Source organism: Ictalurus furcatus, chromosome 6, assembly GCF_023375685.1.
Source record: "Ictalurus furcatus strain D&B chromosome 6, Billie_1.0, whole genome shotgun sequence".
Classification (NCBI taxonomy): Eukaryota; Metazoa; Chordata; class Actinopteri; order Siluriformes; family Ictaluridae; genus Ictalurus; species Ictalurus furcatus.
This window is the reverse complement of record NC_071260.1, coordinates 9,158,168-9,446,525: the sequence shown is the minus strand read 5'-3', so window position 1 is coordinate 9,446,525 and position 288,358 is coordinate 9,158,168. Positions and strand designations below refer to the sequence as shown.

The 288,358-nt window shown below is 38.9% G+C and overlaps 1 protein-coding gene across 2 annotated transcripts; it reads left to right on the top strand.

Moving 5' to 3' along the window:
• The first annotated feature begins 98,588 nt into the window (after positions 1 to 98,588).
• Positions 98,589 to 244,513, top strand: cntnap5a (contactin associated protein family member 5a). 2 transcript variants are annotated; one of them, XM_053626449.1, is made up of 24 exons: positions 98,589 to 99,002; positions 142,375 to 142,485; positions 148,167 to 148,360; positions 171,789 to 171,936; positions 185,411 to 185,614; positions 186,713 to 186,897; positions 187,993 to 188,136; positions 189,850 to 190,123; positions 191,760 to 191,903; positions 201,309 to 201,480; positions 210,232 to 210,338; positions 210,908 to 211,027; positions 213,283 to 213,483; positions 218,742 to 218,898; positions 219,026 to 219,153; positions 219,284 to 219,454; positions 221,315 to 221,533; positions 229,219 to 229,458; positions 232,240 to 232,467; positions 239,615 to 239,748; positions 240,912 to 240,996; positions 241,578 to 241,781; positions 241,932 to 242,006; positions 242,532 to 244,513. In XM_053626449.1, the coding sequence occupies exons 1-24, from the start codon at positions 98,921 to 98,923 to the stop codon at positions 242,726 to 242,728; spliced, it is 3,924 nt and encodes a 1,307-aa protein (XP_053482424.1). In that variant the 5' UTR covers positions 98,589 to 98,920; the 3' UTR covers positions 242,729 to 244,513. The 2 variants fall into 2 exon arrangements, with proteins under 2 accessions (XP_053482424.1, XP_053482423.1); XM_053626448.1 differs by having other exon boundaries at positions 241,575 to 241,781.
• The last annotated feature ends 43,845 nt before the right edge of the window (positions 244,514 to 288,358 follow it).

Genomic DNA, 288,358 nt, shown 5'->3' with positions numbered 1-288,358 from the left:
ATGAACCAAAGCTGGATGAGCTGTGATTTAACCTCTGGCAGACAGTAAAGACTACAGGCCAGGGGTGAGATGTGTTGGGAATTGGTGCCAGCTTTCAACTCTGCTCATTAGAGTTCATTAGAGTAGAGGTGGTTTAAGTTGGTACACTCAGCTCTTAAGCGCTACAATTTCCTGTTTACTACCCTGCCCTGTTGTTGCCCAGCCGTTTGATTCAAGTGTTTTTCAGAAGCACATTGGCATTATGTGTTGCCTCAAAATCAGGGTAGTTTGTAAATGAACATACACTACATCATCTAAATTCTTAATACAGTAGATAAACAAATGTTATTGTTTCTCCCACTCTGAGCGCATTATGATTCCCAAGGTGAATACATGTTTGTTTTGGTTTCCATCCTTGTCCTGTCTTTGGTTTGTTCTCTGATTGTTGTTCCCTGTTCCGGGTTTGATTCTGATTGCTTCTTCTATTTAAACCCTGCTGTTTCACCGTCTCATCAAGACATTTTTTATGTGAATTTCTGAGCCTTACTTAATTATGTCCAAGCTTCTCACCTGTTATAGTTTTTGATTTCTGCCTGTCTTTTTGACCTCATTAATGAACAACCCTTGTTTACTATGGTCTACTGGTGTATTGACCCATGTTGAGGATTATGATGATAATTTGTGGAACTGTAAACCTAATAAATCTCACAGTTTGAGTATACACTTGTCGCTGCCTCACATAACTGCGCGATACAACAAACATAACTAGGCTACATACAAAAATAAAACTGGGTGAGCCAACAAATACATCAAAGACTAAAGGATAAGGAAATGAAATGATTGAAATGGTATTGGTCATCATTCAGTTCAAGCACATGATAAGCAAGGTGGACCAAAGGCTTTTTCTACCCTAAAAGTTTTTAAAGACTTAGTATTCATATAAAGATATAAATAACAACCCAGTAAAACCCAGACTTCAGATTCAACTTGCCCATCACATTGACAAGAGACTTTTGCTGATATTCTGTGCCATTGATACGATTCATTGAACAAGGAACACCGGGTACATTCCACTGCATGAACCAATTCCAAGTCCTCGGCTGCTGAAAAGCTAATTAGCGCCAGCACTCGAATTATTCCAAAGCTCTTTTATGGTCTTTTGCTCTTCTCAGAAAAATCAAAGAAATTCACAGAGCCTTGAATGTACAGTTAAGGTTTTAACCTCACCCAAGTAATTAAAGATGAACTCTTTGGCATTTTGAGCAAAAAAAAAAAAGCAAGGGACATTTTCTCCCCCGCAGTAATTAACGTGACTCATTTTAATGACAACAGATTTGGGTGCTGAACTGAAGCAATGAAAGTTATCGGAACGCTCCGGAACGCCGAACATTGCTTAATTTAATGAACCACTGAAGCATTTCTTCTATGAATAGTTAATCCTTTCCTCTGACTTGGCCTTGACTCCATTTGTTCTCTCTCTCTCCAGTGATTGAGGAGTTCTGCCACTCTTTCATGTTCCTAAGCCAAAATCATAGTCTGATTTTTATAGTCTGATTATAATATTGTGATTGTTGAGCTTCCTTAGAACTGTTCACCTACTTGACTATATTGCTTGTTAGGATGTAATGCTATGTTTTCTATGTTCTGATACTTGACAGAGGCTGAAAACTTGCATATGGTTAAAGAGAAGATGCAAAATAGGAAATTAGATTTTTTTTTTAAATAAAACTTTCCTTAGCGAGTGTGTGTTTCAGTTTCTTCATCGATATTGGTATTGATTGATATTTTCTGAATGGATGTTCTTTCTTCTGACTTGTGGACCTAATGGCAGCTATTTTAACCTGGCTAAGCCTGTCAATTTTCAGAACTGTAGAACAGCCATGGGTTGCACAAATTTCTGAAACTTTTTTCAGGAATCCATCCATCCATTCATCCATCCATCTATCCATCCATCCATTTTCCATACCTCTTATCTTACACAAGTTTGCAGGGAAGCCTGGAGCCTATCCCAGGGGACACCCTGGACGGAGTGCCAACCCATCACAGGATGCAACTGCACACTCACACCCTTTTTCAGAACCAAATTTAAAATCATTTCATTAAAATAAATGACCTGAAAACTTGTGAGCTATCCATGTTGTTCAATGAACTATGAGTCTTTCTCACTTGTGTTTGGATAGGATCAAGGCTACAGCTGCATATTTTAGCAGTTCTTCCATATACTGTAGAAATTACCCTCAAGTAGTGGATACAAAAGAAAACAAGAACTAATAATATTGTACATTATGTACCATATCTTTTTTTTTCCTCGGGGCATGGTGGCTTAGTGGTTACCAGGTTTACCTTGCACCTCCAGGGATGGGGGTTCGAATCCCACCTACAAGCTGTGTGCAAAGAGTTTACATGTTCTCCACGTGTTTCAGGGGTTTCCTCCGGGTACTCTGGTTTCCTCCCCCAGTCACAGACATGCGTTTTAGTCCATTTCCAAATTGTCCATAGTGTCTGAATGGGTGTGTGTTTGTGCCCTGCGATGGGTTGGCTCCCCATCCAGGGTGTCCCCCACCTTGTGCCCCAAGTTCCATGGGATAGGCTTCAGGCTCCCCTGTGACCCTTTGTAGGTTAAGCGATATAGAAAACGTATGGTTCTATATGTGTCTGGTTGCAGTTCTACACAATAATATCCTAACATAAGTTGACAGAGGCACACAACAGTTCACAATGTCTTTTTGATGACTTTGTTTTGGAGATTTGCTTAGACTCAAACAGCTTTAACTGGGATAGACGAGAGCAGAAACATGAAAACCAGAACAACATTAAAAAAGGTAGACTATGATACAGTGAATTGCTTAAAAACACGAGCACATACTTTACATTGCTTCACACTGCTTCCACCACATCAATTTTGAGAACTGACTGTTCACTTGCTGCCTAATATATCTAATATATCTATAGTTATGGCTGATTGGTGTATACTGTGGTGGTGATGAAATTAAGTCCAGGTGTGCATGATCAGTAATCAGGAGAGTGTGAAAGAGACAATGAGCATGTGAGTTGGAAATTGGAGTCTGTGTTGGCTGTGTTTCTAGGCCACGCTGTGTTATGGGTGTTGTAGTTGGATGCCGATACCAGCATTGACATGACACTTATAAATAATCAGTGTTATCACTATAAAAGAGCTACTCTTGTCATCACTACACGATGATTGCTTAATCCCAATCAGGAACTATTCTATTAAAATCAGGACAAATTTGCTCTAGAGAACACGTTTGACACACATGGACAATTTCACAGATGCCTATGTGATGCATTTCCTGGAATTCAAACCCTAAACACAAATGAATGCTGGTAGCTGCTGATAATAGTTATCCAAGACCCAGGATGAGAGTACCTCACATTGATACAGTAGTTTGAAGTGTGTGGAATGTTTGCCCATTGAAACCATCCTAGCGAATGGATCTCATTTGTAATGTGCATTCTGCCAACAGTGGCCTATTGTGAAGCAAAATGTACCGTGTAAAATTATCACAAACAGTCCAGGAAACTGCAACACTCAATCAGACAGACAGAGAAAATGGCCATAAACAAAATGCACAGCTCATTTCCCAAAAGCCCTTCCTCTGTTCTATACATTATTTTCATTACACCATGAGACATTCTATTGAAAGGATATTCAATATAGAGACTTTACTATGTGCATAATTATATATATATATGCATTATTTACTTAAAAATGCATGAATTTTGAGTTTGTCCAAATAATAATCATATTAAAATGTAAATAGGGTAAATCAGTATGTCTGAAAAAGTGTAAATGTCTAATGTCTAAAATATGCTTGAATTTTTTTTTTACTTTTTAGAAAATGTAATTTCTGAACATACAAATTTTACACAGTTTGGACTGTAAATAGGTTAAAAATAATCTTCCAAGACACAATGCTGCTTTAAAAACAAACAAATGAAAAAAAAAGGGTTTTTAAAAATCTAATACAATTTTAACATTTGTTTATTATTATTATTATTATTATTATTATTATTATTATTATTATTATTATTATTATTTTACACAACAATAGTCTAAAGAGCTGCAAAAGTTTACACTAATATACAGTATTGCTCTCAGATTATTTGGTGGTGATTTACATTTTATATTTTATATTTAAAAAAGATCCTTAAATTGACTCCATAAGTGTGGACACTATGCATGAAAGGGTTAATATTTTGTTGAAAATTATTATCATTATTATTATTATTATTATTATTATTATTATTATTATTATTATTATTATGATTATTGTATTTATCACCATACATGGTCAAAAAATGATGGACCTAATGCAGCCGTTTTTAAAGGCATGATTTATGACTCAACATCCCAGTGATAGATTATTTAAATGAATGTTGTTTAGACTGTTTTTTGGAATAAGGTTGTTAGTTATACAGGTGATATTTAAACATGGATATGAATGCAGTAGAAAGAAATGTAATTTCAGGGCTGGTACTACTTTACACATTTCCCCTTGCCCATGGAAGGATTAGTGTGAGAGCTCTTGCATTAGTGAAAAGCTCTGTGAGAATTGAGAGAGGCAGCAGGAATTATTTAAATGAAATTTCTATATTTATGCATTATAAAGTTCTGTATTTTGGCATACACTCAGTAATATATGGTATAGTATACTGTATTGAAAACCTTTTTCCATGTTGTACTGTTTGCAATGCATGTGTTGCTAGGTTTTCAATGAATTAGCATTGTTACATAAACATTGTTCTAGCTTAATATGATATATGATGTATTTTTTTAATTTTTTAATTTTTTTTTTGCCATTTGGATTAATCTAAGTAAACATGCATAAACTGAAAAAGGTAACCACTGCAAACACAAATAATAAATGAATTTTTGTGTTAAAGAAGAAGCTAATAAACAGTAGCTATCTCAGCCCTAGCTAACTCCTGCTAACAACTTTTTTGCCATTTTGGATAGTTAGCATTATAATATTCATGCTAACCACTTCTAGCAAATAGCTAAAAAGTTAAAAGAGTAAAGAACATGGTAGCTGTGAAACCTGACAGTTAAATTAAATGCTCACTGTTTATACAGCTATCTTCTGCAGAATATTATTCAAATGCCTATGCAAACAAAATGATGCATGTGAAATAATGCTGCATATTTTATAACCAAGCATCAGCACATGTCTAATGCATACATTAATGTACTTATAACACTGTGAAGACCTAGCGAGCCTGCATGGATCAGTGGTTTTTTAATGGGACGCAAAATGACTTGATTAGCTCTTTGACTGGCAGTATTGGATGTTCTAAATGAAATTAGCCGGTGTGTCTTTCTAGATAAAGACTGATGAGGAGATTTGGCAAAGACTGTGCTCCCCAAGTGAGTGCAGATCTCAGCCTTTTTTCAGGACTTTATCAAAGATGGTACTTTATAAATCACTTGTGACTGCTTTTAGCCAAAAATGCAAAGGAGATTAAATAACTGAAATGCAAAATACTTAAATAAAAAAAAGCAATATAAAGTCTAATAAAAATGTCATCTTAATATACAGTCCCCCTGAAAGTATTGGAATGCCAAGGGCATTTTGTTTTTGCTATACACTGAATACATTTGGGTTTGAGATCAAAAGATGAACATGAGACGATAGAGCAGTGGCTTAAAGGCTTGCTTTTCTCCCATAGATATCTCGCTGGTCTTCATGTTGGTTTATCCTTTTTTAATAATAAATGCAGTCTTCACAGGTGAAACACAGGGCTCATACCAAGAGCAGACATTCAGAGCTATTCATTGTTTATACAATGAGACTAAGAAACACCTGTTAGTCACATGTTCTGATATTTCTGATCATTTGAAAAATGGGTGGGTTAAAACAAAAGGTGCCATGTTGTAAGTTGGTTTATCAGATTTAGATATAAATATCAGGAAATGAAAGCTGAAATTCTGATCTATCATCTCGTATTCATATTTTGATCTCAAACCAAAAGTTTTTGAGTGTATAGCAAAAAAAAAAAAAGATAATTGACCATGGCATCCCAGTGGGGACTTTCAGAGTATGTCTCAAATTAAAACTTAAATAGAAAACTATACATTATTTATGGTCTATAATTGGGTAAATAATCATTTAATTATACTTGCACTTTAGCCTGTATGTTCGTCTCAGTTTTCTCTCTACTAAGAAAATAACTATGTCTTTTTTTTCTTGCTTGTTCTTTGTTTCTATTGAATTATTTGGGAAAAATAACAAGCTGTGTAAAGGCTAGTTTTGTAAGGTGCACTGCACCCAGTTACAGTCAAACCCCAAGCATAGTGTAGCACAGTGTGTGTTAAAACAACACTCTGTGGTACACTCAAAACCCTTCATCAATGACAAAACCTTTGTTTACTCAAGTTTCAGTGATCTTTGGGGATATGAGTGGGACTAGCCTCCGGTCTCACATCCACACTCTGCCACTAAAAAAATGAAACATGCTGATGTGGGCAAACAAGCTTCTGGACTCTTTGGACATTTGTTACTTTCAGGATCTGGGGTCTGAGACTAGTGGATAGTTTAAAAGGGCCTAAGCACATGTTTATGAGCAGTCCAGCTTCATTAAGGTTTATATAAGACACAGGAATAGCTTATTTACTGGTTTGCATGGATCTTAATTTATGGGAATGTGTGATGAGATGGTCTACTGAGGGAAGTCTATCAAGTGTGACTGACAGTACTGTACACACAAGATACTAGTGTAGATCACTGTGCGGTTTTAATAGACAGAGGGGCTTAAATGGCTGGATGTTGATTCATTTTATTGGAAAGAGAGTTGTAAAACCACCCTAGTGCCATAGTCAGCCATATTTCGTCAGCTCTAAGACATGCCTGCTCTATCCATATTTCAATACTGGTCTTCACCTACCTGTGAATTTTCTCTTGTTCATTTGCTCATGGGGAACCCACGCCACAATTGTAAGGGTCGTTCCGCTACTTTATAAGCTCAAATAAAGCTCATTAGAGGGCTTAGGGACTGAGTCAACACTACAATTTAGGAGCAGGACTCACTCAGAAGACATTGTGGTCTGATGCAATTTCCCTTTTAAACAAAGAGCCTCATATGGAAATGTGATATATGGACATATATGAATTTCCAATACATGTGATATACTGGCATATAAGAATTTCACATACCATGTATGTGCCATATATAGAAACATATACTGTATATATAAATTACATTATTTAATTTGCAGTTATTTATTGGAAACATACAATTAATACAATACAACTCAGAAATATTAGGTACTGGATCATAAAAAAGTAGGGAACAAACAGTTGTCTTCAATAGGCACATTGGATACTGCATAAAAAAAAAAAAATAATAATAATTTTTTAACCAATAGTTTTCTATTGTTTTACAATTCATTGCTACGCCAAGTTGACCATGAGTGGTAGCAGGGGATCGTTTAATAACGGCATCTAGAAAGAGAAAAGTTATACACACTGAGCTCATAGTGCTTGCACATAAATTAACTAATACAGAGGTATTTGCAATTAATATTTAGGCAGTACCTACTTTGTCTTTTGTGTTGTCTTATTTTTAGAAATTTAATAAAAACCTGTATTACAATAGGACTGTTTAAACATCTAATAATAGGGTTTAAATCAAAGCATCAAAAACAAGACATAATAATTGCTTCTTTAGCCCAACCTGTAGAGCATTCCCTGTGCTCCAAGGCCCTGTTTACACATGGCATTAAGATGCTTCCTGGGTCGTCCATAAGTGGACAGCACCAAGTATGGGTAGAAATAGGGTCCTTGAAGATCACACAAACCACATTCATAAGTGGTCTAAGATGCATATGATCACAAGAACAGGACGTCCCTCCAAAAATGATCAAAGGACAAGGTAAATTCTTACCAGGGAGGCTTCCAAAAGACTCATCAATAGCTACAAATACCAGTTTATTTTAGTGCAAACCCTTCAGGCATCTGCTAGTAAGCTGAAGATGAGAAGTCCACAATAATGATCCAAAACATACATCTAAATCAAGAAAGGAATGGCTTAACCAGAGTGCAGAACTGAAACCAAATAAAAATTTGTGGGGTGACCTGAAGTGGGCTGTGCACAGGAGATGCCATCACAGTTTTTCAAGAAAGAGTGGGAAAATATTGCCAAGTCAAGATGTGCCACGCTGATAGACTCTTAACCAAAAAAGACTGAGTGGCATAATAAAAACAAAAGGTGCTTCAGCAAAGTATTAGTTTAGGGGTGTGCACACTTTTGCAACTAGGTTATTGTACATTTTTTAAAAAAAATCTTTTTTTCCCTTAAAAAAGTTTCTGATTGCTTTTTACTTTATTTGTATACTTTGCAATTTCACATTAAAAGGTAGGAAAAAGTCTGATTTATCTTAGTGTCATTTTTTTTTTTTTTAACTTCACGAAAACCTGCCAATTTAACAGGAATGTGTAGACTTTTTATATCCACTGCAATCACCAATAAATAACATGTTTCTACATAAAATATATATGAAAGCATGTAATCTTTAGCTGTTCTTCAGAGGCAGAGGAACGGCAGAAGACAGGCTTATGTGCAAATAAATCATTCAGCAGATCCTAACGGCACTGTATTAAAATTAGAGGGTTAGTGCAGAGCTGTCGAACTCATAATATCTGTGGATAATCACAATATAGGTTGACAGGTATGCAAAATATTTTTGGCAATACCAATGACACATACAGTGGATGTAGAAAAGTCACTCTAAAATAAAACAATAAAAAAAAAACCTTTTTTACCCATTATTGCTTGAACCTTAACAGAGTCGAGAGCTTCCTTCAATTTCAAAGGTTTCCAAAAACTAAATGGGTTGTGTAGAAGCAGATATAATACTAGGGTGAAATAGAGGTTAAAGTATTTACAGTACATAGTATAATATTATTGCTATTGTCAGTAGTATATCTGTCACTAAAATAATTTAATGTACAGCGCTGTGAAAAAGCATTCTGATTTCTTCTGTTTTTGTGTATATCTCGAACTAAATTGTTTCAGTAATTAAAACAAAATCTAAGATAAAACAAAGGCAACCCAACCACACACAAAATACAGTTTTTAAATGGTAATGTTATTTATTGAAGCAAAAAAGTTATCCAATACCAACTGAGCAGGTGTGAAAATGTATTTGCCCCCGTATTTACTTAATACCCCAAATTTACTTAATTCCCCAAATCTATGAAATTGCATTCATAATGGGGTTCAGCTGGACGAGATGCAACCAGGCCTGATTACTGCAAACCCTGTTTAATCAAACAAACACTTAAATAGATCTTAGACTAGAAATAGAAATAGACATGTTTCTTCGAACAGATTATTCCAGAATTAATCAAACCCCTTCTAAAAATAAATTCTTTCCTTAGCACTGGCTATGTACCTAAATCATTTAAACTAGCAGTTATTAAACCCCTAATTAAAAAACCTGACCTCGACCACTGTCAATTGTCCAGCTGTAGGTCAATATCAAATCTCTGTGTTATCTCCAAGATCATAGAAAAGCTTGTAGCACAGCAGCTATGCTCATACCTACATAGGAATAACAATCATGAAATGTATCAGTCAGGATTTAGACCTCATCATAGCACAGAGACAGCGCTGGTTAAAGTGGTAAATGACTTACTAAAAAAAATGACTTACTAATAATATCTTGATGCAGACCCATGACTGTCAACTATGTAAACCATGACCATTCAGCATTTTAATTAACCAAAGGAAAAGTAACTGTACTGTATTAAAAGACAAACATATATATATATAATTTTTTTTTGTAAATTTTGGATTGGAGGTTTGAATCCCACCTCCACCCTATAATAATATAGTTTGCATGTTCTCCCTGTGCCTTGGGGATTTCCTCGTGGTACTCCGGTTTCCTTCCCCAGCCCAAAGACATGCGCTGTAGGCTGACTGGCATTTCCAAATTGTCCATAATGTATGAAAGGATGTGTGATTGTTCCCTTCAATGGGTTGGCACCCCATCCACGGTGTCGCACACCTTGTGCTCTGAGTTCCCTGGGATAGGCTTGAGGCTCCCCATGACCCTGTTTAGGATAAGTGGTATGGAAAAGGGATGGGATGGATTGATGGATAAGTTTCAACTATACAGTACTTCTTTGCTATGGGAAGATATCTAGCTATGACAGAAATTGGGCAGAGAACATTCAAGCTGAGTAAAGAATTTATTTATTTAATTTTTTGATGAGCAGTAGTTTAAGGTTATTCTCTAAAATATTTGTCATCATCATCATCATCATCATCATCATAATCAACATCAGTGTTATTATCCATATATTACCCAAATTTGGCTTGGTGGAAGTGTTCATTCTATTATTTATGCACAATAGCTGCACTTTACAACATGGCTCACACTACTCTGCTACACTACTTAGCAATCTGAAAAGACTAAACAGATTGAAGCCTACTGATTGCAGAAATTGCTTAAAAAACATTGTTCTTGCTGCTGTGGATGAGTGTGATCCTGCTGTTGAATCCATTCTCCACTACACACTTGCCTCATTGTGCTACAAGAGGCCAGTGTAGGTGATAAACACTTCTAATTCATGAAGGGAAGTCGAGGATGTGAATAAAGGCCTGTTTAAAACAGCTTCTCGAGTTGTTAACTCTTACCTTACTCACTGTGAAGCCACTTAAAGGAAGGTCACATACAATTAGTATGTCGTCAAATTCATGAAGCCATAGACATCACATGGCACAGCCGGGAACTGAAGCGATGATAATATAACCATTACCCAGCACTCTGATTATATACATCCTACATGTTATGTAGCAATACGTGTTAATGTCTTAAATAACTGAAATCACAAGTGTTTATACTGCATGCTGTTTTGGGTGGCCAAACCATTACATGCGTAATAGCTTCTCAAGACGCTGTGTATGTTTCTTTTCACCTGCCTGTCCAGATTACTCCAGTATTGTAATGAAGTAATAAGACATTATTTGTATTTGGGGACGGGGAGAGAAAGGGAGGGAACAACCTCCATTGTGGGCAATTATGTAAATGAAGCAAAGAAGAGAGGTATGATCAAGATAAAAGGCCCCAGACAGGAAGGAAATGGATCTACCAGAGGCCGTGTATTATGACAAATCGCCAGGAGAATAGGATCCTACCATGCAATACATCAGAGAGCAAGATTAGTAGAGCACTTCAAATTGGAATTCAATTGAAGATACCAAAACTTTGAATCTCTTCTTTCCCTCTTTAATTTTTTTGTCTTTCTTCTGAATAAGATGAGATGCCAAATAGTAGATGGTAGATTCAAAGAAGCATTTGGATCTCTGATGTCCTTGTATGATTGCAAGTGGCTGTTTGAAAGAAAAGACAAAAGACAAAATTAGTTTCATGCATTAATCAGGGAAAGTTCATGCGAACAGATCTTCTCATTTCTTTCCTTTGCCTTATAGGCAATGGTAAGATTAAAGCAACAATTGAGCTCCTTTTCATCAGTGTCCTTAGTGGTTAGTACATTATTATATATACAGATTATATATATATATATATATATATATATATATATATATATATATATATATATATATATATATATATATATATATATATATAAAGATAGATAGAAAGATAGATAGATATTTCCTAAACATAAATGCTAACAGAAATGGATATACAACAAAATATCTCATTCATTGTCTCATTTATAAGACTACCATCTTCCTATTCATCTCTATTTGATTTGAATCATTATTTATAAACATAATTTAAGATGCTTGTTATGGGCATCCATTTTACATATCATCTTCATCTGAGCTCTCATCTTACAGTGATGTGAAAAAGTATTTGCCCCCTGATTTTTTCTGTTTTTGTGTAGTTCTCATCAATAGTTTTAGATCTTCAAACAAAATACTACATACAGCAAAGGTGACCTGAGTAAACACACAGTATAGTTTTGTTTTTGTTTTATTGAAGCAAAAAAAAAAAGTTATCCAACATCTATCACACATGAGAACTAACTGCCCCCTTAAACTTAAAATCTGGTTGTGCCACCTTTAGCAGCAATAACTGCAACCAAATGCTTCCAATAACTGGAGATCAGTCTTTCACCGTACTTTGATGAGGCCACTTCAACAATTTTGAAATTTTGAACAATTCAGAGGTGGACTTACTCCTATGCTTTGGATCATTGTCTTGCTGCATAATCCAGTTGCACTTGAGTTTCAGCTTACGGACTGAAGCCCGGACATTCTCCTTTAGCATTTTCTGGTAGAGAGCAGAATTCAGGTTTCCCTCAATTATTGCAAGTTGCCCAGGCCCTGAAGCAGCAAAGCATCCCCACACCATCACATTTCCACCACAATGCTTGACTCTAGGAATGATGTTCTTTTTGTGTAATTCGATGGAATGATGTATTTCAAATAATTTGAAGATCTTTTTAAATCCCTTGCCAGACTCAGACATCCACAGTCTTTTTTGTGAAGGCCTTACAGAACTCTTCAGATCTTGGCATGATGACACCACACACCTCAATAGCCAAGGGAACACCTGGCACTAGATATGAGAGGGGTATTAATAAGACACTTGCTAAGCAGGTTCTAATCACTGTCACCCAATCTTGAACACCCGATTCTAATTTTATGGATTTGAATGTGTAATAAATGTAGGGGTGTAATTACAGTATTTTGTCCATGTTACTGATCGGTTTTGTGTTAATTTAAATTGTGAAAATTACTACAACATGTCAATTTTATGTGTCATTTGATATAGTGCATTACCTTTTATTAATATGCACTGTTTCAAAAAGGATTAAATGTCTGCTTGTCCAAATATGCCAAAATAAATAAATAAATAAATAAAATTTCCAGGGGGTGTACTTATTTTTTCACACGACTGTATATATACACATAGTGCATAGTGCACAGGCCTATATTTTTTGGCCAATATAATTTTTTTTACCACTAATGGGTCCTTGGAACCACTTTTCAACACAATTGGCTGGAAAGCTTTAACGTTTCATAAAGTTCTGTCTCACCGTTACTGAATGCTGATGCATGATTTCACAGGAAGTGTGTGCACAGGTCATGGGAGAATCTTTGATTAGATGAAGGGCAGTGTGATCACTGCCCTATCACCATGGATAGGTCAATTGCGATTATTGTGTTTGTTCATATAATGAGACTGAGAATTAAAGGAAATGTAGTTTTTTGCGCTGATGTTTCAGCAGAGATAGCTGGGTTGTCGACCTGAGACATACTATATATGCATTAATATATCACAGGCCAAGCTCTTGGATGGTTTAAGAGATATGTACTGTATATACTTAATGAACAGTTTCTTATGATTGCAGGTTCAAAAGAATTCCCATGTAATCCTATTCATGTTCTGTGAGATTGAGTTGTGACCTCTGTTTTTTTGTAATGCCTGGAAATGTTCAGAGGCATGTCACCGATGAATAAAGAAGTCTGAAAGGTAAAAATGCATGAAAAATACATTTTTAACCCACACATCTAAAATCATTTGTCAAGGTCATGTTGTTTGCAAATTTGATTCCAGCCAGTCACCTGCCTTCAGATTCAAGTTCCAATCACTTGTTGTGCAACCTGACAGATGATATGATGTCTTCATTGACCATCTGCCAGTGGAGAACTTCAGATGCCACAGGCCCTGTCGACACTTGACTGACAGCTCTTCTGCATTGGCACTCATCTGACAGCTGCTCATTCTGTCAATCGACTAGATGCTCGGGAAGAAAAGGCTGTGTCCCATTGTTGTTCAGGAAAAGATAAGATACAAAAGATTATTCTTCTTAGGTGTACTGTGGCAATCACTGCTAACGTCAAACGTGTAACATGGTAAAACAACACCCATAATCGGTAGGGATATGAGTGGCAGTCATTCTTAAATGAAAATCTGGTGTGAGCACACTATTATAAACATTTCAGATACTCGTTTGCTCCCTGGGACCAAAGGGTGGTAGAATAAAATTAAAGTTTTTAGTTATGCTGCCATAGCTAGTCTTGCCAGAGTCCCTTCTTGCACTAGTACATTGTCCTTAACCATTACTTGACAATTAGCATCTCTAACAATCTCTCTCTCTCTCTCTCTCTCTCTCTCTCTCTCTCTCTGTTGAGCCACACATGCTATTCCTGAGATACCAGTGATCCTGACCCCTACTTCTTTTTTGGAGTTCTCATCACTTGGAAATTACTCACTGTTCCTGAGGATGGCCCCACATGGACAGCCTAAAGATCAATGAGATTACTGAGGATGGTACCACTTATAAACCATGAAGATGGCTTTGGAGTACAACTGCTTTGAAAGCTTTAGAACTGCAATTGCCACAAACAGTTTCACAGTCAAGTCTTCATCAGTGAGCAGTTGAGAACTTCAACAAAATAGACTTCATGTTAAAACTATAATAAATTTCTTCTTTACACAATTGGAATTTTTGACTATATAGCACAAATTCATAGAAGGGAACTATTTATAATTGCATTATTCATTGTCACCCAGATGAGGATGGGTTCCCTGTTGTGTCTGGTTCTTCTCAAGGTTTCTCCCTCATGTCATCTCAGGGAGTTTTTACTTGCCACCATCGAAATCTTGTTAGAGCATGTCGTAAAATAGGAGTTATAATCAAAGTATTATTACGAAAACTGTTTTTACCTAATCTGTAGGAAAGATTAATGAAAGATTATTTATTGGGAAATTTTGAAAGTAGCCTACACCCTGAGATTTTCAACAGTTCCTCTGCTATTAAACCTTCGCATTGGGCATGAAAGATGCAAACCTGGCAACCAGACAAATGGTAAATGGCGCACTTATATAGCGCTTTTATCTAAAGTGCTTTATACTGTGTCTCATTCACACACACACACTCACACTCACATACCAATGGTAGCAGAGCTGCCATGCAAGGCACTAACTTGCCATCGGGAGCAACTTGGGGTTCAGTGTCTTGCCCAAGGACACTTCGGTATGTGGAATCACATGGGCTGAGAATCGAACCGCCAACCCTACGATTAGTGGACAACCCGCTCTACAACCTGAGCCACAGCCGCCCCAAAGAGACTAAAAGAGACTAAAGAGAGATTGTGGAAAGGTTCACACAAAAAGGTTTTGGTTTTTTGGTTCAGTTAAAACCAAGCAACCATAAAAAGAAGGGGAGAAATCTGATGACTGTTTGTGGATTGACTACAAATAACTTAATTGAATAATCTGAGGAATTTAAATGATTTGGGAAAGAATTACAACAATTTTATGAAAGGTTATTGAAGTTCAGAATCAGGGCTAGGGGAATGCTAGACTAAGGTTTCATGTGAAATTCTCATCATATCTGGTTAGTGGTTAGTTACACAACCTTAAAAAGTCTTAAACTTGTTTATAGTGTTATAATAGATCTGGGGAAAAAAGGCCAGTATTTATTTATTTTATGTAACCCTTGAACATAGACTAGTTCAATGAGCTAGTTTTTATTTCTGGCTTCTTTTTCTTTTGTATTTTTTTTTTTTTTCTTTTATATGATCTGTATGCAGCATTTCTGAAATCTGTTTATAAGCCCATTTATGAATTTATAATCTACTGCAGTTAAAGCAAAATCATCTGTATTTCATGCAGGATAGCATGGGCAGACCTTACTCTCACGTGACGTGCTGTGACACGTCAACTCCTTTTCTGGCTAAGTTTTGATGTTAGCCAGAAAAGGTTTGATGTATGATTCATGCAAAGCCTCTACAACTAATGCCCAATATGGCGCTCTGTGTAGTAGGTGGCTTATATTAATCTCTCTGTGCTTAGTAATACAGAACCAATATCTAGCAACTTAATGCTCAAGACCTCCTACTGTCAAAACTTCAGCCAATAGTCACTTTTATAATCAATAAGATTTACACCTTGTAATGAAATGGAGTCCCATTAGGGGTGAATTCTCCCACCTTGTGCACAGTGTTATTGGGATTGGCTCTGGATCCATTATAACCCTGGATAAAGTCTGCGAACATCATCTAAATCATAACGTAAATGATTGAGTCAATGAATTTCATGTTTGCATATGTATAATTAAATAGACATTCATAATTAAATAATCAAGTAGAATAATTAAACCCAGTGTTAAGGCTCATCATCATCATCATCATCATCCTCATCATTACAAATTTAATTTCCTAAGATACACTAAGTGCACAATAAATGTATTTTTTTATGTTTCCAATCAGACCTTGTCTTGGTCTTTCTTCATCAGTTTACCTCTAATCATCCTGTGACAGCTTTAATCAGCAAGAAATTCCCTAGTGTGTTGGAAAATGTCAGGTACTTATTTGAGTGGTTAGCTTAATTAGCAGTTAGCATACAATTACTATCTGTCCTACTCTAACTGTGATAATTAAAATCATAATCATTCATTCTTCTGCTAACTCAATTTGGGTAGCGTGAACATTAATAAAGCTTCTTTAAACATTTCCAGGTTGCTTTTTCAAGATAGTTGAGAAACATTCAACCAGGTGGTGTTTGTGCAACGTCCATCGGCAGACGTGCGTTACATGATCAGACCAATGCAGTCTAATTTTGTGTCGTGCCAATATGCACATACGGTATGTGGGAACACAGCGAACCGTCTTATAAAGTCACAAGTTCCACTTGTCTGAATGACCTTCCTTCCATATGCTTTGGCAAACTCTTATATACAGTATAAATGTTCAATCTTAATTTTCAGTAATTTAATCTCTTTAACACTGTTTCTATAGATATTTAGGCACTTGTGTCCAAAAGTTATTTCCATCATTTCTCACTAATGTAATTAAAAGGTCTGAAAGCAGTCCATATGAAAACACATAAATCATAATAATAGAATTAACAGTATAATTTTTAAACAGTATTTAAACAATATCGCACAAGCAAGAGTGCGGTTATACAGAATATCCAGATGATATATAATATCGAGTAAGTGACATTTGGAACACAATATGAACAATTATTTATGTTTATTTTTGCTCCACTAGCAAAAATAGATACAGAACAAGCCACACACACTTTATAGCATGTGATCTAGCTGACTAACTAGCTCACACTGATTTGTACATTCCTGTTAAAGGTGCTTCCAGTGAAATTGACTTCCCTTCTTCCTTCCTCAAAACTTTTATATTTTAAGTCAAAAGTAATATTCATAAAATGTAGCATTCGCCGTGTCTACTGTAGTAACCGCTGCAAACTAGGAAGTGGGATTCTACATGGCAAACACGGACCACGGAGAGTGAAGCGTGCCTGTGAGGTTACACTAAATATAAGCACACTTGCAACGCTGCTCGTCCAAACAAAAGAGTGGACCGGAACTAACTATTGTATAATAATTGAGTAAATATTAAACACCTTTTGCATTCAGCACATTTTAGATATATAGTGTTTTAACCAGATTTAACCCTCTTCTATAAATATTGACCCGCTTTCTTCCCAGTGTGACTTTTGCTCTGAGACTGGGTTGATTGAGAATAACAAAGAGTAGCCTTTAGAATGGCACCTTGAGGATATTTACTTTTATTAATTTAACATCATTTAGTCATTGTTTATAAGGAAAAAACATACTAATATATACTTGAAGATTAGTACATTAAGTAACAAATAAAACATGATGGAGCACACTAGTTATAGACTAGTAGCTAGTAGTTCTTGAGTTCATTGAACAGCAAAGGTATATACAAAATTCATGAAAAATGATCAATTACCAGATCCTTTGAACATGAGGAAACATTTTTTCCCCACAGGCTTAAATCTTTTACCTGATACTGAAGTGAATTACCCTGATATGCATCTTGACCTTGTTAATATGGAGTGTGTTTACACCAGAGAGATGGTGAAAGCTTATCTCATTTTGGATTCTGACAATGACAATTTGGAATCACTAATTTTTTAGTGAAAAGATGGGAAATATTTGCTCTTATAATGTAGAAGGCATCTTTAGGGAGAAGTTGGAGCAGTCAAATGCAGTCTAAAACGCACTCAGCATGGTTCATTGCTAAGAAGGAAGTAGGTGGATGCTGGGTTAGCTAGCTGGTTAGAGTTGTTGTTTGGCAAATTATACAGCTGAGTATTTTTGTAAATCTTCTGCAAATCTTTAGTCCGGTTTGACTTACACAAACTTTAAACACAGCTTTACTCAAAGATTGTTGAATGAGTCCCAGAGGCTTATGCTTATGGATATTCTTTCGAAATGGTTTAAATGAATGGAAAATAAATCAATAACAGGCTGATGTGATGTGGCCCTATGTGATGCGGTGTTACTGTTACCACACCAAAGCTGATTATTTTCCAGTAACAGCACACCTCAAAGTGTCATCCTCCTTATACAGTGCATCTGGAAAGTATTCACAGCGCTTCACTTTTTCCACATTTTGTTATGTTACAGCCTTATTCCAAAATGGATTAAATTCATTATTTTACTCAAAATTCTACAAAGAATACCCCATAATGACAATGTGAAAGAAGTTTAACTGAAATCTTTGCAATTTTATTAACAACAAAAAACAAAAAAGCACATGTACATAAGTATTCACAGCCTTTTCCATGACACTCAAAATTGAGCTCAGGTGCATCCTATTTCCACTGATCATCCTTGAGATGTTTCTCCAACTTGACTGGAGTCCACCTGTGGTAAAATTCAGTTGATTAGACATGATTTGGAAAGGCACACACCTGTCTATATAAGGTCCCACAGTTAACAATGCATGTCAGAGCACAAACCAAGCCATGAAGTCCAAGGAATTGTCTGTAGACCTCTGAGACAGGATTGTATCGAGGCATAGATCTGGGAAAGGGTACAGAAACATTTCTGCAGCATTGAAGGTCCCAGTGAGCACAGTGGCCTCCATCATCCGTAAATGGAAGAAGTTTGGAACCACCAGGACTCTTCATAGAGCTGGCCGCCTGGCCAAACTGAGCGATCGGGGGAAAAGGGCCTTAGTCAGGGAGGTGACCAAAAACCCGAAGGTCACTCTGACAGAGCTCCAGTATGTCTCTGTGGAGAGAGGAGAACCTTCCAGAAGAACAACCATCTCTGCAGCACTCCACCACTCAGGCCTGTATGGTAGAGTGGCCAGACGGAAGCCACTCCTCAGTAAAAGGCACATGACAGCTTGCCTGGAGTTTGACAAAAGGCACCTGAAGGACTCTCAGACCAAGACCAAGACCAAGACAAAGGTTGAACTCTTTGGCCAGAATGGCAAACATCATGTCTGGAGGAAACCAGGCACCACTCATCGGCTGGTCAATACCATCCCTACAGTGAAGCATGGTGGTGGCAGCATCATGCTCTGGGGATGTTTTTCAGCGGCAGGAACTGTGTTACCATTCAGGATCAAGGGAAAGATGAATGCAGCAATGTACAGAGACATCCTTGATGAAAACCTGCTCCAGAGCGCTCTGGACCTCAGACTGGGGCGAAGGTTCATATTTCAACAGGACAACGACTCTAAGCACACAACCAAGATAACAAAGGAGTGGCTACAGGACAACTCTGTGAATGTCCTTGAGTGGCCCAGCCAGAGCCCAGACTTGAACCCGATTGAACATCTCTGGAGAGATCTGAAAATGGCTGTGCACCGACGCTCCCCATCCAACCTGATGGAGCTTGACAGGTCCTGCAAAGAAGAATGGGAGAAACTGCCCAAAAATAGGTGTGCCATGCTTGTAGCATCATACTCAAAAAGACTTGAGGCTATAATTGGTACCAAAGGTGCTTCAACAAAATATTGAGCAAAGGCTGTGAATACTTATGTACATGTGCTTTTTTTGTTTTTTATTTTTAATAAATTTGCAAAGATTTCAAACAAACTTCTTTCACGTTGTCATTATGTCATTATTGTTTGTAGAATTTTGAGGAAAATAATGAATTTAATCCATTTTGGAATAAGGCTGTAACATAACAAAATGTGGAAAAAGTGAAGTATTGTGAATACTTTCCGGATGCACTGTATCACACCAATTTGCCACACTAAAGAACATTTTACATTTTATCCTTATATAGTTACTATTGTGGAATGAATAAAACACAAGTCAGCACCCATCACTTACAATATAGCAGCTGTAAACAGTCGTTCCCTCACCAGCCTCACTTTTTGCTGTCTCTTGAACATAATTAAAATATAATTTTAATAAAAGGCCTCTGTCCTGAAGACCTTCCCTAAGAAAACCTAAAATTACAGCTTTACCTCGGGCTTTTACAAAGCTCTGACAATGGAGACCTATTTTTAAAAAATGTTAATGTTAATGTACTATAGAAACAATAGCATATTAGAACAAGCTAATTTATATTAAAAAAATAATAATTAAAAAAAAACCTTTTTTTTTTTATTACCAGCCAGAACTAATGTCCATACTGGTGTTGTAGAAAATTAACCAACCTCTTTTGCTCAATCAGAATAAAGCATTCAACAGTGCTGTTTTATACGCATTATTTAAAGTTTACTTTTGAAATACTAGCATTTCATAATATACATGAAGAGGTAAACTGGGTGACAAGTAAAATGCTTGTGAGCATGTTTTTTTTTTCAGCATACAATATGCTCAGAATACATTTTTACTGTATAATGTAGATATAAATGTCATTTTAAACCACTATTGCTCAAATTTTATTAACTTGATTTTACTGTGCAGCTGACACTGCTTGATTTTAAGTGTTCTTTATATTGTACATAACATTAAAAGAATAAAACTAAATACTGAAAGAGTACAGCTGTGTGTGTGCAAATGCGACAATGCCAAGGTTCACCTTGTTCAGTCCCTCCTTTGTCGTCATGCTCAGTTGTCCTACATAGCTATGATGTGGCTGCTTCCTTGTGTATCAGAGGAATCACCCTCTGCTTCTCAGAATGTACATTGGAAGCAAGTACTAGGTGTTAGTACTCAGTCACAAAGCAGTCAAAGTACAAAAAATAATGAACTGTTGAGAGATAATTTACATGATTATTTTTTTCTTCTTTTATTGCCTGAGTTTTGTTTGTAAGAGATCAAGTTAACAAAAAAGAAAAGAGACAACAGTTTATACTGTATGATGGGACCATTAGTATCTGAATGAAATAATTTACAATGATAATGAAGCCCATAATGGGAACAGGATGGATTTCAATTTCAAAAAGAGGATCTTTCAAGCAGTTAAAGCAGTTCAGCGCTTCTTACGTTAGAGTCTTATGTTCCTTCTATCATTCTTCATTCATTCACGTTTAAGTTGTCTTGCCATGTAAAGTGCATAAGCACTTCCTCACAGTTCTACACTTTGCATAGTCAGTGCTTTGGAGTCGGATCCTTGCTAGGCTGAGGTGCAGCTCTGTCAGCAGATCCATGAATATCCATCACATTTAGCTTGCATATGACCTGTAGAGAGGCTCCAACTCCCTCTCACTTTTGCCCAATCCATCATGGTCAGAAAACCTCCCCAGGGAGGATAGGAAACGTAGTCTATGGCAGAAGACCTTAAACTCAGATATTACTGTGCTGTATGCAGGCTTGGGGAGTAACGGAATACATATAACGGCGTTATGTAATCAGGATACAAAAAACTGGTAACTGTAATCCATTACTGTAACTGTAATCCATTACAGTTATGTCATAAAAAGAAAATAATCAGATTACAGGTACATTTAGTAAAAAATGGGAATACTATCAGGATTACATTTTTTTTTTTCCATTTAAAGCCAAAGAAATTAATCTTTTGACATGACACAATATAGACAGCTGCTTGATTATAGTTCCGGTTCTCTCTTGCCAGTCACATGAGCAACCTCCTGGTGCACACGCAAATAAATTTTGCACAAAGTAAATTTGGTAGAAATTAACACAAATTCTCTGAAATGCTTTTGTTAGGGTGAACATACATCTCTTTTTTGGACCTTAAAAAGGCGTCCGCTCTGCATTTCTAAATTTGAGAAAATGGCCGGGATTTGGCTTTCATTATGATGTTCTTATGGTCTACTACTGCATCATGTGTGTGCATATTTACATTGCTTTAACCCCTCTCTGTAATTCCTGTTTCTTACACACCAATTGGTCGATCATAAAAGGCTTGCATCAACTATTGGCCAAATTCCTGCCTCTCATTGGCCTACTCTCAGCGAACGCGTGAAGGTGAAGCGCTGTTGTGTACGGCGTCAAACAGTTATTTAACAATAGCAGCAGATGATAGCTGTCCTGAGTCGAAACAATGCCCATGGCCATATAAGGTCATTTTTTAATTTCATGTTATCACATTGCTTCGTATTAGATGGTCATTCAAATGTGTAAATGGTGGCAGAAGGTACACTCATGGCATCTGAGATTTTATTTTATTCCATGGACATTCAAAGAATGTAGGAAAAAATGTAAAACGTGGGCAGAATTAAACCAATTATATATATTATATATATATATATATATATATATATATATATATATATATATATATATATATATAATATAAAGTCTGCATTCATAGTAACACTGTTTTGGATGCTATCAAGACCCCCCCCATGTTTTAAGCTCTAACGTAAGCTAACGTAAGTATTTTAGATCATATTGCTTTTCTCTTGACTTACTTTACATATGTGATCTTGAAGTAATCCAAAAATAATCAGATTACGTTACTTTCATATTGTGATACTTGGATTACGTTACTGATTACATTTTTTATGAAGTAATTTGCAACTGTAACGGAATATATATTTTAAAGTAACCCTCCCAACCCTGGCTGTGTCTGATGTGGAGGTAATTCAGGAGAGAATAGATATTTCTGCATATAGCTAAAACTGACACAAATCTTCAATATAAAATTTAAATATATCAGTATTGTGGGGTTTTTTTTTCTCCAACTTGTAATTTCTAATGCCATATATTTAATTGAAACACTGCTAATACAGTATTGTGTCCTGTCTAATGTAATACTAATGCAATAAGGGGACCTATTATGCAAAATACTTTTAAATACTTTTAAATGGTGTTTGAACATAAATTTGTGTCGGCAGAGTGTATACACAACCACGCTACAATGGTAAAAAAAAAAAGTTACTTGGTAAATGGCACACTTATATAGCGCTTTTATCCAAACCGCTTTACACTGTGTCTCATTCACCCATTCACACACACACCAATGGTAGCAGAGCTGCCATGCAAGGTGCTAACTTGCCATCGGGAGCAACTTGGGGTTCAGTGACTTGCCCAAGGACACTTCGGTATGTGGAGTCATGTGGGCTGGGAATTGAACTGCCAACCCTACGATTAGTGGACAAACCACTCTACCACCTGAGCCAAAGCCACCCAAAAAGTTACTTACAATTTCAATAGTTAAACTCACGCTTGTCAAGCATAGATTTGGCTTATTTTTCTTGATTAATAAATGCTGAGACATGGCTAATGTGATATAAATTAATATACATGAAATGTGCACAATTTTTTTTAATTGTGGAAATGGATTTTTGTCTTCAACCCCATCTTTTAGCTTTTCTTTTGCTCCAGGTCAGAATTCTGTTAACAAAGCTTGTTCATTTTTAAATACTGGGAAAAAAAAAAAAAAAAGTGCTTGTTTAAGTACTAATAATTGACCATCACTGTACCAAAATGGAACAAAACCCCTAAATACAAATCAAATAGTGAGACACTGGCAGTCAGTCTGCTTTCTATATTTTATTAGCAATAAAAGGTTACAGATATACTACAAAACAGACAATTACAAAGATAATACTAAGATAATCCTTAATGGAGCCAGTAAAACATATACAGTTACAGTGGTAAAAACATTTATGTGATAATAATAATAATAAATTGGTAATAGCGAATACTACTACTACTACTACTACTACTACTACTAATAATAATAATAATAAGCCACAATTTGATGAGAAGCTATTAAATCATTATAGCCTATCAATACACCTACTATTTGGAGATGAGTGGGTAAACTGTAGACAGATGGTTTATTGCCATCTCTAATCCTGAAAGTCTGACCTGTCCTGTCAAAGTCCTCCAGCTTGAAGTGCTCACTGCACAGCATGGGGGACTCACTTGCGGAAACAGCTTCCCTTCTTACAGCTACTTCCCACTGCCTCCTCAACTGTCTCTCTTTGGGAAACCTGTGTGAGAAAAGTTAACTAACCAACTAACTACAGTAAGATTCACAATATGTCAGTCGCACAACCGAAACAAGGAGCTTGTCATAAAAGTTGGTTTGGAGAAAAACGGCAGTATAGATAAGCTAAGACTTATTACTGTTGCCTGGACCAATATGCCGGTGACATTGACATACGATCCAGGGACAAATGCAGCGTCTATGTATGTCTATAGCCGCTTTTCCACCGAAATTACCCAGAACAATTAATACCAGGAACTTTTTTCAAGAGACCATTTGGTTCCTCCAGACCTTTGTTGTCTGCATTTCCATCGCGGTCTAAAGTACTATGAAGATTAGGCAAATAAGTCTGGTGACGTTTGACTGCGCACGACAAGCCATTGGCAAGGATATGAAGCCTCGAAGTATGCTACAATCAAACTGATTATTGGCACAAAGTAAGCTGTTTTTAATGATGTAATGATGTAAAATGTTTGCTCAGCTCATAAAGACATGTAGCAGGCTTGGATTGGAACACAAACCTTTGAATAGCAACAAAAGAATTTGCTGTAACCAAACTGGTGGCTACAGTGATAAGAACAATGTCTCAGCTTCGAAAGCTTTGTAAGTTTTCTGTTGTTAGCTGTAAGAATGAACATACGAGTCTTCGTGTACTCCCAGCATCAGAGCCACTGAAGATGTAGTGGATAAGTTTTATTTTTGAAGGAAATGTGCCCCCCAAAAATGCCTTAAATCATTTTACACCAGACTGCTTTGTGAATGAGGATCAATACAGAGCAGGATTTGCTAAAAACTTGATTCTCAAGCAGGGATCAGTACCAGCTGTTCTTGATCCAGCTTCATAGCCAGAAGTATCGCACTGTATATTTTGTTCATGTTTTCAAATCGCCTTTCCGAATGTGCTCATTAGCTAATGTAGCTAAAGTTACCATTGTTTCTGATTGTATTCATGGAGACCAGAGCTATGTCATTATTTTTATCTTTAACCCAAAAACTCCTTTATTATGCACAATACAGTAAGGTGATTGTCTTTTTGAAAACTTTGTAAGTTTTGGGTGAATTATTTTACACTAGGCTGCTTTGTGAATGAGCTTGTTAGCAAATTCCAAGGCCAGTGTAGTTTCCTAAGCACAAACTGTTCTCTTCCTGAAAGGGGCAGGGAACAGCAGCTCATTTGCATTTAAAGAGACACACATGGAAACAGCGTGTTTTTGCTTCCACCCAAAAAGGGGCATATTGAGCATGGTATAATAAATGATTTGTGGGGTATTTTGAGCTTAAACTTCACAGACACATTCATATCACTCATATTACATCTTTTTTTTTTAAAAAAAAAAAAAAAAAAAGCTCAAAATAGGTCTCCTTTAATATCTACACTCCTGGGGGAATTTTTAAAAAATGGACCAAGATAAAAATGGCAAAATTTAGCTTTTAATGATCTTAACAACAAATAATTTATCAGGAAATTAGCAAGAATTAAACAAAGATGAACTACCTTAGTATGGGATAGCTTTTCTCTTTCATTTCTTTAAATGTTAATCCTTGTGGGTAAACTTGTGGACTACTTTTTATTTTATTTTATTTTATTTTATATTTTATTTTATATGTTATTTTATATTTTATTTTATTTATTTTCTTTTTGCTTCATTTTAATTTTGTACACCCAGACATAGAATTTTACATCAAACATTTTAATCATTATCATCTGTTTCTAGCTTTTCCCCAAACAGTTCACTGAGGCAAAACTAAACAAGCAAATGGTGGCACAGGAAGTCTCAGTAGTACATTTGTTTACTTTTTGCTCATTTTCTGACCAATGATTTGTTGTTAAACCATTATAAGTGTAATATTTTGCCATTTTGGGCTTGTCCCATTTTTTTGCCCAGGAGTGTATGGTCCTGCTTTCCACAATATTAGTTTTTGATACCTAATGAACCTGATGAAATTACTAAGTTGGAATTTTCTGACATAGTCTATTTGTTTTCATTTACAGTTATAGGAAAAAGAAGGTACACCCTCCTTCAATTCTGTGTTTTCACTGTACATTGGTGAATTTCAAATTGTTTGGAGATGGCCCTATAACCCATCCCAGATTGATAAGCAGCAACAATTGCTTCTTTGGCTGATGTCATTTCTCCTTGGCATGATGTAAACACACACCTGAGTGCTCCAGAACACCAAACTGCCAAATGTTCTGCTTTTATAGATGTAGTCACACTTCATGATGAATCTTGTGTGCTTCATTAGTAACACCTGGCTGTTAATTACTCTCTTAATTATTGTGGAAGTAGGAAGGGTGTACTTATTTTTTCCCACCTGGTTTCTGAATGTTTGCTTTCTATTTTGGAGGGGAAATGACTACATATTGAAATCTGTTGTGTGTTTTTGTGTCACCTGAGGTTATTTATTTATTTATTTATTTATTTGATAATAGTAGTTTTTAAGGACCATTTAGTTATTTAGGCCCTGATAAATATAAACATAGTACTGAAGCAGGGTGTACTTTCTTTTTTCCCATTAATGTAGATAAAATATTATACTTCTACATTGCCCATCGTCAGTTATTGCTAATGAACACCAGAAGGGGTTTATATAACAAATGAAATGCTTCAAACATAAAGAAAAATGTGTTGGTTTAAATAATTGACTTGCACTGCAGGAGGCCATTATGCTCCATGGATATTTCTTAATAGGGATTTAGCATGCAACATGCCAGCTGTAAGAATCCAAGCTCAAAGTCACACCGATGATAGCAATAGTAATTTAAACTGCACGGTTTAATCCTTGAACATGTGTCATATCCACGTTTAGCTGCCTCTGGGCCTGACTGGGATAAGCAGGAGAAGGTAAAATGATGATTTACTTGTAAATAAACAATTTTTGTCTGTGCAAAATAATAGTAAGGGCTGGGGATGTTTCATGAGAATCTGAAGGAATTAGTAAAAATACTAATGAATTAATTTTATATATAAGTTTAACCTTTTTGTCACGAAACAGGAATGGAGGCAGAAGCAATTGCAGTTAAGAGCTTCTGTCACAGTGCGAGACGTAAGGGAGTGGAATACGGAAGCAGGTGCAGGTAAAGATGTTTTTATTTAAAGGAGACAGGCAGATAAATCCAAATCGTGAAATAGAGGCGTAGTCAAAAACAGGTAATGGGTCGGTGATTGGCAAACAGGCATGAATGGGGGAAAAGCAGGAATTGAAGTCACGGTCACTGGAAACGGGGTCAAAACACAAAACATGACTGGGAACTGGGAGCGGAAAACACCAGCGTGGTCTAAGTAAACTAATCCAACTTTAATCCAACTTTAGTAAATCTATCCAGGTACGTAACATTAACTATCAACAATTTAACTATAATACTCCTTGAGGTGTAATGGGAAACGAGAGGTATTTATCACGAACATAATCAGTGTTAAGCGCTGACAGCTGAAAACAATTAAGAAACACCCTTGAACAACAACCAATGACAAAACAGGGAGGAGACAGAACAGAAACAAAACACACGCACATGTCCACAGTAAACAATGTCACAGTTATAAACATACGAAGAGCATGCACTCGTAGACAGGTGGCTAGTGGCTAGCATGTTTGCCTTGCACCTCCAGGATTGGGGGGTTCTATTCCTGCCTTATATGAGCAGAATTATATGTTCTCATCGTATTTCAGGGGTTTCCTCCAGGTACTCTGGTTTCCTCCCCCAGTACAAAGACATTGTAGGCATTGTAGGCTGATTAACATTTCCAAATTGTTTGTAGTATTTATGAGATTGTGCCCTGTGATTGGTTGGCACCCCATCCAGGGTGTCCCCTGCCTTGTGCCCTGAATCCCCTGGGATAAGCTCCAATTTCACAGCAACCCTGTGTAGGATAAGTGGTACAGAAAATCACCATCTATTAGTAATTATACAAAAACAATGACAAGTTTTGGTACTGTACACAAAAACATTTGGATAAAGAAAAATATTATAATGTTATTTGGTTTTCTTCTTTTAGATATAATTAAATCTGATGTTCTAAACCTTAATCTCACAGTTATTTTATAAAGTGTATAAAGTGAGAGTTTTTCCCTTACTCCTAAAGTATTTAATCGTACAAGGAATGTTTGGTGTCTGAAGTTTGCTGCTTTAATTTTGTGATCTGAGCTATACAGCTGATGTAACTAACAAGTAAGGTATAATCACTCATAGCTATTAGGTAAGCATCCTGTGAACAACATTTGTGAACATAGAAAAATTTAGCACATTTTATTTTCCAATACCTTATTCTAGTAAGAAAATATAGTTGGGCCCAAAAGTCTGAGAGCACTAGTGAAAATGCTTCTATTTTGCATTCTTTTCTAATTTAATACAATAGTTTTCATTACAAATTATATTACGGACAACAACCTGAGTGAAATGTAGACTCCTAGCATTTGTATATGTCCCCATTTTGCTTTAAATTCCATCGGTGTGTCATCTGAACACGTGCTTCAATAGAAGAGATTAGACATGAGGAAAATCGGACCTTTTGTACAAAGCCGTTAACGTGGTCAATATCACACATTGGATTACATGTAAATAGAGACCTATAAATAGTGCAGAATCTTGGATATTAAATATTCTTGATATTATAACATTCTAAAGCTTTCTGTTTATTTCTAATTTTAAATGAATAAATAAATAAATAAATAAATAAATAAATAAATAAATAAAAAATACCAGATTTTCATTATCTACTACACAGAGACTGTATTGGAATAATATCAGCAAACTGGCATAATTTTACAGCGTGACTTTGGGGTTCTTCAGTCTGTGTGGCATGAAGATTTATTTGACGGTCCAGGCAAATACATATGCATGTCACACTCTTATATAAGATTAAGTGTGAGAAATCGGATTATTGAAACCCTGTGATTAGTGCGCAAATGTACTGAATCTGGCATGTGTAAAGCAGTTATATAATTTAGCTGGTATTTGTCGTAAGTGTGAAGAGTTTTAAAACATAAAATGGCACAAAAAAAAAAAGAAGGAAAAGAAATAGAACAAAAGGTTATGTATCTAACCATGGTTCACCGGTTGAGTAGAAGACCAATAAAGCCACCTGGGTCACTCAGCTGACAAGAATAGCCTGAGGACTAGCATGACTTACAGTAGCTGGGACCTTTTATAGGCCACCACGTGAGATCACGGTCGCAAGGTGACAGCATTGCTGTTTGAACTCATCAAGGAAATGCGCAAACAGAGAAACTCCACTGGGTATGAAGTAAACCACCCTAGTAGTCCTCTACTCAGATGTAGAACCATGCTTATACACTGTATGTAACCATCCATTTCCTGTTTTTTTTTCCCTGGTTGTTTTTGACTAGCTGCGACACACTGTGAATCCAGGACTCTGGGTGGATTGTAAAGTTGTATCCCGTGGGTTGGGGAAATGAATACATAAAAATAAATAAATAAATAAATATTTTCAAATACACAGCATATTTAATACTTAAACACATAAATCCACTTTTGTAGGACACATTATTGACTTTCACACACTGAAAGTGTGAGAAGCAGAATATTGTGATAATTTACTCTATACTGATATTGCAGCATTGTATGTCATTTATAATCATAAACCTTGTGAATCTTGAGGTGGTAAACTTACAATGTAATGTTTTTTTATTGCCTTTGCACTAAAATTTTCATTTTACTACAGTTTATCTGTGGTTCCATACACTACAAAATATTATAACTGTAGCCCAGTGTAGAGCAGTGTCTGTTATAAGTCAGATCCCGATGTCTGATGTGCTGATATTTGATTTATTCAGTAAGTACAGTGCATAATCAAGGACTAACCAATGCTTAACATTAGATTAGTGAGTAAGCTTAAAGGGAGATGAGGTGCAACGAGAAAGAACACTGAACATCAGTGCTCACTGATTTAGCCAAAGAGGTTATTTCATATGTTTCATTTCATATAGGCCCTGTTCACACCTGGCATTAACATACATCCTGGGTGATCAGCTAAGTACGGGTGTGACTGGGGTCCAATGTGTCTCAAAGATGCATTGGGATCGGATTGCTAAAACCACATTCGGAGGTGGTCTGGGGCATGTACTGTGGGAGAAATAAGCACTGGATGAGTCAACATTTTTTTCACTAAATATATTTCCAATGAGGCTATTCACATGAATTTTTCCACCAGACATCAGTATTAACTCAAGAAATCAGCAAATATAAAGAATTCACAACATTAAAGTCCATAAATAATGTTATGTGTAATAAAGTGGAATGACACAGGAAAAAATTATTGAACATGCTAAGAAAAAGCAGTTCTCCAAGGCAAGGTAACACAAGGAACCAGCTGAAATCCATAAGTGATTATACTCCCTATCTGTGCAAATTAATATCAGCTGGGTTAGTAAATTGATGGTCTATAAAAAGGCTTTTCGTTACCAAGGTGTCACACAAGAAATAGCTCATGATGGATAAAAGCAAAGAGCTCTCCCAAGACCTTTGGAAGCTTATTGTTGTAAAACATATTGATGGAATCGGATACAGACATATTTCAAAACTTCTGAATATTCCAGTAAGCATCATTGGGGCCCTTAGTGGAAACAACATCACTCCATCATCAACCGGCCATACACAGGAGCTCCTTGCAAGATTTCTAACCAAGGATTCAGAAGAATAGTCAGAAGAGTAGCCCATGAGCCAAGGACCACTCAAAAAGAGCTCCAGAAACACTTGGAGGCAACAGGTGCCATCAGAGAAAACAATAGGCACTGCACTCCACTGCTCATGCCCACCCCGCAAGACTCCATTACTAAAGGAAAGGCATGTTGGAGCTCATTTAAAGTTTAAAGTCATACTACACCATGTTTGGAGAAGAAATGGCACTGCACATCACCCTTAAAACACTATACCAACCATTGTATACATACCATGAAGTTTGGTGGTGGAAGCATCATGATGTGGGGCTGTTTTTCATCACAAGGTACTGGCAGACTTCATATAATTGAAGGAAAGATGAATGGAGCCCTTTACCGGGAGATTCTTGAGAAGAATCTGCTGCCATCCACCAGGATGATGAAGATGAGACGTGGGTGGACCTTCCAGCAGGACAACGATACAAAATATACAGCAAAGGAAACTCTCAATTTGTTTCTTGAATCCAATTGAACAAGATTTAAAGACAATATTTTTAGAAGAATGGGCCTAAATCACACCTGAATACTGCGGCTGATTAATTTCTTCACAGGGGAAGGGCCTTGAAGCTGTCATTACAAACAAAGGATTCTCCACTAAGTATTAAATAAATTTCAGTTAGCATGTTCAATATTTTTTTCCTGTGTCATTCCACTTTATTACACATAACTTTATTTATGGACTTTAATGTTGTAAATTCTTTATATGTGTGGATTTCTTGAGTTAATATTGATGTCTGGTGAAAATTAATGTGAATAACCTTATTGGAAATATATTTACTGAAAAAAATGTTGACGCGTCCAATACATATTTCCCCCACTGTATGGCCATATCACATTTGTAGTGTGAATATGAAAGCATCTCAGTGTGTCACCGACACCAACAAAGGACCAACTAGTTGATTGCATAATTGCTTAACCGGAAAACATCTACTCATTGCAAAACTGTTTGGAAAAAGTGTCGAACAGTAGAGTTCTCTGTTGCTAGGCTAATGGATAAAGACGATGCTATAACAGCACAGAAGAAAGCACTTGCTTTTCATAGTTTCATTTGCGTCTCATCTTTTATCCATTTATAAGTTTGGTTAACAGGCCACACGATTAAATACATATGAAACTGTCCATGTACATGAGATAGGATTCGCAGAACACTTCTGTCTGAAAATAAATACAGCAGAAGACTGATGTAATAAATGTTCGTGACAGCTTTTCCGAGTGGAAATGATGTATGAAATCCAAACACAAGTGGTCATTGGAGACTCATTCATAATGCCAGGTGTAAACAGCTATGCGTCTCAGCTGTCCACTTGCAATCCAATCAGCCAGGCCGCATGTTAATGCCAGGTATGAACGGGGTCTTCGTTTCCATATGTTTTCCTAGACAAATTGCATGATAGTGTAGCATCAACAGTCAACAGAGAAGTGTTTGCACTGTTTTCTTCCATGCAATGCTGTTCTGTTGTCTTTTCTACTGTACTAGTCTTTTATGCATTGTCCTGTGTATATATTGTCCTATGTATATTTTTTGTATATATTTGTCTTATGCTGTTCTGTACTTGCACTTCATGTAGTCCTGAGTAATGCACTATTTCTTTGCAGTATGTTCCACTGTGCTCCTAAAAAAACATCATTTCATTCCAATGAATATAAGTTATATGGCAAAATTGGAAAATGACAAGACTAGACTTCATTTGGTGCTTTGACATCTGCTGCTCATTCATTTGTTGCCTTACAACAAAGAGTACATCTACTTTGTTGTTGAATTGCAATCCAACCAAATGCAACCACAACCCAACACAACACTATAGAGTAGAGTTTATAGATTGAAAAATACAAAGATCCCAAACATATTCAAATGTTATGCCCCTACAGAGTTTTTGGATGTGGCAAATTCACCACATTGAAGAATTTTTTCATTATTCTTCTGACAATTGGTTGCCATAGACAATGGGTAAACAATAATGTAGCCTTTCTCCCAGCTCCAAACGGATCCAGAGTAGACTCCTGTTCTATGTACAGTTTCACATCAAGGACATACAATTCATTAATTGTGCACTGAATAGGACACATGGGATAATTTGAGGACTTGAACACAGGAATGCCATCGGTATTCCATATTAATGAGATGTTGTTTCTGTCCCTTAACAACTGCATCAGAGTTGCCACTTGTTATATTACACCTAGGAACTCAAAGTTTGTGAAGATCATTTTCAACTGATGTGTAAATTACGAAACCAGGCAATTTAATACTTTTTACTAACATAGCTTTTCCTTTCACACACTGAACAGAATACATTTCCATCTTTTACTGTGCCAGTGTGTTAATTACTGCATATTTTACTTGTACTATAATATTGATGCATTTCTGAAAGCCTTGTTGAAAAGGTATCTTTTGTAGCAAAACATTTGTCTGGTAAATGCATCTGTAGCAGTCATTAAAGTTTGAGACACTGGATTTTTTGTATAACAAGGGTGCAGTTTGAGGCCCTGTTTACACTAGTGCGTTTTTGTTTTAAAACACATAACTTTTGCTACAGTTACACCTGTCGTCTACACTACTCCGGCATATTCGAGTCTCGAAAATGGAGACTTTTGGAAATGCCAAAGACCCCGGTTTAGTTTGAAAACCCCGGGCTTGTGTTTCTGTGTAAACAGACCAAAACAAAGACTTTTGAAAACGAAGGTGTGGCTGCCCAGATTCGCCCCGTGATTGGGTCTTCTGGATCATTGTGAATCCTCCTTGATTTGTCAAGCCCCTACCATATGACCATTACGCTACCATTACGCATTAAGCCCGTTCCATATGACCACTGAGCATATACACAACAAGACAGAGACTGAACCGCAAGCTTTGCTGTTTTTGTTGTCATTCTTAGCAGCCATTGTGCAGTTAAATTCTGTATTTTATAATACTGCAGCTGCTACATGCGCAAGAGGCAAGCTATGATTAGAGCAATCGGCAACAAATCTCATTTCAAGTGGCGTAAGCCCTACATGGAACGCCGGTTTGGGGTTAGACCAAAAGAGAGCAGAGAGCGGAAGGGGAAACGAGTGAGACATGTGGTGACAAGGTTTCTTGCCCCATAAGCCGTTTGAGCAGCCCACATTAAGAGCAGCAAAAACATTCTACATTAAAAAGAAACAATATTCTTTATTGTTTTATTTCATGTATTTCTGTTTTTACCATGATGTATCGTTTATGTTTTCACTGCAATGTGCCAGTGTACTAATGTTACAAATAAAGTGAATTATTTGAATTTGTATCGAGTTTGATTAAGTACACACTAGTGTACATGCTTTCCTCGATTATCCATATTTATCAGAGACAGAGATCATGAGATCAGAGATTGTGTCTGAAACACAGCGGAAACGCCAGTGTGGACGAGGATCGTTTTCATTTTAAAACGCCGTTTTAAAACGAAAACGCACTAGTGCAAACAGGGCCTCAATGCCAAGACACAGCTAAAACCTTCCACATATTCAGCTTCACACCTGGCCATCAGCATCTTGTTTTGATTCACTTTATACTAAAAACATCTGGGTTATGCATGTAACCCTGTTCCCTGAGAAGGGAATGAGACATTGCGTTTTTTAGCATAACAGTATGGGAGCGCCCTTGCGTGTGTGACCGGTATCTGAAGCTTGTGTAAAATCATGCCTCTACTTATAGGCCTGCTATGATCAGGTGACGTGGCAATTGAGCGCGCCACATGATATACATATGGCACCTGTGAACCGCGCCGCCAGTCTCTATTATCTGAAGCGAAGACGCAATTCACAGGTCTGCCCTGGTATGACAAAGCTATGTAACGCGTCATTCCCTTCTCAGGGAACAGGGGTACATGCGTAAGCCAGATGTTCTCTGAGAAGGGAACTTTGACGTTGCTTTTAGCATAACAGTATGGGAATGAGAATACCCACTCTGTCATACCGAGGGTACGGCCTGTTCAAAAAGACCCAAGCCCGAGGGTCACTGCAAGACACTCGAGCCCAGGGTGGAATGAATATCCAGGCTGTAATAACGAATGAATGTGTGTGGCGTAGACCACCCTGCAGCAGCACACACATCCTGTAAGGATACCCCTTTGGACAAAGCCTTCGAGGAGGCGACTGCCCTAGTGGAATGAGCCCTTATGCCCAGAGGCATAGCGAGACCGCGTGCCTCGTGAACAATAGAGATTGCTTCCACTATCCAATTAGACATGCGTTGCTTTGACACAGCATCGCCTCTACTGTCGCCACCAAAGCCGACCAGCAGCTGCTCTGACTTACGCCACTGGCCAGAGCGGTGGATGTAAGTACAGAGAGCCCTCACTGGACACAGTTAGTGCAATTTCTCTTGTTCCGGTATGAGGAACGAAGGAGGGCAGAAAGCCTGCAACACTACTGGTTGGGCCGCAGATGTAGGCACTTAGGAATATAATCCGGCCTAGGATATAGGAAGGCCTTGGATAATCCAGGGGTAAAGTCAAGGTAGGAAGGGGCAACAAAGAGCTTGTAGATCTCCTACTCGCTTGAGAGATGTCAGGGCCAGCAGAAGAGCTACCTTAAGAGTCAGAAGCTTCTCAGAGGCTGACTCTAGGGGCTCAAATGTGGCACCTGACAGACCTTCCAGGACCACAGAAAGGTCCTAGGAAGGTATGCGTGGTCTGCAGATGGTCCTCAGCCACCTGACCTCACACATAAAACTCGAAGTTAGAGGATGTTGCCCCACAGAGGCTCCATCAATAGGGGCATGGCTGGCTGAAATGGCGGCCACGTAGACCCTGATTGTAGGAGGAGCCAACCCCACTGAGCAATGTCCTTATAAGAACTCCAGGACTGTAGCTATTGCACAGTTCGCTGGGTGTAGCTGATGTTCCACACGTCATGAGACAAAAAGTTGCCACTTGAGCACATACAATTTGGTGATCAACACATGGTTTGGTCAACACATGGTGATCTCTCAATTGAGGAAGAAAGAATTTCAGTGCTAGAAACCTGGCCTGCATTTCTAGGAAATTTATATGCCACTCAAGATGAGGGCCTCTCCAGAGACCGTGAGCTGGGCAGCCGTCTAAGACCGCGCCCCAGCCCGTGAGGGAAGTGTCTGTCATTACCGTCTTGCGATAAGGAGACACGCCTAGAGTGTGACCCAAGGCTAGAAATTGAGACACTTCCAAATTCTCAGAGCACATAGGCATTGCCATGTGACACTGATTACCCCCAACTTTTCTGCCACCACTGAAACGGTCTCCTGTGCAATAGGCCCAATGGTATGATGTTGGCTGCTGCTGCCGTAAGCTCCAACAGTCTCTCATAGAGACTGGAGGGAATGCCCAGATCCAGCTTTATCTTGCACAATGTTAATAGGATTGACCCTACACATGTTGGGGATAAAAATGCCCTCATCGTAGTAGAATTCTTACAACCCGTACATGTTCTATGGCCCCTTTGTCCAAAAGGGAATTACTTCCTGTGCTAACATTGGGCTCTTCTCTGTGCTGCACACCTCTGAACCGGGGGGGCGGGGGGGGCAAGCTCTGAACTGGACCCGGTAACCCTTTTCTATGGTAGACAGAACCCATGGAGACACATTTGGCAGTAGTTTCCATGCTGCCAGATGGTCTTTCAGTGATGTTAGCTTTTCCACATTCTGTTGGAGGGAAAGCATCAGATTTCCGTTGCCCTGTGACAACTTGCTGGCCAGAGAAGGCTGAAAACGTGGCATGGCCTTGGCTAGAGCAGGCCCTACAGTAGCACTGGGGGCTATCTGCCCTAACAACCTCATGACAAATAATCAGACATCTCTGTGTTATAAATACGGCTTATGGTTTTCCCCCAGAAGCGTGATATTTTGTCATGCACTTCTGGAAAAAGGGGAGTTTTTGCAGTGTGAGGGATTTATTTTCACTGGGGAGAAAAAAGCTCATCCAGCCTTAGTAATCACTTCAAGTAGCTCTTTATATGCTGCTCTCAGTTTTTAGCACACCCTTCTGGCTCCTCAGAATCAGAGAGGAATTTGTTTTTGTGTGTGTGTGTGTGTGTGTGTGTGTGTGTGTGTGTGTGTTCTTTTTGGCTTTCCACAGTAGAGGAAGATTTGCAACGCGAGCTCCAAAATCCAGCGGAGAGCCGGACCTGGAACACAGAGCAAGAGAGCAAGCAGAGCAAGCTCCTCTTCCAGATCCATACGAGATCCCAGGACCTGACCGCGAGGCTCTGAAACCCAACTCGCTTCGGCTGAGAAGAGAGCGAGTCGCGAGTGGAGCTGCCTAAATGTAAGGCGCTCACAATGTGCAGAGTCAGATCTCTCAAGGGCTGCCCTGGCGTGCTCCACCCATACACACTTCACAGAGAAAGTGTGTCCTTCCTCCCCATGATGAAATAGGAGCAAGGCATAACACACTTCCTGAATTCTCTCACTCATACTGATCTCCTTTTTTTTTTAAAGGGACAGAAAAAATCTGTCTTTTTGTGAGCATTACACAAACAACTGATATGCAGTCCTGCTGAAGATAATAAGGCTGACAGTGCAGTTCACATGTGTCATTTATATATCGCGCGACGCGCTTAATTGCCACATCACCTGATCATGGCAGGCCTATAAATAGGCATGATGTTACACAAGCTTCAGATACTGATACCGGTCACGCGTGAGGGCGCTTTCCCCCACAGCATTTAGCTAACACAACGTGGAGTTCCCTTTGAAAGGGAACTCCTTTGACAACATCTAAGGTAATCTGTACACTAGCATGGTCTACAGCACAAAAATACACTGCAAAAAAAGGATGTCTTATCAAGTGAAAATATCTTAAATATAGTCAAATCTATCTAGCATTCCCTATTATAAGATTACAAAAAAAACTAACAAATATAAGATTATTTAACCTATTTCTAGACATTTTTTTCTCATTTCAAGATTAAAACAGTCTTGTTCTGTTGGCAGACACTTTTGAGCATTTATTCCAAGAAAGAAGCAACATTATGTGACAATAAAACAAGACAATTTCAAGCTTGAAATGAGTAAATGTGGCTAGAAACAGGCTTAACCCTTTCACTGGCATTCCATTCTGCCAGCAGAATGATAATCGACTTATCTGACATTTTCAATCAGTATAAGCAAATGAATAATTTTATCGCTGCACGTCTGTCCAGATTAGTCAGGACACTCTTGGGTTTCTGTAGGTAAAGTATCATGTGTTTAGCTGCTGGTGAGCAGGGTGATGGGAAAGGGGAGGGGTGTGAGACCCCTGCTGGGCAAATAATTCACACCTCTTCACAATAACATTGGTACAGAGATAAAACAGACAGCAAAACTGAAGCTTATTTTTTTTTTTTTTGAGTAAAACACTGTATACAACTGCCACAATACAATTATAACATTTAAACCCAGTAGGCTAGGTAAAAAAAGAAATGCTTATGAAAAATTGCAAATTCTTAAAGCCCTGAGTGAATATATACAAGATATTTTCATTTTTTTTTTTTTTTTTTTTTTAATTGTTGCAGTGTCGGACAACTGGTGTGCTCATATTGTTGGACACCTGACAAAAAAGAAGCATTGTATCTTTAGTTCATCTAATAAAAAAATGTAACAAAATCTCTGGCTTGTGCAGAGCGAATGACTTCACTTTCAAATGGAGGCAGACTCAATTCAATACAGTGTTTTTATTGTCAGTAAAATGCTATTTACAACCTGCCTACCGTATTGAAGAAATGTCTTCATATTTATATAGGGACTACAATAACAGTTCTGGAATGGCATCTCCAGAATGAATGCTAAACAATACCAAAAGCTTCTCTATTTATTGTAATTGTTCAAAGCTCGTGTGACATTTCATTCTGTAAAATGGAGTATATTATATTAAAAAGGAGCTCGTAAATAGAATAAACAACTCAAATTGTAAGAGGTACATGACCAAGTTTCTGGTAAACATATTTGTGAGGGACATGCTGCCCACATGATCATTAAATGGAAAAAAGGCCAACCACAGTAATGGAAACATGAAAGACAACCTGCCAGTGGAGACTGTGAGCTTAATAATAGGTAGGTAGTAGAGAAAATGTAATAGAGAAATACTTAAAAGCAATAATAGTCTTAGCAGCTCAATCTTTACATACACTTAATAAATGTTCAGTAATGTTCAGTGGGCAACAATTTTGTTTTTAACAGTATGTATTCTACTCACTGTAAGATTATCACCTGCCATGGCCAACATGATTTAAAATTATTTAAAATTTTCCCAAACTGAGACATCAATATCAACCATTGATAATGAATGAATAATTCAAACAGTCAAACACCAAAGTGGTAGTGTCAGTGTAACTCTGTCCAACTAGGCAATCTGCAGTTAAAATTAACAATGGGTAATGTTTTCATGTTCCTGGGAGAACTCAATTGAATAAAAAAAAAAAAACTAAAAAAAAAAAAAAGGAAACTTGAATGGGCACGTTTGCCTTGCAACATCCTTCAGGTTTGGGGGTTCAATTCCTGCCTCTGTCCTGTGTGCATGGAATTTGCATGTTTTCCCCATGCTTCGGGTGTTTCCACCCCCAGTCCAAAGATGTGTTGTGGGCTGATTGGCATTTCCAAATTGCCCATATTCTGTGAATGTGTGTGATTGTGCCCTGCGATGGGCTGGCATCCTGTCCAGGCTGTACCCTATCTTGTTCCCTATCCCAAGTTCCCTGGGATAAGCTCCAGGCTCCCTGCAACCCTATGTAGGATAAGCGGTACAGAAAATGGATGGATGGATGGAAACTTGAATCAACAAATGTGCTAATGGGGGCTTGCAGCTGTTTTTAAAGTTTCCAGGTATTTGTCATGATCCGTTGTCTCAGCAAATACAAGCATCATGTCATGTTTTATTTTATTTATTTATTTATTTCAGAAAAAATATATTTTTCAATCAAGACCTGGCCAAGAAGCCAGCAAAGTATATAGTCTACTAATCTACTTTAAATTTGAAATCAATCGAGCTTGGTTGAAACCACTGTGCACACTTGTACATCTGGCACACCTGTAGCAGGAAATGATAGACAGGAATGTTGTGTCCTTGCCAAAGAGAGCATGAGTCCAGCAGCTGGTGACACTGCCAACGAAAACATGCACTCCTGAAAGATAGGACCGATGATTTTTTTTTAGTTTGACAAAGTTCCAGTTTCTAGTGTTTGTGTGTGCTCATTTTGGCCACTGAGATTTTTGTAGCCTCTTTGAGTTAGTTGGAATGTTGGTTCGATTAAAGATGGCAGTTAGTTCCAAAATTTCTGCCTTATGTAATCTAAAAAAGTATCTAATAAGTATGGTTTTCAAATCATACCTTGCAACAAAGAGAATCTGTCAGCTAATGATGTGTAGGTTGAACGTATAATAAATCTAATTTTATCCATGCAGTGAAAGTTTAAAAAAACAAAAAACAAAAAAAATGGTTCTGTTCTGGTTAGTGAAATACAAGCAATAAAGTATGTGTAACAACTTATCAAATAATTGATCAAATGAACAATAAGGGTATTGTTCAAGAAAAAAAATTGGAACAAGATTAAAAGATTAGGATAGGATTTATTCTTTTTTTCTTCTCAATTTTATTTTTTATTTGTATTTCAGCAGACTATTAACTATCATCCACATTTTTTGAGGGTTAACTCATCACATCTTAAAGAAGAGTGAAGCACAAAAATAACTCATACTCAAACACAGACAGAGGCTGGACGTCAATACCAGTCCACCAGTCAGTCTCTTTGTAAACATGAGTACCTGTCATGAGGGATTGGGAACTGATAACAAAAGTAACAGATATCCTCCCAGTCATGTAATAGTGTATTCACAGTGGGAAGTTGGGTTTCTGTGGTAAACATCATGATGCCAGTTATGCCTAAGACTCTCGATATCACAGTCTATAGCTTTAAACCTCAGTATTGTACCATGATGTGTTATTGATGTTGATATTTACTGATATTTCATTTTACTAAGTATTGCCATCATACTCATTAATACTAGTGCCAAACATTTCTCCAATCCATTTCTCAGTCAACTGGTCAGCTGGTACAAAAGAAGAATAGAATTGTGTGATTTCAGAATCTGGTGATATTTAGGGCCCAGTTGTTCAAAAAGTTTATTCTGGATCAAAATGATTTCACAATCACATGTTTTGCTATCCAGGATCAAGCAATCCATCTTACTTTTGTGTAAATTTTTCAAAGCAACATCGGATTGGATCACCCTTATCCAGATACAATGGTTTCACGATTACCAAATCCGGATTACTAGTGCTCTAAATCAGACTACATATCACACTGTAGGCTTACTAGCTAAAGAACAACAGGTACATTAGCCAGCATGGGGTCACTTTAAGTGGTTTTATTTGAAGAGACAGAAAACAGCACAATAAAACAATACAAACCCTTCCTTTTTCAATTTATTTTAAACAGTCAGACCAGTCATCAGTTTTCTGACCCACTACAAATAAATACAAGCAAACAATACATACATTATTCACAAATACAATGGGGATATGTCCAACAGTTAAGAAAATAAGAATGTTCAGAGTTCTTCATGTGTGGAGAGCCATAACGGATCCATTTGTTAGAAACTACTTTTAACTGGTTCATCTCTGATGATTGTGTCATTGTAATTAATATACAGTGACAAATAACAGAGAAAATTAAATATATTATTTTTGTCTGATATTGACAGCTGCTTGAGGGATTATTTATGGGGACAAAATAATTTTTCTTTTTTACTTTACTGCACTGTAAGCTTAATTGGTAGCCTAATGCATACTTTATCCACTTTATCATGGTAATGGTTAAACAAATCAAATGTAAAATATAAATAAATGTATATTGTTGTATTATTTAACTAGTTTTAAAGTTCTATTACATTTTGCTCCTGAAATCCTCCCTGAATCCACCCTTCTGCTGGGATCAGGATAATCCTTATTTTTTGGATAACAGGTATCCCAATCTTACTAAAAAAATTTTGAACAACACATATTGGATTTTTGATCCAGATCAAAAGCAAGATTGGATTACATGATCTAATCTGATTTCAAAATCCTTTTTTTTTTTTCATTTGAACAAACGATTTTCACGATTAGATCCAATCCAGTAGCCAAAATCTGATCAGATTACTTTTGAACAGCTGGGCCTATGTGTCAATAAAATCAGATAGTGATCATTCTAAATGCCCATCTTGAAAGGGATCAGGAATGTTGCAGTAGCATTGATCTATAAACCTGCTATTGAAACTGTCCAAATATCTACATAATTAAAATCCCAAATATACATCCATTTTCTGTGCCGCTTATCCTACACAGGGTCACAGGGAGCCTAGAGCCTATCACAGGGGACTAGGGACACAAGGCAGGGGACACCCTGGATGGGGTGCCAACTAGCACACACACTCAGACACTACGGACAATTTAGAGATGCCAATCAGCCAACAACATAGGTTTGGACTGGGAGAGGAAACCGGACTACCTGGAGGAAACCCCTAAACCACGGGAAGAACATGCAAGCTCAGCACACACAGGGCATAGCACTGTCTCCATCAGTAAACAGTGTATAAATTCAACAAAACAGACTTCATGTAAAAACTGTAATGAATTTTCCTGGTTACACAATTGCACTATTTGACAATGTAGTATTAGTTAATTTATAGAAGGGATTTATTTCTACTCATACTATCCGGTGTCACCTAGATGAGGATGGGTTCCCTTTTGAGTCTGGTTCCTCTCAAGGCTTCTTCCTCATATCATCTCAGGGAATTTTTCCTTGCCACTGTTGACTCTGGCTTTCTCATTAGGGATAAATTAATACATTTAAAATCTATATCCTGAATTTATATATTTCTATAAAGCTGCTTTTGGGACAAGTCATGAAAAGGGTGATATGTATACCCTTGGATCTACCCTAAATTCAAACTTAAGCATGAACACAACTTTGCAAGCCCAAGCATATCAATTTCTTTTATTTTCTTTTATTCTAGATCTGGATAGAAAGCTGGGGAAGCAGCTGTGTGTGCACTTCCCATATCTGGATCAACTAATGGTGGTCTCATCCACCCTTGGGAGTGATTGTCAGGGCATATCTGCTCCTCTCCATGAGGCCACATTGTCACACACCATGGATTAAATGCATGCTCTGGAATTTGAAGGCTTTCCTTCTTACACACACACACACATTCCACCCACCCACCTTTCAAGTCAGCTGTGCTAATCTGTGGCAAACAATTATGGTGTGTACGAGGGTGTATTCCAGGGGTATTCTCAGGGTTAGGGATTAGGGTTAGACTTAGACAATCAACTTTTTTTTTATTTGCCACCGGAGGATATTCCCTGAAAAAAAGATTGCATTCTGTCCTCTGGTGGCTCTTCATGTAATTATACATATGTGTTGGTAAGTGGTGAAACAATACTGTCATGCTGTTATTTCAAGACAAGAAAGCAACCTCAAGTATAGCACGGCTATATTTGATTCAGCTGTAATAAGGACTGACACTAATGCAATTTGTCCAAGTCTGTCTTACCTCGATCCAATTAATTCTGCATTTCCATGACATGCATTTTATGATGTCGTGACCTCAATAATTCTTCATGATTCCAGTATGAAACCTTTCGCGTAAGGTCCCTTCACGCAGTGTCAGCTCAGCAGCATAACATTTTGATCATGACTTTTGAGCAAGTCTCCTTTCCCCAGTCTCTGCTGATCTTGGGCTGATCTTTTCAGAAGGTACAAAACACAACGGATGGCTATAAAGGTCAAAAGTGAGTACGGCAAAGAACATCACCCTAAGGATGACAGAGTGTGATCCATTTGTAGAAGTTTCTCTACAAATTGTCTGCCAACACCGCAAAACTCCATACTTCACGGAGCAAACTTCTGACTCTAATTAAAATAAAGAGGATTTGTATGCACTTCTAGACAGACTTTGAATTCGAAACCTTTGTGAAATAAATGAGAAGCAACTCACATTCAAGTTCTTTGAGCTCTCTGAGGTAATCGAGGTAATTAGGTATGAAATCATCCATGCAAGGCTTGTTGCATTTTGTGCTCCAGGGTGAAGGGGGTTGGGAATTAATCATATTGAAGACTGTGATTAAGTGGGCTGGTGGATTGTGGGTCATAAAAGCCAACACAGTTGTATAATAAGACTTCTTGCCACCATGGATGATGCTGTTTTTCATTATAATGTTCAATTTAACTGCAAGACATTAATGACTTCATTGGAGGTGGTGTTTGGGGGAGTTCTGAACACTGAAGGAGCAAGTTTGACAAGCAGTGCTATACTGGGTAATAAATGAAATATTCTGACTAAAAATAATACTCATCCTCAAGAGGTTCTTGCAAGAGCAAAGTTCATATGATGTTGCATAATAAGTACCAGTTTTAGGAAATCGGACAACACCTGAGCTATATGTTAAAAGAAAAACAAATCTTTGAGTTCCCATACAGCTGTCTGCTCTAATCACACATGGAATCACAAAGATCATGGCTTTAATGATGATATATGATACACTGTGGTAGATTTAGTCCTAGTGAGCCACACAGGTGCATGCAGATGGAGGTGAGTGGACTGGGCTGAGTGCCAGACAGAACCTCCATCTGGGTGGCCGAGTGCCATAGCTGTCTAAGCAAGTCTAGAGAGGTAAACAGAGGTGCTAAAGAAAGACAACTGTAGCACACAAACACACAGGTCCTACATTCCAATACTGCATTGAAGACTTTCATGTCAACGTCCCGGACAACCCAGTACATGTTATTCAATAGGAATGCTTCAGTATTTGTTTTATTTTTTGGCATAATTTTGGCATAATCATGTTGACTTGGTCACCGTTTAAACCTCAGTTAAGCTGATAACAACAAGAAAGATTTTCATTACAAATACCATTACAATACCATCAGCTAACCATTAAAACCATTACTGGTCCTTAATGGTATCCATTAGACATAACATGCCACCAACAGAAGGCAACAAATTACCAGTAGAGACTCACAGGGACCATTACAGTTTCCATTAAAACCAATAAAATTGCCACTATAACCATTAAAACCATTACAAATCCTATGAGGGTTTCTATTGATCTCTGCTGCTGTCTTCAAAGCTTTTTTTTTTTTTTTGTAATTTCTATATAGACAGGTTGTATATGACAGAACTAAATAAAACCATGTTTTTCTTCCATTTTTGTGTCAAACAGTAATTGTAGTTAGGAATAGAAGTTGTGAGTGAGGAAGTTAAAAAAAGAAATTGTGGCTCCATGTTGCACACATATTCACTCATTGGCCAATTGGGGATCATGCTCATGCGCAGACAGCCTTAGCATTCAAGTGAAGATATAGCGATATGGCAGCCAGTGAGAGAGCTGGTTTTTCCACTCCGGCTGAACAATGTCCTAAAATGAAATTATACAGTGTGTGTAAAAAAGCAACACCTTGGCAATTTACAAAGCTTGTGAAGCAGCTCAGCAAAAATATACAACAGAACAAATGCATAAGAGCATATAACTAAAACAAATAATATAAAAACTATTTAAATTTGTTCTATGGTCAAAACTAACATTCCAAACACACATAACTGAGGAATTTTTTTGCAACTGTAATTTAAGGCCAGATTTTTATTCAGTGTACTATGTTCATAATATTTTAGGGCTGTTTATTTATTTATTTATTTATTAAATCCTGTATTATTCTGCTACTGCAAGAAGTAAATTATAAAACGTTACTGACATTTTTTTATTTTTATTGTGACTTTTACATAATCTTTTCATTATTTGTCACGTTTCAAAGGTACATGTGGAAGTGTAACGGGTATAGAAAACACTCCTTGAATTTGATGTGTAGAATTACACAAAAAGGATTTGTACCTGGTGTGACTGTCTGTTTGTGTGAGTGCTTTTCCTTTTAATTATCGTGATGTCATTGATTTGTGTAATTTCCTGTTTTGGCTCCTCCTCTTCCCTTTTGCATTATGGATGAATGGCAGAGGTAGGATTTTATTTAGCTCTGTTTTATCTAATTTCATCTTTATTTAAATCATCACTTATATACTTATTTACTCATTTTAATTTGTATGTATATTGCTATTTTGTTTATCTATGTGATTATTTTTGTTGTTTTACCCTTTTTTTTTGAGTTTTGTTTCAACATGTGCTTCTTCCCCTTTTTGCATTATATGATGAATGGGAGAGGAGAGGGAGTGAGTGAGTGAGTGAGTGAGTGGAGAGATTAAATGAGAAGTTGACCCAGTTGCCATCCACCTGTTTCTTTCTGGATTAAATAAAAACACAACGCAGACTACAACCAGTTACACTTGGTGCCGCGACCATTTCGGTTCATCAGATCAGCGCTTCGCCGATCTCTCTGGTTGCGTGACGGCTTGCCTGCCTCGCCTGCGTCGACAGTCTTCTCTCCCGGTCTCTTCCTCATCAGTGTCGTTCGTTGCGGCTCCGTGTTCGTGCATAAGGAGGGCGCGCGAGTGAGATGAACAGCGTGTGACATCACAGGACAGACTGTTGAATCTTAAAGGAACGGTAAAGAGTGTAATTTACTTCGACTTTGACCTATTTTTCTCCGGAGTACTTTCGTTCGTCGTTGGTGCATATTAAACAAGAGACTTTGTGATAAGTACACCAGGGCGCTTCAGTGACCTTCGAGTATCGTATCCTTTATCGGAACAGTATATAATAAATGACTGTAGATGCATTTTAAATAAGAAACAGTGCCTAATAACTTGTGTGGTGTGAGAGAAAAAATTATTTTTGTCATGAAAAGGAGTGTTTCAGTTCTTTTTTGATTGATGTCCTCATTCTGATAGTGAACTGTTTTGAGTTAACTTTATTTCATATATTTCCCTGCGTGTATGATGTATACTTGAACATTTGCCAATTGGTTAAGGTTTTGCTGTTTGGGGCATATTCATTCGCAGTCGTTTTTACATTTTATGTGTTTTCACTTTCCATTTTAAACATGTTTGAGGATATTGGCCAAGACAATTTCAGCCCTGTGGAACAATCTGTCACTTTCCCATTGGCAGGGATGGTGGACCCGAAATATATCGCAATGAGGGAGTGTCTGAAATTACTACTCGTTGTTATGGGATAGGGAGAGCCAAAGCTAATGTGGGACTTGACCATGTGCACGCAGTTGGTTCAGTGATTGGTGCTTCTGTAGGTCCAGCAGCTAGCTCTACCCCAATCAAGTGCCCAGATACTGAACGTGTCATTACTCCTGAGTCATTAGGGGACATCATTTCAGATCTGGCTCAGAAAATAGGGGAGAGTATTTTGGCCAGCCTTAACCTTGCGCACCAGCCCAGCCCAGTACAGCCTAATCCACCTTGCCAGTCTCAGCACTCCAGTGAGTGCATTGATGCATCAGGCCTGAAGGTGATAGTACAGCAAGATCCGGCACCTCCACCATTCTTCAGGGGCGATAAGAGTGATTAATTTACTGTGCATGAGTGGGGAGATATGATGTGTGGTTATTTAAACAGAATGAAATGCAGAATGCGAACTGATGTCTCTGATCTCATCATGAGCAGATTGGCTGGCAAAGCGAGGGATGTGGTTAAGGTGTCTCTGCGAAGCCGCCTTAAACTGAGTGCCAGTGAGCTTCCAAGTGCAGTGTTTGACATAATGAAACACAACTTCAGTGAGTTGGCTTACTCAAATATGCCTATGGCTGACTTCTATATTACTGTCCCAAGAGCAGATGAAAGTCCCATGGATTACTGGATACGGCTTAACAAAGCCATAGATGTTGCTGAGGAGCGCTTGCGCACACGTAATAAGAGTGTTGAGGATCCCACTGCTGAAGCTGATGATAATGATAGATGGGGGTCTGCAATGATTTTCGCTGGCTCTATGCTAAAACCACCAAAGATGCCCACCCTCTACCCCATCAAGCTGACTGCCTCGCAGCCTTGGGAGGTAATGCGCTTTTCAGCACCATAGACTTAATTTCAGGATTTTACAACATCCCGCTCCATGAGTCTGACCGACGATACACTGCCTTCATGACGCTAATGGGCTTGTATGAGTATAATCGTCTTCCTCAAGGCCTTTGCAATAGCCCTGCGTCTTTCATGCGCATGATGCTCAACAATTTTGGTGACCTTAACTTTTCCAGTCTTCTCTGCTATCTTGATGACTTGTTGGTCTTTGCAGCTTCTGAACAGGAGGCATTAACGCGTTTGGAGATTGTGTTTTCTCAATTGAGAACCAGCAACCTGAAGCTAGCACCTAAAAAGTGTCACTTTCTAAGAAAACCTGTATAGTTTCTGGGCCATGTGATAGATGGTTCTGGTGTTTCAGCTGATGAGGGGAAGGTGAAAGTCATCTCTGCTTTCAAAAAGGAGGATCTAATGAAGGAAGACGGGATCACGCCTTCACAAAAAAGATCAGATCATTTCTTGGCATGGTCCTGTACTGCCAAGCCTTCATTCCAGGTTGCTCACGTGTTGCTAGACCCTTATTTGGCTTAACAGCTGGCCAGAAACGCTCAGTGAAAGCTGCTGGTTGTCACAAGAGACCGGGCACTTTTCGGGAGTTGAAGCCCCAGGATTGGACCCCAGGCTGTGATGTGGCCTTTGATGAGTTAAAAAGGGCACTTGTTGACAGTGTGGTACTGGCTCATCCAGATTTTAAGCGTCCCTTTCTTCTTTGTACTGACGCTTCATTAGATGGCCTAGGTGCAGTACTCTCTCAGATCCCTGCTGGTGAGGACAAGGCGAGACCAATAGCGTTTGCTAGTAAGGCTTTGAGCCGCAGCCAATCTAAATATCCTACGCACAGATTGGAATTCTTAGTGGGCAGTGTGTGACAAGTTCAGTCACTGGCTTAAAGGCCATGAGTTTACTGTGTGGACGGATAATAATCCGCTAACATATATTATGACCAAGCCAAAATTGGATGCATGCAAGCAGCGTTGGGTATCAAAACTTGCTCCATATTCTTTTGAGATCAAATACGTTCCTGGAAAACTCAACGTGGTGGCGGACGCACTCAGCTGGGATCTGTTTGTCAGGCCAGTGAGTCAACGGCTTTTGTCAGAGCCTTATTCTGAACTGTTGGGACAAGTACGCAGTGTAGAAGATGGAAATGTGCAAGAAGTGTTCCGACTTACCTGCCAACCACAAAAATTAGGAACAGGTCCACTTGATGTTGGGCTGGATACATCAATGTCTGCTGGTGACGTGTCTTCCATTCTGTCCTCCTGTGATGAATGGGAAACAGGAACTGAATGTAGAGAAACATTATTTGCTGAACATCTGACCTCTTTAATCAGTGAGTGGTGACGAAGAAGTGTTTCATTCCCTTTCACTGACAGACTTGCGAGAACATCAGCACAAAGACCCTGTCATTGCTAGAGTGTCTTATTATGTTGGCAGGAAGAGCAGACCATCAAGATGTCAATGTGCCAATGAAAACCTATGCGTGTTGCGGATCCTGAAGCAGTAGGACAAACTTTCAGAGCTTAATGGAATCCTGTACAGAGCCATTAAAGACCCACTCACCAGGCACAAGAAGTTCCAACTTGTTTTACCTAAATCCTTAAAATCTCAGGCACTTTCGGGTGTTCACGACCTGGCCGGTCATCAAGGGCAGCCGCGCACTTTGTCCTTAGCCCGTCAGAGGTTTTTCTGGCTCGATATGGAGCGTGGTGCGGGATTATGTGAGGAAATGTCTCAGGTGTGTCCTCAGCAAAATTCCAGAACCTGCAGCGAGAGCCACTTTGGAGAGTATTAAAACCGCAGCCCTGTTGGAGCTTGTATGCATCGACTTCTGGTCTGCTGAGGATTGGACCAACAAATCTTTGGATGTTTTGGTGATCACAGATCACTTCACAAAGCTAGCGCATGCGTTTCCATGTCAGCACCAGATGGCGAAAAAAGTGGGTAAGAAACTGTGGGATGTTTTTTTCTGTGTCTATGGATTTCCCCAACGCATCCATTCTGAACAGGGGGCTACCTTTGAGAGCGAGCTGATTGCCGAGCTTCTTGAACTGGCTGGCATCGACAAGTCTAGGACCACTCCTTACCACCCGATGGGGAATGGTGGTACCGAACATTTCAATAGGACATTAGGAAACATGTTGAGGTCCCTTCCACCTATGTCTAAGCAGAAGTGGCCACAGTTGGTACAGACCATGACTTTTGTGTACAACTGTACAGCACACGAAACAACAGGTTTTGCCCCTTTATACCTAATGTTCTGTAGAGTGCCAAGGTTGCCAGTTGACCTCATGTTCCAAAGTGTTTTGCGGGATACGTCTGTGACTATAATGTGTATGTGAAATCGTTAGTCAGCGACCTCCAGTCTGCCATGATGTTAGCGCAAAAGAATTCTGCTGTGGAGCAAAGACACCAGTCCAGCCAGTACAACAAGAGTTAAAGGCCTACCTCTAGCCGTTGGTGACCAAGTGCTTGTGGCTAACAAGGGTTGTAGAGGGAAACGGAAGCTTGCTGACAGATGCAGCACGCTGTTTTGGTCTAACTGGGCAGACACACAGTGGTGAGTCCTCCAATGTTGCCGAGATTGAGTCTGCAGAACATGCAGATTATGGGCAGGATGAGGTTGAGGCACTCTCACATGCAGGCTCTATGTGGAACATCTCCAATGTGGCTACTTGCGATGATGACCTCACTTCATCGTGGATGCATTCTCAGTTGCCCAATCAAGAGCAGCCGAATGCACAAGTTGCTGCGCCAGTGACTGATGATAATACTGTGGCTGAAGCTGGTGCTAGCCATTCATCCCAAAATCCTGTCTCTGCCGTGTAGGCAAGGCAGGAAGGCAGAGCAACATCTGCCGGGCAGAAAAACGGAGTGCCTTCCTCAGCAGAGCAGTAAAGCTGAGCGGTGCCCTCAGCGGTGCAGAAAAGCAGGGCGAGTTCCTCAGCGGAGCAGGCAAGCACAGCGGCGTTGTGTGCGGGGTTGGCGAACAGAGGGGAGCACTTGGGTATGTCGGGACACGGAGCAACATCTTCAGCCAACCCGTGTGACTGAGCGACGTCTTCAGCTGAACCGAAAAGCTGAGCGGTGTCCTCAGACGAGCAGGGAGGCTGACTTTCATTCTCCGCTGACTCCATTTGCTGAACTAGATCCATAATAGGGGATGGAGGGTGGGAGATGGTACTAGCCCAGACAACAGACTCCCACTTGTACCTGGACTCCTCCTCCTGCTGGCGTGGCATAGCGTAGTCCTCCGCGAACATAGGTGGTAGAGTGAAGGCCAGGCAGGTGGTCATGTGACAGTAATATGGTGTAGTAGCTACTGGGAAATGAAGTCCAGAGTTACCTCCTTGATATATGACATTATTACTTTCAGAAAATATTGGTTTTGAATGAGGAAGATTTTCCTAACCACTGTTATTGCTGCTACTGCTACTACTATTATAATAAATTATAGAATAGTTAGATAGTTAATCAGGCCAACATCATAACATGTCGATTTTTTACTCCCTCTACAGTGTTCATACAATGTTAGAATATATTGATGAAGGATTTGGAGGGTTTTTTTTTTTTTTTAAGTCCCCTTATTGAAATGTGATTTTGTGATGCTATATATAGATTAAGGTTTTAAACCTGTCACTGAGGATGAAAATCAATGAAGCAAATGAAAATATGCATCCCAGATTATCAGACATGTAATTAAAAATGGTTTTCATGTCATTCTTGATGAAAGGTTAAGCCATGGCTCTTCAGATAGAAGCGTTTTTCCCTTCACCTGTAGGATATCAGAAAAATATCATGTGTTGGGATTTTATTAATGGCATGAAAGCTTAGACAAGTTGGAAATTCAAATTATACGAAGATTAGCTGTTCTTGTTGAAATAAACCTGTCTTATTGAGTTACAATATTTCTGTGAAAATTTCAGCTTTGTATCTGGTCCTTCAACCTTTTTTTAAAAAATTGCACTTTCTCTCCCCATTAAAAAAAAAAAGTGTAGTCTCAAATCTGAAATGGTCTGCATGCACACAATACTTACCTAGGTACCCCCTAAAAAAAATTTAGTCTGAGACTCGAACCCTTCCCATTATAAATTGACCCTAAATTGGAACTGTGAGCAGTGTTGAGCATTATATTTGGACTTAAGTTCTAAGTCTAAGGAACAAGAATGTGCAAAATGTTTACAGATGTATAACCAAAAAATTTGTTGTGTGCCATGACACAAATATGGCCGCCGTAGTTAAACCAAGTAAAATAAAAAAAGATTTTTTATAGTGGGTTTCTGAAGTTTAAGCATAGCAATATTGAGATTTTAATAATACAGTTCTATAGAAAACCACCTTAAATAGAGTACTAGAAGTGTTTGTGTGTGTGTATGTGTGTGTGTGTGTGTGTGTGTGTGTGTGTGTGTGTGTGTGTGAGAGAGAGAGAGAGAACCTGTTTATTATGCTTGTTAAAGATGGTGTTACTGATACCTCTCTTAGAAAACATATTAATGTGAAAAATGTAATTGATTTCACGCTATTTGTATGCCACACATATATACTGTTTAACTAAGTAAAGGAGCACTCCGAAGCACTGCTTCGTTTTTTGTTCATTATCAGGTATAATAACACCTCCACTGTAATTATGACAAAGTGCCATCTGCAGCATCGCACTGCTCAGTGAACAGCATTTACTGACATGCTGCACTGAAAACAAGCTCATTCCATATGATGTTGAGACAGACACATACACAGTCTGACGGCGTTATCTGGAGTGCTGCACATTAATAAAGCCGTTTGTCATATTGCAGGGTTGTGAGGCCTCCACACTCAAAGCAGATTTTTTTTTCTTCTTTTTTTGGAAGTGTGGAAGAGCTCCATCTGGCTCTGGAGGGTGATGGCCGTGTGCCGGGGGAACAGCTGGAGGCCCGCCTGTTCCTTACCACCTCTTTTTCACCCACAGATTAAAGGATCCAGAAATGAGGCAATACAGTACCCCTGGCTCTTGTGATATGGTAAATGTCAGAAAAAAGTGTGACAGTATTGGAATGCGCACATACTGTATGAGTCTTAAAAATATGAAGACATTCAAAAGTTGTCTAAAATATTGATCCTGCATTGGACATCTCACAGACATACAGATATGTGTCTGAACCAACTGACATGATCCAGATACGATCTCTAGGTCTCTTGCACGTCACGTTGTTTGCTGGGTTACAAGAGTGAGGAATGTGAGCCTGGACCCATCAACAGGTCCTGGGAGTTTAACAGGTCAGGAATCACATGTAAGAATAAAGATTGGCTAGTCTGGGGATTCTTCAGGGTTTTCCTCTAGGTACTCCGGTTTCCTCCCCCAGTCCAAAGGCATGTGTTATATGCTGACTGGCATTTCCAAATTGTCAATAGTCTGTGAATGCATGTGCGATTGTGCCCTATGATGGATTGGCACCCTGTCCAGGGTGTACCCTGCCTTGTGCCCCAATTTTACTGGGATAGACTCCAGGTTCACCCATGACCCTGTGTTGGATAAGCTGTATGGAAAATGGATGGATGGACAGTCTGGGGATAAATATTTACAACTAATACTGTAGGGGGGAGGATTTTATTCAACTTTGTAATGGCACAAAAAGGTCCTGTGAATGACCAAGTTTAATCCTGGCTTGAATTTCCTGCTACTGGCACATTTCAAAGAGAGATAAATGACCGATGTTATATGTCTCAACCTACAGTGAGTTGTATTCTTCCTAGTGTGCTGTGTGTCATCATCGGGCGTGTCCCTGATATACATCATACTGTATACTGGCAGAACAGGAGAAATTTAGCCATTTGTTTAATTTACGTAGCAAGCTTTACTTTCAACCTTTTCAAATTCTGCAGTGACTGGCATATTTGCTTTAAACTTGATAATCTGGGCACCTCGAATCCTGTCACCGCCCTGTGTGCACAGAGTTTGCATGTTCTCCCTGTGCTTCGGGGGGTTTCCGATGGGTACTCCGGTTTCCTCTTCCGGTCCAAAGATATGCGTTGTAGGCTGATTGGCATTTCCAAATTGTCCATACTGTGTGAATGTGTGTGCAGTTGTGCCCTGCGATGGGTTGGCACCCCATCCAGGGTGTCCCCTGCCTTGTGCCCAGAGTTCCCTGGGATAGGATCCAGGCTCCCCCATGACTGTGGGTAGGATAAGTGGTATGGAAAATGGATACATGGATGGATGGATGATAATCCAATGTTCTCATACACTTTACACACAATACATCTTCAACAGACAGTAGTGGGCTACTGATAGCTTTGTTAGCTAGCTAGCTATGTTATGGGCTAACTGGGAAGTTTATCTCAGCAGATATAATTATACAACAGATATACTCAGAAGAGTTTTTCTCCTATTGATGAAACTCTGGGTTCCTTTACCCACCTGGGGCGGGGGTAAATATATAGTGACATAAATATATATCTAGAAGACACAAATTGGGTAAATAATCAGTCAATTTAAGTGAAATCAGCAGTTCTGGGGAAAGAAATTTTGTTCAAAACATGGTGACTACATAACATGACTGAAACGGTATCATAGTGAAAAAGTCAGCTAGCTACGTAGTATCCTGTATGTGTTTTGCTTGCTTTGGCAGCTCATATTATAGTGTGAGATTATAAATGAAGGCTGCATTCACAATCCAAATAAAGCAAGTTTGTGGCAAGAGCAGCAAGTGACATGCAGACAGAGCAACAAGTAACATTCGGATTGAGATTTTCTTAATTCTATTAAAATGAATGAATGTATGTCTGGGTTATCCAGGGCAATGTCTACTCGGTCAGCATTTGGTGTAGCCAGCAATGACATAGTGTCATATATTCCTGGGTTTAACAACAACATAAAATACACTATAAACAAAAGTAATGTATATGAACTTTACAGAAGATTGCATACACCATCTCATATCAGTGCCTAAAAAGCCAGACAGTGCATGCCACACTGCTAGCTGTCGCTATACGCCTACAAGTGACCTCGGGGTTAACCATCTAGTCTTGTATTTGTAACAAATTAACTAACACTAATGATAAGACAGGCAAACACTAATGAGGAAATATGTTGCATAATAACATCATTAAAAAAAAAATTACTATCAGTTCTTGCTAAAGAATTAGCAGCTAGCAGCTTCAAAGTCAGGATTAAATCAAATATCAGGACTATGGCTATGATACTCCCCTATAATCATTCTGCTTTTTCTTTGGTAGGCAGTATTGAGGGCTTGTTTGCAAGATGCATTTGAAGTGCACAGGTCTAGGCTAATGGTCCTTAATAGTTCCTAAATAGCACTTGTCAATGGTAATGTGTGTACAGTATTATTGTGTATTATGCATTACTGTTATGCTGTGTTATGCTGTGCGAGCAAGAACACTGATTGTCTTCCAGTGCTGACATCAGTAATCAAGCATGTCTAATTTTGTGCACGGATACTTTCAATAAACAAGCCTTCTGTTAGCTTAAAAGTGCACGAGTCAAAACGAGAACTGTAAAAGTTGTGTGTGTCCATCTCACCAGTTAAAAGCATCTCTAAAAAGTCTAGTGCCCACCGCTTTTCTTTTCTCATTTTACAAAAACAATATAAAGCACTTCAGAATTGCAAAATCAGTCCATTAAAATGTGCTGATGTAGCTAACAGTATTAAGAACGCAGGTGGTACCACTTAGAAGCGTTTTTCTTTTCATTATTAGCCATGTTCATGCTAGCATTTCACCATTATGTGCAAGAAAAAGATGATTTAGAGAACATTAAGCTCCATGCCATTCACTATATGTTATAACTAATGAGACATAACCCCAGATTCTATTGCTATGTGTGAATCAAAATGAAGTTCTTCTTATTTGCCACTTGTAAGATGCTTATGGGTAAAAGGGGACTCACAGATCACCTACATTTCCAGCACTTGCCTGATTGGAGCCTCTTCAGGTCCTGGTCACCTGCACATCAGTCTTCCTAGAACATCTGCTGTGGAAAATTTCATTTGGGAATCAGGGAGCTTGAGCCGCACATTGTTTGATGGATGACTCTGTGAGCTCTCGACCCTCTTTGTGAGCAGCAGGATTCAGATGAGGACGAACCAAAATCGGGACCCATGATGGTGATTTATATTTGTTTCCAAGGAAAGCAAATTACAACACAGCAGGTCTGCGTTGTATTCATAGACATTTAACATTATGGCATCAAGGAATTAACTCATCAGACATTTTTAATGCCATTCATTGTCGTTACTGAATTATGCTTTACAGTGTAAAAATACTAAGCAGTAGTTTACCAAATGTAAAAATATCTGTTGTTACAATATGTTTCTGGCAAAATTTTGGTCTGACATGTTTTCCTTTATTGAATCGTTGTAAATTCTGATTAAAGATTAGGATACAGTGTTGTGTACATGTCCACTCCATGCCCCGCCCATGAAAGGAGACACCTACAGGATCTGTTAGCCTTGACCAGCAAGAAAATATATTTAACTGATTACTCTGACCAGTTAACTGTCTAAATGATTTATGTATTCTTGAAAGGAAACATACAGAGTTAGAATACTTTTCTAGCACCAACTAGTTAGACCTGGCTAGCAAAAGCACATAGTTTTCAACAGTCTTCAAAGGCAGTACCAAGACATTCATCACACTTTAATGTTGCTAAGTGATATGTTGTAGTTTTTTTTGTTGTTGTTGTTGTTGGTTTTTTTTTTTTATTTTTTTTTATTTTTTAAATACATATCTGATGGGGGGCATGGTGGTTTAGTGATTAGTATGTTTGCCTCGCACCTCTACGCGGTTGAGGATTTGAATTTGCTCTGGGTACTCCGGCCTCTTTCCCCAGTCCAAAGACATATGTTGTAGGCTGACTGGTATCCCTAAATCGTCTGTAGTGAGTGAATGGCTGTGTGACTGTGTATGTGTTTTGCCCTGTGATGGGTTGGCACCCCGTCCATGGTGTCCCCCACCTTGTGCCCAGAGTTCTCTGGGATAGATTCCAGGTTCAACCGACCCTGTGTAGGATAAGTGGTTTGGAAAATGAATTTATGAATACCTGATGATAAATTAGTTAGTAATTAGATCAGCTGGTTAATTCTTGTCTTTCCTCAGGGTAACAAGGCTACTCAAAACCAGCCAGGTACTAGTAAGCTAATTTGGCTACTTAGTTACAATTCATGCTTAGCTAACATTTACTTTCTTTGTTTTAAATATTTCAAAATTTTAAGACCTTCTGTTTATTTACATTTATTTATTTATTTAGCAGACTTTTATCCAAAGTGACTTACAAATGAAGAATTTCCCATTTTAAATGAAAAAATCCCAGATTTTCAATGTGGTTTCAGACTTTTCCACCCCATATATACATTGTGATTTTCATGAGGAAATACATCTCTTGAAAATACATGATACCTGAAAAAAAGGAGCTAATCAAGGTTAATCAATTCTTAATTTCTTCATCTGCATGAACCTCAAGACCTCAAGATAAATACCATTTCCTGACATTCATATTAAATAAAGATTTAATTCACTCAGCATGGTGTGTTACATACACTTTAATGCTTGGAGAAGGAGTTAATAGATTATGCTGAAAATCATTCCGTGTCATGAATATTAAGATATTGTCTATAAAGGAGTATTGTTTATAATGTTAAACTTGATTAAACTTTTAATTCCAAGATTATATTTTCCTTAAATGCACAGTATATGATTATTTTTATGAGAAAATGTCCTGTACATGGGTTAAGTGTTAATAACGTCTGATTGCCATGTGAACACAAAATGAATTTTCATATTACATATGAACAATATTTTCCCCCTTATTGTGTCCGTTTAGCCCTAAGAGGCCACACATATTTTTTTTTTTTCTTATTTTCTCATGATCTCAACTTAATTTTCTCATTATCTCGACATAACAAAAGTTGTTTTCTTGTGATTATGACTAAATTTTTCTGCATACTTGATATAACAGCTTTTTGCGGAAGTCACGAGAAAATTAAGTTGAGATCAGGAGAAAACAATAAATAAATAAATAAATAAATAATACATGGCCTCTTAGGGCTTCCATAGTTTAGATATATCACTGAAAAAAATCTTTCAAAAACAATTTTATACTGTAATTTGCCGTTTGAATGTTTGTTTATGTCCCATTAACTACAGCAAAGTACCTTCATCGCACTATTTTTTATCTTTTTTTTCACACTGCTTTTCTAAATACTTCTATTTTGGCATTACTCGTACTCTTAACAATTTTATCTACATCATCTCCCCGAAAGCTACACATTTCACGTTCAATGACGAATGGGCAACAAATGTTGAACCTTCTTCACTATCCCCCGGACTGTACCTCCTCTGACTCCATAATCCTTAAACTTAGACAGCAGCTTTTGCTCTCATTTCTAGTTATTTGCATCATTCTTTGTCCGGCTTGAGCCAGCTGCAGGACTTCTGTCTGGAGACAGAGGCTGGATTTGTCATTTAATCATCCCGGCATTAGTTTCCTCATATTAGCTCGGCACTTCCTTTTTTCTGCCGAGGTAATAATGTTACAAAAAGGCAATAAGATGTGGAGGGAAAGCGTGGGAGGACGTTTCCATGGAGTGCTTTTGTCAAGGCAAACTTTAAAGCAAACGGATTTGTTCTTATTAACAGTGGGCGAGTGGGAGGGTCTTTTTTTTTCTCCAGTCATTTGGCTCAAACTTTAAACATTATATGTTACTTTATAACTCGTAATGACCGACAATACAATACAATACAATACCACCAAGTTAGGTGCTGTTAGGGTGTAAGATTTTGATAAATGACTGGCATGTTGGGGGATATAGGCTATGTGTCCTATTTGTGCAAAAGAAACAGGTCACTTGCAGTCCTGTCTTATACACCCCAATAGCTGTGGCAGTCTCATTTATTCCTCCAACCAATAGTGACTTCTACCACATTGTAGGGTAGCAGGAAAACAGACACACAATGTCATAGAAGCAGAACCCAAAATAAATATACAGTCTGGCTTGTAATGCATGCATATGCATATTTATGTTTTCCATATCTGTCTTACCAACTGTGATCAGTTTACATTTCTTATACTAAATGCAAATTAATATAAATGAAGGACTAGGAATATTATTTATTATACTATATATATTCATCAGTATATCAGCGGCTAACTAATATAGTCGCTAATGCACTGCTGTGCCAAGAGCTAACAGTAGGAGACAATACTGTTAGCCACAATTATGTACGTAAGGAATAATACACAAGATGTGCCAATATTTGAAAATAATCAACAACAGTGCAGTGTGGCGTGAGTGGCCTGAAGTGAATTACTGTTTCCACACCAAATCTGATTAATTTCCAATAACAGCACACCACTCATATTTTGTATAATCATTATACCAGTGATTATATTTAATTTTTAAATGACACCCATTTTATCCTTTAATAGACACATGTAACTCTTTCATGCACAGTGTGTAAACTTAGAGAGTCATTTTAAGGCTGTAAATAAAAAGATTTAAATCACCTCCAACAGCAATGTGAGTTAAAAAAAAACAAACAAACAAAAAAAAAACAATTACTATCCTGTTTTCTGTTGCTCTTTATGAAATCCTAAACTAAATAAAAAAGTATTTTTTCACCTCTGATGAACACCTTGGTATTTTTAATAGATTAGGTACAGTATAGATTTCTTTTAACTTTCTAGCCTCCATAAACTCTGTAAATGTTCTTCATGTCATTTGTTTTGCTAGATTGTACTAAGAAAATTATTTTCTCTAATTTTAGTCATCACCATTATATATTTACTACCTTAATGTCCTATACATGGACAATCAATTTACTTTTCAATATATCATTTCATCCAAGTTCAAATTTGAAATATTGGGGTGGGGGGACCAAAATAGTGTAAAAATTATTTATGCAAGAAAGGGTTAATGTTGTGGAACAAACATCTGTGAAACATTTCTTTTCTTAGAGCAAAACATTTAATTAGAGATTTATTTCAGATTTATTTCACTATATCAGAATTACAGTGGGTCAAAGGTTTACATACACTAAGCTGACTATCTCTTTAAACAGTGTGGAAATTCTAGAAATGTATTTAAAAGCTTTTAAAAGCTTTAAGTTTTAAAAGCTTCTGATTGGCCAATTTTCAAAATTAGGAGATATTTGAGAGGGCACATGTGGTTGTATTTAGAACCAGTGCCTTTTTGCCCTGGATACCAGGGGGCAATCCAGTCAACTCAGCTAACACCTCTACAGAAACAGTGTTAACCTCCACTAGTCCTGTTCCTTTGGAGTAATTTACCAACAACTGAAGGTACAATGAGCATCTGTTCAACCAGTTACATGCAAATATAAAAATCTTGGTACCACACAGAAATTCAGGAAAGAGGCACAAATTAACTCCCACGTACGAATAAACTTTGGTCCTAAAGGTTCCAGTGAACCCCAAAACAACAACAAAAAAAGGAACCGATGAAGGAGTTTGAGGTATCAGGTACAAAATATGAACATTCACCAGTAAGTCCACCACTGCCATCTTTTGAAAGTCTGTAGGAAGAAGATTGGCATAAAAAAAACTAGAGTGAAGTTTGCTGGAAAAAAAAAAAATACAACAGCTGTTCTCTGGTCAGATGAAGCAAAAAAATCTAACTATTTGGTCATAATGATCAGCACTATGTATGGAGGAAAAAGGATAAAGTTTTTTTTTTTTAATCTGAAGAACACCATCCCAACTGTGAAGCATGAGGGTGGTAGCATTGTGTTATGGAAGTGTTTCGATGGAAAATGGACCAATACACTTCAGAAAATAGAGGGCATCATGAGGAAGGAGGATTATCTAAAGATACTGAAGCGTACCTCCTAAGCATACCCTTCAAATCCTGATCGTACCTCCAATCCAATTGGAATTAAAAGGCAGCAAATACTAACAAAGTGGATGTAATTAGATTCCCTAATTGACTTAAGACAAGAAATGTATGTTAGTATGAAATGTGTGGAGTTGTGAAAATTACATTTGAGTGTCTTTATCCTAAACGTTTGGCCTCAAATGTATTTATCTCTTTAAACATAGTGAGTTAAGGTTGCATATCTGTAACACAGATGTCATGTGAATTGTGTTGAAAATGAAACATATCTTCTTCTGTTGTGGACAGTAAACCAGCAAAGCATGATAAGTGGACAATGTGGAAACCATTATATCGACATGGCTTGACATCTTTCCCTGCACACAGACTTATATTCTTGCATATGGGCCAAGGGCACTTGAGGTGTCTCAGAGAATCTCACTTACTTCTGTGCCCCATTACATGCAACATGAACATAGCCTTGTGTGTGTCACATCCATTAATAACATTTTGCATCATGTCATAACAAATGTAGCCTCTCATTGGACAGAGCAGGTAAATCAGCATTGCTTTAGTGCTGCCAGACAAAGTGCCAGGGCTATCAGTTATAAGCTGCTATTACAGTGATGATGGGTGTCACTGAGGTGGCTATAAATCAAACTGATGAGCGGCCGGTGCCAAATTTGGCCAGCTTTGAGCCGTGTTGATTTCTCTCCTCCTTTCCTTTAGCCGGAGGGCAGACGTGAAGAATGAATGGATTACGTTACTGAAAAAGAAGGAGGTTTTATTGCTGTGTTTAACAACCGAACTCACACCCTCGTAGAACTTCTTCATCATTTAGGCTGTTTTGTGCCCTTGGCTAGCTAGTGAGCTAGGAAGTAGACACCAAAGCGACACTATAGAGAAGACTCTGAAGGAGCTAGAGGGTCCATGCATTATAAATAAGACATTAAAGTAAAAACAGAATGCCTTTACAGATCACATATGATCACATATGAACATAATGATTTTACTTGAGATTGCATGTGCAATTTTTTTCACTCGTTCATTCAACTTCAGTAAGTGCTTTATCCAAAGTGCTTTAAGCCAATCCCAGAAACACTGGGATTTCAAACATGGATGGGACACCATGCTCCACCGTGCCACCACAACATTTTCAATATTTGATTTTTAGCTGAAAATACCAATACTGATTATCAAAACTGTACAGCCAGGTCCATAAGTATTTGGGCAGTGACAAAATCTTTGTAATTTTGCATCTGTACACCACCACACTGGACTGTGGGAGGAAACTCAGCATTTGATGATGTTCATGGGTTTCAGACCTCAGGCAGTCAAAGGATTTGCATTCAAGTATTAAAAATAATCCTAATATTTATGATTATGTTAGTTTCTCCAATTACTTTTGAGTCTGTGAAAATGGAAGGAAAAATGGCGGCAATTCCTAGACGGTTAATGCAATATTTTTTGTTAGACCCCTTGAATTGAAGCTGAAAGTTTTCACTTCAATCACATCTTGATTGCTTCATTTCAAATGCATTGTGGTGTACAGAGGCAAAAATGATGCAAATTGTGTCATTGTCCAAACACTCCTAGACCTGACTGTATTTGATGCACATTTAACTAAAGAAATTTATTCCTACGTTAAAGCTGCTAAGAAAGTTCCATCTGAAACAAGCTGTGAATACAAATAATACCTCTACAGTAAGTCAGTATTATTCATGAAGGTGTAATGCAACTAAGACTAAAATTGATTAACAGTCCTAACTTAATTACGTCTCGACATGCATTTATCAATAGTTTTAAGCATATACTGTAAATATTGCATGCATCTCAACAGACACCTGACTGCAATTAGTGTACTTATACATAAAAGAGCCATATGTGAGTAAACTGCAGCGTCTTTTCAAGTGAGAAATGTTTTCCTTCTACATATGCATGCACTCAAAGTGTTATTTTGAGGCCATAGAGAGTGCAGCTAATCCTAGCTAGAGGGGATTATGGGGTAGCAGCTGAAGTTATTTGTCCACCTCCAAATCTGTTTATTTATTCACTGTCGCTTTTCCACTTCAGTACTTGGAGGCCTGAATCTAAATTTGTCATCTTCTGGAGGGAAAACACTTTAACCTTGAGGTATAAATACTGTTTCGCTGCATGTTTTTCTCTGTGACACAAACATGCAAAGTGCACTTCATTAATGAAAGCAAAGATTTTCAAATCTATATTTTGTGCATTTCTGAGTAATACTTAGATGATTGTTGGTAACAAGGATTCCTTTCTAACCCTAAATATTATTTTCATGCTTGGCTAGAAACATTGGCAAAGAGAAGACATGTAAGGGGTGATAAAGGGGAATAAATTATGATGTGATTTCCAGTCTCATAATTACTACTGATTCTTTGGTTAGCACCTTTTGATATTTTTTAGAATATTCACAGTAGTTGCTGACTATTTCTATTTAATTTTGCTGATTTTTTCCCCCTGACAATTTAAAAAAAAAAAAATCTCTTAGCTGGATACCTGTAACTCTTACGATGGCAACAAAAGTAACAGCATGCCTCCTTTATAGTCGCCTAAGGCCAATCTGAAGTCCACCAACAGGGTTGCCTGTCAGTGCAGGCTATTTCTGGCTTTGAAAGAAAATGACCCAGCATGCTTTGCACCTTCCCATAATCTAGAGAAGACTCTGTACAACATGTCTGATGCTACAGGTGAAGAAATCTGAGACAAGGGCCATTCTTGTCTCAGATTACTCGGGGTGATTCAAGTTGAGCGAAATCAAAACATGCTGTGTGCTACTGGGGCTCTGTTTCTTGGAGAAACTTTTTGTGTTTGTTTTAAAATAACTTGCTCCACACCAAAAAGTGGAAAAAGATGGAGAACTTATCTGTAAATCTTTTTTAATCCATCCATGATATTTTAGGTTGTGCATGTGAGCTGTGTTTGGTATATCACCTAGGGCAGAGGTTCTCAACATTTTGTAACTAAAGCATATATATATATATATATATATATATATATATATATATATATATATATATGTATATATATATATATATTCAGTATCTCATAAAAGTGAGTACACCCCTCACATTTTTGTAAATATTTGATTATATCTATTAATGTAACAAGACTGAATAAATGACACATTGCTACAATGTAAAGTAGTGAGTGTACAGCTTGTGTAACAGTGTAAATTTGCTGTCCCCTCAAAATAACTCAACACACAGCCATTAATGCCTAAACCGCTGGCAACAAAAGTGAGAACACCCCTAAGTGAAAATGTCCAAATTGGGCCCAATTAGCCATTTTCCTTCCCCGGTGTCATGTGACTTGTTAGTGTTACAAGGTCTCAGGTGTGAATGGGGAGCAGGTGTGTTAAATTTGGTGTCATTGCTCTCACACTCCCTCATACTGGTCACTAGAAGGTCAACATGGCACCTCATGGGAAAGAACTCTCTGAGGATCTGAAAAAAAGAATTGTTGCTCTACATAAAGATGGCCTAGGCTATAAGAAGATTGCCAAGACCCTGACACTGAGCTGCAGTATGGTGGCCAAGCCCATACAGCGGTTTAACAGGACAGGTTCCACTCAGAACAGGCCTCGCCATGGTTACCCAAAGAAATTGAGTGCACGTGCTCAGCATCATATCCAGAGTTTGTCTTTGGGAAATAGATGTATGAGTGCTGCCAGCATTGCTGCAGAGGTTGAAGGGGTGGGGGGTCAGCCTGTCAGTGCTCAGACCATACGTTGCACAGTGCATCAAATTGGTCTGCATGGCTGTCGTCCCAGAAGGAAGCCTCTTCTAAAGATGATGCACAAGAAAGCCCACAAACAGTTTGCTGAAGACAAGCAGGGGACAGCAAATTTACACTGTTACACAAGCTGTACACTCACTACTTTACATTGTAGCAATGTGTCATTTATTCAGTCTTGTTACATTAATAGATATAATGAAATATTTACAAAAATGTGAGGGGTGTACTCAAATTTGTGAGATACTGTGTGTATATATATATATATATATATATATATATATATATATATATATATATATATATATATATATAATCAGTTATCATTTTTTAAATAACCTTTATATAACTACACAGCAAAATCATCAATGTTGAATTTACACCCTACAGTGTTTATATAAGTCAATGGGCCTCAAATAAACACTCTGGGTGTTAATTCAACACTAGGGATTTTACTGTGTATATAACGGACAGGTATGGAACATATATGATCAAAAATGTTTCTGAAATCTATAACTACTTTGAACAAGAGAACTAGGCTGTAATAATGTGTACTATTTTACATGTAAAACATGTTGCATGTCATTCGTCTTGCATTCTAAAAACTGTCACATAAGAATGATGTAAATTGGGAGGAAGGGCACGTCTCATTATCTAGGACATTGTTAATAAAAAAAAAGATTTTCTGGCTCTCAGCCCTTCACTGAACAGAGCAGACGCAGAGAGAGGTGTGAGTGCAGCGGGAAAGCAAGACCTCAGCTTGCAGGACAGTACTGGCGACATTTGGAAAGTCATAAGATTTGTTTAAAAAGTCCCTAGATTTGTCATTAGGAGTTTTTTTGTTTGTTTGCTTGTTGTTGTTTTTTTGCAAAAAAGACTCTAAAGGGGTCTGAAAAGACACTAAGTTGGAAGCAGTGGTCTGCACTGACAGCTAGATAAAAGTCAGGCTAAGCTCCACCTCTCCCCAGCAAAAAGAAAATGCAGAGGAAGAGGGAATGCTGAGTTTTTCATTTATGCACATTCTATTTGAAAAGCAATAAAATACACTGAGTACCCACATGATGCCCTGTCTGTGTTTTTTTTTTTCTTGAAAACAATTTGCACCCCCCTTCCACTTTCTCCGCGGGCCCCCTGGTTGAAAACTACTGACCAGATGCAAACGGATCAAATGTGGGATAAGTAGTAAGCTTGTGTGGGATAATATGCGACATATTTCTGACACCCACAGGTGTACCATTTTTATGTCTATGTAAGTGTATAAGAAACATGTACACTCAGCCTATTTATATTTATGGATGTGTATCAAACAATGCAATAAAGAGAAAAATTACTGCATAAAAAAATGGATTTCTATGGCTTGACCTCACATGTGCCCAGTTTGAGTGAAAGCTGACAGCCCTTTGATGACAGGCTTCAATACTTTCTTCACAGCCATTGTTGAATGCCAGATTCGGCGCCCATCTCTCCCATGTTTATTCTCACCTCGACTCACTATAACACAGAACATTCATTAGTATAACTCCCCGCAGGTGTGCAATCCTTACCACTCACCCTCGCCCTCCATTCACAAACTGGTGCTCCAGCAGGTCCCCGCTTCCACACTTCAACTTTCACACAGTCTGTTCAAACTCTATTTCCAGTCAAAATGTGGGACATTATCTCAGGTTGCAGGATGCAGGACAAAGGACTAAAATGCTGTACATTATAATGCAAAGTGGGATGTCTGGTCACCCTAATATCACCTGTGAGGGCGCTGACTTACAAAGTGGTACTATTCTAGAAATTTAAGAAAAAAATGGTGTTTATAAAGAAACCTTGCTTTAAATTGTGGCTGGATTAAGCATCAGCTCAAAACCAAAAACTTTTTCAAGAATAGTGTCTGGCACCAACATTGGTTGCAGTTACTCCAGAACCAGTCCAAATGTCCATGCAAAAACAAAAAATGTAGAAGAATATGAATTAAAGGTGCATAATTTTAAATTATTTATATAATTTGCCATAATTCACATTCTTTCTTATAGAACATGTTTGATTTAATTAGTTAATTAATACATTAACTAACAAACATGTACTAGCATATACTTAAGCTAGTCGTTATTCACGCATGAATTCAGAAGCCTCTCATCGCAGTTAAGGTTAGCTCTTCATTAGTTAATGATTAGTACATTCCTTAACTCATCATTAATTCATAATTAACTAAGTATTAATTCAGGTATTAGTGCATGACTATTCATGTACAGTTATTGTAGTGTTACCAATATTTCTCCATAATTAAAATAACTGGGGTATTGGTGTGCATGAACATTTCCCAAAATAGCCAAATTTATCCTCAGCAAACACCTCAACCTAAATAGGTAATTTAATATACAGTTCTGTGAAAAAGTATTTGCTCTCAATTTCTTCTGTTTTTGTGTATATCTCATACTAAATAGTTTCAGAAATGAAAACAAAATCTAAGATAAAATAAAGGCAACCTGAGTAAACACACAATGCAGTTTTTAAATAATGATGTTATTTATTGTAACAAAAAAAGTTCTCCAATACCAACTGGGCTGTGTGTGAAAATGTATTTGCCCCATAGTTACTAATTCCCCAAATCTATGAAACTGCATTTATAATGGGATTCAGCTGGACTAGACACAACCAGGCCTGATTACTGCAAACCCTGTTCAATCAAATAAACACTTAAATATAACTTTCCACAAAATTCCACAAAACGATCATCATACCTATGGTCAAGCATGGTGGTGGAAGTGTGATGGTGTGGAGATGCTTTGCTACTTCAGGGCCTGGGCAACTTGCAGTAACTTGCCTCTGCTCTCTACCAGAAAATCCTAAAGGAGAATGTCCGGCCTTCAGTCTGTAAGTTGAAACTCAAGCGCAACTGGATTATGCAGCAAGACAATGATCCAAAGCACAGGAGTAAGTCCTAGTCCTAGGAGTAAGTGAAAAACTGATCTCCAGTTATCAGAAGCATTTGGTTGCAGTTATTGGTTATTGTAGTTACTGCAGTTAAACCAGATTTAAATTTTAAGGGGGCAATTAGTTTTTCACATTGGTGATAGGTGTTGGATAACTTATTTTTGCTTCAATAAGAAAAGAAATAAAATAAAAACTACATTGTATGTTTACAAAGGTTGTCTTTGTTTTATGTTGTATTTCATTTGAAAATCTAAAACTATTAAGCAGGAGATATACACAAAAACAGAAGAAATTAGGATGAGGCAAATACTTTTTCACAGCACTACATATACTATGCAAGTGCTTGTACCTTTTTCTTAAACGTTTCAATTCTGACATGATGACATCCTTGGCTACATCATGCTAATGACACCAGAAAAGCCGTGAGGCATTGTTGTGATGGAAACACATGTAACGTTTTAGTGGAAAAGCCTTTAAGAGACCCTTTAAGACACTTATGTGTACTACACTTCTTCTCTACTTCATCATTATTTCTCTCAAGTTGCTAACTGTGCGCTTGCCAAATGCTTGCTAAATATGTATGGCCTCTGGATACAATCATGTAGATATGTTAAATTGTCTCCTCAGTAGCTCTGTGTAATTGGAAGATTCGCACCAAACATGGCGGCTGTGGTGGTTTTATGATCGGACCCAATTTGGAAGCCTGTACATTGGAAGATTATTACAATTATTTCTTTGCCCACTATTTTACCCTTCAGTAGTTCCAGCTGTCATGTAAATGAGGTTATTATTATATTATTATATTAAATGCTTGTTCTTATATGTTATGGTTTCTATAACAGAGGATTTCAGATGGAGAATGGACAGGAGAGGACTGTTTATAACATAAATTACTACATTAAATAGAACTATAAACTTATACAAGTATGATGTGTCTTCTTCTTTAATTAATAAAAATGTAATCACTGGTAAATTACAATATTAAATCATCATGTCATAGGAAAATAATTCATTCTGGGGTTGTAACAGTAACTCTGCTTCACTTTGGGCCCATCACACCAAGCCATTGCTGATCATTTTCCTAAAATAGCATGTTCCATCATGTTTTATTCATTACTTATCCCTTACTTTGTGGCACCTCTTACAACAATGGCATGAGGAACTCCAAAATCTGGAAACTTTCTTTTCCACAACACACAACCTTTCCCCATATAACAAAGAGCATAATATATCAAAAAGACTATACAAAACATTTTGTTCTAAGGATAACAAAACCCTTTCAGACATACTGTATTCAGACTACATGTGAAGGAGGTGTGTGCACTGAGGTTCTTCAAATATTCAATACCTCACACCCTTCCACTCCTTAGAAAGCAAGCATCCATTTTTCATGGAAGATCCGCACTGTGGAAAATGATGTTAAACCCAGAGACACATTTGTAAGGATGAAAGTAGGTGTGACAGAATGCTGTGTAATTTAGCAGCTCTTTGGGGTACACTTCATAACTTGACACCACAAAAAATAATAAGAAAATGTAAAAAAAATGCAGGAGTCTATTGAGTCTGCAGATGAATGAAGCCCAATTGCACTTATGCAGATTGCAGAGAAAGTAGATTCTAAAGCACATATTTCTAGGCTATTCGTCAATGAGTTTGATGTGAAGCACTAAATTCAATATATACATATAATGGCTGTGGGGTAAATGTAATTTCTGACATGGATAAAAGCATTATATGGTGTGTAAATATTGGACAGGTCGCCTTTGATTGCTTTTACCCGTGGGACATGATCACAGTGAAAGCCTATTTCGATCACAGCAGCCTCATGGGAAAGCAACTGGTAAAAGGGAAAATAAAACAAGCTATGCTATTATACTGTAACAATATGGAAGATTTTCAATTTCTGGGTATTCAGGGCTTAGCTTTGACCATCTAAATCCATACTATCTCTGGAAAATATATTTTAACAATACTATACTTGGCAAAAAAAAAAAAAAAGAAATGTCCCTTTTTCAGAAAACCGTATGTTAAGGTTAATTTTGAAAATCTAAATAAGCTTTACGGATCTTTATTGGAAAGGGTTAAAACGATGTTTTTCATGCTTGTTCAATGAACCATAAACAATTATTGCATGTGCACCTGTGGAACAGTCCTTAAGATACGAACAGTTTACAGGCGGTAGGCAATTAAGGGCATAGTTACAATAACTTAGGACACTAAAGAGACCTTTCTACTGACTCTGAAAAACACCAGAAGAAAGATGCCTAGGGTTCCTGCTCACCTGTGTGAACATGCCATAGACCTGCTGCAGGGAGGCATGAGGACTGCAGATGTGGCCAGAGCAATGAACTGCAATGTCTGTAATGTAAGACGCCTAAGACAGTGCAACAGGGAGACAGGAAGGAGATCTGATCGTCCTTGCAGTGGAAAATTACATTTAACCATGTGTCCCCCCCAGACGTGATCGAGAACTTGCACGTGCCTTGGTGGAAGAGTCGGGTAACATCTCACAGCAAGAACTGACAAATCTGGTGCAGTCTATGAGGATGAGATGCACTGTAGTACTTAAAGCAGCTTATGGACACCACATACTGACTGTTACTTTTGATATTGACCCCCCTTTTTTCATGGACTCATTATTCTATTTCTGTTGTTCGAATGTCTGAGAAACTTGTTCAATTTATGTCTCAGTTGTTGAATCTTTAATGTTAATATTTATAATATTTACAAATATTTACACATGTTAAGAATTTTGCTAGAAATAAAAACAGCTGAATGTTAGTGCACGTTTCTAGATTTAATAAATACTTTTAATTGTATTTATTTTACCCATTGATTTAAAATGTGAGGTTTCATTTACAAGCAATATTTATCTAATCATTTCATTCAGATTATGAGTTTCTTTGCCATTTTTTACTCCATATGTTCATCTTTCCTGTATCATTTCAAAGTGCTGTTTTTTTGCTCTCAGTGTTCTGTTTTTGTTGAACCATGTAACAATAATTCATTATATGCCACTAATACAGTTCTTTATATAATGATCAATATGTTTGAATTGCGGGGGGTGGGTGACACAGTGGCTTAGTGGTTAACACATTTGCCTCACTCCTCTGCAGTCGGGGGTTCTAATCCTGCTTTCGCCCTGTGTGTGCGGAGCTTGACATTCTCCCCATGTTTCAGGGGTTTCCTCTGGGTACTCTGGTTTCTTCCCCCGGTCAAAAGACATGCATTGTAGGCTTATTAGCATTACCAAATTGTCTGTAGTATGTGCATGTTTGAGCGACTGTGCCCTTTTATGTCCCCCACCTTGTGCCCTGAGTTCCCTAGGATAGGCTCAAGGCTCCCCAGTGACCATGTGCAAGATAAGTGGTATGAAAAATGGATGTATGTTAGATTCAGTTTTTATATCAGTTAAACAGGAATACAGGTATTCATTCCTTTTCCTTCTGCTGTTCATGGTGGCAGTCACAGTGACAACAGGATGAGAAGATCAGTCCAGGCTTCTCAATCAGTAACCACAGATTCCAGGTCCTCCTGATGGATCACCAGATGTTTTCAAGCCAACTGGGAGATATAATCTGTCCATTGACTCCTGGGCATGCCCCGGGGCTCTGTCCAGTGGAATATAACTGATATACTGGTTTCTGAACCACCTAAACTGGCTCCTCTCAATTCAGAGGCTCTTGTCAGAGGTTCTCCAGTTCCCCACCCAATACCAGAGAGTAAAATGAGTAACCCTGTAGAGGAACCTCATTTCCACAGCCTGTACTCATAACCTTATTCTTTCAATCACTAACCATTGGTGAGAACAGAGCTGTAGACAGACCCTTAAACAGAGAGCTTCATCTGCAAACTGAGTTCCTGCTTCACCACCAGAGACAGACACAGTGACTGCCTCTGACCATCTATTTGTCAATTTCACTCTATCATTACCCATCACTCAAGATCCTCCAAGATACTTAACTCCTCTGCCAGGGGCAAGGTCTCTTGGCTCACATGAAAGGAGCAGCCAACTCTTTATAGCCAGATTTATGATCACTGCTGATCAAATCAGATTCTGATTGGCTGGACATGATTCTGGATAACTGACCTGTACACATGATTTGGTGTTTTAATGACTAATGAGGAGTTAATACTTTGGTCAGGAATCCAGGAAATATTAACAGCGTTCCATTCTCTCTAACTTCAGGTTTTGATATGAAAAATTACTCAAGGTAAAATGTAGAGTGATAGACCTTAATGACACCACTGGTTTGATTTGTGCACTATGAAAATTCATGACATGTCAAGACCTTGCTGGATACACATAGAATGAACAGCTGTGCAATAATATATTAATAAAAGCAATACAGATGTACATAATATGCTTAATTTTCCTAATGAAGCATTGAAGGTGTCAATTTTCCCTAATTGATTCACAACATGCCTGGAATTTTTGTTAAATAATAATATTAACTTTCACAAGGCCGTGAATTGACTTTAGCATTTAGCAAATATTAGCGATTAGGCTGGGAATATTAATGAACCTCAGCACATGTAAAATAGAATTAGATTTTTTTACTACCTAGGGTTTAGGTGACAACAAATTAAATTAAACCCAAAGCAGACCAGGGCGAAAAAATCAAACCACTGGCATCTGGCCAACAAATATATGAGAAGAGCATTGATTTCACCAGATAGAGGATACATCCTGTTTAAATCATTGACTATTAAGGAACATCAACTCACAGCGAGGTTGCAATGAAGACGTACTAGATCCTGTGCTTTAAATCGCATTGGTTTGGAAATCAAGAGCAGTTTAAATATGCATACACGTGTAGCGTTAGGGGAATCATTTGGGAAGGTATACAGGCAAACTCTCTAATGTATGCCATTGGTTAAAATGAAAAGGGCACCAACATATGGGACTAGGGATTTGGAGAAGAAAAGACAGAAAAATAAATACAATAAGAAAATGAGGAAAAAAAGACTATGCCACCCTGGTGAATATACCAGGGAAATATCCAAAGGACACACAGGTTTGAGTTCTCAAAGAGGGACCATAAGACGTGGATATCTTTATTAGAGCAACAATAAATAGTTTTAGATAAAAAATATTTTAAGATTAAGATAAAATGGGGGCACACGGTGGCGTAGTGGTTAGAACGTTCGTCTCACACCTCCTGGATTGAAGGTTCGATTTCCACCATGGCTCTGTGTGTGCAGAGTTTACATGTTCTCCCCGTGCTGCGGGGGTTTCTTCTGGGTACTCCGGTTTCCTCCCCCAGTCCAAAGACATGCATGGTAGGCTCATTGGCATGTCAGCCTACCATGTCCAAAGTGTCCGTAGTGTATGAATGGGTGTGTGAATGTGTATGTGAGTGTGCGATGGATTGGCACCCCATCCAGGGTGTACCCTGCTTTGCTCTCCTAACCCTAACCCTAACCCTGATAGGCTACAGGTTCCCCACAACCCTGCAGGATAAGGATGGATGGATGGATGGATAGATGCTTAAAATGCAGAATTTCATGTCAGTTACATTCAAGGACAATCAGCATGCTCACAATTTGCTACTGCCAGAGCAGACACCAACCAGAAATACACTTTAAACAAATCACAGGGCTCAGGTTTACCAGCAGCAGAGTGGGCTTGGGTTATCCCCTGAAATAATGCATCATTCACACATTCATAGTTTCACACCCACACACACCTGCATTCAGAAATCACTACATTGGTTTGCATACAGCACACCGTATAAAGAGAGCCACCACCACAAAAGACACTAGCCCACCTACTCTCGACGTGCAGCACCTGGAATCAAACAAAACACAAATATAATAATAATATAATATTATTATCATATTATTGTAAATAATAACAAAAAAGAAACAGATATACAAAGAAACCAACTGAAAAAAATGAATAGACTGCAAACCACTCAAACCTGGGGATCACTAAACTCCAACAACAGTTAGAGACATAATACAAACAAACCTGGCCTGCCGTAACAGCGTGACCTTTACAGGACGATGGACTCATGCCCTAGCAAAGCAAAACAATACAGTACAGAAAAAAATACAAATCAATGAAACAATTCAATATAACAGAGAAAACAAACAAGAAAAAGAAAAAAAAATGGTGAAAGAGCAAAAACACAAAACAAACAAAACTAAACGAAAACACACCGAAACACACAACTCCCATAACTAACAACTCCGTATAAAATAACCAGAAAAGCTAAAATCATAAAGACATACCTGAAAGTAACCAGCAGCCAGCCAAGCAAGCTCCATTTATCACAATAAAATGCGTTGGAGCAAAAGAACGCAGCACCGGCAAAGGCAATCAGCCAATAGCACATCACCCGGGAAGTGGCAGTCACTCAACAATGACGCAATGCCCAGTAGCATATAACCGCCTTAAATACGCTTCCAAAATAGTATGCTAATGATTTACGTGCCAAAGCAGGGGCAGGGTAATGACTCTAATTAAAAGAGATGCAGCAAAATAGCTGCAGTCTAATACACATGCACACAAAGTAATGTATAGCATGCAACACAGGTGTTAGGACAGGACTTCCATCCATTCATCCATCCATCTTCTATACCGCTTATCCTTCCTTCAGGGTCACGGGGAGACCTGGATCCTATCCCAGGGAGCATCGGGCACAAGGTGGGGTACACCCTGGACAGGGTGTCAATCCATCGCAGGGCACACACACACGCATTCACACACCATTCATATACTACGGATACTTTGGACATGCCAATCAGCCTACCATGCAGGTCTTTGGACTGGGGGAGGAAACCAGAGTACTCGGAGGAAACCCCCGCAACACGGGGAGAACATGCAAACTCCGCACACACAGGGCCACGGAGGGAATCAAACCCCCGACCCTGGAGGTGTGAGGCAAACATGCTAACCACTAAGCCACCGTGCGCCCTAGGACAGGACTTCTGACATGATAAAATATGTCTCAGTCTATTATAAAAGAATAAGTTATTCTACAGTATTGTGATGATTTTGATGAAGATGATAATGATGATTATGGAGAAAGATGATTGGAGAAAAAAAACACAATTGCCACTATATTTCACTATTTCTACCTGTTCCCATCGCTCTTATCCATCGCCCAGTCCCATTAACGTTACGCTCTAGTTAGCATAATGCAGATGGAATCATGCAGTTTCCTGTGAGGTTTTTTTTTTTAAATATTATTTTTGATAGAAAGTACTGGATTTCTGGCTCAGCTCTCAGCTCACAGCTCTCACGCTGACAAACAAGAACAAATAGACAATGCAAGCCAGCAAAATCGAATGGAATGGAACCGGATCCCGCGACATCTCATTATTCCAGACGAGGGCAGGATGCTGAGCTGAGAACAGAATCAAAATCAGTCTGACAGAAAGGTCCCATTTTACAAATGCACCAAAGAAAGGTCTCATCTATAGTTATCAGTGTACTGGGGTGGACAAAACACAAAAATGTTTCTTCTTTGGCAAATACTTGTCTCATTATCTTGTAATAACATTTTGTCCCCCATAAATTCAGATTTTTTCCCCACCTACCATATATACAGTAGGAGGACAAATACTGTGGATATAATTAATATTCTTATTTCTGTTATGTATGTGAGGATAATTAATTGTAATTCATTAAAAAGAATCTCTATGTGATCATGGTTGTATAAGTGTATTATCCTCTCATCACCATGCCTGGTAATATCAAAAACAATACTTTCAAATTCATGAGGTGTTCGCGTGTTCTTTTTGTTCATACACTACATGATGTTATTTAATTTAAATAACTTGCTCTGCACCACAAATATTATTAATAAAAATACCACAAATATTATTAATAAAAACACCACAAATATTAAATATATTAAATATGAAGTTTGAAACGTTGAAATGTTTTCGTCCTTGCATCACATAACAGTGATGCAGTCTAAATATGTGCCTAAAGCCAGAACCGTGTTCTAGCCTTGGTTTTAAAACCAAAACTTTCACAGAAATTGACATACAGCATAAACAAACAGAATGAACTGCAAGGAAAATTCTTCCTTGGCCAGTGTAAGTAGAGGACAAGTCAAGTCCTCAGGACTGACAGTAGATTATATCTGTATAAGTCTAGTGCTGCAAAGCTTCCTTACAGCTGCTAAGCCAAAAATTTCTGAGTGCTTGGCATCGACAGGTACAGATTTGGGTCAGGCAGCTAGAACACAGCCATTTTCCTTCCCCCAGAATATCAGAATATCAGAATATCCCCCCATAACCTGTGCATGACCCAAGCCCCCCCCCCCCCCCCCCAGCACACCTGATATGCACAAAACCCTGTCAGTGGACATACTATGACCTTATAAGTTCTATCTCCCATTTGTTCTTACCTCAAAACCTTATAATACATAATATTAAGGTCATGATATCCCAAAAACTACTGGATCACTGAAGAGGATTCATATTTCTATCAGAGATAGAGCACTACAAAATATCTTTATATGAACATATGAATTCAAATACATTATTAAAAATGAACAGATAATCTGTTCTAAAAAGATACAAAATTTTAAAGACAGATATGTGAAGCAATAAACATATACAGATAGTGACAGTGTTTCACCCCTACAACACACTAAGCAAAAGCATAACGGAAAATAAAGATGCTTTACACATGACTGTATATGTACATGATGCATACAGAATAGGTTTACTATTTATATTATATCTATGATATACAGACATTACACACACACACACACACACACACACACACACATATATATATATATATATATATATATATATATATATATATACATTTTAATTTAATTTTGTTTGCTCTTCAGTATTTATTTTACTTTATCGTATTGTATCTTTAATTTATTTATACTTTATCTCTTATGTGAACTTAGAAATAAACTGCCATCACTAAAGTTAATCTAGATACATTATAATTAGAAATAACTAGTCATTTTACTTAAAAAGATTAATTGTAACTTTACATTTGATTTTTTTTAAAAAAGTAAAATTAACTTCATGTAATGTTAAGTAAAATCTACTTATTTAAATGGTTAAATATTGCACAAAAAAAAGAAATCATAAAATATAAATAAATAAATAAATAAATAAATAAATAAATAAATGTTCGCTCCTTTCTTTTACTTACATTTGATTTATTTATTTAATTCAAAATAATTGTTTGGAAACATCTGATTTTTCAAATCATTCATCATTATTAGTGCTGGAGGAATATGAACAGCTTAAAACTCTCAAACCAGTGCTAAAACTCCAATGGGAAAATACATTTATGAACTAGCAGAACCAAGCATTATTGTTTATTCTTGATACACGTGATATTACCAAACATTTCATAAATCAAAAAGCCATTTGCATTAAAACCAACACAAAACAAGAAATATTGAAAAGAACACTTCCATAACAATCCACATTAAATCAGTTTAACATTCTGCAGGCCAAGATGCACATCCAGTTCATAAGCCATGCCCCAAATCATATAATCTGAGGTGTAGAAAATGGCACTCTCATCCAGGGCAAAAAAATCCCCCGAAAATAATTGGACTGCACATGCACAATCGGGACCTCAAGCAACACAGACTTAATTATTTACATTTGAATTTAATTCACACTTGTTTTACAGTATTTTAAAATTATTATTATTATGATTATTTAGTTTAACATTGTAATGTAATCTACTACATGTCACATTCTTTTTTTTACAGTATAGCTACATTCACACTATTTCATTTGTTTACAATGACTGGAATGCTTTCTGTAATCATCTGTAAAACAATATACTATTATTTGCCAGTGTTTAAAGTGATGTTAAGTTTTACAGGTAGCACACATCAGCCCTGAGAATAACAATAAGTAAAAAGTGGGAAATGCTGACTAAAAAATATAGTCAAGGGTTCTATGGGTGCTACACAGTCTAACATTTATGTAAGAATTAGCAAAAAAAAAAAAAAAAAAAAAAAGAGTCTACCTCTGTGTCCACTGTGTCCACTTTGGACGGGAGATGTATACGTCAAAATCCAATGTCTTGAATCCAGGATTTTTTAGATCTTCTTTCTACTCCCATGGCCAGAAAACAAAAGGAATACCATACCAGAAAGTTCAAGATGGGAAAGAGTATAAGCAAAATAATGCAGTGGAAGATCAAATCCAACACAATAGATTCAACTAACTTTCAGTGAACCTCATGGATGTGAACTTCTGTAATGATGAGAAAGAGAAAGCTTCTCAATAAGGGAATTTCCTTTGTGCCTACACCAATGCGAAATCATTTTCCGATCATGGTGGTGTTATTTTCAGTTTAAACTTTTTTTTTAACCATAAAGAAAGAACTTATAAAGAACTATGTGTTTTAATGTTGACAATACTGAACTGCAGACAAGGATTTAGGAAAGAGCAACAAAATATCTATTTCTAAGTGCTGAACTGCCTCTAACTTTCATCCTGAATCTCTTATGTACAGTTTATTCAAGCCAGACATATATATTCAGGGACATATGAGGCCAAAAACAAGAATAGGTCCATCAGTGGTGTCTTGTATGACTTTCAAGCCATTACATTTTAAAATCAGGAATATAATTAAACTTTATTGGAATGTCCTTAAAATGTATTATAATATCGAATCAGATACATTTCCATGCCAACGGAAGCTAAGCTGCTAACCATTATATGAGTGACGCTGGCTTGCTTAACTAAGAATTTAACAGGTTTAGCATGTTAATTAGCAATCATGGCTCATTTTTATTGCTTTAACAAACCTGTAATGTCTACATCAAGAAACTAGACATTTCCTTAAATGCTAGGTAGCCAGATCATGTTCTTACTAAAGAGTTGTCAATAATGGACACATTTAGCTAGCTAACATTGAGTTTATGGCTTCTGGTTGACGTCATCAATGTTGTAATCATAAAAACATTACATCTGCCCACAAACAACAAAGTTGTAAGCATCAAGAGACATGTATGCCTTAAGTTTCTTTTTAGTGTAAATGCTCAATATTTCTATGAGATCTGTACAGTATATATATATATATATATATATATATATATATAATATGGCGCATCGTGGCTTAGTGGTTAGCATGTTCGCCTCACACAGGGTTGGGTGTTCGATTCCCACCATGGCCATGTGTGTGCGGAGTTTGCATGTTCTCCCTGTGCTGCGGGGCTCCGGTTTTCCTCCCCCAGTCCAAAGACATGCATGGTAGGCTGATTGGCATGTCCAAAGTGTATCAATGGGTGTGTGAATGTGTGTGATTGGCCAGGGTGTACCCCGCCTTGTGCACGATGATCCCTGAGATAGGCTCCAGGTTTCCCCATGACCCTGAAAAGGATTAAGCGGTATAGAAGATGGATATATATATATATATATATATATATATATATATATACATATATATATATATATATATATATGTGTGTGTGTGTGTGTGTGTGTGTGTGTGTGTGTGTGTGTGTATGTTCATTACAAGCTAGACCACTGCTTAGCCTCATTTAACCACTGACAGAGCACCATGCGATAAGGATCTTCTAGAGTTACAGCATTTAAAGGTGTTACTTTAGCTGAACAGCACTCTGTCTTTTAGAGGTAATTCATAATAATAATCTGATTCCTAAATATAACATTCTTGATTCATTCTTCAATCAGATTCTAACCAAGTAGTATCAGGTTCCCTGGATCTTTTTGCAACCAGGGCATGCATGTGTGTCCATCTGATTTTGTTTCCAAAACTAAAAGGGTCTACAAGTGGTGCTTGAAAGTTTGGAAGTTTCTATATATCTGCATAAATATGACCTAAAACATCATCAGATTTTAGATGTCCTAAAAGTAGTTAAAGAGAACCCAGTTAAACAAATGAGACAAAAATATTATACTTGGTTGTTTATTTATTGAGGAAAATGATCCAAAATTACATATCTGTGAGTAGGAAAAGTATGTGAACTTTTGCTTTCAGTATCTGAGGTGACCCCCTAGTGCAGCAATAACTGCAATGTTGGCCATTCCAAAACATTAATTTTATTCTTCTTTAACCATTCTTTGGTAGAACAATGTGTGTGCTTAGGGTTGTTGTCTTGCTGCATGACCCACTTTCTCTTGAGATTCATTTCATGAACAGATGTCCTGACATTTTCCTTTAGAATTCGCAGGTATAATTCAGAATTCATTGTTCCATTAATGATGGTCATCTGTCCAGGCCCCGATACAGCAAAACAGGCCCAAACCATGATACTACCACTACCATGTTTCACAGATGGGATAAGGTTCTTATGCTGGAATGCGGTGCTTTCCTTTCATTTAATCCAAAAATTCTATATTGGTCTCATCCGTCAACAAAACATTTTTCTAGTAACCTTCTGACTTGTTCATGTGATCTTTAGAAAACCACAGACGGGCAGCAATGTTCTTATTGGAGAGAGCATTGGCTTTCTCTTTGCAACCCAGCCATGCACACTATGGTTGTTCAGTGTTCTCTTGATGGTGGACTCATGAACATTAACATTAGCCAATGTGAGAGAGGCCTTTAAGTTGCTTAGATGTTACCCTGCGTTCCTTTGTGACCTCATGGACTATTACACATCTTGCTCTTGGAGTGATCTTTGTTGGTCGACCACTCCTGGGGAGGGTAACAACGGTCTTGAATTTTCTCCATTTGTACACAATCTGTCTGACTGTGGATTGGTGGAGTCCAAACTCTTTAGAGACAGTTTTGTAACCTTTCCAGCATGATGAGCATCAACACCTTTTTTTCTGAGGTCTTCAGAAATCTCCTTTGTTCATGCCATGATACACTTCCATAAACCCGTGTTGTGAAGAACAGACTTTGATAGATCCCTGTTCTTTAAATAAAGCAAGGTGCTCACTCATATCTGCTTGTCATCCCAAAACATTTAATTTCACCTTCAAATTAACTGCTTTTGCCACTCACAGATATGTAACATTGGATGACTTTCATCAATAAATGAATGATCAATATAATATTTTTGTCTCCTTTGTTTAATTGCATTCTTGTTGTCTACTTGTAGGACTTGTGTGAAAATCTGATTATGTTTTAGGTTATATTTATGCAGATTGTCACAATGTCCCCTCGAGCTAGCACTGTAGCATGCAGTGTGCTTGGAGACCCGAAACGCGAGTTTGATGCATGAGCTCGAAACACGAGCCGATGCGCGAGCTCTTAGCAAACGCACGCTTTTGGGTCTTCAGTGACATTGACTTTGTTTACTTTCTACATGTGCTTTTGTTATGGTTTTTGTCCTGTCTTCGCCCGTGTCTTGTTATTGGTAGTTTCCATTGGTGTGGCAGCATTGTTTTCAGCTGTCTTGTGTTTCACCCCTGATTACGTTTGACATTTAAACCCCTCGTGTCTCTTTGTACGTTGCGTAGTATTGAGTGTTATCTCCTTATCAAGCGGTTGTAATCGCCTGACCCATTGCCTGTTATTTCGACCATGCTACTGTCTCATGATTTGGATTTGTCTGCCTGACTCTCTCAAATAAAAGTCTTTAACAGCACTTGCATCTTTCCTCACCTTCATAACGTTTAATACGTGACACAGATATTTCGAAAATTCCAACAAACCTTCAAGCACCACTGTATAAGCTCATCTGAATGAGTATAGTAGGTATAGTATGGATTATAATATCATGGTTAGTTTTAAGTAAATTAATTTTGTCCTATTGTCTAATTTTTTTTTTTTTATGAACTGACAATCGACTGAAAACATTTTCCATTTCTGTAACCTTATGTCCTGTTACTAGATGTGGGTTTTCTGCAATGCTTAGCTACTTTGGAATTATTTCAATTTTGGAGTTTTTGATATATACCAGTAGTAACACTAACACAACATGAATTCTAGCATTCTGTGTGTTTGTAATTTGTACTTCTACATCATGAAGAAACCTAATCGTGTGTTCCCTTTCAAAGGGAACGAGACATTGCATTTAGCATAACAGTATGGGAAGCGCCCTTGCGCGTGTGACCGGTATCTGAAGCTTGTGTAAAATCATGCCTCTACTTATAGGCTTGCCATGATCAGGTGACGTGGCAATTAAGCGATTCGCGTGATATATATATATATATATATATGGCACCTGTGAACCATGCCGCCAGCCTTATTATCATCAGCGAGACTGCATGTCTGTTGTTTGTGTGACAAAAAACCGCTTCATTTCTACTCTATATTTTCTCAAAATCTCTAAAATTTTCTATCCCTTTTTTAAAGAAAAAATGAAAAAAGAGAGGGAAAGAATGAGTGAGAAAGAATTCAAAAAGTGTGTTATGTTTCATCATGGAGGAGATGGACACGCTTTCTGTGTGAAGTGTTTGGGTGTCGAGCATGCGACAGCAGCCCACGAGGCGTCTGTCTGTCAGCATTGTGAACATTTCACAATTCGGCAGCTCCGCTCTCAGCTCGCTCTCTTCTCGTCCGAAGGGAGTTGGGTTTCAGAGCCTCACGGATCTGGGCCGGCTTAAACACCCTCGCTGATTCCAAGGAGTCGGTAGATGGTGCCATTGCACCAAAAACCGACAGCAGCTCTCAAGCATATAAAGAGCTGCTTGAGGTGATTACTAGGGCAGTTGAAAAGTTGAATATAGACTGGCCCGGGGAAGAGGAAGTGGCTCGTAGCAGGCTGGATGAGGGCTTCCTCTCTAGTGAAAATAAATATAAAGCTCTCTCACACCGCAGAAAACTCCCCTTTTTTCCAGAAGTGCATGATGAGATATCACGCTTCTGGTGAAAACCATACACTAGCCGTGTTTATAACCCCACGATGTCTGATTACTCAGCCATCATGGGGAGTGAGCAGCATGGCTATTTAGCGATACCGAAGGTGGAGGAGGCGCTTATAAGCCACCTCTCTCCATCAACGGCAGGTAATTTAGGGAGGCCAACTTTACCTTCTAAGCCATGTAAGGCCACCTCAGCATTGGTGGGTGAAGCCTATGCGGCAGCGGGTCTTGCTTGTGGGTCACTGCATACAATGGCAGTGTTGCAGGCCTACCAAGCAGACCTGTTGAGTGAGCTCGATACTGGGGAGGGAATTGGGCCCGAGGCAGTGGCAGAGCTGCACCGCGCCACAGATTTATCTCTCCGGGCATCCAAACAAACGGCCCATCATATCGGCCGTTCAATGGGTAGCCTGGTTGTGGTGGAGAGGCTCAACCTCTCAGGGATGGGGGACAAAGATAAGGTCTCCTTGCTGAATGCCCCTGTTAAACCTTCCGGCCTGTTTGGCGGAGCGGTTAATGCCATCGCCGACAGGTTTCACGAGGCAAAACAGCAAACGGCGGCGTTCAGCCAGTTCCTTCCCCATCGTGTCGAGGTCGCCCAGGCATCCATGAGTGGAGCCTGGGCCAGCGCTAGTGCGAGGGAGGTGCAGAAGGCGAGTGTCGCGGCCCGCCTCCCCCCACAGAGAGCCAGGGGGTCCGGGCGGCCACAGCCACAGCCTGCTAAGAGGCCTGATCTAAGAATGATCATAAAAGCAAAGCAGGCAAGGAAGGAACGGTCCTGATGGGCCACGGAGGGACGTATCAGGGGATGTGAGGTTGTTAGGGCAGATAGCCCCCAGTGCTACTGTAGGGCCTGCCCTGGCCAAGGCTATCCCACGTTTTCAGCCTTCTCTGGTCAGTAAGCTGTCACAGGGCGACGGACATCTGATGCTTTCCCTCCAATGAAATCACTGAAAGACTATTTGGCAGCATGGAAACTACTGCCAAATGTGTCTCCATGGGTTCTGTCTACCATAGAAAAGGGTTACCAGGTCCAGTTCAGAGCTCGGCCACTCCAGTTCAGAGGTGTGCTCACCACAGTTGTCAGCACAGAGCAGAACCCAATGTTAGCGCAGGAAGTAAGTTCCCTTTTGGACAAAGGGGCCATAGAACATGTACCCCGTTCCCTAAGGGAGAGCGGTTTTTACAGCTGTTTTTTTTCCTGGTCTGCAAAAAAGATGGGAGTATGCGGCCAATATTAGATCTGCATCATCTGAACTCTTCGGACATACAGGTTCAAGATGCTGACCCTCAAACTTATCGTGCCACAGACTCAGTTCGAGTACTGGTTTAGGATGACAGATCCGACAGATGTACATTTCCACATAGGAAAATCACCCAGTCACAGGAAGTTCCTGAGGTTTGCGTTTGGAGACAAGACATACCAATTTTGGGTTTTTCCCTTTGGGCTAACTTTATCCCCTCGCATCTTCACAAAGTGCATGGATGCTGCTCTGGCTCCCTTGCGACTCCAGGGCATCCGTGTACTAAACTACCTGGACGACTGGCATGATCCAGGGAACAGGCAGTTCAACATCGAGATGTTGTTCTCGCCCACATGAGGAGCTTGGGGCTCAGGTTGAACCTCAAGAAATGTATGCTTTCTCCAATGCAGAGGACAACTTTTCTAGGGCTTATATGGGATTCTACTACGATGAGGGCATTTTTATCCCCAACACGCGTAGGATCGATCCTATCAACTTTGAGAAAGATAAAGCTAGGTCTGGGCATCCCCTCCAGTCTCTACGAGAGACTGTTGGGCCTTATGGCAGCAGCAGCCAACGTCATACTGTTGGGCCTATTGCACATGAGACCGTTTCAGTGGTGGCTGAAAAGATGCCTATGTGCTCTGAGTATTTGGAGGTGTCCGCAGTTTCTAGCCTCAGGTCACACTCTAGGGGCGTCTACTTACCGCAAGACGGTAATGACAGACGCGTCCCTCATGGGCTGGGGTGCAGTTTTAAATGGCTGTCCAGCTCACGGTCTTTGGAGCAGCCTTCATCTGGAGTGGCATATAAATCACCTAGAGATGCGGGCCGTATTCCTAGCACTGAAATTCTTTTTTCCTCAGTTGAGAGGTCACCATGTGCTAGTTGTTTCAGACAACACAGCGGTGGTCTCATATATCAACCACCAGGGAGGGTTACGTTCACTCCCCCTGTTCAGGCAGGCGCAACTAATCCTTCTCTGGGCAGAGGGAAAGTTCTTGTCAGTGAGTGCAATGTACATTCCGGGCAGCCGGAATGTAGGGGCAGACATCCTGTCGAGGCATGGGCTGAGGCCTGGGGGTTGGAGGCTCCATCCACAAGTGGTGGAGTCCATATGGCGAAGGATCGAACAAGCGGAAGTGGATGTGTTCGCCTCCGAGGTGACAACACACTGCCCGCTGTGGTTCAGCCTCACTCCTCTCGCACCATTGGGGCTGGACACCATGGTGCACATGTGGCCAAGGTCATGTCTGTATGCTTTTCCCCCTATCGCTCTGCTCCCACAAGTTCTAGCGAGAGTTCGCCAAGACCGTCTACATCTGCTGCTAATAGCACCATATTGGCTGGCTCGAATATGGTTCTCGGAGACAATTTCCCTGCTCGAAAGTACTCCTTGGGAGATTCCCACCCACAGGGATCTACTGTCTCAAGCCGGAGGGCTGATTTATCACCCTCGGCCAGAATTATGGAAACTGTGGGTCTGGCCCCTGAGGGGCACCAGCTCATAGATTCTGGTCTCACAACTGAGGTTGTAAAGACCATGTTAAACGCTAGAGCACCATCCACAAGGAAATTGTATGTGCTCAAGTGGCAGCTTTTTGTCTTGTGGTGTGAGGAACGTCAGCTAGACCCAGTGAACTGCGCAATAGCTACAGTCCTGGAGTTCTTACAAGAACATTTTTCAGCAGGGTTGGCTCCTTCTACAATCAGGGTTTACGTAGCCTCTGTTTTGGCCAGCCATGCCCCTGTTGATGGAGCCTCTATGGGCAACATCCTCTAACTTCGAGGTTCATGCATGGTGTCAGACGGCTGAAGCCCATCTGCAGGCCGCGCATACCTTCCTGGGACCTTTTTGTGGTCTTGGAAGGTCTGTCAGGGGCCCCATTTGAGGCCTTAGAGTCAGCCTCTGAGAAGCTTCTGACTCTAAAGGTAGCTCTTCTGCTGGCCCTGGCATCTCTCAAGCGAGTGGGAGATCTACAAGCTCTCTCTGTTGCCCCTTCCTGCCCCTGGATTAGCCAAGGTCTTCCTGTATCCTAGACCAGATTATATTCCTAAAGTGCCTACATCGGCTGCCCACCCTGTGGTGTTGCAGGCTTTCTGCCCTCCTCTGTTCCTCACACCAGAACAAGAGAGGATGCACCTGCTGTGTCCAGTAAGGGCTCTCTGTACTTACGTCCACCGCTCCGGCCAGTGGCGTAAGTCGGAGCAGCTGCTGGTCTGCTTTGGCGGCGACAGTAAAGGTGATGCTGTGTCAGAGCAGCACATCTCTAATTGGATAGTGGAAGCAATCTCTATGGCTTAAAAGGCGTGCCTCTGGGCATAAGAGCTCATTCCACTAGGGTGGTCGCCTCCTCGAAGGCTTTGTCCAAAGGGGTATGCTTGCAGGATGTGTGTGCTGCTGCAGGATGGTCTACGCCACACACATTCATTCGTTATTGCAGCCTGGATATTCATTCCACCCCTGGCTTTAGTGTCTTGCAGTGACCCTCGGGCTTGGGTCTTTTTGAACAGGCCGTACCCTTGGTATGATGGAGTGGGTATTCCCGTTCCCATACTGTTATGCTAAATGCAACTTCGAAGTTCCATTTGAAAGGGAACATCGGGGTTACACATGTAACCCTGTTCCCTGAGAAGGGAACGAGATGTTGCATAGCTTTGTCATACCAGGGCAGGCCTGTGAATTGTGTCTAAACTTCAGATAATATAGGCTGGCGGCATGGTTCACAGGTGCCATATATATATCATGCGACGTGCTTAATTGCCACGTCACCTGATCATGGCAGGCCTATAAGTAGAGGCATGATTTTACACAAGCTTCCTATACCGGTCACGTGCACAAAGGCGCTTCAAATACTGTTATGCTGAATCCAACGTCTCGTTCCCTTCTCAGGGAACAGGGTTACATGCGTAACCCCGAAGATTCAGTGGTTTACAATATTTTAAAGCAAGAGAAAATGTGATGTGCTACTAGGAAGCACTCAGATGGAGCCTGTAGGGGGAAAAAAAACAGCCTACCTTGAATCTCACCTGGGTGCTCACAGTGTGGAATGAAAATGTTTTACAAAACCAGAAAACTTTAATTAACGTGAGGCAGCAGGGGAATTATTTAATTGGCACAAAAGACAAATTTGTCATTTAAACTAATTTTACAGCACAAGAGAATGATGGTAAATGTTGTAGTAATAAAAAAAAACCTATATTTGTCATTCAGTCAATAGGATGCTTATCTTCATTCAGGAAGTAATTTACTTACAAAATAAGCTAAATAGAGTCAATTTCTCTCCATTGAATAGAAATTGTTTTGTTATTAAAGATTTTTTTTATCTCAAAATTTCCATCACCATCCTAAATGAGGAAAATAGGCATAAATTAATTTTCACAGGACCATACTGTAATTATTCTAATTATCATCTAAAATGATGAAAAGGCATGTAACAAATGAGCAACATTGAAGCAGTGGCTATGGACTGTACATAAATTTGCATCACTGTGTGCCAAATTGATTTAACTGTTACAAGGCCATGCTTTGAGTGGTGAAGCTTATTATTAATATGACCTTCTGTGCTGGAGAACTAGATGTACAGTGTATGTAGTGGGATCGAAGAGAAATCTGCATGGAGTGTATGCTATAGCCTCATTTCCATCCATTGCTAAAATCATGGAACATGCAGCTCTTGAGAAAGTTGCTTTAGGCAGCATTTGCTGTCATTTTCTGTATACCACTAGGAAAATGTGTCAAAGATAAACATACAGTATATACAGTATAAAGAAACAAAGGATCTCTACAGCAGTCCTGATACTACAGTGCTGAAGGACACATTGATGTCATTATTCAGGTATTCCTGTTAGAACCTATTATTATGTAAAAGTACATATAAGAAAGCTGCATACATACTAAGTTTGTGGAATGTATGTATCTACGAGTTTGAGAACTGCAAGTCTGGAAGCGCCAAATAGAAACACTTGCAGGTGATATAAAGCAGATGCTTTAATAAAGGCTAACAATCCAAAACCAGAGCATATCCAAGAACAGTGATGTCAAAGCCAAGATCAAAACAGGGCAAAAAAACAGACTAAGGCAAAAATAAAAAGAAAGGGTCATAACTAAGGCTAGAAAATGAGGCATGGGTCACAAAACAGAAATGATAAACGCATGAGCGAAAGTTTAGTAATAATGCCAAATGCAAACAAAAGACAAATATAGTGTATACACTGAGGTTGATTAAGTTTGAAGAGTTATAGATAATTTGTACTTCTACATTGTGAAGCTACCTAATAGTGTGATTCATTTGCTTACCGTTTTTTAAAGCAAGAGAAAATGTGATATGCTGCACACTAGGAAGCACTCAGATGGAGCCTGAAGGGGAAAAAAAAAAAAAACACGCCTACCCTGAATCTCACCTGGTTGCTCACAGTGCGGAATAAAAATGTTTTACAAAACCAGAAAACTTAAATTAACGTGAGGCAACAGGGGAATTATTTCAGTGGCACAAAAGACAAATTTGTCATTTGAACTAATTTCCTGATGTGCACCACAAAAGGATGATGGTAAATTTTGTAGTAATAAAAAAACAATTTTTGTCATGTATTTACAGATAAATGAAAAATGCAAACAAAATACAGTTAAACTGTATACCTGATGTTGACTAAGTTGGATGAGTTATAGATGTTATAGGTAGTTATAGGTGTGTGTGTGTGTGTGTGTGCTGGGTGAGTCGGTGTGGTTGACAATTGAAGATTCTGGAAATTCCTAAGTTCCTGGAGGAAGACGTTGATGAAAGCTTATATAGTCTCTAGTTTAGCATAACACAAACATGATCATCACAATCATCACCTTCAAAAACCATAATCTTTAATAGACTCACTAATGTGGTGTCTGACACTGTTATCTACAGTGGCAAGAAAAAGTATGTGAACCTTTTGGAATTTCATGGTTTTCTGAATAAATTTGTCATAAAATGTGATCTGATCTTCATTTAAGTCAAGGGTATTGACAAATATAAAGTGTCTAAATAATAACCCCCCCAAAATTCTGATCTTTCATGTCTTTATTGAGAACAACCAAAAAAACTCATAGTGCTTGTGGAAAAAGTATGTGAACCCTTGAGTTAATGACCTCAAAAAAGCTAATTGGAGTCAGCTTTTAGCACACCTGGAGTCTCGTTAAGAAAATGAGTTTGGAGGTGTGGACTACAGCTACTTTGACTGACAAAAACCCCTCAAACTGCAGAGTTTGCTCTGCACAAGAAGCACACGCTTATGTGAGCCATGCCTTGCCAAAAAGAGCTTTCAGAGGATGTACGATCAAGAATTGTTGATCTACATAAAACTGGAAAGAGTTACAAAGTGAGTTCAAAGACTTTAGAAATTCACCAGTCTACAGTTAGGCAAACATTCTACAAATGGAGACACTTAGGGACTGTTGCTACTCTACCAAGAAGTGGGCGCCCAGTCAAAATGACACCAAGAGCACAACAAAGACTCATCAGTGAGGTAAAGAAACAACCCCGAATGACAGCCAAAGATTTGAAGGCATCGTTGGAACTGGCTAACATCTCTGTTCATGGGTCTACAATACATAGTACATTGAACAAGCAGGGTATCTACAGCAGGACACCACGAAGGAAGCCACTGCTTACTAAAAAGAACATTACTGCATGGCTGAAGTTTGCAAAAGAGCACAATGACACTCCAAGCGGTATTGGCAAAATGTTTTGTGGACTGATGAAACTAAGACTGAACTATTTAGAAAAAACCACACAGCACTACATCTGGTGTAGAAAGGGCACGGCATATCATCATGAAAACATCATCCCAACCATAAAGTATGGTGGAGGAAACATCATGATTTGGGCCTGCTTTGCTGCATCAGGGCCTGGCCAGCTTGCAATCATTGAGGGGAAGATGAATTCCCAAGTATATCAGACAATTCTTCAGGATAATGTGAGAATGTCTGTACATCAGCTGAAACTGTGTAGAAGTGGGGTGATGCAACAGGACAACGACCCAAAACACCGGAGCAAGTACACAACAGAATGGCTTCAGAAAAACAAAATCTGCCTTTTGTAGTTGTCAAGTCAGAGTCCAGACCTCAACCCAATAGAGATGCTATGGAATGACTTGAAGAGAGCCATACAAATGAGACGTCCAAACGATATGACCGAGCTAAAGCAGTTCTGCAGGAAGAATGGGCTAAAATTCTTCCTGAACCATGTGCAGGTCTGATCTACTGCTACAGGATGTGCCTGGTTGAGGTTATTGCTGCCAAGGGTGGATCAACCGGTTATTAATTCTAAGGGTTCACTTACTTTTTCCACTGCCATTTTGAATGTTGAATGAGTGTGTTCAATAAAGACATGAGGGATCAGAATTTTTTTTATGTTATTATTTTAGACACATTATATTTGTCAATACCCTTGACTTAGATGAAGATCGGATCATATTTTATGACAAATTTATTCAGAAAACCATGAAATTCCAAAAGGTTCACATACTTTTTCTTGCCACTGTATAAATATTGATGAAAGTACACTAAAATGTAGTGGCAACTTTTTGAAACTGGATCACTTTTTCCCCTAAGATTTTTGGTGTTACTCAAAGCAGCAAGTCAGTACTTGAAGTTGATTTGTTAGAAGCAGGAAAAATGGGCAAGTGTAAGGATCTGAGTGACTTTGACAAGGGACAAATTGTGATGGCTAGATGACTGGGTCAGAACATCTCCAAAACAGCAGGTCTTGTGGGGTGTTCACCAAAAGAGGTCCAATGAAAGACAACTGGTGATCTGGAGAGACGGTTATGGGTGTCCAAGGCTCACTGATGCATGTGGGGAGTAAAGGCTAGCCCGTCTGGTCCGATAGAACAGTATTCCCTAATGGCAGTGACCTCTATCAGCAGAATAATGTGCCTTGCCACACTGCAAAATTTATTCAGGAATGGTTTGAGGAATATGACAAAGAGTTCAAGGTGTTGACTTGGCCTTCAAATTCCCCAGATCTCAATCCGATCGAGCATCTGTGGGATGTGTTGGCCAAACAAGTCCATTCCATGGATGTTCCACCTCACTACTTACAGGACTTAAAGGATCTGCTGCTAATGTCTTGGTACCAGATACCACAGCACACCTTCAGCACCCATGCCTTGATGGGTCAGAGCTGTTTTGGTGGGATAAGGGGACTTACAAAATATTAGACAGATGGTTTTAATGGTATGGGTTGGACAATTTGTTATGCTATGGACAGCAAGTATGGCTTGGCTGATTGATACATTTAGGCTGTATATCTCATACTAAATAGTTTTAGATCTTCAAACAAAATGCGACATAAAACAAAAGCAAGAGTAAACACACAATACATTTTTTTTATTGAAGCAAAAATGTTATCCAACACCTATCACCAGTGTGAAAAACTGATTTCCCCCTTAAACTTAAAATCTGTTTGTGCCACCTTTAACAGCAATTACTGCAACCAAATCCTTCCGATAACTGGAGATCAGTCTTTCACTTACTTCTAGGACTAGGACTTACTCCTATGCTCCAACTCATCAGTCCACAGAACGTTCTCCCAAAATGTTCCTTAATGTTCTTCTGGGTTAGCAGTGGTTTACGCCTCGCCATCTTCCATGGATGCCATTTTTACTGTGTCTTTCTGATAATGGAGTCATGAACAGAGTCATGAATAGTTCTTTTGATGTTGTCCTTGGGTCTTTTGTGACTTCCTGGATGAGTAGTTGCTGTTCTCTTGGAGGAATTTTGGAAGGTCGTCCACTTCTGGGAAGGTTCCGACTGTGCCGAGTTTTTCCATTTGGAGATAATGGCTCTTACTGTGGTCCTTTGGAGTCTCGGAACCTTTGAAATAGCTTTATAACCCTTCCCAGACCGAGGTATTTCAATCATCTTCTAGCTCAACATTTCTGGAATTTCTTTCAAATTTCGCATAGTGTGTTACTGGGTAGGACCTTTTAACCAACATCATGCTGTTGAAAAAGTTCTATTTAAGTGTTTATTTGATTGAACATGGTATTATAGTTGTGTCTAGTCCAGCTGAATACCATTATGAATGCAGTTTCATAGATTTGTAGAATTAGTAATTATGAGGGCAAATAAATTCTCACACAGGCCCAGCTGTTATTGTATAACATTTGTGCTTCAATAAATAACATTTGTGTTTAGTCAGATTGCCTTTATCTTAGATTTTGTTTTAATTTCTGAAACAATTTAGTTATACAGAACTAAATTGAGATATACACAAAAACAGAAGAAATCAAATACTTTTTCACAGCAATGTAGTTATTTGGTTATTTATGGTGTGTTTTGTTTTGGTGTTTGTTAGAGGTTGTATTTTTGAAAGCAACAGTCATCCACAATGTCCAAGAGAGCAAAAATGGCCGTTCTGTCTGAGTGGGAGGCATGGCATTAATCTTTCTTCCCTGTCAATCACAGCATCACTAGCAGCCCCTCAGTGTCGAAGAGGCCAGAGAGTGCTTTTCTCTGAGAATGTTCAGCTGGCCTGTGACACATCCTGACCACTTTGAAAAGATGTGGTTGCTGTTTTTACATGTCTTAGACGAAGCATGTGCTAGCCTTTACCCTCAGTGTAGCTGTTGAGCGATAGAGCAGAGCTAGTGGGTGGGATATGGCAAAAACACACACACACACACACACACACACACACACACACACACACACAAACTGGAAGAAAAATGAGGTGCAAAATCCAAAAGATAAATTAAAATAAAAATAATAATGAAAGTTCTAAATGGAGCGGTCAAGTTGTGAGACAAACAGACTCTTTAAAAGTAACTTTTCTAGTTTTGTGTAAAAGAGCTGCCTTCTTGCTCTCTTGCTCAAACTGAGTTTCAGTAAATGTCACATTATGGGCACAATCTATGAACCGTTCTTCACAGTTATGCCCTAATATCAAATGTACTAAAATAAGTGGAACACGATGATGTACCAAGCTCAGTTTGGATAAGAACAGAACACTAAACACTTAGCAAAAAAAAATGAACATTCTGTTTCAAAATTAACATACAAATATTCCAGTCCATGTTTAACAAATCTGTAATTTAAAGTAAGTTCAGCATATTGTTTGGATCCAATTTATATTTCACAGCAAGTTAAACATACTAATGTTCCAAATTCGAGTTTAACATACCATGGTTTAACTTAAGGTGAATCAGGAGTATTGGGACATCAGGTAAAACACAACAGTTTAACTTATCAGGCCAGAAAAAAAGCTGAGAAGTTACTGTTTGCTACTGAGCACTAGCAGTGGAACTGCTTGATAGAAATAACATAACTTAATATTCGTGTCATCATCCAAGCAGTCCTTCTCCTGCTTTTGCGACCGCAGAAATGAACACAAAATCAAGCAAACTACACAATATTCTGAGGAGCTTGAATTTTTTTAATTACAGATTTTCTGTAGATTTGGGCCAAGACACGTCATGTGACGTCATCAGCATTCAGCCAAAGCCCGCTTCGATTCGTGTGCATTGAATATGAGTACAGCTAAAAGTATCATTTACCAACAAACATCACTGTGACAAACCATGCAAAACAATTTAGTGCAACTGCAATTTCATCAATTCAAGTAGTTTTCTGAATATTTCTGAAATACTGAAGATTATAAAATATCTAAACCCTGTTGTTGTTGTTGCTGCTGCTGAATATATTATAAATGTTACGTAGGCCAACATTGTAAATGTAGTCACTTTTACTTAGTACTCTCTTCATACAATATGCAAAGTATGCATCAAATAAATAATGGTTTAAACATGAAAATCCCAAATTAGCAAATATTATTATATAAGTATTCTGGTTAGACATAGGGATGCCATGAAGCCATGCTTCTGTAGCATATTACTGAGGATTTCAGAAATGTATGACATTTTTGGTTTATTAATAACAAGAAAGGTTTAAGTGGAAATTCCACAACTGCTTCATTATACACTATATTGCCAAAAGTCTGTGGACACATGACCATCACTCCCATATGTACTTGTTGAACATCCCATTCCAGATTTAATCTCCCCTTTGCTGTTATAAAAACCTCCACTCTTCTGGGAAGGCTTTCCACTAGATTTAGGTGTGTGACTGTGGGGATTTGTCATTCAGCTACAAGAGAATTAGTGAGGTGATATTGGTACTGATATTGGGGTTCAGTCAGCGTTCCAGTTCATCCCAAAGGTGTTCAGTGGTGTTGAAGTCAGGGCTCTGTGCAGGACACTCGAGTTCTTCCACTCCATCCTTTGCAAACCATGTCTTCAAAGAGCTCGCTTTGTGCACATGGGCATTGCCATACAGGAACAGGTTTGGGCCTCTTAGTTCCAGTGAAGGGAAATTGTAATGTTTCCCTGCCAACAGTTTGGAGAAGGAGCACATATACAGTAGGTGTGATGTATGAAGGTCAGGTGTCCACAAACCTTTAGCTATATAGTGTACATGAATTCACTCTAGTATTGCAAACAATATGAACAATACCAAGAACAGCTTTAGTGCTACTATTCCTGACTCCGTTTAAAATTAACTGGTGTTTCTGCTATTTTAACACCAATATTTTAAGTTAGTTTAAAATACAAATATTCCAGTCAGAATGTAATTTAGCTACTGAGACCCGAGTTTGAATACAATTTATTTTTTCAGTTTTGTTTGTTTTTTTTTCTATCCAATTGACTAGTTGGGCTATGTGTGAACAGAGTGGGGAGAAGGAGAAAGGTAGGTGGAGAAAAATGGAGTAGATAAGAGAGAGAGAGACAGCAAGTGAGAGAGATGCACGTGAAAGTGGAAGAGAGTGAGAGACAGACAGAAAGAGAGGGGTGTATGACAGAGAGAGAGAGAGAGAGAGAGAGAGAGAGAGAGAGAGAAAGAGATGTGTGAATGTGGAAGAGAGTGAGAAACAGAAAGAGAGGAGTAGATAGAGACTTTGAGACTGTACAATCCTTTATTTTACAAAAGTCACATTATACACAATGACATAAAGGTGACTTAATCCATAAATAAATATTTAAAGAAGCATCAAAAATAAAATAAAATAAGTTAGGTTAAACACAACAATGAACAGTTTGTGTATGTAGTTGTGATGATTCTATCAGTCTAATGCTGGTACAAAACAAAGTTTTTCCTCTTGCTTTAATTAGTCTAGAGATAATTCTTATGGTATCGCAGTCTGTGTTTGTGCCACTTTGCTTTTTCTGCTCAGGTATATTGCCATTTTGGCCTGGCCAAAGATAAAATTAATCACCTGACAGTTGAACCTGTTTCTTCTGACCAAATATAGAACCAAGAATAAAATTCTGAAAAGTAAAATCGACATAAATTGACCTTAAGATGCTTTGTAAAAACACAATGACTGCAACTTGGAGCAATAAAAGTATGAAAAACAGTCTTTCTCTGTGAACAAAATGGGCATTCCTGTGTGACCTCAGGGTTTAAAATGGAGATAAGAGTTCACAGAGACAATTCCATGTAAAATCCTCCATTCGAGGTCAGCAACTTATTTGGTTAATGATGGTTTGTACAGTGCCCTCCACTCTGGTATAATATCATCATTAAAACCCTGTATACTTCGCCATGGAGAGTCCACCCTCTCATTCAGTTTTTTTTTCTTGTTTAAAACTTTCACACAGGCCTTATACAGTAGCTTACCGGACGCTGTCTCAGTGTTCATTTATCCCTCACCCCTGCACTCCAGGAGGGGCCAGCGACACCCATCTAGGTCTGGAGTGATGCCCAGCTGGGGAATAGGTTTTTCCTCTGTAGGACTTGTTTTGTAGTTGTTTTGTAGGCCATAAGCTGAACACGCTTCTCTGACATTAGGGTGGACTTCCAGCGATGCAGGAGCATATTCACAATATTTAGGGACCGCAGTACGATACACGCTGCCAAGTCCTCTGCCCGTGACAGGTCTGTCCCTGTAATGTTCTCCAGCTGCCGGAGTGTCGCAGTCCTTGAGGAGACCAGAACCCTGGACAGTGCAGGAGTGGTCACACTAGACATGTCCAAATGCCCACTGTAAACCAGGGGGTCTTCCAGCAGCCAGTGTAATGTTCTGCACACCTTACTTTGTTTTTTAAAAAAGTTCCAACTTTTAAAAAGCCTATGATAAAAATCCAGTTCGTAGTCCAGCAACATCTAGCATTCTTTTGACCATTAAAAACAAAGTTCAGTCCAACCCCAGTCCTCCTACCATGTGTAACAGTATATAGGTTGCTGCTCTCCATACTAAATTCCTGGGTCCAGTGAGGAGTCTCTGGATGAACTGGAGATGAAAGGCTGCAGTTCTGCTGACCAAGTGGACCAGCCCCTGCCTCCCCTCCTCCTTAGGCAGATAAAGGACATTTTGAGGAATCCAGTGTAGACCATCCCAGAAGAAGTCCATTAACAGGGCCTGGACAATTGCTAGCAGATTTGGTGGCGGATCCACACATGCCAGCTTGTGCCACAGGGATGATGCTGCTAAGCTGCTGATGACCAGAAGCCATCTTTGGGACCAGCCACTTCCATCGGCTCAGTCTGTCCTTTACAAGTTCATCAATTCCTTCACAATTTTTATTGAAAAACTCAGTGCTTCCCAGATAAACACCCAAGTATTTAAAACCACCCTTTCTCCATACCAAGCCTCCTGGTAGTGTGGGCTGCCCACCTTCCCACTCTCCAACTAGAATGACTTCACTTTTGGCTCAGTTGACCTTAGCAGAGGATAAAATTTCAAAGTCATTTAAAATATTCACATCTGTTTGTGCTCCTACTATTACAACCAGGTCATCTGCATATGCCGAGAGACAGAGAGAAGCGCTAGAATGAGGTATATTAACACCAGAAGGTTGATTTCTCAGTTTGCATGAAAGAGGTTCAATTGCTAGAGTGTGCAGCATGCCTGAGAGAGAACAGCCTCTGTAAACTCTAAAAGGGGCACATAAACCAACATTAACCTTCAGTACACTCTCAATTTCACTGTACAATTTCATGACACATGGCTATAAAACCTGGGTTGAACCCAAGCACCTTCCACAAGTATTCATGTTCAACCCAGTCAAAAGCCTTTTCCTGATCTAGAAAAATGAGACCAGTCTTTTAATTCCAATAGCCTGGAGATGTTCAAAATGTCACAAATTAAGTATACATTATCAAGTATAGACCTTCCAGGCACACAGTTTGTCTGGTCATGGTGAATGATTAGCTCCATTACCTTCGTCAGTCTTGAAGCTAATGCTTTTCAGAGCAGCTTGCAATCAGTGCACAGCAGCGAAAGTGGGCTCCAGTTCTTCAGGTATGTCAGGTCTCCCTTTTTTGGCAGTAGGGTCAGGATGGCTCTCCTGCAGCTCAATGGGAGCTCACCTCCCTTCACACTGTCATGTAGAACTTCTATCACATCTGCCCTATTACTGCCCAGAAGGCTTTGTAGAACTCCAGGGAGACCATCTATGCCTGGCGCCCATCCATTCTCCATACGCTGGAGAGCCTCATAGAGCTCTCCCAATGTCAGCTCTCTATCCATTTCTCTGGCCACTTGCTCTGAGAATTTTGGCAGGTTCTTAAGTAAGCTCTCCTACCCCATCTGTGCCCCTGACCACTCACTGCTGTACAGCTTTGAGTAGAAGCTGAATGTCTGCTTGCGAATTTCAGTGGGCTCTGATAAGAGATCCCCTGAGTCTGTTCGCACAGCATGTATGAATCTTTTCTGTCCATTATTTTGCTCTACAACAAAGAAGTACTCAGAAGGAGCATCCATCTCAGTCATACTTTTAAAGCGTGAGCGGACCAGCGCCCCCTGTGTTGTAATGGCCAACAGCGCATTCATTATGGCTTTTTTTTTTTTTTTTTTTTACTTTTGAGGGCTTCAACATGCCCTCGATCTCCTGTGGTCTCCAAATATTGGAGTTCCATTATTCCAATTTCAAGTGCTTTCAGAGATCTGACAATGTGTCTTGTGACATTAAGTGTACTGTTGACAAAATGTTTTAGCTTGTACTTTAGCCACATCCCACCACTGTTGTATAGAACTAAAAAAAACCTTTTCTGATTTAAAACCATTCAAAAAATAAATAAAAGATTCTCTAAAATTAGTATCTTTTAAAAGTGCAGTGTTAAAATCCCAGTAAGCACTCCTTGGTTTTACTTTTTTTAAACTGATAATACACTGTACCATGCTGTGATCAGAGATGCCTACTGGAACAATAAAACATTTTGTAAAAATGTCAGTTGATGTTTAAAGCCATAAAACCGATCCAATCTTTCCAGGGAGAGTGTGTAATCTATAGAGTTGGCCCACGTGTACTGTCACTGTGCCAGAATCCATGGTGTCTTTATCAGCCAAGCAAGACCTCTCCGGAGCCAGTTCAGACAAGCAGGGACTCTCCAGAGCCAGTTCAGACAAGCAGGGCCTCTCTGGGGTTGGTGCAGCCCTAGTAGGCTCCTAGGCTGCAGGCTGGGCTTGAGGTTCACTTTCTTTGGGCTCTGGTGCAGCCTCTTCAACCACAGAGGGAACGGCCCCAGCAGCCTCAGCTACGTCTGGCCCCAGCCGCTCAGAAACACCGGGATCACTCTGTCTCTCAGGACAGGCCCGGACAAGATGCCCTGTTTTACCACATTTAAAATGCTTCATGTCCGCATCCAAAGATACAAAGATACTGTAGTCAAAACCATCAACACTGAATTTAAACACTAGGTTTAGTTCTTCCATGCCATCTATAAGAATCATAAAAACCATTCTCATAAAAGACACCAGGTGTTTAACCAGTGGGGACTTACAGCTAAGGGGGATTTTCTTCATGGGGGAGACCCCAGTCACCCGTATCGAGACAGTTCCTTGGAGATTATCACATCAGAGATAAAAGGAGGGACATTGGACAGCACAATCTTTTTTGCTGGGGATCTGAGGGAAGAAGCCATTGTAAGTTCGTTATTAATCACAATGCCCTGCTAAAATTGTACAGTTCATGCGGAGGCTGAGACAATGTTCTCGTGCCCGACCACATCGCCAACCGATAAAACACACTTCTCCACAGTCGCCCCGCACGCCACGCGCACACCGTGCCGGCGAGTCAGACTCTCACACTCGCTCACACACCAAACGTAATTAATCTGAGATGTTTTCACGAAAAAAAAAGAAAAAAAAAGTTGCAGTAAATACCGAGAAAACAAAAGAAAGAAAGAAAGAAAGAAAGAAAAAACCGTCTCACGCGCCAACACACCACACTCGCTCTTCCACCACGCATACGCAGATAGAGAGATGCGCGTGAAAGTGGGAGAGAGAGTGAGAGACAGACAGAGAGAAGTAGAGAGAGCGAGTGTGTGTGTGTGTGTGTGTGTGTGTGTGTGAGAGAGAGAGAGAGAGAGAGAGAGAGAGAGAGAGAGACAGACAGACAGAGAGAAATAGAGAGAGCGAGTGTGTGTGTGTGTGAGAGAGAGAGAGGGGGAGAGAGAGAGAGCGAGAGAGTATGTGTGTGTGTGTGGGGGGGGGATTCGTGTAAAAGTGGGAGAGACAGAGACAGACAGAAAGAGAGGAGTGTAGGAGAAAGAGAGAGAGAGAGAGAGAGAGAGAGAGAGAGAGAGATGCGCGCAGGGAGAGCCGCGTGGCTTTAAGAGCGTCTGTTTTTCCCACTCGCTGAGCATTTCCTATCACCGGCGGCAGACCACAGAGCTGTCAGAGCTCACATCTGTCTGCTCACAGAGGCTCGAGTTGTCGGAGCGAAAGCACGTCGGTGGCACACTTCGGAAATACATCCCGTTTTTGGTCTTGGTTTCGGATTTACCGGAGCTTTTACGCGGCCATGGAGTTACAGAAGTGGCGGTGTTGCGCTCTCGGTGCATCTCTGCTCGCCGTGTTCAGCTCAGCCATAGCTGCCGCTCACTGTAAGTCCACACACACACACACACACACGCGCGCGCGCGCCGCGCGCATCCCCCTACAGCCTCCTTCTTATTTCCTTCAACAAGTTAGGAAACCCATACGCGTAATTAACGCGTTTTAATGAGACTCGCAACATTTCACCGGCTGCAATTTCATTTTCACGGGTCATTAACAGAGCACATACACACCCTGAGTCAGACTCAGGGATGTGTCCATGAAAGTGATGTGTGAAAAAAATGACCTTTAGTCTAAACATCCGCGCGTGTGCATTACCTTCCAGTGTTGTGTTCCCCCCCACCCTTGTAGACTTACGTCTGGTTGCGCGCAGTACATCTGCGTGTCTATTAATTCAACCCGACACATACTGTATAACCCATGTAAGAACTAATGAATTACCTGCAGGTGATTTACTAACATTGGGGTGTAAGGAAGAGTGCGAGGCAAAAACAAACAAAAAAAGTTACTTGGATACAAAGTAAGACTGAAAGCTGCGTGAAGAATTCAGTAGAAAAAATTATGAACATGATGAAAATCTGTTATGGGGGAACAATAAAAAGACACATACAGTGTGCACCTGGCAGCAGTAAGTCTGTGGGCTGTTAGATATTTCATTGCAGTCGTCTCTCAGCTCTCAGCACTCAGGACAATTATCAATCAGTTAGAACCCGAGTTCATCAACCACCGATTTTTCTTTTCCTTTCATTACTCTGTACAGCCTTCCTGTGCATGTCTCTCCCACCACCTTCCTCAGGGGGTGGTAATAGTGAGCTATAACAGCAGGGCACTGCGAGGTGCTTTCCACTCAAGGGATCGACACAGGCCGAGTCCCAAACACCCCGTGTTCCCTACGTCAGTGCAGTGTGCGCAGGAGGTATGAAATAATGCAGTCCTGCCCACTACACAACCTACTCGCTATATGTGCAATAATGGGTCGTTGGGGATTGATTCAGAGAATCACAGGACGCAGTGCTAATAATGTACTGTGTGTGTGTGTGTGTGTGTGTGTGTGTGAGAGAGAGAGAGAGAGAGAGAGAGAGAGAGAGACAGAGAGAGAGACAGAGAGAGAGATCTGGCATCCGGTGTAGGGAAATAAAAAAATTTCTTAGGAGAAAAATGGGTGCTTTGGATGGAGGTCCATCATCACCTGAAATGCTTCTGAAGACTGACAGACAGACAGGTTTGATTAAATGCTATGGAACAGTTAGTTTTGCAAAATCTTCTTTTTTTAATCTGCTGTGCAAGTTCTAAGAAAAGAAAAATAAGACTGCTAAACTGTATCATAAAAAGTGCACCTTTGTACCCTTATTACACATCTCTTACAGACAATGGTGCATTTTATGTCTTAACTCAAAAACTCCAATTACAGTACTTTTATGCACCTTAAATCTTTTCTAAATGTACACAACATTCACATCTGCAGGTCAAAAGCTACATTTTACATGTACAAAAGATAAAGACAGTAAAAGTTTATAGTTTAGTATCCCTTTTCATTTCCCCTTCAGAGTGTAGACAGACAGCAGATAGTCAGCAATAAGGATAATTTCTTTGCAAACCTTTCCATCAAGCTCAAAGCGTCAGGAAATTTTGCAGTACTATCAAGTAATCAAGCAGAGAAGACATCAAATATTTGCAGAAGGATCAAATCTCATTTCTCTGCAAATCGCAGCACTACAATCCCCGAAATATGACAGAACAGGAACGATAAAAACCTCCTCCATCATTTATGAGCCCCCGCAATCCCTACTGACGGGATCGGATGAAACAGCCAGGACAAGCAAAATGGATGCTCTCAGGTTCACCACAGAGACATTAAAGAGTAAAGCCTCGGCCCTGTCGTGTGTGTCAGGTGACAGAGATAATGGCCGTCTGCTGTCTCTCCGCAAGCGTCCAACGTCTCCGAGTGGCCTAACGAGGGGATGTCCTTTCAGATCTGATGTCTCCGCTAAGGCAGCAACATGCCTCTTATCGGGAGCTCGGGGACGGATAAGGGTCCCAACATGACATGAGATGGAACGCTGGGGTTTTTTTGCCAGGACAAACATTTGGGAATGGTACAATATCAGATAAAGTCAATTTCCTGTGTATTTTATTTATCATGTATATAATTTGGTGCAGTTGTTTTCATTTATTTTTTGCACTTTACACAGTAAAAATGCTTGTTCTATATTGGATTACAAATGATACCATATACTTGTACATTTTTACATAAATTTCAACTTTTTTTATGAAAAGCTGAAGTATGATAAAACTGGGAAAATTTAATTAGACAGGTAAAGACAGTGTGAATTAAAAATCAATGGGGGTTTTGCAGCTAATTTTCTTTCTTTTTTTATTTAAAGCCTGGAACTACAAGAACCTTCAATTTACTGAACCACACAACAATATTTACTGTATTGTGACATTTTTTGGTATAGCACTGTATGTAGGTCAATGTGCTGTAATATGTAGTTATTTTCTGCCACGCCAGCCACCAGATTTGTTTTCCCCTTAACAATTTTTCGTAGTTTTCATCAACTGTAGTCAATTCCTTTAGACTGGTTGCATTTGTGTGGCATGTGCGGCCTTTTATTAGTTCCTTTGTAGCCGTCAGTCACGCATCATGGAGCTAAAAGAAAAAAATCAATAATTAATTCTAAAACCTTAAAAAAAAAATCACCCTGAAGAATCACATAGATGGCTGACAGCCATATAAAACAAGTGTTAGATTAACTTTGGTGACAGCTGTAAGACTATGAACAAGGACTACAGCGGGGGTCATGAGCTCCAGTCCTGAAGGACTTTCCCTATACATCTACTAAAGCTGGTGATTAACTGGTGAGCTGAATCAGGGGAAAATCAGTAAACTGTGCTGGACTCTGACCCCCTTTGTCATGTAATATCGGAAAAGGACTAGAAACTACGTTTCCTATCAGCCACTGCACCATGTCACATGTCTCATTTCACATGTTTCACATTTTGGCTCATTAGGACGGGTGTATATATAGTCACATTCGGTACTGAACTGTTGTCTTGCGTTGTTTGGACTGTCTTTCTGTTTCATGTTATGTTCATCCTGGTTTCATGCAAGTCTTGTGTTGTATTTTGTTGGATACACTATTAAACATTTCACTTATATTCTGCATTTGCATCTGCCTTAAAATCCCTGATGTGACAGAACGCAAGACCAAATAAAATGGATGTAGCAGAATTTTTCAGGATCCAAGAGGCCCTTTATGAAATGGAAAAACCGATGTGGGAAAAGGAAGGGAGATTCTCCCTAATTAAAGTCAGTAGGGAATGGCTTGACGCAATGTATGCCATCATGGGGTATATCAGGAAGCCTTCCAACCAGGCTGAAACCATCTCCCACCCTCCCTCCCCCACTGTGGATCTCGTTCAGCCTGCTGAGTCAATGGAGAACGTTGAGAATGATTGAGGACACTGCCCAGCATCCCTGTACAGATGAGGACCTTGCTCCGCCTCACTGTGCGGCCAAGAGCTCCGCTTTGCTTCCCTGCTCTGCCTCAGATGTCACTACGCCAGGCTCCTCCTCTTCGGACATTGTTCTGCCATCCTGCTCGGCTGAGGACGTCGCTCCGCCTCCATGTTCCTCTCAAGACATAGCTCTTTCCCTTTGCTTTGTACCATATGTCGCTCACCCTTACTGCTCCACGGAGGACATCGCTCCCCCTCATGCTTCACGGATAGCATCACTCCCTCCTCTTGCCTTACGGAGAACTTCGCTACCCACTCTGGCCTCGATGAGAACTTCGCTCCCCACCACGTCACATATCTTGTTTCAGCTGTTTCACGTTTTGGCTCATTAGCATGAGTGTGTATGTATAGTCACATTCAGAACTGCACTGTTGTCTTGCGTTGCTTGGTCTGTCTTTCCGTTTCACGTTATGCTCGTCCTGGTTTCATGTAAGTCTTGTGTTGTGTTTTGTTGGATACGTTATTAAATGTTTCACTTATATTCTGCATTTGCATCCGCCTCAAAATCCCTGACATGACACTCTTGGAGTGGAGTTGAATGCTTTTGACTGCAACATGAACTGAATCTAAAATTAGATTACTTCACATTATACTATTTAATGCAAGTAAATTAAGAAAATTAATTTTATAAAAAATTGTTTTGCATGCCTTTTGCAGTGATGTTTGTTGGTAAATGAGACTTTTTAGCTGTACTCATGTTTGATGCACATAAATCGAAGAGGGCTGAATGTGCATTTTGGTGATGTCCCATGATGTGTCTTTGCCCAAATCTGCATAAAATCAATTGCGGAGTTTCCTTTATTTTGCGTTAATTTTTTAGACCGCAAAATCCTGGAGGGACTCGTATACGGATATATCTGAAAACTATTTTTTGCCTCTTGTTCAGATGAAAATGGCGTTTTGGCTCACTAAAAATGATAATATTTTCAAAAACCTTCTCAACTGTGAAGAAACGATGAAATCTCAGTTTTCACAACTTTCATGTGGATGGGAAAAATGCACGATTTTGAAAATGTCACATCATCCTGTGAGTGGCCGTTGCAGTTTTCATCTGGTATGAATGTGCTAGGACTCTGTTTGGTTGTTCCTCTGTGGTCTGGTGGTAAATTCCTATTTAGAAACATGCTTGCATTATCATTTCACTTTTTGCTTATTACACTGTATATAGTATGATACATGCCGAATCCACCAGTGGTACAAACCTCACTGCGAATGGAGATTTTATATAAGACCCACTTAATACTTTTGTATAAAAGTGTAACTTTAAGCAGTGGTTCTGCATCATTGAAAGAATCATTGTGTTTGTACTTTAGAACTGTTGGTCATGTTGGTGTTGTAATGTATTTTGCCATCTCTAACACCCGATACGCAGCTCTTAACATTATTCTTGAGGTGTTTGACCTAAATGTTTATACTATCAACACTTCCTGGGCTGGCATGCTTTAAAATTTTTATGTGGACAGAGATTACAGATTAGACATGAGTGAAAACCATACAATTTTTTAAAATATTGATATGCATGTCAATGGGAGATTAGGCTCACAGGGTAAGATCTTACAAAGCATTAACAAACTTGAGTATACAGTACATGCATAGAGAATGACACACAATAAGGAACAGATGTGAGCAATAACCAGGAACATTGTCAGGGCAGACCTGGAACAGGGAGACACCAGGAAGCAAACAGGAGCAGACTATAACATAATCCTGCAGAAATTAATTGCTGGTTACCTAAGACTGTGTGTACTGCCTTGGCTACCAGAAATATCTTTAAATATCATTACACAACCATTTAAATAGACAGTTTATCTGTACCGAACATATATATTTATTTAGATTCAACTGAAGATTCTGACTAAATGACATTGCCCCTGGGAGAGCAGATCAGAATGACTGTCATGTCTTTGCCCTTGCTCTTTTAGATTTTGATTGGCGAAGGCCTGTGGACAAAAGGACTTCGATCTCAGGTTGTATTTAGTGCTTACAATCAAGGTGTCTATGAAAAGTAGTCGCTGCAGATCCCAAGTGAATCTTCTGCCAAGTGCAGGTCATGTGTGCATTGATTTGGAACACAAGTAGGCAGAACTACGAGGGAAGCTATGCTGTCAGATAAAGTGCATGCATTCCCTCTTAATGGATGGATGATAGAGAGACTGATTGTATAACCGTATGTAGTTAATGTAAAATTCACCCTTTTTTGTCAAGGTTACCTTTACAGCCCTAGCGCATCCCAGAATTGTGTACAGATGTGGGTTTTTATTGCAGCTATTCTCTCAGTTGGTGTGGTTGTATGTGTGTGTTTGAGAGATGTAAGTAGGAGGTCATTGGACTTTTGACCAGAACATTAGTGTGATAGAGTTGTTCATTTCACCATTATAAGGTCAAACATCGGAGGCTTTTGAAAAGCAGCTCCCCCGGTGAGTAGGACTGTGCTTGAAGCAGCAGGGGGGTTTAGATATGCATGCTTGAAAATTATAGTGTTTTTAAAAATTATTATTTGTTTTATTTATTTTTCAAATTGCTGTTGATGTAAATTACTTTGCTCTTTGCTGACGTGATGGCGGTTTAAAGTTTTACAAGAAAATTCACTTAAAAATAATAATACAAATACTACTGCTAAGTACTACTAAGTTGTATGAACTGTAGCACTTTTCTCAAGCTCAAGGCTGTTTTTGAAATTCAATTGTCAAGATACACAAATGACACAGAGCATGAGGGTATAAAGGTAACAACATAACACGTAACTATGCAAACATAAGAACCAATGAAAGACTGTAGAAGCACAAAATACAGTATGTGTTGTATGTACTGTAAAGTATAGAAGATTGAACATCATATTAGGAATTATGTGCAGATCACAATTGTGACAATGTGTGATTAAACCCAAGTGTAACTTCACATCATTCTAGGCTATATTTAAATGTTCATATCATGATCACCGTGACCCTGACCAGAATAAATCTGTTACTGAGTGTCAAGATTTTTGGAGACGGATGCAAGTGCAGATGATAAGTTTAATAAAGACCATAACAAAAACATAAAAGACACTAAGACCTTGTGGCAAAACTCTATGGCAAAGACTAAACATAAACCAAAGACCTAAACACAACAACAAAGACAATGGCAAAGAAAGACAAACATAAGACAAGGAGTGCCTATATAAACATGTGTGCTCGTTAACAAGAATGTGATTCAGGTGCAGGTGGCCATGTGACTGTGATGTGGTGAGGTGCAGTGGCTGCTGGGAACTGTAGTTCAGAGTTCCTTCTCTGACATAACAGACCCCCCCCCCAAAAAAAGAAAAGAAAACAGAAAACACTCCCTCCCCTAGCGGTCCTGGCCCTCTTGGCAAAATGTCCTCCGCACCACAAAGAGACAACTTTAATTATATAGACGAAGTTAATGCCCAGCCTGGCTTGAATACGGAGCGATGGCTACTGCACAGCCAGCGGAATGAACGAAGCTCAAGGCAGAGCCTATGGGGGAAGCGACGTTCCCCATGATGCTAGAGGGGGTAGTGAAGTTTTCCGCGAGGCCAGAAGGAGGAGCAAAGTTCTCCGCGAGGCCAGAGGGGGGAGCGAGGCTCTCCGTGAGGCCATCTCCTCTTATGAACAGTTTACAGGACTGTTCCATTTCTCATAGCTCACGACGTGTTGTAGAACATTCCCTCGTGTTCCAGACCATTGCTGCACGGTGTGAGTGGAACGAACCATCTCTCAAGACGGTTGTTCTAATCTCTCAAGTGTTTGGACTTAACCAGGAATTAGTGTTGGAGCTGGCCTGTCGTGACGATCAACTCACCCTCGACTCTCTCATTGAACTGGACATCCGACTGGATTGACTTCTTCAGAGCTGTCGCCCAGCACGTAGCGAGGGAAGTGTCACAATGCCATATGCCACCACAGAGCCCATGCAGCTGGAGTGTGCACGGCTCAGCAAGGAGTGCAGTGCAAACTGTGGCTATAGACATGAGTGCTCGTTAACAAGAACGTGATTCAGGTGCAGTACAATATTGTAATGGTCATTTTTTTTGTTTGTTTTTGTCTAATCAGGCATCATTTTGTAAAAAAAAAAAAATGATAATTAGCTCTTGTATTCAGAAGTGAGCCGACTAGTGCTAAAACGCTTTAGTGCTACATAAAGATTATGAGATACAATACTGTCTAAAAGTCTTAGACACCCCATATTCAGTTATAAATTTGGTATTAAATGTTTATTTTAATTTTTTCTACATTAGTGTGCCTAACAGATACACAAAGTGTGTATCTAAGTTAATTAATCCAGAATTAATAGGTAAAGTGTCTTCACAAGACATACAGATTTTTAAAACTATTTTCTGCTTTTTTTCTTCAGTAATCTATTTGCTATATAGATATTTCATGAAGGTAGTTCAACATGTATATAAAAACAATCTTTTGCCTTTTCAAATATTGTAATGTATCATATTGGTACAGGGCTGCTTGAGCAACAGGCTACACACCTTTGAACGTGTGTATTCAGATCTAGATCAGCATGAGCTGAGTCATTTTGTAGAAATTCCTGCTGAGAAGAAGATACATATTAACTCGCTCATGAAAGTCTGACCTACAAGCTCTCCATAGAAATAGAGGGATGAAAGTGTAATGCTTTTGCCTTTTGACTACTGTATAGCATTTATTCAATAAAGTTACCTTAAAATCCTTGAAGCTGAGATGAGACTTGATAACCTTCGAGCATACTGTACAGTAGACATTGCTCAATAGTGATGTGCATCACAGTATGACCTTTCTGATTTAATAACACTTTTTATTTATTAGAAAGTCCAAAGTTTCATGATGAAAAACAGACGTTTTGAAAGAAATTGGGAAAGGTCGGAATGGATTATGGTTAGGTAGACTAAGAATCTAAGAACAGTTTGCAAAGAAGAGTATGCAATAGGGATGTCACGAGAACAGATACTTCAGTACCAAGTCGGTACCAACATTCTTAAAACGTGACAGTATTTGTTTTTCTGCAGTAGCGTAGGTACCGTTATTAATTACCTATTACCGGGGTTGTAATTCTTCCGGAACTGAAGGGGTCAGCAAATACGTGCAAGAGTTTTAGTCGGTCCACAAGTGGTAAAGGAGAAGAAAAACGCCTACAAGCACACAGGAAAAACTACAGAAGTTTAGCTCCGCCCCGACTCGTTAAGAGGCAGAGAGAGAAAAGCTCGTTGAGAGGAAAGGTAGCGTGGGTTGCTGGTGTGCAACCGATGCTATTGTTCTTTCAAACAAATCGAGGAAATACCTGGAATTTGGCGAAGCACCTGAAAGACAGGTCCTATATTATGTTTGTTTGAGGCAGCTGGCATTGTGGCCGTGAAACCAGCTACCGTTATGCTCCATGTAATGTTAGCGATAGCCAGTTATTTATTAACGATGCTAATGCATTGCAATGTTATAAACTACCTCCGAATGGGCCACCATGCATCGCCATTCAGCCTGTCAGCTAAATGTAGCCTAATGTCACTAATAATTATTCACATGTTAATGATTTTAATGAATCTTTTTGGCCTGCCACCATATCAGTGAATTTAAACTAATGCTTACATTCATAGTATAAGGGGTGTGTGTGTTTGTGTGCGTGTGTGCGCATGCGTTTAGGACTTGTTATTAGCACTTAGCAATGTTTTATTAGTCATTGTCAGACAGTGTTTGATAACTAAAATCTCTCTCTCTCTCTCTCTCTCTCTCTCTCTCTCTCTCTCTCTCTCTCTTTCTCTCTCTTTCTCGCCGGTATTAGCCAGAGATAATGGAGGATTTTAACTCCTCCAGGAGTTTTTAATTTTATTTTAAATTTTTATATATATATTTTTTTAAACCACACCGTGGTATCAACTTTGATATCAAGTATCGTGTACTTTTGGTGGTATCGGTACCGACTACTAGATTTTTGGTATCGTGACATCCCTAGTATGCAATCCAGTCTCCATCGCTGAACAATTAATAACTTCAGTTTTATATGATAGACAGAATGGTTGAAGTTAAAACTCTAATGATGCTCATACTCAAGTGTTTCTTAACACAATTTGCAATATTTGACTATATAGTACACAGTTATGGAAGGGAAATGATTTATACTGTAATTGCACTATGCGGTGTCACCCAAATGAGGATGGGTTTGCTATTGAGTCTGGTTCCTCTCAAGGTTTCTTCCTCATGTTGTCTCATGGAGTTTTTCCTTGTCATAGTGCTAATAGTTGATTTTATACCGATGGTATAGTTTCTACCATTCTACAGTAAACCGTACAAATCCTTTATTCATAATGAATAGATAATTTGATCTAAACAAATAATATTTTTTTGCTGGAAAACTGTCTGGTCCGGGTAACTAGAGTATTGGGAAATATAAACATCCATCTATTTTCCATACCGCTTATCCTACACAGGTTCGCAGGGGAGCCTGGAGCCAATCCCAGGGAGCTTGGGAGACAAAGCGGCAGACAGGGTGCCAACCCATTGCAGGGCACAATCACACACCCATTCACACACTACAGACAATTTGGAAATGTCAGTCAGCATGTCTTTGGTCTGGGGGAGGAAAGCCCCAAAGCACAGGGAGAACATGCAAACTCCCAGGACACAGGGTGGAGGCCGGATTCAAACCCCCAACCTGGAGGTGCAAGGCAAACCTGCTAAGCACTAATCTACCATGTCCCCCGATAACCAATTAAATTCATTAGACAATATTGCTGCCAAAGACAAAGAACATTATCATCGCTAGCCCAGACCAATAAATACAGTAGATGATGGCATTGTGTTATGTAAGGAATAACACATGAAAATCATGCAAAAATACCCCCCCCCCCATGGTTTGCCAATGATTACAATTTTCAAATTTATTAATGAAAGACACATCAACTTCCTGTTATCATTTATTTTTATAGCAGTTATTAATAGTTGCTCCCTCACCAGCCTGTGTTTTTTTTTTTTTCCATCTTGAAGTTAATAAGTCAAAAAACCTGACCCAAATCATTTTACAGAGACACAGGTAAGTCCTCCCTTCCTGTGTTGGGAATTTTACTGAGTGTTACAAAGTGTTGAGACTGGAGACTCTTTCCATAAATGTTAAATAAACATCTACTAACAAAAAGCTCCACCAAATCAATGATTCTAATGTTTTGCTTTGTTAAACAACACGTTAAAAAAAAATAATGTGTTTATTCAGTCCTTCCAGGATTTTGTGATTTTGCGATCATATAAATTAGCGTAAAATCAAGGAAATTCTGCAATATTCTGAGGATTACTGCAGATTTTCCTCAGATTTGGGCCAAACCAACGTGCCATGTGACGTAATCACAATACACATTCAGTCAAAACCCTCCTCTATTCACATGAGTCAAACATGAGTACAGCTAAACTTCTCATTTACCACCAAATGTCACTGCGAAAGACAATTTCGTGCAGTTGAAAGTTTGCCAGTTCAAGTAGTTTTCTGCAAAAAGCAAAAAAAAAACTCTCCAAAGTGCATCGCAAACTCTGCAAAATCCTATATGGACTAATAGTTAGTGTTAGATTATGTGGACTGTGTGGCATACAAGTCCTTATTTGTATGTTGTTACTATAGAATCAATAATGATACAGCCGGAGGTACACAGCCATATAATCTGTGGTATAAATGTTTGTTAACAATAATCTGTGGCACATAAAAGACTGCCATACATAAGTTGTTCATTAGATAACATCATCCCAAATCTTACAGATAGATTGACATAAATCCAAACTGAAGAAGTCTGATGCTAACACTCAGGTCAGTGATTGAACTCATGATCAAGATTTGAACGTCACTCATTTTCTGGGGAGAAGTGTATTCACTAACGCAAGCTTCAGGTCTGAAATAAATGTCTAAGAACATACTGAAACCTCTTTAGAACGCTCACTGCATGTTTGTCATGAAAAGGAAGAGACAGATTCTTTCATTCTCTGTCTGCATTTCAAAGCTTAATATGGAGCAAAACACAGAGTTGAATTTTCCCTTAAAAGCATTATCTTTCAAGAAGTACAAGCCGGAATACTCTGACCCCTTCTCTGTCAGAAATGTTGTGTACAAGGTGGAATTCTTTGTAATCGCTGACCTACTGTTCTTTTCATATTGGGAAGACGTTGACATCAGACCTACGTGACATGGAATGATGAATGAAATTACCAGCAGTATTACTGTTAAACACAGTCCTTGGATTATTTGTGAGCATAAAGTAGTAATGTGGTGGTTTAGTGTGATAAAGAAAACTAAAATAGTTATAGAATTAAGCTTATGATATCCTGGATGTATACAGCGATCGGCCATAACACCAAAAACACTGACAGGTGAAGTGAACAACGTTGATTATCTTGTTACAATGGGACATGGCAAAGGGGTGGGATATATTAGGCATCAAGTGAACAGTCAGTTTTTGAAGTTGATGTATTGGAAACAGGAAAAATGGGCAAGCTTAAGGATCTGAATGTCTCTGATACGGCCAAAATTGTGATGGCTAGACAACTTGGTCAGAGCATCTCCAAAATGACAGGTCTTGTGGGGTGTTCATGGTATACAGTTAGTACCTACCAAAAGTGGTGAACCAGTGACAGGGTCATGCACGGCCAAGGCTTATTGATGTCCAAGTGGAATGAAGGCTACAACCCCTGGCAAAAATTGCTGATCTGGCAACCCCTATTTGAGAAAGTTTGAACCAGCTTGAAGGAGAATATTGTTTTTCATTAGTGAAGTCCATGCCTCAGGGAACTCTAAAGGCTGTCATAAAAGCCCAAGATGGAGCAACAATGTACTAATTGTGATTTTTTTTGTTGATAATTCCATAATTTTTTACTCAACATTGAGTGATTTCATAATTTTTTTTCTCTACTTGATCTGGAATTTTTTTTTTTTTAAATGCCATTGATTAAAATTATTTCCTTTAATTTGTTTGAGGTATGTTTCACAGACCCAGAAAGTTCAGCTATTACACAAAAATGATTTTGTGTCATATCTGTGATTTGCTTATTTGCTACGAAGCAAAAAATCCAGGTGAACATCCTCTAAGTATCACAATATCAGGCAGGTGGTTTTAATGTTATGGCTGATTGGTTTATGTAGACAATGACATACTTGAAATGTGCTATAAGATTCTCATAGATTTTAGTTTTTAAGATACAAAAAACAAGAAAAAAACCCTATTCTCTATTTCAAAACTATTGTTTTGATAAACTACTAAAGGCTAACACTGATCTATTTTAGTTTCTCTATATAACAGAATAGTATGATCTTGTATTTATACTTCCAACCCTAATAGAGGAGTCTTATAAGAAAGTCTCATTTTATGAATAAGATATTGTTATTCATCCAGTTTAGCCTTTCTTTCACACTCTCCAATCACAATCACAATCAGATATAACCAGCAGTGTCTCTTTAAGAGTGTTTTTTTTTCCCCCATGAGGATGTGTGTCACTTACCAAGGTTTCACGGACAAAGCTCCATGAACGCACGGCCTTTGTTTACTGCCACATCCTCATCAGATAACTTTCGATGATGGATTCGTGAAAATTATCTCGCCGCTCCATAATGAACCAGCCTAGCCCTCTGGCTGCCAATTTGTGTGACTAGCATCAGTCATGGATGAGGTAGTCTCATTTTCCAAATTAATTATAGAGATGCACATTAAATAACACTTCAGTTCCCTTAAACAAAGAAAATAAAAGCCTCTGCAGCACTGCACATAATGACTAAGGATATGTGATGCAAGATGTTTTTACTATGCGTTCATTCTCACACTCTCGCTGCATTAGGCAAATAAGCAGTTTAATCAATTAGATTAACAGCCTAGATTTCATTACACCAGGAGCATGGAGTATGATGATATACAGACAGTATGATAGTGTTTTATAACCTAGAAATAGGAAATATTTACAATATTAACAGTATGGTACACTTGCAATGAATGCTTATTAAACTTATATGAGCTGCACAATCATATAATCATGTGACCATTTTCTTATTTACATACAAAAGTGGAGCAGCTTTGTTACTACAAGGCTTCTTCATTGCTTAAAAGACAAAAGGTCATACAGAGCATCCTGTTAGTGACAGATTTTAGGGATGTGTGGGAAGGGGCGGAGCTAAAATCATATCTGTGAAGCTCATTTTATTCTTTTGTCAGGAATACTAATTTGGCAATGCGTAAAAATTACGGAAATCAACCAATAAATAATCAGACGACGAGATAATTGCATAATATCCAGCATTTCTTCTATGCAGTCCTGATATCTAGGGCGCATCATATTTCTGCAGCACTTAAGCGCTCTTCTTTGGCTCAGTTTAGCAGATAACATCTAAAGAAAAAAATTTAGTCCACCACCCATATATAATACAAAGTATGTTTGTTTCACTTCCTGCAGGATCGATTCAGGGTCGAATCACGTTCTCACAAGAGTTAAACCACACTAAAGTGGTAAATGCACCAGGGCTTGATCTAAAAAGGTGACTTTTCAAGTGAACACATCCTATTTAAGTAAAAAAAAAATGTTATACTCAGAACACTGATACCTATACTGTATTGAAAATATAAAACCAGAGATTGCTGCATGTCTAGTTAATTTATTAAACTAGAGATGGGTATACACTAAACTATGAAGTGTTTTGCGTTCAGCAACCCAAATAAAACATAAATACCAGCTATTTCCTGGAAGGTAAAACTTCAATCAAAATTCTTATTAGCAGTAAAGGAGACATTCTGGAGCGTATGTATTTTGACAGTGAAGTAAATATGTTGCATGTTCATGAAATGTGTATGAATATTCATGCTGTGATGAAGACATTTTTACTTAATTATCCCAAAACAAAGCTTAGCCCTGTTATACTGGCTCATCATATTTATATTTATATTTATAGATCATAAAATTTTAAAAAGATAGGAGGTATTGGGAATGCTAAAATGCTTGCAGTGGTCCTTCGATTGAACCCTTCAGTAGATCTGTGAAAGATGAAAAATATATATGTGTGTGTGTGTGTATATATATATATATATATATATATATATATACACACACACACACACACACACACACACACACACACACACACATTTGGTCGATTAAATGCCCCCTGCTAAGTACTGAACAAAACACGAGGCATACACAATGACATTTCATCTTTTCCTTAACCACAAAATATCAAGGGCCCTTATTTTCCATAAGCATATTAGGGGCACTCAGAGTTGAAGTGTCATTTGGGTTTTGAAGTACTCATGTAGAGTGACATTCTCAATGGTGTCCTCTGAATACACAGAGTTCTTTGTTGCAGCATTTCATGTTGAGCTTAGGTCTAATTCAGAGACAGTCCTCTGTACCGTGCACTCTTATGCACATTGTTTCTGCACACACATACATTCAAAGCCTTAAATCTATTATAATTATGTGTTGCAGCATGTTTAAAGTGGAGTATGGAAGCCTGTGCACTAGAAGGCATCAAGCATTTAGCACATGGACATAATTCAGCATTTAGCATGTAACAATGGCATTAAATTATGAAATTAAATATATCCACACCAGCCATTTTAATAGGAAGACATGTTCCCCAGCTTGTTCCTGCAACTATTCAATCAGTCAGTCATGTAGCAACTAAGCAATGCATAAAATCATACACATACAGGTCAAAAGCTTTAGTTATGTCACTTCAAACATCATAAAACAGCATAGAACAGCTCGATCTCATGGCTGATGGTGCCAGACAGGCTGATTTCAGTGATTTCAGAAAATCTCCTGGGAATTTCACACATGACAGTCTCTAGAGTTAGTCTCATAGAATGGTGCCAAAAACAGAAGTCATCCTGAGAGCAGCAGTTCTATAGGCAAAACAAAGTTGACTTGATAAGAGAGTTCAGAGGAGAATGGCTAGAATGGTTTCAGCTGACAGGAAGTTTATAGTAACTAAAATAAGCACTCTTTACAACCTTGAGCAGAAAAGCATCTCAAATGTTGAATCTTGAGGTGGATTGACCAAAAAGAAGAAGACCACATCAGGTTCTGTATGAATCTGAGGCTACAGTGGGCACAAGCTGACAGAAATTGGGCAGGGCGAATATTGGAAATTTACATTTTAATTTGACACCTGATACTGATCTGATACCCTTTTTTTGCTCTAATTATTTTAATGGTAATACTGTGAGGACAATGCACTTTTTTTTACCATTATTTGTCTTTTAAGCTATTGACATATTTAAACTGGGAAGCTTGCTTAAAAACAAGAAAATCATCAGATTTTACACATTCCAATACACTACACACACATATCGTCACATAGACATAAAATACTGTCAATACTCAATTCTGACATGATTTTGATATTGTTTAATTTACATTTTAATTGAAGCCAACTGAAAACAAGGCCATTGGATAATTCAAGTATAATGCTGTTTTAGTGCATCATTATAGATACACTGGTGTGCCTAAAATCTGCATGGGTGGTAAATATAGAGGACAGAAGAGAGTTCACTACAAGTATAAAAAATTATACCAGTGGCTTAGAAACGAAAATCTATAAAATCTTATTCGATACTGATCCACCAGTGCTTGAAAATATTCTGATAACTAGATATTCTGATAACTGCACTTGTCCAATATTGCACATATTGGAAAAAGGAAGTAGGAAGCATTATATTTCCATAGCACGTCTCAACAAAATAAATAAATAAGTAAATAAAACAATCCTGAAATTCAAAGAGCTGAGAAAGGTTAAAAGGACATTTCCATCCATTATTTCAAAATTGCTCTTTCCGAGCCGCTCTGGAGCAATCCTGCCATCCTGCTAAGACTGTGTGTGATACAACACAAATTGCCACTTTGTCCACACCCTTTGGCCAAGCATCCAGTGAAACTCGAGTGAGTCATAGTCGCTACATCAGCTGAGATATAACTCCAATTTTCTCATTTCGGCTTAAATGTGAGCCTGCCTGGTGACATTTCCATAAGGCGGAATAGTGGTTCGCAGCATGCGTCTCGGCAGTGGGAGCTGATGGGATACGAGTGCTGTAACGAGAGGTCCTACTCCCTTTGATGTGATGTTTACCAGAAGCTAATAGGATATTTATCCCTCAAGCTGTGAGGGATCCAGAGGGCAACCTAGACTTGAGAGCCATACAGGAACATTAGGCATTTTAAACTAGCAATTACAGGAATTAATGATTTTAGGCATCCTTTAGTCAATATTCCATATTGTGTTTCTTAATCATGGAGTCTGGCTCTGTCTTTCCAGACATTTTTATGTACGCAAATAACAAAAGGCCAATAATTAGGTTTAGTACATCTTTCCAAACCCCAAGGATGGTTCGATAAGATAAATCACAAAAAATAACACAAGAATAATCCAGTATAGGATAAGAATAATAAAAAGACACAAACACAAAAGAGGAATATCAAATGATCTATAGCATGCTGTAAAATAATGTGATAAAAATGGCTTGGCACTAATTGTACAAGGTCAAAACCAAAAGCAAGATGCTGTCTTTCTGCCACTGTGGTCACTGTTACAACCCAGTCGAGGGACTCAGTCTAGTTTTAGTACAAAGGGATTTTTGAAAGAAGCATAAACTTGTCAGAAAGAATATCATTAAGAAGAAGAAGAAATAGCCTTTGTCACATAAACATTACAGCACAGTGAAATTATTTTCTTCGCAGATTCCAGCTTGTTAGGAAGCTGGAGTCAGAGCACAGGGTTAGCCCCTGGAGCTGAAAGGGTTAAGGGTCTTGCTCAAGGGCCCAACAGTGGCAGCTTGACAGTACTGGGTCTGGAACCCCAAACCTTCTGATCAGGAAACATCATTAAAACAATTTCCATGAATTACATATTTATTTTGTCTTTCGAACTGCTTGATCTAGCGCACTAACTAGTTACCTATACTTGAAAAAAAGTCATGTGGTCAGTCAAATTTAAGAGAATACACACTTATTGAGCACTTTATTAGGAACACTATACTAATAATGAGTAGAATTTCCCCTTGATCTCAAAACAGCCTCAACTCTTCGTGGCATGTTGGAAACTCTTTTGAGATTCTGGTCCATATTGACATAATTGAATCACGCAATTCCTGCAGATTTTCCAGGTGCACTTTCCTGCTGCAAATCTCCTGTTCTACCACATGCCAAAGGTGTTCTATTGAATTCATATCCAGTGACTGGGAAGACCACTGAAGAACGCTGAACTCATTGTCATGTTCATGAAACCAGTTTGAGATGACTTTTCCTTGCATTGTCGGTGCATCATCACACTGGAAGTAGCCATTAGAAGAGGGGTAAATTGTGTCCATGAAGCCACATGGTCAGCACCAATACTCAAATAGGCTGTGACATTTAAGCGATGATTGATTGGTATTAATGAGACGAAATTGTTGCAAGAAAACATTCCCCAGACCATTGTACTTCCACCAGCCTGGACTGTTGACACAAGGCAGGTCCATGGTGTGCCTCAGCAGAAATCGAGATTCATCTGACCAGGCTATGTTTATTTAGTCTTCAGTTGGTTAGTTTTGGTGAGCCTGTGCCCACTGCAACCTCAGCATTCTGTTCTTGGCTGACAGAAGTGGAACCCGAAGTGGTCTTCTGCTGTTGTAGCCCATCTGCCTCAAGGTTCGACATGATGTGTATTCTGAGATGCTCTTCTGCTCACCACAATTGTACAGCATGGTTATCTAAGTTACTGTAGCCTTTCTGTCAGCTCGAACCAGTCTGACTATACTCTGTTGACCCCCTCATCAACAAGGCGTTTCCGTCCACAGAACTGTTGCCCACAGGATGTTTATTTTTATTTTTATTTTTTTTATTATTGTTGCACAGTTCTGTGTAAACTGTAGAGACTGTTGTGTTTGAATACCCCAGGAGATCAGCAGGTATAGAAATACTCAAACCAGCCTGTCTGGCAACAACAATGACGCCATGGTCATAATCAGTCAGATCACATTTTTTCCATATTGTGATGGTTGATGTGAACATTACCTGAAGCTGCTGGCCCATATCTGCATGATTTTATACATTGCACTGCTGCCATATAATTGGCTGATTAGATAATTGCATGAATGGGTAGGTGTACAGGTGTTTCTAATAAAGTTCTCTTAAGAAATTAAGTTTCTCATCAAAACATGATTTCATTGATTATACTACATTTAATTTCCACAAGTTTATTTTTTTATTTGATTTCTTTATTGTCATTGTACAAACATACAATGAAATTATGGACTTGCCAATGTATATACAGTTACCCAATAATTCAGTGCATATTACAAACAAAGACCATAGTCCACATAAATGAAATAAAGTGCTCATAACGTTTTTGCACATAAATGATAAATGGAATAAAGTTCTCAATGTTTTTGCACAAGAATGGTTCTTGCATATCAAGGATGTGTTGTAGTTGGAGGGTGTGTTTTCAGTTCAAGGTTCAGTATGGTGATAGCTTTAGGAGCTATAAAAACTGTTCATGAATCTTGTGGTGTGTGGTGTGTTTGGTAGACCTGTAGCGTTTTACAGATGGCAACAAATTATGGGCAGGATGATATGAGTCCTTCAGAATGTTATGTGTTTTCTGCAGGCAAGGGGAGGTAAATATGTTGTACAGGTCAGATAACTGTTGGTTTGTGATGATGTTCTACTCAGTCTTTATGACTCTCTGCAAGGCCTTTTTATCATCCTTTTATCCTCATGGAGCTGCCTCCATACCACACCAGCATACCACGTATGAGGACACTCTCAATGGAGCAGCGGTAGATGACACCAAGAGCCGTTGTGAGAGGTCCATCAGAGGTCCTCTGAGATGTATGTGCCCAGAAATTTAAAGATGGACACTCTCTCCACCATCTCCCTGTTTATATACAGTGGTGTGTGAACATCCTGCTTCTTTCTGAAATCAATAATTAGTTCTTTTGTTTTCTTGATGTTTAGAGTCAGATTATACTCTTTGCACCACACTATCAGCCTCTGTACCTCCTCTCTGTAGGCAGACTCATTGCCTCTGGTGATCAACCCCACCACAGTCATGTCATTTGCAAATTTGATAATGGTGTTAGTGTTATAGGATGGTATACAGTCATGGGTATACAGAGAATAGAGAAACGGGCTCCGCATACAACCCTGTGGTACTCCTGTTCTGAGTGTCAAGAGTTGAGGAATGATGTGGGCCCATCCTCACTGACTGTGGCCACTTTGTTAAGAAGTCCTTATTCCACAGGCAGATGCTGTGCTGTATTCCTAGGTCAAACATCTTGGAGAACATTTTGTTGGGTAAAATGCAGAACTGTAGTCCATGAACAGCAACTGTGCATACGTTCTTTGGTGTTCCAGGTGGCACAGTACAGTGTGGAGGGCAGTGAAGATGGCATCATCTGTTGTCCTGTTGACCCTGTATTCATACTGGTGGGGTCCAATGTGAGTGACAGAGCAGCCTTGATGTGATGCAGAACCAACCTCTCCAGGCATTTCATGATAACAGGTGTCAGTGCATTGGACCTATAATCATTAAGGGATATTATGGCAGCCTGCTTTGGCACTGGCACTACCGTGGATGTCTTCAGGCAGGTTGGAACAGTCCACTGCAACAGAGAAAGGTTGAAGATATTTGTAAATACCTCACCTAACTTTGCTGCACAGTCTCTGAGGATGCACCCTGTGATACCGTCTGGACCAGCTGCTTTCCATATGATGATTTTACGGAGAGTGCATATCACCTCAGCAGGCTGGATGACGAGTGTCTGACTATCGGTGGTGGGAACTGGATTGATGGTAGTCCCAGTTCTTTCTACCTCAAAGAACTACCAGCCAAAGAACTGCTTGAGCTGCTCTGCCTCTGAAGCACTGCTGTTGGTCAGGCTGCTGGTGTTATTCTGCCCATTGATGTGACCAAGCCCCTGCCATGCCCAGCAGGGGTCAGAGTTTCTGAAGTGATTCTCGATCCTCCACATACAGGCTGCCTCAGCATCCCTGATGCCCATCTTCAGGTTCGTCCTGGCTGCGCTGTACTGCATATCATCGGACCGGAAAGCAGAATTGTGGGCCTTCAGCAGGAATTTTACATTCTTGGTCATCCACGGCTTGCTGTTAGGAAACATGTGAATCCGTTTTGTGGTGTTGACATTGTCAATGCAGCAATTTATGTAAAATAGCACAGAGGATGTATGGATGTCGATACTGTCATCCACAAATGCAGTCTAGTCAGTGCAACTGCAGCTGTCCTGCAGCTGCTCAGATGACCCCTCTGGCCACACTTGTAGTGCTTTAGCAGTTGGTTTGACCCTCTTGATAAGTGGTCTATATGCCAGAGTCAGAAACAGTGATATGTGGTCAGACAGTCCTAGATGGGGGAGAGGTGATGCTTTATATCCATGCTCGATGTTGCTATATACGTGGTCAAATGTGTTTTTTCCTCTAGTTGGACACAGAACATGCTGATGAAATTTAAGGAGCACAGTCTTTAGACTGGCTCTGTTGAAATTGCCTGCTATAACAAAGACTCCATCTGGATGGGCCTGCTGTTGTTTACTAATGGCGGTTAGCAAGTAGCCCAAAGCTGTTGTGGTGTTAGCAATCAGAGGTATGTAAACAGCAGTGATTTCAACAGTGAATTCTCACAGTAGATAGAAGGGGCAACATCTTATTGATAAGTACACCAGGTCCAGAGAGCAGTGAGTGTCAGTTATTGAGGCGTTTGTGCACCAGTTGTTGTTAGTGTAAACACAAAGGCAACATGCTGCGTGGCCTGCTAGCTGAATAGCCTCTGCTGGGACAGTTGGGTTGAGCCAAGTCTCTGTAATTATCATGACACAGCAGTCCTGGATAGTTTTCTGCATAGATGTAATAAGTTCCAGCTCCTCAATCTTGTTGGGAAGTGATCTTGCGTTTGATGAAAAGGCTTGGCAGTGGAGGCTTGTGTGGGTCTCTGCCTAACCTAGCTTGTACCCCAGCTCTGCACCCTCGCTTCTGCTTCCTCTCTCTGAGCGGCCTTCATTGCTTTCCGGCTGGGAGAGTAATCCAGGGAAACCCCAGTGGTCTGACCAGCTCAAATGCTATGTCTTCCTGGTTGAAAATACAGCCTACGGGCATCAAACTAATGACGAGCAGTTTGTGCCGGCTGTATTATACATATGCCTGTCCATACGTAGCACTCAGTAAAAAATAAATTACCAATAAACTATACAAAACGTACCAATATGTGGAGTGCTGAGCCGCTGCGTGTACACGCGACGCCATTTTTTCTAATTACTACTTTGAATTATGTAGCGTGAGCAAATGTTCCAATTATGTTATAAAATCTCATGAGGATGTTAGCAGAGATGGGAAAAATGTGCGGTAGAATAGCTTAGAAGTAAATGTCACTGCTTTACTACTCTAGTGACCTGGGTTTGAGCATGCGCTGGGGTCAGTAATTTTATTCAGGGCTTTCAATCAAATCATGTTGGATGTGCGAAAACAAACTGTTCAATCATGTGGAACCAATGTACACAACTGAATTAAGTTAATTTAGTGCCCCTTTTTTCAGTGGCCAGCAACAGAATTTTTTTCTGTGAGCAAAGGGCGGTACTACATATTAGTATGGCATTCATAATAAAGTGGATAGTGAATGTATATGGTTCTGGCTTACACTTTTATAAACAGCTTAATCTACCATTTTTTGTTGTTATTTCATAAATGAAATTCCACCAGATTGCAACACCATACAGTCGCATTTTATATTCAATCAGGCATACAAGTGGCTATCTATCAAATGTCACTTGAGCTAATAAAGCACTGAAACGGCCCTCAGGTTACTGAGAAGAAATAGTGGGGAGAGACTGGGGCCTGTTAAAATCCATGCCGTAAAGCCGCTTTAATGCGGAGGTTTATAACACTTTCTTTTTTTTGTTTTTGCTATTGTCATGTACAGTAAACAAATGTTTAAATACCCAATGACACTTCCGTCCTGTATACCCTCACTGCAAAGTGGCCTTAATATTATAGCACTCTCTCCTTATCATGATTTCATCTTGATAGCTTGCTATTTGACTACAGAGTCCCTTCCTCATTGGCTTCTGGCTCCGCAGGAACTGTGAGATGCTATTACAACATATAAGAAAGTCTTGTGGCACTTTAATTTATCTTTATCACCTAGCTTCAAGGCTCAAGGCTATACCTTTTCATTTTCCAGGCCTCGCTTAGGAGCACTTGAAAAATCTGCAATTTGCTCATGAACGGTAGTAACATTTTAGGGGGCAGCTCTCCATTCATGGTCTCTTTACATACCTTCCTTATTTGGGCTCCAAACAAACCAAAAGCGTGACTCTCCTTTATCCTGGAACGAGAGTATAATAATAGGAGGAAGATGGGGAAAAGAAATCGCTTGGTAGGGGAGAAACCGGGCAATTTGCAGGTGTCGTTGAATCTGATCTCCATGTAGAGGAGTGTTGTTAGGGTGAGTGCACTGCCTAACGAGCGCATGCCATTCCAGGGTATAAAACAAAGGGCTGTCAGAATAACTAGGCAAAAATTTGAAGAAAATATTCATCTTGCCTGGGCATTCAGGGCTGTAGCCCGAAGATTTTTTCTTTAGCCCCGAATAATTCTCCACTTGAAGCTGTTTGTCACTACGTAACTAATCTTCAGTAAATGAAGGCAGCCTGTAATTTTGTATCTTCAGTGAACGGAGGCAAGACCAATCAGAGAGGGTTTACAGGAATACAGTATATGTGGAAATACTTGTGTCTTATTGGCTGATAAGTCTCAATTCTGTCAAACATTAGCTCACACAGTCAGTTAGTCAGTGTGAGGAAAAATAGACATACGTAGATTTTTTTAAAACCAATAAATGGGTTGAAACTGAAACACTACCATCCTCTCATGCTGAGCAGGAAAACAAGGTGTGTAAATGTCTATATGAGTTTGTGAATATGTATAATTTACGTGACTATGATATGAACAGAGCATAATGATAGATAACATACTTTGCATGGCACTGTAGCAGCTAAATCCATACAGTGGTAGCTTAGTTGTGCCTCTCCTTGGCTAGTGACACCAAACTAGCCTAGTCTCGTTTTAGATGGCCAAAAACTTTTAGATTTTATTGGTCTGGTAGTCCTGCAAAGAGTGATGACACCCGAGGCTTTTATGATAAATGCAAATTTTTGTCCAATTTTCACATTTTCTTAAGCAATTAGCCCTTACATGCAAGAAAAAATGCAAATTGTCTATTTAGAAGTCCATTTAAAAAAAGTTTTTTGATGTAGGAGACTCTGGGCTCAGCCCTGGATGATTAACAGTTCAGCTAAAGCCCATGTATGTGACCAGAACTGAATATGGGTCCCCATAGAGGGGGACCCATAATCATTTTTTTATGATTAAAAAAATAAAATTAAATGGAAATAACCTTGTAAATGATGTGTGCTATTCTAGTCACAGCCTGTTATAACAGTCGGCACCAGGCTGTGTCTTTGCATCAGGGTATATAACATGGTGTTACATTTCACTTATTCCCGTTTGTATGTACAGCTCTTCATTAGTGCAACTGGCTGTTTGGCTTCTGTAACAAGGCAATTCCCCATCACATGATCAATAAAGTATCTGCCCTTCTGTATAAATCTGTCACCGGTGCCATTACAGATTGACCAGGCAATTTGGTGTCACCTTCGCGTCGCCTCATTTGTGGCTCTGTTTACAGTAACAATCAATTACTTGGAATCACAAAATTATGTCCTCAGAATCCTGATAGATGCTCTTGCTGGTAAAGAACATGAAAAGATCACCCAAGGTCCGATAAGAGCCTGGCCTCCTCGACGGGAACGTGCTTTCATGTCCTTGTGATTAATGTGAATCTCGAAACAAAGATCACCCGCCTCCATTTTTAACGCTTCTGGAACACTTCTGGCCTCGTACCCTTCAGTGGCTGTCCTTCTCATTAATTCAGAGCTCCTCGTGAGACACAATCCACCCAGAAATAAGCACAGCTGGTGTCGCCTAAATCTGAAAAACATACTCAAACATTCATAGCTGGAGATAAAATGGGCAGTTCTTCAGTTTTTTTTTTTTTTATGAGCAACACTAGCAAATGTCATGAAAACATAAATTTTATTACATTTGCAAAAAAAAAAGTTATGTATTTGTATGTATTTGTATGTTGAAATGTATTTTAAATTACATTTTAAACTGTAGTAGTTCTTATTTTGCTCCTTTCTGACTTTAAATAAAAATAGAGTTTAGCTACTAGTGTATTTGGGGGACAAGAAAAAGCGTTTGTGGTTTAGACACCAGTTAGGGACTATGATGCCTATGTGTTTCCTGTTATAATCCATCAAAACTTTGCAACAGCTTCCCAATCCAGCCTTCGATACGTTCTTCTTTTGTCAAAGGCATTATAGGCTATGTGAGAATTTTATATATTATATATGTATATATGTATATACTAAGTATATACTAACTAAGTATGAACAATTTCCCCTATGTATGGAGACTTTTGGGAGAGCTGTATGATGTACAGCCTGTACATCATGACGTGTATCATATATCATAGAAATACTTTGAGAATGGTGATGTGATATTTATTTCATATCGCCCAACCATCATATTGACGGCTTTTTGCGCTGGGGACAGGCCTTATCTAATTCCTATGGTGTCAAAATGCATCTTGTGCTTGTCTCTCGATAGACATGCACTCATTCATCCCAAATTAGTGAGAGAACCCAGAAAATCATACCTTTAAAATGTATAGTATTAGAGGCCAGATTGTGATGGTAGATTTACTGGGGCTGTAAATGAGAAGGCAGAGAAAACATTGGCGATTTTAAAATCTAGTTTTTCCTACAGCAATGAGAAACTACAATGGCTACTGATGTATACATCTCCACACAGAAGTTCTTACAAAACTGTTGACGTGTATTCACGTTTTGTTTCATTTTCAGTTTTCTGTAGGTTTATCTGAGTTACCTGAATTTGGTATGTAGAACCCTGTAATAGTAGTATGATTGTAGAACTTAATAATTTTCTCTGCCAAGCTGTGAAAATGGCCAAAATAGACATGCCTATATAGCTTCTACTGGCTGATAAGCAACATGAGGTGTCTTCTAATGTATGGAATGACTCCCTAACACCCTCCATGCAGAGGTGTGCAGTGGCAGGTGACGCAGTTGGTGTTTCAACATAGGGGCATGACAACATATCAAGAGGACAGCTGGGCTTACTTTAAGATCTCGTTTTATTCAACCTCGCCATTTTAGATCACGTGTTCTATTTTTCCTCATTTGTGCATTGCTTTGGCTGTGTCTTGAAGTGCTAGATTGGCACGGACAATTTATTTTAGGACAACTGAGCCTTAAAGCTCATTCTGTATAATTTGCTGCATATATAATATATAATATGGAATTTATGTCAATTATAAATGTGAGTCAGATTTGCATAGTCTAAATTACTTCACTGTTCTTTTTCAGAGAGTAGATGATGTGAGGTTTGCATTGTATTTCCAGTGCCTCTAATTACCATCAAAGATAACTGCAAGCATATACTGTAGAAATCCTCCTTTAATGGAAGGAAACCTAGAATGCTAATATGTTCTCTCTCACTAATATACAACACTAATTGAGAAAGACCAGTTTGCCCTTATCTTCATGAAAAATAAATTATTGACCCCTCTAGACTGTTAGCGTTAGTTGAGTCTGTTCTGTTCTTCTGCTGATTGCTGACTTTTGTTTGGAGGTCAAAAAGTCCCAGCGTTACGGTCGACCACCACTTTACGACATGCCAGCTGCCACGAGTGCCTGCATTTAATGTGCTGACAAAAGTGAAATATAATTAATGCGACCGCCGGCTGCGCGGGCTGAGTCACCGCTGCAGTCGGTGAGCTCATTTCACTGTAGGAGTCAATGAGGCCGAAGACAAATGATTTCTCATTGATGTGACAATGGGCAGGGAGGCTTAACGCAATACTGCAAACGTTTGTAAAAAGGGGATGAAAACCCAGAGGTCCCCTAGGGCATATTTTTTTATTTTGCTTTTTTTTTATTCAAAGTGTTTGTAAAGTGTGTGAGTGTGAGTTGACTTTTCAGCTTAATTTAAATTCATATCTTGGGAGAGGTCAAACAAATGCATTGATTCAGATTATTATTAATTAAGATATTTTACTCCCACATACTGTAGCAGCATTGAGGTAGAGCATACTCAAAGTATGAATGAAAATGTATTCAAAGTATGAAGAATGTAATCCAAAAAAAAAGTTAATTAAAAAATGTCTTCTCTTAAAGTGTGAATGGATTACTTTCTCGCTTCTACTTATTACTTAATTCCTTTTCAAACCTCATACAAATTCACACCATTAGAAGTCTTTCAGTACTTTAAGCCTATACTTTTTATCCCTCTGTCCTAATGAAACAGTGTTGGATTGTTGAAACTGAATTTGTCTTATCTTATTTATGCATGTAGAAACTAGTCAGTATAATGATTTAATCAAAAAAAGAATAAACAAACAAATAAATAAATAAATAAATAAAAACTCCAGCAGCTTCCAAATACAGTTTTGTAACTTGGATGATTTATAATGGTACAGAGATGAGTGAACATTTGGTTTTTACCTGCAGTAAATTCAAAACAGTAAGAATGGCTTCACTTAATGAGAATATCTCGATGTAATAACGGCAATAACATTCGCACTTCTCCTCCTCGGTCATTACATAACAAAATTTCCATTTTAAATGCATTCTGCTTCAAGAAATACAAGTGAAATGCAATGCAAACTCGACGTAATTTTTACTTAAGACGGTAACTGTAATGCGATTACAAGAATACAAAATACAAGGAAAATAATAAGGTAGCAGTAATGACTTACTGCACTGCATTACCCCCTGACATTGCAGGTAATACTTAACACACAATTACAACAACTTGCAATGAGAGCGATGTTCAACTCTGCATTATTCTCTAGCCAAAAACAAGTATAACTTCTTTTTACTAGGTTTTTATGTAAGGGATATGGTGTGCTGGTAAAGACAAATATCAACAACAATGCTGTTGTCTTGAAGTTACTGTTACCACCAGTTGAGACAAAGTATTTTATTTCTCATATACTACATTTGCCAACATCCAGCCATACATCCATCCCTCCATTTTTCATACTGCATATCCTACACAGGGTCGCAGGGGAGCCTGGAGCCTATCCCAAGGACCTCGGGGCACAATGTGGATGACACCCTGGATGGGGTGCCATCCCATCGCGGGGCACAACTGCACAAATGGCTTTGAAATGGCAAAAGTATGTGGCTCATATTTACATGCCATGAGTTTACCTCAGGCGATGAGACTGACGATCAAATGTGATCCGGATTAGATTATAAATGTAGAAATAGGCAGTGTGTCTTTCAGTGGAATTGGAATGAAACCTAGACGTGATTTTCTTCTTTTTCCACTTTTGGAGGGTATCCAGGCTTTAAATTGAAAGTCTTTATTTCTAGCTGAGCTACATCCAAAAATCTGACTATGTGAATGGTTTTCCCAGGCCACCACAATTATGACTAAGGATTCTTAAACGTTAATCAGTCCAAGTAATTGTGACTATGTGATTATGTATTAATTATCTATCCTTCAGAACAGAAGCTAATTATTGTGGCAGGTAAGAAAAGCAAGACGTCATGCCAAATACTCACTGCACTACAGGACATACTGTGCAGTAGTAATGGCATGAAAAACAGACTAGATTTAGATGTCACACACTGTTCTTCATCTGTCACTTACCAGTAATTCACAAGACATATTGCAGGAAAAAAAAAAGAAAACCTTGAATATATCTGTACTCGCAGTGAGTGAGGGAACACAGTGTACCTTTTTTGTATCATTTCCTTGAAAGGCTTCAAATTTAACAGAGCATGAGTGACTGATAGGGGAAAAAAGTGAATGCGAGAAGGAATGATATCAAGATAGATAGAACGATTCAGAGAAAAAGAGTCTAGAGAGATTTGCCGGCGATGGGGTAAATGGCTGAGCAAGTCATGTAAGAGGATAAAGATGTGTGTGTGTGTGTTTTATATGTGTGTGTGTGTGTGTGTGTGTGTGTGTGTGTGTGTGTGTGTCTGTGTGTGTTTCTGTCAGGGAAAGGTTCTTTTTTTTTCTCTTCGTAGAGATCTGCTGACCCTTTGTGCTTCCCCTCACTTTGGCCTTGACAAATTTCAGAAGCCAGATTTTTAACTATAATATACTCTCTCATGAACTCTTTGTTAGATTCTTGTAAATGCCTCTCTGCTTGTGTCAGTCTGTGATTTAAAATCCAACAACCCAAGCTGAAGTGAATGGAGTGCCTGGAGGGAAGAGGGCAGGAGTATAACGATCACACTAATGATAGATTAGAGCAAGATTAGTGCTTATTTCCTGACGTTTGGGTATAAGTGGTAAAAATGATGGAGAGCCGGATCACAGCTGTAACACTTGGGAGCGAAAGGAGTTAGCATAAATATGTGACTAAGCAAAGCTAAAAAGCAGCACCTGAAGTATGATGAAATAATTATGGGCTGTATGTGGAGTTGATGACTTAAGTCCAAAAGTTATGTCCCTATTTACACAGAAGGAAATTAAGTGTACTCAAAGGTGGGCTAAGCACCTGCTTAAGTTGATTTGCTGGATGTAAATGTAGTTCACATATCCAAGGTTGACCGATTTATCTTGAGTAAAAGCGTTGAGACTCATTTTTTCACCACCACCTTTAAAAACTAGCACTTTAAGAGTCTAGAGAGATTTGCCTTTAAGCACTAAGAACTAGCCTTTAAGCCTGAAAAAAAATGGGATAGAAAATACAGACTGAAGACAGAAATAGTTTTTTTTTTCCACTGTCTAATGTAATACAATGATTATTACATTGCATGTACAAAACATGGATTTCAGCATGATATAACCACAGCAGCCTTAAACCTGTTCATCACTTGAGCCATATGGTGCTAGCCAAAGGAAGAGTACACTATAAAAACACTAGCATGAACTATTTAATGGTATGAGTTAAGTTTAAAAAAAAAAAAAAGACCACAAAGGCATTAGTCATGGTGATAAAACAAGAAATCTTGATAGTAGACTCAGACATTTAGGCTGTACTGTGCGTAAACAACAAACACCACCGATATGCTCACTTTGCATTTTCCTAATCCACTACTCCATGCTGTCACTCGCACTTTTTATAGGTTTTGCATTTGGATGGTATGAACATAATTTAATATGGCCTTGGAAATATGCTGAAATGTGTTATACTTCTGCAGATAGGTTAGAGCATATTAGCAGGAAGTGACAGCGAAGCACAAAGCATGCTTTCCAAAGTTTTAGTGACAGTTTGGCTTGTGTGGGAAGCACCTCTTCTAACTCTTGGGTCATTTCTCACCGCCTGACTGGATCTGAGAGCTTTGAATGCTCAGAGTGCTTAAGGAAGTCTAGAACTGCCATGTCTCTAATTAAGCCTTTTTACAATTCAACTCATTGACTTTCCCCGTCTTATTAATCGCTTAACTTTAATCAAACTCTTGGTGTGTACTTCCACAAGTTTCTCAGTATACTTTGCGGAATTTTGTCACAGCTTTGGAGGTTTGCTTTGGATCATTGTCCTGCTGGATGACCCAGTTGTGGCAAGGTTTTAACTTTCTGGCATATGTCTTGAGGTTTTTTTTTCCAGTATTTCTAGAGAACCTTCTTTCCTCATGATGAACTCTATTTTCTGAAGTGCATTTTCTATTTTCCAGTAGAACATGATGCTGAACAACATGATGCTGCCACTTCCATGCTTCACAGTTGGGATGGTGTTTATCAGATTAAAAGCCTCAACCTTTTTCCTCAATACATAGCAATGCATAACATTATGGCCAAACAGTTCAACTTTTATTTCATCTGACCAGAGAACACTCCTTCAAACGCCTGGTGACCACCTGAAAACTTCAATCTGCCTTTTTTTATGCCGAACTTGTAGTAGAGGCCATGGTAATGTATGACTCTCTTTATGGTAGATGTACATATTTGTTACCAGACACCTGCAGTTCTTTTGTTGTTGTTTTGGGGTTCAGTTGAACATTTTGGTCCAAAGATCATTCGTCCTTGGCAGTTAATTTGTGCTTTCTTCCTGAATGATGGATCCAGTGTTGGCTCAAGATTTTTATATTTGCATACAATTAGTTGTACAGATCCTTCAGTTGATTTTAAATTGCTCTTACAGAGGAGCCGGCTTGTGGATGTCCACAACATTCTTTTTCTGAAGTCTTGGCTAAGTTGCTTGGATTTTCTCCTGGTATCGAGGACAAGACACTGTCTCTCATGGTATTCCCTTAAATACAGCCACATGTGCTCTCCCAATTAACAACTAATCATGACAATTGGCCGATTAGAAGCTTCATTTCTGGAATCTTTCAGACTAAAGAGACAGTCTTGAAGTATGTACTGTAATTCTGATATAGTGAATTCTCTAATCAGTTATTTTAAAATGACTACTGATGTGAACAAAGCAGACACTAAAGAAATACTGAAATAAATGTATGGTAATATGAAATAATGTGTGCAGTTGTGAAAAAACTGAGATTGAATATATGTAGCCAAGGTGGATGTATACTTGTGGCCTCAACTGAAGGCCATGGACTTCAAAATAATTTTAAGGATGTAAGTTAACTTATTTAAACAAACAGAACAAGTGAAAACATCAATTACTTATCACTTAGTCATTGCCAGTCATATTCATTTTGCCTAGAGCTCAAGTACCTGACATTTCCTAAGTGTCATCGAAACACTTGACAGTAGTAGAGCGATCCTGAGGTTTTTCTTCTTAAGCCCAGACATATAGCTGTATTGGAAGAGAACCCGGGTGGTCTCACTTCAAATATGTATGAAGGTCAAAGGTGAATTCACACTTGGAGGGAGGTAACTAGCTGAACATATGTTACTTAAAGTTTCCAGCTGGGGATTATTTTGAACGTGTACCGCATGTCCATTATTTCCTTTAGACATGTTTTTTTTTTTTCTATATAGCACAAAACAATGATTTTTTCCTTATACTAAAGCCCTTGACAAATAAGACTTGACACATTTTTGCATTCTTTTGTATGTCTTGAAGTGTTCACTTAGTCTCATCTTCCACAAACCTAATATTTTATTGCTTACAGCTTATTTGCATTATATTTTATTTCTTTTGAGCAGTTGGTTTGCATTATATTTTATTTCTCACAGTTTATTTGCATTTTATTTTATTACATTATATTTTTATTTATTACAGTTTATTTGCATTTTATTTTATTTCTTTTGAGCAGTTAAATTTCTCTATGGTATAATGTATATGTGAATTAGTCTAACTGACAAAGATATACATTGTTCCTGTGTTCTCTTGCACCTTGTACATTATTTCATCATCATAAAACTATCTATTTTTGGTTTTGGTGCAACCAGTCTGCTTTATCTGAATTCATTGCTTTGTGTGGTCTTATTACTTATGATATATTTCTAACTGAGAGATAGTTAGCAGATATGTTATAGGCTGCCTCCATGTCTTTTCTTTTTTTTAACAGTCAATATTTTAATCTTATTTTACTCTTATTCCCAGAACCTAAAGATACAATTTTAGACAGACTGTCAGACTTGTAAGCTGAAGAGTGCAAATGAGACTGAAAATGCACAAACTGAACTGAGATGCATTTAAGGCTGAAGTGGTGATTAGTAAATGAGTATTAGTATTAGTATAATAATAATAATAATAATAATAATAATAATATAATTATAATAATTTTTATTCATATAGTGCCTTTCCACAAGCTCAAAGAAACTTTACACTCCATATACATTTAACAGGTCTAAGTACATTAATATACATTTCAACAGGAGTTACAATCTCAATTACAAAAGGGGAAATAAAAGATCAGTAATAGACAGATAAGGTGCTGAGAAAAGATGTGTTTTAAGCTGAGATTTAAAGGTAGAAATAGAGGAGATGTCACGGAGGCACTGAGATAGAGAGTTCCACAGTTTAGGTGGAACTACACTGAAGGATCTCTCACCAAAAGTGAATGTAGGGACAGACAACAATTTGGAATCAGAAGAACGAAGAGTGCATGCTGTATGGATGCAGCAGATCACATATATAATGAGGTGCCAGATCAGTGAGACCTTTGTATGTCAGGAGAAAAATTTTAAACTTAATTCGGCATGAGACAAGCAGCCAGTGAAGACTGAAAAAGATGGGAGTAATGTGTGCAGAACACCTGGTGTTAGTGAGAACTCTAGCTCCAGACTTTTGGATGTATTGTAATCGGGCAAAAGTTTTAGCTGGTAGGCCAGTAAAGAGTGAGTTACAGTAGTCAAGATGTGATGATATGAAAACATGACCTAGTGATTCTGCATCTTATAAAATGAGAATGGGGTGAAGTTGTGAAATGTGACGTAAATGAAATACAGCAGTTTTAGTGATGGTTCTAATGAGGGCTTCAAAAGTAAGAGATGGATCGAAAGTTATTCCCAGATTCTTAATGGTTTTAGAGGGTTTGGTCAGATTTCCATCAACATTGACAAAAATGTCAATACTTCTTATAAGTGTTTGTGGCCCAGAAATCATGATCTCAGTTTTGTCAGCATTGAATTTGAGGAAATTATTGTTTAACCAAATTTTTACATCACTGATACAGGCAGTTAATGAGCTGATGGCATGTGTTTCATCAAAACATGTGGATGTATAAATCTGGCTGTCATCAGCATAGCAGTGATAACTATTAGTGAGCTCATGAAGATGAGCAGGTTGGCTGTGAGAGGTGTGTGGTAGTCAGCAGGTGATTCTGGAAGATGGAGTTCTTGGAGGATGTGGTACAGACATATATATGCCAGATGTTCTAAAACTGTTAATGCTGTAATGGTAAAGAAAAAAAAAAAAAAAAACATTTATTTTGTGTGATTTTTGAACATCATTAACAGTGACTCCATTTATATGCACATCAATATTCTTATATTAATCAGAATTTGTCAATATTCTCATTAGTATTGAGTCATGTAAATGCAGATTCAGATTAAGACAATATTCTGATTCCCCAAATTCTGATTCCCACCCCTGGAATATACCTGTTTTAATCGGAAATTTGTTGCACCTCTTTCAGAAAATCCACTGAATGGCGATATATGCGCATGCTCAGTCCGCAAGGAATTGTGGGTAGCAGAAAGGAAAAGCACATATCTAGAATGGAATACTTACAACAAGCATGTATACAGGAATATTCCGATACCTGTACAGTCATTGTGTTTGTTGTAAAAGCACCTTCTTTACAGAATATTAAACTTTCTAACATTTAGTTGTAAATTGTTCATATGAGCATTTACACAAGAAATTTAGTAATCATGAAAATCCCATCATTTCGGAAAATCATATTGTAACCGAGCTCCTGAGTGTGTGTAAATTTACACATAAGTAGACTAACTAATGTAAACCAAAAGTCGACTGATCGGCTTCAAATCATATCATTTGCATGGATTACTGCACTTTTATATACGGACTATACTGTCAAGTTTGTATTTCAATTATGCACACAAATTTAATTAACATTTTGTTAATCCCAGTCATCACATTAATTAAATAAATATTAAATATTTAAGAAATAAAACAAAAAACAAACCAACATAAATACATACATTAAGCCCGGTCATTTTATTAAGAAGAAATGCCGTCGTATAAAAGGAGGAACTATAATGGCTCAGCATGTAAGTCGGTTCAGTTTTCCACAGCATCTTCTTTTAATGCAGTGCAACACTTTATTAGAAGCAGCACTAAGTGACTGATAAGTGACCGATCTGGTCTGTCTCAAGCTGCAGTGTGCCATATACTCCCTGGTTTGCTCCATGCCAAGATCAGGCTTCCAGTGCTTTCCTGCTTTGCTAACATTAGGAAGGGCACATGAGTTTATTTAGAAATCGTCAACCTTGGACATCAAGGAGTCTTGTTTTGAAATGTCTTTTGCCAGGTGATTCATCTTTATTCATCTTAGTCGGTTTATATATTCCTTCTGAACAGGAAAAGTATATTAACAGGAATATATATTAAAGCAAAGTGTGATAATTTGATGTATACATTAATAGTAGGCTGGCTGTAAATATTGACATTCAATTATCTCAGCGTGTCTTTTTCCTCTTTGTCAGGACAATTGCTTTCAGTGAGATGTGAGATGGCATTCTCGTGCTGCAGACACAGGTCTGCAGTACTGCAGTGCATGGGTACTTTACCTCCTTTCACACCAGGTCTATAGGGATTCTATGGGTTTCATATGAACAGTCATAGGAAAAACTATAGCCATTAACCCTTCTTTTAACCAGCACTCAGTTTAAATTGTGGAAGTGAGAGGAGGTGAAAATCATTTCCAATTTTCTACTTGTCTATACCATTATGCAGTACTGTTATTATCAATTTAATTTCATGCACATTTGACATTAAGTCCATTCTGCTGAGGAGAAAATGGGATATTTTTTTATATTATAAATAAAGTTAGGATTGATATAATTCACCCGCAGAGATAATCTGGCTTGCTAGGTTGGATTGATTGTTTACAAAGCAGTCACGGTGTAAAAACTTCCTCTAATTCATTTCAATCCATTTCACCCTGAGGCCAAATTCTGAATAGGATAATAACTGATCCTGTTTCTACCAGATTGTGTTTCACATGTTGGAATTGTTTTAAATCGCATGTAATCTTATGTATGTAGTATCCTTGCTCTGAGCGTACTACACAGAAATAAGATTTAAAACAATTCCAACATGTGACACACATTCACATGTCAACGGGTAAATTCAAACATTTAAAATCTATATTCTGAATTTATATATTTCTGTAAAGCTGCTTTGGGACAATGTCTACTATTAAAAGTGCTATACAAATAAAAACTGCCCTTGTAGAAAACTGTAACGCAATGCAACATTTTTATAAGTTCAGTAATCTGAACACATTTAGCAATAGTAAAAACAAAAACAAAAAACAACAGGTATGATAAGGCGATTTAGCAGATTTAAATTCAAATATTAAATTTTATTTCACATTAATTAGGATATTGCCTAAGTGCAGTAAGCTAGATAGCCAGCTAAATAAACTGCTTCATATTAGTTTGCGGCTAGATTTTTGCAGCCCATATTATTTATTTATTTGTTTGTTTATTTATTTATTTATATTCCACCACTGCCCCAACCCTAACCTCAAAAGATACTTTTCATATGACATGGTTTTTCAGACACCATTCAGTAGTAGCCATTTCACCTGAAAGGGCAAAAATGTCTGCACTGCAGCTGGTAAGAAAACTGCTCACATCCCTGTGGTCGCTCGTCTATAGGGCAGGTGAAGCAGAGCCCTACTATATTAATCAGTTGTTCAACACACTTCTGAAGGACCAAAGAATGGGGAAAATTTTTTATTTGACCGATACAGTGAGGGAAAAAAGTATTTGATCCCCTGCTGATTTTGTACGTTTGCCCACTGACAAAGAAATGATCAGTCTATAATTTTAATGGTAGATTTATTTGAACAGCGAGAGACAGAATAACAACAAGAAAATCCAGAAAAACGCATGTCAAAAATGTTATAAATTGATTTGCATTTTAATGAGGGAAATAAGTATTTGACCCCCTCTCAATCAGAAAGATTTCTGACTCCCAGGTGTCTTTTATACAGGTAACGAGCTGAGATTAGGAGCACACTCTTAAAGGGAGTGCTCCTAATCTCAGTTTGTTACCTGTATAAAAGACACCTGTCCACAGAAGCAATCAATCAATCAGATTCCAAACTCTCCACCATGGCCAAGACCAAAGAGTTCTCCAAGGATGTCAGGGACAAGATTGTAGACCTACACAAGTCTGGAATGGGCTACAAGACCATTGCCAAGCAGCTTGGTGAGAAGGTGACAACAGTTGGTGCAATTATTCGCAAATGGAAGAAACACAAAAGAACAGTCAATCTCCCTCAGCCTGTGGCTCCATGCAAGATCTCACCTCGTGGAGTTGCAATGATCATGAGAACAGTGAGGAATCAGCCCAGAACTACACGGGAGGATCTTGTCAATGATCTCAAGGCAACTGGGACAATAGTCACCAAGAAAACAATTGGTAACACACTACGCCGTGAAGGACTGAAATCCTGCAGCGCCCGCAAGGTCCCCCTGCTCAAGAAAGCACATATACATGCCCGTCTGAAGTTTGCCAATGAACAGCTGAATGATTCAGAGGACAACTGGGTGAAAGTGTTGTGGTCAGATGAGACCAAAATGGAGCTCTTTGGCATCAACTCAACTCACCGTGTTTGGAGGAGGAGGAATGCTGCCTATGACCCCAAGAACACCATCCCCACCGTCAAACATGGAGGTGGAAACATTATGCCTTGGGGGTGTTTTTCTGCTAAGGGGACAGGACAACTTCACCGCATCAAAGGGACGATGGACGGGGCCATGTACCGTCAAATCTTGGGTGAGAACCTCCTTCCCTCAGCCAGGGCATTGAAAATGGGTCGTGGATGGGTATTCCAGCATGACAATGACCCAAAACACATGGCCAAGGCAACAAAGGAGTGGCTCAAGAAGAAGCACATTAAGGTCCTGGAGTGGCCTAGCCAGTCTCCAGACCTTAATCCCATAGAAAATCTGTGGAGGGAGCTGAAGGTTCGAGTTGCCAAACGTCAGCCTCAAAACCTTAATGACTTGGAGAAGATCTGCAAAGAGGAGTGGGACAAAATCCCTCCTGAGATGTGTGCAAACCTGGTGGCCAACTACAAGAAACGTCTGACCTCTGTGATTGCCAACAAGGGTTTTGCCACCAAGTACTAAGTCATGTTTTGCAGAGGGGTCAAATACATATTTCCCTCATTAAAATGCAAATCAATTTATAACATTTTTGACATGCGTGTTTCTGGATTTTTTTTTGTTGTTGTTGTTGTTATTCTGTCTCTCACTGTTCAAAAAAATCTACCATTAAAATTATAGAATGATCATTTCTTTGTCAGTGGGCAAATGTACAAAATCAGCAGGGGATCAACTACTTTTTTCCCCTCACTGTATAAGCATATGTTCTATTAAATTGCTCACCATTCTAGATGTTCTACAATCAAACACTAAGCTCCATAGGGTCATCATTATACATAATACACAAGAAGGCAAGCTGGCGGAGGAACTGTGATGCTCTGGGCAGTGCTCTGCTGGGAAACCTTTGGTCCTGGCATTCATGTGGATGTTACTATGACACGTACCACCAACCTAAACATTGTTGTAGACCAAGTACACCCCTTCATGGCAAACCTAATTGCAGTGGCCTCTTTCAGCAGGATAATGCACCCTGCCACATTGCAAAAATTGTTCAGGAATGGTTTGAGGACCATGACAAACAGTTTACTTGGCCTTCAAATTACCCAGATCTCAAACTGAACTCAGACTGATGCTAGTTTAAAAATACTCCACAGACACAAATACATTGTTGTACTGCACATAATTGTAGTAAGAGCTAACAAATTTCTGCAAAAACAAAGGTTAATGATATTAGCTCTTCCATGTGTGCCTCACACAGTGTGAGAACAGTGACGGGAAACACACATTTATGTTGTATTGAACAAAGTTGAACCGAGTTACATCTGAAACCACTCAAAACAAGCTGCTAGACTGTATGCTGGATGACTGTGTGTTGTCGACCTTTATATATTCGACTGTATATTATGGGGTTACTCTAAAAATTCACTTTATAGTGGCCTATAGCGTAAGTCAAGTCTGATAGCCTCTCGACATTTTAATGTCGTCCTGCCCCACCAAAATCTATGGTAACGAACTGCTGCTGTCACACACACACACACACACACACACACACACACACGCACACACACACACACGGTTGTGCACATGGTTGTCTTACTATCCTTGTGAAAACCGTAAACTGACAACTATTAATGCAGATAATTATTGCTCTGCTATATCTAACCCTAATTGAAGCTTTGGCTCTTTGGTTTCAAAATAAAAGCTGCAGTTTTTGTCTCAAAGCATTTTTTCTTAATACTTTTTCTTAATTTTTTCTTAATGAACCATCCAAATGCTCCCACAATATAAAAACTGTCAGATGTTTTTACCCTTCTGGGGACATGTATTCCCTACCAAGATATCAAAACACACATGGGAATGAGACATTTAAGTAAGAACAGGTGTGAGCCATGATCAGTGTTAGTGCTGAAGGTGGAAGCAAGATAGGAAAACAAGACGCAAACAGGACAATTCTGCCAAAAGTGACGACACCAACTGCTTTTTAACCCTAATTACTCCCCTGACTAAAGTACACAAGTGCACTTCCCATCACTTCTACAGCAATATCCATTTTTGGATAGCCTCTAGTGACCCAAAAACCTGATTCTGTGTACCATGTAGAGAATGTTTTCTTTCCTTCACACTATTTTTGATGTCTTAATGTTAACACCAATCAAACTGTTCTACATTAAGTTTTAACTCATGCATATAGAAGTAAAGAAGTGGGAGCAATATTGAAACATCTTTCTTTTCCATTTACATTTTTACCAGCTTTATTGTTTTATTGGCAGCACAAATGAGAAAGGGAGAAACACAAATGTGAATCTGAGCAGCAATTGGTGCGGAGTTTCCTCAAGTACTAATTATTCCATAAATCTAAGGTTTTTAGTAAGACAGTTATACTGAATATTGGATGGGTTTACTGGTTTGGTCTTAAATCCCTACACACAGGAAAACCTTTACTGTATAACATCCTATCCTCTTATTCACTGATCCAGAGAGACATAGAGAGATGAGAGAGAGAGAAGATTTGACAATAAAGGCAATTTTGACTCTGCTTGGTATTCAGTTCAGGAAGTAGCTGCTGATGTCATCAATCCTCAGTTATTCAGCTTGTCAGGTTTTTCTTTTTTTAAAGACCTGCAGGTACATTTTAAGCATTATCTGCTTTGAGTAACTTCTTTGGCTTCATTTGTCTCCTTAGAGGGTTGAGTCACTGCAAAAACAAAGTTCTTCTGACTGATCACCTTTACCCTATGATAAAAATGTTTCTATGCTGATGGGAGTGAGCTCTTCTGGTCACAGGTCACGAGGCCTCACTGAATGGTTTGATGAGTATGAAAATTATTTGAATTGTATGCTATGGCCTTCACAGTCACCAGACCTCAAACCAACTGATCACCTATGGGAGATTTTTGGATAAATATTGCAAGGCAAATCACTGGTTCATGCACTTGCTGTAATATGTTATCATTGCTATAGTAACAGCTCATGCACAGGGGCTCCAGATAATCTAAGCCTAATAATAAAAAAAATGGATTGTTGTATAATGATTCATTTGGTGAAGCTTTCTCTAAGCAGATATTTATTTATCCTCTTCAGTGTGGTTATTGTATCTTTGCTTTACATCAAGGCACATCGCACAACCCTGCCACTGAGGTCTAGTCTGGCATGTCAGACATCAGGCATTCTTTATGTTTTTCATCAAAAAAGTCTTTACCAACATTTTCAGTCCAGTAAATATTTCATGCTTCAAAAAGCTCAATGTTTTAAAAGTTTGTTTTCCCAGTGAAAACCAGTGCACAAATACATGGAATTATGTATTGGCAGAGAGCCAATCAGATTACAGTCTTCGAGATTCTCAAGCTTATGGTCTGAAACATGTATAAAAGATGTCAGACGTTCCGAGGCCCATGAAGCTGAACCTAACTCAAATTTGACCAAACTACTTTCCTGTTTTACTAGAGACCTGACCATAACACTCATGTGCTTTTTGAATATCCTGTTTCAGATTTAGTTCCCCTTTGCTGTTATAATAACTTCCACTCCTCTGCAAAGGCTTTTCTCTAGATTTTGGAGCATGGCTGTGTGAATTTGTGCTCATTCAGCAACTTTGTGGCAACAGATCAGGGAAGGCCTAAATATGGGTGTGATGGCCAGGGGTGCACAAACTTTTGGCTGTATATTGCATATCTAATCTGTAGAAGATCTGCAGAAGCACTTTCCTTGCTCAGCTGATGAAAAATGTTTGTCTAAAACATCCTATTAATTTGGAAATGTTTTGTGAATCAGTGTCTAGCTGGACATACTGTATATTTAGGCCATGAGGTAAGGAGTGAGTCGAGGTCAGATCTAAACAGACGCTATAATCAGATGCTTATCCAGTGTTCTCTACAAAAGACAGATAGAGATCAAAACCAGAATATAAAAGAAACACAACTAGGAGCTGGAAGCCGCAGACAAACAAAGGTTATATTGACACATGGGATAATGAGATGTGCTGAGACAATTATTTAGGGATCAGTATGAATAAGGAACAGTGCCAGTGACATAAATGATTACTGGAGTAGTACATAATCAGTGTGCCTGAAACACAACAAATGTTCTGACAGTCCCACAACCCTGCAGTAGCCATAATATAGTTAGAAAAATACTGGCAATGGAAGCAATTTTCACAAATTATTTTGTCTACAGTTTTTTTTTTTCTTTCCTGGCAATAAATAGCTGGTTTGGTTACAGAATATTTACCCTTTAAGCACAACTATATATTCTATATGTATTCTCTCTACAGTATGTATTCTGTCATGACATATTGCTGCCTCCGAACCCACTTCTTAAAACATTTCTTTACAAGACACTTTAACACAATGCTTCAGAACACCTGAAGAGATCAAGGAGTCTTCTGTTTGAGACATGCCTGAAGTTTCCTTGTGCACTAGTGGTATATAATATTCTGATAATGTTTTAAACAGTTCTAATGAATCCAGATTATTTAAGAGGACCTGAAAAAGTCAGAGCTAAGTCTTATTCAGTTCCATCCATTTTCTGTACCACTTATCCTACACAGGGTCACAGGGGGAGCCTAGAGCCTATCCCAGGGAGCTCAGCAGGGGACACAAGGCAGGGGACACCTTGGACGGGGTGCCAACCCATTGCAGGGCACAACACACACACATTACGGACAATTTGGAAAAGCCAATCAGTCTACAATGCATGTCTTTGGACTGGGGGTTTAAACCCCCAAAGCATGGGGAGAACATGCAAACTCTATGCACATAGTGCAGAGGCAGGAGGCGGGATTCAAACTCCTAAACCTGGTAACCACTAAACCACAGTGCCTTCCACTTATCCAGTTCTTATAGTCTTATTCCAGTGTTGCCAAATGCCATGTCAATCAAATATATATAACAGTAATGTAATGTCATAAAGACAATGTACGTGAAATCTCATATTCTCACTTTGCAGACTTTGCTCATTAAACACCTTCATTCATTGTATTGTCTGTCTTTTACTGAAGCAAGATATTGAGCTGGTAAACAAGTACTCCATAAATCTCTGGATCTGTCTGGATGATTTGCTAAATGTTAATTGGCACTACTCTCTCATATCTCAGTTGTTGTGTCAAATAAATCAATAACTCAAGTAAGATGTTGAGGAAAGTGTGTAGCTGGAAGGAAGCTCGCTGTTTCTTCTGACACTTGAGACATTTTCTATAGCAGCCATTTGTAAATTAGATTATCCCATAGCACTTTAGAATTCTCAAATCTGATTGGTCAGAAAGTGTTGATACATTTACTATAACAGCAGCCCTGACAGCAGTTCAGGTTGTAATACAAATTATTTATATTTTCATCAGGCCATATCACACCACCCTGATTATTATGGGTTATTTTCATTTAACAGTACATTCTGTTGTGTTTTATTCTTTATTAACTGTATAGTAAATGCAAAATGTACTTAAATATGTTTATTCATTGTACTTAATAATATTTTCAACTGTTTATGCACTTAATTTTAACATACTTTACCTGGTTAGGGCTGGTCAACAACCATTTATCTATTTGATGTTGAAAGCTTTTTGGTTTCACCAATAGTGACAAAGAAGAAGTGTATGTTCCACCTCATATTTTTATCTCAAAGAAACTAAACTGTCAATAGAGTTTCTGGAGATGAAGAAAAAGAATATATATTTGTTTTTATTTAAAAGTATTCTCTGTGGGTGTCAATACTGTAGTAACATATTCTTTGAGGCAGGTATATACTGACAGAGAATATCAAAACAGTTAGCGTGGGAGACCTGAGCAATGCTCTTTGATACAAGACCTCCCTGTATATCAATGCTCCTCGATTAAGAATCTGCTTCAATCTCACAACAAAGAACAAACAGGAATGTCAGTGGTCCTAGATTGATAGATATAAGTTATGTATAATGACAAACAGGGCTCCTGAGCTCCTGATAGGGAAACAGTAATTAATCCGATCACATGAGAACTCAGTACTAGCATGAAGGGTGATGCTTCAAGAGAGTCTGGTTAAAGAAAAAGGCATTTGAATAGAGAGTGAGAGTGTGAGAGAAATCCAAAGCATGGAGCGATAAGTAGACTGACAGAGAGAGACTGATCCTGATCCCGAACAACATGAGCATGTCAGATAGACACAGTGTTCTCTCATGCTGGAACTGATGCTGCAGACTCAGTTTTCACTGTTTGTTCTTGTTCTACCTTTCACAGCCTTTGTATATTTTCTCCTGAAGCCACAAGCAATGAGGGAGATGAAAGAGAAACTTATTTTCCTTCATATTTTAAATGATGACTTCATACTGTCTGTTATTGGTCATCTGGATGGTTTCTGGCATTATTTTGTCTGTTTTCATATCTTTGCTCTTCTTGTGATAAGGTCTCAAGCCTTGCTTTTAAACACTGAAAAAAAAAATGCATTTGCTTCTATGACTGTTTTGTCGAGTTAAAATCTCTGCCATGTAGCACCCAGTCAATGCATATCTTTGAAAAAAAAAGTTAGGAAATCAAACAGAATATATTTATATGAGTAAAACAGTCTATCTTTTTTTTTTTTAATCTTGTATGCCCTCAAACAGTTTTCATGTTCACATGATAACAGACTGCTTTTGATTTCTGCATGGCCAGTTGTTCTAACATTTCTTCCTTCTCATTCACAGATAGCTGCGATGGATCACTAGCATCCGGGCTGCCTGCGGCCTCTTTCCAGAGTTCTTCACATTTCTCAGAAAGTCGGGCTGCTAACTTTGCCAAGCTGAACAGAAGAGATGGTTAGTATGTTTAATTCACTGCTTCTATTATTCCACATCATGATATTGTTACTTGTTACTTAATCTCATTCAGTCAAGACCCTACACTGGAAGATATGATTGCTCAGATTGAAGAGAACATATAGAATGTATAGTTTATATAAAAATATGAAGTTTCTTATCAAAACGTGATTTCAATGCTTATATTAAACTTCATTTAAGCAAGTTTCTAATTACAAGATTGAATTATGTACAGTGAGCATGATCAATTCACGTAGTATTAACATAAAGCATTACATTATGAAATCTCATGAGGATGTTGGTGCTGACAGGAAGTATAACTATAGTATTAAATTATCACCATTAACATGTGTGGTAGAGTAGTGCAATGGATGTTGCAGAACAGGTATGCCCTGGGTTATATCCTCGGTGAGAGTGCAGAGTTTGATTATATTCAAGGCTTTGAAAATACATGATCAAATCATCTTGGATATACAAAATTTGGTTCAATATCATCGAACTGATGTATACATATGAATTCAGTAAATTCTGTGTTTTTTTTTCCCCCAGTGTACTGTAAAAATGTCATTTAAGAGTAAGCTTTCTTTCATTCCCATCTTGCAAATGAAAGAAAAAAAAAAAACATTTGATGGAATAGTCAAGTGCTAGCAAGACCAGGAACAGCAGAACATATTACTTTGGGCTTCAATATCACATGTGCTAGGTGTGTGATTGACTATTGACTTTTAATTTTTGTTGTAAAATGGTTGTATAATGATGAAATAGTGGCGATAGTGGGATAATATCACATTTTCTTTTCCAATACTTATATGGAAACTTTGAGTATCAGCCGATATCGAAACCCATCTGATGTGTTTTTCTTTAAAAACTACTAAGCTTTAAAAAAAACATAACTAAAACCATGACTTGCACAAAATTGCAGCATTTTTAAAAAAACTCTTTAAGACAAAAATCACTTTCTGAAAGTATGATAACTATTATAGTATAAATAATGCATATAAATAAAGTATTTTAAAAAGTATAAATATAATTTCAAAAATTTAATCTAAATCCAATTCCTATCTTTTCTATTTTTTACAGGATCAGATCAAATAATTTTTTTCCTCCAATATCCGATCCACTGTTTTTCAGTGGTCTCGACCCGGTACTTATCCTGGGTATTGTATCGGAACCATCTCTACTGAACAGGCAAACTAATACAATAAGAATCAATACACTATGGATTGCCTTCTTTCTAGTAATAATATACTTGTGCACACTGCTTGCAAGTACTACTTATTTAAATTATTAAAATCATTGCACCTTGATGGGCATGATACATGGCTACGCTTGTAAATTCACTTGGGTAAAATAAAAAAAGCTCACAGAACAACCCATGTTTTTTGACATCCAATCGAATAAAAAATATTGAAGTGTCTCAAATATAGGATCAGTGTATGCATTTGATATTTTTTGTACTTCAGTCATTAAATGCTTAGGCAGAAGTTTGATTGCAAAGAAAGAAGAGTAATAGCAGCAGCAGCAGATTCAGCTCCATGATGAAAATATCTCCAACATGCTGGAGTACAGCAGGTTCTCTCTTCCACTTGTCAGTAGTGACACAACAACAGAAAGAATAAACAGCCCATTCACGTTGCTCTACACTTGACATTCAGCTTAAAATAATCAGGACAACTGTTTACCTTGGCAAACATGATTCATCATGTAAAGCACTGGCTTGCTGGCTAAGGCTGTAAAAGAATGCAAGACTTCATACCCTTTCAGACAGGAAGTGCATATTATCTGAACCATGACACAGCGTTTTGATGGCGTGATCAACCGTTTAGTAAATGTGGCAGTGATTTCTATTGCCAATACATAAATACTTTTATAAACTTAATAGTGTGTGAGTGTCATGATAATGCTTTTCTGTTGTGCAGCTTCAAAATAAAGGCAACACTAGCAACAAGATGCTTCATTTACAGCTGCAAGATTTACAAACACAGCTGTCACTGTCACCACAACATAGACACCCAGGATTCATTCATCATATGTTGTACTGTAGCAGCGTCTCTTATTCATCAAAGTTGTGAAATTCACCAATTCTGTGTTACATGACAGTCACAACCATGCTGTTTCTGTTCCGTTCTTCCCATCATGTTCTGCACCTGTCTGTCACCTTTTGTGCTATATTTCACACTATACTTACATCAGGTTTTTTTTCTCTCCTCGTGTCCTGTCCAGCTGTTTACTCCCCCCTACAGTGTTTTATGCATTCTATTTCAGCCTTATTTTATTCTATCCATCACAGGCTTCTTTCTACTCAGTCCCTTGTTTTCATCACGTAGAGTTGCCTGGTTTTGCCCATGTATGTTACAATTTTGGACTTTCTAACCTGTCTGACTATACTGTATATTGAACCCTACTTTATAAAAACTAGATCCTTCAATAAATGTTGAACATACACATTTGCATCCTTCCCCTAACCAGTGCATGTTATAGTGATTACTTTTACAGCTATTATTACAGATATTCATCCATCTCAGTAAATGCTTTATCATGGTCAAGGTTGTGGTGGATCTGAAGCCTATTCCAGGAACATTAGGTGTGAGGGAGGGAATACACCCTGCATGGGATGCCAGTCCATCACAGGGCACCATGCACACAGACACACACAGACACACAGGCACAGAGACACACACATACACACACACACACACAGATTCACACATTCATTCATACCTAAGGAGAATTTAGCATGGCCAGTTCATTAACTGGGATGATGTTGTGAGGTGGGAGGAAACTGAAGAACCTGGAGAAACACACAGGTTCAAACCCAAAACCCTGGAGCTCTGAGGCAATCGTGCTGCTGTAATACAGATCTATAATATAACATAATATGATTGTTTTAGAGGCCCTGTGGCTTAGTGGTTATCACGTTTGCCTTGCACATCTAGGGTCGAATCCCGTCTCCACCCTGTGTGTGTGGATTTTGCACATCCTCTCCGTGCTTCAGGGGTTTCCTCCAAGTACTCCGGTTTCCTCCCCCACTCCAAAGACATGCATTGTAGACTAATTGGCATTCCCAAATAGTGAACATGTGTGTGATTGTGCCCTGTGCTGGGATGGCACCCCGCCCAGGATGTCCCCCTCCTTGTGCCTCGAATTCCCTGGGATAGGCTACAGGCTGACTGCGACCCTGTGTAGGATAAGCGGTATGGAAAATGGATGGGTAGATGGACTTTCTTTTAAAAAACTATTACTTTGAAAATATGATCTTGTCAGTATCCCTCATAATATTATTTCACAAATTGTTATGACTTATTTTAATTATTTTTATTTTAGATTTTGTATTGTTTTAGACATGTGGCCCTAGTGGTACTAGTTCTGTTTTACTGGCTACATCTCTACATATGCGTACATTATAGCACTTTTCATGTAAATGATGTGCATATGTTGGTTAAATTATGCTCTGTTTCATGTGTGTTATATATAGTATGTGATGTGTAAAAGAAAGACAGGTGGATATGCTCCTGTTTCTACACTACTGAAGCTGATTCATCCCTTGCACTAAAATCAATGCTAATTTCATACAACTGTTTTATTATTCATATGTAAAACAGACCGCATGCCATTCCCAGTGCTCAAATCTTCAACGGATTCAATGCACAACTTTAATGAATAGTGCACAGATGTATAACGAGACCTTTGCAAAGTCTCAATGTTATAAGAACATAAAAAATGTCACATGGCTTGCCAATCCATCTGTTTCTCTGGGCTATTTGACGATAATAATAAAATGAGTGAAGAGAAATGAATATATGAAGTGTGCAAACCAAAAGAAGTTTTGTTTTGGTTACTTTCTTTTTTTTTTGGGGGGGGGGGGGGGGGGCATTTTTTATGTCTGGTTTTTTTACCCAAGAAATTGATTAAAGACAAGCCCTTCACCCACAGCGGATAAGGCATTTAGTAAAAAAACCCCTGAAAATCACACCTTCCGCTTTCCTCCGGTCCTCAACTGAGTAATTACTCTGGCTGCAGTGTCCAAGCTATTTTCAGCCTTCACCAGCCTCCGCTGTGTGTGAGCGCCTTGCAAACAGAACACTTTCCCTCCCCGAGGGAGGCGAGGAGGCTGTGTAAATGTTACTCCCTGCGTGCCGGAGATCAGCAGCGTGATATTCATCTCTCATCTCCTCCTATAGTATTGACTCTCAGCCTGCAGCAGCTAAGTAATGAACCATTCTGGTGTGTTCCTTCACACTCGAGAGGGCATGAGGGCATCACTTTAGCAGATGTACTAACTTAGCACAGAATACAGTCTGTACTGTTTTGTCCCAATGCCTATGTTTAAGCATTCAACCTCATTAAAGGATTGAAGCAGTGCAGTTTATTTTTCTGGTGATATGCATGGCGGTTTACACCAAAACTCATAGGAGAAAGAGACAAATGGGGGTGGACTCTACTGCCTGTTCATGGTGACCACACTGTGTTATTTTTTTAACCACCTGTCCCTCATTTATTATGAGTAAACTCCTCAAACAGAAATGTCTGTCCCGACCGTCCCTTGATGACGTAGTGCTATTCTAGGATGAACTGTGGAGGCCTGGCCAATCAGCAATCCCTGAGAGTCTCCTCCAAGAGTCCCCCTACAACACCCTGGATACTGCAGTTCCTACTTCTATTGCCAGTCTTACTCACACTCTTACTAAAACTGAGCAGTTCCCATCCACAGTGTATTCAAAATGTAAAAAAAAAAACCCAAAAATACTGCCTACACAGGAAGGCAGAAATTGCATGGCTGAATTTTTGAAGGCAGGAAATAGTGACGGTGGAAAAACATGGCACAGCGGGAAGGAGAGAGCAGCTTGTGTTTAAATAGAAGTTATTTGCAATTGTTCTGATTCAAGAATTAACTTTTTTTTTTTGCAAGGAACAGTAAGAAAACATTCATTATGTTATCGCCAATTGATAGCCTATGTAGATATCCTAGATAAATTATGACGTATTGCTGCCTTAGTCCACCTCAAACCGTTTATTCATGGGAGCCTTTGTCTGGAGAATTGTCTTCACTGGCATATGAGATCAAGCTTTTTAGATTTGGTTGAAGGTCCTGCAGTGTTGTGTCTGTACTGGAATTGCTCCAGTAGATTTCTACAACTAAAGACTTTTTCTTCTCATAAGACTTAACATTTATTTTTCTTCTAAGTTTCATTGTTTGATACACTATAAGGCCAAAAGTTTGTGAACACCTAACCATCACGCCTAATATGTGTTCCTTCCCTAAACAATTTACAGTTTACAGTTGCATTTATATAGCGCTTTTCTAGACACTCAAGCACTTTACATAATATGCAATTGTATAGAATGGAACTAAGAGGCCCAAACCTGTTCCAGCGTGACAATGCCCCTGTGAACAAAGCAAGCTCCATGAAGACATGGTTTGCCAAGGATGGAGTAGAGGATCTTGAATGGCCACAGAGCCCTGACCTCAACCCCACATTTGGGATAAACTGGAACACTGACCACCTCCCCAGACCTTCCTTTGCCCTGACCTCACTAATGCACTTTTGGTCATATAGTGTTTGTGATTATTGTATAAATGGAGCAACAATATGACAATTGAATGCACCTGCCAAACACACAGTCACAACTTCATGAAAGTTGTCATATAAATCATATTTCTGTCAAATTCATCCTGTCAGGAGGTGGTGGGTGGAGCCCGCAGTTGACAGACAGGTCACCATGGCTGCAGTTGGACCTCAGGGCACGCATGGAGGTGACAGCTATAGCCACACAGGGCCGCCATGGCAGCCATGACTGGGTCAGTGGCTACACACTTCTCTACAGCGACAGCGGGAGTGTCTGGAAGCAGTACAGGAACGAGGACAGAGTTGCGGTGAGTCTTCCCGAGTTTCATTACATTATTTCATCGACATCTCGCAACCAGCAATTTGTGGCGATGCAGGACTTCTGTGATTTTCGTGGTTTTTGATTGCGAAATTGATAGTAATTAACCTCTCAGAGGCTGCTGAAGAGTGAAGTTTTATTGGCCTCCTGACAATGTCCTTTTAAAGATCTTCTTTTAGCTTACTCAGCCAATCAATTACACACATCCCATGCCGGAGTGGAAAATGGAATCAGCCTCTGTTATGTAATGCAGCTTAATATAGCCGTGTGACTACTGAAAATGAATCCAGTAAAAACAAATGAAGCCACGGAAGGACTCATGCAAATTTGCTGCATGGTTAGGAGTCTATAGTGACTGATGAATAGTATAATAGATGCATCAAGATGCAAAGACTTGGATTTCATTTAATGTCGTAATTTGTAAATGGTAAAGCCACATTCTTTACATCACATTTATTCCTCTGCTCACTGATTTTTAAAGATGATCCTTTCAAGGATGCAAATGCCTGTGAAACATATAATTAATTCCTGTTAAAATGCAAATGATTGAAAGCTTAATGATATTGCAATAATATTTGCCTGTTTATTAGAGCCATGGAGCATTTTATTTTTCACTTTTTCTTTTCTAATTTTCCACTCACAGAACACATTTTTACTGAAATTATCACTCGGTTCTTGTACACATTATTTATAGACCTACATGTGTTTGAGTTAAAGTTGAGATTAAACGTTTTCACTTCAAGTGACCAGTCAAATAGGCTAAAAACAATACATGTAATAACTTTGTTAATGGTGGGTTGTGATTTCCAGAATTGTAACAAAAGTAAAAAAGAATTATGGTTTAGCTACCAAAGGAGTCGAGTCCTTCATCCTCCATGTAAACTTCTCTCCAAGCCCCTATCTCTTTGCAGTATCATGATCCAGAAAGTGCCATGTGAGTACAGGTTTTTTTTTTTCTACCAAGCCACTCACAGTGCAAATCACAAAAGTTAGCAACAGCTACACTGAATTAATTTGTAGAAAAAGCTACCGTAGGAGCTAATTCTAACTACCAGCTAACTACCTGATTGGAGATCACAAGTGGTGCTTTAATAAGATACATCCAGGTGCTTTGAGCTCTTCAATAATAACCACAAACACCTGGAAATCCCGCCCCCCTTACCCCAATCTCAAATGCATTCGACTGAATTCACACGGGAACCCTGACTTTCTGTCACAGTACATGGACAATGCTTGTAAAGTACATTAATGTGAAATAAAATCTATCAGCCCTGCAATGATTGTTAAATCTATCACTTTACAAATAATGTTAATAGTGATAATAGTCAGAAAGTGATTAAATAGGCTGTTTTTTTCCCCCTGCACATTAGACAACCAGTTTGCTTACTTGTAAAAATAATTATATTGAAAAAACACTGTTTTTTACTTCTTCTTTTCCTGTTTACAGCCTAATCACTTAAAAACCCATCATCCAGCTGAGTTTTCTCAATTGGCGCTGCCGCCTAGCAGTTCCCGACTGCACAGTTAATATTATTACATTCTCCCCTACTCCAATTAAACCTAAATAGTAGAAATGCTTGTTTTCATGTCTTTTTTTAGGCTATCGGTTCTGGACGATTAAGTCATTTATCATGATTTTTAAGAATAGAAAATAATAAGCAGGGAAAAATCAATACAGCACAAGGCTGTTGAAGTGGTAAGTCATTTTCAGCAACAATGGACCCACAACGTCTGCTTAAACATGAGCCTTCTTTGCTGTTGCTTCCATAAGATACATGAATAACTTGCAAAAAAGTTTCCTGTTTATACAGCTGGACCATGTTGAAATTGTAAGCCCAAGACATTTTTACCAGAACATTTATTTTAATTATCTCTATAAGGATATATTGACAGTTTAGCAGAAGTGTTTAAAGATGACCTGAATCAGTGATGGTATTAATTAAAATGTTTGTCAGTTCACCATAGAGATAAGTCTGAATGATTGACATTTGTTTCTATTTCTGTTGTATTATCATCTTTCATCAAATAGTAATGTATAATTCACATTAAAATAGCATTTCTTCCCAGGAACCAAAGCCAGTCTGAGAGATTTTGATTGGCTTGTTCAGTGGATCTACTATTATTGCTGAGTAACTGTCTCATGCTTGGCTATTACTCCAATAAACCTGTCATAGATGGTTGTCTAGCAGTTTTAGAAGAGTCCCATTTATACATGTGAGAAGACTGACATTCCTCAGCCCTTTTCGTCTCTCTACAGCACACATTAACATCCTTCCTCTGCCATCCGATCACTTCACTATCCAATCAATGATGCTTGGAAGCTGCCTCCCAGGTAGTCAGCCAGCCACCACATCTTGTTGTTTCAGATATTGTTTTCCTCCATAGAGTTGTTACCATCCCCAGTGGAATGACAAGCTAAAATCTGATCTTCCATCACTGGCAGAAAGCAGTTTGATCGGATTTTGGTGGCAGGTGTAGCTAACACCTTGATGTAGATGATGATAACTCCATTTCAAGACCCGTCACCTTCTTAAGCTGAAATCATTTTAAGGAACATTAGATTTCCAAGTGGAATGCAATGATGAAATCTAAAAGTCTCGTTCTGGAGGCTAGGCCTTCATGCTCATAATATACATATTATGATGGAGGAGATTGTCAACCAAGAGATTCATTGTTCCATATTGTTGCCAAGCAATTGCTTTCAAATTGTGATGCCTCTGTTATATAAAAGGTAAAATGATATTTAAAAGATATTACAGTCTAAAAAGAGACCACTTAAACTTGGTGAAATATTGCATGTAGTTTATATGTAGAGTTAATTAGTCATTTGGCAGTACCAGAAGAGAAAACTGCAGAAGTTTGTGTTTGTCCTCACAAGGTTTTCTCTTTCTGTTAATTATGCTGCAATGAAAAGTAGATTTACTAGCAGAAAATTAAACACCTAAATAAACTTGGGTCGCACATTGATCACATATCAAAATTGCATGAATTATTCTATTCACTTGTTTACAAAAAAAAAAAAAAACAACTCTATGTTAAAAATCTTCTTAATTAGACAATTTTGGAAGAGATTTTGGAGAAATTGGTAAATAACAGTAAAATAAATTCTGACTTACTGTTATCTTTCCACAAAGTCTAGCAGATAAAACCTTATACCACATGATTTACAACTACTGCATTTAAATAAGCTACGTAATTAATTTCTTCTGCACATGAGGGGATATTTGGTGTACAAAGGAGATTATTCATATCCCGTGTCATGTACCATCCCGACAAAGAAATCAGACTGTCCATTGTTGATTATTTTTTATTTAATTTGAATCCATTGTTGATTATTTTTTTGCTAAGAAATGTTTTCTAGCAGATAATTCGTTTTTCTTTTTCTTTTAGTCATCATACTCCAATGAAGAGCACTAACAAAAAGAATTTTAAAGAAAATCCCAAACAATAGGAAGAGAAATTACACTCCTGATTCTTCAATCAAAGGTGTTATGAAACATATGCACTCCTTTTCTGTTCATTTTGTGAGCAAATGCCAAACCTGCACATTCTTTCTACTGTTGCACAAGCCTTTTTTTCATAGTAAGTTCAGGCAGCCACCTCATCTGTGTTTATTTGAGCTCCTCTTTCATCTCTGTGGAGAACGAGTCCATCTGTGTCACTAATTAATAGCCACAATACGATGTTTTCATTATGCTTTGATATTTGTGGGTGTAAGTGTAGGCCGATGAGTAGGATGAAAAGAACAGAGGAAAAAAATATAGCTCACTGTGTCACATCTGTTTGTCCATTTTGAATGTAATTACATTTTGTGATTGTTTATTTTAATTTACTAATTATCATTCGATGCAATCTGGATTTCAATTGACGTTATAAAAGTTTCTTAAGCAAGTGACTGAACACAAAGTGAACAGTAGCAAAGGAACAGTAAAGCAGATCTCTCAACCTTTTTTACTCCTGGTTTCTTATTTATCAAACATGTGTATGCAGGTTTTTGCACATCATTTATTTAAAGTGTGTGAGGATGTGCATATGTTTAGAACTACTCTTGACCATGTGTATGAAGAAACCTCTAGTGGTTTGAAAAGTATTGATTATGAGGAGCTCCCATCCCAAATATTGTCAATCATGTAAGCATAACTGACAGACTGTTGAGCTCCCAACAAGGTGGAAACAGATGGCACAGCTGAAATGTAAAACACAATTAGATAAAGAAAACCCCCCCACACATCTATAGAATGATTGAAATGATGTAGACAATAGCTGAGCTTGCCTTGCTTTGTCATACACAGCGTTGGGCAGGAAACATAGCATCCGTGTGCACACTCAGCTCTGGCATTTTCCAGCCAACTTTGAGTCAAATAATAACATTGATATCACTCATTAGATTTCCAAATATGACAGAGGAAAAGACAAAAATAATGAGGGATTTTCCTGCCATCACATTTGTCCAAATGTAATCAGGGCAAAAAATGAGACACAAGGCATGAGACGATACAATAATGCCATGATACAATACATATCCCAAGACAAGCTTCACGAGAAGATACTGACACAAGATGATATTGACACACAGAAAATATTACACTTTAATACGTTCATTTTGTAATGACAACAAATCAAACCACTGCAATAGCAATGCATTTATAATATAAGTTGTCATTTTCCCTTATTATTAACATGTTATTTGAATCTTTTTTTCCAGTGTTATAAATGTATTTCATGGCAAGGTTATTAATATGGAAAGATTGTATGGCGGTAGATTATGCCGTAACTGATTAGGCTAAATAACAAATTAGTGTCATCTGTGACATTTTGTAGGGAGAGGTGGATGGTATTGCAGAACTGAAGTGAAATGTTTAATAACGTACACAACAAAACAAGACTTACATGAAACAAGAGTGAGCATAACAGGATACCAATACAGACTGACCAAATAACACAAGACAACTAGTGCAATGCAGAATGTGACTATATATACACCTGTGCTAATGAGCCAAAATGTGAATCAGGTGAAAACAAGATGTGACTAGGTGCAGTGGCTGATGGGAATCGTAGTCTCTAGTCCTTCTCCGATATTACATGACAGATCCCCCGCACCTTAACATGCGGTTCCAGAAGCACGTAATCAGTTCAGGAGGGGACCCCCAGACCAGATATCCCTAAGCATTTCATTGTGTTTCATCCCTCGTGGGGCTGGACAGAGGATGCTTGACGTGTTTCCTGAAGTTCAGATGTGGGGCGGTGTCTTCTGCACCGCAGAGAGATGACGTGATATCCCAGGCTGGCTTGAATGCAGGCACAGCCAGTTGGGGGAACATAGCTCAAGGCAGAGCCCAACGGGGGAACGACATTCACCATGAAGCTAGAGGGGGGAGTGACACTCTCCGTGAGGCCAGGGGTGGGAGCGATGCTCTCTGCGAAGCATAAGGGAGGAGCGATGTCCTCCGTGGAGCAGGAAGGGGGAGCGATATAAGGTGCAAAGCAGGGAAAAGGAACGATATCTTCAGCAGAGCAGGATGGCAGAGTGGCGTCCTCAGCCAAGCTGGATGGCAAAGTGATGTCCTCAGCCGAGTAGGATGGCCTCAGCCGAGCTGGATGGCAGAGTGACGTCCTCAGCCAAGCTGGATGGCGGAGCAACGTCTTCAACCGAGCAGGAAGGTAGAGCGATGTCCTCAGTTGAGTAGGAAGGCGGAGTAATGTCCAAAGAGGAGCCTGGCATAGTGATGTCTGAGGCAGAGCAGGGAAGTAAAGCAGAGCTCTTGGCTGCACCAGGAGGCGGGAGGAGGGTGGGAGATGGTTTCAGCCTGGTTAGAAGGCTCCTTCTTGATATACACCCTGAGGGAGTAGATCACGTCGAACCATTCCCGATTTGCTTTGATCAGGGAGAATCTCCCTTCCTACTCCTACCTCGGTTTTTCCCTTTACATGAGATTCACAGAATAAATGCACAGCTGATAAATTTGCAGAAATCATGTGATGCAGTGCAATGTGATGCCAACGTTAACCAGAATCTCAAAGGATTATTTCCAACACCCAGTGGAATTTATCCCATGGAGAATTAAAGCTGGGGGTGGGGTGGGGGTGGGGGGTTTGGGGCAATGAGTGTATCAGGTCACTGCAAATTTAATGATTCTCTTTGTCTCATGATGAAATGTTCTTTTCAATGTTCTCTGTGTTTCTGTGTAACAAGAAACCCTAAAGCTGGACTGCTGCGACTCTAATTCAAGTCCCAGTTGGGCCATATGCTGTCCATGTTTGGGGGTCCACTGAAGTTTAATTGTCCATTTCTCTTATTAGGTGCCAATGATGGCAGGGATTCCCTGTCAGTGGTCATGGTCTAGCACTGATTCAATCCTCAAATGATGTAGTTAGCATTTACATCCCACTGTGCTAAGCTACTCCACTGGGATAAAGAAAAGCCCAAAGTGAGACAGACAGGTGTAATGATATCATCTGAATGATAGCATTCAAAGCAACAAGCCTATATTTCAAAAGCAGAAATAGCTGTTGAGACAAATAGAGTGTGTTCAAGTTTTCCCCGCCGCTGGCAGCTGACAGCGACACATTTCACTCGGCACATTCATTGGCCTCACGTCTTGTATGGCTGTCACCTGAACAGGGATTACCTTGTTGGAAAATTGCTGAGTTCAGAGGCTTGGCTAGTCCCTCCTTCAGGTCATTGCTTTCTTCTTACAAGTTGCCAAAAGGTTTTGAACTACATCAAGACTTTCTTGTCAGTCAATGTTGATGTCTGTGCAAGAGAGAGAGGAAGAGAGAAAGGGGAAGAAGTGGTATTAAATTATTTCCAGTACAGTACTTTTGCTGAGATTGTGACTAGCTTCAGGGAGCTGAGTAAAGATTTGAGGAAATCAGACTGAACTGCTGAATGATCAAGTGTCTTAGGTGTCAGCACAGTGGCATTTAAAAGCCAGGAGCTGGTTGTGCTTTTTGATAAAGTTGTCTTATCCCAAGCTCTATTTGGGTTGATTTAAAGTAATTCCCCTCCTTTTTCTGCAAGAATAGCTATTGTTAATAGCCAGTGTGGTAAACATCCCTTGCCGAGATATCTAAGACGGACTCTCTTTGAGTCAAAGAACTATGTCTATAAAGAACAACACATGGGATGGCTGGTGTTCAAACCTGGTGTGGAGCAATACTTATCTCATTGTCCATGATGTCATTCATACCAACAGTCTTTTTTCTGCTTTGCTTGAAACATTTCAAGCCCTGCCAAATATATATATATATATATATATATATATATATATAGCCCTCAAGCAAAAAAAGGAAACGAAACAAAAGAAAATAAGTTTTAAATACGGTTAACCTGCTTTCAGCCCCAATATTTTGAACTTCCCCTTGGATTCATTTGGTGCTTCAGGCAACAATTATCTTCCATTTACTATAGACCTCTAAATCACCCCCCACCTACCCCCTCCATCTTTCCTCTATCTCTCTATTCTCTCATTACACAGAGGCTTAAGCAGCACACAGGTAATCGATATGAAAGACCCATCATTTTGTTGGACTGCTTTGCTTGAAGCAGGAGCCTGCTGGCCCATTCCGCTCCCATCAAGTCTAATGATGCCTGAGACTCATTTGGGCTCAAGAATAAGAAAATTCTTAACCAATATCACATAGAATGTGCTTGACCTGCAACTGAATTTCCACAAGGTTTCTCTAGTGGTTGTGAAGAAGTTCATGACCCTCTGTGTTTTTATAGACCTAGATATCCAATTCCATTCTGGCCTCTTGGTGAGCTTTATCATACAGCATACCACTGGGGAAAACATAGTAAGTTTGCATTCTAAATATATTTTACTTCAGTCTGGTTTCTGGGAAAGAAATACTACTAATAGAAAAGAGAAGAGAATGAGATTTTTTTTTTCTGCTTTATGATCTGCAGTCATTTTAATGAAGAGCATCCTAGAAAAGACATTTAGTCATAATGTATGACCATTTTCATTTCTTCTGGAGCCATTTTCTTCCTGGTTTGTGATCCTTTGACTAGCTTTAGGTAATTGGGTAGCTTATTTGGGTATCTTTTGGTGATAAACTGCCTGAAAGTAATAAAGGATAAAAACCCAACCTGGCGTATGACAGACATGGCAGCATGGCAAAAGCTATTTTCTCTCTAGCATTTTCTTATGACAGATTTCATGATACTTAATGAATACTGGAAAAACGTACATCATGTCACATGACAACTATGCAGCATACACAAAGTTTCTAAAATTCACATTAAGCGGTATCCATACTAGCTTTTCCCTAGCAATTCTCTTTTCACATGATGAAGGGGAAAAAAATCTGCCAATTATGCAGGAGTACAAGAGTGCAAGAGTGGAGTGTGATTTTGTAAGAATGTGAAGATTCAGTGAACAGCCATTTTTGCATTCAATAGAATTGCACAAGCTGGTTCAGTTAGATACTTTGTGCATACTTTGTGTTTTTTTTTTGTTTTTTTTTTTTAACCTTTACACAAGATAGTCCTGCAGCACTGCTCAGTGTAGTCCAGGTGCCTTTTTGTTTACTGGTGTCTTTGCTGTCCGTAATCCTACAGGCATGTACAACTGGCCATCCTGAAAAAGCACCATTTTGGTGCTTTAAATATACCTGGATCAATTGATAAAAATTTTGCAAGAGTCTGTGGAATAAATAGAAAGGCATTTATTAGGATTTAGATCGAGAACCTGGCTCATAAGAGCCATAATTCAACATCCTTAAGAAAAATAAGTTGACATGTTCTGTACACGGCACCTTAAGTTCTCCTACACCTTCCTCTGTAGAATCGATAAGCATCCTAATAGTCTAGTACTTTTCTTTTCCACTATAAAACTTTGCAGTTTGACTGTTATACAGAAGGCCACTCATAGCTCAGGATGTGGCTCAAGATGTGCACTACATGTTAATATCGGTTTTGAGGTGTGTATTATATATGTACTATTCAATCCAATTTCTTTGTATTGTGCGTTAACAATAGAAAACTGTCACAAAGCAGCTTTACTGAAATCTAGATGTAGATTTATATTTAGATTTATAATGAGCAAGCCAGAGGTAACAGCGACAAGGAAAAGCTCCCTGAGACAACATGAAGAAGAAGCCTTGAGGGGAAACAGACTCAAAAATGGAACCCGTCCTCTTCTGGGTGCGATTATGAATCATTATGCTTCCACAATTGCAGCCTATAAAGCCAAACAGTACTAAGTATATTGAAAGCAGTAGCGGTTCATGACCATAAATTTCTTTGAGGCAGGATGATGTTCATAATGACATAGCCTCAAACAAAATTAAGTCAAGAGCCTATGACATTTGATTTATAATATAGTCTACTATTAAGTGAGTTTTTACAGTTGATTAATAGGAGTCAATAACATATAGTCATCCTGTGTACAGTCTAGCAGCGTGTTGCCCAGGGATGCCAGGTTACAGCAACATTTCCAGCCCAACTAGATCTCAAAAAACACAAAATAAGACCTGAACCTAGCCAAAAAATTGGAAAAAGGAGACACTTTTTTTCTTTTCCTCAGCCTAGGTGTTGGTCACTATGATGCACCTGCTTTTTGGTGTACGGACAATTATCATCTCCTTAATCCCCCTTCCCCTTTCCCAATCTTTCCAATACATCATACAATAAAATAAATGCTTCTGTATATCAGACACACTGGCAACACTTTTTATTAGGTTTAATTCTGATTATTTGTTGTAACACAAGTTCCTTTATAAACTATCCCAATTAGCCATAAAAACCATGAACAATCCCTGTCATTTACTATTCAGTCTGCTGCTTTTTCTCCAATAAAAATGTTCAATCCGCATACATGGGGCAGCACTTGTTGCAGTTCATATTTTTGACCACTAATTACAATAATAAATCTATGGAGCTCAATGAGGCACTAAGCATGCTGCACCATGATTGCACAATAAGGCAAAGCAATTTATTGGAACACTGGCTTATATCTGTCAAATACCAACATTTTTTTAATCGTTGGTCACTCAAAATAGGTTATTAGTATTTCAGTGGTATTCAGAGCCACGAGTGGTTGAATGGATTTTCAGTGTAAGCATTATAGCCTTTATGATTATAGCAGCAGTTCTTATATACAAGTATCCAATGTCCAGAGATTATCCACTGAAGACAGGTTGGGACTTGGGCACAAAGCGTGTTTGGGAATTTCAGATCTCTCCAGTATTCATATGGGACTATCTATAGCAGCAGTGAGCAAGTACAAAATATATGTTTGCTGATCGAGGGTCAACTCCAAAATTATTGGCCCCGTTTATGAAAATGAGCAAAATATTTATTATATATTGATTAAATTATGTGTAACAAAAGGTATGAGTGATATTCTGATATTTTTAAACATACAAGAATGTTATATATTTTTAAAGTTGATATAAAAAGTGTTCTGAAATGCACTAGCTTGAAATTTTTGGAATCTCTTTCATATATTTGGTTTACACACATGGAGACCAAGACTGTCGTCCTTACAACAGGGCTGATGTTATTATTATTATTATTATTATTATTATTATTATTATTATTTTATTTTTTAATATCCAGTACTGGACCTTTAGAGATCCATAATTTTTTTTTGTGATTAATCCAACACAAAGGACACGGACCAACACTTGAATTCAAGTTCTTTGTAGTCACAACTGGCTTGGGTCTGCAGCTTCATAGCTCTTTCTCTTTCTCTTACAGATTTCTCTTACAGTCATCATAAGTGTTATGAAAACTGTACATGAAACCTCTTTCTGTTAAGTATGGGATACACAGTAACCTCAGAATACAGGACACAGACACACAGAGGACACATACAGTATATGGCACACATTGAATCTTTCACCAACATCCTTCAAGGTCAGTGACCATCTGTTCCTTTTTAAGAGGTTTTATACGTAATAAACCTCACATTTAAACCCCGGGGTAACCTGGCCAAAGGCAACAATAGAGCATGAGTGTAGTTTGAAAAACTCACTTTACTGGTAATCATTTTACCCATTGTGTTGAAGCATGCCAGTAAGTCAGGAGTAGCCTGTATGTTTAGCTCTTATTAACTGAAAGCTGGTGGTTACATATAATGCACACACTAATTAAGTCAGTATAAAAGATTAGTATGGGATAGTATTAGTCATTACAACATGTGCAGTGTGAGAATAAACAGTCTATGTGAACAAGGTATATGTTTTAACAAATTACTATTTGAAAACATAAAACAATGTGCAAACATGAAATACAGTCAGGTTTCATTTACTTTGCCCTAGTTTTTTTTTTTCTTCCTGTAACCCATAATCAAGTCCCTCATCTTTGATGTGTTTTTAATTTTCCCGGTTGTCAACTGAGGCACAAATATGAAAAATGACTAGCAATTTAATGCATTTGTTTTTGCTCATACGTGTAAAATAGCTTTGAGAAAAATCACCCCGGGCATTAATTTTCCTACAGTGCCATCGCCGTGTGATGGAATCATCACCCGCCTCCCTTTAGATATTTTGTCTTTTCTTTTTTCTAGTCCGTTGAGCAGCAGTAAATAAAACATGCACTCTGATGGTTCTCAGGCTCAGGAGCGCAATGCCCATCAGGAATGTAAGGAAGAAAAGTGAGGAAGGAAAGGGGGGATGGAGAAAGAGCTAGACAGATAGGCCTGGTCACACATTAAGTGAATACACACATGCATCATACAGAAAAAAAACCATCCATTACTATTACAACACCTATTTGTTTATCGATTATTTTCTCCAGTTCCTATGTAGTCCTAACAATGTGCAGTTTTACATTCTGTAAAAGTTCATTATTGTTTGTAATATAAATAAACATGAAAAACTGAATTACAGTTTGAGATGGAAAAGGGAAAAAAAAATGGAATGGGGAGAGGAAAAGACAAAGGAAGAGGAAAATAAGCCTGGAGACAGGTAGATAGAAGTGCGCGCACAGACACACACACACACACACACACACACACACACACACACAGAGAGAGAGAGAGAGAGAGATTTTATCCCTTTGGGAAAGCTGTCTCAGCTCTGCTGTTAGGTATGCTCTCTATTTCTGACACACACTCAAGCCTTTGTCTCCCCAGGGAATAAGAGCAGCTCATTTAACCCCTCATTTCCACAATGTATTTAGCTCAGTATCTTTTTTGTTTTTTCGAATTTAGACAATAATAAAAGAATATGAATGTTGCACCGATTTCAAGCTATTTTAGTCACATGTTGCTTTGAGAATGCCATTATGTGGATGAACTCACAGCTTTTGCTTAAAAACATGGTGAGGAAGTAAATGGAACCATTAGAAAGCCCACAGGACCATACTAAACAGAGCAGCTCAACATAAACTCATTTGCATTTGTTTACTCACAGTCGCCTGGATTATGAGCATGTCCCTGTATCTTTCTCACCAAACATGATTATTAGTGGCCTAATATACTATAGAAGGGTCAATAATTTTTACATTCACATTTAGGCAGTGAGGTCGAATCCAATCAATGAGCTGCTGTTAGAGCTGTTACAGGAGTCATGTTATGGTAAAAAATACAATACAATACAATACAATACAATACAATCGCCTATATTGATTTGAGGCTAGTCTGTGTTTTTCCACTGTACTCTTGTACACTACACTTCCTGATCCTAATGCTGTCTTTGACACAAACATCTTCCACCATCTCATCTCCCTCCTCCCCAATTATGCCAAATTACCTTCATTTAGCTAGCTTCTGCCCTCATGGGACACATTCACCTCAAAAAAGGTTTAACAGTGGTGACAAAGTGACGCATGACCCGGAGGATCATACGTAAACGGCTGATGCAACCAGTCCAGGTGGACAAGACAGGAAGGAAGATAATGAAGTGTTCAGGGGAAGTTGTTTACATGGGCATGGTATCTGAGCCTGGTATGTCGTCGCCGTGCCCAGGGGGCAAAGGTAACTGGGAGGATGTATTGTTATGGTTTTATTCCCAGAGGTGGAAGAAGAGAGGTAATTCTGGAAAAGGAACATATTTCATCATACATAGGCATATCACAAAGGATATGAGTACGCGATGGAAGGAGTGACACAGAAGATGTCTCTTAGCCTTTCTCCAGTGATTACAAAGCAATATAAACAACATATGTGTGGTGGCCTGGGAAAACCCCTCACATGGTCAGATTTGGACATTTTCTTTTATATATAATATATATAATGTGTGTGTGTGTGTGTGTGTGTGTGTGTATGAAGTCTGTTTAGCCCCAGCAGTGAAAAGTGAGAAAGTTACATTAAATGATTACTTTCCAATCCCACTGAAGATCCCCAAACTACCTGTACATTTGTAACTCAATCTACTTACAGATAATTTTACAAAAATTTGACAAACAGTTACAATTTTGTCAAATCTTGCCAAATTTTAGTAAAGTTTGCAATATGAAATGAGTTCTCAATTTGACTGTCAGCATCAGCTGCATCAGTCACTCACATTTAAACACGATCCTCAATGTCGTCTCTTCACTCCACTGAGCTCTGCCTGATCATGATAGCAATATGTAGGTGCTGAAGTACAAACAAATAATTTGGATTTAAAAGATAATGTGTACTAAACAGATACAAGGATGATTCCCTGGATCCCTCGACAAAAAGCCAGTAGGAATTTTCTACTGCAGAAAATAAGCTCTGTGGCCAACAGAAGTTTATGATTTTTACACGTTCATCAAGATAATCTTTGAACACAAATGAACACAAATTTTTGAATTTTTAAGCCTAAATACAATCGCCAGAAGTAAAAAGTTAGGCCATAAAAGAACTACACCATGGTTGCATGACTTCAACGTCACCACCACTAAGCTTCGAACAACTCTTTCAATTGCTTTGCATGAACCCAAAGTCTCCGCTGGGCAACATTGGTCGGGAAATGATAAAACGAGCAACATCCATCCAATGATTTGTGGTTGCTTCCCGGGGCAGAAGAAAAAAAAATTGCCTAACTACAGAAGAACTATTCATTGGTTATTCAAAATTTATGGAATTTATAGCACTACAATTTGAAAAAAAAAACATTACAATTGGAAAATACTATAAATTAATAAATCAAAAAGTTGGAAAGTTTGAGTTGGAGCGAGGCTATAGTAGATGAGTTTTCCTGTTCGGCATGATGTTTAATGTCCCCGACAACCTCTGCAGTCAGTTGTTAGCAAGCACCTTTTTCAAGAGACGTAAATGCTTTAAAAAAAATCACGAGTTGGGTATGACTGATGTATTTTATGTTGTAGAATAAAATATAAAAATATGTTGAGCTTGTGTTAGCCACAGACCTTATTTCAGGCATTTAACCAAAAACCCATTCAAAAAATCCATTGACTTCGGGACAATGGAACCGGAATTGCAAATACGCTAACTCATTTCTGGGGGGTTTTCAGCACTCTATACAGATACAAATAGGAGGCACACAATTAATTTTAAAAAAACACCTTTTCAGAAAGGTAGTAGTCAAACTGGCTGCATTTACATGTTTGCTGTGTTTGTTACTAGCTTGTTACCTGATGTGATGCCTAGGCAAGGTTAGAAAGTAAATAAAAAAACTTTCTGTGTAGTCTTATTGAAATATACGGGGTATCTGAAAAGTTAGGAACCAGCGGGAATATGTTGAGCAAATATGTAGATCTGAATATGTTGAGCAACATTTGAAAAAAACAAGATACAGAAGCTGAAAAGAAAATGCATAGAGTATAAGGGTAAACATGTAAGCACGTATACACAGAATAGCCATAGCATTAAAATCACCTGCCTAATATTGTGTAAGTCCTCCTTGCTCTACAAAAACAGCTCTGACCCATCGAGCCATGGACCCCACAGGACCTCTGAAGGTGTGCTGTGGTATCTGGCACCACATTAGCATCAGCTCCTTTAAGTCCTGTAAGTTGTGAATTGGGGCCTCCATGGATCGATCGGATTGAGATCTGGGGAATTTGGAGGCCAAGTCGACACCTTGAACTCTTTGTCATGTTCCTCAAACAATTCCTGAACAATTTTTGCAGTGTGGCAGGGCGCATTATCCTGCTGAAAGAGAACAATGACATTAGGCAATACTGTTGTCACGAAGGGGTGTACTTGGTCTGCAACAATGTTTAGGTAGGAGGTATGTGTCAAAGTAATATCCACATGAATGGCAGGACCCAAGGTTTCCCAGCAGCACACTGTCCAGAGCATCACACTTCCTCCGCCGGCTTGCCTTCTTCCCATAGTGCATCCTGGTGCGGTCTCTTCCCCAGGTAATTGACACCCACACACGCACCTGCCCATCTACATAATGTAAAAGAAAATGTGATTCATCAGACCAGGCGACCTTCTTCCATTGTTCCATGGCCCAGTTCTGATGCTCACGTGCCCATTGTAGACCCCTACTGTGGACAGGGGTCAACATGGGCACTCTGACCAGTCTGCAGCTGCACAGTGTATTCTGACACCTTTCTATCATAGCCAGCATTAACTTTTTCAGCAATTTGTACTAAAGTAGGTCTTCTGTGGGATTGGACCAGACGGGCTAGCCTTCGCTCCCATGCACATCAGTGAACCTTGGCTGCCCATGACTGTCTCTGGTTCACCGGTTATCCTTCCTTGGACCACTTTTGGTAGATACTAACCACTGCATACCGGGAACACCCCACAAGACCAGCCATTTTGGAGATGCTCTGACCAAGTCATTTAGTCATCACAATTTGGCCCTTGTCAGAGTCGCTCAGATCCTTACGCTTGTCCATTTGTCCTGCTTCCAACACATCAACTTCAAGAACTGACTGTTCACTTGCTGCATAATATATCCCACCCATTGACAGGTGCCAGTGTAACAAGATAATCAATGCTATTCATGTCACCTGTCAGAGGTTATGGCTGATTGGTGTATGTTGTAAATAATAAATATAACAAATTATATGCACTTTTACTCTCATCAGTTCCTGACTTTTCAGCCACCCTGTATTTATGATTTCTGAAAGTAGAGATATCAAAGTATATGATGAAAAGAAAAAAAAAATCCCAGACCACCACAGATATAGCTTAGAATGCACTTTTCTTAAAAAGCTTTGAGTATAAATATTTCATACAGCATAATGAACAATGTACGGATATATCAGTAATAATGAGCTGGTTTATTTTCATTCCCTGTTGAGCAGTAGTCATTCTTGGACTTAATCTACTCACATTTTGAGCGATTTCTATAGGTAGGTGGACAATAATTAAAGAAGAGGAGATGACCTCAGAGAATGAGGGTGGAAAGATTCTGTCGGCTTTCAAATAATAATAATAATAATAATAATAATAATAATAAAGCTGTAGAAACGGGAGCGTAAGGTAACAAGCTTGTTTTTGCTCTCTAGTGTCTCTGTGAGTTTTTTTCTGACTGTTATACCAGGGAAAGTTTATACATTTATTCCTTTGAAATACCAGCCAAGGTTAAATTGGCCTTTCTATCATAAACATCAGAGACTCATTTCACAAATGGAGCACTTTTTAGGCTGCGACTGAGTAAATTAGATTTAAAATTGTACCTTTTTGTTCCCCATTTAAACAAATATATAACAGCTTGGAAGCTTGTCAGTATTGTAAAATGTGTGTTCTTTTAAAATGTGTCTCAGGTAAATACGTTATTATGGCATTACTATTGATAACACAGGTGTAAACTTGCGGCACAAATGTAACTGCTATTTCAAAACATTATAATTAGTTTCCTTTTGTCGTGTTCAGCTCCTGGTATCTGCTTCATACTGATGAATCCAATTAAATCTTACTTTATTATTCACATATGGTTTGGAGCAACAAACTCCACACCTTTTCTCCAACACTCTCTGTCTGACAGTCACGGACAGAATTATTGTGTAAAAATCTGGCAATTTACAGTGTTAGATGTGTATTATGTGCAAGCTCAGCCCACTCCAATATGGCGAGTTTGGCTCAGTGTTTCTCAGTGTCTTACCAAAAAAAATTGTTCTCCTGTGAACACAAAAGCGTTATATCAGTTACAATGAAAATGAAGCATAATATATACTGTACATGGAATATGTAGACAGCAGTTAAAATTCTGTACACCACCATAAGTAAAATCATTAAATCACTAAGGGGCGTATTCAGAGCCGTCAAACGTTACATGGGGAAAGTTACTCACCTTCAGAGTCGGGTTACGCAGGCCCTCAAATTCTGGGGGTCATATTGAGATTACTTTACCTTAAAATAGTTTTCTTACATCCTAAATTGCCTGGTTTATATACTGGTAAGATTAATTGTGTCAGATTTCTGTATTTAGCATTGTACTTTAATGGCATTCCAAATATGTTGGCATTTAATTATAGCCCAAAACATACATTTCAGCATGACGTTTTAAGTGGTTACTTGAAATTGTCAGACACTTGGACCACTGGACTTATATGCCGATATGGCTGATATGCACATCCCTGTCTGAGCACCACTTAAGTCTGCATCTGAAATTTGAATACCGATGTGTGCAATTTTGTTATTAACTCCTCTCTATGTGCACATAACTCAACTCTGAATATGGCCCTTAGGTTTTAACTTCACTGTAGTTACAGCTGGGTGTAAAAGTGACTTCAAAATTCAGAGTACTTGCTTTATAGTTATTTCTATTTTTAAAACTAAGTGTGTGTCTGAATTTCACTACATTTTGTGACCCCATGTATTTCATTCAAACACTAACACAAACACATGCAGCTCCTAAAAGACTGTGTTCGTCGTCTAATATTGACACGATTAATATTCTTCACAATATGTTTTTTTTTTTTTTTCCACCTGCAGAATAATGGAATCTTGAGAAAACGTATCTGAATTAATTGGGAGCTTTCTGAAATGATAAATGTTTTGTCTGTGGAGTGCATAATATATTACTTTACACTAACACACAAGAAAAAAACTGGCTGGCATCAGAACAAGGTAGGTGGCACAACAGATTTCTGAGGGAGTGTGCTTCACGATATTGTTCTCCTGCAATATTACGCATGATTTATTTGTCACATGTTCTCATCGGTCTGCGTGCAGCTCGCTCGGAGGAAAAAGAGACAAAAAAGTTGACATTTTCACAACTCTGTGATTCACTGTGAATCATGTGGGTTTCTTTTAATCTGTTCACATATTCCTGTAGAGTGAGTCAAGCCCTAATCACTGGGCATTAGGGGGATTAATAGTTGAAAATGTGATGACATTTATAGAAACTTGAGGCATTTATTTTAAAAAAATGTCCTTATTAGATAGTGCACTTTGGTCTCAGTAGTTCAGGTCTGGTAACTGTTATGGGATGATACAGTGCATTTCTTTACACAAAACCCACTTGTGTTTGTGGCATGTGTGTAACTGTCAATGGAATGGCAACCCTTAAGGGTGTATCTTTAGACTGTATTTTACTCAATTGGTTGATGCTTTTATATAAAGCAGTTGAAGGGTTAAGAACACTTCTAAAGGAACCAACTGTGGCAGCTTGCCAACATTTAGGACCTTCCAATCAATAGGCATATCTAGAGCCTTAATCTCTGAGCAACCATTGCTCACTACCTTTATGTCTAAATAAATTAGCTGAAAGGTATACTGAAAAGGTACAAACACAAACACCACTGAAGGGTGCCAACCCAGTTTGACACATTGGTACAGTTTATTAAATTTTTCCAAGCGTAAAAATATGACAAATATTTATTTAAGTTCATTAACTTAATTGAGAGACACTGGATTGGGTTTGCAAGAATTTAAAGAATATTCTTTGAAATATAAAAGTTTAAAATATAGTTAATTGCTGTGACTTATTCCAACCCATGAGAAGGTGGTAGCTTGAAGTGAGCACATGACTTAATTGAATTAATACAACTTATATATATATATATATATATATATATATATATATATATATATATATATATATATACACACACACACACATATACACTCAGCAGTGTAAAAAGAAACATCCCTTTTTCAGGAGACTGTGTTTTAAAGATAATAATAAGCTTTACAGATCATTATGGGAAATGGTTTAAACAATGTTTAAGGAATGTGGAACAGTCCTTAAGACACTAACAGTTTACAGGTGGTAGGCAATTAAGGTCATGGTTACAATAACTTAGGACACTAAATAGACATTTCTACTGTCTCTGGAAAACACCAGAAGAAAGATGCCTAGGGTTCCTGCTCACCTGTGTGAACATGCTATAGGCCTGCTGTAGGGAGGCATGAGGACTGCAGATGTGGCCAGAGTAATAAACTGCAATGTCTGTAATGTAAGATGCCCGAGACATTGCTACAGGGAGACAGGAAGGACAGCTGATCATCCTTGCAGTGGAAAATTACATGTAACCATGTGTCCCCCAGACGTGATAGAGTAGGGGTTCACAAATTTTTCCAGGGCAAGGCCCCCTAAATGGCATTAACATTTGACCGAGGCCCACCTTTTGCAAGATGTCTTTAAAACACATTAAAAATACAGACTTCTGAATATATCCCCCATTTTTTAAAATTAATAATTACATCTTACATCTTTACATTACATTAGGAATTGATTGTGTGTGTGTGGTTGTCTGAGAGTGAGAAAGAGAAAACATACTAGTGGGAGGGATGGGCTTGTTGGCTCCGACACAGTTTGTCAAGCCTGGGCTTTATGTCTGTTAGTGCCATATGCATGTCATTGTCAACATGTAGACGTGCTCTGTGTTTTGTTTTAAGTATTTTTAAGTGGAAGTATTTTTAAGTGGAAAAGCCAGACTCACACAAGTAAGGTGTTGCAAAAGGAAGAAGGCATTTCAGAACCGTCTCAGCCAGGACAGGATAGTCTTTTCTTACATGCAGCCAGTAGTTAGGAAGGGAAACAGACTCAAATTTCATTTTTAAATCAGATGAATTTGTCATGTCAATCAGTTCCTCCTGTGCCTTAAAATCGAGACTTGCACCTACACCAAAAGCAAAGGGGTTCCTAACCCAGTTTAGATGTGTGTTTTCAAGGTCAGGGAAATAGTCTCTGAAATATCCCTGTAGGTGCTGAAGGTGGGACTGGATCAGTGGAGAGATAGTGTCCAACTCACCAGATGTTAGGAGCTCTTGGTGAAGTAATGGAAACGTTTCTGTAATTCCCTCTTGGAGCTTGTTTGACCATAGCGCTATCTCCTTTGAAAAAGCACACGCTTTGTCTTGCACATGCAATATGTAGGTGTCACGCCCTTGCATGCTTTGATTCAGTACATTTAGATGGTGGTGAAGTTTATGAATCCAGGCTGCATTTGTAAATCAGTCTACTAGCTGATGCTTTTCACATGAGAGAAACTCCGCAATCTCCCCGTTAACTTCTTATACGCGGTTCAAAACCGACCCCCGTGATAACCAACGCACGTTGGAATGAAGCAGCAATCCGTCAAAACAGGCGCCCATCTCGTTGCAAAGCAGAGTGAGCAGTCTGTGTTTCATGGGGTGGACTTTGATGTAATTCACAACTTGTACAACATCTTGTAATACCTGGTTAAGCTCATCGTCAATCCTCTTCGTGATGAGAGCCTCACGTTGTAGCAAACAGTGTGTGGCAAGTGCATTCGGGGCTTTCAGTTTGATACGAGCGGTCACTCCACTGCTCTTCCCAGTCATGGCCGCGGCCCCGTCTGAACACACCCCCACAAAACGAGACCAGTCAAGTCCATTAGATTCTATGTACTCATCCAAAACTTGAAAAATATCTCTCCCAGTGGTTCTACCTTCAATGGCTTTGCAAAATAGTATTTCTTTAGCAAAACGTTCCTGGGCAATGAACCTGACGTACACAAGCAGTTGAGCAGCATTAGATACATCCGTGCTCTCATCCAACTGAAGAGAGAAATATTCGCTGGTTCTCACCTGCTCCAAAAGTTGAGCAGACACATCTTCAGCCATTTCACCAATCTGTCGGCTTACGGAATTATCAGAAAGTGGTACTGCATCGATTTTCCGAGCAGCATCATCACCAAGCAGTTCTCTTACAATGTCTTTGGTAGCTGGTAAAATCAAATCTTCTCGAATTGTGTGGCTTCTTGGCACAAGCTATGTGGTATGACAGCAGAAACAATGCCTTCAATGCCCTTTCGGGGACAGTAGCTTGCTGCACAAATATGGTCGTCTGTCTAGCCAAATTCTCTTCTTTTCGTTTGAAAAAGTCTACTGTCTTTTCGGCCTCTGTTGGGTGATTTTGTTTCAAATGACGCTGAAGTTTAGAAGGCTTTAAACATTCGTTGGAGAGAATCTCCAGACAGAGAACGCATTTTGGGCACTCATAGTCATTCTTATGTGCTACAGTAAATCCATACTTTATGTATGCAGCCTCATACTTGTGAGTTTTATTTGGCCATGAGGTCTTCTTTTTTGTGCAGCTGAGCTTGGGTCAGCTGGGCTGTTGGTCTTGTCGTCAGGGCTTTTTCTTTTTAAAAACTTGTCCATTTCTTTTGAGGTAGCTGGTAGCAGTTGCTGGTAGTAGCTAACTAAGCCAGATGCTAGCAAGCGTTCCATGAGTAACAACACTTCCTGGTAGGCAAACAACGTTACCAAACAGTGACCATTACGTTGATGTTTTGTCTGTTTAGCAATTAGAAAGTTAGGTATAGCAAATGTGATTTTAATATGTATTGTTACAAATAACATGTTATAGTAATGCATATATATCATGTATTTATTTATTTGTCACACCAAATTGTTGAGGCCCCCTGGGCGCCCCCACTTTGAAAACCACTGCGATAGAGAACTTGTGTTACGACCCAGTCTAGGTTGAGCCGCACAGAGTAACCAATTCGCGGTTTAAAGGGAAGGACCTCTAAATTAGGGAAGCCAGGAACTACAGACACAAACAGATTTCAATGAAGTTGTGGTAAATTGTACAAATCAGCAAGTGTATATACAACTGTACATAGAACACAACACCAGGTGTATCTTCAGGGTGGGCCAAGACCAAAAAAGAAACAAAAGTTCTTTTGTTTATTAAAACAAAATAACTCTTGGTTTAGAGAGGTAGTTTACCTAAAAGAAAAACAACAAAAATACAAATGTACTTCCCTAACTCCCTAATCCAAAAACAGAGAGAAAAAGGACCCCACTCCCAACAGAAATGGCAGCAACACCACTACTGCCAATAAACCGAGTGAAACATGTATACAGTGGTGAATATATACACATGAACAGGTACAGGTATAACCAAACTCACAATCAGAACAAAGAATACTATAGCCACAAGGGCAAGCAAAATGAACCAAACACAATCTCCTAACACCAAATCACAGGTAACCACCTCCAACATCTTCCTCTCTCGTGGCACCTCTTCCTCTTTAAATATGGTCGCCTTTTAGTGATGTCATCATGGGAGGTGGGAGCAAGGCAGGCTAGGACAGGCTGGAAACTGGGAGGGAGTTAGAACCTGCACACAAAACATGGCACAATACACACAAAACACGACTTCCCATCCCAAATGATTAGCAGGTTGTAACAACTTGCAAATGCCTTGGTGGAAGTGTGGGGTAACATCTCACAGCAAGAACTGACAAATTTGGTGCAGTCCATGAGGAGGAGATGCACTGTAGTACTTGAAGCAGCCAGTGGCCACCAGATACTGACTGTTACTCTTGATATTGACCACCCCCCACCCCCCCATCCCCTTTGTTCAGGGACTCATTATTCCATTTCTGTTCGTCAAATGTCTGTGAAATTTGCTCAGTTTATGTCTCAGTTTTTATATTAATACAAATATTTACACATGTTAAGAAATTTGCTGGAAATAAAAGCAATTGGATGTGAGAGGATGTTTCTTTTTTGCTGAATATATATTTTTAAAATATTTTATTTCTGAAATCATTCTGACCAGTTTCGTCCAATCCTGCAGACCCTCATGACCAATCCCACCCAGCAGTCATTTTATAATGATTTTTCTTGGTCCTGTTTCCAAAAACATATATAAACAAATGAGTAGTTTACACCGGAGTTTAAACCTCTGACCAGGATAAAGTAGTTACTTTAAGTAAGATAAATGAACAAACATGAACAAAAGCACCGCACAATACTGTGCAAACGCCCCATTGCATCCAATACTCTCTCATGTTAATTAACATGGCCTTTCTTGGAAATGTGAGCTTCATATCTGATCGTCTGCATGGGAGTGATTCCTTAAAAATCACTAAGAACTCAGCATTGTTATGACAACAGCTATCAGGCAAACACAAGGATTAAACATTGCTGTGTAACGACTTCTTAATAAGATATATTTATAAATGTTTTTTTTTTTTCCTAACAGAGTGACAGAAGGATTTATATTAGGACTGCATCAACCCAGGAAATGATACAGCTCCAAATGATGCACAATACAATACAAATGCCTGGCAAATAATGTGACTTGTACAACCAAGCCATATATAATCTGCTTATTTTTTCTCATTCTTTTCTCATTTTTCTTCCCAGAGATTGGTGGGGAACATGAATTCCGACAGTGCGGTCTATCACAAACTCAGCCAACCCATTCGAACCCGCTTTCTGAAATTTGTTCCTCTCGAATGGAACCCCAGTGGCAGAATTGGGCTCAGGATCGACATCTATGGCTGCGCATACAGTGAGTAACTGATGCAAGATAGATATGATTTTCTGAGATATTCGCCAACAGCTCTTGGAGTCATACACTTTCATTTTAATCTGATTAGAGACATGCCGTCCTACCGGGCTTAGAGCAGCCTTGCTATTTAATTTGTAATGTTTCTCTGTGAGAGTGAGTAAGATTTTGTGTGGTTTATGAATTTAACTGCTCTGATGCAGAGATCGGAGTTTTGCTTTGATTTTACAGCCGGTAAGGTAGTGTAAGAACAGGGTGTAAGAACTTGACCCCACCTGAAAATGTGATTGGCTGTACACCTACATGTATTATTTTCATGCGGTCACATCAGGAAGTCAGGACTCTAAGGCGGTGTTTTCATATTTGTATGACAAAATGAAGAAATGAAACCAAAAAACAACAATTTGATCTTGCCAAACTTTGCTAAGAAAAAAGTACACAAATCCCAATACTTTAAAAAGCCACAAAAGAAAATTAAAAGCGTATAGTCAATGAAAAATGAATAACGGCATAATTGTTTTAATTGACTCAGAAGGAATGAGCTGTTGGCCATTCAGGCTAATGGCACATCTACTATGAGCGAATCTGCAACAGTCTCCGAGAAAACAGCATAAAATGCAGATGATAAATAAACTCAAGAGCTAATTAGTTTTCAAAACAGTGTGGGTATCTGAAGAAATAAATCTCTTTCAAATTCAGCACACATTAATACATTTTAAATGGAGATTATACCGGGTTTATGCTTTTTATGTTTATAGCACTGTTTGTACTTTTATGTTTGTAATAATAATAAACTTTAGTTTGCAACTGAATTACATTTAAAATATCAATTTGGTTTAATGATGAACATTTAAGGATTAAAAGACAGAACTGACAGCAAATAATTCTTTCAGAATCCTTGGTTTTATTTATTATAAATTGGCTTTAAGTCACATATCATATAGGCTTTTTTATTATTTAATAGTGGTTTACATTGTAATATTTATTGTTTATTACCTATTCGGTTGATATTTCAGAAATCAACTACCCCACTTGATGAAAAACATAAAAAAATAACTGCTTCTTCATAAGAAGAATTACAAAATCAGATCTGTGCTCAAACACCTTTAAAATGAATGTCCATACAGAAGGTAAAGCTAAAAACAGCTGAAGGTTTTATACCCATTCATTGTATTCTTTATTTTAAAAAATCCAACATGACTTACTGTATGACTAGACATTAACTGAGTACTTAATGTAAAGTATATAATATGAATTACTTAATAATTGCACTATTATAGCAGCCAAACAATACAAAAAACACATACTAAGCTGGTAAATGCAACAACTAGGATGTAAATCGAGGAAATTAAGGTATGATGTAGCAAGCAAAGATATCTTCACTCTCTGATCATAATAACATTGCTGGAAATAGTACACCATTTCTAAAAACACCATATGTACTGCACTGATCAAACGATCAGATAGGATGTATTGCCACATCCATCTGTAACACATTAGTCACAAATAAACTGCTAGTTATGCAAGTAAATGTGGTTCTACAAACCTAGGGGTACTGGATTCTTCCTTGCAAATGGTCACACAAATGCTGAGAACCTCCAACCATGTCACACAGTGATGTATGATGCAGTGTTTGCAATAAACACTTCTATCATACACTGATCTTTCCCCAGAACCTTCTCTCCAAGCCAGTGCTGGTTCAGAATGACACGGAACCCTGGTGGTTATTCAGGTTCATAAAACCACAGCTACATGAATATTCTAGATCAGTGGTCACCAACCCTGTTCCTATAGATCTACCTTCCTGAAGATTTTCGCTCCAACCATAATCATGCCCACCTGACCATCTAATCATTGCCTCAAGAAGTTCTTGATCAACTGAAACAATGGTCAACTGACTGATTCACAAAGATATGACCTTGGGTCAGATGTCATCTTGGAGGTATCTAACCTGCAAAGCATGCAAGTGAAACAGTGCTTTTTTTGGCACTACACTATATGGCCAAAAGTATGTGGACACCTGACAATCACACCCATATGTGGTCCTTCCCCAAACTGTTGCCACAAAGTTGGAAGCACACAATTGTCTAGAATGTCTTTATATGCTGTAGCATTACAGTTTAACTTCACTTGAACTAAGAGGCCCAAACTTGTTCTAGCATGACAATGCTCCATAAAAGCATGGTTTGCCAACGTTGGAGTGCAAGAACTTGAGTGTCCTGCGGAGAGCCCTGACCTCAACTCCATTGAACACCCGACTGCACCCCAAACCTCCTCAACCAACATCACTGCCTGAGTTCACTAATGCTCCGGTGTCTGAATGAACACAAATCCCCACAGCCACACTCCTAAATCTAGTGGAAAAACTTCCAAGAAGAGTGGAGGTTATTATAACAGCAAATGAGGACTAAATCTGGAATGAGATGTTTAATATAAACATGTGGGTGTGATGGTCAGGTGTCCATATATTTTTTGTAATGTAGTGTAAATAGGCCAGGCTTCTATGCCTCCAATGCCAGACTCCTGAAAGAGTGTGGTGGATGGTGATACATTGTCCCTTTTAGAAAAGCAGTAATAAGTATATTGGATTCCTGAGAGATCATCCATGGTGATGTGGTGTGCTGTTATGGCTAATGTAGATCACATCACTGTCTAGCAGTCGCTGAAGAAAGGTCATCCGGCAATGTTTGGGTTTAGCCGTTGCAGTGAACATTATTCTCAGAAGAGCTTTCTCCTAAGGGCATATGACACTTCTGTGTGTTAGGGGTTCTTGCCTGTTTGAGGGACACTGGCTATAAGGTGGACATGCACATTGGATGGAACACTGATGAGAAAACTCATATAGACATGGGATTAAAATGTGTTAAGGCTATACATAATATTCTTATACATTTGTAGCAGTTTTAGCTTTGTTTTTGTCAGCAGCTGTAGTATGTTATAATGGGTCATTTTTAAGAAAATAAACTCTGTTGTTTTAGTGACCATTTGTGCTGGTAGGTGTGATCAGTTTAGTAAGTGATCTACTACAGATGTGCATCCAAACACACACCTACTTGCCTAATGAACATATGGCCAGTGCAGAATAAATCTGTGAGTGTTTCCTGTCAGTGAAAATGAGACTCTTGGGTGTTTTGCCACAGCTTCTGTTATGGATTTTAATCGCGTTCAGCTTAAACAATTGAGGAAATTGTGTGCTTTCTGTTTAACTGAGCTTCATCTACTGCACCATACATATGGAAACTCTAGAGTGCTGAAAAATATCTGTGAAATCGTATTGTGTTTTATTTCTTTCAACAAACATTGAATATCAATGAATACTTGTTTGAAAATTGTGTTTTTTGAGCATTCTGTATGTGTATTTACAGGGTTGGGAGGGTTACGTATCTCACAAAAGTGAGTACACCCCTCACATTTTTGTAAATATTTGATTATATCTTTTAATGTGACAACACTGAAGAAATGGCACTTTGCTACAATGTAAAGTAGTGAGTGTACAGCGTGTATAACAGTGTAAATTTGCTGTCCCCTCAAAATAACTCAACACACAGCCATTAATGTCTAAACTGCTGGCAACAAAAGTGAGTACACCCCTAAGTGAAAATATTGTGTACATATTGGGCCCAAAGTGTCAATATTTTGTGTGGCCACCATTATTTTCCAGCACTGCCTTAACCCTCTTGGGCATGGAGTTCACCAGAGCTTCAAAGGTTGCCACTGGAGTCCTCTTCCACTCCTCCATGATGACATCATGGAGCTGGTGGATGTTAAAGACCTTGTGCTCCTCCACCTTCCATGTGAGGATGCCCCACAGATGCTCAATAGGGTTTAGGTCTGGAGACATACTTGGCCAGTCCATCACCTTCACCCTCACCTTCTTTAGCAAGGCAGTGGTCGTTATCATGCTGGAATACTGCCCTGCGGCCCAGTCTCCGAAGGCAGGGGATCATGCTCTGCTTCAGTATGTCACAGTACATGTTGGCATTCATGGTTCCCTCAATCAACTGTAGCTCTCCAGTGCGGGCAGCACTCATGCACCCCAGACCATGACACTTCCACCACCATGCTTGACTGTAGGCAAGGCACACTTGTCTTTGTACTCCTCACCTGGTTGCCACCACACACGCTTGACACCATCTGAACCAAATAAGTTTATCTTGGTCTCATCAGACCACGGGACATGGTTCCAGTAATCCATGTCCTTAGTCTGCTTGTCTTCAGCAAATTGTTTGCAGGCTTTCTTGTGCATCATCTTTAGAAGAGGGTTCCTTCTGGGATGACAGCCATGCGACCAATTTGATGCAGTGTGCGGCGTATGGTCTGAGCACTGACAGACTGACCCCCCACCCCTTCAACCTCTGCAGCAATGCGGGCAGCACTCATACGTCTATTTCCCAAAGACAACCTCTGGATATGACGCTGAGCATGTGCACCCAACTTCTTTGGTCGACCATGGCGAGGCCTGTTCTGAGTGGAACCTGTCCTGTTAAATCGCTGTATGGTCTTGGCCATCATGCTGCAGCTCAGTGTCAGGGTCTTGGCAATCTTCTTATAGCCTAGGCCATCTTTATGTAGAGCAACGATTCTTTTTTTCAGATCCTCAGAGTTCTTTGCCATGAGGTGCCATGTTGAACTTCCAGTGACCAGTATGAGGGAGTGTGAGAGCGATGACACCAAATTTAACACACCTGCTCCCCATTCACACCTGACACCTTGTGACACAAACAAGTCACATGACACCGGGGAGGGAAAATGGCTAATTGGGCCCAATTTGGACATTTTCCCTTAGGGGTATACTCACTTTTGTTGCCAGTGGTTTAGACATTAATGGCTGTGTGTTGAGTTATTTTGAGGGGACAGCAAATTTACACTGTTATACAAGCTGTACACTCACTACTTTACATTGTAGCAAAGTGTCATTTCTTCAGTGTTGTCACATGAAAAGATATAATCCAATATTTGCAAAAATGTGAGGGGTGTACTCACTTTTGTGAGATACTGTATATATAAATAAAATATATATAAATAAAATTGGTTTCACTCTGCCCACATTTGACATTTTTTTCCTACATTCTTTTGAATGTCCATTGAATAAAATAAACTATCAGATGCAATGCGTGCACCTTCTACCATCATTTGAATGACCATGTAATACAAAGCAATGTGATAACATGAAATAAAAAAGGACCTTATCTGGCCATGGGCATTGTTTCGACTCAGGACAGCTGTCATTTGCTGCTTGTCAAGCAACAGCACTTCACCTTTGTGCATTTGCTGAGAGTAGGCTAATGGTTAAGAGGGAGGAATTTGGCCAATAGTTGCTGTAAGCCTTTTATAATCGACCAATTGGTGTCCGAGAAGGCGGGAATTAAAGAGAGGGGTTAACGCAATGCAAACATGTACACAGGATATAGTATTAGACATTCCGCACATCATAATTAAACTAAAGCCGAATCCCAGATATTTTCTCAAATTTAGATGCTTTTTAAGAGGACATTTATGGGAAAAACTGGACGTATGGTCACCCTAACAAAAGCATTTCAGAGTACAATTTGTGTTGATTTCTACCAAATTAATTTGCTCAATTTATTTGTGCATGCACCAGGAGGTTGCTCATGTGAGCCACGACTGGCAAGAGGGAACCAGAACTATAATCAAGCAACTGTCTACATTGTGTAATGTCAAAAGATTTGTTTCTTTGGTTTTAAATTACAAAAAGTAGTTCTGATGGTATTCCTATTTTTAACAAACTGTTCCTGTAATTTGATTACTTTGCTTTTTGACATAACTGTAATGAATTACAGTTATCAGTTTTTTGTATCCTGATTATGTAATGCTTTTCCCAAGCCTGTGTATTTATTGATCTCTTATTGGTCTCATAATAAAAAGCCTTTTACGCCTGTTTATTAAAATTCAAGTAATTTTTTTTATATTTTAAACTGTGTCTAAATATTCACTATAAATGTCACCAATAAAGGTGATAGATAACAACTGACGTGGAAAAATGGAAGAACAATGAATCAGACAGCAGGGCAAACCGTTTTCTTTCTTTCTTTCTTTCTTTTTTTTGAGATAGTGATTCACTAAAATGGCACTAGATACCAATGCTTTTAAACAGCATTGAATTTCTTTTGTACTATCAGCGAATGCAAGTCATTTTATTTCTTCGGATAGAGAGTGATAACTCTGGACATAGGGTGTGTAGGACATCCAGAAGGACATTATGATGGTGTAAGAAGTGCTGAAATCCACTTGAAAATGAGCATTACAACATAATACAGTAAATATAAAAACATACAACCTTAGATGGCAGAAGTAGGTTTGATCTATAGCAAAACTAAAACATGACTGACTTTAAGAGTAATGGATATGTACTTATTGTCTCAATTGTTGTAACACATTCATTATTTGAAAGCTAGAAATAGTTTTTCAATTGATTTTAACTGTGTTCAGTTGTTAAATCAGAATGTTAGTCCTGTGCATTTTAAACTTGCTTTATCTCACTCAAGCTTGGTTGAGCTATTAGTTATTCATTTAAAAAGTCAAGTGAAAGAAACAATAAGGGAAAAGTCATAAGAACCTTTTAAAAAAACTTTCTGAAACATTATCTATTATTCCTTTCCATTTCTAATTTGTCATGCTGCAAGATGCGGCAGAAGCTTAGTCAGTCCCTCCAGGATTTTGCGAGCACAAAAATTAATGCAAAATCAAGCGAAGGACCTTGTAATTTTTCAAAATTACACATGATTTTCTGCAGATTTGGGCCATGTCATGTGACGTCATCACAACATGCATTTAGCCAAAGCCCTCTTCAATTCCCGTGTGTTGAACATGAGTATAGCTAAATGGTCTCATTTACCAACAAACATCACTGCGAAAGACTGCAAAACTATTTTTTTGCAATTGCAATTTAGCCAATGCAATAGTTTCAATGCAAAAAAGCACAAAAAAATCCACAAATAGCATCGCAATTTTTTTTCTTTACAAATGCTGCACCAAAATCTAGCATTTTTGGCAGCAATAATCACAAAAGAACTCTATGAAATCATGTACAGACTGCCTAGTAGAATAAAACAACCAAAAATATATATTTTTATAAATATTTTTCTTACCATGTAAGACACAGTTCTAACAGTAATCAACAGTAAATAAAGGGATATCTGGTGGAAGGTGGAAAGTTATGGTGTGATTGAACGCACAACCAAAGTGTGACATTAAAGTGAACATATCAAGGACCCAGGAATATTAACATTATAACCACTATATCAACATCGTTCCACAGCCTTAGCATATTAATGCTGTTCATATTTACCTCAAACACAGCCTTGATCTACATAAGTGTGTAATTTTGGTATGATTGTCTAAATATATTTATTTTTGTTTTTATTCAGAGAGAACTGAAAATGGTGGGATTTATGAATGCTGGGATTTCCGTAATCCTGATATCTCACATGGCCAAAAACAGCCCGAAATCAATGTGACAGGTGTCACCTCGAGTTGCTCCCGAGCAGTAGAAGAATGTCACTTCCTGTACCATTGGCCTAAAATGCTTCATTCACTTCCTGCTTTAGACAGTGACTTCCTTATTTGACTTAATCGGGACTGTAGCTTGCTAGCAAAAAAAACCTACAGTTGCAATCAAAATTATTCAAATCAGGTTTATTGTCAATATTTACAGACTTTCAGCTGTTTGCAATGAACAATGTTGCAATGTTGTTCAACACAACAAATGCTTCAAGTGGTTTCCCCATATTTAACTGAAAATGCAACTTATAATGACTTCTCCAGTTTCAAAATTATTCAACCCCTTCATGGCAAGCATCTTTAGCACTTAGTAGAGCACCCTTTTGCTGTTATGACCTGCTGCAAACAAGATGCATAGCAAGACACCAGCTTAATGAGGAATCTTAGCCCATTCCTCATGAGCAATGGCCAGTAATTCTTCAAATCCCACCAGAGATTTTCTATGGGGTGCAAGTCAGGTGACTGTGATGGCCCTGTAGAATCGTCCAGGACTTCTTCTGCAAACGAGCATTGGTGGAATTTGAGGTATGCTTGGGATCATTGTCTTGTTGGAAGGTCTAATGATGCCCAAGGTTCAGCTTCCTCACAGACGGCATGCCATTTTTCTCCTAGGATTTCCTGATACTTCAATGAATCCATCTTGCCTTCCACACATTGCAGGTTTCCAGTGCCAGAGGATGCAAAACAAGACTGTGGACAGTGTTCATACTTCATTCTTCTTACTCCAGACATACTGCTGATCCATCATGTTGAAACGTTCCAAACTCTCAAAACTTCTGTGGCTTATTTATATGATTTTCAGCCGGCTTTTCTTGTGCTTTTGGGTCAGTAGTGGTGTACATCTTGGAGTTCTGGCATGGAAACCTTCTGCGTTTAGTACGCGCCTAAGTGTGCTTACTGAAACCTCAGTGCCTGTTGCCACCAAGTCTTGCTGCAGGTCTTTTGCAGTCACTCAAGGGTTTTTCACAACCTGCCTTCTCAGAAATCTAGTTGTAGCCGTTGATAGCTTCCTTTTTCTGCCCCGTCTAGGTATATCACGTATTTTTAACCCTAGCTAGTTCAGGTATTTCATGTGTTCCAGCTCAAGAACACCTGGTGCTACTAATGAAGCCCTTGATTAGTTGCATTAGGTGTGCTTGACACAACACCTGTTCCCTTTCAAAGGGAACTCCACGGTGCTTTAGCATAACACTATGGGAGCGCCCTTGCGCGCGACCGGCATCTGAAGCTTGTGTAAAATCATGCCTATTTATAGGCCTGCCGTGATCAGGTGACGTGGCAATTAAGTGCGTCTCATGATATATATATGGCACCTGTGAACCACGTCGTCAGCCTTATTATCTTCAGTGAGACTGCAATGCCGGTTGTTTGAGTAAAGAAACAAAATGATGCTTCATTTCCTCTCTATCTTTTCTCAAAATCTCAAAACTATGAGTGAGAGAATTCAGGAAGTATGTTACGACTTGCTCCCGTTTCCTCACGGGGAGTAGTGCACACTGGTGTGAAGTGTCTAGGGTGGAGCATGCGACGGCAGCCCTCGAGAGGTCTAACTGCACATTGTAATGCCTAAATTAGGCAGCTCCGCTCGCGAATCGCTCTGTTCTCAGAAGCCGAAGAGAGTTGGGTTTCAGGCCTCTGCCGAGGCAGCTAGCCGTCTCAGGTCCGGGGGATCGCTTATGGATCCGGAAGAGGAGCCGTAGACGAGCGCTGCTCTATCTCTTGCTCTGTCTTCCGGGTCCGGCTCTGCACTGGATTTTGGAGCTCGCGTCGTGACTCCTCCTTCCGCTATGGAAAGCCAAAAAAAAAAAAAAAACACACAAAAATAATAGTAATAATTCCTCTCTGACTCCGAGGAGCCAGAAGGGTGTGCTAAAAACTGAGAGCAGCATATAAAGAGCTGCTTGAAGTGATTACTAAGGCTGGATGAGCTTTTTTCTCCCCATTGAAAGTAAATCCCTCACATTGCAGAAAACTCTTTTTTCCAGAAGTGCATGACAAAATATCAGGCTTTTGGGGGAAAACCATGTATAAGCCGTATTTATAACCCCATGATGTTGGATTATTCGGCCACTGTGGGAAATGAACGGCATGGCTATTTAGCTATGCTGAAGGTGGAGGAGGCACTTGCGTGCTACCTCTCTGCATCAACGGCAGGTAATTTGGGGGGGCCGGTTTTATCATCCAAGCCACCATGTAAAGCCACCGTGGCATTGGTGGCTAAGGCCTATGCAGTAGTAGTCCTGCTTGTGGGTCACTGCAGACAATGACAGTGTTGCAGGCCTACCAAGCAGACCTGCTGAGTGAGCTCGACATATAGCGGCATTCAGCCAGTTCCTTCCCTGTTGTGTCGAGTTCAACTGGGCATCCACGAGTGGAGCCCGGGCCAGCGCTCGTGCGAGGGAGACACAGAAGGTGAGTATGGCAGCCCACCAAACCCTGCAGACAGCCAGGGGAACCGAGCGGCCACAGTCACAGCCTGCTACTAGGCCTGATCTGAGAATGGTCATAAAGGCCAAGCAGACAAAGAGGAGTGGTCCTGAGGGGCCATGGAGGGACTTATCAGTGGACATGAGGTTGTTAGGGCAGTTAGCCCCCAGTGCTACTATTGGGCCTCCCCTAGCCAAGGCTGTCGCAAGTTTTCAGTATTAACTGGTCAGCGAGCTGTCACAGGGCAACGGAAATCTGATGCTTTCCCTCCAATAGAATGTGGAATAGTTAGCGTCACTAAAAGACCATCTGACAGCATGGAAACTACTGCCAAATGTGTCTCCATGTGTTCTGTCTACCGTAGAAAAGGGTTGCCGGGTCCAGTTTAGAGCTCGAGGGCTGATTTATCACCCTCGGCCAGAACTATGGAAACTGTGGGTCTGGCCCCTGATGGGCACCAGCTCATAGATTCTGGTCTCACAACTGAGGTTGTAGAGACCATGTTGAACCCAGGAGCACCATCCACGAGGAAATTGTATGCACTCAAGTGGTGGCTTTTTGTCTTGTGGTGTGAGGAACACCAGCTAGACCCAGTGAACTGCGCAATAGCTACAGTCCTGGAGTTCTTACAAGGATGTTTCTCAGCAGGGTGGGCTCCTTCTACAATCAGGGTTTACGTGGCCGCCATTTCAGTCAGCCACGCCCCTGTTGATGGAGCCTCTGTGGGTCACCATTCCCTAACTTCGAGGTTTATGCGTGGTGTCAGGCGGCTGAGGCCCATTTGCAGGCCGCACATACCTTCCTGGAAGGTCTGTCAGGTGTCCCATTTGAGCCCTTAGAGTCAGCCTCTGAGAAGCTTCTGACTCTAAAGGTCCACCGCTCTGGCCAGTGGCATAAGTCGGAGCAGCTGCTGGTCTGCTTGGTGGCGACAGTAGAGGTGATGCTGTGTCAAAGCAGCACATCTCTAATTGGACTGTGGAAGCAATCTCTATCACTTATGAGGGCGCACGGTCTTGCTACGCCTCTGGTAAGGGCTCATTTCACTGGGGGGGGGGGGGGGGGGTCGCCTCCTCAAAGGCTTTGTCCAACGGGGTATCCTTACAGGATGTGTGTGCTGCTGCAGGGTGGTCTACACCACACACATTCATTCGATATTATAGTCTGGTATTCATTCCACCCCGGGCTGGTCTTTTTGAACAGGCCGTACCCTCGGTATGACGAAGTGGGTATTCTCGTTCCCATAGTGTTGTGCTAATCACAACGTGGAGTTCCTTTGAAAGGGAACATCTGGGTTACGCATGTAACCCTGTTCCCTGAGAACTGAACAAGACGTTGCGTAGCTTTGTCATACCAGGGTATATATATATATATATATATAGGGAGGGATTCTCTTCAGGGGGTTGAATAATTTTGAAAGTGGAGAAATCATTATATGTTGCATTTTCAGTTGAATTTGGGGAAACCACTTTAAACATTCATTGTGTTGACTTGTTTCAATTGCTTTTGTTTGATTTGTTTGCTGCAAACAGCTAAAAGTCTGTAAATTTTGACAATAAACCTGATTTGCAGTGGGGTTGAATAATTTTGATTGCGGCTGTAACTCATGATGAGTATGTGTTTTTTTTTTTTTACTTTTGTACTTTTGTTTTTCCATTCGAGGATTTGAGGATCCCTATGTCTTTGTCATTTCATTTGGACTGCTCAGCAAAAATGTGCCATAAAATCAAGAATAAACATGCATGCATAATAATGATTACCCATTTTCCTTTCACCTTTCCCCTTGCTGAAGCAGTGCACCGAATTTCCGCAAAAAAAATCTCCTTGCACTTTCCACACTCTTCGAGGTCTTTGATAGGCCATGACTTGAGCCATGTTTGAGCTTCATATTTGAGCTGCTAATGTTCAAAGAGATGTTCAAGGTTAAATCTTACGCTTCTTTTCAAAGTCTCTTTCTTTGTTTTCCCATCTGCTCTTCAGGATGAAGGCAGGTACATGTTGGAGTTTGCATTATTTATTATAACAGCATTCTTTTACACATGATAATAGTAAAACTCAGCTACATAATATAATACTAATAATACTAATAATAATACTACGGCTATAGCAAAATAACTATATTAGTATTATTAGTAAAATTAATATCTTCCTTAATCTGAGATTTTTGCATTCAGCCAGAGGTGTAGAAGTGTGATAATCACACTTAGAGCATTTAGTAAAACATAAACTATAGGAACCTTAATGAAACATGGGGTTTTTTTGTTTTTTGTTTTTTGTTTTTTTTGTACTGAATATGGATTGAATCCAGTCCTAGATTAACGCTTAAGTCTGTGATGAAAGATTATCTTATATACAGCCAGGGCCGTTAGCTAGACTGTTAATCATCGGGGCTGAGCCCAGATTCTTCTCCATCAAAAAAGTTTTAAAAAGTTTTCTAATTAAACTTTTCTAATTAAACTGTTTTGATGCTTTTTTTTCATGCATGTGAGGGCTAATTGCTTAAAAAAATTAAAATTGGACAATAAGTTGGATTTAACATAACTTGCCTCACTGTTATCACTGTTTGGAGGACTACCAGACCAATAAAATCTAATACTTTTTGGCTATCTAACACGAGACTAGGCTAGTTTGGTGTCGCTAGCCAAGAGGAGGCACAACTAAGCTATCACTGTATGGGTTTAGCTGCTACAGTGCAATACAAAGTTTGTTACTGTAGCTGTCCATATGCTCTGCTCATATCATGTTCACATAACTTGGAACTCATATAGACATGTACACACCGTGTTTTCCTGCTTAGCATGAGAGGATGTTAGTGTTTCAATTTATATCCCTTTACTAGTAAAAAAAAAAAAATAATAAAACAAAATTGGCGTATATCTATTTTCCTTTCACACCAACTGACTGTGTGAGTTAGCGTTTGGCATAATTGAGAGCTGTCAGCCAATAAGACGAAAGTATTTCCACATATTTTCCTGTAAACACTGTCTGATTGGTCTCGCTTCTATTTACTGAAGATAAAATACAACACTGTTCACTGAAGATACAAAATTACAACACTGCCGTCTTGTTTTACTGACAATCAAAAAAAATCTTTGGTGCTACAGCCCTGAATTCCCACCCAGGTTACACCCGTGCATACTGCTTTATAATTTAAAGTGGATACTTTAAGATTCACTATAGGATATAAAATGTTATTGCCTGGATTTTTTTTTTTTTTAACTATAAATCAGCAATCTGCTAAGGTGTTGTATATTTATGTATTTGTTGCTTGATTAAAGGAGGAAATGGATTGGAAGAACTATAAACAGCAAATTACTGAGTCAAATTCTGGAAAGTTTGTTTGTATCATCAACATATTTGTGCTGAAACAAGTGATCTGGGCATGATCAAACCTAGATCTCTGAAGGTTAATTTATAGAGCTTCACAAAATTTATGAAAGATAGATTTGCATATTGGCATAAAATGCCTAAAACCACATCACCTTTAACTGCAAACTGTCATTTACCCTTTGTACTTTTCCTCTCTGCTAAGAATCATATGTGGCAGATTTTGATGGCAGAAGCTCTCTGCTCTACCGGTTTAACCAGAAGTCCATGAGCACAGTGAAGGATGTGATCTCGCTGCGCTTTAAGAGCCGACAAACTGAGGGCGTTCTGCTGCATGGAGAGGGCCAGAGAGGAGATTATATCACACTGGAGCTACACCGAGGGAGACTAGCTTTACACCTCAACCTTGGTAAGGAGCTGCTCAACAGGAGCAACAACTACTGAAAACCAGAGAAAAGTTAACATCACACAGTGCACATCATCATTATACAGTAGGGTGCCAAAGTCTATTCTTTATTAAGAACTTGCTGTTATTTCATTAGTTATGAAAACCAAATTTCCCAAATCATAATTCATCATGGTTTTCCCCGATGGTAATCATTAGGAGATTGTAAGTGTGAGAGTGACTGTAGGTGCCTTACCAATTGATCAACACCTGGCAACCCATGAGCAAATCATGTACAAGCAGGACATTCATATAGATTTCAGATTTCTTATGGGGATTGTCCGAAGTAGCCTAATTGTATAAAAAACATATTTTAGTTCAAAAACCTGATTCTGGGCTGTTTTGTTGCTGTTTTCATAGTTTTTCTCAATCAAATAAAGTCTCAGCTTTCATGCTGTGTCAATATTGTTGTGAAATTTAGACAGCAAATATAGATTTGCAGCTCTCAAACGAGCTAATGCATCTGCTACTTTTGAGGACAAGCTGCAATTAGCTGTGGGTCGAGAGAGATATGTGTCTATCATTACTCTTGGCTGGGAATAAAGTGTGAATGTTACCTTATGTCTTAATAAATATTCTCAAAATTTAAATATTGTCTAAAAGTGTTTTGCAATCTTTAGGGATTTTTTTTTTGTCTTTTTTCCCCTCTAAAACAAGATTTGATGAACCTCAATGAGCACCTTTTTAATTGTAATATTTGGGTAACAAGGATAATATTGGTATAAATGGAAATCTCTATACCACAACATTCAAAGTCACATATAAATTTGTTTTCATTATTATTATTATTCATTCCTTATTAATGAGTATTATCTGAGTATAATTTTCTATTTGTTTTTGATAACTAACTAGTAGAAATGATAATGATTTAATCAATTATTTGTTTGCTTTGTTTGTGTTAGTACCTGCTACTCTTCTTGTCCTCTATGTCTAAATTCGACCTTATTCTAACTCGCACTTGTTGACATTTATCCTCTCACTGTACCACCCACATATTAACCCTGTTTGAGGAAAATTCTGAACCTGTGGTGCCCTGTTTTTCCCGCCATCTCTCTGTGCCAGATGATACCCGGGTCAGGTCAAGCAGCGGCCGTATGGTGGTCACACTGGGCAGTCTGCTCGATGACCAGCACTGGCACTCAGTGCTCATCGAGCGCTTTAACAAGCAGGTCAACTTCACCTTGGACCGACAAACACAGCACTTCAGGACCAAAGGGGATGGAGACTCTCTGGAGGTTGACTATGAGGTAGCTTTCCTTGACCTTTGCCTTCTTATCACTGTACAAGTGAAGCCACTGTTGATGTCAAAAAAAGAGCAAACGGCTCTTTTGTTGTTGTCTGAACACTATCTACAGGAGAGCTGAATAACTATAGTCAAGTGCAAAAGTGTGGCTATCCTTTGGGGAAAAAAGGAATTAAAAAAAAAAATATATATATATATATATATATATATATATATATATATATATATATATATATATATATATATATAAACATTGAAAAACACAGAATAAAAAGAAAAAAAAAATATCTGAACAAAAAAAGAGAAGAATTTTAAGGATTAAGTACAAAATGTTTTATATAGAACCTGCAACTTCCAGTTTGAAATACAATTTGCAATAAAAAACATAAATAAAAAATTTAAATTAAAGCTGAGACTTAAATACAAATATCAATGATTAGATGATGAAAAAAGCGCATGGTAATAGCATGGTATACAATTAGGGAGTACCAAACCGATGAACACAACAGGACAACAAAGGTGTCCTGAAGGTGTCCAAAACAAAAAACAAAACAAAAGCACATGACTCTTGTTGCTATGGGAACCACAATGCAAACAGGGAATATGTGAAATAAATGTTTAATCATAATGTGCTTTTGCCTTCTGTTGCTTTAGTTGTAATATTCAGACTCCTCTAGCAAAACACACAGATGTTGTTGGCATATCTATTTCATCTCTGCCAGGTTGCTTGGCAATTTGTAGTCTATACTCTGTAGTTCATCTTGATTATCATTTGTAAACTCTGTAAGATGTCATACATGGCTTTTTTCAAATCACGTCTGGATGCTGACAATCACAGCAAAAATTCTCCAAAAAAAAACTATTTTTCTTTCACTTCAAGGCCTGGGTTCTCCTTAATCTTTGTAATTCTAATTTTCATTTTTAAAAATGGAGGATGCAAAATTTTTCTCACAGCTGTGAGTAAGGACAAAAGATAATCTTTAAATTGTGTTTATTTGCTTAACAGATAAAACAGAGTTATACACAGAATATACTGCACAATGTACACCTAAAATAAAATTGGGCTAACTTTAGATTTTTTTTTTAACTGTTCTCAAAGCTCAGTTTTGGTGGGATCCCACTCCCGGGAAAGCCTGGAACGTTCCTCAGACGAAACTTTCATGGCTGTGTGGAGAATCTCTACTACAACGGAGTGAACGTCATCGATCTCGCCAAGCGACGCAAACCTCAAATATACACTGTGGTAAGGCTACTTGTCATAATGCATAATGTTCTAGCTTGTTCAAAGCAAAGAATGGTGTTTAAGGATGGGGGAATTTGAATATATGAATATGATGTGAACGATTCCTTGTAGCTGAAGGTGGAGAAGTAAAAACACCAGTATAATTTTCACCATCAAATGTCATTTTCACCATGGCAGCTAACAATTGCGCTAGATTTGGTGCGGGTACAAAGAGAAGGATTCTTCTCATTAAGTTAATTGTTCGCATTTTCGGAGCAATTTCTGAAATGTCTTTTACATTGCTCGATCCCATTTACTTCCTTTGATGTAAAGGAAGTAAAGGAACTTTAACAATAGCTTGTTCACCATACAGTCATATTCATACAGTAATTATCCTGTACTGTCAATCAAGAGAACATCTAAACTGTCCCTCTGGCGTTCTGATAAACTAACAAGCTAGTTAAGCCATTTTCAAACATATATATATATATATATATATATATATATATAGAGAGAGAGAGAGAGAGAGAGAGAGAGAGTAAAAAGGTGGTCAAATTGGCGGATCTTGTGCGCGAGCAGGTCCTTCAAAGTTGTAGTTCACTGATCTGGGATCAATGAGGTACCGGTAACCTTTTCACGCTTACGTGAGCTTGTGTCCTGCGGATGTGCTCTCAGCAGAGCAATGCTGCTGACATTTATCCAGACCACCTGCTCTTCTGTGTGGTTCCCTCCTTCTGACTCAACCCTTTCCTCTTTCTTTCACTCATTCCCTTTTTTCCGTCTCTTCTCAGCTCTTATGATCATCTCACCTGGTTTCTGTCTAGGACTCTTGGACCACTGTGGCTTCATTGTAGTTTCACTCTACCAAATGGTTTAGATATTTTAACTAGTACATTTTTGGCAAAGTCTTTAGACACAAAATGATTTTCCACATGGATAATACAGTATGTGCATAATATAAACAGTTAGCAAGAAAAAACAATGAGTACCAGCCTGAACACAGCAGTTTTTTTCATAAGATGCTGCTTTTTGTAAACAACAGTATTTTCACCTGAAAAAAATAACATTATTGGCATCCGTAAGAAATGTTTAATGTTTAAAATAGACACAAATTAGCATCCTTGTAAGAAACAAGGACGAGAATGGGTCATTGCTCGCATCATTTTGTCATCCATAACCATGACCGAAGAGCTTAAAACACAAAGTAGTGATATGGTTGCTGTCCTGCACAGTTAGAAATTCACATTTATAATTAATTGATTTCATTTATAACTTTTTATAAGGGCCACAATTAAAAAAAAAAAGTCTGTAACACTGGAAAAGTATGTGTATTTCGCCCAAGGATATTTCATCCCAATATTTGACTGCCTCTACCTGAAGGTTAAGACTTGGCCATAGATGGATGTTTAAACAAGACTCCAAAACAGTGTTTTACATTAAATACAATAATATTTATAATAATAAATACAATACTTTTTATTGTGCCAATCTGTTTTGTCTCAAAATATCATTAATGTTATGTGTAGTTTTTCTTCTTCTTCTTCTTCTTCTTCTTCTTCTTCTTCTTCTTCTTCTTCTTCTTGTGAGCAAAACATACCTGAAAGCAGGTTTCAGTAAAACATCACTAAAATTATTTATGGACAAAAATATGGCTGACTTTCAGCCCTGGTGTCCTTTTGCCATTCCCTGTTGGCATGTAATCTGACATGCGACTTGGCTCTCTTTCTGATTCAGGGAAATGTGACCTTTTCGTGCTCAGAGCCGCAGCTGGTAGCCGTTACCTTCCTGAGCTCGAGCAGCAGCTTCCTGTCCTTTCCAGCTCCTGCTCCCTCTCCAGATGGGCTCTCAGTCCGCCTGCAGTTCCGAACCTGGAATCCCGATGCCCTGCTGCTGTCCAGTCAACTGGCATCAGACCTGGAACAGCATTACCTGTTACTGCATATCAGCAGCGGCCGCCTCCGCCTCACGCACCACACTTCAGACCTTAAAACACTGGAAGTGTCCATTGGTAAGGAAATGACTTAATTACTGTCACAATGATTTAATTAGTCTGTTAATTAATCATCTTTTTATTTTCAGATTTGGCCTTTATAGGATTGTTTTCTGTTGTTTTTTTTTGTTTGTTTGTTTTTTCCTGACCAAGATACTTTATACATTTATCTCAATTCCTTTAGTAGACATTAAAAATGTACTTGTAAAAAATCTATATTTCAGAATATAAATATCAATTTTGGCTTCAAACTGACTGTTAAATGAAGGCGTAAAAAATATATAACTAAATATATATTTTTCTAAAAGTCTCATTTACACTCTCATGTTTGCTCACACATCTTCCCCAAAAAAAGACTTTTAGTGTCTATTTCCATAAATATTAATTATATTGTGCATAACTGATTGATGTGCATATAATGGGTATAATATAAACAGCTTATAATTTGTTTTACTGTGGAATCATTCATTACTAAGCAGTAAACAGAACAGAACAGTTAGAAAATGCTTTCTGTTTTCACAAAAGACTTTTTTCCCCTTTAAGGCAGAATAAAGAGCTTCAAATTGCATGAAACAAGATCAAATTTAGCACTTGCTGGTTTGCTTATTAGAATAATGCAAATTGCCTGTCACTTTGGTTGACATTGGCTTTGTGGAGGCTGAACACGTTCAAACGTGGGGGGATTTTAATATTAAACAATCTACGAACTGACATCGAAACCGTCAATGAGATTAAACAGCGCTGGTGCTCCTCTTAACCTCACATGCCCTAGCTCTGAGGCAGCCTAATTGAAAAAAACCTCTCGGCCTTGCCAATCATACTTGCACAAGGATCAGAAGTATAAATACCCCTTTTTAATTTCAGAACTCCTTCTCAAACACTACCTAAATCTCTGCAAGTGCCATCATGGCTGTACTTTATTGGCATGTAAAAAGAGCAAATCACGTGCCTCATGGCTTATCAGTCAGTTCACAAACCCAGGCAGAATCCTGTTTTTTTTTTTTTTTGTCTTTCTCTTCCTAAGATGAATGTGCGAAATATATGGTCATGGCAGCCTAGCCAAACAGGATTAGCCTGTCGCACGCACTTATACAGACAGACAGCTGCATATTTCAACCCAGCGGTGAAGCACAGAGCTTTCATAAAAATAAATAAATAAATAAATAAATAAATAAATAAATAAATAGAAACCTCTCCATCTGTTGCCTTTTCCGGGGCTCAGATTTTCCAGTTACTTTTTTGTGGCATCATGGGAATTTTGACCAAAATGCAGAGCTCTGTAATTATGGTCAACAGGAAATGGAGGTATGGTGAGCATGATCTTAGTAAAGGCCCGACTGAGTGATCAAATTTGAGCACTAAGCAGATGGCTGGCATAGAGGGGACCATCGGCTCACAGCGGCCACACACAGCTTGTGCGCCCTTCATGTGTAATGGCTGGACTTAATTAAATCAAATTGCACACAGGTTTTTTATTTATTTTTTTTTTATGAGGGGGTGGGGGTGTGGAGGGGGTATGTTGTTGATTTTGTTTAATTATTAGTCAATCTGATACACTTTAGACTTCTAATAAAAAAATATCAATATATGCTAGTGCATATTTGGAAATAATGGTGAATCAGTAAGGCACTTAACAAGTATATACTATTTGCAGGACAAAGGGTGAATGATGGTCTCTGGCACTCAGTGAGTCTCAGCACCAGAGGTCTGCAGATCATCATGACGCTGGATAACGAACCAGCTTCCACCATTCAGCTAGAGGACTACCTGGAACCAAGGGACAGTTACTACTTTGGGGGTAAGAAAAAAATAATGACTAAAAATAAAATCTTGAATGATCTTGGTAATGGACTCTGCAGACTGGCTTTCACTTATTGATAGCGTTCCACATTTTAAATACTCCTTTAAGGTCTATACAACACATCACGTAAAAATTCTCAGCTGTAAATAAAATATTTTCAATCAATATGTAAGAAATTAGTAGAATACATTAGTTTTTGATAAATGTTTGTGATTGTTGGCTCTTTTCTTAGACTATTTGGTGCATTATTGTTTTGTCAATGCACAATTATATTCACATTTTTTTTGTTTATTTCTCTATAATTGAAGAAAAAATGTAGCAATGCAGAAACTACATTAGGTAATGCTTTATTATAAGGTTCACAATTAAGCAAACATTTAATATATAATTGAAGCTTTTATAAGGTTGAGATAATACATACATCAGGAAATAATACTTAAATAATAGTTACGTAATCGTTAACTAATGCTTAACTAATAGTTAAGTAATAGTTAACTAACAGTTAAGTTTCAACATCTTATTAACTAATTGTGTTAATTAAAATAATTCCTTGTGCAGTATTAATAAAGATTATTTACATTATGAATGATGTACAATGTAAATTCACACCCCTTTCTTTCCAGCACTCGTAATCCTAAACTAAACCCTAACATACTGTTTAAATATATTATTAAATCTCACCAGTGGTATGGAGCATAAATTCGAAACTACATTTGTTAACATGTGCTGTAGTCTTTACCGTGTAAATGATCTTTATTAATTCTTCATCATGATATTAATTAACAGAGTGAGTCAACAACATGTGGATACTTAACTATTACCATTATTATATGACTCAGTTAGCAGTTAACAGAAACAGGGATATGGCGCAACCAAAAACTGCAGCACAGATACACCACAAAAGCAATACAGTGGGGCATTAAATATCACAGCTGCAATGTTCTCTGAAAAACTACAGAGATGTAAGGAAAAATAGAGAGAAAGGTCAACGGAGCCATAAAGCATTTGATAGTAAGTGCCACAAGACATCATCATCTGTAACCCTTTTCAAGAGGTAGGGAATATTTTTAGGTGTAAATCAGATAAGTTTGTAATGCTGTATTTTTTTCCCCCTACAGACTGTCCCATGAAACGTCAGTCTTATCAAATATCAAATGTTGTGCAAAATGCCTTACACAGAGTGATGCTTTACTCTGGGGTTTAGATTTTGAAAGGCACATTCTGGCATGTAAAGATCAAACTCTGAGACAGTGGTTATGAGAATATAAGAGTTTATATTATAGCTGGTAAGAAATAAATCATTTAAAATATCTATTTTTGCAATGATAAATCACTGATCATTTCATCTTATCATTTCTGAAAGGAAATTATATGAAATAATAGGAATTATGGGTATTACTATAGTTTAAGTCCCATCCAGGGTGTTATCCTGCATTTTCTGAAGATGAGTGAATGATAAATTACTATCATTTTGTTAGTTTTTTGTAATAAACTGTTTCTAGGCAAGCAATGTGTAGTTTGCTAAGTGGAGATTAATGATTAATTAATGATCAATTCATGAATATTGTATCAAGTTTATATACACAAAGTAGGATCCAAAAGTCTGAGAGCACTTGTGAAAATTATTCATTATTATTCAAATTATTCAAGTTCATACAACAATTTCCATTACAAATGATATCATTACCAAGGTGTCACATAAGAAACATCTCATGATAGGTAAAAGCAAGAGCTATCCCAAGACCTTCGCAACCTTAACATATTGATCGGCTCAGATACAGATATATTTCAAGACTTCTGAATCTCCCATTAAGCACCATTGGGGCCATTATCCGCAATTGAAAGCAACATCACTCCATCATCAACTAGCCACACACAGGAGCTCGTCACAAGATTTTTGACCAAGGAGTCAGATGGATAGTCAGAACAGTAGCCCAAGAGCCAAGGACCACTCAGAAAGAGCTCCAGAAACACTTGGAGGCAGCAGGTGCCATCGTCACAGAGAAAACAATAGGCAATGCACTCCATCTCCATGGCATCTATGCACGCTCACCCCGCAAGACATTACTTTAAAAAAGGCTCTTTTTAAAGTTTGCTACAACTCATTTGGACAAGCCTATGAAATGCTGGGAGAGTGTAGTCTGGTCAGACGAGAGCAAAATTGAACTTTCTGGTTGTCATACTACACACCATGTTTGGAGAAGAAATGGCACTGCACATCACCCTATAAACACTATACCGGGAGATTCTTGAGAAGAATCTGCTGCCATTCTCCAGGATGACGAAGATGAAACATGGATGGACCTCCCAGCAGGACAATGATCCAAAGCATACAGCAAAGGAAACTCTCAATTGATTTCAGAGAAAAAAAATCAAGGTTTTAGAATGGCCCAGTTAATCACCTGACTTAAAATTGATAAAATTGATCTTAAAAAATCTTTAAAAAGATTTAAACACAATATGTTTAGAAGAATGGGCCAAAATCACACCTGAATACTGCAGCCGATTAATTTCATCATACAGGAAGTGGCTTGAAACTGTCATTACAAACAAAGCTGTCTCCATTAAGTATTAAATAAATTTCAGTTAGCGTGTTCAATACTTTTTTTGTGTGTCATTCCGCTTTATTACACATAACTTTGTTTATGGACTTTAATGTTTGGATTTTTTTATATGAGTGGATTTCTTGAGTTAATACCAGTGTCTGGTGAAATTTTCATGTGAATAACCTCATTGGAAATATATTTACTCAATGTCATATCTCAGCAAAGCCACGACTCAGTTTCCCAGGAGGCACCGCTAACTACAAACATGGCCGCTGAGGACTACACGTCCCACAAACGCATGCGCTCCCCTTCCCCTGAGTTCTAATCACACACACCTGCATCCCATTACAAACACACTCACACCACAGCATAAGAGAGACTTTGGAAGCGAAGAGACTTTGCGAAGTAATGTTCAGTTGACTTGTTTCTCTGCCATTCTCTAAGCCTTTTTCTCATGCGTTTACAAAGTTACTTTTGACCAGTGTTTCCGTCCCCGACCTCGATTTCTGCCTAGCCTCGTTTTGTTTGTTTGCCTGATCTCCTGACCCTCGCCTGTTTATCGACCACAAACTTGTTTTTCCCCTTTGGATTATTCTGCCTGGATTCTGTCACCCATGACTGCTTCCGTCTCCACCCACGGTACGTGACAGATTACTTCGCCTTCCTATGGAAGCAGCGGGTGATCCGCTGTGGCGTCAAGCCATTGAAGGCCACAGTAGAATGATTAGCGACCAGAACCAGCAGCTAGCCAACCTGACTGTGCAGCTGGCTAAGTTAGTTCAAACTGCAGTGCGGTTTCCTCCAATACCGGCTTCAGAGAAATATGCCGGGGATCCAGCATGCCGTCGGGGTTTTCTCCTCCAGTGCTCCCTGTTTTTCACGAGCTACCCAGGGATGCCGGAGAGTTGGAGAATTACCCACTTCATGGAGCTGTTGACCGGGAGAGCTTTATTCTGGGCCACGGCTGAATGGGAGTAGGGAAGCAGTACCATCACATCCCTGGAAAAGCTGACTGATCGCTTTCGGATGGTCTTTGATCACTCTCCGGATAACGAGGAGACAGGGGAGGAACTGCTAACCCTAAATCAAGGTGCACGCTGCGTTGCGGATTATGCCTTAGAGTGTCGCACTGTCGCGGCCATGAGTGGATGGAATGAGCCAGCTCTTAAGACTATGTTTCACCAGGGATTGAACCCGGATATAATGACAGAGCTGGCCTGTCGCGACGACCAACTCACCCTCGATTCACTCATTAACCTGGCTATCCGCCTAGATCGTCTGCTACATAGCCACCGCCCAGTACGCAGCGAGGCTGCTGTTGCCGTGCAAAGTCTCCCCGCTGAACCCATGCAGCTGAGGCATGCGTGGCTCAACGCGGAGGGGAGAGAGAGAGACGGCGTCGCAGGTTTAATTGCTTCTACTGCAGTGAGGAGAGGCACCTCATCAGACAATGTCCTCTCAAGCAGCATCGCGACCTAGGAGATAGTGGAACAGCTAAACCACATCAGCCAGTGGTGAGTTCGGGTCCTTCAACCCAGATTGCATTTCAACCTGCATTTGTGTTACCTGTCATAGTGGAATACTCAAGGTTGTCTTGTACCTTAGAAGCGCTGATTGACTCAGGAGCGGCGGGGAATTTCATCGATCAGAACACCGTACAGCAGTACAACATCCCCGTTCGCCCAATCATTCTACCCCCTAAGGTCCAGTCCATCAATGGAGCCCCTATTGGGAAGGGGTTCATCTCCCATTGTACAGAACCACTCATCCTCCATACCAGCTCGCTCCATCAGGATAACATAGTGTTTTACATTACAGTGTCTGCCAGACATACAGTGATTCTAGGCCTCCCCTGGCTGGAACAACTCAACCCAGGTATCTCATGGACTAACAAAGAGATCACGCACTGGTCCACCCACTGCATAACACATTGCCTAAGGACACCAGTGATCGCCCTAGCGGTCACCTCCATCGAAAGTCCGGATAAAACCGCTACAGTCCACATTCCACCCAAATACCAGGACCTCAGCGAGGCATTTAGCAAGGAAAGGGCTAGTGGATTACCACCTCATCGGTCCTACAACTGTGCCATAGATCCGCTTCCAGGAACTACGCCACCCCGAGGAAGGGTGTATCCATTGTCACAGACTGAGCAGAGAGCTATGGAGGAGTACATTCAGGAGGCACTGCAGCAGGGTTACATCAGACCATCTAGGTCCCCCGACTCCGCAAGATTTTCTTTGTAGACAAGAAGGGAGGAGGGCTCAGGCCAAGTATCGACTACAGGGGTCTTAATCAGTGTTGTATCAAGTACCCTCTCCTGTTAGTAGCGGTCGCCCTAGAACAACTCCGTGCTGCCACCATCTTCACTAAACTGGACCTCCGTAGTGCATACAACCTGGTCCGGATCAGAGAGGGAGATGAGTGGAAGACGGGGTTCAGTACCACCTCAGTACACTATGAATATCTGATAATGCCGTATGGGTGCTCTAACGCCCCCTCAGTCTTTCAGTGCCTAATAAATGACGTCCTAAGGGACATGCTGGGACGTACCGTGATCACGTACATCGACGACATCTTGATCTATTCGAGTTCCCAGGAGGAGCATGTCCACCATGTCCCCAAGGTCCTACAGAGACTACTCAAGCACCAGCTTAATGTCAAAGCTGAAAAATGTGAATTCCATAAGGACACCATCTCGATTCTGCTATACATCATCAGCCCTGAGGGGGATACCATGGACCAAGGTAAAGTGCAAGCAGTGGTAGAATGGCCCAATCCAGTAACCATGAAGGAGCTACAGAGATTCCTGTGTTTTGCAAACTTCTACAGGCAGTTCATCAGAGACTTCAGCTCCATAGCACACCCGTTGACGTCTCTGCTGAGAGGAAAGCCCAAACGCCTAACCTGGAATCCAGCTGCCCAAGCAGCACTAGAGCAACTCAAGAAGGCCTTCACAACTGCCCCCATCGTCAAACACCCAGACCCGTCCAAGCCGTTCGTGGTGGAGGTCGATGCGTCTGAGACTGGTGTAGGAGCCGTCCTCTCATATTTACAAAGTTACTTTTGACCAGTATTTCCGTCCCCGACCTCGATTTCTGCCTAGCCTCATTTTGTTTGTTTGCCTGATCGCCTGACCCTCGCCTGTTTATCGACCAAGAACTTTGTCTTTCCCCTTTGGATAATTCTGCCTGGATTCTGTGACCTGCGACTGCTTCCGTCTCCACCCATGGTACGTGACACTGAAAAAAATGTTGACACGTTCAATTCTTATTTCCCCCACTGTAGATAGATATATTTGTTTTTAGATTGCTTAGTTGATGTATTTACCAATGTCTAATGTTTAAAGAAGCTATATTTAATTAATAAACTAATTATTATTACTAATAAACAGTTTATTAGTAAATTTGAGTACATTTTATATATTATGGTGTTACTAAAATTGATTTGTTATTGCTCCGAGATTAACTCAGATGCATGTCCCTGACCCACTGTGCAGACTAAGCAGATTTTTTATATCAACTCTGGTTTACAACTGCCACCTACTTGATGGCTTTTAAAAAGCACAGATCTCTTAACTGAGGCGTAATATCACACACATCTCCATTAATAGACGTTCCTTGAATCAGAAACACAGCAGCATGAGCACAAGACAAGCAAACAATTCTCTGGGGCCCTCAGTATTAAGTGGGACCCCTGAAGACTGATCAATTAAGTCTATGGAAATGTCAGATGTTAAAAATCTGACACAATATAACACCATTTATTCGAGCAGTTATTCTAAACTCATGGTTTTGGGGCATAATTACCTATAGGCCTAGAGCCTGAATTAGTGAAGGTGCTTAAAAAGACTTTGTTATTGCATTATATTGTACAACTGTACTGTAAAATAAATGTCATTATTATTTATTTAATAAGACGTTAATAAGAGTAACTCGTTGCCAAAGAACAGATGCTGAATATTGAAATGTGGGAATGCATCTAAATCCTTAATGGGCAAAATCATGAGAAAAAATGAAGAACAAATAAAAAAATAGAGAAACTCATCATGTTTATGACACCTGTTATTGTATTTCATGTGCACATTCTCAGTCACTGGTCATGTCATATTATCCATGTGTCAATGATGCATCTACAATATGGGCTAGAAAGAAAGTCTCACCCGGTCTATGTATTTTTACTTATGATAATCCACTTTGAGTCATTTGTTAACGTGTTTTAGTGTTTTATGTATTTTCTTCCTTGAAAGAGAGGGAGGGCTTAGCCCGGCTAGTCCAGTTATATCAGCCGGCGCTGCATGGACCCTTACAGAGAATGACGGATGTGCTACTGTATATACAGTATAAGTCAGTGTTTACCCCAGCCATTCTGAGGGGTATAACTACCTGGTCATTACAAAACCACAGTAAAAAGAGGGAGAGGGAGGGAACATGTACATGTCTGATAGAGCAAACATGTACTATAACCCTCTTTAACCCAATGATAACCATGTAAATCATGTCCTTTATGTTAAACAAAGGCATTTTTATTGTATTGATTGACTCAACAAAATATTCAATATTGAATATCTCATTGAGTCGATCAATACAATCAAAAATGCTTTGCACCAAAAAAGAGGAAATCCATTCTATAGCCTTCAGTTTTGTTAAAAATGTTATGAGAATAGCTGTCATTGCTTATCTGACTTTAAAACTCTTACATAGAGAGCCATCACTGCTTTCTACAGGGCGTTATTTCAGGAATGGATTATCAGGTCACCCGTAAATGTTGATGCAGGACTTTCTGCTTACAGATATGCAACATGAGCGAAAAGAAAGTACAAGAAAATTGGGGTATTCGAGGCATCTGATACTGAGATTGATTTTTGGTAATGACAGGCCATGAATTGATTGATGTGCTGATGTATTGATATTGCTTAATGTAAAACTGACTGCATATGAATGCTATAATTAAAATGCACATTAGTAAGAAGTCAAGGTGATTGGACTTGTTTTATCATCTTTATCAGTCCTATTGGTGTTGGGAAAATTCCTTGGCATTTATATCTCTATGTGTGATTCACACCTGTGACGTCACAACAGACTAATCTGGACGTGTGAATTGGTGTGAAACTGCCGTGGGATATGTGTTGAGATGGTGGCTTGTTTCAGCTTGACCTACTTTAGGCCCCTTTCAAACTATCTGCCTTCGATGTTAAAAATGTGGACATGTTGTCCTTGAAAGTGTGTCCTTTGACATCCCTTAGATGTAGGTAGTTTTGACTTGAGGCAATAACTGTACTGTACATTATGGGGTCATGTGCTTATAGAACAAATGTTTTGTCTCAAGTGTACAGTTTTCTTGTTGAATATATGAGGTTTCTCTACTTATGTTTTAGATTATGGTATGTGCATAGGTTTTTGTCTTAGGCTCCATCCATGTGTCCATCTGTATCTGTTTAGTGCTCCAAATATATATCTGTATCTGTATATCTGTATTCATTTTCAAATTTGAATCAGAAGTGGATGTGATCTAGACCAGAAGTGGAATCTACTGCACTTTTTTCATTTTTTACTAAACTGTGGAGAATGATAATTTAAATACGATGGAAACATACAAGGAACACACAAGTTAATATATTTTTTAATGAATTAAATTATTAATTATTGGAGACCTTAGTAAAGATTTGCTGCCCTGTGCACAGTGGTGGCACTATTTCTTTTTTGTTTGTTTCTACAGAAACAAGTAATAGAAATATTATTTTATTTTGGAGCTCAGCAAGGCAAATCATGTGCATCCTATTTGTAGAATGTTAATGAACATGGTCTTTGTCCAACAAGGAGGGTTGCCAGGGTCATGCCATTGGGAAACAAACTTGCTGGCCGAAAAAGAAAGCCCAGTTTCCATAGACAAATATTGCTATAGCAAACAAGGGGAAAGTGTAAGTACAGACAATGTACCTACAATGTACCAACCATTTCTGTTTTAAGGAATATTGCAAATATTATGAGAGGGATATAAGGAGTGGGCAATATCCATGTAGTGTAAATATAGGAAATCAAAATGTATCAAGCCATTTTTGCATAGACTTAGGTTGGTTGGGAATTTGGATAAGACCTGGCAACCCTGCCTGCCAGCTTCATACTCAGGTCTTTTGAGTTTGCATGAAAGTAAAAACTTTTGCACACACTGGTCATACATAGGATGGCACTGTGATGCCAGTGTTTTCAAAAACATATTTTTCCCATCCATACAAAAATGTTGACAATGGAGTTTTCTTCACCTTGGAGGGCATAGACGGAAGGCCAAAAGACAGAGACAAAAGCTATGTTTCTGAAAATAGCTGTATACATGTGGACATGGCCTTAATGTGTTGTTGAGTTTGAAATGTACCCAATTTTAATGCTTGTTAAAAATCCTCCTATGTTCCTAGGATACTCCAGCCAAATAGGTTGTAATGATTCTGTCACGTCTGCTCCATTTCTTCCTTCTGCCCGTCAGCCTGGTATTCCTCCCGGACTTTGTTATGGTTTTGGCAATAGCCTTATCTGGGTGGCCACACGTCTGCATTGAGTGGGATGTTTTACAGACCAGGAACAGACCAATCAAAACAGATGCAAATTATGCCAGTTGACTGTTTTTGGAAGTGAACAAGTGAAAAACCAGAAGCATCTGATTGCCTGAAGCGTTGATAGAGATGCACAATCATGAAGCAGAAACACAAAAACATCCAACTGCTCTTTTTACTCCACTCCCAAGTCTTTTACTGTAATTACTGCTATAATGCACTCAGGATTCTTGATGGAATTGCCATTCTCTCTCTCTCTCTCTCTCTCTCTCTCTCTCTCTCTCTCTCTCTCTTACACATTTCTCTCAGGTTGTCCGGTGTCTCAAAATGGCTCTGGCTGTATGAACACTGTAATGGCCTTCCAGGGGTGCATGCGCCTCATCCTCATCAACAACCAACCTGTGGACCTAATGTACATCCAACAAGGGATTGTAGGAAGCTGGAATCAAATAGAGTTTGACATCTGTGGCATTCAGGACAGGTATACAGTCACAGGGGGTTTACCCTTTCCCTCTTTTTTTCATTTTTAAATGCCGGAAATGTGTATATTTGCCTATGTCTGTGTCAAATTACCCAATAATGGGAAAAAAACAGTCATATAAAATGTGAAGGTGCACATCAAAACAATGGGTTTTTTTAATGGCTTTTTTAAATGGTTTTTCCCATGCTTCGACGGTTTCCTCCTGGTACTCTGGTTTCCTCCTCCAGTCCAAAGACATACGTTGTAGGCTGATCCAGACATTTCCAAATTGTCTGTAATGTGTGTGAGTGTTTGGGTGCGATTGTGCCCTGTAATGGGTTGGCACCCTGTCCAGGGTGTCCCCTGCCTTGCTCCCCTACTCCCCTGGAATAGGCCCCAGGCTCCCTGTGAGCCTGTGTAGGTTAAGGATGAATGTGAACCCTTCTAGAACTGTTAGAACCTGTTATCACCAATAATCTCTACCAAACATTTTCTACTGCTGCTGATCAGACTTATGCACCACTGAGGAGGAATTTTAGCTCATTCCTCATATATATGGAATTTATTGCCTGAACAGCCCTCAGGTCTCACTAAGGTTAAGCTAGGGGTCTTCAGTTTTATCCACAAAGAACCAATGTGGCTGTAAGTTTCATTCCAGCCAAACAAGAGTCACACCCAAGTCCACCTGCTTAATGAGTCTATCTTGATCTTAAATTGACTATTAGGTTTTGTTCCTATTTTGTTGGAATGAAAGCCTGCAGCTACACCAGCTTTGTTGGATAAGATTGAAGTGGTCTGCTTCAGGCAGTAGACCACTACCTTGACATTCTCTGTAAATATTTCTGAATAAATCATTGTTGCCTTAATTATCACAAACAAAGTAGCCCCATACCATGATGCCGCTACCACCATGCTTTACATTTGGGATGATTTCTTTTGTATCATTTATCCACAGAAAATTGTCCCAGAAATGTTGCTGAACATCCAGATAGTCTTTTGCAAACTGAAATATGATGCAATGTTTGTTTGTTTGTTTTTTCCCCCAAAAGAACAGAGTTTTTCTTTATGGTGTCTCTTCATGAACACCATATCTATGCTGTTACTTGGGTTCTTGGGTTACTTGGGTTCTTTTTTCACCATTTTTGGCATTGCTTGCTGTGCTCGTGGTATGATCTTTGCTGCAGTAGGTCCCTTGCAATGTGTCTTGATCAGGCAATCATGGTTCATGTTAACATATCTTCCTTGAGAAGAGCAGATTGTATCAGTAATCAGACTGTGTGTTAGTTTTATATGGTATGGCAACTCTACTGCCAGACCTCCAATCTCATCTTATTAATTAGAGCACCTGGCTTCGATTAGCACTTGAGTAAGCTGTTAGCCCAGAGGTAAAATATTTTTTTCAAACCTAGACTGTGAAGTTTAAAATGTGCAGTCATCCATTCTGAGGTGATGAACCCCACATAAAGCACTTTATAAAATGATGTTCAAGTCATCAAATAATACATTTTTAATACCATAGTTAATGTTTTGAGGTTAAGAAGAAGAAGAATATTTCATCTGTGCTGTACAGTAGTTTTGCAAACTGGTGGATCAATGCATTTTTTTTTTCATATTTCAAAAAGAGTCACCTTTGATATACACAGCCTTTGTTTGCATCATAATAATTGAAGTCTGTATTAATGTGGCATGATTTTACTGATACATCAGTAAAACCGTTACACTTAAGCCATTGTTCAGCCCATGGAAATCTTTCCCCATTATGTTGCTTAGCAACTAAACCTTACTGTTAATAGTTTATTGTTTATTGTGAATTTTAGTTGCATATTCGTGTCACATTATGTCTAAGCACGCCATTTCCTGTGATAAAATAAGATGAAGTTTCACAGCAAATGTTGTTACTATATGATTTGTAAAATAATTAGAATGAACATTAATGCATATCATGGCTCTATGGTATTGTGTAGGGCCTTACATTTGTTCTGTTTATCCTGCAGGTGACTGGGCTGGTACCTACAGTGCATTCAAAATTCATAATTTGTCCATCATGTTGTCACTCCTCCACATTTAGAAACTTGTTCACATTGTTGCAGCACAATCAGCACTACAAAATATCCTCCGAGACAGCTAAGATAAAAAAAAAGAATTCTTGTTAAAGAAATACTTTCCTAAAGCATTGATAACAACACATGAAAGTGTGAAGCAAATATCATAGTGAAATAGCCTCCACTAGATGTTATTCTGTCTCTGAAGTTATAAGCAGCTCACAACCACTGGAGGCAGTTGAGATGCAGTTTGTGGACACTTCCTGTTGTTGGAAAACGAGCTGTGGCTTATTGCTATTGTTCCTTGTTTGTCCTTGCAAGTGAAATATCATTTTGTTCTTGGTACACAGTACAGAACAAAAACATCACTTTCATATCTTCCTACATGTCAGGCCTCCAGCAGTGCCTGCAGAGCCAGGCTAACTATTAGAGGCCTATTTATAAACAGGAAGGCATTCATTTTGTTATGCCACTCAGGTTAGTGGCTCTGCTAACGAGCTCAGTGCAACGTCCTCTGGTGTCTCTCATTACCGGTTTCTGGAGTCAGGGGGCCTCAATCAACCCGCTGCTGCATGACGGTGTATATGACAGCGGTCTACAGGTCCTGGATAAAGTAAACAAATGAGCAAGAAGGTGACTTACTAGGGGTTTTTTTTTTCAGCTATTGGAAATACAGTCGGAAAAGATGTCCAAGTGTCTTTTGCAATTATTTGGGTTGAATAGTGCTTGCTTAAGTATATTATTCTCCACATAAATGCAAGCCAAATAAATGAAAAGGCTTGGAGATATTCAGTATAACCATATCACTGTGTGATGTTGCTTTTATACAACAGTTTTATAAACAAGAACTTAACGTACCAGTGTAGTTATACTCAATAGAAGCACTCTTGGAAGGCTGCACGACCAATCAAATTAGTGGACCAGAACTAACTGTTGTATAATCAGTATGAACAATTCTTCGTAGATTTGCCATAACTGTGTCAATATTATATCATGGATATTTGCGTTGGCTCAGCTCTAGCTCATAGGAATAGACATAATGTTCATAATGATAACAATGAAACTAACAGCTACATGATATTTTACTCAATACATACCAGAAAATGGTTTGAACAGATGGTTATCATAATCAGACATGCAATACATTATAAAGGCGTTTTCTAACTAGTCATATTTCAACACACAAACTGTATACTGTCAGGAAAAAAAACAAAACAAAAAAAAAACAGAGTATATAATTAGTTTCACTATCTGTTAAATGGCAAAATCTCTTATGTAACTTATTATGGAAGCCATGCTTATTATCCTTACTAACTATCCTTTGGTAGAAGTGCATGAGTCACTGTCCTTCACTACCCTCATTTGACATCCAAATCTCCTCAAGATGGCAGCTAAATCGGATTACCATATTCCCGGAGAAATCTCCTGCCGCCTTCCCTGATGCATTGATATTTTGAGGCAGAGACATGCCCTGCCAGCTTGTCCGCGGAGAGTGGTTTTTATTAATAGTGAACTTGTGTGAACATGATGAGACCCCTCCATCAACGGCGCTTCTAAATCATTCATGACCAGCTGTCACGGTGCAATGGGTGACGGTCTCAGAGCGTTCAATGCCAGCTTGAGCGCTTGCCAGAAGGCAGAAGTGCTGGAAACTGTTAGACAGGGCCGTTTCTCCTCTGGTGCTCTCTTTGTGAGAAGACTTAGCCTGTGTATCATCTGCCTAAGTGCCAAAATCTTGCTGTGCTGTGCCCTGTTTTGTGTTTTGTTTTGTTTTGTTTTTTCCCCCGAAGTGATGTGATTTCAGGTAGTGTAGACGTTACTGAAAGTCAGACTGTTAAGTTTAGTTGAAATAGTTATTTTACTGAGCAAGAGGTTTTTTGTCCACGGCGTGATTTGTGGTCCCTGAGCAGCGCTGCATGTCTGTGCAACTTTGATGTATTCCCGGAAACCTCTTGGCAGTAACTTGAAGGATGAGCCCAGTGTAAACAAGGAAACAAGGGATAACCCAAGTAGCCATTTGTGCATTGGGTAGCACATGACCTATTGCTTTCCTGGGCAGGCTTTCCCAATATCATTGACTACTAGAGATTAGGAAGACATTTTATTTATTTGAAGCATTCTGTAGCAGAAATGGCTTGTTTCTCCTGATTATTTCCACTCATTTTTTGTGTGTGCTTGTTAGTTTTTCCAGTACTGCACTCAATACAGATCTGGATGTATTGTCCAAAAATCAGATTCACAAATAGTATGGCAAAACACTTTTACTACAGTTTGGGATGTAGCCAGTGTTTCATTTTACAAAATAATTAGTGTTAATACTTAAAACATTGTTACATTTTAAATTAAATAACTACAATTTCCTTTATTAACCAGCACATAATTGCACACCAAATCCAAAAAATTATATTAAAGCTTTACATCCTAGAGCTAGAAATATGCTCTAATGTCACAGATGAATCTGATGTAAACTTGCATCTGGGGTCCTGTTATTAAAAAGACAACGCTGAAACATTTTGAATGTACCTAATTTTACCGACATAGTGGGATTATAGAAATTATAATAAAAGGAACAAAGGATGTGCTGTTAGAGGAAAGTAATCAACCTCGGGGTGGTGTGAGGCCACGTTACTACCCTGAAGAAATCGAAGAATTTCTTTCTACCGAGAAACCGGAAAGTTGGAAAACTTTCTGACCATTGCAAAGAGCTCCTTCTATAAATGATAAATAACTGCCTCCTTAAGGTACACTCACACATACAGCGATTTTGTCGTTGCAAGTCGCCAGGCGCTGTTCTATGAAGTCGGCAGTAGGCGTTTCCATAGTAACATTTATCAGTGGGTGGCAGAATTAGTATTCCACTTTTGACAACAAACCAGTTTTCTTGCCGCTAAAATTAAACATTCTGGAGAGGGAGCATTTGTACATAAAATTCAACAGTGTGTGTGTGTATATATATGAGAAAAAGGAGCAGTGTGTGCTGTTTGCCATTTGTCTATCTGTGGCAAAAGCGCAAACGCCTGAATGTCTGCGTCCATGAAACAATTCAGACTCGCAGGCAGCATGGCGGATCACGGATCATGTGCACTGTACTGTCTTCACTCCCGTTAGTAGTCTCTGCACCAAGTCAAAAAGTTAAATTTTTTTCAACCATGTCGCATCGCTGGACACAACCACATTTAGTCGCCAACGCTCATTGTCACTCATGTTGCCAGCTCTCATTGAAAATGAATGGCCTCTGGTTGCTTTGTCACTGCGAGTTGCTGTATGTGAGAACATACCTTTACAGAAAACGTCTCCACATCTATGATTATACACATTTTTAAATGTTTATTTTTAGCCTTAGATTATTTAGAGCATCGACCATAAAAGTTCCAATGAATAAGATGTTATTATAGAAATGATCATTAGAACAAGTGCATTAATATAAACCGGTGATTTGAATTATGTGCTGGTATAGAAAATGAATTAACCTCATGACCAGATTTGAGAATTTAGCAGCACTGTGGTATAACATATATACTATGTCCAAGATTACATTGATATATGCTTGGATATTCATTTCCTGTAGTCCTCCCTTTGATTCAGTGTACCACAGGGAAACCACATGATTAATCCTGAAATAGCAAAGCTTACTCATCCTAATGCCCATTAGAAGGCATTACAGGCAGTTATAGAGAGGAAGTAACATAATTACCTAATTAAATTAGGTAAGAACATGGGCAGGAAATAAGGGAGCTTAAAGCAACAGTTCTGTGCCCTTCTTTGAACCTCCTTCTCTTATTGCCACAAGGATTTCCCACTACCATTCTTTTTATTTTCATTCTTTTTACATTTCCTTTCTTTTTGGCATTGCTGCAGTTACCTATACCCACAAACGTTCAGGTCAAACCCATGCAGGATCATTAAATGCAAACAAACACTTCTACACAAGCAGGATTGTAATTATCTGTGCTTGCACACTCATTACCAGTTGACAGTGTTCAGTCAATTTCAGGTGAAACACATGTTAATTCAGCTCTAGTGTCCAATAACAAGTCAAAGTTTTGTTGACCCACTTGTATGCTGGCATAAAATGCGCACTGGCCTTGTGTTATATTGGGGACAGCAGAGCCTGTAGTGGAGGCTTGGTTATGTTTTTTTTTGGCACTATACCTTGGACCTGCGTCTACTGCAGTGAAAGACATTTGCTTAACTCACTCTTAACGTTCCTCCTCAGCCGTCTGCTTATTTGGCTCACTGGATTTTTAGTCCAATATCTGATGGTATAAAACAGTCTGATTACACTGGCAGCATGTTTTAGCCAAAAAGATTCTAGCAAAACACTCGCTAATGTACTTTGTCCATTGTTCATGATTTGCTTCAGGTGCTACCCTACCTCCCGTTTCTAAAGTGGGTTTTGTGTTGCTGGCGCTACTGCTTTTAGCCATCCTGAAATAATGGAAGGTACACACTTCACAATTGCATTTCGCATGTCTCCATGAAACAGCGGATTGCTGGATCGAATGTATTTATAGTGCACTTCGAAAAATGCTGTTAATAATGGACTGTATGCCCAGAAATCCTTTTTCACATGTACTTGCAAAAAGGTGGATCATATGACCAAATTTATCAAATTTCTAATCAGCTTCAAGACAGAGATTTGTGAATTTCTTCAAGGTTACGCATTTCCTGAATTTAATAAATGTGCTAAATATAACCTATTTCCTCCAAGTGGATTGTCTGCGATTTTCTGTAGATAAAGAACATTGTGAGGTATTTATATTAGATTTGTCTCCTAGTTTTATTTCCTCAGATCGAGGTTGTCTATGATACCATGTTGGATTTCATTCTGCATATGGCTAGTTCTTTGATTGGTAACAAGCTTCAAATACCTAACTTGTCGCTGTAGTTAATTTTATTGATTTATGTATTTTAAAATACAATATCAAATGTCTATGCAGCGTTTCATTTGTTCTCTCCATGTCTGTGTGGGATTCCTTTGCACTCTCTGTCCTCCCTATTTCCCAAAAACAGTGAAATAGGTGGATTGTCTGTACTAAATTGCTGCCAGGTGTGAATGATTTTGTGAATGTGTCTGCATGGTTGCCATGCAATGGACTGACATTGCTTCCAGGATGTATTCCCATGTGGTGCATTGTTCCCAGGATCCACTGATACCCCAAACAGGATAAAGCACTTACTGAAGATGAATGAATAAATTAATAACAAATGAGAACCCTAAAATATATAATCATATATACAATATATATTTTGTATAATATATATATTTTTTAATGATACCATTTTTTTAAAATGACATTTTATTATTAAAGTCCAAGTGTTCAGTGTAATTTCTGTATGGGATACCTTGATTTGTCCTTTCTAATATGTTTATTGCTGGAGGCTGTTTAAAGCCTCCTTATAAGGCCTAAACTGCTGTCAATCCCTCTTCTGTAAGACTGTTAACTTTGTGTAGAGACTTTCATCTTCACCCATCGCCCGGACCTCTAAAGCTTCACTGACCATGTTATCACTGGTGTGCAACTACTGAATAATTTTATAGCCCACCAAAGACCTTCTTTCCTCAGCCTGACTAGAAATAACACAGCGGTAATTAAACCATCACCTGAAACATTATCTGGCACACAGTTGACTCCCGCTATAGCAGCTAATAGCTTCAGGAACGTGTCGCATTGTACAACGAGGCCTCATAAAGCAGCACCCTCACGGGAGTCGATGGCAGAAAGCTGTGCTTCGCGAAATAATATATGCAGCACTAAAAGGCTGGTAATTGTGAAATTTAAGCAGCCAGTGACGAACCAGCTATTAATCAAAATGTCTTGGGGAAGCTCATACATCTAAGCACTAGACTTTTTTTCTAGCATATGAGAAGATTTATTTTCACATTCAGATTTTCGTACATCTCCACCGAAATGTCAGCAGGTCAAACGCATTAAATCTTATCTACAGGCTTTTCAGAATGCAAATCAATACATGTCTGATAATTGGGAGGTCAGATCCTGATTGCATATTTTAGTTCCTATATCTGATTAAATAAATTGCACCGAAAGAAACTCATTATTTTAGTGTTCTTTTGTAAAATTCTTTTACTGAGAAAACTTGAGTTGAGGATTCATATACTACAGATTTAACAGTTTAAACGAACTACTTTCTCAGTGCTCAGAATGTCATGAACAAGTCCTTCAAATGAGGAAAGGAATTTTAATTAATGTCAGTTTTATCCTTTTAGCCAGCATTTCTCTTGCAAAAAAATATAAGATATTAATATTCGCTCAATGAATGCGGATTTGTTTGAGCTTCTTCTTCTTTTTTTTTATATGTCCACAATGTCAGCAAGTGAAAGAGTTCCCTTTAATTCCTTCACTTTTTTTATTTAAGAGATGGCTTGCCATTCTCTGTCACAGCGCTTCAGAGTAAGGCCAGCTGTGATGAAAAAATTCAAGGAGATGTCGAGTTAATTGAACGCTGCTATCTTTTTTCAGTCTCACTAAATTGGCTTTTTGAATTCTGAGGCAGTAATACTCAGGCAAACATGGGTGCTGTTTTCTTCCCCGCAGTATTTTATTGAAACCTAGATTGAATTTCACAGGTAAATACTGCCCAGTTTAGATTTAATGTGGTCCATATGATAAGCCATCATAACTTCATTACCGTTGCATATTTTGTTTACCCTTTTATTTTCTGAATTGTTTGTCTGATGCGCTTTTCTCGTTATTTTTCTTCTTTTCAGATGTCTCCCTAATTTCTGTGAAAACGGCGGCCGCTGCTCTCAGACGTGGTCTTCTTTCTACTGTGACTGCACAGGGACGGGATACAGTGGTGCTACATGCCATAACTGTAGGTACCTCGAGTACCTCCACAATTGCAAAAGCCAATTTGTTGAGCACTTTCAATCTAAAGGAGTCTGGTAAACATGTAAACCGTGTTATTCCAAGGAATCAGTAAGAAAAGACTCTACAAAGGCAGTTTTGCACTACACAGTTGTACCAATTTATCTTAATAACAGGGCTCTGCTGCAGAAGCTCCCTGCTATTTACTATGTTTTGTTTCCTATTTGCACTAAATTTATGTCTATTTGAAGAAATTCTCAGGCTGCTGTCATGAAACATAATCGTGTAAAAAGGCACTTGAAGGTCGTCCTGGTTTAATTACTGAAAAGATGGACACTGTGTATGTATATGAACACCTCCTGTGTACATTTCTCTCTTTCAAAAAAGAAAAAAAAAAAAAAACAGAAAGCAGTGTAGACTTACTCTGATGGCTCTGACCTTCTTGTCCTGTCAGTGACAAAATGATCTGATGTGAATATAAGATTCCATCAATGACTTTCCTCTCAACCTGAAATGTCTTAGGTGCTTTGTTGAATTCTCAAAAACCCATTTTTCCTTTTTTGACTTTTTCCTCAGCTATCTATGAAGCCTCATGTGAGGCCTACAGACTTGCAGGAAGCACCTCGGGCTACTTCTCTGTCGATCCTGATGGAAGTGGCCCTCTGGGTCCAATTCAGGTCTACTGCAATATGACAGGTGAGATGTTAACACACGTAAAATGTTTGAAAAAGCCTATTGGATCATAGCACATTATGATTTATGTAATTCATCCCATGTCCTCTTAATACATAATATTTGATACCGAGAATCTTTATTCCATGGTGCTACTTGACTTTGATTAGAGATAATCTTGCACCAGTGAGAGATTTAATCCTCCTTCATTACAGCATGAAAAGTGGATTTGAAAATTCGTGTATGGTTGTATAATACTTATTTTGGTTTAATTTATTATATTCCAGTATGTTCTTGTGTGCAGTCTGTAATTTATAATTAACACATTGCAGATGTAATGGACCTTGGAGCTACACCAAAAACATATATGTATAGATAAATATTTTACATGATTAAAATATATATATATATATATATATATATATATACGGGGCAGCTGTGGATCAGGTGGTAGAGCAGGTTGTCCACTAATTGTACGGTTGGCGGTTCGATTCCCGGCCCACATGACTCCACATGCCGAAGTGTCCTTGGGCAAGACACTGAACCCCAAGTTGCTCCCGATGGCAAATTAATGCCTTGCATAGCAGCTTTGCTACCATTGGTGTGTGAGTGTGAGTGTGTGTGTGAATGGGTGAATGAGACACAGTGTAAAGCGCTTTGGATAAAAGCGCTATATAAGTGCGCCATTTACCATATATATATATATATATATATATATATATATATATATATATATATATATATATATACACACACACACACATATGTATATATATATATTTTTTTATTTTGCTAACATTTATACTCCCTCATAATTTATTGGTGATTAAAGACAAAAGGATCCTGATATTTCAGTATATCAACCCAAACATCCAAGATACTACAGCAACAGAAAAATAGTTTGAAAGTAACCATTAGCATGGAGTCAGAGTTTGGCCATGAACTTCATTGTGTCCAGACCTGGTTTGAAGATTTGATAGATGCTTGATAGCCGAAGGTTTCAAGAATCTGTTCAGAAGATAGGAAAATAGATTGGAGGCTGTAGTAAAGGCACATAGTGGGCATACAAGTTGTTAGAGATCATTAATATCATGTTTAGATACAAATATTTATAACTGAATTTTTGTTTTATTTTTGCACTGTAATGAAGGAATTTGATTTGATAACCAAACACACTAAATGTCCTTGATTAAACATAAGGGTGTGCATACTGTTGCACTTGAGTAGATATACTCTTACACTGCTACACACACAAAGCCTGCTACTTATGATGATTACTGGTTGCATAATATCCTCAGAACTTTGCAGCTTCACACGGTTATGCCATCTTGACTATCCTAATATTGTCCTGTTTACAGTATTAGTTACAGTAGTTACACTGCAAAAATAAAATAAAAATCTCATTATACCACAGCACTGTTGAATTCTCAAATCTGATTGGTCAGAAGGTGTTGATTAATTTTCTGTAACAGCATCTCTGATAGCAGTAGAGTGACACTCATATAATCTAATAAATGGATTAGACACATTTAGTAATCATTGATGTGGTGACACGTTCTGTAGGGAGACAGTTTATTTAACATTTACAGAAGAAGTCTCCAGTGTCAGTGCTTCATAACAGTCAAAGGACAGAGAATGTTACTTCTTATCCAAGTGATAACTTGTTTTGCAGACGTTCCAAAACAGTAAACATACTGTAACTATAAAGAGTTAAAAAAAAAACATGTTTTTTAATAAATAAAAAATTGTAATCATTGGTCATTTGCTGTGGTAGAAGAGGAATAAAGCACTTTGGGATGTGCTGCTCTTGGAAAATTATCAGCTTCAATTAATTCAGAGAACACTAACACTTCACACCTTGATTATTTTCCTACAATAACAATCACTGTCGTGTTTCATTCCTTACTTATGACTAAACAAATAACATTATACAGTAAATAATTATTATTTTGCTTATTTCTAGGAATAATTTATAGTTTAAAATTTTGATTATTCTCGAATTAGGGCAAAATTATCTGCCAATAGAAGAAGTATAGTGCACTCCAAGCTATGCAGAGTATCGTGCTGAATTGCTGAACTTCCACTCGGTCAATCGGGTCCTGCAGTGTTGTACACTGATCTTCTCATACACGTTCATGTTATTTCCGCTCTGAGCCCCAGAAAGCATCTTGTTTATTGCACTGTGGTCCTAGAAGATCAATATTTCATCCCAGTCTACACGTATATATATGCGGATGGATTAACAATAAAAATTGACTTGCCTTGTCTTCATTTTCCAGAGGACAAAGTATGGACCATGGTCCACCACAACAGCACCGATCCAGTCCGAGTCCAAGGATCGACACCAGAGAAACCCCACAAAGCGCACTTTGACTACAGCGCCTCGCCGGATCAACTGCGAGCCCTCGTGTCGCAGTCAGAATACTGCCAACAGACTCTGACCTATCAGTGCAGGAGATCTCGACTCTTCAACACATGGGGTGAGTTCAGTTTGTTGGTACAGCATACTGTAGATTGGCTTCAAGACTAATGAACCAGTTAACCAGTGAATCCAGCTTTCTTGTGTAACCTTGGCCTTAACTCTTTATCCCTTTTCCACACAGCTTAATTCAGGGTTTTCTTACTGTTAGTCACGATGGACAGAACTTTTTGCTTTCACCAAGAAGAAAATCGCCGTGAAGGAATAATTTCCCAAAAGCACCATAGTGTACGGATAATCTTAACTCTTAGACAGTATCTTGAAAGTGGTGCTCGCTCAACCATTGTACGTCGTGTGTTTATGAAGCTTTGGGGAAATTCACAATGTGGGTCAGCTAATCATAAAACCCCCGATTAGTCGTTACTAAAGCAAAGACTGCACACTCCTGTGAGTCCCCAGGACCAGAGGAGAGGTGAATTGCACTTTTTTGTTGTTATTATTGAGCAAATACTTGAAAAAAAATATTGCAAATATTGCTTGTACTAAATGGAATATAGTAGAAAATAAAATCCACTGGTCCAAATCAGCTCATTCTCACTAGCTAATGACTGGTAGTATTTTCAGAAAATGGATGAGGGATATTGCTAGAAGCTAGAACAGTACTACTGCAATGGAGGCAACCAGCTCTAAATCCTGTCTGGAAAATGATGATGATATATGCTAATCAAACCCTGTAGTGTTATGACTAGCTGACTGTTATTTCTCCTCAGCGTTTCATCCGTCTTGTCCTTTAAACAAACTTTGTGAGCGCTTCCCCCAGGACTAAAACATGCCTGTCGAAAAAACTCTTTCCTCCCAGGCTGCATTATGTTAGAAATATGCATATGCTTGTGATTTATTATTTTTTTTAAATAAAAGATATGGCTTAGTTCCTCTGAGGCAGGTATAGTGTCATGACAGATAATAAGATTGTTATTCTGCTGCCATTAAAGGGAATGTTCTCTTTTTGTTGTCTTCTGGCTCACTGAGCTTGAAAGAAAACATAATTAGTCGCATTGTTCTGTAACACCACATAAACCATCTCTCATTCTCTCTCTCTCACTCTCTCTCTCTCTCTCTCTCTCTCTCTCTCTCACTCTCTCCATTTATCACTCTCTTACACAATCTCTGCTCATGTTGTGTGATGGTGATTTTATTTTTAATAAAGTCTTTGAGGTACACTACACACTGATCTCGAGAGAAGATCTCTTCATTTTGTTCTGTAGTTTCTGAAGCATTATTCTGTAACTTAATTTATATCAGCTGTGACTTACTTCCTGCTTCTGCTATGTGATGGTTATGCATATAACAAGTGATTATACACATAATGAGTAGAATAAGTTAACGGATGCAAGAGTTGATGAAAATAGCCATGCACCCCCCCCCCCCCCCCCCACACACACACACACACCTTTAGACAATCCTTTGTTTTTCTGGTGTAAAGAAGCAACAGTACCAGATAGCAATGAAAATGCTGCCATGTATAGAAGACTCTTTCCCTGCAAAAAATATATTAAATATTGAGAGATTTTTCAGCTTGTTTTTAGATGTTGTTACTCATTTCTTCAAGCTTTGAATATTCTTAATCTATTGGAAGGTAAATTTGCTTCTTTCTAGAAATAAATGCTTGATTGAAAATGAGTTGGTTATTAACCTATATCTTATACTAGGAAATACTAGATTTGAATAAATTTGACTATATTCAAGATATTTTCTTTTTTTTTTTTTTTTTTTTTTTTGCAGTGCTGACCTGCTGAGATCATTGAACATTTAACACCAGCTGGAATTTTTACCTTAAGGGTAGCCTTTAGCATCCATCCAAATAATAGCAATCACAGTCCAATTTAGAAATGCCTAGAGTAAAATTTCTGACAAAATTCCTTAGAAAAAATATAATGGGACATAAAAACACACATGAGTTTAAATGAGTCAAAACAGAGAGAAAGACCACACTTGGAATTAGCAGGATTTGAAGATCTCCTGATCATAAGGCAAATGAATTTATGTCTATTGAATTTTATGTTTATTGTTCACTGGTTAATTTGTTGAATCAACTTATTTTTGAAATGTTGAAAAATCAAGTAAAATCAAGCATAAATTATGTTTCAGTAAAATGGATAATGGATTAATGTGGACAATAAATAAGCAGACAGGAGTATTAAGCAAACTTTAATATTAGGGGTGTAATGATATACTCTGGTCATGAGTTGATTTGATTCACAGTACTGGCTTCAAGATTTCCATTCGATTCTTAGAATTTTTTTTTATTTGAATGAAAAAAAAAATATGATTGAAAAGATGCCTTATGTTATTTCTGAATTATAAACAATGCAAAATAGTGTGCATTTTTGTCTGAATAAAACTAAATAAATTAAAAATTGCTATGACGATTTAATACCGTAAACAAAATGTACTACAGGTTCACTAAAAATAAATAAATACATTTATTTATTTAAAAAAAATAAATAAATATATTTATTAATCTTCCCAAATATTTTGATTGAATAAAAAGTGTCTGACCTGGGGACGTAAAAAAAAAAAAAAAAAAATCAACTGAAACATAATGAGCTTCGTACCAAAAATAGAACTCCAAAGTCGGCTGAAATGCTTGGTTTCCGTGGCATTTGGTGCTGTTTGAAAGCTAATGAAGAGCTCTTTTTAACCATTATAATGTGGTTGTGTAAGTGTATAACGTAAAATGCATCTTGGTCGTTGCAGTCCAGAGCTTTCAGGGTATCGAAATTTCTCTCCATGAAAGAATATGATCACTTGACCAGCGTGCAACAATGCAATTGCATTTCATTTAAGCAATGTCACACAAGCAAGAGTGCTGTGATTTGGGATAGGTACAAGGCATCAAAGCAGGTGCTGTAGGTAATCACAGTCACACTCACTTTATAGCATGTCAGCTAGCTGGCTAGCTAGCTTACATTGTTTTGCAAATTCCTGTTAAAAGTGTGTCCAGTGAAATTGGCGTCCCTTCTTCCTTTTCATCTTCGTCTGATTAACTTTCATATTTTAAGCCAAACGTTACAGTATATTCCTGAAAATGATCGTTTGCCATGTCCGCTGATTATATCACTAACTCTATTGTAGTAATGGTTTTGAACTAGGAAACTTACAACCTTATAATATATGGTTATAACTGTATTACAACATCTGCAACAAAAATAGTTTGAATATGGAATAAGCTAGCATACTTCTTTTCAGATATATTTACAACTAACCCTAGCAGTGTACTTTTCTCAGTATCAGTGCATCTAAATTACATATTACATTTCTTCAGATACACTTAGACATGACAGTATATCAAAAGTAATCTGTACATCTCTCAGAAATATACATCAGTATGCTTGTTGTAATCTTACTAAAATGAACTTCATTACACATAGTTAACTGCATATCTGAGAACAGTATGTATACAGTGTAGTATATGTATGCAGATTTATATGAGATTACTGGAGGAGAGACTCCTCAGATTTAAGCAAACATCTTCCTTATATTTCCATCTGATCTCTTTGCTGTCTAGGAGAAACTAGAGAAAATATCTTTTTAGATTTTCTTTGTCCCATGGGTGAAGTTAGCTACATTTGTTTGCCCGAGCTGATTTTTTGATTCAACTAGAAACAATGCCCAAACGAATAAAGCTGTTCCTCCGCACTCATTTGGAATTCTCTCTGAAACAATGTGCAAACATCTTGGAGCTCCTCCGGTACAGAATATTCATGGAGCTGCATCCTTCTTTGATTTCTAATCTGGCTTTTGTCCCAGACACCCAATAATTACAGCCCTGATGAAATTCCACTTGACACTAATGAAGCCTAAGCCAAAGATTTATTGGAGCATGTCAAGATTACTGCACTTTATTACATACATTTGGATATGGAGCCTTAAAGTATCCCATTATTATAGATATCAATCACTGTTGCCTGGTTACTGCATGTCTGCAGCGTGCAAACTTTATCCTCAAGGAAATGAAGAGCTTATCATGTTTAAGGCATATTATGAAAGTTAAACTTGCCATTGTATTCGCTACAGACTAACTCAATCTGCATCTGTTTATCTTCAATAAAATATGGTTTAGAGTTATGACATTTTTAAAAAAGAAAAAGAGAGAGAGGTAACTGTTTGAGTGTAACTTTTGGCGGTAAAGGATTCATCATTCATATGTTCAAAGTCTTCTATAGCAATCAAGAGAAGAGAGTAGAACATTTTACAGAGATAAAAAAAAAAAATGAGGCTGTGGATGAATGTTTGAGAACAGGCACAGGCAATCGTTGAGGAGACGTGACACAAGAGCCAGAACCCCGACTCACTTTGATCTCCAGCTCAGTCAAAGATGACCTTATTTTAGTAGCTAAGAATTCAAAACCCCTCCATACTGGAGGTGATAGGAATGGTCCAAGATTTATTCCAGGACATCTTTAGTGTGAAGAATCAGGGCCAGGACTGTAGTGTATTACTGTATTTTCAGGTGAACAGTTCATTCTTGTTTCTGTAAATTAAACAAGGTTTATATACATGATATTATGACCAGTGATTAACTATAGCTGAAATAGTTTCATGAAAGCTTATTCTAGCTTCTAAGTGACAAAATAATCCTCCCTGTCACGCTGCCTCATACACACAGCAGAGAGTCAAACACATGCCTCATGATTCATGCTAACAAACAGCCCAGATGTTGAAAAGAGCACTTAGTGGGAACGTTTTAATTAAATTGCACTGCAGGAGCAACAGTATTGCTTAAATCTGTCAAAAAAAAGTCTAATCAGCTCCCAACATTCTCCTAAAAGATCTCATTCAAAGGGTCACCTCATTCGAAAATGACATCACTATAGCTGACTCTTTCAGAAATATTTCCAGTCAATCTAAGAATAGATTATATTAATAATGAGTTTAAATGTAAAATTGAGACAGAAGTGAGGCATCAAAAAAATTTTTTACTCATCATTGGAGTCATTGTATTTCTTTTATTTATCATATTTTGACAAGATAAACAGCAGTAAAAACTTTCTTACACATGTCAATGAAATGCTACTGGTGATTTGAATAATAAAGTGAAAAAAACAAACAGAAATAAGAATTATACATTGTTATAACCAATTGCAATAATCCCCTGAAATGTTTAACTGTTAAAATGCTTGAGTGAGTCAGATCATTTGACTCGGCTCACTAATAGGAGCCGATTCTTTTGGTTCCCACACATGTTCATTGGCATTTTTTGAGTGTGTTTTATTAATGTGTATATGTGTAAATGTGTGTGTGTGTGTGTGTGCATAGATGGTGCTCCCTTATCGTGGTGGCTGGAGCGTGGTGGTGAGAGAAGGACATATTGGGGCGGTTTACTGCCTGGTGTTCAGCATTGTGCCTGCAGCCTGGAGGAGAACTGCATCGACATGAACTTCTTCTGCAATTGCGACGCTGACCGAGACTCATGGTAACCAAGCAAATGATAACATGTTAATTTTATTGTAACAATACATTTGCTTGTGTAGTCATTTAACAAACAACTAGACAAGGGCCTCCAAAAACATAGTTTAACCCAATACTGTCACTGCTCACAGGGAAAACGATACCGGGCTCCTGTCCTATAAAGACGACTTACCAGTGAGGGGAATAGTAATAGGAGACACAAACCGAGCAAGATCTGAGGCAGTCTTCAGTGTTGGACCCCTGCAATGCTCTGGTGACAGTAGGTGATCTTTTTTCCCCTTTTTTCAAACGTAAGCCTTTGGATTAGACGTCGAATTTTCTGCACCTAATTAAATCCAGCTGTGACTCAAAGACACAAATCTTCTGAGAATCTCTATTCTTTCTGTCAGAGTCTCTTTGGAACGCAGCATCTTTTTACGATGAGGCTTCATACCTGCTCTTCCCTGCCTCACAAATGGAGCTCTCCTTCGAAATCTCCTTCTACTTCAAGACCGGCTCGCCCTTGGGAGTCTTTGTTGAAAACGTGGGCACGCAAGACTTCATCAGAGTAGAGCTGAGCTGTGAGTGTCTCATCAGTCTGCCTTTTTAATCCGCCCGTTACATGTTCATCAGCAATGCATAATGCACTTAATCAAGCAGCTTTACAGTATAATACTTCTCAAGATGCATATATATCAGTTTGGATGGGGTTTAGCGCGTGTTTCTGTCTATAAGACACCCGATTCAACTTGATAATCAGCCGAGGAAGTGATTCAGGTTTGATAAAGCAGAGAAAACACTAAATGCACAGTAAACACAGAGTGATACAGAGTGGAATGATATCAAGATAAACAGGAGTGTTATTTTATCAGCACTACAAATCCACTAATGCACTTTGGCGTGTCCCTTAATTTAGAGAGCCGTGTTATCAGTTTCGCCAGCACTTTGGTAGATATCATGGCCAGATCTACAATTTTATTAACATTTTATTCAAGGTTTGGATTTTAGATTGTCAGTCAATATGCAGTGAGACAATGAAAGTGCTGTATTTGTTATAAACTCAAGTTTTGTGCTGGCATTTTCAGCTCCTAGCAGGAAGGACATCTTTCTCTATAAAATCTGTCTACTAGTCTGTTTACAGTGCACGGCAGTTACTACAGTTATCCTGTCCAACATGACCTACTCTTCCGTATGTGTATTTTGGTTTCAATCCTAAAGTAGTCATGTCATTTTTAAAAATTAAATATAAACCCTACGAGTCAGCCCCCAGAAACACTGAGGGGGGAAAAACAAAGGTAGAAATGCCAGCACTGTCAGCATGGTATGTGAATTGTGTTCCTCAACCTCATCTGTTGTGGTTATTATTATTATTATTATTATTATTATTATTATTATTACTGTTTACAGCTACTGTTATCAGATGTGCATGGGAATCATGGAGCTATTATTTTTGTTTGTACCTTCCCGCAATATTTTCTAATGAAAAGAAATTATGGTTTCTTTTGATGGTTTAGTTGGCTGTATTTCCCAAAATATAAACCAAATAGTAGTCTAATTTAAACCACCTCGACCCTGAACAGGCAGATACTAAAGATGAATGAATGAGTGCAGCAACTCACGTTCACATGATGAATGAAGTCTTTGTCCCACGAACTTCTCACTTGAGCGACTTGTTGCATCTCACAGGATCCAAGGCACAAAGCACATCTCTAGTCTTAACCACTTCTGGCAAGCTTTCTTAAAATAAGAAAAGAAAATAATAGTGCACCTCCTATCTGTATTTATATATAGATATAAATATCTGTATTTGTGGTTGTTTAGAATACATTATCAGTTCTATATAATCTAAATAATGTATTCAGTTGCACCCTGATTACTTGTGCTATACTCAGTGTTATTTGGACTTAACAAAGTGATGTCAAGTATTAGTAATTTCTCAGAAATTGATTTTAGTCACATTTCCTAATTACACTACCACCTCATGTTCAGGTTTGCAAGATCTTGCAGGTCTGCAAGATCCCAAGCATGTGATTTTTTTTTCTGTGTGTATATTTCCTTTAACACTGTTTATTTTACTAATAATGAAGATAAAGATGAATCTCCATCTATAGCCCAATGCAATACTTAAATATTAAATATTTACAGTGCGCTCCACTAATATTAGCACCTTTGCTAAATATGAACAAAGAAAGCTGTGAAGATTTGTCTTCATTGTTTAACCTTTTGATCTTTTGTTACAAAAATCACAAAAATACTCTGCTCTCATGGATCAAACAATTGCAAACACAACACAGAACAAAAGATCAAAAGGTTTAACAATAAAGACAATTTTTCAAAGCCTTCTTGGCTGATATTTACCAAGGTTGCCAATATTAGTGGAGGGCACTGTATTGTGTTCTAAACGTGGGACCTTCTGTTTGAATCCACGTTTTCTCCCTCAGCTTCTTCAGTTGCTACCTTCTCGTTTGATGGGGGCTACGGGCCGACTGTGTTAAATGTTAAATCTCCAGTGCCATTGAATGACCGGCAGTGGCACTGGGTCCGAGCTGAGAGGAATGTAAAGGAGGCATCGCTGCAGGTGGACCAGCTGCCTCTGCGCTTCCTGGAGCCTCCAGCACACACACACATACGCCTGCAACTCAACAACCAACTCTTCGTAGGTAAGCCGGCTGGAGACTTAAAAATGGCCCAGAGAGACAGAGAGAGGAGGTGTATTATTCAGGAGCTGGATGCTTTTACAGTGCATCTGGAAAGTATTCACAGCGCTTCACTTTTTCCACATTTTGTTATGTTACAGCCTTATTCCAAATTGGATTAAATTCATTATTGTCCTCAAAATTCTACAAACAATACCCCATAATGACAATGTGAAAGAAGTTTGTTTGAAATCTTTGCAAATGTATTAAAAATAAAAAACAAAAAAAGCACATGTACATAAGTATTCACTGCCTTTGCCATGACACTCAAAATTGAGCTCAGGTGCATCCTGTTTCCACTGATCATCCTTGAGATGTTTCTACAACTTTACTGGAGTCCACCTGTGGTAAATTCAGTTGATTGAACATGATTTGGAAAGGCACACACCTGTCTATATAAGGTCCCACAGTTAACAATGCATGTCAGAGCACAAACCAAGCCATGAAGTCCAAGGAATTGTCTGTAGACCTCCGAGACAGGATTGTATCGAGGCACAGATCTGGGGAAGGGTACAGAAACATTTCTGCAGCATTGAAGGTCCCAATGAGCACAGTGGATCATCCGTAAATGGAAGAAGTTTGGAACTGTTACGAAGCGTAGACGGAGACGAGCGCGGGCGAGCGGAGAGATGACGTGAGGAAGAGTCCAGAACGAGAATCGAGTCGGGACCGAACAGGTAAGCTGTGTATCAGGGACGTAGGCAAAAGCGTAGTGAGAGACAAGCGTGAAGTCGAGCACCAGGGAAAACACTTATAATGAAATCGGCTTGGTAAACAAACAGAGACGAGGCTGCTGAGCGGTTACTTCGCAAGCGGCTAATGCTAGGGAGGCCCTTATATAACCTCAGGTGTTTGCAGGTGTTCGTGATTAGAACTCTGGCGAACTCGAGCGTGGGTATGACTGGGAGGTGTAGTCCTCCTCCGCCACGTCCCTGGGCGGCACTACACTTTGTGAGCTGCCGTGCCGATTTCGCCGTGTTGTAACAGAGCCCCCCCCCAAAGGGCTCACTCCGGGAGCCGAAGTTCCCCAAGGCCTCCCCCCCCTCCGGGGGGCCGGTTTGTCTGGATGAGCCGTGTGGAAGTCCTTACGCAGGCCTGCGTCCAGAATGTCTCGGGCTGGGACCCAGCACTGTTCCTCTGGTCCATACCACTCCCAGTCTACCAGATACTGAAGTCCCCCTCTCCTCCGTCTGGAGTCTAAAATGTCGCGGACGCGGTAGGCTGGGCGGCCTTCTATCTCCAACGGTTCCGGTGGGGAATCCTCCGGCATCGCTGTGGCCAAGGGGCCTGAGATCACAGGTTTGAGAAGTGAGACGTGGAAAGACGGGGCGATGCGACTGTGTCTCAGAAGGTCCAGATGATACGTGACTTCGTTAATTTGCCTCAGAATTCGGAAGGGCCCGATATACTTCGGTTGAAGTTTTGTGCACGTGAGGGGTCTCAAATCTCTTGTGGAGAGTCACACCCTATCCCCGGGTCAATAAATAGGGTGAGCCCTCCGGCGCCGGTCGGCCTTTCGTTTAGTGATGTGGGACGCCTGCACCAGCTGTTGATGGGCACGCTCCCAGACCTGCTCACTTCGGCGGAACCACTCATCCACTACTGGCGAGTCCGTGTGAGACGCGTTCCAGGGGAATAATGGCGGTTGGTAACCCAAGACACACTGGAACGGGGTGAGCTGGGTGGCGGAATGCCGTAGCGAGTTCTGGGCGTATTCCGCCCATGGTAGGTACTGACTCCAGTCCCCTGGGTTGGCAGAGCAGTAAGTCCGAAGGAACCGTATGACTTCCTGGTTGGCCCGTTCTGCCTGTCCGTTAGCCTGGGGGTGGTAACCGGACGTGAGATTAATAGCGACCCCCATCTTCTTCATAAAGCTGGCCCAAACCCGCGATGTGAACTGTCGCCCCCTATCAGTCACAATCTCCTCGGGGATGCCAAAGTAGCGAAAGACATGTTGAAACAGGAGTTCCGCCGTGGTGAAGGCAGATGGGATGGCTGGTAATGGAATTAAGCGCAGGGACTTCGAGAACCGATCTACGACCACCAGTATCGCGGAGTTCCCCTGCGACTTCGGCAAGTCGGTTATGAAATCGAGGGCCAGATGGGACCACGGACGTTCAGGTATGGGTAAGGGCACCAACTTCCCAGCCGGGAGCGCACGTGGGCCCTTGGACTGAGCGCAAGAGGAACACGAGGATACAATGCGCTGAACCTCTCTGGGCATGTTGGGCCACCAGTACTTCTCGGCCAGCAGTTGGTAAGTGCGGCGGGCCCCTGGGTGGCCCATGGCCAAAGTCGTGTGGGCCCAGGTGATGAGTTCGAGACAGTACCGCTTAGGCACGAACTGTTTGTCGGGAGGACAGGCTGCTGGGATTCTTGTGCTGGGAATACGGGCTAAGTTCTGTGCTAGGGGCCACTCCAGGGCGCCCACTATGCAGGAGGGAGGCATAATGTAACTCTCTTTCTCCGTCGGCCGCTCTGGGGCATAAATGCGAGACAGAGCGTCGGCCTTTGTATTCTTTGAACCAGGTCGGTAAGACAGGGTGAACTGGAACCTGGAGAAGAATAAGGACCAGCGGGCTTGGCGAAGAGTGAGCCGTTTGGCGGTTCGTAGATATTCCAGATTCTTATGGTCCGTGAAGATAACAAATGGGTGTACTGCCCCCTCCAACCAGTGTCTCCACTCTTCTAGGGCCAGCTTGATGGCCAGAAGTTCACGGTTCCCCACATCATAGTTGCGCTCTGCTGGCGACAACTTCCGGGAAAAAAAAGCCACGGGGTGTAACTTGGGACTCTCGCCAAACCTTTGCGATAGAATTGCTCCCACTCCCACCTCCGACGCGTCGACCTCCACGACAAACGGCCTGGAGGGATCCGGGTGTCTGAGAATGGGAGCCGTGGTGAAAGCCCGCTTAAGTCTCTCCAGAGCCTCCTGGGCAACTGGGGTCCACAGCAGTCGCCTGGGCTTACCTCTCAGGAGCGACGTCAGGGGTTGCGCTACTTTACTGAAGTCTCTAATGAATCTTCGGTAAAAATTTGCAAAGCCAAGGAAACGCTGCAACTCCCTGACGGTTCGCGGAGTGGGCCACTCCACGACTGCCTGAATCTTACGCTGGTCCATGGCGACTCCCCTTGGGCTAATGATATACCCCAGGAAAGAGATTGTGTGCTGGTGGAATTCGCACTTCTCGGCCTTTACGTACAGCTGGTACTGCAGGAGGCGTTGCAGTACGTGCCAGACATGCTGGACATGTTCCTCCAGGGAGGTTGAATAAATCAGGATGTCGTCAATGTAGGCGATGACGTACCTTCCTAGCATGTCCCTCAGAGCGTCGTTGATCAGGTTCTGGAACACGGAGGGGGCGTTAGCGAGACCATACGGCATGACCAGGTACTCATAATGTCCAGAGGTGGTGCTTAAGGCCGTTTTCCACTCGTCCCCCTCCCTAATACGAATTAAGTTATAAGCGCTGCGGAGGTCCAGCTTAGTGAAGAGGGTGGCGGACCGTAACTGTTCCAAGGCTGAGGGGACGAGAGGCAGCGGATATCGGTACTTAACGGTCACTTGGTTGAGGGCCCGATAATCAATGCATGGTCGGAGGCCCCCTCCTTTCTTCTCCACAAAGAAGAACCCAGCAGACGCAGGGGATATGGACGGTCGGATGTACCCCTGCCGGAGAGCCTCCTGAATGTACTCCTCCATGGCCTGCTGCTCCGCTTGGGAGAGCGGGTAAACACGGCCCCGAGGTAGGCTGGCCCCGGGGAGGAGGTCAATGGCACAGTCATAGGGCCTATGAGGTGGGAGACAACTGGCCCTCTCCTTGCTGAACACCTCATGGAGGTCGTGGTACTCAGGGGGAATTTTAACTGGGGCAGGCGACAGGGGACTCTCCACAGTCGTGGTGGCCAAAGGGACCGTGGGGCCCCTCAAACAATTCTGCAAGCAATACGGGGACCATTGGGTGAGTTGCTTGTCAGTCCAGGAAATTTGGGGGTTGTGCAGTTCCAGCCAGGGGAGTCCGAGTATAACGGGGTGTCTGGTGGAGACCGTGAGGTAAAGGACCAGAGTTTCATGGTGAAGGGCGCTAACTTGAAGGCAGACAGGGTGTGTGCTGTGAGATATTACGCCTCCCCCTATAGGTGACCCATCAATGGATTGGAGCTCACGAGGACGGAGGAGGGGACGTATGGAAAGGCCGAGCTCCTGCGCCGTCTTCTCATCTATGAAGTTCTCCGCTGCTCCGGAGTCGATGAGTGCTGAAAGAACAAAAGAACGGCCTGAATGTTCTATCACGACAGGTACAGAAAATACGTGAGACGTACAAGACTGGTTAGGACTCACCCGGGCATGACAAGGTGGGTTGTCAGTGCGCTCCTGTTCCCTCGGCACCTCCTGTGCGGGCATTGGCGGACGGCATGGGTGTCCTCACCGCAGTAGAAGCACCGGAACTCATTGCGTCTTCTCTCCCTCTCCTCCTCACGGGACCGTGCCCTTCCGAGCTGCATGGGTTCGCTTGCTGCGCCCGGCTCAGCTGGCAGTAAACCATGCGGTATGGGACGGTTGGTACGGCGCAGACGATCCAGCCTTATGGTCAGATCCACGAGGTCATCAAAAGCTAGCTGTTCACCCCGACAGGCCAACTCATGCAGTAACTCCGGGTCGAGGCCACGGCGGAACGCGGTCTTAAGGGCTGGTTCGTTCCAGCCCCTTCGGGCAGCGATAGTGCGAAACTCTAGCGCGTACTCTCTTGCAGTACGAGAACCCTGTTTGAGTTGCATGAGCTCATCACCAGTCTCCCAGCCATCAGGAGAATGGTCAAAGGCGCACTGGAACCGGGCAAGGAAGTCATCTAACGAGGGTCTGACACCACCTCCTCGCTCCCACTCAGCCGTGGCCCATGCCAAGGCTGTTCCGGAGAGTAATTCCATAAAATGGTTCAACTTACGGACCTCAGGCATCTCTGGGTGACTCTCGAAGAACAGCGCACATTGTAACATGAATCCCTTGCATCGCTCTGGCTCCCCAGCGTATCTCTCTGGTGTGGGCAGAGGCGGGTTGTGCGCCGGCGGCGCAGGAGTGTGAACAGCCGGCACTGGAATGTGCGCAGCTGGTGTTGGCTGAACATGTGCTGGGGCGGTCGGCGGTGGTGACGCGAGGGCCGGGGGCGTGGCGTTGGTGGATGCGGACACGCTCAGTCGCGAGACTTCGGCACGCAACGCGGATATCTCATCCCGGTACACCGCTAGCGCGCGGTTTTGTTCCAGGATGACACGTTCCCAATCCGAGGTGCCCGCTGCCTCCATAGTATGGCGAAGTAATCTGTTACGAAGCGTAGACGGAGACAAGCGCGGGCGAGCGGAGAGATGACGTGAGGAAGAGTCCAGAACGAGAATCGAGTTGGGACCGAACAGGTAAGCTGTGTATCAGGGACGTAGGCAAAAGCGTAGTGAGAGACAAGCGTGAAGTCGAGCACCAGGGAAAACACTTATAATGAAATCGGCTTGGTAAACAAACAGAGACGAGGCTGCTGAGCGGTTACTTCGCAAGCGGCTAATGCTAGGGAGGCCCTTATATAACCTCAGGTGTTTGCAGGTGTTCGTGATTAGAACTCTGGCGAACTCGAGCGCGGGTATGACTGGGAGGTGTAGTACTCCTCCGCCACGTCCCTGAGTGGCACTACACTTTGTGAGCTGCCGCGCCGATTTCGCCGTGTTGTAACAGGAACCACCAGGACTCTTCCTAGAGCTGGCCGCCCGGCCAAACTGAGCGATTGGGGGAGAAGGGCCTTAGTCAGGGAGGTGACCAAAAACCCGATGGTCACTCTGACAGAGCTCCAGCGTGTCTCTATGGAGAGAGGAGAACCTTCCAGAAGGACAACCATCTCTGCAGCACTCGACCAATCAGGCCTATATGGTAGAGTGGCCAGACGGAAACCACAGCCCGCCTGGAGTTTGCCAAAAGTCACCTGAAGGACTCTCAGACCATGAGAAACAAAATTCTCTGGTCTGTTGAAACAAAGATTGAACTCTTTGGCCTGAATGGCAAGCGTCATGTCTGGAGGAAACCAGGCACCAGTCATCACCTGGCCAATACCATCCCTACAGTGAAGCATGGTGGTGGCAGCATCATGCTGTGGGGATGTTTTTCAGCGGCAGGAACTGGGTTACCAGTCAGGATCGAGGGAAAGATGAATGCAGCAATTTACAGAGACATCCTTGATGAAAACCTGATCCAGAGTGCTCTGGACCTCAGACTGGGGCAAAGGTTCATCTTCCAACAGGACAACGACCCTAAGCACACAACCAAGATAACAAATGAGTGGCTACAGGACAACTCTGTGAATGTCCTTGAGTGGCCCAGTCAGAGCCCAGACCTGAACATCTCTGGAGAGATCTGAAAATGGCTGTGCACCAACGCTCCCCATCCAACCTGATGGAGCTTGAGGGGTCCTGCAAAGAAGAATGGGAAAAACTGCCCAAAAATAGGTGTGCCAAGCTTGTAGCATCATACTCAAAAAGACTTGAGGCTATAATTGGTGCCAAAGGTGCTTCAACAAAGTATTGAGGAAAGGCTGTGAATACTTATGTCCATGTCCTTTTTTTGTTTTTTATTTTTAATAAATTTGCAAATATTTCAAACAAACTTCTTTCACTTTGTCATTATGGGGTATTGTTTGTAGAATTTTGAGGACAATAATGAATTGAATCCAATTTGGAATAAGGCTGTAACATAACAAAATGTGGAAAAAGTGAAGCGCTGTGAATACTTTCCGGATGCACTGTATTGTTCAACAGGAAGCACTATTATTCATATAACATATTATTTTTTTTGGCTTGGGCTTTATACACTTTTGTAAGACATTCCATTTATAATCAATTTCTAAAGCTATCTGAAGGTTAGCAGCTAGGTATTATTATTTTGGGATATTTTTATATATCTATAAAAACAATTATCAAATATATAAAAAAATGTTTTATATAGTATTAGAATACTACAATAACATTTGATTTAAAGTTGCTTACAGGATAAATTTCAATGAAGTAGATTGGAAAACAGGGCTTAAATCTTTGATCAAATCAAATGAAGGGACACATGTGCTAGCTGTTAAGATTCAAGATGGATTATCCAAATATACATTATGAGGGTTTTTTAATGATTAGATTTGAATCCCTGTGCCTGTTGTTTTTACTTCAGTCTGAAATATTGGTTGTATTTTTAATTGTAGTTAAAAATAACACCCTAATAGCATCCTTCCCATATGGTATGCTTCCTAAATAGATAGATGGAAGGCTGCCATACACAAAGCATAATACACTGTTGATGACCTAACTCTGAACTATTTTTTATAAAGAAAAAGAGAAATGCCTGGTGTGATGCATTTAGTAACGCAATGTGGTTCTTCGTCTTCAGTCTACTGCACATAGTTTTGCATTCTCTCTGCTCTCACAGACCTGGTGGTCATGAAGGTCATGGGGGGGAAAAAAAAAGATAAATGTGCATGTCCACTACAGCACTGGAAATACTTAGATGTTTAAGGCTCTATGTGTCTATGAAGTCAACAATATCACTTAAATGATCACCTACAGATATCTGTATGAGTGAATTCATTGTTGTTCTCTGATTTACCAGGTTGTTTTCTTTGTTGTAGGAGGAACAGCCTCTAGGCAGAGAGGCTTTCTGGGCTGCATGCGAGCGCTTAATGTAAATGGCATGACCTTTGACCTGGACGAGAGGGCCAAGGCGACCCCAGGTGTGAGCTCGGGCTGTGCGGGTCACTGCAGCAGCTCTGTGGGCGTCTGCCACAACCGGGGCAGGTGTGTGGAGAAGAGCACTGGCTATGTGTGTGACTGCACACACTCCGCATATGGAGGGCCCTCCTGCAAGGAAGGTATAGCAACAATATTTATCAAATAGACAAGGAGCTATGCTCTGAGAAAGGAAAAGAAAAAATATTTAGGCACAAAGGCATTTTTCTGGGAGCTTATTAGGCTAAGACACATGCACACTTGCCCAATTATCTACTATTTAGTGTCAGTGAGTGGATTCACAGTTGTAAGAGCTTTCTCCTTAATGAACATTGCAGGAATAATCTGATGAAAAATTCAGAGCTCCACTTTTACAAGATTGTAAACACTAAAATATGGTAATTAACGTATTCCCATTAATGAGCAACACTTGCCTCTACTCTCACCTCTCAGATGTGATGAAATGACGGTGCAACATCACTCCGTCAGGTGTTCAGTGTCATTTACATAAGCAATTTGTGTAATATTTAATGTGTTATGCTAGGATATAAATTCCACCATGAACTGCAGAACTGGCTCTCAAAAGGTTTTCTGATGCCATATCGGATTGCTTTGATGCTCCAAAAATGGTGGGAAAAGCTGAAGTCTGCTGAGTGAGAATTTTCCCCTGTGATGCTTGAAATTCAAAACAAAATCACTTTCTTTTCACATCTTTCAAGTCAATAAAAGCCTGGCCTCCCATCACGACAATGCAATTAGACGATATTGACTTGTCTTAACCTTGTTACACATCTGGAGTTGATAGTTCTTGTTCTTCGCGGCTGGACTTGTGTGGGTGGAACAGTCTTGCGCTGGTTTTTAACAGAGCTTATTTCACTTATTATGAAATGGGCATGGAAAATAAAATATTCATAGATACCAGAAGTTGATGCAGATATGGACAGACTAAATGAAATAGTGATGAAATTCAAGTGGAAAAGGCATGCTTAAAAAAAGCATCCTTTCACCCTGGCCTTGCATGATGCTGCCAAGATCTGTATGCAAATCAAGCACTCCGAGAGCTGATCAAAGCCTGAGACTATAAGACGAGAAAGCAAAGCTCCTATTCTTTGGCTCGTCTTTGTGCAAGTCCATTACTCATCTTGGTTGCTATTATAATCATGCAGACTATTCTGTGCTTTGGAGGAAGAGGGAAGAAAAAAATCAAGCCAGCCAAGATATTCTACATAAATATATGCCACTTCTGGTATATCCAGACTTCTGGTATATAACAGACTATGAATGGCATAATTTCTTGGTTAAATAAAAAGGACAGGGGTTCCATCAGAGAGAATGCAGCTTGAATGCTTTTCATATAAATACTCATCTTGATGTGTGCTGAAGAGCTGTCATGTTTCTGTCACTGCAGCCATAAGTAATCCAATGCTCATCCATTTCTGCCTGAGAATATGCTGTACAGTGTGAAATAGTAGATACAATTTATAACTGACAGTTGTGTAAATAGATCACAGAATGTCAAAAATACCTATTTGAGGAGATCTGTACTGTTACTGAGATTTACAGTACAACGCACTGAGAAACCATTCTTTTTCTCTTCATTTTGTTGCATTATAGCTTCACTTTAAATGTGTCTAAATTCTCATCTTTTCGTCGATACCCCGTCTACCCCCCCCCCCCACCAAAAAAAAAGAAAAAACTCCACTATGTAAAAGCATAAGCAAGTTCACATCTCATTTCCACGAATGCTCAAACCCTTTACTCAGTGTTTTGTTGATAAACAGACTTCTGGCACATCTGGATTTGTGGAGCTTCTCTCATTTCTCTTTGGAGAACCTCTCAAACTTGGATGAGGAGTGTTGCAGGGCTGCTATTTTCAGGTCTCTCTAAAGAAATTCAATCAGGTTGAGATTCATGCCAGCCCTGCCTTGTGTTGTGTTTCAGATCATTGTGATGGTGGAAGGTGAACCTTCACACCAGTCTGAGGTCCTGAGGGCTCTTGAGCAGGTTTTCCTCAAGGATGGCTCTGTACTTTGATCCATCGATCTTTCTTCCCCTTTTTTAAATTCTGACATGCCTTTCAGTCCTGCTACAAAAAAAAAAAAAAATCAGTGGTGCTTGGTTTTCCCCAGTTTTAATGCTTGGTATTCAGTCTACTGTGGCTGTATAATCTTGTTTCTCATGACCTTTAGGTGCTTTTTGGCAAATGCCAAGTGAGATATTAATGTGCCTTTTACTGAGGAGTGGCTTCTATCTGGTAAATCTTGACACAAAAAATTAGTGGAACGATGATGAGATGGTGTCCTTCTTTGGAAGCTTTGGATTTCTGTCATAGAGTTCTTGGTCAATGGTTCTTAGCCCTTTGATTGAGCTCCAGTTCTAAGGGGGCTTTAAATGTCTTTCATTTAAAAAATGAAGGACGCCATGGCGTTCTGTGGGAGCTTACATCCTGCCGGAATGTTTTGCTAGCTTTCCTCAGATATGTATCTTAACACAATCCTGTCTGTAAGGTCTATGGTCAGTGGCTATTTTTTTCCAATCCAAGTTTTGACGATGATAAATGAAAACAGGATGCACCTGAGTGCACCTAAATTTTAAGTGTGTCTTAAAACAATCCTGTGTTAAGACACACTTAACTTTACTCAAATTTCACAGAATAAAGGTTTTAAATACTTGTGTAAATGTGATATTTCTGTTTTATCTCTCCCATAACTCACACACTTATTTGCACACTGTCTGTGCTTCTCCAGCTAGTCTTTGCTTTAGGAGCTGTTTCTTGACAGTAAATGCAACTAAATGCCCAGGTTTTACAGCAAAAAAAAAAAAGGCCCACAAAGTGGACAAATTACACAGAAGCAAATTCCGATGTGGTTTTCTATTTTAATACAAACGTATCTGCTAACAAATCTGCTTTTTCTCTCCCCCAGAGGTATCTGTGTCCTTTGATAGGGGTTCCTCAGTGACATACACATTCCAAGAGCCTTTCTCCGTCATGCAAAACAGGACGGCCCAGGTTTCCTCCTCATCCATATCTGCATATAGCAAGTCCAGAGACAACATGGCGCTTAGCTTTCTCACCACACAGAGCCCTGCTATGCTGCTCACCGTCAACACCTTCACCCAGCAGTATGTAGCTGTTATCCTCGCTCGCAATGGTAAGTGGGGAAAAAGTGTAGGCTCTACAATAGTAGCTGAGAATGAAATTATACAATTTTAATAAGCTCAACAATTTAGCACTGGCTTTGTCACAAAATAATTGTGTTATGTTGTGAGACCGGGGCAGTGAGAGATAACATGTCATCATCTGTAGTACGTCCACCTCAGAGTTGAAAACAATTAGCCCGTGAAAGATTTATAACTCTCATATTGATATTGTCTTTCGCTAATTAGACGGGTGCTATGAGGCCATCGACTTGTAGAGTCGGCTCTATAATCATGAGCTATTCAAAATGTCAGCTCAAGCAGCCTTGCGGTTAAAACAGTCTCTTTGTAAACGAGCACAGCCTCACAGCTGAACCCATTAAATGCGATTTATGTTGCGTTCAAGTGCCCCGCTGAAGCTCAAATTTCCCATTTGCCTAAACGCCATGACAAGGTGACTGTTGATTTGTTTTGCTGGGGGAGAGCATTTCCATGCTTTTTCCTGGCATCAACTCTCCCTGCTGTTGCTGACATTCACGGCACATGGCTGTGATGTGTCTTGAAACATTGGTAATTTATGAAGACAAGGGCACATGTTTTTAAGCTATATTTGCAGTGCTTCCCACAGGTCTGAAATATACTTGCAGTGGTAGCCGGTGGAAAAGGCTGCCATTACTCGCCAATGGACTACTACTTGTGACAAACAACAAATAATGTATGACTTAACACAATATTTTGTTTAATTGAATATTTATATTGATTTCACATAATATATTTCACAGATCCATTCACTCCCAACTCTTCTATCCTTCTATCCACATGGGAAGAGTAAGACAAAGTAAAAAAACAAACTCTTTAGCATGTACAAAGCTGGCACTGTTTTTCAGAGCACTTAATCTTTCGGGGTTTTTCAAAGAAGAGTCTCAATGCCTCTGCATATGGAAACACCTCTGGTGTTGGTCCAGTTATTGATATTCGAAGACTTGCAGCCAGGTGCTCCCCTTTCAGACTGTTTCTCAGGTCAAATTTGACCTGAAAATCAGATGAAAAAGAGGCACTTGGTTTTAAATTAACTAATGCAAAATACATTTAGTGCTAAAAGAAAGATAAAATTCCCTGTTCATGGTTGAAAAATCTATATCACAGTTAACACTGGAGATGGGTATGACCAGCCCTGCTGATGGAAAAAGGCAGAGGTTTGGATATATTTCTGCACATTCACTGCTTTCACTGGCTAGCAGCTGTATCATCTGAGCTTGCGTCTTGTCCTTCAGTGATTAGCCAAGGCAGGGCAAAAGAGCGTAACGTGTAATTGACACATTTACAGATTTCAAAACAAACAAGTCTAAATGTCAAGACAGACGAGACAAAATAATTCAGTTCATATTAATTCAGATAATTTACCAACCCTAAATGATCCCGATAGTACATGCTGCTTGTAAGAGGGCCACTCCTGCAGAACTCTGGCTTCCTGTCCTGGGATGAATTTCTTTGTTAGGGTTCAAAAGTGAAAGGCTTGTCAGTTCATCTGAAGTAAATGCCTTTGGACCAAGGACTCTGAGCACCCCTAACATTTCAATGTCCTGGAACCTGCACTCAAGATTGCTCATTGTTGACTGCAATTGTAATTTCATTTCAAATTAACTATAATTATTCAGGCCTATGCATTTATTGCCATTTCCCACTAAATGCTAACATTTGCTAAGTTACCTGTGGTGCTGTGCATCTCTCTTCCTCATCCTCACACTGTATTTTCTTAAAATATTTTTGAATGCTCATATATGCTGAGTAAATGCATGAAGAAATTTGTAGCTTAACCATAGTTAAATTTAATAGTCTGTCTTTCTAACTGCCATAGCCCCAAAACAGCATAGTTGCTGCTTTCTTTCATAGAATTCAATGCTACCTAGCCCCGCACATGACTTGCAGAGAAACATACTGTGTATATCGTGGCCACAAATTAAGAATTCGTTCCCTCGTTTTATTACTTTGTTTCCTCGTTTTTGTAAATCGTGGCCACATTGTACTAATTCCTTCCCTCGTTTGACTTAAAACGTGGCCACGAATTACGAATTTGTAACGAATTAGTACAACATAGCCACAATTTACTAAAATGCGTGAACGAGTTATTAGTTCATTGCCATGATATTTATGTTATTTCCTGCATGTCATGTGCGGGTCTCCGTACTACCAACAATTACATAACAAGGAGAAAATAAGGAGTTGCTTTACTTGGTCTGTGGTTCTGACATAAAACAGAAGAACATCTCTCTGTGGTTTTCTGCGGTGCATGTGCGATTGTCAGGAGAGGAGACCATTCTCATGATAGCAGAGGCACGGAACAGGCATGGAAGGGGTAGATCGATGGGAGATTATCCACTAATTAGTCGATCGCATATGGTGTTGTTACCTCGGACGGATAAAAAAAATAAAAATAAAAAAATGCTAAAATGGGTCGCCAAATATAGTTGGACGGTCATTAATATACCTGGACGGGCCACCCAAGTAAAGTCTGTGTGTGGGAAGCACTGATTTGGAGGGTTCACATAGCTAAGAGCCAGTTTATTCTCCTTGGATTTTTTTTCCAGTGTTATATTCCCTGTGTTGCACAACAAATGCATCATTAGTCTTCACGATATGAAAAAGAGATAAGAGAGTGAGATATAAAATCAATAGGCCTACTGCAGCTAATAGCCTGAATCGTTGTATGCAGTTTGATGGATCTGCATATATATTTTCCTGAGAGAATCAAGAATCTGAGAAAATGACTGTAGTCAAAAGGAGAAAGATGGAAAAAGGAAGGATGGGCTCCAAACATGTCTCCAAGTCAGCAGAGCCTTCGATTTTTGAATTATAGTCATATTAGATTCAAAATTTTAAGCAAAATTCAAAGGCAATCATATATTAGTGTACAAAAGCAAGGAATGGGAGAGGTACAGAAAGTAAAAACTGGCAAAACCAGTCACTGCTTTATTTAGACTGACATTGAAGCCATAACATCCATCCATCCATCAATTTTCTGTACCGCTTATCCTACACAGGGTCACGTTGGAGCCTGGAACCTACCCCAGGGATCTCAGGGCACAAGGAGGGGGACACCCTGGACAGGGTGTCAGCCCATCGCAGGGCACATTCACACACATTCATACACTATGGACAATTTAGAGTTGCCAGTCAGCCTACAATGCATGTCTTTAGACTGTGGGAGGAAACCAAAGTACCCGGAGGAAACCTCAGGTACATGCAAACTCTGCGCATACAGGACAGAGGCAGGAATTGAATCCCCAACCCCGGAGGTGCAAGAACAAACGTCCTAGCTACTAATTGACCATGCCCCCCAGTCCATATCATACCATAATAAAAGTACAAAAAGCTCTACTGTTCATTTTTAAAAGCACCCACTTGCTTTGTAGAATTTCCCCCACATTCAATCTTAGGCTTATTCAGTTCATCAGAATTTTCCACACCGCCCATATATGCAGTTTGAGCAGCAGGGGTGCCAGACTGAAACAGCAAAGCAAAGACAAGTTCACTCTCACAAACTTCCAGGAAGTTCATTTGAAGCTAGAAGCCTAAAGATGAATATTAAATTCTGTGACTGTAGTGTATTGGTAATTGTTTCAGCAAATTCCGAGTCTCAACAACAATAGCTTGAAGCTCTAGGGGTAAGTAAGAAGTTGGTTTTATCAGCATTATTGAGGCCGTATTACTGATTACAGAACTATCATCCCTTCCCTCAGATTTTGCTCAATTTTATCTCAAGACCTGTATTTGCCACCTACATATCACTTCTGTTACCAAGAATGCTGCTGCCGTTAAAAAGTAAATAAAAAAAGTAAAAAAGTAAATAAAACTTGTATAAAAAGTGCTGAGTCACAGAATATGAATTTCTTTTTCATCTAATGACCAATCAGGTCACAGCTCATGGAGCAAGCGAGAAAAGCAGGGTATGACACAGAGGACTAAGTGCAGGTGAAAAATTAGTTGTATTAGTGAGCAAATATAAGGAGATTATATGGTTTTACATTATATGGTGAATTGAATATATTTTGTTGCAATATAACTAAAAATAACAACTTGGCTATTTTTTGGGATATTCACCTATACACGATGTGACGGTTCTGCTTTAACTGTGGCTGCTTACAGGGAAGTTGCACAAGCAGCACCTCATTTTTTCATATCTGCACAAAAGGCACTCTGGCTAGCACTATTTCTGGAAAAATAAAATAGGTACCAAAATCCAAAGTGGCCTTCTAGACATACATATTTTTAAAAATTTATATCTTAATTTATGCTGTATCATCTAACGGTAGAATTTCCTAGCTGTAAGCTGTATTTCATGCATTACATAAAAAAACAACAAAAAAAATAGCAAAATGCTCACAGTACACTAGACTTTTAATTTTATTGTTATTTTGTTCCCAACAAAGCATATGAAACAGTTTGTTTGCACACACGTACAGGGTTGATGAATGCCCTGTAGTTCCTCTCCAGTCAAACCATTATTGTGCTAAACCCAATCGCTTGCTCAATTCACGCCTTTGTAAATAGTGAAGGATAACGCAGAACATTATCATCCGTAATTCGCCATGTACCAGCGCAGTCCGTCAGCCTCTCAAACACATTGTAATGCACCATTTTTAAGGCTAAAAGCAAAACTCTAAATTGACCCTGATCCACTTGATCAGACAAAACCCTTTTTGTCTCTCACGTCATGCATGTGGGTGAGGTACTAATGTGCGTATTGACACATTCAGTATTGAGCAAAGAGCTAGAGGCAGAGATGAAATTAATATTTATAAATCTTTTAGAGTGACCACTAGGGCCAATCGACCCACATTTTTATATATATATATATATATATATATATATATATATATATATATATATATATATATATGTACACACACACACGCATACGTGTATATATATGTATATGTACACACGCACACAAACGTTCAAGCACCACTCTGTGTGTGTGTGTGTGTGTGTCTGTGTGTATACATATATATATATACATATATATATATACATATATATATATATACATATATATATATATATATATATATATATATATATATATATATATATATATACACACACACACACACACACACACACACACAGAGTGGTGCTTGAACGTTTGTGAACCCTTTAGAATTTTCTATGTTTCAGCCTAAATATGACCTAAAACCTTCAGATTTTCACATAAGTCCTACGAATAGACAAAGAGAGAAATGAGACAAAAATATTATACGTGCACATTAATTTATTGAGGAAAATAATCCAATATTACATATCTGTGAGTGGCAAAAGTATGTAAACCTCTAGGATTAGCAATTAATTCGAAGGTGAAATTGGAGTCAAGTGTTTTCAATCAATGGGATGACAATCAGATGTGAGTGAGCGCCCTGTTTTATTTAAAGAACAGGGCTCTGTCAGAGTCTGATCTTCACAACACATGTTTTTGGAAGTGTATCATGGCAAGAACAAAGAATATTTCTGAGGACCTCAGATAAAGAGTTCTTGATGTTCACCAGGCTGGAAAATGTTATAAAAACCATCACTAAAGAGTTTGGACTCCACCAATCCACAGTCAGACAGATTGTGTGCAAATGGGGGAAATTCAAAACCATTGTTACCCTCCCCAGGAGTGGTCGACCAACAAAGATCACTCTAAGAGCAAGACGTGTAATAGTCTGTGAGGTCACAAAGGAACCCAGGGTAACTTCTAAACAACTAAAGGCCTTTCTCACATTTGCTAATGTTAATGTTCATGAGTCCACCATCAGAACACTGAACAACAATGGTGTGCATGTCAGGGTTGCAAGCAGAAAGTCACTGCTCTCCAAAAACAACATTCCTACCGTTCTGCAGTTTTCTGAAGATCACATTGACAAGCCAGAATGTTATTGGAAAAATGTTTGTGGACGGATGAGACCAAAATAGAACTTTTAAATGAAAAGCATTATGTTTGGAGAAAGGAAAACACTGCACTCCAGCATAAGAATCATATCCCATCTGTGAAACATGATGGTGGTAGTATCATGGTTTGGGCCCGTTTTGCTGCATTTAGATGGCTTGTCATCATTGATGGAACAATTAATTCTGCATTATACCAGTGAATTCTAAAAGTAAATGTGAGGACATCTGTTCATGAACTGAATCTCAAGAGAAAGTGGGTCATGCAGCAAGACAATTACCATAAGCACACAAGTTGTTCTACCAAATAATGGTTAAAAAACAATAAAGTTAATGTTTTGGAATGGCCAAGTCAAAGTCCTGACCTTAATCCAATAGAAATGTTGTGGAAGGATCTCAAGCAAGCAGTTCATGTGAGGAAACCCACCAACATCCCCGAGTTGAAGCTGTTCTGTACTAAGGAATGTGCAAGACTGATCAACAGTTACTGCAAACGTTTAGTTGCAGTTATTGATGTCACACCAGATACTGAATGCAAAGGTTCACATATTTTGCCACTCACAGATATGTAATATTGGATCATTTTCCTCAATAAGTAAATGACCAAGTGTAATATTTTTGTATCATTTGTTTAATTGGGTTCTCTTTATTTGTTTTTAGGACTTGTGTGAAAATCTGCTGAAGTTTTAGGTGATATTTATGCAAATATATGCAGGGTTCACAAACTGTTAAGCACCAGTGTAATTTATAATATAGACAGATAGATAGATCATCACCTCACACTAAGCTGAGGTACAGAACTCCTTTGGATGTGTTATGATAATGACAAAAAACCCAAGTGACGTTAAAGTTTGTATTCTGTGAATTCAGCTTTAAGGTTTAGCTCTCAAAAAACATGCAATGGTTAATGGTGAATAATGGTTATAATGGTGTAACAAAAAAGTACATAATTTATCATTATTAAAGATGTATTATAACAGTTGCTATAGGTATAGTTCAGCAAAAATAAACAAACAAATAAATAAAAAAGAATAAAATATGCGGTCCTTGTGAACATGGCTAACACGTTATGAAAACAATAGGACTTGAAGCCCAGCATTGTGATCATAACTGTTAATATCCATTTGTAGGTTTCCAGTCGTTGTTATTTATGTGGCATTAGTTCCTTGGGGAACAAACTATAATTTTTAAGTGAATTCCAGCTGCATGAAGTGTCTCATTTATTTCATGCTTTAGGGAGTCTGCAGATTTGGTATCAGCTTCATAAGGAGCGAAGGCCCAGTGTGTTCAGCCCTGTGCTCACTAGTCTGGCAGATGGGAAGCTTCATCGACTCCGACTTCACAGAGAAGGAAAAGATGTCTATGTGCAGGTTAGTAAACACTACAGCTTCATTGACCTGCACACATAATCTAGATCAAACTGAACACTGTAACAGTGTACAGTGGAGTTGACTCAGGTCAAGACTTACATGTAAGTAAGTTGTAAGTTGTTTTGGACCATTTTTGGTCTGCGCATTATGATCATTTGTATTTTGTACAATACACTTATACAGCATAACATTGAGACAATCAAGAAAGCAATTCTACACTTGACTCAGTTTCTGCTACATGAATAGCCCCACATGGATACACTAAAGCATGGTTGTTCAATTAAAATTAGTAAGGGTGCCATTACATAAAATCCCTTGCTTGCAAAAGGTCTGGATAAGTAACTAACATAACTGAATAGTAACAATGGTTAACTTTTAATGCTTAACCATTAATAATTAGATTTTGGCTATAAATAGGACAATTTAAACTGATTGTTTTGTTCATAGTGGTGCTTCATGTTATACTGTATATTTGTAGGTATGTATGTATTTGCGTGCGTGCGTGTGCCAGTTTGCTAATCAGACTATAGAGAGTAAATAAAAATGAACAATGTAATAAAGTCTGTGAAACCTCTCTCCTTTCAAGCCCTGTAGCTAGCCTCTGGTCTAATGAGCTGCCTTCAGCTAAATCATTTACATGCTTGTGTTTGAATAAACCACAACAGAGGATCTGCTACAGAAACTGTACTGGTTCATGTTTTGAGAACTCGAGTCACTGAATTTTGGCCATTGTTTATCAGCTCTGCGACACTCCTTTTAAAGACTTCATGTCTGCCAGTTGACGACCCCTGCCCTAAGGATTTGGACTTCTCAAAAGCAGTTTAATTTTCACCCTTGCTTCAGTGAATAATCTCACCTGGATCACTGTAGATTTCTACCTTTGAACCACTGTTTGTAATCATAAAGACTGTCTTGTGCTCATCCTAGCACTCTTATTCACAATCTGTTTATTGTATTCTTTTCAACACACTTGGCTCCATTTGTCTTTACTCTTCTATACCTGTATACTGTAATGAAATATACTGTATTATAATCCCACTAACCAAGTGTCAGCCAGTAGAGGATAGGTTCCATTTTGAATCCTCAAACTATGCATAAAAATTTATTTGAATTGAGTTCCTCAGAAATCCTGACTCACTGGTTTTTGTCTGCTTTTTTGGTAGGTTGATCAAGACAATAAAAAATATACCCTCTCACAGGACACTGACTTTAACTCGATGAGATCACTAACCCTAGGAAAAATTACAGGTAAGAGAGTGATGTACGGAAGGTATTCTAAATGATTCAGTAAAAGTTACTGGGTGCTTTACTATATATGTTTGATTCAGTGTATCTTTTCCTTTCTTATATTAAACATGACACAATAACTCAATGAATGCATCTTTTATTATTAAAAAAATAGAATTCTAAAATTTGTCCCACTGCTTATAACGTGTCTCCGCAAGCAGTTTTATATGCATGGAAATTTGCACTTTTGTCATTAAGCAAAGGCCAAATGGATTTTTAAGTACACCCTGCAATTTTTTTTACCCACATTAATCTTTTATTCAGAAACTCAAGACTTGTAATCGGGAGATTAAATATTAATTTATATGACAAAACAAGGTTACATTCCCAAGAGACTGCACTGGCTTTGAAAACAGTGCTTTTGACTAAAAACAGGCATTAAATCATCAAAAGTCTTTGAAAATACAACTTTAACATTGCCATCTTTCTATATTCTTAGCCGTGCCGTGAGTGTTTCTTTAGTAGTCTTCAATAACCATTTGAAGTATAAGTGCTAGTAATAATTACCAGTTCCACTTTAATGATACCATTTTTCTTAGCAGGAACTGATGCACTAGACGAGGAAGTAGCGCAAGCAGGATCCAAAGGTTTCATCGGCTGCTTTTCATCTGTTCAGTACAATCACGTAGCTCCACTAAAGGCAGCACTGCTGAACCGTGGGAGCTCTTTGGTCAGCATACGAGGCCATTTGCTTGAGTCTAATTGTGGGGCGCTGGCAGATTTATCAACCTCTAAATCCCGTCTAGGTATTTTCTTTTTCTTTTTCTTTCAAGGAGCTACTGTTTTTAGGTGCCATTAAAACACAAAACTCCTTGATTAATACTATATATATGGTTTAGAAAAAGCAAGTTTGTAGATTATCTCTGATATAGGAATTTTTTGTCCTTATTCTGCAGACCATGGGGACGAGGTGGGTACAGATAACAAGCATAGTGAAGAAGACACCCAAAGAGATTCAGCGGTAATTGGAGGTGCGGTATATTGCCACAATCTGCTTTATTGCGCCATTTGTAAGAGTCACTGGAGTGTGTAATTAGCACAAGTGTTCCTACAGGTTCTTTGTGTTCATCTTTTCTTTTAGTGCATTCTATTTCTGAAATGTGTAATGACTATATTGATTACATTTTGTGTGTTGTGTGTACCGATAAAGGAATGTGGTAATATAATACCCCCCAGAAAGCATCATGAGAGAGTCTCAGGTGCTTTATTGTTGGTTTTTCACATAATATAGAGCTCAGTGTAGCAAAAGCTGGCAAATTAAAATGGACACAAAGACCTCATTTTTAATTTTTTCAGCATCATTTGTCAAATTATTGCTAATTGCTTTTTAGTCACTAACAGGATGGATTCAAAAAAAAAAAAAAACCTATTCTTTGGGACCTTAAGACCCAATTGGGACACAGTATAATATTCCTCTAGTGTCAAACCATATATAGGGCTTGAATTATGAACACACAATGATCACCTAATAAGCTTAACCTCTTCTCTGGCTGCAGGTGTGGTCACAGCTGTGGTGTTTGTAACGCTGTGTTTGCTGGCTGTGATGGCACGCTTTCTATACCAACACCGGCAGATCCAGAGGACCACCAGCATCCAAGAAAAGGAGCACAGGCGCAGCCTTGAAGCTGCCTACAGGGCAGAACTTCACCTGAACCAGTCTATAAGGGACAGTATGAAGGAGTACTACATCTGATGGACATTAAAAACCTTGTAGCCACCGATTGTCCTTTCTCGAGTTTAGTCCTTCTGCACGCTTGTGGTGCGGACTTTACCTAGCACGAGTTGTGTGGACAAGATCCTTCACTAATGGAGCTTTGGAGAATGTAGGGATCTTTGGATCTAGGTAGGTAGTAGCTAGTAGATGCCCAACCTTTTGGTCCGGAATAGCGGGTCTGGGTTGTGCTGTCTGGTGATGGTGTTATCAGGAAAGTCCCTGCATTTCTTGGACAATATTTCTCTGAGAAAACCCTAAAAAGAAGCAGTATCTGGTTATTTTTGAGACTTTTGGACTTAAAGTGTAATGCTATTATCCACAACCTCAACACCCCCCTCCCCTTCCCCCACACGGCTGGAGATAAAGTTATAAAAGGCCTACTGCAACAGTATGGTCAGAAATCTTATTTATTCATTCTTCATTGCACTTCTTAATTTTTTTTCCTGAAAATTATTATTTGAATGTGTCCATAAAGACTGTAGTGTAGAGAAGGCTAAATATTATCCATGAATGTAGGCAGAAATCAAGAGTGTTTACAGATTTTCAGATTTGTGTAGAACAGTGTGTCAAACTCGGGTCCTGGAGGGACATCTAGAACCGGAGTCTGACAGTCTTGGTGTTGAAGTTTAAATGGAAAATAGGTCCAAAAAATTTTATCCATTATGTTGGTAAAATGTAAATTTTAATACAAGGTAATGTGAATCATGATGTCTCCATAAAACTATTATATTAAAAAAAAATGTTGTCAATGTTATGGTGTGAAATGTCATGCCATCTTTCCAATGACTGAAACTCGACATGGCATTTTCTCTATATAGTCAAAGTCTAGTCATTTGGAAACCTTCTCGCACGTTATATTTAAGGTTGGTGTTCTTGCAGTAATTGAACGTATTGACAGCTAACAGTTGAACAATGCACTTTGACAACTTAATTCATTAAAACAAATTCAACAACTCAACAACTGAATCCAACAATACCAGCCTTTAAATAATTCCTCATCATCCTTTGTTTTAAATTGTATTACCATTATTATGTCTTCTTAAAACAGTGTTTCAGTCAGTTCACACCTTTATCTAAATTTTTAGCTTTTATTTCAAACTGAATGCTTAAAGTGAAAATCAGAACACCTCTCAAAGTTAGTAGTTGAAACAATAGTACTTAAGTCAGATATTCAAACTTTTGATGCACAGAAGTAGGGTGCTGCCAAGCAGTGCTTTTACTGGTATGTTCTTCTGGCAGGTGAATGACGCTTACATTTATTCACTCTTCACAAATGATTCATCTATCACTTCATCGCTTTTATAGCTTTTATTATCATTTTATGGTTTTCCTTTCCTTTTTTTCTTTTAAATGAAAGTGTCCTTTAATATGTTGCTCCCTCTATTTTCTATCTACCCAATATGGATTATTTTAGATGGCCTGTTTTGTATAATTGTACAGCTATGCTGTAAATAAATATATGTTTAATAAAAAAACAGATTTTTTTCCCAGCATTTTGCCAATTATGTTTATTGATGTCAGCAGTTCAGTAATTTATCTACAAAGAAGGAAGATTAACACGGTTATAACTATTCTTATGCCTTCAGTTGAATGAAGTCCAATGAAAACAATTTATCACCATCATGACAGCATCCCGATAAATAAATAAAATAAAATAAAATAAAATAAAATAAAATATGCAAGAAGGAACTAAACTAATGTGGCCACCTTGGATGGATCATACAAGAAATATGATCCCCTGATTGAAACAAAACGCTATGGAAAGGTATACACCACCCATTATGAAACACATTGGACAGTCACACCAGTAAACAGCATCAAAATCTTCCATTTACCTAAGCATGCAAATTTACCCTGATAATGCTTTACATAGATGCGTAGGAATTGTTACAGTCCATTACGAATATTTGACAAAAGTATACATCAACCGAGGAACATTACACATGCAAATATGATATAATGAGTATCTGATCACAACCATTACTACAGAGATGGTCAGTTTGTGTTGTTTTTTTTTTTGTTTTCCCTAGTTCATTTTATCCTTCAATTGGTAGATATGTGGAGTTAGATGTTCGTGCTGCCCATCAAATGAACATTTCCAAAAATAATAGTGTTTACTATCCCGAGTGGGAGGGAAAGAGTGAATGGCATTCTTCAAACAAAAAAGTAAATCTTTTTCATTAAGCCGTTTATTTAGAGCCTGTAAAGTCTCAGAGAAGTTCAATCCCCACACATTATTATACAGTTCACTGGGGCATTGAAAACCAAGAAGCCATGGTTTTTAATATAAGCTGTTTATTCTCATTATGTGCATGTTACACCAAATTGTACCAACATAACAGCAAATACCAAGTCTCCCTGGCCAAACAATATCAATAATATCACTCTTAAGTACATGATATTAATTGGCATTTCATCACACAGTGGCTCGATCTACAAATTCCTCATGGAGGCAAAAAATAATAATCACAGATAATGCATGTTGCAAATGAGTCCCATGATCCTGAATTCTCACTGCACTGCCCTTTTTTTTTTCTTTTTTTTTTTTGTAGCATTTCACTGTTCCAAAACCCAAATTCTGGTGATTAGCTGATGAGCTGAGTCAGGTGTGTTGGGTGGCTTGAACAGATGGCTTTCAGTCATGATTAGAGCAGTTTGTGCAAAATCATACACATGCACTGTTACTGGCAGTAGGTAGAGAAAGCACCAGATTATGAGAATTAGTGTAAGATTGTGATCCAGATAAAAAATAAATATGGTCAACTCTTCCTCTTGTCCTTCTCCATCCAACCCACTTAAATGATTATACGTTTTTTTAATAATTACGTCGAAATATAACTCAATTCAATTCTTTAAAAAAGATTATGCTCTTATTACCCAGCAAAATTAGCTTCTTTTACTTGGACCACAATGCATAAATAGTGCTGTAAAAAATCTTAAGCGTTCTCCACTTTGGCCATCTAAAAGAAATCTTAAAGTTTATATGTGGATCCCGACAATAACATTGTACAGAGATGAAAAAAAATTCCAGGTTTTTGCATACACAGGCCATTCAAGGCCCATTAAAACATATTAACATATCCCATCTTTCAAAACACATGTGGGCTGAATTGCACTGCTAAAAGTCTGGTATAAAAAAGTGAGCAACAAGTGATGACCATGTCACTGGAGTCAAGATGGAGCAAGTCATTGAAATGGATAATCTGCCGTTTGCCATGATTTGCACCCCGTTCTGCTTCTGCGCTACTGTACTGAACATCTTCTTCATTTTCTGCCTCTGTAAGCCAGCTGTAGGAGTACGTGTTCATCAACCTATGCACTTGTTACTAAGTGCAGTGTTAGGCAATTCAACAGTTCAGCAACTGATTTCCATGATCTCAGTTGTCCTGTCCTTTCTTTCACCACCTGACTGGCTTCTCGTAGTAAACATAGCAATAATCCTCCAAAGCTACTGCTCCAGTTTCTCAATCAATGCTTGGATCAGCATTTTTTACTACATGAAGATCGTTCCACAACACTGGAAAGTCTTGATCTGGGTTCAGAAAAACATTAAAGCCATAGTTTTTGCTGGATTTCTCTTTGACCAGACCTTGCTTATGTCTGCGTTATCGATGGGTACGGCATCATACCTGACACCAACACCAAAAGACGATTTGAATAAGACAATGCTTACAGGAGGAACAGTTGTAAATGGCCATCTGTACTTACTGTCTACTAGAATGTTTTTGGTTTATTTAATTTGCCCATTCATCACATTGTTGATCTCTTGGGGCAGAACATATTGCTACCTGTGGAGACACATCAGGAGGATGGAACAGACTACTGGTTCTTCCTCTTATCCTCAACAGAAGAATCATATGCGGGTGACTGTCACGGGCATAGTGCAGACTGCCCTGTTCATCCCCTCTAGCCTGTATGCCATGATCATGGCGGTGCTCTTGTCAAGTCTTTATGAAACACTGGATAACAACAAACATATCACAATGACAATTATATGCATATCTAACTTTGCAAATGTTTCATGTTTGGGCTTTTCTCAGTCTGTTTTTCGGCTCAGGGTGATTGCTTTATTGAGGAGAATGAAAAAGGCTTTTGGATTGGTGGACCAACGTTAAATATTATTGTGCATATATTTGTGTACAACAAAGTGTAAATGATCTACATAACTGTATCATTAGAATGAACTAGAAAACGTATTGGGTAATAATGACATTTAATCATAACATTTATTTTTCTTTTAATTCACTTTACTTTTTCCACGAAACTTCTGAACCATTTGAACTGTAGGACTGTATACAATGCAGTGGTAGTTTTAAATACAGAACAATGTAGCACTTGTATTTGATTTGTTGGTGTATGAATTTGTGAGCAGAACCCTCTTCATAATCACCATGGTTTTGAAGAAAAATCCCCAAACAGCTATAACAGTCAATCTAGGGTTTGCTTCAAGTTGCTTCTCTTGTAAAGCTTTAGCAATGGCATGATGCAATCCTCAGAAACATAATAAAAGACAGGAAAAGGATAGCATGATACTAAAATATATATCTTCATAAAACTGGCATGCTTATAAAATGCACTAGCTATAGTTTTGGCTGAAATAGAATGAGACTGAAAAAGTTTTGTTATAGTTTTTCGGCATGAACTTACTTCAAAAATGCATATTGAATAAGTGCATTGTACCTTATCTACCTAGAACACACTTGGCTGGACACATGGAGAACTTTGGGACCATTTTTCTCTTTTTCACTTAGGCTGTGTTTTTACAGTTTTTTTTTCTGCCAGTCAGCACAAAGATGGCAATGAAATACACTGCATTGGTAGGTTTAAGCGGGTAGAGACAAATAGAAATTCTGCAAATCTATGAACAGCACTGCAACTCTAGGGTAGTCATGTCACAGTGTTATTTTAATCATTATGGACAAGGTAGCAAAATAAATTAAGGAATGTATTTTATCTAAGAAGTAAAGCCCATAGTAGTTTACAAGGTGACCTGACATGAACACAAGTGAAGATCTGAACATGAATGCAATAAAGTGGTCAACAAATTAGCATCTTCAGCAAACACAGCTTGAAATGAATATGGAAGCTACATATTTGGATATTGAAAAGAAATTGCTTCCACAGATGTCATCTTGACCAGTCAGGCTTTTTTTGTTGACCCAGATGCCATGAATCTGCACTACAAGGACACATGCTCCATAGCGCACTATACAGACTTGAAATGCTGCATCACCGACCTGAAGGTCATGTACTGTATCACCTATTTTGAAGAAAGTGCATCATGTTACAAATACAAGTCAGTCGTTTATGCTAACCAAATCAGGCTGGATGTACTACTATGCATGTCTTCTAGAGTGCATTTGTTTCTGTAACTGCCTTAAACTTAGCTCCATTTACTTCCTTGGACAAAGAAATTGGCATTGATTTCGGAAGCAGCTACAAAACTCACAGAACAGAGTGATTGAAAGATGAATAGACACCTTTTGGGTCATTTAATTGGGATATTTTCTCAGTCTTGGGTAGTTTTGGGGCTGTTTTGTGTAACCCAACCGCTGGGTTAGTGTCTGGGTCATTTTCACTGACAGTTGAATCAATGCACCTCTCCCCCACCCCAACACACCAGCCTGGCTCTTTGTGTTAAATCAACTCTGCATGGACTGTTTGAATTTGCCTCAGGTGGAGGTGGTTTTCACACGGACAGACTGTTAGATTTATTTGAAGACAAAAGGTTCGTGTCAATAATTTTATCCATAAAACCATTACTGTACACTAGAAAAAGCCAAATGTGTGATAACAGTCCAGTTTACATGACATTAAATGCACCGCTATCGTTGTTAGCTTTGGCTTACATGTATTGCCCACTGGATCATAAGTTGGTTACTCAGTTTTTTGGATGTTTTAAAAACACCTCCTTTTATCAAAATCTGACATTTTCATCTTAAATATATGACTTATTTGAGTAATTTACTTCAAAGTCTATATATATACACCAATTTAGCAGCTCTAGCAATACATTTATGAACACCTTCTTGTGCATAAATAAACCATTTTGACATATTTATTTATGATGTGTTGTATTTGACATTTTCAAAGAGTAAAAATAACCTTCAAAATATTAACCCATTTATGAAATAAAATTAACCTAGTGTTTTTTGTACAAATGAAACCATCCTTTGGGTTGAAAAACAACCTATTTGCTGGGTTAAAATTAACAACCCAACTTGATGGTTTAGTTTAGCCCAAAATGTGTTCTGTCCTATAGTTACACAGCTGTTGGGCTAAAAATAACCCAATTTGGGTTGTTTTTAAACCAGTGTTTTTTTTAGAGTGCAGCAACAACCTGAGTGAAACTAGAATCTCAAATATATACATGAATTATAAAATATATACATATGTATATAAAATATATACATGAATTTTAAAATTTCTAGTATTTGGTACGTCCCCTTTTTGCTTTAATGACAGTGTGCACTTGAGCTGGCATGGACTCCACAAGTTTGTGTAAAACCGTATGGTCAATTTTAAATCAGATCCATCGGGTTGTCATCTTAATACATACTTCAATAGAAGAGGTTAGGCATGAGGAAAATTAACAGCAGCAAAGATCACATCCACATCTGTCAACTAAGGACAAGAATCTGACACTGCATTTTGCACAGTCTCACTGAAATTGAACAGGTAAAGAATGCAAAAACATTGCCTGGTCTTTTTACAATCTTCCAGTGTCCAGGTGTCCAGGCGTACAGGTGTTCGTATTAAAAGTGTCCAGTGAGTGTATTCAGTCTTTGATTATGTTCATCTATCAGCTTTTCGGGTTTTTTTTTATTTCAATTTTTTTTTTTTTACCTTATACTGAGGTAGGAAGATGGGTCATGCTGTGGTAGGCCTTACATTCAAGTATACCTGCTGCTAACAGCTTGCAAAATGTTCACAGACATAATTGAAGCTGTTTTATTAGTATTTTGATCATACATTGTAGAAGGTACAATGTAGAATGTACTACAAGAAATGGTAGGTGTCTAACATAGCCTTACTTGTTCCTTTTCAACACACTTGAAACTTGTGTGTGTGTGTTTTTTGCATATCACATTAAGTTAATCCACAAATGTCTGCAGAATAGAGATGTTTGGGCCTGTGGATTAGAGAGCCAGTTGATACTGAGAGGAGCTATGCCAGCAGTTTCTTAGCTTTGCCAAGCTACTGATGCATTAAAATCCAGTTAAGAACTCTGGTCCAGCAATGCCCAGGTTTCACACTCCATTCTCCATGACATCTTAGTTTGGGCTAGACTACAGTTTATGTTCATGTTATCTTCACAAAGACAACAAAGTCTCAGAGTCAGCCCTGCTTCCTTTCTAATGAGAATAGTACAGCTGAGTAAAAGGCTGAATCTTGCTCACAGGGAGCGTCTTTGCGCTGCATATCAGTGACACAAAAACAGAAAACCATAATTTGCCTGAAACGGAAACAAATATGTAAAATATGTGGTGACAGTTCTGTCTCCACCCAGGTGTTAGTTTTGCATATACAGGTGAGACAGGGTTCATTAACATATTAACAGCGTTTATTAACATATCCCATATTCACCTCTTGTAACTCCATTTAATGGTGGCGTAACTGCGTAAACCACTCATGGTGCAGTATCAGGAAGAGGCCATTTATAAATAAGTGCTTGAGTGGATTGCTTATTTGCAAGCCTTTCTCTCTCACTGCCACTATTTTAAGTGCTTTCTTTATTTTCGGCTGTGCAAAAAAACAAAAACAAAAAATGTGCAAAAGTGTCAACACTGCTAACAAGAAAAATCTAGCAGGCAGAGAGAGACCAGAATTTTACCACAAAAACCCTAGCATCAGTGGACAATCTGGCTCCATGCATAAGCTTACTTGTACAAAACAACAACTGTACAAAATTAACATAAATTTATGTCCAGTCTCCAGTCCATTTTGCACATAATAAAAGTAGACCCTAGTATATAATATGATATTAGTGGTTAGCACATTTACCTCGCACCTCCAAGGTTGGGGGTTCAATTCCTGCCGCCGCCCTGTGTGTGCGGAATTTGCATATTCTCCCCGTATTTCGGGGGTTTCCACTGGGTACTCCTTATCCCTCCCCCAGTCCAAAGACATGTGCTGTAGGCTGATTGTCATTTCCAAATTGTCCATAGTGTGTGAATTGGCATGTGGGATTGTGCCCTGTGATGGGTTGGCACCCCGTCCAAGGTGTCCCCCGCCTTGTGCGCCAAGTCCCCTGGGATAGGCTCCGGGCTTCCCTGTGACACCATGTCGGATACGCAGCATGGAAAATGGATGGATGGATGGATAATATAATGTATGTATACAAATTAATAAAATTAACAAAACCTGCTACATACGCTTTTTTAATTAATATTTTATTTTCTGAGGTTTGCAAATTCAAGTCATCATAAAAAAGTACACATATGGACAAATTTTAATGCATGGCAAAAGATGACATCTTGGCAAGTGATAAAAACAATATCCAAAATTATCTGCAAATAAAACAAAACACAAGACTATTTAAAACTTGAAATTAGTGGAAAAATGTCTAGAAATAGGATTAACAATATTATATTTGGTTTATTGTAATTTATAATAGGAACTATTTGCTACATATGAGTACATTCAATATATTTTCACTTGCTAAGATGACATGTTTTTCAGTGTAAACATAAATGAGTGTCAATTTACATTCTACAATCTACTGCAAGATTTAATTTCCCTCAGTTTTTTTTTTTCTGATCCTTGTAAATTGTGTCTTATATACTTTACTTTACAAATGCCATATTTTTTTATGCTACTTGGTTGGCTGAACATTCCAACCGCTGACTTATAATACCTTTTGTTCCTCTTTTACATGTATAGCGTGGTCTGTAATTTATTTGTACTTTTATCTATCTATCTATCTATCTATCTATCTATCTATCTATCTATCTATTTTTGCCAAATTTCAATTGGATCATTTGGGGCTTTAGAGTTTTAGTGTTCTGAAACACACACATATATCTGCAATGTACTTTATTACAACAGAAGCTATTGCTACCAGTAATGAATATCATTCATTTACTATGGTATATTTACAGTTTTTGAATTGACAATCATTGTAAAATACTTAAAATTGAATTAATAACAAAATGTAGTACTTTTACTTTGAATACATTTTGAATGCATTTATTAAAGGGGTATTTTAAATGTACAAATATTTGCTCTTTTTTTTTCACCACTTCAAAAGGCTGATTAAAAAATAATAATAATAAAAAAAGATTTATGATTAAATTCACATTCTGTTTTCTGAAGACATTTGCAGTTAAGGAGTATTAAAAGCATTGTTTAACATTTTGTTCATTTATTCAGTCACCACATCAAACGACAAAAATAAGATGCCGAGGCACTATTTTAGTGATGTTTTAACTTAAAACCTATTCTATATATTTTATAATTGTTTCTAAACACTACATATAAAATTTTTAAGAATCAATCAGATAGGAAATTCTTTTTGATAAACTTTGGACAGACTAGAAAGGCACATCTTCTAAGTCCAGCAAGTAAGTGCTTTTCTCTATTTCAGTTGTTATATGATTAATCACATTATGTCTTATTTTTGTCTTACAATGTAATCATTTTATTTGACTATTGCTCATTATCTGTAAATAATTAATTGAGAGTTCATTGGAAAAGAAAAGTCCTATAAAGAAAATTTACATGGCAGAAATGTTGGTCTGGTTGTGAGGCATCGCAGCTGGTGTGTCCTCTGTGGATTGATGCAGGTTACATCTACCTTAAACATCAGGCCATCTGCTATTTATTTGATCTGTGAGGTTGGTGTGACAGATGGTATTAGCATGTTGAATTATATCCCTTCCTTCAAATTAAGCTACAGTAGGTGAAAGAAACTTAAATTTTCCAATTTTTCCCTGTACTTGAAGTTGCAGGTCCTATGAAGTGAAAGTATATATGATTTCATGGTGCATACCTGTTAATCCAGGTGTACTCTTGCATATGAATCTTTGGTTACACATATGGTCCAGTATATTTCATTAACATATTAGCAGTTGATATGAACCCATTTGAATAGCGTACATTCTAGAAACAAATGTTTAGGCATAAAAAAATGAACGCAGCAGTTTGCATCAATCTTTTTTGAGCTATGACAACTTCTAATGAAATTAAGTTCAACCAACAAATTACACTGAGTTAGAGAAATTACCTTTTCCTCTACAATCAAATGTATTTTCAATTAACACTTAATTAGTAATTTGTATAATAAACACACGTTTCTAAGTTGATTACTAGTTGTTCCAAATAGTTTTTTTTCACATTATTTAAAAGGAATTTAAGTGTTATGTACTTAATTAACATAATTATGAACACAAGTTTTTAAGTTGATAATCATTTTAAAAAAATAAGTTGCTCCAATTAGATTTTCTCCAGTAGAATGCAGCCTTTTAAACCAGGAAAAAATTACTAACTTTAAGTTGTATAACAATAGTAACTAAAATGCACTGTCATTTACAATACAAATATCATACCTAACATCTCTTCAGGTTTTATAGACCTGCAATAGACATAAAATACATAAAAGCACTGAATGAAATGAGCAATATAGTCAAAAAAGAAACACTCTGTGTTTATTACTGTTATCCCTCTCATAGAACTATCCACTGTCCAAAGGCTGCTAATTTTAGTCAAAGAGCAAATTGACTACAATGGTGCTAGAAGGATATTTATGTGAATGACAAAAGATTTTTAAAAATGTGTCAATACAAGAAATTACATTACACAGTGTAGTTGATGGGTACACGAATAAGCAGAAATTTAATCATGCTTTTCCTTCCTATAGCATAAATGAAAAGCCCTCTCTAGATGAGCAGGATATGGTAAACTAAAGGGTAGATATTCAAATTACACTGCTAAATATGACTAGCATTAGCTACGTGTAGTAGTACAACAGTCCATGAACTGTATTAGCAGGTGTAGCCTAACCTATACACCAGAAGATACGACAACATCACCCCGATGTGCACAGAAGGAGCCTCCCCTGGCGTACCCTGGGCAACGTTCAGTATCATACTGATGAGCGGCTAATCCTTCCACCTCGATGGTTCCACTATGAAGTGGAACCTCGACAGGAAAAGAAGATGATCACCCAGATCTTATCAACACTGCATTGGCTCCCAGTGAAATCACGCATTAATTATAAAATACTATTATTGACTTATAAAGCACTAAACGGTCTCGCGCCACAGTATCTAAACTAACTTTTGGTTTTCTATGATCTGCCATGCCTACTTAGATCAAAAGAATATGCCCAAATTCACTGCTTTAGTAGAATTTATTTGTAAATGACAATAATCACCTTGAAATATCCTTTGTATATTATTTGTTCAGTCTACAGGCCCTCTAACACAGTCTTAACTGTCTGAATTTGTCCAGGCATGTTTAATGAGAAGGGAGGGGACTTCCTGAACTCAAGGTGTAGAAAGATTATCAAGTCAATTTCATTAAGTTACTACAACTTAAATTTAGTTTTAAATCAATTAATGCAGAAAATTTTGTTTAAATTACACAAAATATTAAGTTGATGCAATTATCAACATTATTATGTCAACAAAACTCATCAAAATAATGTTTGCAACTTAAAATATTTAATTAAATCAATAAATTATAATTTTTATCTTGCAACCACACATTTAATTAAGTTGTGGTAATAGGTCCCTTGAATTAGTTTTTATAGTGTACAAATAAAATGCATAATGGGAGAAATTGGTAGGTCAGAGGACACAGAGCTGAGGCATGCAGTTTATCAAGCCATAAATTATGATTAGGGACCAGTGGTATGCCATGATTTGTGGCCCAATTTCAGTCATTGCCACGGTTTTAAATGGCATTTTTTGTGTGTGTGTTTACGTCATCCAGCTGCTGGAGTAAGTTTTCGTCAGCCTTTGCAGTTTTTTCTAACTGCCATGTTGAACTTAACAGTTCAGCAATGGACCATCATGGTGACGGTGCTCATCAATTTTGTGAATGCTCCTTACTGGATTCTGGTAGGAACTAAAGCTTTGGTTTACCTAACCTACTCATCCTTCTTTTCAACGTATGCCTGGATCAGTAATTTTTATGATATAAAAGGTTGCTCCTCATTGCTGGGTTGTGCTCATTTAGATCAAAAAGCTTGTTAAAGCCATAGTTTGTGGCGGTTTTACAGTGGATCAGACTGTTCTTATTACTGCGATAAGCATTGGCACTGTCCCATACCTGCTTCCTTCATCGTCCTTCAACTCAACATCCAGCCACTTGAATAGAACAATGACTGAGGCAGACAGAAGCTTAAGCCTCAACCTTGCAAAATTCTTCAACTTGACACTTATGCTGTATTTAATATTTCCTTTTTAACACTGACATTCTCTCGGGGAAGAACCTTTATATATTTATGTGGACATATCAAGCAGATGACACAGAGTACCAGCCATGCCTTTAAAAGAAACTCCCCAACAGCAAAAACAGATGAGATGAGTGACAATCATGGGCATAGTGCAGACTGCTCTGTTCCTTCCCAGCTGCCTGTGGACCATATTCACAGTTTTTACATACACAACACAGCTTTATCTTCATATCGATGGCAACAGACACGTTACACTGACTATAACCTCCATTTCTGCCCAAGCGAACATAGTCTTTTTTCAGCTTCACAGTGGGTGCCAAACTGAAGAGCCTCAAGAAAGCTTGTGGACTGGTGCCTCAAAATGGTAAAATTCATTTTTAAATTGTATTCTAATTATTACTGTTTATAAACAAACTATATGGTAGATGGCAGTATTGCAGGTTACATAAGTGCAGGTTAAATCAATCAAAGACTTTTTTTACGCTAACATGAGCTCAGGTTGATATCAGTGCACTGAACTGTCAATATTTTTTTCACTGAAACTGAATCGGAAATTTTCAGAAAAAGAGCATTCCAAGACTGCCAGAACAAAATGCATCCATCCATCCATCCATCTTCTATACCGCTTATCCATTTCAGGGTCACGGGGAACCTGGAGCCTATCCCAGGAAGCATCGGGCACAAGGCGGGGTACACCCTGGACAGGGTGCCAATCCATCGCAGGGCAGAACAAAATGCAATGACATTTTAAAATGCTATTCACAAATGCTATTGTTTTTCCATTAAGAATTAAATAGTGAAAGAAATTTTCAATTGTGCATCACTGAAATGTAATCATAGGGGGTAGTAAATGGAGAAGGGGGCAAGCACCTGATTAACCATAATATAGAACACCGTTCACAGTTTATTATTGATTCATTGTCACATTGTCTTTCTTCCTTAATTGTTGAAACTGTAATCAGTCAGTTCAACTCAAGACTAAGTTATATTTTTAAAAAAAATTCTTAGAATTCTTTTTTCAGTGGCATAGGAGCAACATTTATTATTGAAATTCCGTCCATCATGACAGGATGTAATTGATTGGTTGTGCATGAGTGGATTGAGTTTCTATTTGAATACTCCAAGAGAAAATGAGCCAAATTGGCACAGGTAGTAATCTTTACTGAGTATTACAGTATGATTTATACACACTTTAATTCAAAGTAAAGATTTGGGGTGGGGGGGAGCTTTAAAACACCTGTTGAACAATTTTTATGGCATTATCACTTGCCTTCTTATTTCTAGCTAGGCATTTGTAAGTAATCCCCACATCTGTTACTGCCATTGTTTAAAAAAAAATATTACAGGTTTTCTAGCAAGCTGGCTAGAATTAGCTAGCAGAATCAATAATAAATAAAATAAAGAATTAATTTGAACAAGAATAGAATAACAGCCTGTTTCCCATCTACACCCACTATTATCAGGTTCTGTCACGATTTAGGGGCGGAGACGGGTGCAAGTGAAGATTTAATACAAACACTAAACAGGAACTCAGAACTAGTGGCAAAAACACTAAGGCTAGGAAGAACCATTAATCAAAGACCATAAATGCAGCCGCAGAGACAATGGTAAAGAAATACAAACACAAGACAAAGAATGCAGTGCAAACTGTGGCTAATGTACACATGGTGTATAGCGAAGTGTCATTTCTTCAGTGTTGTCACATTAAAAGATATAATCAAATATTTACAAAAAATGTGAGGGGTGTACTCACTTTTGTGAGATACTGTAAGTGCTCGTTAACATGAACCTGATTCAGGTGATTGGCACCCTGTCCAGGGTGTACCCCGCTTGTGCCCGACGCTCCCTGGGATGGGCTCCAGGTTCCCCATGACCCAGAAAAGGAGTAAGCGGTAGAAGATGGATGGATGGATGGATGGTGATTCAGGTGCAGGTGGTCATGTGACTGTGATGCAGTGGCTGCTGGGAACTGAGTTCCTTCTCTGAGTCCAGAGTTCCTTCTCTGATATTACATGACAGGTTCTTTAAGAGTTCTTTGTACAGTGAGGGATTAAAGATTTCAAAGGATTTCTGCTTGGAACGCTGAAAGAACAAAAAAAGAAAATAAATTTCCATTATAGAAGCTAACGATTTAACCTTTTTTCCAAGAAGACTATGAACTGAATATAAAAGCACATTCTTGTCAGCAGCCATCTAATTTATTCTGAAAAAGGACACATTACTGGTGCATCACTGATCATTCTATTGACCGTTTTTCTAACAAATTAACACAACAAGCCTGATTTAGCAATTTGGAATTGATTTTCAAAATTGCATTTAGTCAAGTATTAAGTGCTTTAAGTATCCATGTGTCACAATCTTGAAAACTTTAAAAGTTAATCAACACAAAAGAGCTTGGCATAACAACAATATTTTGTTTTTCAAGCCACATGCTACCTTTCTGTATCTATATTGGAACATACTCCAGATTTTTTCCCCTCAAATGCTGTACACATTTTTACTAAAATAGTTTTTTTTTTGAATGTCTTGGAAGCAACAGACATTAAGACTGTTGAGTGATGCTTTTGATGATCAAATGAATAAGAAATCCTCTCAATTTTCAATAATACAGGAAGTTCACAAGATGGCTAATGTGTGAACTGTGACAGTCCCTGAAACGTGATAATAATTGTGTCCCAAATGACATACTATACACTATACACTTATACTATGCACTATACACTCTGCTGTCTAGTGTATGAATTTTAGAAGGGTAGTATCATCTCAAGTGGCACACTTTTGTTATTGTACTGCCTGGAAGTATATGATGCCCGTTCGAGGGCAAATTACATCAAATGCTCATGATCTGATGTCGCTAGCATTAGTGAAATAGCCAAACAGATAACAAAAATGAATTGGTACATTTTACTGTTTGTTAATGTTTCCTTTTATGCCTAACAAGACCTCAGTCACCGTCAGACGGAGGCATAATTGTCTCTGCAGGTGTATTTTGCTTGCACAATTTAAAATCAACTTAGTAAGTTGTTGTGGCTGCTGGCAATGTAAATATCTTTTTTTTCAAGCAGCCTCATACTGGCACTATAGCCCAACATTTTACCTTTTGGCCTACATCTCAAGAACTGTGAGTGCAAGAGACATAAAATAATTCCTTTTCCTCCTTGCTGTCTTGGCTTTGTGCAAATGTGGAACATTTGAAACCTATTTTTACAAACTAGTCCTAGGATTTTTTTTGGCATATCTACATAAAGCTGATGCTGTCTGAACCTTATTAATTATCATAAAATGTGTTGAGATTTGTAAACAATACGGCCACCTCAATTAGCTGTAACGTATGATTGATTGCAGGGATTATTGAGTGAAACTTGAAAAGCATGTTCAGGACCAGGACATGCGGGAGGTTCTCGGGAATGTACATCATTATGAGCTGAAATTCAGTATTGTCCTTTGCCTACTCTGTAACTGTAATGATAATTATGTCTGGCTTATTTGAAAAACATGGCCACTATCACTCAATCAGCTTTCAACAATCACTTCACAATGATAGCATTAAGCTACCTTCACAAAACATGTAGAGTACATGCATCTAAGTATGTTCGTGAGTGTTTTATGTAACTTGACAATAAGTGGCCACTAGAGGCACTATTTTTGAAAGGTGCTTGGACCCCAGAGATCATATGGGTTATGCATTTAACCCTGTTCTCTGAGAAGGGAATTTGAGGTTGTGTTAGCTGAACACTGTGGGAAGTGCCCTCGTGCATGGCCGGTATCTGAAGCTTGTGGAACATCATGCCTATTTATAGGCCTGCTGTGATCAGATGACTTGGCAATTAAGCGCGTCGCATGATATATAAACGACACCTGTGAACCGCGCCGTCAGCCTCTATTATCTGAAGCGAAGATGCAATTCACAGGCATGCCCCAGTATGACAAAGCTACAAAACGTCTCATTCCCTTCTCAGGGAACAGGGTTACATGCGCAATCTAGACGTTCCCTTTCAAAGGGAACTCCACGTTGCGTTGGGTGAACGCTGTGGGAACGAGAATACCCACGCTGTCATAATGAGCATACGGCCTGTTCAAAAAGCTCCGAGGCTGTGGGTCACTGCAAGACACTCAAGCCCGGACTGGAATGTATATCCAGGCTGTAAAATTGAATTTATGTGTGTAGACTACCCCACCACAGCAGACATATCCTGTAAGGATACCCCTTTGGAAAAAAGCCTTGGAGGAGGCGGCCCCCTAGTGGAATGAGCCCTTATGCCCAGAGGCGTAGCGAGACTGTGCGCTTCATAAGAGATAGAGATAGAGATTGCTTCCACTATCCAATTAGAGATCTGCTGCTTCAACACAGCATCACCTCTACTGTTGCCTCCAAAGACGACCAGCAGCTGCTCTGACTTATGCCACTGTCCGGAGCAGTGGTCGTAAGTACAGAGAGCCCTTACTGGTCACAGTCGGGGCAATTTCTCTTGTTCCAGTATGAGGTATGGAGGAGGGCAGAAAGTCTGTAACAGTCCTGGGTGGGCAGTAGATGTAGGCACTTTAGGAATATAATCCAGCCTTGGAGTGCCGGACCTGGAAGACAGAGTAAGAGATAGAGCAGCGCTCATCTACGGCTCCTCTTCCAGATCCATACAAGATCCCCCGGACCTGAGACAGCTGGCTGCCTTGGCAGCGGCCAGCCCAGATCCGTGAAGATCTGAAACCCAACTCCCTTCGGCCAAGAAGAGAGCCAGTCGCGAGCGGAGCTGACTAATTGTAAGGCATTCACAATGTGCACAGTCAGACTCTCGAAGGCTGCCGTTGCGTGCTCCAGCGCTAGACACTTCACACAGAAAGTGTGGAGTCCACCCCGTGATGAAACGAGAGCAAGGCGTAACACTTCCTGAATTCTCTCACTCATACTTTTCTCCTTTTTTTAAAAGGACAGAAAAGAAAAGCAATATTTATTATTTTTTTTGGAATAGAAAGAGAGGAAATGAAGAGTCTTATTGCGAACATTACACAAACGACCGACATGCAGTCTCGCTGAAGATAATAAGGCTGACAGCGTGGTTCACAGGTGTCGTTTATATATCACACGATGCACTTAATTGCCACGTCATCTGATCACGGCAGGCCTATAAATAGGCATGATGTTACACAAGCTTCAGATACCAGTCACGCGCAAGGGCGCTTCCCACAGCATTCAGCAAAACTCAACGTGGAGTTCCCTTTGAAACGGAACACCACTTGCAGCTGTAACTGATTTTCTGCACATTTCTAGCTTTTCCATCCTGTTCTGTCTTTTTTTTTTTACCTCCTGCCTACTCTGTGTTTTTACTATCACAAGCAAACAGACATTTGATTTTTTTTTTTTATCTTTACATTTTTTAATCTAAAGGGAGCTTTTAAATGTTAAAAAATTACTTTTTCATTATCTGTTGGAATATTTATTCTTACTGTCTTCATATGTGCTACCTCTATGCTGTCATCTCTTGTTTTGTCTTCATGCAGTTCTAAAGGCAATACAAGTCTAGTTTGCATAATTGCAAAAGTCTATATATAAGTCTATAATTGCATATACTATAATTAATGAATCTGGATCCATCTTGTATGAATATGTGCCTGAGATGATTAAATCAAGGTCTACTGTTGTATCTACATGGTACAGTACAGGCACTTACTTGATGTGCTGGGTGCTGAGATCCACATCACAGAATCTGTTCAGTTATGGAAGTAGATTTTATACATCAAAATCTAACACTAGTTAAACAAGTACACTACATCTGTCTAAAGGGAACATGACAAGTTGGTAATAAAGGAGTAAATGTATTTTGGGGAGAATTCAATTCAGTGTGGACATCACAGGTGTCATATTTATACTATATTTATATACCAATTATATTTATGCTTTGATTATATTCCCTATGTATTTTATCAGACTACTACCTTTGCTACTTGTTACCAAAACAACACAACTTTAGCTTTCTAACTAAAGTTAATGCAAAGTTCCCTAAGTAGTGATGACGGTAGCTAAGTTATGGTGGGTTTAATGACTGACACTTTATATTGTTGTGGGTGAAAATGTGGCCATAAATGTTTAGAAAAGACCAAAACATTATCAGTCATCAATGCTTGCTTGCTTGCTTACTTGTAGGACATCTATTTAACATTCTTCTGGCTTGCTGTGCACATGAAAAGCTTAAATTAACACAAATGAGTGTTACCACCACATTATTGGCTTCATGAAAGAGAAGCCTTTTAAGTTACCACAGCCACATCCATGTAAACATCATAGAAACATCCATCAGCAGCAAGCAGTAAAAGATCCTGCAGCAGCATGTTGTGAGTGGGCTTGGCAGATGCTTTAGTTAATTATCTTACTGTTGAGTCAGTGCTAATAGATAATGGAACTGACTGGAAATTGCCAAGTTTTTCTATTTTTCTCTATCTATGGTAAAATCATGCAGGACTCCCTCAGCCATTGAGTCACTGATCTATTTTATTCAATAAGTTTCATTTTTGGTTTAATGCTAGCTGTGTTCATTGACCCACTCTCTGAACCTTATGTCTCTCACTCTCTCAACATAAACATGGCAGATGCATAAACAGATCAGTTAAAGGTTAGGCTGTGCTCATGCTCATAGTCAGATGTTTCTCAGCCTTCCAAAAAATATGATTTCACTGTCACTCCCTCATTATGTTGGTGGTTAATAGGTTATGTAAAATCTCTCAAAGCAGCACAAACTGCCCTTGTGGCCATCACTAGATCAGTCTAGTGATCAGCGATAGATCAGCCAAACTGTCATCAGTCCTCATTTTCCTTAATCTTTCAGCAGTGTTTGACAGAGTCAGTTTCAAAACTCTCCTGTCAATCTCTTGTCCATCCATCATCTTGTCCATGAGTCGTGGAATTTGCAGCACAATATGGCAATGGTGTGCTTCCTACCTGGTGGGATGGTGACATGAGTGACATCAGGTGACATGGAAGGAATCCACTATACTGCCATGCTGATGACACTCAACTTATCCTCTCCTTTTCTCCCTTAGACACTCATGTTCCTCCACAGATCTCAGCATGTATAGCCAGCATGTTTTCATGGATGGCAGCTCATCATCTGAAACTTAATCCCAGCAAAACTGAGCTGCTGTACCTCCCTAGGGATGCATACTCATGTCAAGATCTTGTGATCTCCCTGAACAATTCTCAGATTTCATCTGTCACTGCATGCAACCTTGAAGTATTTTGTCCATGTCTATCCACAGAGGCCACTCAGGTGCTTGTTTAGTCCCTTGTCATTTCAAGACTGGACTACTGCAACTCACTCCTGCCAGGTCTTCCTTTGCACGCTACCCACCATACCCTATTGTCCCATTGCTATGCCTCCTTCACTGGCTTCCTGCAGCTGCACACATCAGACTGCATCAAATAGACTAGCATCCACATTCGTTAATGCATTTATTGCACCCCGCTCTGCACCACGCAAACTCCAGTTAACTAGCACTGCATGGTTAGACCCACCATCTCTAAGGGCACAAGGAAGGAATGCATCAAGGCTCTTCTCTCTTCTGGCACCTAGCTGTTGGAATGAACTTCTCACTGGCTGTCTTCTAATGATGCTAAATGACCTACCTCTTCATGAAGTACTTTTTCATTTGAAGAAAAAAAATCCTTGTCTTGTTTTTTTCAAAATGTGCCAACGTCCCCAACAGCGTTTTTTTTTCTTCTTCTTTTTTTTTTTTTTTTAGACTAATAGTACTCTTAGTCCCTGACCTAGTGAACCAGTATAGAGACTTCAAAGCACTTCTCTAAGTTGCTCTGGATAAGGGCATCTGCCAAAATGCCATAAATGTAAAGATAGAAAGATATCCTCTCCAGCTTCTGAGATCCTATGAAATGTGTGAGCAAATAATTGCTTAATTTTCCTTTGGGTGTTTTGAGATTTTAATCTTCGTGTTTACTAAAATTTGTTCCTCTTATTTGACAAAATTAATAATCATATGAGACTATATATATATATATATATATATATATATATATATATATATATATATATATATATATATATATATATATATATATATTAGACTATTTACATGAATGAAATAAGCATGACACTTTTAAAAATGTTAATTAACAAGTAGACGTAAAACCCATTGGCCTTCTCTGACATTCTAAAAGGCCCGGAGGGATTCTCTCTGCTATATAATGTGTAAGAAGGGAAGCTCTGGATAAATGTACCTACAGTAATTGTATCAAATAATAATTGGATATGACTAGCCAAAAACAAAACTGTGGATATGAATGAACAAGGGCATTCCCAGACAACAAATGTACACTGTACAAATGTACAATGTGCACTGGATTAGGGCCAAATGTAGCATTACTCTGAGCTGGCCTAGTGTTCTTTGCCCAATACCCTTACTGATCTGTTTTGTGGTGCAGGTCTGAATGTTATTTTAATATGTTGCACAGAGCTGGTTATTAATAGTTCAAACTCAAGTCAATGAAACCAAATTGACAAAAACAATGATTTAATAAACAAAATTCTGACTGTATTCACCACAGCATTTTTTTTTTTCAAAAGTATTTTTTATTTGGCAAACATTCACCCATCCATCCATTTTCCATACTGCTTATCCTAGACAGGGTTACAGGGGAGCCCGGAGACTATCCCAGAGAGCTCAGGGCACAAGCACACCCTTGTACAGGGTGCCCATCCAATTTGGAAATGCCAATCAGCCAACAGTGCATGTCTTTGGACTGGGAGAGGAAACCAGAGTATCTGGAGGAAACCCCCAAAGCATGGGGAGAACATGCACATACAGGGCGAAGGTGGGATTCAAACCCTCAAAACCGGAGACAAACATTTTTTTGTAAACAAATAAAATTAACAAATACATTTTTTGCTTGGAATGCAGCTGGGTTCTTCTGAACATCCTCTGTAGACCTACTCAAAATGTTTGTACACATTTTATCTAATACAGGTTGGCATGTAATTTTATAAATGCAGCCTATATGTATTGTGCAGTCTGCTGACTGACTGTGTTCAATGTCATTAACAGCTGCCATATGACTGGTTGTGACTGCAAAGACTATTTCATCCAGCCCAAAACATCCTTGCTTTCAGGGATAAACAAAAACAGGCAAAGGTAAGCACATAAAAGAACAGCAGGATTGTTAAAATTCAATACAAGATATGAAAGATTTAATGGATGTTATACAAAACAGATATAAGAGAGTATTTTGAGATACCATGCCACTAAAGTCTGTAGTCCTGTCTTTATCTATTGCTGGTACTGTTATTTTGCTTAAGGAGACTGTCTGCAAATGTAAGCCTGATATTTGCTTTCACATCTTTATCACATGTCCAATTTACTATTTCTCTGCCTTCATTGTCTCAATCTCTTGGCTTAGTGCTTTCTACTGCTGATCTGTTGTTCCACCAAGTTGTGACGCAAAGAATGGGCCAAGCAGAATGTCGGGAGTGTGATTTTCTAGTATGCCCTGGCAGACTGCTTATTGATTTTGTTGTCAACTGTTTTCAAGACACTGTCTCAAATAAGAGACTTTAATAAAGTGGCCCTGGAAAGCTTGACTAATGTGGTGAGTACCTAAATATGCTGTAGTCAGACATGTAGCATCTCCCAACATGCCTCAACAATTGACACACCTTTGGTAGTCTTCTCAGTCTTCTCACAGCATTGCACCTTCCATGCACTATTGTGTCACTATTTCTATGATAGTCTAGAATCTACAAGATTCCTTGTATATGTTTCCAATATTTTGATATATATTTTTAACGTGAGTCGCTTAAGGTAATTTTCTGTTTGTATACCACCTAGAATAGGTAGTATTCATGCACACTCACACTCACTGTTTGATATTGTTTTGCCTTTTATTTAAAAAAACAAAAACAAAAAAACATTACAGTGTCTGTATTTGGTCACAAGACCTTTCTTGTAACAAAATGCTGCACTAAGTGTCAGAATTGTGGGAAATGAGACTGCAGGTGAAGGCAGACAAACTGGACTATTCTGAGTAACCACCAACAGCAAATTCACCAACTACAACAGCAAAATGAAGAGTTCACTTTTGTGCTCATAAAGATGACACCAGCCAACTGCTCAGCCAATTGTGCAACCTGTAAATTCAGACAAGGTGAATGAACTCCTTGTGGAACTTCTTGTTGTTCCAACCAATTAGAAAATCTCCACCAATGTGTAAGGATTTATGCTGCAATGTTCTTTGTTTGTCACCCATAATCTATCCAGTTGCACCACAAACACTGAAAGAAAGGGAGTCTCAAGAGGAACTCTTTATAATTAGCCAAAAAAAAAAAAAAAAAACCTGCAGGGCAGCAAAATGTGACTGGCAGCAGATAATGCAGCCACGTGAGGATGGAATGAACAAACTCTGATCACTGCAATCTGGTGAGGTCTCCAGGAGGCGGTCCAAAAAGAGATTTTTTTTTTTTCCAAAAATGAGATACATTGAAACATCACCATATGCCTAGACCAGCTGATTTCCTGATGATAAAATAAGTGTGCTACATGTCCAGTCAATTCAAGACTAGGGGGAAATCACCTGAAACCTCTGAATCTGTGAAAGAGGAGCAAACCTGCCTCTCCCAAGAGGAACATGCCAGAATTAGACTGGAATGCTTCTGAGAACAAGCTGCCCAATGAGAACTGGTCCTCAGAGTCAATTTTTGAGTAATTTCTGCACACACAATATAGCTAACTCGTTCAATATGAAAATTCAGTTCAGCTGGATAAGGGTACTATACAAGTTGCAGACATAATTAATTCTGGGACCATGTGCAGTTTTATCATATAGCATATGGAGCAAGCCCATAAGATCCCTGTAAAATCATGCTCGCCTCCACTCCATCATTTAATCCAACAAGATTTTTGCTATGGAGGAGAAAATCCAGGAGGCCATTAGGCAGTAGATCATTCAGCCCTCTACTTCACCTGTATCAACAGTTCCTTTTTGGATCACTCAATGATTATTGTGGATTGAATCAACTTCCTTTACACCCTGCCTTTGATCGCAGCTAGATTGGAACAGCTATGTGGCCCAACTGTCTCTTTCCTATGATTCATTCTGTCACCTGAAGGCATACACATGGAGGACCAGAAAGTGCAAGCAGTGCTGGAGTGGCCAGTAGTTTATCAGGAACTTCAGCACTGTGACCTCAGCTCTCATGTTGTTCCTCAAGATTGTGACCCAGCACCAGATGAACCATCATTACTGACTAAATTGAACCCACCTTCTCAGTTGTTGGCATCTGGCAAAACCACTCGGACAACCACACAACAAGGACACATAGGGTTTGCCAGAAAAGTCAAGCTTCTATTTGACCATAATTGGTGGTCAAGCTTGTATTTGATTGTTCAGAAAATTGTTACTATTTGTTTTGTCTGTGTTCAAGCCAAAACTTTCAGAAAGCTATATGCAGAAAACTAGATCCCCTACCAGTACCCAAGGGGCCCTAGGTGCATCTTTTGTTGGCTTGATGGAGTGTAAATGTAACACCACCATACTGGTAGTGGTCAATTGGTTTTCTAAGATATGTTGTCTGATCCTTCTCTCAGGGCTCCCCATCACATTCACACAATCACATCAGAGGCCCTTTTCCAGAATGTGTTTCATCACTTTGGTTTTCCTAATGGTGTTATCTCGGACTGGAGCCCTTAGTTCATCTCACAGGGGGAGAGACTGAACCAAGAACTCTATTGTAGAGAAAAAGAACAGCTATTGTGGAGACTCATTTTAGTACTACCTGGGTTTTCAACCACACCTGTTCCCACAGAATTTGGCCCCTGCAGAGGATGAGTGGTTTTCACACAGTGGGGAGGTATGTGATTCTGCTCATTTCCAACTAGAGAGTGCAACACTTTCATTTTTGCATACAACCTTTCTTGTTACACATTGGTGCTGGCTAGCTAGTTGGTAGTAGCTAACTGCTGTTACTTTGAGGACAGGTATGGCAATAATATAATGTCAGAGTAACAGCATATTTGCATCATATCTGCTCTCATGCAAAGATGTGTACTTTCACATTTTCTTGCTCTGCTGAATTTGCTCTTATCTTCTTTGAGTGCACACACTCAAATGTACCCTTTTCACAAATGGATCTCCTTTTTTAAGAGCATGCATATACTTATTCTGGGTGCTCATGAACCTTTTAAGCACATGCTGTTGAATTGTCATCTGCAACAACACAGTCAAAAGTCAAAACAATTCAAATGGGTGGCAGTTTTTTCATGTGCTAATAAAAACAATTGAGGCATAATGTTGCATTAATTAATGACCAGATTGATAGTCACACTTCTTTTGATAAGTATCCTATTTATATGCCTTGTAGTAGTGATAGAGAATCACTTTATTTTGATATTTCACCTCAGGTCACCTCAGATTGATTTCCAAACAAAATACTTAGCACAAAACAAGCTTAATAGCTAGCTAAATTTGGACAAAATAAATTTTTTGTATGCATATTTATCATTTTCCCATGACCCATGCTTATATAATTTGTGTGAAAACGGAGGTCCTCACTGAATCAGCGTAACAAGAGAAGAAGCCCAGTCAAACGATCTTTCACCAGTCACTGTTTCATTGGAATTACAGTTCAATTCAGTTCAGTTTTGTTTGTGTAGTGTTTTAAATAATGGACATTGTCCCAAAGCAGTTTTACAGAAATATATCAATTCAGGATATAGATTTTAAATGTATGAATTTATCCCTAATGAGCAAGAAAGTGGTGACAGTAGAAAGGAAAAAGTCATTGAGATGATATGAGGAAGAAACCGTGAGAAGAACCAGACTCAAAAGGGAATCCATACTCATCTGGGTAACAACGGATAGTGTGATTATAAATAAGTAAATCTCTTCTATAAATGTGCTAATACTACACAGTCAAATAGTGCGCTAATACTACATGGTCAAATAGTGAAATTTACATTTACATTTACATTTATTCACTTAGCAGACGCTCTTATCCAAAGCGACTAACAAATGAGAAAAGTACAAGCAAAATTGTGTAACCAGGAAAATTCTTTACACTTTTTACAGTTTGTTTTGTTGAACTTCTCCACTGTTCACTGATGGAGACAGTTCTGCTACTAGGAGCTGCAAATTGTGAAACTGGGATTGAGTAAATCTGGAAAGGAAGAATCAATGTTACAGGTGTATGGCCTTTCCACATATGCTGTGTGTCATATGTGTTTTGAAAATGGATTTTGTATTAATTTATCTAAAATCTCCAGGATTCGTTTTTGCAGTTTGCTGATGGCATCCTGTAGATACCCAGTGTTGTTTGGAGGAATGAGTACAACCACAGTGAAAACAGTGATTAATTCACTTGGCAGACAGTATGGTTAGCTGCCATGACCTATTACTGGTGAGCAGTGACTATCACAACATTTGTGCACTATTGTTGATGAATAAACACAACCCCCTCCATGTGTTTTACTAGACAGTGAGGCTTCTCTGCCTGCATGAAGGGGGATTAGCCAGTCCACCATGATGGCTGAGTCAGGGATGTTGCCATGGAGCAAAGTTTTTATGAAAATAAAAACACAGCAGTACCTCATCCCCTGCTGGGTAGTCAGTTGCAGTCTGGGGTAGTTCAGTTTGTTGTTGAGGCAGCAGACATTAGACAACAAAACAGAAAGAATGGCCAGTTTAATTTATTCAGGTCTATATCCTAGCACAGATACCAGCCAGGTTTCTGTGCTTCTGTTTCCTCTCACACTGCCTGCAGGGCCATCTGCCTCAGATGTGGTGTCGGGCCTGGTCCATACACCAAGCATATCCTCCCCAGCTTCTCAGTTAGTACTGACAGCATAAATAATACATACTGTTTATAGAATTTCAGCATGTTCTGAAAACCATAATCACTGAGGTTTTGGACACAAATATGTGACACAGACTTGAGAAGCAACATTTAGTACGGCAAACCTGGAAGGGTCACTATATACACAGGTCACCTTGGGTTAGTATTAATATATTAATATAATGCCCTGAATTGCAGTGAGGCAGTAGCCTGATCAAGTCTCAGAGATGCATATTTGCATGAAGGAGGAAATTTCTATAGAAAATATACTATGAAGCCATCATAGAGCACATGGTCTCATCACTGTATCAGTGGATTATCAAAGTAAAGCCTAGTTTATATTGATAGCCCTTTCTAATCCTACTGGCCCCTGGCTAGATGCAGTCTTATAATTACACCTTCATATAATACCATAAAATGCTTCACAAATACCATAAAAAATGCTTCTTACATGACTTACAGGGTAGAATATCGACACATTTCAAATAAACAAACAGTCACATCTATGTGTATGTTGATAAAACCAAGACTTTAAACATCTCTTCATTTTTCAAAAATGTATTCATCTTCAGTAACCACCTTTCTGGTCAGGTTCATGGTGGATATGGAGCCAGTCCCAAGGATATGGAGCCAGTCGTAGCAACACTGGACACAAGGAGGGAGAATTAACCCCAGGTGGGGCATCAGTCCATTGCAGGGCACAATGCACACATGCATCCACACATTTATTCACACCTAGGGGCAATTTAGTGTAATCAGTCCACCAACCTGTATGTTTCTGGACAGTGGGATGAAACCTGAGAACCAGAAGAAAACAGAAATGAACATGGCAAGAACACGTGAAACAACAGAGACACTAACCCAAGCACAGGATCAAAGTTCATGAGCCGTGATAGGATCACAATTTGCTCTAAACTAAATAGTTGAAAAAGGAAGTGCATGCATACAGTGGTGAGGTGTCTGTGTTCATGGAGGAAGGACTCCTTGCAAGCTCAGCAAGTTTCAGTACAGAGGCTCAGTGTCAAACAATATTGTCTTTAGTCTCTTTTGCAGCTGCTGGTCTGTCCTCCCGAAAGTGCTGCTGGACAGGACCGATTAAGGAATTTACTGCATTTAAAGCTAGGGCTTTTTATGTATTCCCCCATTGTTTTTGAGTTGCTGCTTTTTGCAAGCACTAGATGTGTTGCTGGCCCTGGTGCTGAACTCCAGTAATTGCCAGTCTGCAATCAGTTGTACCCATATCAGAGAATTGCTCTCACCAAAATGCCAGAAGTTAGTTTGTTCTCCCAATGTGTTTTATAATAAGCTTGTCTCCTCATACAGTAGAAGACCTCACACAAAAATATGTTTAAACAATCCTGCTGAAAAACACAGAACAATGAGGTCACAGCTGCTGTATGCAGTTACACAGATTTGGAGAATAACATCAAATGTTAAAAGGAAACACTTATAATACAACAACAAATGCTCAAGGTTCTTGGAGAATATAATGGTGCATAAGAGTTTGTGTAAATTAACTATGATCAGAGTTTGTTGTAAAAATAAATTGCAATTATTATATCTCAAAATATTTAAACAAAAAGTATAATAAACAAATAGGTACTCACATCTAAAGCCAGGAACTATAATCTAACTAAATTCAGCAATAATTTACTGTAATGTCTATAGGCTATTTTATGTACAAATAACCCCCAAAGGGAGGAATTATCACTTAAAAGAAACAGGATTCTGAGGATCGTTAAAGACTATTGTGGAAGGGGGGGTGGGGGTTATTTTCCTGGCAACTGTTTCAATTTTTCCAGACTTCTGAAACTTTTTAAAAAATATATTATACTGATTTTAGTTAAAGGTATTTTCTGGTTAATTAATATTATATCCATTAAGTGAATTTCTGATTGAGATGGAATGACAAAGTATTTTCCAGCAGGTCATGGTCAAAAAGAAAATTCTGTAATTTAATTTTTTAAGGATGACAAGTTGTTTGGTGGGGGGCATGGTGGCTTAGTCGTTAGCATGTTTACCTAGCACCTACGGGGTTGGGGGTTTGGTTCCTGCCTCCACCCTGTGTGCATGGAGTTTGCATGTTCTCCCTGTGCTTCTGGGGTTTCCTCCAAGTACTCCAGTTTCCTCCCCCAATCCAAGGACATGCATTGGCATCTCTAAATTGTCTTTAGTGTTCTTAGGGTTGTTCCAATCCTTGTGCCCTGAGTTCCCTGGGATAGGCTCCAGGCTCCCCCATGACCCTGTATAGGATAAGTGGTACAGAAAATGGACAAATGGGTGGAAGTTGTTTGGCTCTATTTATTTCTTTGATATACTCTCAGGCAATACATTCACCAATTACCCACCCCCATTCTGCTTGAGACAGGCCGTCTCATACAACACTCATTGAAAGACCAGATTAGTTCCACATAATTTTTTGGACTGCAGAACTGACTTCTTACGCAGGACATCCACATAATCAAGCTTACCTGCTGACTTATGGAGCACCAACATTTTGATTTGACAAAGGCAAATAGAAGACTGCATTCAAAAACCCCAATGTTCAGTATAAAAATGATATTAATGCATATGGACTGGTCAATGCACCTTTTACCAGTCATCCAAGTATTTATGACCAAAGTCCTTAAATACACAGTATACAAATTGAAGAGTGTTTACTTTGATGACATTCTAATTCATTCTCCCTCTTTTGATGAACATGTACGCAAGGTATTTTCCCACATACTAGAGAAATGTTAAAAACTACAGTGAGGGAAAAAAGTATTTGATCCCCTGCTGATTTTGTACGTTTGCCCACTGACAAAGAAATGATCAGTCTATAATTTTAATGGTAGATTTATTTGAACAGTGAGAGACAGAATAACAACAAGAAAATCCAGAAAAACGCATGTCAAAAATGTTATAAATTGATTTGCATTTTAATGAGGGAAATAAGTATTTGACCCCTCTCAATCAGAAAGATTTCTGGCTCCCAGGTGTCTTTTATACAGGTAACGAGCTGAGATTAGGAGCACACTCTTAAAGGGAGTGCTCCTAATCTCAGTTTGTTACCTGTATAAAAGACACCTGTGCACAGACGCAATCAATCAATCAGATTCCAAACTCTCCACCATGGCCAAGACCAAAGAGCTCTCCAAGGATGTCAGGGACAAGATTGTAGACCTACACAAGTCTGGAATGGGCTACAAGACCATTGCCAAGCAGCTTGGTGAGAAGGTGACAACAGTTGGTGCGATTATTCACAAATGGAAGAAACACAAAAGAACTGTCAATCTCCCTCGGCCTGGGGCTCCATGCAAGATCTCACCTCGTGGAGTTGCAATGATCATGAGAACAGTGAGGAATCAGCCCAGAACTACACGGGAGGATCTTGTCAATGATCTCAAGGCAGCTGGGACCATAGTCACCAAGAAAACAATTGGTAACACACTACGCCGTGAAGGACTGAAATCCTGCAGCGCCTGCAAGGTCCCCCTGCTCAAGAAAGCACATATACATGCCCGTCTGAAGTTTGCCAATGAACATCTGAATGATTCAGAGGACAACTGGGTGAAAGTGTTGTGGTCAGATGAGACCAAAATGGAGCTCTTTGGCATCAACTCAACTCGCCGTGTTTGGAGGAGGAGGAATGCTGCCTATGACGCCAAGAACACCACCCCCACCGTCAAACATGGAGGTGGAAACATTATGCTTTGGGGGTGTTTTTCTGCTAAGGGGACAGGACAACTTCACCGCATCAAAGGGACGATGGACGGGGCCATGTACCGTCAAATCTTGGGTGAGAACCTCCTTCCCTCAGCCAGGGCATTGAAAATGGGTCGTGGATGGGTATTCCAGCATGACAATGACCCAAAACACACGGCCAAGGCAACAAAGGAGTGGCTCAAGAAGAAGCACATTAAGGTCCTGGAGTGGCCTAGCCAGTCTCCAGACCTTAATCCCATAGAAAATCTGTGGAGGGGGCTGAAGGTTCGAGTTGCCAAACGTCAGCCTCGAAACCTTAATGACTTGGAGAAGATCTGCAAAGAGGAGTGGGACAAAATCCCTCCTGAGATGTGTGCAAATCTGGTGGCCAACTACAAGAAACGTCTGACCTCTGTGATTGCCAACAAGGGTTTTGCCACCAAGGGTTTTGCCACCAAGTACTAAGTCATGTTTTGCAGAGGGGTCAAATACATATTTCCCTCATTAAAATGCAAATCAATTTATAACATTTTTGACATGCGTTTTTCTGGATTTTTTTTTTTGTTGTTGTTGTTATTCTGTCTCTCACTGTTCAAAAAAATCTACCATTAAAATTATAGAATGATCATTTCTTTGTCAGTGGGCAAATGTACAAAATCAGCAGGGGATCAAATACTTTTTTCCCAAACTGTATGGAAAAGTATGAATTTCAGAAAACCATTATATCTTTCCTCAGCTACTTAATAGGCTCCCAGTCTATGCACATACTGTACAAGTCAGTTTATAAGCAAAAACACTTAGACATGCACCAGTACCACACCCTCCATGGTCACACATTGCTCTTGGTTTGGGCAGTTGGTTTGGGCAGTAATGGTGCCAAGCTGCCACTATTGGGCCCTTGAGGTTTTAGAACGCTTAAACCTTCCTGTATCATGGCTGATCAAGCACTCTGGCCACAACTTCCTAACAAGTTGGGACATATGTGGTAACATCATCTTCATGTGAAAGGGCACACTACAGTACTACTCATCAGTGACAAATTTTACTATCTAGATATCAAGGCTTGCTGAAAACATCAGTTACTCTCAGTATGCCCCAAATTCTTTCAGCTAAATCATAGATGCTGACACCTCTGCAGATGTGTGATTGATGACTAGATGCAACAAAGCAAGCAAACTGAGAAAGCAAGCCACCAGAACAACCTCAATTGAACTTGGCATAGATTCTAAGTCTCTTAAACTGTACTGCAGGGTTGAACACTATATTCTATCAAAAGAATTGGTATTTTGTTTATTATTGGGCAGAGAGTCCTGTCTAATACCTCAGCCCTAAATCTCCTATAGGTGTTCAATTGGTTTGTGATCTGGAAGCATAAAAAGCTCATAGCATAAGCTCAACATAATTTTCATACTCATCATCACCACTTCCATCAAGATAGCAATGTTTCATCATTAGATATAGATAACTTTCTATTGATTTTTAGTGATCCTTCCTATCTGTGGTGACAAGTGGACCCAAAATACTCCCCCAGAGCATAACAGTTTTCCTCGATAATTTGTCATATAACACATCTGTATGCTCTGTCTGGTAGATTGAGTAGGGTACAGTCAGGAGGAATGGTAATGGGTAACATCCAGCATTTATTGGTAATGGTAATGGTAACATCCAGCCTTTATTTGTGATAGCCATTGAGAGCATCCAGATCCCAAACCCAAAGGGTCAAAGGCTAGGCATCAGTGCACAGCAGGATTGTTCTGGGTTGTCACACCGGATAATCTAATTGTCTAGTTTAATTTCTTCTAATCAGTCTCATTTGTACCTAATTCTCTCATTGCAAAGTTATATTCTAGGAATTTTCAGATTCCTGGGTTTGTGGTTCTGGGTTCTCACCCTCGATTGTTATCTTGACTCAGTTTTTGATTGCCCAAAATGTTGTCTTATTTCATGCACACTTTTCTTTACATTGGACTGTGCGTTTCTCAGTCTGCCTTTAGATCTGCAAATTCTGCAATTTGTTTGCTGATTTATTTATCATTAAACCATTGGACATGGATCCTAAACATCCAAGTGTAGGCTTATTAGAACAGTAATGTATTTATTATTACTTATAGATCTTGAATCCCTTTGTCAGACATTTGCCAATGAGAAAGTCACACATTTTAAGTCCAGTTGACAGCGTCATGTAAATGAATACTATATTAGTACACTGCCTCCAAGACTGAAGTGATATTCAAAGATGTGAGCAAGGTGAACTGAATAAATTAAGAAGTTGGCTATTTGGGCTGTGAAGAGAGAAGTCAGTGCTGAGGACGCTTGGACAGAAATGTTAATGTTAGATGACTCATTATAAGTCTTCCAAGAAGAAACCCCACAAGTCTTTAACAAATAACAGGTGTATTTTACACTCAATATTGGCTATAATAGACTCCATTATGTGAAAATGGAGATATATTTTAGCTACTTCGTTAAAAAAAATCCTCGCAAGTTTCAAGACGAGAATTGTGTGAGTTCTGTGATCTCAAAAAGAAGGAAAGGAAGCAAGAAAATGAGAACTCACTCCGTCTTTATTGGCATTAATTAAAGGAAATTGTTGAGAGGAAGTTTCATAATTGTCTCAGTGCAGCAGTAATATCCTTTTGACTGCATCGAAAGTGTCTGAACTTTCCAGATTGTCTGTTGTTAATTTTATTACACGACTAATTCTTAGACAGTATTCATTTCCTATTACAAAACTAATCTTCTAGAATAAACATTTTTTCCCCATTTACTACTCCTAAAAAGCATTTAAGTTTGCCCTATAAAATCTAATAATCATGTCAATAAGCTAATATGTGGAACATCTGAAGCATATTAGACAACAAATCAGATACATGTGTTTTGGTGAAACTAAATGAGCTTTTCAGAAGTTGGATTAGGAAGGGCTCACCATTTGCAATTAATCTTTGTTTTTCTTTGACAGTTTTAAACTTCTTATCTGGCCAAACTGTTGTTATTCTTTTGGTTTTTTTTTTATTTTATATAAGTCTTCATTGATCATGTATACATTACAGCACAGTGAAATTCTTTTCTTTGCATACAACGGCATGTTAGTAGGTTGGGGTCAGAGCACAGGGTCAGCCATGATACAGCGTCCCTGGAGCAGAGAGGGTTAAGGGCCTTGCTCAAGGGCCCAACAGTGGCAGCTGGGCAGTGCTGGGGCTTGAACCCCTGACCTTCCACTCAGTAAACCAGAGCCTTAACCGCAATATCCATTTAATAACTAGATAGAGAGGACCACAGCTATCATTTTAATGCAGTGAGCAGCAGTGTCCACAGTTAGGCCTTTCACTACTTAAAAAAAAATAATAATAATAACGATAATATACTTCACACTGTTGCTGGAACTTCACTGTAACTGGTCCATTGTAAGCTTTGTACACTAAGTAAGCTTAGTGTAATTGTTGTGATGGTAATTTATTGATTATGCCGAGGGGTGCCTCGGAGATGGGGGTTAGAATAAAGGTTTTTGTAATGTGCATATTTGTGGTCTATGATCACTGGACATGAAATACAGTGTTTGTAATAGCAAATATGGGAGGGATTATAAGACTGGTCTGTTAGTGAAATTTGCTAATTATGTTGCACAAGAGCCCTGGAAGAGGAACAAAAACACAAATACAAGGGAGGGATATTTTAAGCCACTGTTTGTTTTTAATCTATTTGGATTTTGTTCATTTATCTGTGATTAAAATGTAAATCGAGAGACAGACCTTGCTCTAACTAATTGCATTGCACAGACAATGGCACATAATAAAACCATAACAATAAGCTCAGGTGGTGCAACCAGCTGCTGGTATGTTGTTGTAAATATTTATAATTGCAGTATGATATCTGTAATTTATAGTTTGTGTTGTCTTGTTCTTAAAATGTAACAATCATTAATGGTGACTCTTTAATTCTGAAGATACTCTAAAAGTAACTATTAGTGACAGTGACAGTTACGGTAAATATTTTTACTTAAACTGGCAAACACAAAAAACTAATCCAAAACTCTAGATCTGGTCAAAGTCGAGAGACAGGCATGCGATCAGGTGATGAACAATCAGGATATCAGTTGTGAAAACAGAGCTGAATAGATAATTTGTGTGTGTGTGTGTGTGTGTGTGTGTGTGTGTGTGTGTGTGTGTGTGTGTGTGTTGGGGGGAGGTGGGTATGGGTTTTTGGAGTGTGCTTATATAGAGGAGGTGGTGATTAAGTCACTGGTGACTGTGAATGTGACATTGTACATGGTGTGTGTAGGAGTTGTAGTCCAGGGAGTCCATGTTTGTAGTTTGTGATGCATTCTGGGGTATGGAGTTTGAGACCGTTTTTGGACTGTTCTGGTGTAGACTTGACAGTAGCATCAATAATAAAAAGAAATGTAGATTTAACCATTAACAAACATTTAAAAAATTGCTACTTAATTACTATTATTTAACCCTTAAACAACTGTTTAGGACAAACAAGTTAATTACCTTTTACTCAAAGAATCTCCTACCAACAACTGAGCCTGAATGAAAAAAAGATAGCTGGTTTAGCAACACAAGCAATACTATTAACAAGCTAATAACTAGCTAGTAATAATGAGCTACATACTTCAATAACAATTAGTATGTAATTTAGCATAAATCATCAAGTATTTCAAATGGTATTTTAATCTATTAGGCTACAATGGAGTAGTGCACTACAGTCTCAGAACTGAAGGTGCCAAACTGTACTTTTCCTTGTCACTGGGGTGGTTCCATCAAGAAGACCTATTTTGTACCATTAGTATGTATATTTTACCTGGAAACATGTAGGAAAAAAGGTACATATTGTACTTGGACTCTGACTAACCCAACTCTAAAAGCTAATTAAAGTTGGACCAAGTACAATTTCCTAAACAAAAGATACACACTAGAAATAAAAAAAATATTGACCATTAATAGTACCACTTCAGTGAGTATGAAAGGTACAGTACTATTATTTCTTGAAATACAGCAGACTAACATACTGTATTTGCCAAATGAATTGTAACATAATGCAATTTTTGAAAGACCTCAATTGAGACTCACAAAATACAACACATATTAGTTTTGTACCATATGATGAGATTACAGTATGTCACTGCCAATTATACAGTTAATAACTATAAAATACAGAAATAAATACACTATTAACAGTATATGTTTGTGGAACATAAACTACATGTGATGAGTTGCTCTCAGTTGACTTAGCTTAGAGCATAATTCTGTACTTATTAACTTCTTATCTGGCTGAGCTATTCCTTTATCTTACTTAATATGTAAGACCCAATAAAGTAATTGCACATTTTCCAGAGGGATTATATTACATTGTTAATTTTTAAATGTTTTTCCTTGGATAACGTATGTAACTGTCATTATGTCTTGTTTCTAAAAAATCATGTAATAAAAAACTTAGATCTGCTTCTCTATTTCCCAAATCCCAGTTCTCCTTTTCCTCCAGTTGACCATGATTTACATGACAGCTGGTGCTGGACTGCTACTCACTTGGGAGCTGAGATGATTTCAGGCTCTGCCTTGTCAAAAAGGAACACTTTTTATGCAGTTGCAAAAAGGAACATTGTTAATGTGGTTGCTGACTGCATAAAAACAGGACAGAACTGTACATTGTACATGATGTTTACTTAGACAACTAGGAACTGTTATGCTGGCAACCATAATGCAGGCTTAATATTTTGGACATTTTTTTTCCAATAATAAGAAATTTAGTCAAATGTACTCATATTTGGATTTTAGGATCTTGACACCTGTCACTGAAATCAGTGCTGCAATTGGTCATAGTGTTGAGAAGCAACTGAGCACTTGGACATATTACAAACTTTTAGCTGTACTTTAACTCTAACTTTATACAACTTTACAGTTTTTAACAGTTGTTAATAGTGGTAACAATAGCAATACTAATCATATCATAAAAGCATGACGCAAATGAGGCAAATCAGATTTTCACTTAGCAAACTTAAAGAAACTGAAATGGCAGCATGTTACTCTTAAGTTATGCTGTATACACACAAGTTTGTGGGCACCTGACCATCACAGCCATATGTTGGTCTTCCTTAAAATGTTGCCACAAAGTTGGAAGCACAGAATTGTATGGCATGTCTTTGCTGTAGAATTACAATTTCCCTTCAGTGGAACTAAGAGACCCAAACCTGTTCCAGCATTACAATGCCCCCGTCCATAAAGCAAGCTCCATGAAGACATTGGTGTAGAAGAACTCAAGTGTCCTGCACCCAGACCTGACTGAACATCTTTGGGATGAATTTGATTTCTGACTATGTGCCAGGCCTTCTCGCCTGACATCAGAACATGACCTCACTAATGGTCTTGTAGCTGAATGAACACACAGCCTTCCCAGAAAAGTGGCGGTTATTTTAACAGCAAAAGGGGACTAAATCTGGAATGGGATGTTCAACAAGCACATGTGGGTGTAATTGAATAAGTGTTCAGAAACTTTTGGCCATATAGTGTATCAGATATCTGCAACAGTTAAACTGTGCTATGCATGTGTTATCATATAGTCACTCTCTATGATATTGATCACTATCACTATTCGTCACACATGATTCTCAATCAGCCATTTGTCATTCAGACAGGAACATTATGAAAAGAAATAGTTTACAAGGAGCACTTTAAGAAAGGAGGACTTTAAGAAAAGCTAAACTGTGCCAAATCTGAAACAGACTGAAAAAGTTGTCCCATATCCAAATTGTTCAAGTTCAAGTGGTTTTATTGCCATTTCAACCATATACAATTGGTACAGTGAAATGAAACAACATTCCTCTAGGACCATGGTGTTACATAAAACAACACACTAACCACATGAAACGACACAGAACTAAAAAAGATTGACAAACATTCTACATATAGTGCACATGCAGACGTGTGCTAACAACATTGGACAGTGCAGTAACTACTAAAACAGGACAATAGTGTAGCGCAGAACAGTACACAGTTTTAGTGTGGAAGTGTCTGATAACAGGTAGTGCAAAAGAAAGGTGCCAAGGAGTAACAATATAATTTAAAAATGGTATAAATGTAAACATAACATGCTATGACTGAGTATTTAGCAAATTAGCTTATACCAAATATGAACATAGCAGTTATTGTGGTAGCAGCTAGGTAAAGTGTATATAAAGTGTATTGTGCTTTTAACTGCTGAAACATCAACATTTCATACAGTACATATCTGGAGGTCCTATTTTTCTGAATTACATTTAAAGTATTAATTAAACAATTAAACAGCATTAACTCATTGCAGGAAGTTGTCTTTCATTAATTAATCATGATTTTGCATCTTTAGTCACAGGAAATGTCAACAAATCCCCCATGTATTTGCTTCTTATAGCTCCCCCCCCCCCCCTTTTTTTCCATTCTACAATCATGATTGAACATATATAAACTTAAGCTTTACTCAGAGATCTGTGCAAAACACAGAGGCATTTCTTAGTTACAGTGGGGGAAATAAGTTTATAATGCAACAATATGTTTTTCAATAAATATATTTCCAATGACGTAATTCGCATGAAATTTTCACTAGACTTTGGTATTAACTCAAGAAATCCGCACATACAAAGAAATCCAAACATTAAAGTCCATAAATTATGTGTGTGTGTGTTATGTGAAGTTATGTGTGATAAGTGTAATGGCACAGGAAAAAAAGTATTGAACACGCTAACTGAAATGTATTGAATACTTAGTGGAGAAGCCTTTGTTTGTAATTTGGTACTCTGTAACAAATTGAGAGTTTCCTTTGCTAAATGTTTTGGATCGTAGTCCTGCTGGAAGGTCCACCCACATTTCATCTTCATCATCCTGGTGGATGGCAGCAGATTTTTCTCAAGAATCTCACGGTAAAGGGCTCCATTCATCGTTCTTTCAATTATATGAAGTCTGCCAGTACCATGCGATGAAAAACAGCCCCACACCATGATGTTTCCACCTCCAAACTTCACTGTTGGTATAGTGTTTTAGGGTGATGTGCAGTACCATGTCTTCTCCAAACATGGTGTGTAGTAGGACAGTCAAAAACTAAATATTTGCTCTCATCTGAACAGACTCCACACTCCCAGTATTTCAAAGGCTTGTCCAAATGAGTTGTAGCAAACATTAAACAAGCTTCGACATGTAAACAAGCTTCGACAAAGTAAAGCTTCGACGTTACTTTTCTTTAGTAATGGAGTCTTGCAGGGTGAGCATGAGCAGTGGAGTTCATTGCCTATTGTTTTCTCTGTGACGATGGTACCTGTTGCCTCCAAGTGTTTCTGGAGCTCTTTCCGAGTTATCCTTGGCTCTTGTGCTACTCTTCTGACTATTCTTCTGACTCCCTGGTCAGAAATCTTGCGAGGAGCTCCTGTGCATGACCGGTTGATCACTAAGTGATGTTGCTTCCACTTGCAAATAATGGAGCCAATGGTGTTCAGAAGTTTTGAAGTATGTATGTATCCGATTCCATCAATATGTTTTGCAACAATAAGTTTGTGAAGGTCTTGGGAGAGCTTGTGGCTTTTACCCATCATGAGATGTTTCTTGTCTGACACCTTGGTAACAAAAAGCCTTTTTATAGACCATTAATTTACTAACCCAGCTGATATTAATTTACTTATTTCAGCTGGTTCCTTGCCTTACCTTGCCTGCTTTTTCTTAGCATGTTCAATACTTTTTTCCTGTGTCATTCCAGTTTATTACACATAACTTTGTTTATGGACTTTAATGTTGTGAATTCTTTATATTTCCAGATTTCTTGAGTAAATACTGATGTCTGGTTAAAATTTCATGTGAATAGCCTCATATATTTACTGAAAATGTTCCAATACTTATTTCCCCCACTTTATTTGCTATTCACATTTTTTCCCCACCAGTCCCAAAGCCTCATGCTTTCAGAGGCTGTTGGTACCAAACAGTAGATTATGCTTGTGCATTGTGCAAAACATTGGATCTTCTTCATTTAGTCTGTTTCCATTGTGACTAGGATCTGCTTGATACTACTGTGGTATCCAGTGTTGATTTATATTCTGGCAGCCAAATAATGTGAATGGAGTCCTGATTACTAAATCAAGACAAATCTGCAGAGATGAAAAATTAACCTTGTTATCCTAAGTAGAACTTTCCTTGTCAATCAACTTCAGCATATTGTTCATCCTCTATCTGTTGTATATCATTGTAGTAGTCAAAACTCTATCCTTGTCATTGTCTCTTGCTTTTATGCTACATCATAAATAAAATGCTTAAAGGTAAGTGCTTGTTTTAAAGTGCTGTCCTAGAGAGCTGACATACTCCTGCACTGCATGCTAAGATTTCAAAAATACAAATGAGAAGCTGAGAAAAGATAAGCACCTGTAGATAATTTCTTTTAAGTTTCTTTACTTTTCCCTATAGGGTTTTTTTTTTCTTTCTTTCTTTCTTTTTCTTTTTTTACATGTCACAAACTCTTAATTTGGCTGTGTGTGTTTGATTCAGCATTTTATGCATTCAGTATAACTTCTGGTCATCCCCTCAAGAAGGCAACTGTATCTCTGGTTGTTACAGGTCTGCTTTCAGCTGCAGGTGTCCCTGGAGCTCAATAATATGGTGCAGCCAGCACTTCCCAATATATCTGTCACTGATTACATTGATTAATCTTATCTCTGCTGAATATCTTAATCTAATTACATGTATGTCAGCTCCACTGAGGGGAGGAAAACACAGCAGGTAATTAACTTTGGATGAGGTTCAAGGGGAGGATGCAGATCATCCACTAGCTATATTCCTGTCATTAACTGCCTTTTATTGTTTATTGTTGTCCTCAGTTTGCTAGAATCCATGGTCATAGTAAGCTAGATATTATAAGGCATGATACTACAGGTAGATTTTTAGAAATTAAAGAAGTTTTTATAAGTTCATGTCAATCATTTTTTCAATCAATAGTAATAAAAATGTCAATACTTTTCAGTGATATGTCTGTTTCATGGTTTTTGTACTCTCATAACAACTGCATCATCTCAAAGTAAATTGAAAGTAAATTGAATGCAATTTTGAAGAAAACTTAATTCATAACAGAGAGAGTTATGGTTTGTATGCTTCATCAAACCTCATCTTGACAGGTCTAGGTCAACAGGTCATCATCAATCATTCTTATATTGACCAGGTGTAGGTCAAAAGATGATCATCAATCAAACTTATCTTGACAGATGAAGGTTAAAAGTTCTGTGTGTTCCTACATACAAATAAGTCCAATCTGTTGTGTTCCCACACATATGTTCCCATAACCCTGATAAAATAATATGGTCATAGATAAATTATAAATGTCAATAGTACATATAAAATTTAAATCCGGTTCTGGTGCATTCCCACACAAACATAGATAATTCTGATGATATAATAAGCTCCTAGGTAAATGGTTAATAATTATAGTCATTCATCTATATCAATACATTCAGGTGCAGTGCAATACACACATAATTATGTTTAAATAATTGTGCTGTAAGTAAATGATTGTCAATAGTGCACGTATACTTTAAAACCGAATCTGGTGTGTTCCCATACACATAAGTCTGATGAAATGATAAGGTCATGGGCTAATGATTCACGTGTACGTTAAAACCGAATCTGGTGTGTTCCCACACACCTGTTCCCATAACACTGAAAAAAAAATAAGGTCATGGACTATTGATTCATGTATACTTTAAAACCGAAACTGGTGTGTTCCCACACACCTGTTTTCATAATGCTGATAAAAAAAAAAGAAGTCATGGGCTAATGATTCATGTACAGATGTGGTCATTAAAAATGTGCGTCAAAGGAAATGGGATCCTATGATTTCATGCGGTATCACGCGGAATCATGTGCATGCTGCAGATACAGGAAATACAAGACCCGTAGGGGCAGTCATGTTTCATTTAAATAAGCACGGCTTGCTAGTAGTTCTTCCTGAACTTATACTCATATATTCTTTTACCAACCAAACGGAGTTGTTTCTTTTAATGGAGCCCATGATCTGCTTGTGCTTGGTCCCCTGATATGTGAACCTCTCTCATAACCGTTTTGCAGTAAGCAGCAGAGCACATTAAATGTTGTTGAGCATGAAAAAAATGGAATGTGTGGTCAGTTAGATTTAAGAAAAAACATTAAAATATTACTTTTCTCATCAATACTTACGATAAACCTAAATTAAACAAGTTTCTAATTATAAGACTGTGCGTGGTAAAGTCATGTATAGGTAACTATGTTAATGTGTGTCTGGTATGAGATTTTGGGTAGTCAGTGGTAATATGCAGGTTTAGTATGCTGGAGACTGGGGTTCAAGGCTCAGTTTCGTGTTTTTAAATGAGCAGGTTTAAAAAACAGGTTACAGGTTGTTGTTTTTTTTCACTGTAGAAAGTTCCTCAAGGTAACGTTGAATGAATTCCATCTTCTCCTTTCTTACCAATGGAAACTTTTGTTCTTTTCTTAGATTAAAAGTTATTTAAAATTTGGTTTAAAGTCCACACACTGAAAGAAGCTAATTAAATTTACTTAATTTAAATTCGTACATCAGTTCCACATCATTGGATTGAGTTATATTGTACTGTACTGTTTGAATCGATCAAAATTAAACCAAATATTTAAACATTTTATGTATTAATTTAAACATGTGGCAATGTTTATCAGATGTGCTATTACAGAAAGAGCATATTCACAAGGTGATTTACACATCCTAACTATCACAGATAGTATCCTGATAGCATCCTGACTATCATTCAGAGGTGGGTAGCAATGCACTACATTTACTTTGTTACTTTTACTTCACTAATTTTTTTGAAAAAAAAAAAAAAAAAAAAAACTTTTAATAGTTAACTGGCCATCTGTCTATGCTTACTTAAGTTAATTTTTAATCACAGAAATGTACTTTTACTTTGCTACATCCGGTGCCGTTCCTCCATTACTGTTAAATATTAATGAATATATGTAGTTTTAATAATTAGTTTAAATGACGAATAATTAGGTTGCGAGCCTCGCTATATGCTGCAGTGGTCTGACACAACGACCGCTCACATTTTTAGCATCCTGGAGAAGGGGAAGAAGCTAGCATGTCAGGAGATACACACACACACACACACACACAGAGAGAGAGAGAGAGAGAGAGAGAGTGAGTTCTCCATGTAGTCTGAATAGTCTGAAATTCAGGATTTTCCCTTGATTTTAATCTGATCCAAAGTAGCTAGTAACTTGAGTAGTCTTCTCATCGTATACTTTATTACTTTTACTCAAGTAATTATTAATATTATTGCTTTTACTTTGCACCACATATTTATCCCCACTGAACAGTTGCTCTATGAGGGTTCAGCTCTACCTGACCAGCTGACCTACATGTTGGTGGTGTGAAAAGGAAGTTGTGAAAACTTTTGGCCAAAACAATAGCAGGAATTATCCACACCCAACCCCAAGTACAGGTGGCCCATAACCCTAGGCCCACACAAACCCGAAGTGTGGAGGCCATTCCACTGAACTACCCAAAATATATTTCAAATAAATCGAAAAGTTTACAAAAAAAAAGAGGAAAAGACACTGACAGAAACTCCTGAGACTCTATTTGCAGACCTCCATAAGGATGGCAGCACCAGTAACCTGATTTTTTACATGAATAAACCCCATGCATGGCACAGGGGCATAATTTTAAACTTTCCCTCTGCTGAAAGAAAAGGCATCTGTCGGAGTTTCCAGATAAAAAAAATGAGGAAGACACAAGAAGAAGTGTAAAATGTAAATAAAAACAGAATGCAATGATTTGCAAATCTCATAAACCCATATTTTATTCACAATAGATCGTAGAAAACATATCAAATGTTTAAACTGCGGAAATGTACCATTTTTAAGGGAAAATAATGTAATTTTGAATTTGATCACAGCAACACATCTAAAAAAAAAGATTGGTCAACTTATTCCCATCTTTACTTCTGAGAGATTCTGCCTCACTAAGATACTCTTTTTATATTAAAAAATTATACCATGTATACAAGTTGTGGGCCACTCACTGCGGGAAAGATAAAGGCAAAGAAAAATAATAATAATGCATGTCCACTTAGGGCTTCCCTAGGATTGGGCTCAGTAACAAAGAAATTCTTTGTGTTTTTAAAGATGATGAATCCTGCAACTTTTTCACCAGTTACTTATTGATGCCGGATCTCCCCTTTCCCCCATCTATTATCACCTCTCAGCAGCACTTCTCTTTGAGTAAAATGCTTTTGCCTCCATTGCGATGTCATAGACTGCAAATAGGTACAAATAACTTGACCTGTATAGAAATTTATATGACTCTTCAAGTTTTATGCTTCTGCTCCTCCCCTTCAATTTGATGAGGCAAAAGAAAGATTACTTAAAGATGATAATTGCTTATTAATCTTGCAGGGTATTAATCGCCCAGTACAAGCTATTGAAGCTACAGCAAGTGAGCATATGCATTTTACTCCCTGGATTGCCCAATTAAACAAACTGCATTCCTTTTCTTAAAAAAGGTTTTAAAAAGTTAGTGGTACTTTCATTAACTTTAAAAAAAAAATTCTTGGTCACAATTGTAACTGGTGGGACAGTGAAACAGGTCAGTAAGAAATTATCAGTTGCTCAATAAGACCTATTATAAAATTGCAAACAATATTCATTCGGTATGTTGTTCTCCTTGTTCACCTGGTTATTGTGTGAAGCACAACAAATTAATTTAAATTCTTAGAACTGTGCCTGCAGTATACCGCGTGATTGCACATGACGAATTGCGTGATACCACATGAAAAAATGTGCATTCTTCAAGGCCACATCTGTATACTTTAAAACCTGTGAACATTCAAGCTGGCAGTTATTAAGCCTCTCATTAAGAAACCCCAACTAGATCCTAGTAAACTAGCAAATTACAAATCTCAAACCTTCCATTTATGTCTAAAATATTAGAAAAAGTTTTGTCTACTCAATTATAATACTTTTTGCAGAATAATGGTATCTATGAAGAATTTCAATTAGGTTTCAGGCCCCATCACAGCAGAAGCTGCACTTGTCAAAATTACAAACGACTTACTTCCAGCATCTGACCAAGGCTTCATTTCACTGCTTGTTTTACTTGATCTTAGCACTGTGTTCGACACCATAGATCATGACATAGTCTTAGATAGATTACAAAACTACATTGGTATTCAGGGACAAACATTAAACTGGTTTAGATCCTACCTGTCTGACTGATACCATTTTGTTTTTTTAAATGATGAATTGTCCAACTTTATTCATGCTGCCATTTGGAAATATTATTAGAAAACACAGGATTCATTTATTCCACTGTTATGCTGATGATACTCAACTATATATTTCTACAAGATCAGATGACATTTTAAAATTTTCCATGTTAACAGAATGTGTTAAAGACATTAAAGACTGGATGACCAGTAATTCTTGCACCTTAGAAATATTCCCCAACTACGTGACATCTTATCTGTTTCTGATGCAAAAAAAAACTAGTTCATGCCTTCATGAGCTCAAGACCTGATTATTGTAATGCACTGCTAGGTGGTTGTCCTGCATCCTAAATGAATAAGCTACAGTTAGTCCAAAATGCAGTTGTTAGAGTGCTTACCAGATCATGTAAATGTGAACATATTACTCCAATTTTATCATCTCTATACTGGTTACCTGTTAAGTTCCACATTGATTATAAAACTGCTACTCACCTATAAAGCCCTAAATGGCCAAGCTCCTATGTATTTCACCAATCTTCTATCATGCTACAATCCTTCACGCTCTTTATGGTTGCAAAACTCTGGACTTTTGATAATACTGAGGATTTCAAAGTCTACTAAAGGAGGTAGAGCTTCTTAACATTTAGCTTCTAAACTATGGAAAAGCCTTCCTGATAATGTTCAGGGTTTAGACAAACTCTCTCTGTTTAAATCCAGATTAAAAACACATTTCTTTAGCCTAGCATTTACATATCGCATTTCATAAACTGGTACTCCAGTCATCTATGATAAAACGATAACAAAGGCACATCTCTGCCTGAAATTCAATGAACAGCAGATACGCTAATCCTTCTCCATTTGTTTCCTGTTTCTACCTAGGGATGCCCATCCCGAGGTAATTAATAAATGTGCCAGCTCCAGCTCAGAACCAGCCTCTACGAAGAATCCAGATGACGCCATCACCTGTGAAGACTGGCTGAATCCAACGTCTAATCATCAAACTCAAAAGCTCAACACGTGTTGCTCCAGGGGTAGCAGTGGGCCTGAGCCGTTCTGCTCTCCAAGCCGGCCTGAACCATCCTGGTGCCCTGCTTGTGAAGTTCTTGTCACTTGGAGGCCAGTCACTGTTGCTGAGGATGGCCCCATATGTTAATCCTGGGGACACTTGGAAGCTGCAGTGATGGCATTGGACTACAATTGATGCGGGCAGTTTTGGTGCGATGTGTTGGGACTGCGGTTGCAGTGGTGATTTTGGACTACATTTGCACAGACAGACTTTGCACCCGGGTCTCCATCGGTGGACAGTTCATGATTTCAGCAGAAAAGACTGAGAGACTGTGGTGAATCTCCTGATTACACAGATTACACAATAATTACACTATCTGCTGTCACCCAGATGAGGATGGGTTCCCCTTTTTGAGTCTGGTTCCTCTCAAGGTTTCTTCCTCATATCATCTCAGGGAGTTTTTCCTTGCTACTGTTGC

Coding starts and splice junctions, on each gene's coding strand:
- cntnap5a (XM_053626448.1), top strand. CDS start 98,921: ATGGAGTTACAGAAGTGGCGGTGTTGCGCTCTCGGTGCATCTCTGCTC. Junction 185,615..186,712: donor AGCTTTACACCTCAACCTTG/GTAAGGAGCTGC, acceptor TCTCTGTGCCAG/ATGATACCCGGGTCAGGTCA. Junction 201,481..210,231: donor ATCTGTGGCATTCAGGACAG/GTATACAGTCAC, acceptor TCTTCTTTTCAG/ATGTCTCCCTAATTTCTGTG.